Consider the following 288,358-nt stretch of genomic DNA (forward strand, 5'->3'; position numbering starts at 1 on the left):
TGCATCACTTGTATATTCTTTTATTATTATTAATCTTCCTTTTCTGCCCTATTAAACTTTTCGGATTCTCTCCCCCATCCCACTGTGGGGGAGAGAGTGAGTGAAAGGCTGTGTGGGTGTTCTAGCTGCCAGCCAGGTTAAACCGTGACATCTGTGTAATCCTGTGCTTTTACATTTATTGCCATGGTGACATGAGTATACTAAATATAATTAATTTTTTTTTTTTGCTCAATGTTTTTGATACAGAGATATATTCAACCTTTTCGGATCCCTGTTAGTGGTGTTTGCATTATAGGTAACTAAATTCAAGTCAGTCACAAATGAAATGTTCACATTCTGTTACTTATGACTGAAATAAGTGCATCACATTTATTCGTGCATATTTAGATTTCTTGCAAATAAGTTTTCATGGTGGTATAAAATACTGAATATATGCGCAGTGTACAAGTGCTTTTATTTGTACAGTAAACAATATTCCAGGAGATCTTCTTCTGAAAGCAAAATAATGTATTATACATAATACAAAGACCTGTTATACAAACAGGATTTGCTACAGCTCATTGTAGTGAAGTATTTATCTAGACTAAGTTTTCAAAACTTTCTTTGTATTTCTGACTTTACAATATCATAAAGTTTCAGTATAGAAAATGTAAATAATGCATAAAAGGGGCAAATGCCTCCTGTGGGAGGCCTTAATTTGGTCCATCTAATTTCCATTCCAAAGAGAATAGCCATATTCTGCATTCATTAATAATCAAACAACTTCCCAAGTGGGCATTAGAAGAACCCCAAGTAGCTAGATGAAGAAAAATGTTTCTTCATTAATAATCCAGTTCTATCTGCTACTTGCACATAGAGGTACAGTGAGGAAAAAGTAAGCTTGCCGTACTGATGTCTTCGTGCAGTTCCAAGCTCTGGGACATGCTCTTTAGCATCATTGATAAAACTTGGTGTCATTTTCATATGTGATCTGTTCTATGGATCTTGTTTATTTTTTTTCCATTAAGCTATTTGCTGTTTTACTTCTACTATACTCTTTAAGTTGAGGAAAAAAAGATGTATAGAGTAGATGTAGTATGTAAGTGACACCGGGACTGCTGTATAAGTACATATCATTCCTAATAAAACTGAAGGAAATTGTAGGTTCAGAGTAATCATGTTAAAGGACCTTCTGCATGCTCTTTTTATTCCAAGTAAGAAAAAAGCTACTTAAAAATTAATTCTGTGTCTGGACAGCTGTTGAAAATGTGCTAATGGCTGCATACCAACTCTGTCTCCAATCTGAATCCATTTTACAATTTTCCAATATTTTCATTAAAAATTTGACATTAAGTCTGAAAGTGAGACTAGGTTCCTTGCTATTTGTGCATGGCTGCTAGATACTACAGGTCAAACAAGTGCATCCCACTGGGTTTTAGTGGGGTTTGCATTAGTGATAATGAGGTAAGAGTAAACTAAGAGGAGCATCAAGGTTGCATTTTCATCTGCGTGCAAAAAAGGAGAGGAAAAAAGCCCCCGCGCGACTCTGGATGGTTGCAACCATTGGGAGCAGCTGCCAGTAATGGTGTGGGTTTGAATAAAGTGTCACAAGTTACTCACAATTTAAAAACAAAGTAAAAAAAACCCAACCAAAAATAATAATAAAGAAAAAAACACCAAACAAAAACCCCCAAACCTCCAAACCAGTAACCTCAGCACACAGACCTTGCTTATCAGACCTATTTTAATTCACTTTTTAGTTGCTCCTGTTAGTGACTATAGGCACCAGGTTAGTGTTTCCTGCTTTGTTCGTTACTGCAATGCCCTCAGCACACCGCTGCTAACTCATAGTGAACCTGGAAGCTCAGTTTGTGCAGCAGCGGAGGGCAGTTATCTCTTTGGCTTGAACAGAATTAATCTGGACTTGACCAAGGGTGGCACGAGAGTCATTTGGCAGCAGCTTCCTACAAGCAAAGTTCATTATTCTGCAATGGAAGTGAATGTATATCCTGTGTGGTAACAGGGCTTGGTGACCAGCGTTGCTTCCCTCTCAGAAGAGCTCAGTGCTATCTAGTGCTCTTGTGAGCCTCAAATATGCCAGTCTTGGTGAAAAAGATGACTAAACTCTGAGAATCAGATCTGAAGAGGGTGGTTGGTTGCTGCTACCTGCCTCCTCGCATGTAAAACCCACTGTGTGAGTTCATGTTTCATCTCTGGGCCACAGCTTCCACGTTCTTGGGAACAGATGTTTCTGGTTCATGCATCAACATTTGCTGTCAGTTTAACTATGTAGGCTTTTAATTTTTTTTTAACCTTAAATTAACTAGAAAGTGCAAGCCATGCTTGGTGTGTCCATAGATGAGGTTAATCTGTTTTTCCAAAGAAGACTCTCTTAAAATAGCTTTGTCGTTAGCTGGAAACAGAGATTTGTTGGAAGCAGCAGCTTTCAAGTTTTTGAGTTTTGATCAGTTAGGTCTTTGCTACATAGAAATTCATTGTGCCTAATCTCTTAGTTAACAAAATGCAGCAGAACTTCACATGTAACAGTCAGAAAATGCTAAAATCGTGTACAACATCAGTGTAATTACTAGTGCTTTTTCAAAAATACTGTCTGCTCATTTCCATCATTTCTCTCATTGTCAAAATTTTACTGGATTTTAGTCAATTCCAGGTGGCTGAATATAATTATATTGCTCTACAGGAACTAAGAAGTTATTATTTATACATATTTTTAGCCACGGGTTTTAAATGTAAATAGCCAACATGAGTGTTGCTAAGCTGAAGCAAGTCCAAAGTCCTGAAAGCCTCTATGGATGTGTTACAGCTGTGTATTGTGATGTGTACAAGACCAATGGTTTGTACCTGTCTCTAGAAGAAAAAAGCTTGAAACAGTGGGTCGTCTAGTGCTTCAACAAGAAAAGAAGGTATCCGAGAAGGCAGGGAAGGGGCAGCTAGACACTGCCAGCCAAGTGGTCATCTTTCACATTGTTTCTTCATTCATTGGCAGATGTCTAGGGAGCTTAGAATCTCCGTAACTTTGCAAAGTCTCCCTTAGTTGCCCCCGTTTGAGATTTTCCTTCCTGGTAAATACAGACGAAGAGAAGGAACAAAGTCTCTCTGAGCCAAGAAAAGGAGTAAGGGATGGAGCTTTTCCTTCACTTGGACTAATTGAAATAGTTGTTGTTTTTCCTCTTCCCCACCACTTCTTCCCCAGTCCACCTGTTTTGCTCAGTCTCTTTGCATTAATGTGAAATACCAAGTGAGGAAATTGGACAAAGGGCATTTTGTAAAGCAGTGCTCATGCATTATGCTTTTTCATTAATTTTATTTTTAATTTATACCAGACCATTTTGAATGTAGCATAACCACAATATTTTTCTAAAAAATGTGCTAGCTTGTTCTTTGTAACAGACATTAGTATCAGTTACTAGATTGAGATGGAGCAGAAGTTGTTAACGCTTGCTATTTAAAAAGAAGCAGCAGAAGCTATTTATTTCACTTTGTTATTCAGTACTCCTGTTTCAGTGGAGTACATGCAGGCAGAGATTCTGACTGGCCCAATGATGCTGTCACCTGGGATGTGATCTTGCAAGACACTAAGCAGTGCAGACCTCCTGTCGTCATGGTAGAGGTAAGAGCAGTCAGCACGTTGTGGCATTTGGACCTTTCAACAATCAACAGCAGCATGAAACAGAAGAAAATTTGATCTTGTATGGGAGGGGTTGGTTTCTCTTTTCACTTACAAAGGCATTCAGTTAATTCATTTTTGTTTCTTGATATGCAAAGGTTTCTTGATATGCAGAGCCTCACTCAGTAGCTCAACACGCACATTAATGTTGAATGAGAGAAGATTCAGCCACCTTGGGTTTATCTGCTGGCTGTATATGACTAAAAATGTTATGTATCATTCTGACCCCAACATATAATATATGTATCTATTAATGTCAGGGTCAACCACTATTGCATTACTCTGTAGCACTGGTTGAAAACAGAGGGTTTAATTCGGTTTTAAAATTTAACTGCTCCCCCCCCGCAACTGGTTTACATGCTTTTCTGAAACCAGTTCTCTTCCTAGAGGAATTTCACATTAAAGCTTTAAGATTAGAAAATCATGTGAACATCTTTAAATATTTAAAAACAGTAATAAAAAGGTCAGTTCCTTCTAAAATAAACACAACATTTGAAGCAGAATAATATTTTAATAAAATTAAATCTAAGTATTCACAAAGCATTATGCATATACAGTACATACTGTATTTAAAGCCTACAGACCTTAAATAATTTTATTCTAATGTAGTCAGCTTTGGACACAAGCTAAGCTTACTCATTTTGTAATAAGAAAGTGTACAATTGTTCCTGAAAGTGATTTTACATATATACATATATATATATAGCTCTATATCTATACTCCTACATGTAAGTGTAGGTATATACACACACTTGTGTGTATGTGTGTATATAGATATATACACACATACGTACACACATATGTACATACATAAAATACACACATGCACACATAGAGGAATGTGTGCGTGGTGTATGTGTGTGTCCACATACATATATACCCTATTTAGGATCATTGTAGAGGGGCGAGTCAGTAAAAACAGATAACTGCAAACAACCGCCCTAATAATTATAAACCAAAAATGTGTAAAGTATTTTTTAATTAAACATTGTTAATAATTTGTATTAAACAAAAGGGACACAGTCTTCTGTATTATATAGAAATCAGATTTATTGCATTTGATTATGTGTGACGGATGAAGAGTACCTGTTTGCTCATGGCAGCTAACTTCTATGATGCAATTTTTTTGTTTAAACAAAAAGTACTGGAAACAAATTAATGCCGTTCTGTGGATGCAACCTATGGTGATACTTTCCAGCACGTGGCAGAGTTTTCCAGTCTCTTAAAATACTGCCCTACTTCAACTCATTTGGAAGGAGGCTGGTTTCTCTATCCTAATTGTTTCAAACCCAGAAGACTTGGTTACCTTATCACTGTGATGTATTGTAGAAAGCTCACTACAGGAAAGATAAATCAATTTTCAAAAGTGAGCTAGAAGATTTTGCTTGAATTTTAGCTTGGTCAGGTAGGAGGTTTTTTTTCCTATGTGAATTATTGTTATTGGTCTCCTATTTGCTCTGAAGACATATCCACAATAAAATACTATTTCCATGACAGCAGTAAATGGTAATCTCCATGCAACATAATTTCAGAACATGCATGTTATTTAAAAAAAAATAAAAACATAAGGTGCCTTGAGAATGCTGGCAGTTTTACATTTGGAACATACAGTTAGTGTGTGTGTAATATATATATATATATATATTTACATCAGAACTGCTCAACTTTACCTTACAAGCTTCAGATTTAGGAAAATATACAGTACTTTTGCATATAATGGTATATTCCTTGTAGCCCCTGAGTCAAGTATAGAGGATTTAAATACAAAAAAAAAAAAAAAAAAAAAGAAAAACAGCCATTAAAAGCACTTACATTTTTATGTGAAGTAATAGTATAAAAGTATTATTTCCCAGGAAGACCAGGATCAGAAACATGCCTATGAAGACTCAAGATTCCTACAGTGCTTAGTGAAGATTCTGGCAAGGAAGGGTGCCTAACTGGCTGGAGATAAGTTTTACAATGCTGTGGGGGACACTCTACAGACCGGTCATGTTCTTGATCTAAAAAAGAAGCCAGGTTGTCTTCTGAGGCTGTGTTAAGATGCACTCCACTTGAGAGGGATTCTTTGGATTTAAGTTTCGATTTTTCAAGGTCTAGAAATTCAGGACACTGGAAGGGAGGAGAAAAAACAAGATGGTAATAATTAAATCGGTCGCTTCCAGGCTCTTGTTCTGCTCAAAATTAGCACATTCAGATGGTTGCTGGAAAACCACGTTTGAAAATGAAGCAGTGTACTGAAATATTTTTACATGGCACTGCATTTGATTTAATGTAATTGAATGCAATTCTGTTGATTAATTGTAGATGCCTGGATGTCTCGTCCCCTCCTCAGACTTGTTCATATGACGTCAAGATACACATATGAACAGGCCTTTCTCAAGTACTGAATATTCTTGAGACCTGATCTAAGATTATGGATTTCAACATTCTTGAATTTGCAATTTTGTTTCAGAACATAATTCTGGAATTGCATCATTCTGAACATTATAACCATTTGGATTCCAGTCTCAGCACTCTGTTCTCCTTCACTTTTAAACTTGGAATTTGTGTGAAGTGTGCAGTGCGCCTGCTGGTGTTTGCAGAAGGTGGCCATATTTCTGTTCAGAGAGGTGCGTATATATTTTGGGCAGGTATATGCACGGTGAGTTTACACATCTGAAAACTACTGCTGCACATCTGCTGCTCCGATAATCTTTCTGCATGCAAACTGCTGCCTTCTGGATGTGTTGGACTCACGGTGTCCTTGTGTGTTCCAGCGTACACACGAGGAATCTGACACAGCCAAGCACACCGGAATTACTAATGGTGTGCTACCTGACTGATTTGGGATTTCTCCACGTGCAGCACCCTGTTTGCAAATAATATGCCACATCTCTGCCCAAGCTGTTAAACTCCAGAAATCCCAAACACATTTGGAAAATCATCACATTTTGTCTGAACAGAACTGGGGTGTAAGACATGTATTGGGAAACACAGGTATGTCGCAGCTCTGTATGTTCCTATTTCCAGCACTAGCAGGGGACTGGACATAAGAATGGTTTTAGCCCCTCCCACTTCCATATGTGTACAACCATCCTGCTACATCAGCGGGACTTGGCTGGCCTGTACCTTGCGGGAAACATAGTCGTGGTGCTTCTGAGGACTTCATGAATGGCAGATGCACCCATGCAGGCAGGTCTGATGCTTGGAAAGTGTTTGTGGTTTACGCCCATGTCTAGTATTTGTCATTTCTGCTAACTTTTGTGAAGACCATGATAATTATAAGTAAATGAGTCTGATTATAAGATAATTGTATGAATCTCTACAAACCTCACAGAAAATGTGGCCTCTGAAACTGTGGTATCTAAGTCCACTGTGGAGGTCTAGCTCAAAATAATAATTTCATATTCCTTAAAGTAGTGAACAAGCACCTAGATTAGTATGCATTTCTTCCATCATAAACTAAACAGATTAGCAAACCTCTTTTGATCTTATTGGACGTATACACACCTGAGATGAAGGACTGAAACTTCTGTCTGTTTTAATTGATGCTGCAGGCTGAAGCTTTTGCATCACCTGGATTGCTGGCTGTGGATACTCTGCACCCGCAGTCACCATGCTATAGGCAGGTGGAATGAGCGTGGACTGCCTTTGCAGAAGCTGCAGGATGGTTTGGATATCAGCAGTCATTTGGGATTCAAGCCTAGAGGAGTAACACAAAATCAGTTAACTCATGGTCAGGAATAGGTATATTCTGACATACTGATTACAGGTGCATTCAAGAGGCACCTGCAGCTTATTAATAAAGCAAAATATTGCTTGTTATGACATGACCGTGTCTTAAACAGGAAAGAACAGAAGAGGGAGTACTGAGCCCTTCCAAAGCGTGCTGGTTCTCCCTTTCCCATGCAGATCGTATCTATATGCTTGTCTCTGATCTTTTTGCTACATGAAGGATAAGTTCATTGCTGTTTGTTATGTTTGCAACAAAAAGTAACACAGGGGACCAGGCCTTTGGCTGAAATTAACTGGAATAAATACTCTCTTAATTGTAACTACATTGATTTGTACTGGCTGAGGATGGGACACTATTTCTTATGCATCTGACAATTAATCTGACATTCTCAATGCTAATACAGTGCACTGAAATAGGCAGAAAGCAGAAAACCACATTTGTGCTTTTCCACAGTTAAAAAATGAAAGATGTTTTCAAGATCATTAAAAAAACCCAACAGCCCAAGTCTCCTTACTGTGAAAATTTATTCAGACTTATTTAGGCCTCAGAATTAAAGTCAGCATTTCTGATGTTCAGGTTTAGTAGCTTTTTTCCTCTTTTTTTCCCTTTTCATAAATTTGTATATGACTTCTGAAACACCTGAGGTGCTTATGTTGTTTGCACTTACTGTTCCATAGCACTGAAATGATTTTCAAATGGTCTTGCCAAGATCCGTGACTAACGCAGCAATAGGTAATGCCTGCTGTGCCTCCCCAGCTGCTGGAAGGCTGCAGAACATGCTATGACAGACTGTACCGCAGATATACGGCCTTCTGTATTGCAACTCATCTTCTGACAGAGTAAACAAATCTTTGTCAGCAGCCTTTCATGTTGTGAATGTTACTACCTGGGCTCCCTACAGCAGCAGAATAGATCCTGTCCTGACAGATTTTTGCTTTCACCAGGTGCTTCACTGTTTGATATTATTTTTATCATGTTGCAGTTGTCCATTACCTGTGTCATTTATTTATAAAAGCACCTATGAAATTAATCCAAAAGGTATGTCCAAAGGAAATTTAGGATGCTGTTTCTTCATTTATCAGGAGAAGCTGGTTTTGTGTCATCAGGTCTCATAAAGAAAAGCCCAAACCCGGAGTTACAGTCAGTCATGCCCTCCTCACCCTCTTGTTCAGCTCCCTTGGGTTCTTTGCTACTTGCAACTGTACTGATCTCACACAAGCACGATGCAGATGCCACAGGGGAAAATACTGCAGCAGCAGCAGCAGCAGCAGCAGCAGCATGCCACCATCCAGAGAGCTTCCATCTGCTAAACCTGGGTCTTAACATCTCAGTGAATAAAAGGGATTTAGCATTGGAGGACTTGCATCAATGATTGTCATTGGCTTGGAATTAACTCTGAAATTGCTCCCTTCTTACTTTGTTAGTACTTGATGGGAGTTTCCTAGTACTTGAAATCAAAGAGTACCTCTGGTAGTCTTTATTCATCATCATTGCATACATAACTTCTCCCTCCTTTCTCCAAAATTAAAAACAAGTCCATGTCATGCCACCCAAGGATGAACAAACAGAAGAACCTTAGATGCTTGGCCCACAGCCTCTATGAAATTCCAGTTGCTTAAAGAGGAGAAACAGAGATAGCTCTAGGGACATCTTCCTTTTACAATGGCTTTCCAGCCTTCTATATCCATTTAATAATTTGAGCGTTATGCCAATCCCTGACTTGGTGTGGAAAAGGTCAGAAAGAAGTGACCCTAATTTTTAGTCCAGCAGGTCAGATCTGACATAAGCAGTATAGAATATTGTCTTTTACATTCATAGAAGACCCAGCAAGGGTCCAAATCCAGAAGGCATGAAAAGCTTTAAAAACATGAGAAGAGTTAAAGAATAAAATGATTTAATAAAATCCATGGCAATTTAAATCAGTTTATCAGCAACAATGATATTTTCTCACTCAAAAAATACTGAGAATTTGCATAAGAATTTGATAAAACTATGGGTAAATTTGAGATATAACTTCAGTTTTGAGAGCTTAGGATTTCAGGAAAAGAAAGGTAACTGAAAGACTACGCACTGTTGATGGGGAACATGCAGCTGTTTAGTTATGTGACATTTACAGTTACTTAGATTACTTGATGTTACTGCAATTAGAAATTATGGCAATTTAGGCTTATGTGTTAAAAATGTCTTTTTAATGTACTATATAGTATTCAGAAATGAAAAATACTATGGTTTGATTGGCTTATGGTAGATGAAGGAAGCAACATGCAGTTAACCTGGCTTTAAACTGATTGCTAAAATATACAGCACAGAATGCCAATGAAGAGCTACTAAAGTATAATTAGGGCTGAGTGCGTGTCATGGTATTTGTCATGGAAAAATATTGAAAGTAATGGAATTGCAGAGTGAAAATAATAAAAAAGCCAAAGACCTGAGCATAGGGCAATTTCAAATTAAGTGAAATTACATGGTAAATTATAGTGTAGGATGGATCAAAATTCTGTAACCATATTTTTAAGATACAATAAGCTATGCTGCTTAGCTGCCAGCAGAGAGTAGTGTCTCAGAGAGCAAAAGAGAGAAGGAAGAGGCATTTTCTTAAGCAAAGGTAATAACAGATTCTGACAAAAAACCCATCTCATTTCTGTTGTAACAGATATAAGTATTTTGCCTTTGCATGCTCACGTCTTACTTATTATAGAGACAGTTGCAAAATAAGTCAATGCATCAAAAAGGGTTTATCTTTTTTAAACAAGGCAGCTGGTTTACTTTGGGTGTACAGGAAAGAAAGAGTATTTCAGTCATTAAATATACTGAAAATTGACCTTTTGTGGACATGTAAATATCTAGGAATCACTGCTAAGGGAAGAGCATTCTGGGTGAGGCGAAATTTAAATTTAACAAGTTTAGGTGCTTCACTAGAGTTTCTTCGTGAAAAAGTTGGTCTCCTAAACAGTCAATCGAGGAGAAAGGCTCTTCTGCAAGGCAATTCAGAGCAGATAATCTGGGTACCTAGAGGTAAATTTTGGCAATGAATTTAAAATTTTGTACCCAGCATTCCCAGAAAAGGTTTTTTCAAGAATCTGGAAGACTGAACTTAGGTGATATTTAGGCTCCTCAGTATACATATAGACAACAAAGTGATATTCCCATCAGGCATATGTTTGTACTTTTGAGCTTCTGTAGAGCAAATGCTTTTGGAAACTTTCTGCGCAAATTCATTCCTCCTGTAGCATCCTTAATATCAGTTGTATTATGTACTCTTTCCCACATATCTCTGTTTTTACCTGTTGAGTTGTTCTTGAAGTAAATCTAATCGATTCTCCACTTCCCCATATATAAAGTCACTTTCAGTTTCACAGGTGCCCCACGTAACATGGGGTAGTGCTGACTGAGTTGGGGAGTCCTGGTACTCCTGGATGTTCTCCTGCTCCCAGTCTCTTTTATCAGTGGTATCTGATGAAAAACAAACCGTATAAAAGTATAGTTTCAGATACATGCTATTAGAGAGGGGTTGGCACCCCTCAAGCATCCCACTTACTAGTGTTTCTCAAAACCTTGAATGTCAAATTAGTACACTGGCACACTGCCTGAACAACTCTGTTTCTAACTACCATTTAAGAAAAGATAAAAGTGGTATCATCCAAAAATTATAAAATTCTAACCTAACAATAGCAACATGCTAACATTTTGAAGCTGTAGACAAACAAGCAGTTTTGTCTAGTCAGCACCATCAGAGTTCTGCCTCTGAATGGCTCCTATTTCTTTAGTTTTCTATGATTTTACCAAGGAAGCCCCAATTTTTCCAAGTGTTATTTTCTTTTTTTTTTCAATTTGTTGGTCATTAAAACGAGAAATATTTGTTCAAACCTAGGTACATTAAATGATGTATTTGAATGTCTTTGATTGTGTGTTTCAGAGACCTGGCTAAAACCTCTTCTCTTGCCCTTGAATGTGCTACTGAAATGTATTTACTGTTTAGCTTTTTGATGTAAAAGAAGGACTTGCTCCATTGCATTTACAGCACTGAGCATGCATTAAAGTGCATTGGAATGCCCCCTATAGAGAAAGTTGCCAGAGCTCAGCTCGCTGCCTTTCCTATAGGCTTCACCCTATACCTGCTGTGCCTAAAATGATATCCCTCTTGTCCCTCCCAATTCTTGGATCTCTGTGATCAAGCACTGCACCTTACCACCCAAACAGAACTCAGGACGCTCCTTCCTTTTGGTTGGATTTCTGGTTTGAGCTATTTCTCCTTCCTCTTTCAATTTGCTTAATTTACACCTCAGTGTAAATCAATTAGTTTACATTCCTGGCTCTAGGCTGTTGCCCCTGTTCACCAAGCTGTTGAAAAGTTACAAATCATTTATCATGGGATGTATTAGTTGCACATACCCTTATCTGATATAGAATGAAGATCTTGCTGTGAGCTTTGCAGAGACTACAGGAGACATATTTAGGATGAACAGTGCTTTTTCTACGTCTACTCCCCCCTGCCTCAAGCCTTTGTTACTTTGAGTGAATCTGTTGTCACGCAGTCAAAAGTTGCTCAGTACCACTCAGATTCTCCTCTGCTGTGATAAAAAAGGCTGTTAAAACCTTAACACCCGTTCAGTACAACTCCCATTAGGGTTGTATTTGTAATTATTTAACTACATGAAGTTACAGAATGTATTAGAAGTTCTTACTGTGCTCAGCCTGCTGCTTCAACATATAGCCGGACAAAATCCTTGACTGCTTATAAGGCGTCAGCCTCTGTTGTATGAGCAGTTGGATTTGAATCCCACGTCCCCCAGTAGTCCCTGAATGGTTTCCTCAGAGCTTCTCCTAACACTTCTCTTGGCACTGCATGCTGATAACTCAGCATAGGTTAAAGTCATTTCACACTTGTGAAATTTTTCTAAGCAACGACAGCAGCCAAAGATATGTTTCAAAGAAAAGAGAAAAAACCACAGTGTGGGTGACATGTGAGAGGTTTGTCCAAATGCTATTAGCTAAACCTTTTCAAACACATCTTTGAGCAGTGTTGCTCTAAGTAAAGAAAAAAAAAAAATTCCTGCTGAGATTTAGTATTTCAGGCAGATTTAGCCAGGAAGGGGAGCTCTCACTACGTGACTCCAAGCGGAGGAGGAGACTTGCTTCTCTTTTTTATCAGAGAAAGGTGCTTCCTGCATTGTCTGATCTTTGCTAGCAGGTGCTAGAAGGTTTCCTGGAGCTGTAGAATTTCATGTGACATGACCTATAACTGATTTTATGCACTGAGCAGAAGGAAGGGGAAAGAGATTTCATCTTGGCTACACAGAAACCTGTTCAGTTTCTCAGCCACTTAAGCCAAGAGAAGGAAAGAGGAAAACAGTGCCAGAGAAGCATGTAATTTGGTTTTAGCAGGCACACATGGCACGATTTGCGGTGTCCAAGGAAGTTGGAAACCTCTCAGCAAAGTGAAGGGAGCAGGCTATGACAAATTCAGAGGTAAAATTTTAAACTGTGGGTGTGGGTGCAATGGATGTGTAAATCCCGTGGATTCACTTTTAAGCAGTGCATTTCAGAGGTAGAAACTAAAAATATAGGCCATACATTTCACTGCTTTTTAATGTCCTGTAAAAACCAAGTTGTTGGTTGTTTTACACAGTATATCATTCAATAAAATCACATATTTTTCTATGCCATGGATTATACCAGGGAAATCACAGCTGGTTTTTGTCCCAGAATATGTATTTGTAGACAATTACAATAAACATTTAATTTGTGACAAAGCAAATGATTTGGCACTCAAATTATAAATTAAGTTCATACATCATAAGCAAGTTAATACACTATAAGGTAGGGTATTGTACTATTCTAAGCATCTTTTCAAGTGCTTCCACGTACTTGAGTACCTCCAGAAAAGCCCAACAGTTACAATTTTATAACCAGCTATGTTCTTCCAGGGCTTGAAGAATCCCAGGCTGAGAACTAAGTCAATAAATGTATGACTTGGTTCACTTGAACAATTCAAGAATCAATCTTATAGCCCAAATAATGACCAAATGAAAATAGAAAATAGGATTTTTCTGCAATATATAGAATGTCAGCTATGGGAAAATTATCAGGTCTTTTCAAGAGAGCTGTATGTCTTAATGTTGTATGTCAGGCTTATGAGAGAGAAGTTTATGCAGTTTCTGCCAATGTTATCCAATACATTATTAATAGTCTTTCCATTCATCAATGGTAATGACCAAAGCTTAAAACAAAACTAAAGATAATTAAATATGTATCAGTCACAGCGGTAATGAATTGTGGTAGCTTTATACAAATGCATTTGTATTTGAGAATTATATGTGGGTTATAAACATACATACATACAAGCAGAGTTTATTTCAAAATTTCATTACGTTTATAATTACTTTTCTGGTAAAGCTATAACCAATCTCTAATTAACAGCAGGAATAAGAATTTAGTTGAAAGCATATATCAATCAAAGCTGATCCTATTTTATTGACCTTGAAGTTTTTATGAAAGTTGCAAGAAAGGTAATGAGCTTTCATGCACATTACCAGAAGTGCTAGATTACAAAGTGTAAAAAAGAATGCGGTCTTAATCAAAATATGTAACCTTTAGACATGCTAAATTTAGCGCAAATAAAATCTGTGATAGGTTGCCTTGGAAAACGTTGCTATAGCTGCAAGGACACATTTCTGGCTATTGGTAGGGGAAAGGTAAGCTTTCAAATTGCAGTATGTATGCAACAAGTTTATGTGGTGCTGATTTATATAGCCCTAACCGGAGGAGACCAAACTTCACATGTTCATACCTTTGAAATGTAAAAAAGACATAGTTTGGCCTGATTAATCATTAGGATTGTTTGAAATTATAGCCTAAAACCCTAAAGTTTCTTGAATGATGATTAAATGGTTAAATTGCCTCAATGGAAACAAACTGCTGGGGAAACCAGCATTGAACGGTAAATATGTAATTCTCCCCTTCAGACTGAAACAATTACAAATGAACTTTCAGCAATATTTAAATTGTATATTAATCCACGGCTTTTCATTAATTTCCCTTCACATCACTGAGAAAATTAATATTTCAGTATATTAGATGTAATTTTAATTACGTGGTTTAACTCTATGTAAAATTAACTGAGATTGCTTAATAGCTTCTGATCATTTGTCATACACAGAAGGCTAAATCTCTGTTCTTGTGTTTTACTTATGGAAGTCAGGATTTGGTCAGTGTGACGTAATGTCACTCCTTTTAACCAACATGTGCAGCAAAATGGGATAGCATTCTTTCAAGCTATTATGAATTTTTTGTTCAATTCATTTTAGTTGTGCCTTGTCAATACAGAGAATGGAACTAATTACCTGAAAACTTTTTTTTTTTTGGTGCATGTGCAACCATCACTAGGTTTATCTAGCTCTCATTATCTACGATTTTTTACTGTCACCCAACCCTGCGTATCAAACACCCTTTGAGGGATTCTTCACTGCTTTGAGTGCAGTTTTGATCCATGGGCACTCAGCGAAGTCCAGTACCAGTTGACAATTGTAAAGAGTTTGTTTAAATGACTTTCCTAAGGCAGTTCAGTTACAAGGTGATTTATTAACAAGGCCTGGAATAGCCTTTTGGAGGTTCTGTAATCCACTCACACAGGCAGTGTATTAAACTACATTAATCCTTTTGAAAAATAATAAATTTTATCAAAATTTTTTTTCTTGTTAACTTTTCAGGAAACACAAAAGTAAATATTATGTAAAGAATCAATAGAATCATTCAGAAAGTGTTTTTTGATAATTAGACTAAAAAAAGAAGTCTACTCCAACTTTACAAAATAGCATCAGCTAGATTACCTTTGCAAGAATTGCTTATTTTGTCAATAAGAATTTCTTCTGTTGCATCAACCATTTCTTCAAAGTCCACCTCTGTGGTTTTCTCTGTTACAGATGGGTAGTCAGCTATCCCAGAGAACAGGGGCTTTTGCTCGTCTTCAATGGAGGACACAAAAGATGATGACCCGCTTTTTTTCTCCTCAAAGTGTTTCTTAATAGATTGATAGTATCTGGTGGTGTCCCCTGAGGGTTCAGGATCTCTCTGATCATTCTCTTTGAAATAATCTGTTAAACAGAAATAATTGTTTACAATAATATGCAGTTCATGAAATTGTGTTCTAGTTTATTCTGGTCTGAAGATGAAGATGATTATTATGTCAGTTACAAAGTTCACTGTCTATTAGAATAAATTACTTTAAAGCCTTTTTTGATTCATGTATCAGAGGAAATTTATATTTCTTTTGAAGTCCTAGAAGACATTTGTATGTATGTAGTAAGGATTTGTAGTGCCTAAACTGTAACTCATTATGCAAAAAGTTGCTTATATCAAAACAGCAAATGTTTTATCCAACACAGACCTCCTGTTTAGTCATTGTTTTCCCAGGTGAGGATGAGATTTGAGAAAGCCTTATATTCCAAAGTTTTAAAAAATTAACTTCTTATTTCATTCCCTCTTCCAATTTCTCACATTCCTGGGCATTTCTCATAGTCTTGACAAGCTAACAGTCGTGGATATCAGACTCGGTATCAGAACTAACCATTTAAGTTATGCCCACATAAGAACATCTTTGCTGATCATTCTTTTCCCAGAAAAGGCAAATGTATTAATCAACTCTCAACCTCAAAATGTCTGGGCCCACCTAACTAGAGAGTGTATTTCTCCATGCTCATTACTGCCAAACCCGTATTTAGGATTGATATGGTAGAAAGAAACCCTTTTGGTTCAAAAGGAAGGGGGTTCTTTGTCTGTCTTCGTGGGATCATCTCAAAACAACTTTCCAAAGTAGCACAAATTCCTTAGCCTTTAGAATTATTGCAATTCTCTGAACTTCTAATCTTTTGAATAAGTGCACAACATGCTGTGACATATATGGTAGCAGAATACCAATCAAGTTGAGAATGAATCTTTCATTAATCACATTCAAGATCTGTCGTGAGGAAGAGCAGATTCAGTCCTCTTAAGAAGTGGCAAATAAAACTAGATTTAAAGCAGATGCCTTTAAAAACACATTGTAAAAATTAAATAGGATTTAAACCCAAGAATGATCATTTATGAATACAGAGAACTCCTGATCTCCTTTCAGCATAAACTTGAAGCTATTTTCCAATTCAATATTTGGTCTTACTTATTTTTAACTGAAATGTCAAGATAATTCCAGTTCTGCTATTTATTTAAAACACATTTTAGCAGGGTAGTCTCAACAACATATAAATACTGTAACTAGTTTGCATTAACTTCCTGGGGAGGCAGCATGATTTCCCATCTGCTTTGTGCTAATTACTAATCAACATAGCTCTGGAATGTCTGTAGTCTTTACAGCCTACAGCAGTGGCTAATACAACATTCAGTATGTTCCCTAGGTTTCTCCTCTGTGTTCTGGTCATTATAAGGAAGTGAAACTGTGGCCTCATCTAATCCTCTTTATCTGCACATAAAGAGAATGCAATATCTGTACAGAGCACTCTGCAGGAGTCCAGACAGCTGTGAGCAGTGAGGGCAGGTAATGGCAAACAAAATAAAACCCATACTAAAGCAGGCCTCCTGTAACTGTACCCTCTAGAGTCTCCAAGGGCAATTAACACAGCCCTGGACAAAAGTGACTTTATTTGGCTTCCGTTGAGCAGGATTACTAGCTATAAGTGATACTGCAAAGGTGTCAACAGAAATGCAGAGAGACTGGCAATGTAAAGCTCTTGGGGGATGCTCAGACTGGAGAGTCAAGTACCACGTTCTCTGCAATCCCATCTCCAAAATTGTACAAAACTGAAAGCTTCATAAGAAAATTCTAATGTAGGTGTCACCCATGGCTTTTCTTTTGGGTCAATGGCTCAATGTCCAAGTGGAGAACCGTGATGAGTGGTGTTCCTCAGGGATCGGTACTGGGACCGGCACTGTTCAACATCTTTGTCGGCGACATGGACAATGGGATCAAGTGCACCCTCAGCAAGTTTGCCGATGACACCAAGCTGTGTGGTGTGGTCGACATGCTGGAGGGAAGGGATGTCATCCAGAGGGACCTTGACAGGCTGGAGAGGTGGACCTGTGCGAACCGCTTGAAGTTCAACAAGGCCAAGTGCAAGGTCCTGCCCGTGGGTCGGCGCAATCCCAAGCACGACCATAGGCTGGGCAAGGAATGGATTGAAAGCAGCCCCGAAGAGAAGGACTTGAGTGTATTGATTGATGAGAAGCTCAACATGGGCTGGCAGTGTGCGCTTGCAGCCCAGAAAGCCAACCGTGTCCTGGGCTGCATCAAGAGAGGCGTGACCAGCAGGTCGAGGGAGGTGATCCTGCCCCTCTACTCCACTCTTGTGAGACCCCACCTGGAGTACTGCGTCCAGCTCTGGGGGCCCCAGTACAGGAGAGACATTGAGCTGTTGGAGAGAGTCCAGAGGAGGCCACGAAACTGATTGGAAGGATGGAGCACCTCTCCTGTGAGGACAGGCTGAGAGAGTTGGGGTTGTTCAGCCTGGAGAAAAGAAGGCTCCAGGGAGATCTAATTGCGGCTTACCAGTACCTGAAGGGGTCTACAGGAAAGCTGGCGAGGGACGGTTTATCAGGGAGTGTAGTGACAGGACAAGGGGTAATGGGTTCAAGCTGAAGGAAGGTCAATTTAGATTAGATATTAGAAATAAATTCTTTACAGTTAGAGTGGTGAGGCACTGGAACAGGTTGCCCAAAGAGGTTGTGGATGCCCCCTCCCTGGAAGTGTTTAAGACCAGGTTGGATGGGGCTTTGGGCAATGTGGTCTAGTGGAGGGTGTCCCTGCCCGCAGCAGGGGGGTTGGAACTAGGTGATCTTTGAGGTCCCCTCCAACCCAAACCATTCTATGATTATATGATTCTATATATGATGAAATGCATACAGTCATGCTACAGTAAATTGTCTTAATTACTTACTGCTTGACTGACTTCAACCTGTGAAAAAGACCTTGTAATGAAAGCTTGAAATTGCCATTTTTTAGGGTAATTTTTTATGTTCGTGGGATTTCGTGCACTAACGGTAGCTGTAATGAGCACCCTGTGGAATACAAATCAATCAGCGGACTAATTTTAAGAGGAGGTCATTGAGACTCTAATGAAAAAAATTGTATAGCAGCTGAAGTATAGCAGGCTGTCTTATCTGTATATTCATAAAATACTAAAATATCTAGAAACAAGAAGCCAGATTCTGCTAACAATTACACTGCTGTAAAACCAGGGTAATTTGATCGGTATCCCTGCATTTAGTCTCCACCTATATCAGAACAACAGATCATATTCTTTTCCAAATGCTATTCAGGTATAACGAAGTCACTGGCATTAGAAGGAAAGCAATCTGTTGAATGTAGGGTCCTGCCTATTGAAATCAGGGAAGATTTGATCATCAGCTGATCTATTTCAAAATATGCATCTTTGGCTTTATTGTCGTTGCTTTATCTGCTGGCCATCCGGCTACATTCAGAGAGTCAAAAGTTGTTTTCCTTTTAAAAGTCTCTTATTTAATGCTAAAGATTCTTCTGTCTGGAGAATAATCATGTGATGTTTTGCACCTAGAGTAGGAATTAAAATGGAAACTGCATTTTTTATTTGACTCTTCAAGACCTGATAATGGTGCAAGCTCTGTACCTCAGCTCAAGAGTTTAGCAGTCCCTCTGTAGCTCAGTGGAAATACGTTACAAATAATATCTAGGTAGAGCATTATTCAGAGTCTGAATTTCTCCAGTTTCTCCTTCTTTTTGTAATGAACTCCAGTTATTGGTTTGGAATGAATTTTCCAGAAGAGAAGAGTTTTCTCTCTGTGTGTGTATGCATAAGTTCACTTTCTATCACACAGACTCGAGGTTTCAAAAGGTTTCTCTTCTCCTTTCTCTTCTGTTTCCAGAATAAATGTAATCATTAAAAAAACTCCTTATCCTAGTGCTTTCTCCTTCCTTTTCCAGTAAGACAAGTTTCACTCTCTGATTCTGATTGCTAGAAAATATGTTTTGCTGAAAATGATTATTTTGAAACTTCCTGCTTTACCAAACATGTACAAACATAATTTACACTCTTTATGGGACTTGTTTTAGCCTGTTATGTATTGTGGGTGCCTGCCAAGTTTACAGGTAATGTCCTCTGACACTTGCTGTCCGGAAATTCCAGAATCTTCATAGTAATTATCAGAAGGTTTGTGTCCTGCTTTTCATGCTTGCACTGGCAAAGGAAGGGAAGAAACAGGGTTGTCACGAGGCAATGAAATAGAGCTATGACATAGACTCACAGAAATACTGGCATAAAATCCAGCTTGGTGTGATAGCTACCAGAGATCAAACAAGTTTCTTTTGTGTGCCGTGGTCAGCCTGTAGTATTGAAGTTTTGCATTATTGGGACAGAGGCAGTCTGCATGATCTAGACATATTTTCTCTTAACGTATTAGTCTGCTGCAAATAATATTGGCGAAAGTGTCAGTAATATATTACCTGTGGAGCAGCATTGTTTAATATTACTGTAATTTCATTAACTGGAATTTGTCATACTTAATCAGGCTAGCTATGTAGCCTAGTGTTTCAGAAGGTGGCAAATTTTTACTCCCTTTTTCAGCCATCCAATAAAAAGTCCCATAATATGCCTAGACAAATTCAATTTTGTGTAGGAAATGAGGTGAATGACTTCCTCACCCCCACAGAAAGCAATTTATATCCAAACCATAAAACAGATAATCCTTATCATTAACTTGATCTGCATAACTATAAATCTGTTCAGCAGACATGACATCTTCCCTTTCCTTTGAAAAAACATACCATATTATTTTACGCTACACCAAGTCAGTCCCTTGGTAAGGAGAAATGCATATTGTGACTTTGAAAGAGGGATGATTGATTGCTCAAAAGGTCTGCACGTCTCAGATTCCCAGCAAATATTTTGGTTCAAGTGTTATTAGCTGTTTCTTATGTCGTATTCACAAATATTCCTGTGGTGGTCAATCTGCGTTTCCTACATATGAACAAAATATTTGCTAATCATCATGACTATTTGTTATCTGTTCTTTAATTTTAAAATGTCAGTTACCTTGTCAGAAAGCAGAAAAATGCCTTATGTGCCCACCCATGCACCATGGGCAGCAAATATTTAGAGTGAAAAGTCAGTTACCAAGCATTTCAGATAGTATGTTAAATACAATACCACAGAGTTGAAAAAGTGCAATATCTCAAAGATGTACAAAAATCAAAAGTTGTTGATGCATAATTTGAACACGAATGTTCAAACCATGCCTACATTTTCTACCATATGAATGGGGAGCAGTGTAAAATTAGTCAGGGAAAATGGTAATCCTAATTCCTGTAATCACAGCTATTCACTTAGTGGTGTAAGAACAATATAATCAATACATAATATTTATGTAATATCAAAGATTACCGGTACTGTGGAGCAGGACCAATATATCATGAGGGGTGATTCCAGAGAAGTCTGCTTAAGTTGTATGCAGGCTAAACTATTCTATAGAATGCCAATCAGGGACTTTAGGATTATTAAACTGCTAATTAAAATGCTCCTAATTTTCTTTTCCTTAGTCTTTGCTTCATACTTAGTTGAATGTGACTGGTATGGAGTACATTGCTAAATAAAACTGAGTACCTTCCGATAGAGTAGGTAACAGAAGAATATCAAAAGGGAGGAAACGGATTGCTTGTGAACATGAAAATGAAAAGCAACCTAGCGTCCGGTCATTCAGTAGGTAACTGTTGCTATAGTGAATATATACCATTTTGCCATGTTTTTCATACATCTAAGAATAAAAAAAAGTTAAAGTAATTTTTATTCCTTTAAGACATGTAATTATAGCAGTGAAATCCAGAGACAAGATGTTTGACACTTTTATTCCTATTGCCATCCTTTCTTTGACTTGGGTCTTTCAGACTGGGTTTCAATCCAATCTGTAATTAATATGTTCACTTGAATATTATGTTCATATAGGATCTTCCAATAATAGACTTCAGAATGGATTTTTAATTCACAAGTTCTATTAACTCTTTATTGCTTAATTTTAGTGAATTTAAAATCTTCAGAGAGAAAACTTTATTGATTTGCAAACAGTCTTAGAGGAAACAGTATGAAGAACTTTAGTGGATTTTTTTCCAGTGGGAGAAGGACGTGATCCCCACAATCTTTACAAATACATGACAAGCAATAAAATTCTGGACAAGATAAATAATGCATGACAAGATAAAATTCTGGACTTCATTTTGTATGCAAGATTTGATATGAAAGGTATTCCACCTTTGCTACCAGAAAATTTGTCTGAAAACTGATTTTGGCCTTGTCTTAGAGATATTTCACCCTTCTCAGATATCAGGAAGTAGTATAACGTATCCTGAGTTAACTTAAACAAACCTAAGATGTTTATAAATTTTGAATTTTAGTGCTTGAGCTCTTGTCTCTCAGAATCAAATTGGCCTACTCTCAGCCTCAGGGACCTGACGCTGCATATTGTGACATCTGGATCTTTGTCAAAACCAGCTTCAACTCATGCCCTGACAGGAAACATGTGCCAGGAAAGGTCACCTGAAAGTCCATTCCAGAAGATGAACAACTTGAACAAAGCACTCTACCATTTTCAACTGAAGAGAAATTTGTCCGTTGTCAGGACAGTCTTCTATTGCCGTCATGATCATCTCAGGTCATGACTGGTGATCAGGGAAACTGGGAAGTGCTGCCTTCATAAATATTTTTGAGTGCCTGCTGAAAGCATAGCTTGCTCCAACATCTGCACATTACCAATACATCCCTGAGGACAAAATAGTACAGAAAAAAGCAAAAACTTTTAAGGGAAGTTTAATCATAAAGTCCTTATAACTAATAATTTGAAGTGAAAGGAAAGCAGAAATTAGTATCTCTGGAGGTTTTTCTTGCTCTTTGATAAAACATCATTGATGATTATAGCACTGTTCAAGTAAACAGAATGTCTAAGTATTAGTACTAGAAAAATTACCTACTTTTTGGATGAGTTTTAATGCATGAAAACTGTGTGGTAAAAGTCACAAATTTATTGTGCATGAGAAAAGAAAAGTAGTTTGAAAGCTGTGCAAAATGTCTATTGGATAGCCTGGAAAGTTCAGATCTAAATATTTTCCAAAATATCTCAGCTGAAATAATATAAATTGTATGGTCAAGAGAAGTATTTGGTCCGAAAGCTCTGAAAACACTGTTAAAATCTGCAGTGTGCTTCATACAGCAAGCATCTCTGAATAGGAGAACTATCTATATAGCACATATAATATAGTAATGATGCTTAGCACAGTGAGAGAATTAACATAAAAGCTGCCTTTCACATACGCTTTATTTGCTTTTGTTAATCTAAATAATCATATAGTATTCTGATGGTTAGTTGCACTAGAATTCACTTTTAAAAGTGGAAAGTTACATTGGCAGCTTTTTAGTTATAATTAGATGAAGTGGTAAAGCACACAGTGCCTACTCAGTGATAAAGATATTTCTTCACATTTGAAGACCACAGGATTACAAATTTTAGAAAAAGAGCAATGTAAGGAACCCTGAAGTAATCACATATTCATTAATAATTTAATTTAGCAACAGTGCCAGATTTTCATGATAAGATGAGGACTAGCTACATTATTATAGTTTTTCCTTCTGTGGACATCATACACAGTTATGCCCTTCTACAGCATACTATCCAGCAGAACTTAGGTGAAATAAAGAACAAGTGAAAATTAATTCTATCCATCAGAGATTTTTTGGCTTAAAAATAATCTTTTGAAACAAATACAGTTATATCAAAGCTTGACCATTTTCAAAACATGGCAGAGACAAGAGTTCTTAAAGGTGCACACACATTTCTTGAGACATTTTTTAAGCTGGTAGAAATAATTTATCTAAAGTTCCACCAGACACATGCATTTGTGTATCTACAAGTCCTTGTTCAAGCACCTTGGTACAGTAGATGTCTGCGGACTCATCAGACCTCAAAATATGAACCACCGCCAAAGACTTGCAATTGCTCCTGAAACCTGGGGTGAGGAAATCCTTACATTCTTTAAGACCCGTACTTACAAAATGTACTGTCAGATTTGTGTGTAGTATTTGACTAACACCAAGGAAAAATGATGTCTATCTAGAAACTGATGCAGGAAGATCCCTGTTCCTAGGTTACTGGTGGTATTTTAGGAAAATTAAAACACTTTCTCCTTTCAGTAGTAAAAAGGTTCAAAGTTCTTATTTTTCTGTGACTGTTTTAAATGATAGAAGATTCCTTTAATTCCAATTTTGTTCATAATTTGGGAACCCCTAAGTCTTCACTGGGGAACCTAAAGATACAAACTAGTGAGATTCCATCATTATAGCAAGTCCTGCAAAGTTTGCTGAAAGGTTCCAGTAGGTTGGATAGCGATAGCGGAGGGAATGAACTGTACTGGAGAGAGCTGCTTGAATTACTGTTCTGTCTCAGTGCTGCTTGTGAGAGTTTGGTCAGTTAATGTGTCTTTTGCTGTGTTTCTTCTCTGAGCTATGAAGGTTTGGATGATTCTGGAAATAGGGAACAGTAGAAGATACTGAAACCTCCCCCCCACCATCCGGGACTAAAGACTAGGTAACTTTTCCATAAGGATCCCTGTTCCTTTTAATTTGAATAGACTAAGAAAGGAGCTAGTTTTGAATAAGTGAATTTAAGACATATTTAAAACCCCAAGAATTTCAAAGTTGAAGTGCGTGCAATTCTTCATTTATTCTTTTGTGCCATTTTTAGTACTTTGAGATAAGGTAGGGATGGAGTGACAGCCTTATCTCTGAATTTTCTTTGCTATGTCTGATTTTGTATCAACTTTAATGCTAATCAGATAATAATGGAAGGACACTTCTTGATTAACATTTCAGGAAATAATGCTAAATATATCAGAAATAAAGTATTATGAACATGCACCTCAGAAGGGATTCAGGGAAAAGCCCAAAGCAGTTCTCCTATCAAGTTCAGAATTCTCTTCTCTTTTACAAGGAATTCAGCTTTCACTGTAGTACTATTATTACTTTTTTTTTTTTTTTCCCCCCCAAAGGATGGCTATAGGTATGTGTGATTGCATACAACATTTTGATCAGATTTGGTCTCTGGAAACAGCCTCTCTGGGAGGAACTCCTGCAAACAAGACTCTTCTGTGGAAGCTCCCCAAGGTCGTTCCTAGGCACTGTGGTAACAGCAGTAACAATAACAATAAAGGAGCAGATGGAAAACTGCAGTGATGGGCTCTCTGGTGACCATATACTTTTTGTTAGAGGTTTCATACTGAAGGTAAGATTACGGGGACATGAGGTCTTGTTTCAAGCCATATGCTGCCTGCCAAGATATTAGTTGTTTCCTGGTCATTTAACCACCTGACACTCTGGCTGAATATTAGAAACACTTTTCTAATTAAGCCCAAGCAAGCTTCATACTAACAGTTCAACATGGTTAAGTAAGAGCTTCAATTTTTGTCCAGATTCTTACCCCGCTTTCTCGCTGGGGACACAGCACATTGCTTGGCTGAGTCATCTGTTCATAAAGTAGGCATTTAAATAAATAAGCTAGGGGAAGGGAACAAGAATGGGAGAGAGCAGGGGCAGGGGCGTGTTTTGCCATTCTCTTGGTACTGTTTCACCTCATACTTTTAGGCAGGAGAATTAGTTCCTGAAAGATTTTCTTGTCTGCTATATTGCCAGCCATGGCCTCTGGATACCTTGTGTAATAAAACTATGTTAATATGGTTCGGCTTCTTAGCCTGGATAGTACCTACAAGCACTGCACATTTAAGTTAGCTATGCTAATCAAGATTCAATTAGAAGTTTAGCAGATCTCTGGCTTCTGTGCTCACTTTGAGAATACATCAGTAGATATTTTTGGAAAAGTCTGGTCAAGAACTCTTCAAATTAAAATTAAGTACTCTATAAGTTTACAATATGCTAAAAATGAAACACTGCAAAATGCATTTTATATCCCACTTGATTGTTACAGTCTCCGTCAAGATGGGCAAGTGCAAGTAATAATTGTGTGACAAGATTTTGGAAGAACTTTCTTCTGTGGCCTTTTAAAATTGCATCCATGGAAATAATAATTCCTTGTTATGAGTTCTCTGGACCAGCTGACAAAAGTTAAAGATTAAGTATCACTAGCTACCTGAATCTCTGGTTACTAATGTAACAATATAACTCCATTGGAGTTCTTATCATCCTCTCAGCTAGAGTCAGTGGGATGATGTTCTTGGTTTTGGATCACAGCTAAAAATCAGGAATAAGGATTTATTTCAGTGAGGTCATTATTACATTCCCAGTTAGTATGTTCACACTGGTTTATTTAGCCAGTATTTTAATTACTTGGATATGATGGAAAGATTTTATATGCCCTGTCAAAAGAAGAAAGGCTGGCTATGATTTGGCTATGTAACAAGTGCAGTTTTAGCCCCAAATCAGTTTTCTCCTTGGAAAGGATTTCATACCTGATTTCTTCTAGGGCTTTAAGAAAATTATGTGTGAATGCCCAGAACAGGCCCAGAATTTTGATAGCCTTCAGCTAAGGGTTATATGAGTTAAAGTTAAATGCAAAGAATATCTTTTAATGAGAATAGTTGGACACGGGAACAGTCCCAAGAAGGTTAAGATTTTAGAGTCAACATTAACAGAAAGTTAAACAAGATGCTAACAAAAGTAATAACCCTTGAATCCCAGAAACATCTTTTCAAAGCATCAAGTTTTCAAGCTCTCAGTGAGCTTACTTACATTCTGCCTGTAACTTTTGCATTTTTCACCCGCGTGTTTGGATTTCATATCGATGTAACCAACTCTAGTGGTGCCCCATGCAGCAGGGGGTAATAGATTTGCACCCAGAAGCAGTAGAGCAAAAGAAACTTCTTGCCCCTATGTGTTTCCCTTGAAATTAGCTAACTCCCACAGAACTACTAAAGGAAAATGAGAAATGGGCAAGAAAGGGTTGTATTCTGCACTGCTGAAAGAGACAACTGAATGTAGATGGAGCAGCTTGTTGTCCCTCAGTTTTCAGCAGGAGACTAACTTGCCAACCCATCTGAGAGCTTTGTTTGGAACTGCCAGGCAGGAATACTGCTTATTTTAAGCAGTCATGGAGAGAGTTTCTTGGCTGACTGTCAAGCACCTATGGCAACTGGCTAAGGCTGCACCTGCACCTGTGCAAGGAATATCATCCATTATTCTGAAAGACCTGCAAAGAATTTCTTTTGGGTGAGAGCAAGAACAAGCCGGTATATAGCATAAGTGTTAATGTTTGCAGGGGACTTGTGGTATTGCAGTCCTTCCTGGAAACCAGAGAACAAGCTGGTCCCTCGCGTAGCCTTGTAACATTTAAAATCACATATGGCAGAGCCCAACGTACTAGCTAAGATCAATTTTTGTTGACACGGGTAAGAAATGGTGGAAATACGTACAGGTGGAGTGAGAAGGTCTTGCGTAAAATTGGAAAAGCAGTGGTACTAACCGCAGATGCATAACAGAGAGCTGTGTTGATTTTGTTTAACCCCTGATAAAACTCATGCAGGAAGAGTTACCATGGCAACAAGGTCCAAATCAGGCTAGCATGAACTAAAGGCTGAGATAACACAATCCCATTTTTAGCACTCCAAAAGGGAGAAAATCGCTGATGATCACGCTAAAGATGGAAACAATACAATTTCAAGCTGCATTATATGCTAGTAGGTCAAGAGCTGAAAGTAAAGAATGCCAGCAAGAAGACCATTTCATGAGCAACCCCCCCCCCCCCCAATTACAAATCAATAAGAATTTAGTGAGATGTAAAATATCAAAATATAAAAGTGAGAATTCTGGGTTTCTCTATCCTGTTCAAAGTGCAGTTCTGAAATCAAAATACGATTGTTAACAGTCATCACACAACACATATTTTTAATCTGTAAGAATACTGTGACCAGAAATGCATTTGCCAGCTGTGTGTTGAGGAACTCCGTCTTTTCCACTCCAGTTCTTCTGAGGCACTCTGCAGGATCATCCCCAAATATTTATCATTATAGACTAACTATGCTGGATCAAAATAGAATGCCATTCACTCCTGTATGTTAAGTGTTGCAATCAATGGAATATTACTTTACAAGACAATAGTAATCTCTAATTCCCTACAACCTCATACAGGATGTAGGATGGACCACAGACAAATGACATTGAAGGTCTATGACTATGAGGTGTCTGCTGCAGCTATGACAACATACAGAGAATCTGAACAGGGACCAGAGAGGGCAGTAAGCCCGTGGGCCAAAAGTATACTCAGTTACTGGCAAAGGACTCTTACGATTGCATCTTCACCTCAGACGGACTTCCAATGTACCACACTTCTGTCTAACTCGGACATTACCAGATACCATATGGTCATTACCAGGACTAAGGAGCTTGTTGCCAGCCTTATCTCTTCTCCTCCAGTGGTGCAAGTTTTTGTTTGGGTTTTTTTTTTTTTCAAAGACAAACCTGTGGGAAACTATATTCTTTCAAAAGTAATAGAAATAAATGTCTCCAAGAGGATGTTCAGTGTAATCTACTGGGCAAGAACTGTAAAAGCCTAAGGGTCTTGGTGCCACATTGACACCTGAGAATTCTATTTGTAATTCTGCAGCAGGCACAACATGAAAGATCACTTCCATCTTGTCTAGGTGGCAGCGTATGTTTTCTCATAAGAAATGTGAAGGTTATTCAGGCAAAGCACCTCTGTCAACAGATTCTTTGTGAAGAGCAGATTGAATATTTCATGGGGACATTTTCCTGACAGATTTGTTGTCAGTCTTGGCTTCCTGCCCTAAAGACGCTTCTTTGATCGAACGGCAATGTCATTGTTCTGAGTAGCCACGCTCTGGATTAAAGTCTTCCTTCATCGAGCATTATACCTGCTATGTATGTTTAAAGTGTTCCCATTTATTATCAGCTACTCTGCAACTCTAAAATTGGTATTATGCTGCATTTAGGATTGGGGTTTAACTGTGTGGTATGAAAGACAGGCATATCAGAAACAGTTATTTGTCAGACAAACCACTGGACCATAAAAGTGTAATGTTATTCAAGGAATTGTGCTTTCCCTATGTAAAAATGAAAATCCTGCGAGTATCAGTTTATTTGTCTTCATGACTGTTGCTGTCTGACCACAGCTACTATCTACTGTTCCTGGTACTGAATACTGGTGACATAGTTTACTATTTCACTGTTTTTTCTTTCATTAGGATTACTTTCAAAAACCTCTAAGGTGAATGTACATACAGAAAATGTTACCTGAACTCTTGCCAGGACAGCCATTTGCACATTACCATATGAATCAAAATCTGACTATGGTGAATCTACCGTGTCCTGAACACAAAATCTTTTAATACCAGGGAGAAACACTACCTAGCATCAAATTCAACAAAGCACTTTGCTGAGGAAATAAAATCAATGCTGCTAATAAATATTCCAATAGACTAGCTTCTCCAAACAGTTTAAAGCATGGTGTCTCAGAAAATACATATTGTTTAAGAGATCATATACATATATATATATCTCTCAAGGAAAATAAAGTACTTTAGTGTTTGAACAGCTCTGCACTGGTAGGTGTGAAATCATAGAAAGGTGGAACTGATCTCCTCTAGTCATATATAACCATATAGGAGACAATGCAGACTGTTTTTGCTGCTCAACTGGATTCTCAAGAGCTGCTACAGTAACAGCCAACATGGGACCCTAATGTACCCAGCATTACCAAGTGAAATACCAATGAATAATGAAGCAGTGCTGTCTGATGTAAGAAATGAAGTTAATTACCTTTCTCTATTTCACTTTGAAAGGACAATTTCCGTCTTCGTAGTTTGCAGTTATCTCCATCCATATCATTAGTAGTTTGTGATCTTATTACGAGGTCAGACTTGATTAATGAAATATGAAACATAATGACAGATTAGTCCCATCTAAAGAGAGCAGGTTTTCAATAGGTGATTGACTGTTAATCCTGTTCAAGCTTTAAGAAAGGCAATATTACACAAGTCAGTCTGCGTCAACCTCTCCATCCCCAGCTAATGGTATTGCTCAATGCTAACCTTAAAAAGTTCACGCAAATTAAGCAAAACCAACAGTGTCACCCCCGATGGTGAAACAAAAGTATCCTGATAACAAGCTTACATGGAAAGACATGTGTTCATGTGTTATCAGCTTCCTGAACTTGCACAGATGTGGTTTAACTAATCTTAGAGAAAGTAATGAAAAAAATTAAATAACCTCTAACAGAGAACGTATATGATTGCAAGAAGTAATGTGGTAACTGATTGTAATTAGATTTACATTTAACTACATGGCAATGATTATAAAGGTTACATTTTACAACAATAAATATATATCATATATATTTATTATATATTTTTATATATGAATATAAACACCAGACACTTTACCCCTCATTATTCTATCTTTCTAGACCCTCCCTTCGTCTCTATTGGATTCAGTTCATTCAGATACTTATTTCCATAGCAGAACACAGTCTTTTTCCATCCATCTCATAGAAGATGGGTGGGCTTTTTTTGCCATAATAAATACAAGATGCATTATACTCTTCTTTCTACTTATTTAAAACTGAGAAATTTACAAATAAGCAAATACAAGACCAGTTATGCTCTTTGTGTACATACCCATGGCATTGGCTTCAGCCTACTTCCCTTCCCTGTGCTAGTGAGGGTTCCCATACCACTCAAGTAAGCAGATTTGCATGTGGGAGAAGGGCAGAGGGAAAGAAGTGGGAAGTGTTTACATCTTTCTCTATTCCCTTCATTGTAAACCTGGTGGGGAAGGTGCTTCAGTGGTGGCCCACTGGTAGAATAACTGCAGGAAGAAAAAGGCACTTTTACACAAATAGGAGGACAGGAGCAGAAGTTGAGGCAGAAGCACCTATTATTCAGATAACAAATCTGCATCTGAGTGATGTTTGGAAGATCAGAATGTGCTCATCACTTCTTTTGGGGGATGATTTTCTGGATTGCAATAGATAGTGGAAGGCAAGCGGAATTGCTAGAGAAAACTGATTTTGCAAGCTCGGAGGCATGGGTGAGCCTGTCCTCCCTTCCCCGTCTCTGTGAAGTCTAACGATTTTTTCTTAGTGGCTGGTACAGCAGTAAGAAAGAACAACTGAAAAATTTCTACAGAGCAGTGAGGACTTTCTTTGTGTACTCTACACCACAACACAGAAGATGGAATTTTGTTTCAATTTTCTCAGATCCAAGGAAAAAATAGTGATAAAACATTGATGACAATGTAATTGCAGGAAATAATTGCTCGGACTAAAATTGTTAATGTGAATTTATCCTCAAAGAATTTTTCAAATATGTGGACTTTCAGTTTTAACATAAATTTATCACTAAATTATAAATTAATTGTATTATATTTCACGTCATTCATAATGATGACCTTTTTAATAAACACAAAAGGCTGACTTTTACAATATAGAATTGGTCTTTCATTTTCAGAATGATCCTTTTTTTAAAAAAAAGGCTCAAAATAAAAAGAAGTGACATTTCTTGTCAGAAGTTATATTTGTTTTTAATATTTTAAACTAAAGATCCACATGTGAGTAGCAAAGAGTATTATTTACAGCCCAAACCAGTGTTTTTTGTCTCCTTTTTTCTTAGAAGGCCTTTGAGGCCAAATTATGTTAGTTCCTTCTCACTGAACCTCTGTTTTTCTTTAAAAGTATAGTCAGAAACCACAAAATGGCAGCATCTCAGAAATAATGAAATGTAAAGTAGTCATTCTACGGGCAGCGTAGTCCATGTTTCATGGCCAGTGCTGGTGGACCCTGCAACCTTCTAGGGAAAGCTTTAGCACCAGTAGGATGAGCTGGGCAATAGCCTTTCCTCTCTACCCTTCTTGCCAAACCTCCTCTTTCTTTTCCAATTCAGCTCGACCTCGGTAGTCTGAGATAAGAAAACACTGGTAATTTTTCTGCTTTCTTGAAGATACAATCTGGGCAAAAGGAGAGTCACTATGGGAAAAAGAGACCAAGAAATCCCTGCAAATCTGAAGACTGAGTGAAATTTGAAAAGTCCCTTGTAGACTTTTAGTCTCCTAGGAGGTAGGGTGCACTCCAAGATAAGAGAATTAACAATTCATGTTTGAAAGGCAATTAAATATTTTCTATTGTTAGGCACAGAATGAATCCAGATAATCTGATTTATCTTTATTTTATGGCTGCACAATTATATTTAGTGTCAAATGTTCCCCTTGTGGTGACCCAGGCTCTAGTCATCTAAAAAACCATATTTTCCGTGACTTTAACAAAACATCCAAAATCCCCCTGGCTGAAACTTTAATACTCTTTAAATATAGAACCAAATCCTGTTAGATTAACAACATCTGAATCATTTCATTGACTTCTGCTGAGTTTAACTTACTTCAGTAGGAGTAATCAAGTGAGTATATTTTTTAAAAATAGGATTTGCCCTCAGGCTTTTAGCTTTTAATTTTGCTAACCTTGTTTTTTCAATTGCTATTTTCAAGTTTTGATACTGAGGGACAGATTCAGCCCAATAATAAGAAAAAAAAATCACTTATTGTATGTACCTTTGCAGTTTCATCTCTCAGATTAAAAGTCAGTTCTAGATTGGTGAGGAAGAGATCAGAAAATTCAGGGTACATGTCCAGAACTTCTAGTAGATCTTCTCGCTGGATTTTATGCAAATCACAGTAAGTTAAAGCTCTCACATCTGCATTTGACTTTCCTGGTTTTGCATAAAGATGTACCATCTCTCCAAAAATATCATTTTTCCCTGCAGAAAGAAAATTAGATGGCTATTATTATTTTAAACATGAATAAGCCATTAAATTGAATGATGTATTTCTTTATGACAACAGTGTAGAATACTTGATTTTACATGAAGTGATACAATCAGATTACCATTGCACATTTGTTGTTGTAAATCAAAAGTATTATTACTAAATATTAAAAATAAAATTATTAAAGTCAATGAAATTACAGAGACATATAACTGGACTAAGTGAAAGAAAAATCTACTTTCATCACAGTTTTTCTTCAGTTCCATCAAAACAGCATGACTGGAGCAGGCTCCTTTGTCCTTTCTCATAAAAACATTATTTGCTGATTTAAATCATATTCTTATGATGACAAAGATGTAATTTCTGTTGCTCAGTAGAGTCCAGGACCTGTCTGACCTGGAAGCTCATTTTATTGGGAATTACATGAAGAAACAGACCACATTTGGAATATATTTTAGTAGAAAATGACTTAGTTTTTATATTTTTCAGAGGGAATGCAACACTTGCAAGACACACAAGTTGTTTTAAAGAAGCTCTTTAAACATAGCCGCTTCTATTTTGATAGTATTACAATTCTTTGCATCAATGTTGACACATCCGCTGTACCTGTTTGCTGAAATTGTAATCTCTATTTAATTGCTCATTTTCCCCAAATCTGCACCTAACCTTCATAAATGCAGAGCAGCTGCAGCTGTAGACATGTGCAAAATATGCTTTAAACTAAGGGTTGCAGGGGTTACTTGCAAAATGGGGTTTGGGGGAGAACTGGGAGAACACTTGTGGAAAAGAATAGTCATCATAGCAATTGAGAAATAGTAGACTGGTAAAAAAGAATATAGGGGTGATTTTGCCTCTCTGTTAAATGTTTGTGGCTTTTATATTACTGCAAGTTACTGTAAGTAATTCTGGTTTCTCCATTTTCTAAAAAGAAAGCTGAAAACTGGGTGAGCAAGCAGCTAAAAGATGCAAAAAATAATTTAAGGCCTAATTTAGAGTGAGGCTCTTAAAAAGCACAATCTGTTTAGCTCATCAACAGGAAGATTAAGATGTAACCTGATTATATTGTATATATTCTTATAGAGAGAAAAAATTACTTGGTATTAAATGCCTCTAGAATATAATAAGGAATGCATAGCAAGAACCAATGGAAAGAAATTGAAGCAAGATAATTTCATATTGGAAATAAAGCACACATTTTTAACAATAAAAAAAATCAACTATGGAAATGAACTGCCAAGAAAAGTGATCACTTTTTCATCTCGTTATGTCTTCAGCTCAAAACCCGTTGCTTTTCTTTCACCAAACACAGTACATTAGATACAACAGATAGTTAAAGGTATGAAATGCAACAGGAGTCAGAGGTTAGACAATATAATCTAATAGTCCTTCTGGCCTTAATGTTTATGAATGCAGAGGTCCCTATTCAAGGCATATAATACCTTCTCTGCGATATGACTGTTCGACACGATCACAGTATTTTTATATCTGGTCTGCAAAGCTGAAAGAGGTGGTAGATTCTATGAGGTCCACAGCCATCGTATTTTCTAAGGATATGGCACAGAATTATTGTTGTCAGATCAGTACTGATCAGCCCTTACTCAGCAGCATCACAGTGCTGACGAGGAAAATGGGGACAAAACTAACATTTCTCAGAATTCTTTGATTTCTGCGATGAAGTTGCAATATTCGTTAAGGGTAGAAACTTCATCCATGCTACCTCTGTTGAACTGAAATCTTTTCAACCCCAGAGGACAAAGCATTATGTGGTTTTTATGTTCATTTCTGTGTGTAAGATTTTCAAAAAGAGGAATTAACTAAAAATGTTTGGCTAAGTATTGATAACCTTTGCTAGGTTTCTGTGTGGTTTCATTGCAGAGTAATTTTCATTTGTGTAATTTTCTATTCTTTTTTAGCAGATTCTTCATGATACCACAGACTCTTTGACTGTGGGCAGCTATCAGGCAGGCTCCTGCTTCACGGATGGTGCAACAGATGTGGGCCCATAGAGAAGCTCCTTTCAGCTGCAGTTGTGCATAACTGTCTCTCTCTCTGTCTGGACCACCATTCCCTGGGAAAGCAGGGCTCCAACCTGCGGCCCCCAGTGTGAGGAGCTGTAGGCTGGAAGAGATATCGTGTCTTTGCCCTGCAGTGTGAGCGCACGGGGATCTGATGTGCATAACATCCAAACTCGACCAGCCTACGTCTTTGGTCCAGGAAGAAATTAATGAGTTCATAAACTTGTCAGTTTTTCTTGATTGTGAGTGCTTTGGAAATTTACACGTTTTGATGTAAGAGTTGAAATCTTCGATGAAGCACACTCTTCATAATCAGGGGAAGACATTCACAAAGGTAAGTAAAAACCTCACAGTGTTATACTTGCATGCTCCCCACTTTGCTTGTGCCTAAAGCTGGCCCAGCTGATGAGGTGTAACAGCATGAAATGACAAATTATCTTGATAACACCATCTAAACCTAGGGAAGGATTGCTGTAGGCACACCTTTGTACTTCTGCTCACGTATCCACCCTGCAAAGTACTAGCAGAATAATCAGTTACAAGTGGGTTAATAGCAACATACTGTTACCAGTCCACATTTTGCTTCAGCTACTTTTCTGGCTGTAAGTTCCTACAGTGGATGATAAACCGAAAGGAGAACATATGAATGATGTTACAGCTGGTGTAGGTTTCTGCACAGCAAAATCCTTATCTACTCAATTATTCTTTGCATTCTTATTACCTGATATTAAATAGGAGAAACAAATCAATAGTCTTGTTCAGGCAGGGTATGCTCAGTGGGCAGAAGCAGATGTTTCTGAAAACCTCTAGAAGACATTTTGAATGCCTAAAGCAGATACATATTTTTCTCCAGATAGTATATAGGGGGTCTATGTGTCTCGGTACCCTCGGACACTGTTCAAGAAAAGGGTATCCTTGACTTTGTTTCTTGCAGCATAATCAGAACTGGAGTAATTTGATATCTGCTTGCCTCAGCTTGCAGCTTATAATTTACCTAGGGATAAACTGACTCACTCCTGCTCTTACATTTTAGATATCCAAGCACATGGGCTCTATATTGCAGTGACGTAGACTTTGGTCCTTAAACAAATTATTTCTCTGCTTGATTTTAAATAACAGTGAATAAAACATTTAAAAATTTCCTTCCCCAGGAACAACAGTGGATATTTCTTTTCAATCCCCTGACTATTTTAACATGCCTTGTAGTGATCTACTTACCAAGAATGGCTACAACAATGTCACTCTTAAGGATTTCAATGGAACCTCTTGACACAAAGTAAAGAGCAGTGAGAACATCTCCACAGTGCACTAAAGTGTCTCCAGGAGGTGCATGTGTTGTCTTAAATTTCATAGCCAAAGCTCGAAGACAGCCTTTACTGGCCCCTCGGAAAGCTTTGCAATTCTGAAGTAAATTTTGGTTGAGGTGCAGACAAATGTCGGCTTGTAAGCATTCTGGAAACCCCTTCAGGACCTGGAAAGACAAGCATAAGGATTTCATGTGAATGCTATGAAAGTTGCTTAATATAATTTTTATGTTTTCTTCCTGGACAGAAAGAAAGAAGTGACATACAAATAGAGGTGATCCTAAGAGCTGCCAGAGTATTACAATTCAACAAGTACATAGTGTAATCATATAGATTACAATACTAATGTACATACTAATGTATGTAGTGATTACAAAACTTGTTATTCAGATTTCTTTCATTGCAAGAAATGGTATCAAGGTATATGAATGAATATACTGCAGTAAAATAACAAATAAGATGGCTAAATGGAGAGTCTTGACTGACTTTCACCTATTTGAACTAATATGACTATTTCCTTTTTATCAATTATAAAAGTATTACATTTAATATAAGAGAGGTTTTTGCTGAAATAACAATGACATTTGTAAAATGAAAACTATCTGAACAAGATCAGATATTTTTCAGAGACAGGGCATTTTAATGGGATTTTCATGTTGAATATATTCTACTTGTAAGTATAGGACTTAGATTTTTATCAGAAAAAGCAACATGTGCCACCGAAACAATGATGTTATGCAGATTTACATAGGCAGATGATTACTTCAGCAAACCACAGGGCTACTTGCTATGGTCTTTGCTCATCTCTTACTCAAAACAATGGGAGTTTGCCTCAAGTAGAACCACAGGATTCCTCTTGGGTACCATGGTAACATGTTAATTTTGTGTAGAAGAAAAAAAGTGAGCTACTTCCAACGTGCGAGCTTTTCTAAATTGTCTAGGATCGTATTACCTCTGATTCTTTTAGAATCAATAAACATTTCTGCTACTGACTCCTACGGGAGTACTGCCCACCTCGTGACTCTGCCCACTGGGTTAAGGCATGGGCCTGACACATTGTTATGCCCCACCCTTTCTTTCTGGTACATCCCGTTATCTGCTGTCCGTGATGTTAATGGCTCATGTGCTTTCCCTGGGACCGGCCACATCTGTTGCATATTCGTAAGGACAAAACATGAACCGATGCTATCATTCTTACGAATATGTGAGGAGGATGTGTCTTTTTGTTATTAGAGCAGTCTATTAATTCATTCCTGTTCCTATTAATTCTATCCTTTGCACTGTTTTTCTACAAACATGCAAATATTCCTGCACAGAAAGAAATATATACAAAATACATTCACTTGTTGCTGTATTAATTCTTACTTCAGCACAATAAAGGTCTGTGCACTCACTCTTATTGCATAAAGATATTCACAACTCATATCCCTTGCTAACGGAGAAGATGAGCACATTTCTGATATGAGGCTTCTGTCCACACAATCCAAGCTATGATTTACAAATGAAATATTAGTACCTTTAACTGAGTTGAAATGTTTCTATGATTGCTAATGGAAATCAATGCTGTGAAATAACAAATAGAATGTTTTAACACACATATATACAAAAATTTTATGAGCTATAGGGCATCACCACATGAAATTTATACATCCTCAGAAAAAGCCAGCATTCAACAACAATAAGCAAAAGAAAACATGATAAATGAAAAGCTTCTGTGATGCCACACTGTTTTCAGTATCTATCACACACTAGAAATAGCTTAGTATGCAATCATTCTTTTTATTTTAATGTAATTATATTGAAATAAAAATATTATGGGTTGCAGCAAGTTATTTACTGAATGATACTGAGAAACTGATAACCAAATACTTCTGGTCAATGATACAGGTAGAGAAAAATTACAGGTGTTTATTTTGAAGTTGTTTTCTAGTCATGTGAGTAAAAAAGACCTATTTTGAATTAATTCTTTTGCTATACATCTGTCTGAATATAATTTAGAAGAGCTCAATTTTTTATAGGATGCAAAATAGGAAATACATTTTCAATTCAGAGGTACTTACAGGAAAAGGTATTTGATTTGTTAGAAAGTCAGGAGCACAGCCTTAGGATAAATTGTATTCATTTTTCACATCAGCTTCTGTTTATCTCATTTATCAAGGGATTGTACTTTACCATTAAGCAAAAACCATGCAGACCATGTGTGTTTATATTTCTGAAGATACTTTGGGTATTTCTTTAAAGAAACAATTATTTTGATAATGAATTTATACTTAACACGAAACTGTTCTAAAATCATTGCATATTAGTTAATACTTACTTATATGCCAATAACATCTGAAAGATACTAGCCTCTGTTCAAGTATCTGTGATTAAAAAGTCCCTGCCCCATGGAGCTTACACTCTAAAACAGTTGTTATACATCAGAGAGGAAGAACATTTACTCTTTAACAGCACATTGTCAAATGTCCAGAAGGAAGACAGGTGCCCCAATAACATTTATTTCCAGTGGAGTCTTGGAGATTACTCCACTAACACAAGTTTAGAAATGCAAAAAAGAAGCTGATTGGAAGATAAATTTGTTAAAATGTTGCTACATAATACAATACTAAAAGGAGCTTACCATATCACACACACTGTATGTAGTGAGGTATTTAATCCAAGTCCAGTAGCTGACACTATACAGAATTTGATGTTTCTAAACTAAGTATTATGTTGTGCAGTACAGACATCTTGCCAACTCAAGCCTCCTTGTACGTTCCTAATATTCAGATTTTCATTACTTTGAGAAAATATTTCTTATTCATCAATTTTTAGCTTGTGTTAATAAGGAGGTATCTGATTGTCACAGATATCTTTGATTGTCTGTGTAGAGCATGAACAATTGTATTGAAACTTATGTTCTTACAATGTGGCGAGCAACATCAATAGATTACGTGTACACATACTGACTACTCTAAATATTAGAAAATCATCCATGCAATCTTCAAAATCATGAGATTAGCTTAAAAATAACAAAACTCTAAATATTGCATTTCACTTCTTTTGATTTGTTGTGAGCTTTTGGAGTCTTTAAAAACATTTAAGTCACACTCCAATGTGACAAGAAAAATTTAAAATATACTTTTCTAAACAACTAAAAGCCAGCATAATCTTCAAATTACATGAATGCAGGAGTAGGTAATGCAAAAATAAAATCAGAATTGCTCTTTAAATAGCATTATTCTCAATGACAAATCCAAAATTAATAAATCATTTGAATACAGGTTTGGGTTTCAATTTCTCCATTATTTCCTCACATGTTTCTATTGTTACATTCAATACCTCCTCAATAGTGATTCCACCGCACCCTGGTGAGAAAAATCTTGGATTCTCATGGTTAGAATCATGTTTAGAACCAGAACTCATGCATAATTCAAGAGACACAGATCTTCTAAAAAAGACATGTAACAAGATCTAAAATCAGCCTCAACCATCTCCCCTTCAAAAAAAAAAAAAAATAAAAAAAGAAAATCAGTCATGATGCTGTGACCATAGCCTCCAGTTGTGTCTCATTGATAGTTACCAAGTCCAAGTTCAGTCGTCTCTTCCTGTCTGGAATAAAACTTATTCCACATCAAATATTGTAGGTTTATCTACTTGGCTGGCTTAGAGAGGAGGAAAGTGTCATTTAGAGAGAAGTACAACATTTAATGTGGGATAAGTGATTGAAGTTTAGTAAGGATGGTAGGGACATGATTCATATTGCCTTGAAGAATATGGTCTTTCATAAGTAGAGAGGGAGTCCAGCTTCATTAACTTCTCTTTTTCAAGATGACACCAAGATGCAAAAACTAACTCAGCAAAGAGACTGAGCAGCTGAAGGTACAAAGAGGCGGGAATAAATATACTTCGTGTTGTAGACTTAATCTGTATTTGGATCTCATCTGTGTAATACAGATCTCGGGATATGGTGACATTGGCATCGCTAAATGCTGAATAAAATTCTTGAACAATTTGAATAATAAATTTTGAACTAATTACAGGGACCAAACCCCATACCTTGGAAGGCTCACTGTAGTGGGGATTTATATTCAAAATTAACATTTTGTCCATCTTAGTTTGGTCTGTCAGAATGAGTGAAATTAATTCATAGTACTTCATATATTTGGTGAAATAACCCGTGTCTTTAATTTTTATCTTCCTGCCACCTAATTTTAGCGCTAACCTGAGACTCGTTAGTTGCACAAATCGCACTGCATAGATTTTGAATTAGGATCTTTGTTCCCTCTGATGGAAAGAGTAGTGCAGGATTTAGTCCTATCACAAACATTTGACTCTCAGATTTTAATAACATCTTCATCTAGGTGAAATGTTTCTGTAATCCAGCCTAGTTCTATTTCTAGAAAGAATTTAGGGTTTACTATTTCTGTGATAGATAATTACAGAAATCAACTATTTCTATAAGCAGAGGGGCAAAACATTTCCAAGGGTTTTCACCATTTAGAAAAGAATTAATAAGGTCACAGCTGATGATAATTCTGCTCCAGCAGCTCTTAGGCTCCACATAGAATCAGGATTATTTCTCATGATTCCTCTTCTTCATACGGGAAAATGTAGCAGAGTCAGATTTTTTTTTCTTTTTTCTTTTTTCTCTTTTCTTTTCCTTTTCTTTTCTTTTCTTTTCTTTTCTTTTCTTTTCTTTTCTTTTCTTTTCTTTTCTTTTCTTTTCTTTTCTTTTCTTTTCTTTTCTTTTCTTTTCTTTTCTTTTCTTTTCTTTTCTTTTCTTTTCTTTTCTTTTCTTTTCTTTTCTTTTCTTTTCTTTTCTTTTCTTTTCTTTTCTTTTCTTTTCTTTTCTTCTTTTCTTTTCTTTTCTTTTCTTTTCTTTTCTTTTCTTTTCTTTTCTTTTCTTTTCTTTTCTTTTCTTTTCTTCTTTTCTTTTCTTTTCTTTTCTTTTCTTTTCTTTTCTTTTCTTTTCTTTTCTTTTCTTTTCTTTTCTTTTCTTTTCTTTTCTTTTCTTTTCTTTTCTTTTCTTTTCTTTTCTTTTCTTTTCTTTTCTTTTCTTTCTTTTCTTTTCTTTTCTTTTCTTTTCTTTCTTTTTTTTTTTTTTTTCAGGATATGAAGGAGGTCCTTACAACAGTTGAGAAAGAAAAGCAGCAGTGTGTGAGGATGAGCTAATTCACCTTTCATTGAGACTTGAAGTCTTACAACCTTATCAAGAAATAGTATCTTTTGCTTTCGGTCATTGCCATGACATAGATTTGTGCGACATTTTTGTGTTGAAATTACTGCAGCTGCAGTGGATCATTCTTCATCTACAATCTTATTACAGTTTCTGATTACATCTGAAAGGTGATCTCTGAGATATTATACATTGCTGGGTGAGGAGGACAGAAAATTATTTCAGTTTCTTAGACGATTGACTCCCTCATCAACAGAAAAGTTTGATGTCTGTAGAAGCTGGAAGCTGACCAGATCCATGTCTTTCCAAAAATATAATGATAGTTGGAAAATTGTTAATTGCTCTTGCTTTTGAGATGTTAAACCACAAAATACAATGAAGTGTGAAACTGATAAAGGATCACTTTGCAAATAGATTGACATTCTTGTAAGTCTATTTTTTTTTCTGTGAGGTCTTCTTTTCTGTAACTCAGTTAAATGTAGGCATTCATGGTTTTTAAGTAGTCTTGTTATGGAAAATGGAAGAACAGCTTTACAGCCAATCATATCTGAGGTACTTTCTGATGGCTTGTATGTGTTATGATTTCCATTATGACACACAGACAAATAGGAGTATCGCTTTCCACCACGCTTATATATTCCCTTTGTTTAAACAATTACTACTATTTTTTGTTCCAAACACTTCTAATTTGGATTACCCTTCTGATGGTATAAGGAACTTCTCCTTGCTATTTCTGAAATTTTAATTTACTTTTCTAATTCTCTGGTACAAAGACATTACTGGCATTAGTTCTATTGGTAGAATTGTTTTCATCATAAAAAGTGATCGCAGCAGGAGGAAAAGCAAGAATAACAAATGTAGTGGTGTCATCCCATGACCAGTGGCTAATTTCTCACAAACGAAGCCTTACCAAAGCAATGCTGCATCTATCCTTTATTTGATACAGCATTGCTAGGTCTGAACCTTGAAGATAGGTGTGTGCTCTCCTGTACTTGCATGATCACTGCAACCAAGACAACTTATCACAAGCGTAAAATTGACCATTTGCTTGGATGATTGCAGGAGAAGGTTCCATAAATTTATGCATAAAAATTCTGACTTGCTGTGTTCTTTCATGGTACTGGGTAAAACCCAAAATATAATGGCATCTGTCCCACATCCAAAATTTTAATTAATGTGTACATTTGGCTAAACACTTTCCAAAGCTTGTCCCTCTTATTTACTTCTTTGAACTCTTTTTAAAGGTAAAATAAACCAATAAAGCTATTCAGATGCACAGAAGATCCATGGAAAGTGGGGGGAGGGGAGGATTGTAAAAAATACATGCATAACTTAAAAAAAGGATGTCAAACACTAAATATGTCATCTTTTAGGGTAAGCATCACAGGCATGCTATTATCAGTGCTGGACTGATAACATTAAAGGGAGGAAAAGAAGGCAAAGAGATTTTAGGAAAAACAGAACAGGATAGTTTAAAAAATAAAAATAGTATCTTCAAATCTTTGGGACTGGTAACACCTTTCATGAAACAATATACACTGCAAATAATTTTTTTGTAGTTTAACTTTGCCAGTGTATACCACAGGGATATGATTTAAATTATCCTTATTCTATAAACTCAAGATTTTATCCAGATTAAAATAAATCCCAAATCCTGTTTATCCAGTCCATGCATAATTATGTGGAACTTTTTTTTATCAAAATACATTATGCAATGAAACATAATCAAAGAGATATAGAAATGAAGCAGAGGGGAGCAAATGATCAAATAAACAATATTCTCAGCATATTTCACCTGCAGATCTTTAAAGTTAATTTTGTGTTTAGCCATTTCAAATGATCATAAAGTATTATCTTTTAGTTTTCAATATAAAGTGTAGGATTTTATTTAGGAAATCAAGTTTATTTAGTCTTAGTGCAGTATTATTCCTGAGGTTAAAAGTTGTTTTGTTTTGTTTTTCACTTTTCCTGAAGTCTTAAATATATTACTGATGAGAATTAAAAGCATCTTTTTAAACATATTCTCTAATATTATTTATATATATATATGGGTATGTGTGTGTGTATAAATTGCATGTACATATATATATATAAAATGTAAATTATTCATGCATTTCATATTTCAAAGGAGAAAGAGGACTGAGTTTTTGAATTTCATTCAGCTTTCAGTCATGAAATGAGAAAGAAAAACATTGGATCAAATTCTGCCTTCAGATATTTGCAAAAAACTCCCAGTAAATATTGATAGGAGTCAAACACTTTTGTCTGAGGACAGTATTAGCCCTTTGGTGTGTAAATGCAAATATTTCATGCAAAATTAAGTTAATACCACATGCAAGTCCATCTCATATGCACATGGCTTATAGCCAAGAAAACTTCATTGGTGCTTGTGCTAACATGCATATATGGTTTGAACTAAGAGCATTCACGCAAAGGAAAATGCAGAATGATCAGCATGGCAACTTTGTCAGAGTGACATTCCTACAGAGCAACTATCTAATGCAAACCAATATGCACATGACCTTTTTTGGGCAGAGAAGCATAATTTGAGTTGTGGGGTAAAACAGTGATTAATAAATGTGGTTCAATTAGCATTTCTTAATGTCTAAATTTTAATAACCATTTTGCCCCACATCTGATTCTACTTGGATTATTTCCCTTTGCTATCTATCCCTTCATCATGCAAAAAGTTACAATTAAAATTATAAAGCATTGAACAAGCTCTAAACCCGACAGATAACATGGATATTCTCCACACTTTATACTGGAATTAAATTTGATATAAATACCTCCTGCTCTTACCAGTGGGTGGTGTTATTCCATGTATTTAGGTATGAAGCAGACAGGAAAGAGATAAATCTTTCATAAGTACAACATAAATCACACAATTCTTATATTATCCTTGCACTAAGTGTAATATATTCAAACTCACTTTTTAAGAAAATTAAGCGACTGCCATAAAACTTGAGGGATAGAATTGTGAACAGAGTAAGAAATAAAATATAACAAAACAAGATACTAAACTTGATTTTTTTCACGTTTTATTTAAAACAAAGCCTCCATACTGCCTCACAATCATATTGCAGAATATGGGCTGTTTAATCCATTTAGTCAGTATTTCACATTAATGACAAATCCAAGACTAAAATTCCAGTACACCAATTCCTGCATTATGCAAAGTTTAACCTGACAACATCCAGGTTTAGTTACTATTTGATGTGAAACAGGTGTTCTTAGTACATCCATTAGTGTTAATGAATTAGTTAAGGCGTACATGATTTTGTAATATCTTCAGAAATAATTCAATGAGCTACTTTAGGCTTAGGCTGCATCCACCTGCAGCCTAAGGGCCTGATCGTGCAAAGTGCTGAGTACCCCACAGTCCCATTGCCATCAGAGGGAATTAGGGCCATTCAGCGCCATGCAGGATGAAGCTACTGATGCTGCCTTCCCCTGCAGTAATCCCTGGCAGAGGTTTATACAAGCATCCTTGTCCTACACCGGGCATAATATCCCTCTGGAGGGGACACTCATGGAAGTGGGAGGTGAAGCCCAATACATTTAATTTGCTGTCTTACTTTTAAGATCTGCTTTACTTAATGGTAACCATAAAGTCAAGCTGTCAGTGATTCAGCTTTATAAAAGCTTTTAATCAAGACCATTGTTTTTGCTTACTGCATAAAAGTGTACCACTCTGACAGTCATTCACAAACGTGTGTATAGATGTATGCATAGATACCGCATGGAAGCTGTTTGAATTTGTGTCAAAATTTTAGAGGTTGATTTCTAGTTAAATTGTTACAAAAATGCATAGATTTTCTTGTTCTTGCCAACTTTATGGAGAGCTCTGCAGTCTCTAATCTGTAACTCAGAATAGCTCTGGAAAGCATCCCTCTAGAGACACAGATTCACAGATCCTTAAGATGCACAATGCTCTCAGAGTCTTCAAACCTATGTCAACTTTTCAGAAAAAATGCTGCTATCTCCAGAATATAAGCCAGAAATATAGATGCTTACTTTTGCTTATTAGCAGATTGTTATTCCTTTTTAGCTGGCCACATAATATATTTTTATATAAGGCACGTTTACAGGTTTTTTATCAAGAACAGAAAATACGAGTGTTGTACCTTGCCACTTCCTAGAAATGAGAGTCTGTGGATTGCTAAATGCTTAGTAGTAATGTGTTGCCTTTCAGTGCAGAATTATGTGGTTGCGGATGCAAGCGAAATACTGTTCAGACTATCACATGATTAGAATATTTCACTCTGAAAAGAGCAGCTAATTCACCTGCCTGCTCCTCTCTTTCACCCACCCCCAATATACCAGTTCTAGATTACACAATAGGATTTTGAAAAAGAATTGAATTCCACAGGTTTCATAGAAGAGGAACTCTGCAGATATCAACAAAGGTACTCTTGTTTGATACTGGAAGTGGAAAATCAGACCAAAGAACAAACAAAATTCTGGAATAGCTATGTCTGAAATAAGAAACCTATGAATTTTTTTTCTTGTCTTAAGCTTGCAATAGTCAACTGCAGTTCTCCAGCTTTCTTATGCACAGAGAGAGTTCAGATTTCTGATACAGCTTGTAATGATCTAGGCAGTTAAATGTTTGGATGCCAGATTTGTAATGGCTTGGTTTTCAATAATTGCTATATATCCACCTTCTTAAACTTGTACTTTTACAGCTCATAAATAATGAAGGCTTATAATATCTTTCTAAATTCTCATGCATTTATCTATTCCTCAGCATCCGTGCCTGAAAAACAGAACAACATACCATGTTCATGTCAATGCCATTGGTGTACGTCCATGCATGCTGGAAGTATTCCTCAAGTCGCTGCCGCAGAGGGTTGGGGATTTGATGAAAGCGTATAAATTCCTTTACTCGCAGCATCTGCATGTGATACCGTGCAGTTCCCGAGTAGAGTCTTTGGATTATTGCAGATACATTTCCAAAAATGCTAGCGTACATTAATGCTGGATTAAATAGAAATGAAACTTAAATCATATCATTGGGTTTTGCAGATGATGCAACATTTCTTATAATGTACTTTGTATGCAAAGCAGCTCAGATGAGACTAGGAACATTTTCAGAGATAAGGAATTGATTTACGTGAAGCTTTTTATTGATTTGATTGTATAAGTACCAACTGTTAGCAGACGAGTAATCAAGTTGGTAACATTTATCTTTGGACATTTGTAGTTCTGAATTTAGTGTTGTAATTTAGGTTCATCTAATTTTACGGACTTTGGTAGAACTAAGAACTAGGAACTAAGGTTAAGTACAAGTTAAGAACAAAGGGTAGAATTAAGAATGTATGCATACTTTTATAGGTTCAGGGTTTAAATCAACAAATAAAATATAATTATGATTATCCAAAAATGATGGGCTATAATTTCCTAAATCCACTCAAAACTCTGCTTCCTACCCTATACAGGATTTTCTTACTGATACGCAACACAAAACTTCTGACAGTTTGGCTAACAGATTTTGAGTAGTCAAACGACTACTTCCTGACACTGCATGAGTCACAACATATTTTTGCATATAACATAGCTTTCCCTGGGAATATGCCCTTCTGGCTGCATGCTTATAATCTTATTAGCTTAGACTGGTAAGTCATTTGCTCAAACACTGAGAAAAAAAAAAATAGTAAGGTAAAACTACTTACAGCCAATCAACATGACACAGATGGAAAAGATTTTCTCTGAGTTGGTATTTGGAGACACATTTCCAAATCCTACACTTGTCAGACTGCTGAAGGTAAAATAAAGTGCTGTAACATATTTGTCCTTGATGGATGGTCCAGAGCTTGCATCACTCTTATTGTAATGCTTGCCTAATTGTTCTCCTAAAGAATCCAGCCAACCAATCTTGTGAGCCAAGTAAGGTCTTTCTACATTTCCAATGGCATACCAAATGCAAGCAAGCCAGTGTGCAATTAGCGCAAATATGCACATAAGGAGCATCAGAACTGCAGCACCATATTCTGAATATCTGTCCAGTTTCCGTGCTACCCTCACCAAACGCAGCAGTCTAGCTGTCTTCAGAAGACCTATTAATGTCGTTGTCTGTAAAAATAAGATATAAATAGAAATTTATTTTCTCTGTTAGCAAATGTACTCTCATGAATAGTCAGCATGAATAAACCAGTGCAAATTCCATGATTTTAGGGAATCAACAAAACCCATAGATTAACCCATTTCAATGTAATCATAATTTAATTTCCTTTAACCTATCAATTTTATTATAAAAACAGTGAAGAAACAATAAGAAATGCACATTTTAAATTAAGATACACTAAAGTTGTCATTATATGCTGAATACTCTTTCATTCTGAATATTATTCTTGATCGGGACTTTTCAATCCACCCTAGTGGATTTAAATGATCCATTAGATTCATGATGTTTTGGCATGATAAAGTCTGTAAGTTATTGGAACTACTCATAATTATTGACTGGCCTTGTAGGCAATAAGTATTTATGATGTTTGAACAAAGCTGTGTGACTATATTCAGTCCTAACTTAGAGACTCTCTGCACACATGTTCTAGAAGAGAGAAGAAACAGGGCAGAAATGTCCCAAAGACTAAGTATCTTATTCCACAAATATTCTTCCTTTTTATAATGGTCAAAACACTCTATACAGGTAAAAGACAACGAACCACTGTGAACAGAAAATCATGGAAAAGTTACTGTTACCAGACTCCAGATTAATCTTCTTTTTGCATCTTTTATCCTGAAGCTTGCAGGTGTAGTGGTAGAAGCCACTAATGAAAGTACCATACCATTAAGAAAATCATATGGGTCAGTTACAAACCAGGAATATATTCCAAGCTTTTTAGTGCAGACCTGCACAACAGTTCTTTGCAGCCTCTTTGAACCTTCAATCTTTTTAAAGGAATCTAAAGTTTATTAATGTAAATTTACAATTTTCAATCAGTAAATCGTTTTCATACTTGTTAATTCCTTGTAAAAGAGATTGACAAAATCGTAAATAGTAACTACTTGATTTCAAAAAGAACTCAGCTTTTTCCCTCCATTAAGTTTGAACATTTAAGTAAATGTCAGGACTGAATAAGTTTTTAAGAAGTTTTTTCTTCTTTTTTTTTTCACATGCATGTATATTACATAACACTTAACTGGAAAAGTTTTCTGAGCCTTAAAATCCACTCTGATGGTAGTATGTGTCATGTTAAAGCTTTCTTTCAACAAATACTGGACTAGTTTTTATGTTTTGTTTACCGTGTTTCTGAGTAAAATCCCAAAGCTCTTGGAACAAAAAAAAGAGGCTTTCTTGGCTGCATTTGTCAGTGGAGAGCTCAATATATTGTTCATATTTTCTGAGTAAATGAGCAAGAGGATAATGTAGGGTAGCACTGGGTAACACTCCTTGGCTCAACTTAACATCACAGAGAATAATTTCAGGGTGAATTTCTCACTGTCACATAAAGAAGGCTGTTTCATTGACTGTGACCTCAGCAATCTGAAAGACCATATCCTTCACAAAGCTATTCCTAGGTGGAGCTTCAGCATGTGAATATTGCCATTAGGTACATATTTTTGGGTAAAGTAGATTAGGCTTAAATAGTTATGATCCCTTAAGGAAAAGAGCAATCTTAAGAAAAGCTAACATTTGTTTTTACTGGGGTGTTGGAACCATTCTATTACAGATGTAGTCATATCTCTACATCATGCAAGAGGCAACATATTCTTACAGTGCCCCTTAAATAGATCAGAAGCTAGATTGTGAAGCCAGAATATGTCAACAGTATTCCACCCCATTCTTAAGTTAGTACTTGCTAATATTACACATCCTCAGTGTCAATCCCATGCTTAGATACCGCAACAGTGTGAGCTCTGGAGTATGCTGGAGGTGGATAATACAAGCAAACTCCATGTCTTCAGGGTGAAATCAGCGTGAGTGAGACTAGGTATGCTTTAAACCATCAAGAAACTCATCTTTAGTTTGAATTTTCTTTAGCACAGTGGAGAGGCTAAAATACAGCTGGCAGCAGAGGTGGAAAGCATGATCCATGGGTTTTGGTGTGCCTTTACATGCTGTCCACTTCTCAGTGTAGATGTAGCCTTCACACAGGAACAGTCCACCTCCCATGCGTCACTTGGCCAGCGACAGAAGTAATTGGTGTCAGAACTATGCCTCATGCAATGTAATTTCCTTGGTGTGCCGGAATACTTTGCTCAGCACGGCACCCAAGGAGGCAGAGGACCTGCTCTGTCAGTTACCCACCTTACCCCATCCAGTGCCAACACAATTAACACCTGCAGATGGCAATCTGACAGATGCTACTCTTTTTTTAAATTGCTTGCTGCTCTGTTTTCCTCATACCAAGCTTTATCAGGTGGACTACATGTTCAAGAGTTGCTGGATACCCACATCAGGATTTTTTTTTCAGTAGCCACATTTACTGTGAGCCAGAAGCACACAGGAATCTCATAGCTACTGAAACTATGAATCCAGATTGGTAGAAGATGGGTACAGGATCATTTTCCCCCACTATAGTATATCCAGTGCAAACTGTATTCCATTTATGTAAGGTTTTGCCTAAAGTGGAATTAATTAGGACCACAGCACATATTTAAGTACTTTCAGAATCTAAAATACCTACAAGACATTGAAGAAGTCTTTTTTAATTGGCAAGATTTATTATAAAGATAAAGGTCTCAAGGTAATACCCATTCAAAATAGATTCTGCCAAAACAGACACTCTATTTCCTCAAATTTACTTTTTCATTACAAATAAAATTATAGAGAAAAGTAAAAAAGATTATCTTAGATTTCTCCACTGCACTATTTATATACTCTAATCTGCCAATCTAACATTTTGTTAACAAGTATAGCCAATGTAATTTTGATATTTTTACCTTGCTTAATTATTGTGCTATTTTGCCTTTTAAAATGCCGTTTGTGTTTTTCTAGCTACATTACAGGAGGGAGACCTAGATTAAAAGTGTATTGGTTTTTTTTCTGTTTTGGCTTTAGTAATAGCACAAAAAACCCCTGCAACATCATGCCTACAATGGTTCTTTCATGCTTACATGGTTGTCTCCATGAGCTAAGTAACCACATAGAAGACATGTTTAGTTGTTTTGGAATAATTATTCAGTTCTGCTAATAAGAAGCTTGAGAAAGGTTAAAGTTTGTCAATTATTTTCTCTCCAGGGGAAAAAATGACCTTCTAAAAACAGGAGTTCATGGACACTACATTTTTGAAGTATAGGTCACTGAATTTACTTTACAAAATCCTTATATAAAACAAGGGGATATCCTTAACTCTGATTAGTCTTCTTTTTTAACAGTGAGATTAGTTTATACCCTCAATTTCTGAAGCCCTGATGCTGAAATGACCACAGCAAGGGGCTATTTTGATGGACAGCAGTTGATTACAGCACAATTTGAAAGAAGAGGGCATCAGTCTATCTGATTGCAGAAGGTATCATTCAGAAGTTATTATTGTATCAGACTGGAAGAGGGAGCTGGTATCACCTAAATAATTATCTGAATAAATGATATTCTGCCTGTGCAAAAAGCCATTTCTGACTCATGACTTTCTCAATGATGGCCAAATCCTTAGTTTTCCTCTAGATTTTTGTGGGGTTTTTAAATTTTTTTAATTTCTTCATAACATTCTTTATCATTAATGTATAAATCTATAATGTCATCTCTTATTTGTCTCTTTTTAAAACCAAATAATCCACTGAAGTGTGTGAGGAGCTCAAACTGTCTCTTCCAATGTGCATTAATGTGCACTTGCTTACACAGTATTTCATCTGCTAGCGTCCTCTCTAGCTTCCTGGTATTGTAAGGTCCTCAATTTCTCATTAATTTTCTGTCACCTACATTTTATGTTAAAACCATCATCCACCTTCTACTTTTTTGCAGCCTGTAAATAAATCATTAAATATGAGTACCATAGCATCAAGCATAGTTAACTCTTTTCTCTCTCTTGGAAAAATCTCTAATACATGCCAGAATTTGGCCCTTTAGTCTATGCTTCGTTACCTTAAAAGCCTCTTCTGAACACTGTGTCATTGTTGAAAATCTTTATGCTATATGCATCATGATATTGAAAATGTTATTAAAACAGCAATTAAACAAAAATATTTCAACTAACCAAAACTTCTTATTTATAGCAGGGTACTCGTACTTCAACTGCCGTTGATATAGGATTGCCAAAATGGTCTACGAATAACTGCCTGCTCAAGCAGTGCTGGGGTTCCTCTTTGCTTCATCTTGAAAAACAATCAAGGGAAGAAAAAGTTGATACTAAATACTTCTCTGATATTAGCCAGCCACCTAAATAATTTCCAGATACTCTACCCTAATGCTGCATCATCCTGGACTGTACTCAGTCCATAGAGTTGTTAATGCAAAGGCAGACTGCCTGTATGATCAGCTATGCAGTCTGCAGTGTAAAAGACTTGATATTAATTGGAATAGGTTTCTCAAGTAAATTGCTAAACTGAGCACAGGAAACTATATTACTCTCTTCCTGAGATGTCTTCTGGGCTTGATTTTCAAATATATTTTAATTTGGAAGGGGGTAAAGTACTGATTCTATCAGTGGAGATGCAGTCAGGACTATTAGGTTCAATCTCTAATTCTAGAAATGTAGGATACTTCCTTTCAGTTTGCTTTAACGGATATAGTGTGTAATGCAATGAAGTGAAGATGTCAAAACTAAGAGAAGAACAAGAGTACTTTGATTTATGTGTCTTCATTTTAGGCAAACCCCATCTATTTTCTTGATTTATTGCTACGAATAGGAGACACATTCACTCTTACATTTTGTGAGTATGCTGGATATATACATCATGACATATTTATTTTTATTGAAATTTGCAAAAGCAAATGCCTTCATGGTTTTCTGCATATTTCAGCTGAGTGTTCTCTCTGGCTTCAGTTTAATAAAACTATAAATATGAAAATATTCTTGCTGAAGCTGTCACCATCACTTGTCTGTATGTTTTATTGCAGCAGGTTCTAGATGAAAGGGAAGAAACTCTGGTTATCTATACATCCATCTGATTTTCCCCTACAACATACATGTCTTTGAAGTGAAGAGCCGATCAATACATTAAAAAGTGCATTATTTTTATTACATATATCTAAAAATATCTAGTAATCTTAAGCATTCCACTTGTACACACACATCATCTATGTGTGTGCTTTACAGAGCTGTGCCACTGCAACTATTATTTGTTTAAAATCCAACCCAGACTCCTCAGCTAATCATTCTTCAGAATGATTAAAAATACTGAAAGAATAGAAAGTAAAAAGTCCATCTACTCATTATTTTTATCTTCCCAAGTATTAGAGATGTCACTTAACATTTAAAATACATGAAAAAGAGAGAATTGTTTACTACCAGCCATAATAATTTTGTGTTGAGTCTGCTTAAACAGAAAAAAAACCCTTAAAATTATATTAAATCCCTATTTTAGAAATTAGAAAGTTAACTGCCTTACTCTGTTGCTTTCCTATGGTTGACAAAGTATGGCTCAAATGGAAGCATTCAGATAGTGTTGCATGTGGTATTTGGATTATTATCTCCTGCCCTTTCTAGACTCGGTTTGATATCAAGGTGTTTTAAAGCTGGGTGAGCACACGTGGAGCTCTCTTTGGAGCTTATGTTGTTTAATAAAAAGACCGTTCAATACAATTGTTCGTAGGGGATCTTATTTGAAGAATCTGTAGATAACAAAAAAAGAGCTATTTCATGAAAAAGATAACCCTTATGACTGAAAAAAATTCTATTAAATGAAAAATGCTCCATTCTAACAGTTTTATGTTTGCTGCTTCTTGCTAAACTAAAGGGATCATTGGGGAAATGTTATAGTTACCAATGTAGGAAGCAAAACTGCAGTAAGTAGCAGCTTGGAAAAAGTGATTGATATATTCAATACCATGAATGAGAGAAGTCAAAATGTCATGATGAACTGGTCATAATCTGTATAGTTTCATTGCTGCTTTGGTAAACAAACTAGTTTTTCCAGATAGTTCATTTACTAGGTTTTGAGGGAATAAAGAATTAATTTACTCATAGCCACAATACCAAAAGAGTCATTACGTGGTCTGATAATTTCTGTTCCAGGATCCACATTTTTGTATTTGTGTACTCATCTGCCAGAATGCAGATTTGCTAGTAATCTGTAACATTATCTTATGTTAAAGTTATACCTTTAGCATCACGTTAGCACCTGGCACTTCACCCTTAAGGATGTCTCTAACAGGGGAGGTGTGGGAGAATGATGTTCAGGGTAAAATCCAAAGAGTACTCCTTCAATGAACTTTGGAATTGGTCCCTGTTGTAATTCCACACTTCCAATCACTGAGCATAATTTTTGGCAGTGACAAGTGCTCAGTGATCAGAAAGGGATGCAGACCACACCTGAAGGGGAATGGTGTGTTCAGAGTTAGAAGTAACGCCATTGTCAAAATATTTGTCTTTTATGTGTCTGTGCTATCAAAACCATAGAAAAAAATCTGCAGAAAGACTGAGACCTACCACAGATAACGAATGCAAAAGGTGATCAAAGTTTCTCTTGAATCTCTGAGCTTTTGAGTCACCTTCTGAATAGAAAAGTTCTCTTTTGATAAGAGAACTATTAACATGTTTCCTCTGTCCTTTATGTTACTCTCTTTCTTCTTATTGCATTCCTTTAATAAAATTTATTTCTACTGCATGTTATTACCTATGTGTTTCTCCAGATTCCTCATTTACCTTGAGTGTGTATGCTCATGTTTAAATTAGTAGGAATATCACTATTGAGTAGAAATGTTACTATTGATTTCTATGACTGCTGAAATAAACCACATTATAATAATTTTTCAGAAGTACAGCAAAAACATTTTCATTATATGAAATTTAAGAAAATGAGTTTAAGAAAAGCATGACTGATAGTCATCCTACTTCTGAAATTTTTAAGACTGAATATGCTCATAAGACTCTCAAGGTGCATGTAGGTATGTGCCAGTCAGTTTACACTGAGCCCTAAAGGCATACTTAATTATGTTTACATGTAATTTGTGAGGATAGCTAGGCTATGCTCAGAATTCAGATCAGGCTTTTGGGGTGGACATAAAAATATTTGCTGTCACAGCATATGACTTTATTAAAAAGGAATTAATTTTAAAATGAAAATGTTTTTGCATTCTCCGTATCATGGCATGGAAGCATACAGTCAGATCAGTAAATTTTCATGGTAAATGTGGCTGATTAGTTTGTAGTTTTCACCTTTCTCTTCTCAGTTAATGAGGTGCACATATGGTTGACAAAACTGTCTGTTTCCCTTCTGTCAATATGTGCAAAACAGTAATTTTAAGAAATGGATTTGTGTCCTTTGAAAAGTGAATGGATCATATTTTGCTTGGTTTGCTGCTTTTTTTTTTTTTCCAACTGCTGTAGTCTATGCATCACAAAAAACCCCCAATTCTCTACTTGTCAGTTCACTTTTCATCAAAAAATATGTTATAACTTTAGCCCTTCTTAAATTAAATAAAATTCTTTGGCAGGAGGCAGAACTGGGTCAGGCATTCAGAACATAGCGTATGTTTTATACACCTTTGGGCAATTTTTGGATGCATATATTGAACATTTTTTTAACCTATTGTACAGACAGGGTGAGGACATTTGTCATATCTTGCAAGGTTAACCCCATATAATATTTTTTTCTTTCTTTTTGTAGTCCATATTCTTGATAAAATAGACAACAGCCAAATCTTTTTGTTAACTGGTATAGTTTACACAAATAATCTGTTTTACACTGAGTAAACATCTGATCTAAAGATTTTGAACAGAGAAAATTTATATTAATGCTTTAATACCAACACAACACTTATATGCATTATAAGCAGTTATTACAAAACAAACAGCAAATCAAAGGAGCATTTCTTAAATAAAAACATTTGAACAAATCCTTCATACATGATATACTTATTTCATTATTTGTAAAGATAGTATCAAATATGGTATAATTGAAAAATACTAGCTGAATTGTTCAACTTGTTCTGTCAGTAAAAGCTAATATTCTACATTATACTACTAAGGAAGATTTAATTTTAGTTTAGCTTTAAAAGATGGGGTGAAACTACTCAACAGCCTATTAACTGACAAACAAAAAATATATTAGGAAATACAGATTATTGTAGTAAGGTCAAAAACTTAAGATTTAAAATTTCTTTTTCTTAATATTTCTTATTGAGCTTACCTCTTCAGAGCCAGAGCCAAAAATCAGCAGGTCAAAAGGTATTGCAGCAACCATGTCAATTAGGAACCAGCCTTTGAAGTAGTGAATTGCTATTTTTGCTGGATCACTTACCACTTCTTCATTCTGGTTTACATACGTTGTTCTGAAGTTTATTAGAATGTCAATGATAAACATAATATCCACAATTAAGTCTACAACATTCAGTGGGCTGCAAGAATATCCACACTCTCTCCTCTTCCGTTCCTCACTATCATTCAGAAGGAAGGCAGCAGAGTAAGGGGTGAATATGGCGGTGTATATTACCAGCAACAAAATGAGCCAGTCCCAGACGGCTTTGAAAGGACTATAGTGCAATATAGTAAACTTGTTGATGCGAGGTGTCTGGAGTTTATACTCTGGTAGAACATCAGCCCCTAAGGATAGAACCTAGAATAAGAAAGATACTGTGTCAATAATCAGGCAGTGTATCTATTCCTACTTTCAGTAAACTTAGCAAATACAAGACAAACTTAAAAAGTACTTTATTGTAGTTTTGAGGATTAAGCTTCAATTACTTGGTGTTTTGGCAAATTAAACTTCTGTGAAATTCATAATCTCTGCCAGGTCCAATAAATTCATTGACAATTTTACACAGTAGGTTGATTCTTGTTCCCTGTAGCAACCATTAAGTGGCATATCTGGTCCATAAAATCTGCATAATTAAACATGTCATCAAATTAATTTATCCACCACATGGTAACCTTGCCAGCCAGCTCCTGGCCAGTGAATGACTTTTGTTACAGCGATGTAGTGTTTTTCTCCCAAAGCATATTATCCTGGGCTTAAATTCACTACAAAAGAGTCTACACTCATTAGAAAATGTTTAGGCAATCAGAAATAAATAAGTTAAAGAAAGATCTGTGAGTGCCCTTGACAACTATCTCCACTTTGAGTTTTGTGGTGTGGAAAACTTTCATGCATGGACAAATTTCACTGAGGCTATAGTTCCAGCACAGCTAAAGGTGTGACAGAGAAGGGTACCACAGGGGTATTATCTTTTGCTTCACTTCTTCTTTTGTCGATGCCTAAAGCTTATTATCATTCCTTTACAAGTGTGGATTTTTTATCTGTTGGTGTCATCTAAGTTGGATTTCAATTTTATTTGGAAGGGATTATGTTTGTCTGCTCTGCTTGATTTGCTGGCTTTAGAAGCTGAAATGTTTGCTTTGTTGCAAAGAACAAACATAGTGTGGGCACCAGATAAAACAAATTTCCTTTGGCTGCTCCTCCAGTCTGATTGAACTCTGACATGAAGGAACAAAACCTTTAAGGATAAGAAGATAAATTACATTTTCGTCTCTATTCAATGCTTGGCATAGTTAGAGAGACTGTCAGCAATTTTGTTAATTATTGCCTTATGTGCTCCAAGTGCTCTCCAAATCCTGCGGGACTCAGATCACCACTTCATTTTACACAGACCAATGAGCAAACATCAGATGGTGACAACCTTCAGTTTCTACCTATTTGGGCAAGTGACATATTCAAGAAATCTTATACCCATTTTCCACCAGTTACTTCTACTTATTCCTTATCCTCTGCTAATTAAAAACAATACTGTTCAGAAAATCAGACCTTTCAAAAGTAAATAAAATGAATAATTATACCGAAATGAAATGATGACTGCAAGGAGAAATACCTTGTCAGCAACATTGTCTGCTTTTATTTGCTTTTTGTTTAGCAGAACCAGTTTGGGATTTGAGATTTCAGCTTGTTCAAGATTGAGGAATTTCACGCTCCTCAAACACAATCTTAGAAGATTATAAGGGTCAGCACACTCCTTTCTGTTTAACTTTCCAACAGCAAGCGTTGTATAAACCTTGGATGCTATCCTTAGTAATGTAAGTGGCACTTCTTATCCTGTGAAGTTCTACTCTGAAAATGTTGTGAGAACACCAGGGTTAATAACCACTCTTCTTTGAACTATGAAGAAAGAAACGATTAAGCCATCCAAAAGATTATATGGTACCTTCAAACAGCCATTAAGCATCATGCTGAGGTGATGGTAGAGGCTCTTCATCTATTTTTTATGTTGTAACGAGGACTTGCATTTAACTAATGGTGCTAGCTATTTTTTATGCATTAATCACACTAGCTGACAGCAAGTTGAAGCATAGGCATTGCTTAGTCTCTTAAGCAGTCTTAATACGTTCAGACCCCCACCTGGTGTGTTCACAGGAATGTTTCCCTAGTATTTGAGAGCAGTGTGAGTATACATGGCAAGGGAGCTGCTATTTATAAAATTTGTATCAGTGTTCTCCTGCTGGATTGTCAGACAATGAAGGAAATGGATTAGACAAGAAGAACAATAAAGCTTACTTCACGTTCCTTGCAGTTGCTTGAAAATTCCAGCCAGTGTGCTTCACTTCCAAGCAACACATAATGTAAATTGGACTTATTCCCCTGAAATCTGGCTCCTATTCTAATTTTTGTTACACTTATTCCTAGGTCGGTTTTGACTGAGTTAGGTGAAACTGAAGAGTACAAAACTCAAAACCCCAACAGGGCAAAATGACGAAAGAGCAATATAAAAGTGATCATAGCAGAAATGGATCCAACTTTTTCATGCTAGTTTCTTAGACACACACAACAGGAGAGGCTGACTGATGGTTGTGAGTTTCATATTCATCATGTGATACAGAACTTTACATTTCTGCATTACTTACTCCTGTGTAATGGGAAGTGAAAACAAACATTATGTAACTTTTTGTTTGTGGGATCAAGAGAAAGAAAATGGGAGTTTGTTTCTCAAAAAAAATCACAGTTGCACATACATAAAAAGGAGAAAACACATTTTTGGGTTTCATGTTGGCAGTTTCAATAGAGACTGATCGAATATGAGGTGAATTTATCCTTTTGCTGTTGTGTGACACCCTTGCAAGGTTTGGGTACTGGTGTTGGCCAATCTTGGGCATCTTAAGTAGATGGAAGACTTCAGTGTACTTAGTAATCCACTCAAAATACCTTTACTATTTCCACTTGCTTAAAATAGATGTTGACAAATTCACTGTTAGTGAAAAGACATTTTATTAACTTATCTCTTCTGGACAGTGAAACTCTCCTTATAGTTTGGATTGTAAAACAGCTGCTTAGGGAATGAAATATTTTTAAGAGTAAGGAGCAGCACTGGGACAAGGCTAAAGTATTGCAGTGTTAAAACCTTGGAATATGACATGATGAGAAAGCCAAGCTTCCTCACATCTTACTAAAGAGAATACTATAATGCTAAGTAGCAAAAGTCATGCTAGCTGCAATGCGTTTTCTCTTTAAAAAATTTTAGAGGTATTCAACCTTGATTGAGTTTCTCGGTGATCGTAGGCAAGCTGACATTTAACCTCTCTGACTTCAGTCAGAGAGAATAATATTTACCTGCTAAACTGAAAGCATCTTGCAAAGCATAATGAGTGGAAAGCATTCATAGAAGCTGTTACACAATAGCAATGAGTTAGCATCATTCTTACTCCTCTAAATTTAGTTGTTTCTTTTTATTTTTAAGATTCACATAAATATTTGTCCTCTTCTTTTAATTTTGAATTTATAACTTAATGGAGACACCAGTTTATTTTTATTTCCTGCATGAAAACATTTTATTTTTGTTATCTATTATGCAAACCATACAGTTTCAAGAGACTCTGAGACCCATATTGCTGTGTATCACATGTATATTCATAAGTTTTGTTCTGAGGCATTTTCAATCTAAATTTATTAAAGAATGCAAATGCATACAGTAAAACCCAAAGAACTAGAAACAAAGTAAAGAAGCATAATAGTGTATTAATAAATCATAACAGAAATAATAAATGATAAGCCATCTGTTATGTAAACCACCATGAATTGTTAAAGAAATACTTCTGTCAGCCCACTGCATAGATTTACCTTATGGTTTCCTAGCTATTCTAGCACTGCATGAGAAGAAGTGTGGGGTAGCCTTATTATATGCTGGACCATGGCTCTTCAAGCAATTAAGCGCATGAACATGGAGAACAACCAGCAAGCACGCCTGATGCCTTCAAGAAGCACTGAACTCATTCTGTGAGCATATTGTGATTGCATGGACCAGATGCTATAAGAAACTTATTCAGAAAGCATTGGACCTTTTGCACTTTCCCTAGGAATTCACAATAATTTTGTGCTGTATATTTCCCAACAGACAGCAGATTAATGTACACTCACACAAACAATATGTAGCATCTTCACAATCTAGGTAGGACCTTTCATCATGGACAGAACTACTGCACATCCAGAAGATTTGAACAAAGAGCAATGCTTAGAGGTGAAAAAATAGATATATGGGGTGGGAGAAAACCCAACAGATGTAAGGTAGATGGATACAGAGTATATCTATGCAAAAGGTAGATATGGAAGCTTGATGGGTGCAAAGTTTAATACATTATCTTTTCAGAAAGATACTTTCCTATGCCTCATGACAAAGTGTGTCTCATATGAACTGTATATTTAAATGATGTAGTTATATTCAGTACTAAATTCTGTTTTGTCACTGCTGCTTTTGCTACAGATGAATTAAAGTAAAGCTTGTACTAACAAGGTTAGCTCCTGCATAGCATCTTTCATGTAAAGAGAATTTCATAAACATTTAACAAAGCTCAAACTATACATATAGTCCCAAATTACTTGGGGACTTTAAAATAAACAATTATCTCACCCATAAAATATCTTGCATAAAACGATGGAAGATGGTACCAGTCCACTCAATGTTAAAATGATTTATTTCTAGGAAATACTATATGACATGAAAAAATATTATTCTGCCAATATCTTGCTGGGCTCACTCCAATGCTAGGTGCACAGCCCTGACAGATGAATGGATGATTACTCCTGCATCTTTAAGTCAGAGCAACTGTAGAAAATCTAGCAATATGTCAGCTCCTCGTATGCTGAGACACTTGAATATCTTTATTATGAGTAAAGATTGAAGAAACTTTGAAATTTGTCATTGTATAAAGTGTATTCAGCAGCCGAGTCATGAAATTTACATAGAAATGTAAACAATATGATAATGGAACCAGGATAATTCTAATATAGACAATATTGTAGTCAAAAATAAGGGAAGGAATTTGGAAGAACTTTTGACTTTTCAGATCTAATCCAAATACATTTCAAAGTTGCATCAGAAAGCCAAAATCATCCATACTCATAATCTGACTGTAACAGTGGAAAAGACTACATTAATGAAATGTAAAGCATCTTCTGTTTTCTCAAAGAACACAGGCAAGAAGTGACATAAGCACATTCATACGCTTCTCATTTTTATAGGAGGTTTCCATAGATTATTAGGCTAGGTTAATCTCAATGACCTCTAAGTAATTTCACAAAAAATGAAAAGCTATTTGGATTATTTTTTTTTCCAGCAGCATTTTCAACTCTGTATAAGTTTGTTGTTGGTGACTAGTAAATCAAGGAAGGTACCATCTCCTAAGGTGAAGTAAAGCTAAGTTACTATTCCTGTTTGCTCTCTGATGCAGCTCATGGTGCAGAATGAACACTGCCAATATTATTCCAAGCCCCTTAGATCTTGAGTACAATCTCTTCCTTTTAACAGGTAGTTTTGAACTCATTTTCAGATCTTTATTAACAAGGCCAACAGTACTGAACAGGAAAAACTGGGAAAACAAAAGAAATGAGAAATGTGAAACAGACACAAAAGCTAAAGCCATATTCCTGTAATAATTAACCCTTTTTAGCATGACCATAGACCTTAAATCTGAATGATAGTGCAGTTCAAAAAATGAAGCAGTATTACTTCAGCTTTAAAAGAGGATATGATTTTGCATTGGAGATTTTATTACATTTGTGGAACTCTCTTCTCTTGGTGTAACCTCTCCTGGCTCTCTTTTCTCCTGTGTATTAGTTCTACTGAAGCTACCAAGCTATAACTAGCAAGGACATCTCTTCCCTTTTCTTCTCTATTCACACCATTACCATGAGACCCCTACAGACTGGACCTCCTAAAGAGATCTCTGAATCTAAAAAGACCTAAAAATAAATATGAATGAAATCAACATTTGCTCCCTGAAGGTAGGCATTACCTAATTCCCCAGAAGACTATAATGTTTTTTCATATTTAAGTCGTCTTGATGATCATCTTCCTTGATGCTGATGTGAACAACAAATAAGATTTCACCAGTACCGAAAGACAGCTGAAGTGCTTTTGGTTTAGTGTGCCCTCCAAACATAGCACTATATACTGCTTTCACATATCAGCATTAAAAGGCATTTTTATATTTAAAAGAAATTTTTACATGTTTTGCAAAGGATAGCTATTAAAGAACATCTTCTTAACCAAGAAATACTAATGGTGGGGAATGTTAATACTTTCCTTTTTGATTTACTCTTTTGTATGTATTAAATGCTTTAAAATTATGTAATATGACAATTGGCATATAATGCTGATACTTAACTATCTCTATCAGACAGTTTGAAGTATACCCAAGAGGTCTTATAACACAGTGTTTTAATGGACTCCATATTTTTTAAGTAAAGCTTTTGTTAAAGAAAATCTGCTGCTGTGTGAAAATATGACTTGTCCTTGCTTGTCCTCTATGCTTCCCATTTGGGACTTCAGATAGAAGAGGAGAGAAACCTTTCTTATTTAAACAGTGGGCTCAATATTTCTTTGTTTGCAAGGTCAGAAATAGCACAATAGATTGTTTTGTTTTGTTTTGTTTTGTTTTGTTTTGTTTTGTTTTGTTTTGTTTTGTTTGGACTATGCCCACATATTCACAAAGTGTAATTTTAGGTAAGCACTGAAACAGCACTTTTGTTATTTTGTTATTAACTCACAGCTTATCGGAGCATATTTTAATAATTTTTGTTGCAGAAGTCAATCTGCCACTAAATAAAGGTTTTTTAAGTTAGTTGAAACCAGACTTTGTGGCATTCTCAACCTAACTCAAATGCAGACGCAATGGAAAGGTTTTTGGATATTCAGTAAATTAATATTCTGGAGGACTTGCAATTTGGTAGGCAATGAGATAGTGTGAAAGAAGAAAAAACTGGGTAAGTTTTTAGTGGAATGTGGAATCAATTGATTTAGTGTTAAGTAATTTTTATAATAAATGTCCAAAAAAATTCAGTGAAGTTGAATGTTAATGCTGTTTGGTCGTGTTAAAATTTAAGAAAAAGAAAAATTCTATCTAAGACCTAGACATAACCTCTCAATATATTGCCATAATAATCACAAATTTGATATTGGAAAACCCACAAGGAATAGAGACTGACATTGATTTAAAAAGGCCTTGTCCACCTATGAGTATAACACTGCTGCCATGACTATTTGAGTTATGTTGGTTTAATTGTTCTATCTCTGCCTTAGGTAGTTTAGCTACAATTCCATCTTTGAGGTTTTTGATATGGATTCACTGGATTCATGCTGCCTGCATGCCTGCTGTGGTGCTCTGTCTTTCTCCTCTGCTCTCTATATTTTCTATTTAGGGCAGTCATTAAACTTCATTTCATTATATTCATGAATGTCATGTTTAGATAAACAATAATAGTATTTTACATTATGTCATCTAAACCATATTATGAAACAGAGAATAAATTTAATACCTGATCCCATGGCTAAAGCCCACACCCACACATTATAGGTATCCATCAGTGACATGACTCATCTGCATACAGTCATTGGGTTGATGCCTTGAAATTATAGCAGCTGTACCAAACAATTACTGGACTCTCACTAGTGCTTGCATTATATAAATGTAATGATATCCATGAACATTGAAATCTCCAGAAATGTAATAGTACATCAGAGAAGTCAACCAATACCTCAATACAAAGCAAAGAGGCAGGCCTTATTATCAAGTAAATTGACCTTCCATGTGAAAAGAACTACAAAACCATTCTTAGTCTTAAAGATTTACAAAGATTCCTCAATTAGTCTTCACTTGATAGGGTAGCATCTTTCCTTGGTGACGATGAAAACTTTCAAATCCGACTCGGATTTGAGAGCACTAGGGCTTCCTGGGAGTGCTGAGTGCCTTTCAGGACTGAGGCCATGAATTGCCACATTTTCAATTACATAAATCTATTCAGCTAAAGATATTTAAATACACAGTAATGCAAAATCTTCAAATTGTCAAGGAAAGTTATGTATGCTGTGAGATTAAAGATGGAACAGCCTTCTTCTCATGTTCGTTCAGTAAAATTGTGCAGATTTCATGGAAATAATATTTCTGTGGATATTACTGTCAAGCAAAATTGCTTCACAAACTTGTACTTGAATACAACTCACTATCTCTAACCTATCATTTATTTTCTCATGAAGATAGATATTAAAAGCGAGGAAGTACTTCTATAGTTCATTTTCCATCCATTATTTTCCATGACAAAATTAAGAAATGGCTTATAGATCTTAAACCTCAGGAGCCTCTTCCTGCCAGTCAGTATGTAATTACTTTCATATTAGTGGGTAATGCATCATCAGAGCAACACTTAGGAGCATACAGATTTATTGAATGTGCATTACTGAACTTTAAATCTTAAATTAGTGATATGCAGATTATCAAAGAAGGCGATATTAACAAGTGGCTATTTTTAGTAAATGTTAATGCCAGAATATGTATTAAAAGTTGTGTAACCCTCCTCTTTAAAATTAGCTTTAAGGTGTTATTTCAGAAGACAGAAAATGCTATCCTTCAAAATGCTGGAGTTTGTGAGTAATTCCTTCCTCTTCTGGCAACACTAAGCTGTTAACAAGCATTTATATGTCTGACAACAAAACATCAAGGGTCACATTTGTAATAAGGGCTTAAATTATTGCTGTGGTTTTTAGTCACCTAAAAGATATTTTTTACCATTTGCTCATGGCATGACAACAAAAAAAAGTAGATTTTGTGCTTGTCAATGTTATCTCATCTTCCTCACAATATTTATGAAAAATGTATCTTTCTTTACTATCCATTTAGAATGGTTTGCTAGTTACCAAACATTTTGATGCAGCTAAAGAAGAGCATAAAAGCTGTAAGAATATCTGAAGTGCATGGACTGAAAATTAATCAGCTACAGCCATAGATTTGTTCTATGATTACAGTACTTACTGATGTAACTGTCTGGAGTAAAAGAGAAAAGGAGAAAAGATCCTTGTGCTTACATTAATATTTAAGTTTAACCTTCAGTTTCAGGGTAAATATTTTTTCCATAATCAGCAAAATAAGCAAACTTGAGTTTCTAGAACATTTGCATTTTGTAATTAGATCCCTTAGAGTTTAAAAAGGTGTGAACTGCAATTGAAACTGCTCTGGTAGCTGGGGAAAAGCTTCATTTAGAAATGTCCATCTCTCCTGTGGCCTTCCAGTGTTTGTCTAATGAGTATATGCCAACCTGGTTCACTTAAATGGTTTAGTCTTACCGTTCTGCCCATGTTCCTCTCTTCACACCACTTGTAAGTTTAATGCATTACCCAACCTTCTACCAAATTTGGTCACTAACTTTCCAACCAAAAAGCCATTTGGCAAGAGGAGATGGAACAGATTGCATACACATATACACACAATGTGATCATACAAATCACATTTCACTAGCAAAAGCAACCTGTAGAAGCATGATCCAGGTTTCTAGAGCTATCCATTCAATTCATACTGGTCAGGCAGAGGAAAAGGGTGGATTTGTGACCATGGAGAACGGAGCACACAAACTTGCCTTTCCTCAGTCAGTAGTTGGATCTTACATTAGACATTTTTCTCTGATGTAAAGACATATTTTTGTTTGGGGGAATTGTGGCAAGACATGTTAGGACCCTTATGATGATTCTTCACTAGCTATTCTGATACTTTAACAAAAACGTTGTGATACCACAGCATTAGTGAGCCAAAAATAACTCCTTGAGAAGCTCTACTTTGCCTGTGTTATGCTAAATGAAGCTCACGCTCAGGAGACAACAGGACCTCTTATTTGTGAATTTAACCAGGGAGATATGGGAATCTTTTTGGTACTATGGCTGATCACATATATGATTGCAGGCATCAAAGCTCAATCCAGTGGAAAAAATGCCTAGGATAGATGCCTGACTGTAAGCTTTAACGTTCTTAAAGTTCTTTGGTTTTTAGATATATTGACTAATTTATCACACTGTGTAAACTGCACAATTGGACATTCACCATTGCAGTTTCCTTTAGCTTACTTGATATTGTAGGTGTAAAGAAGAGAGAAAATAGACAGCTTAATATATCTGGAAATTACTATCCTATACAAACCATATTTTTCAAGCTTTTTTTTGAAACCTGGAAGGAGGCTGCTGTCCTCATGCTATCCTAACAAAATTCATCAAAATAAATTAGCTGGCCTCTAACAATTCTACAGGATGACCATGAGACACAGGAACTGATTTCTTGCTCACTTTCAAACCCAGCAACTAACATCATTAGAGACTAAGCTGCAGCAAAAGGTGCTACTCTCCTTCTGTTACAGTCTTCCATTGTTAACCCACCTACAAACCAGTGAAAACTAAACTTCTCTGAACAGAACAGATTGGTACAGATGTGAGGCCATATCACACAGCAGATCTTTTGTTTCAAAAGAGAGTAGGTTTCTTCATAATTAATAGAATTCATTTAGAACATGGAACATTTTCAAAGAAGATGGATACTTAGATTAGAAAAAAATGCAAAGCCGTGAAATGAAGAACGTTTCTTCCCATTTAATAAATGTTTCTCATTTATTAGTAGTAATATTCTGAACAGGCTGTCTGGAGCCGAACATATCTTCTCATGCCAGCTTTCAAGATATTAAATGAAAAGTAGTTACTGCAATTTTCATATTTAAAAAGATGCTGCCTGAATGTAAAACTGGCAATTCTTTGAATGAAAAACTTATGCTTGAAAATACACCTAAAGTACCTTAAAGCAATTCCACCATGTGCTGCAATGATTTATTCAACTGTCAAAGAAAAACAGACTTATCTAAGATAAATCTAATACAAGGCCACCCTGATATCAGGAAAAAGAAACTTTGAGTTCTCTATGTACTCCGAATATCAACTAAATATTCATGCACTTTAGGTACTTTATTTCAGATAGATTTGAATTTTATAGTCTATTTCTACACTCTAGATGGCCTGAACTAGCCACTTTTAATAAATATTTTCTAGAGATTTTTGTTGTGCTATGCTCATTAATTTTATGCTCAGTGTCACCCATACAGCTCAATAAATGCTTTGCAACTACATGTTACCATACTGATTAGCACACTATTTCATAAACATAATATTTGGGATTCAATGACCCTTTGATTATTTTTTTAAAGCATTATTTCTGAACTATTCTGGGTATGCACTTCTCTACTGATCCTGTTACCAGTTACAAGCTGAAAGCATTATCCAAGTTCTAACACACAGCAGATCATAGATAAGAAGAATGACCTTCTCATTTGGCTTATTAATTTTGGGGGCATTCAGAATTCATAAAACAACATATTGTGCTGACTGGGTTTAATGATCTTTGCTTTTCTTTACTGTTTTTAATCCTATGAAAAAAATCCTAAACCCTAACCAGGAAATATTTTCCTCAGCTGCCAATACATCAAAACCAACCAATCCACATGCCTCTCTCCTACCCCCTGCCCAAGCCAAAAGAATACTAGCCTTGCTGCTATTTCTCCTTTATATGCTTAAGGCCACACGGTTTCTAATCAGTAGTAGAAGACACCTGCTTTAGAATTATCACCAGTTATATCATCACCTTACTAGCTGCAAATTGCAGGAACTTTCTGCTCTCACATTGTTTATTCATTGATTTCTCTCATTAGCAATTTGTGGGAACTTAACTATTTCCTTGAAAAAGTTAATCTGCCAAATTACCCACCAGTTTTGCACTTTTTGTATTAACCAGCATTATACTAAAAGGAAAGTCGTTACTTGCAAGAAATGAATATGAAATTGTTAGCGAAACATACCTGCATTTTTTGTCTGATGAAAATGACTCTTAATAGGGGTGAATATGTAATTTCAGGTAAATGCTAAATATTGCCTGCCCAGGTTATGGCATTTTGTGGCTAGATCTAGCATTGATACTACAGTGTGTACATGTGAGGTGTCTGGCACTAGAACAGAGTTCAGAATCCAGGCTGTTTGGGGGTAAAGGCACTCAGGGAAGGAGGGAGGGAGTCCTGAGTCTGAGTCCCTGGTGCCCAGTGTTATTTATGTGGATTTTTTAACAGATGGTCATTTATGTAAGATAAGTAACAGGCAAAATACTCTGGGACTACGACCCAGGACTGCCTCTTTCTAAATGAGTACCCTATACGTTAGCTACACCAGCAATATTAGTTGTAAAATGCCAGCTCTTTCTGGCCCGTGAGATCCACAGCTTTCTGCCCTCTTCCCTCCCTCTTTCAGCGCACCAGCTGCTATTGCTGTCTATCGCTGGGTGATCTTCTCCAGGAAAATATATGCTTATGCTGACCTAAACATAGAAACTGTTTCCTGAGTTAGCATGGTAACCACCTGACTCTAATCTAACGTTGAAGTTATGCTATTTTGAGTAGGAGGTTGGGCTAGATGGCCTCTAGAGGTCTCTTCCATGCTACATTTTTGTATGGTTCTAAGGTTATGTAAAAGAGAGACTGTGACTCCTTTCATGGCTGTTTTAAGGCAGCTCTAAGTGCATGCGTGAAAGGTATTATTTCAGACTGTGCGTGCCAAGGGGATCAGAGGACTCTGCCGGTTATTTGGATCTCAGTGGGGCTTGACAGGGGCTAAGCAGAGGCTTGACTTCTTGCAGTTCACGGTGGGACAGTTCTGGTGGGTGTCAAAACTGTTGGTTTTAATTGAGTGAACTACCAAGTTTAGAAATTTCCAAAGTCAATCCACCATGAAGTGGGAGTTTGGGGTTTTAGAGCTCTTGTCTAGAGAAATAAGGTTTGCCTAAGTGGTTTTGATCAGTTTTACTTGCTTTGTAGGGCATTAGTTATTACACCCTCAACATATTTGTCAAATTAATTATTTTCAGAACTACAGTGCAGTCTGAAAGCCTGTGTCTGCCTATTTTCCCCCACGTATTAGCATCAAAAGAAGAATGTTGCTTTGGAAAAAGATCTAGTATTAAAAAAATTCATATGCTCCATTCCATGTTAGCATCACAGAACAGATCACTAAGTATTTGGTTGAAGACTGTAACAACAAAGAGATCGCACAAAACAAAATTGTAATTCATAGAAGATATGGGGTACTTTTTCCGAACTCAGCAAAATCAGGCAATCCCTTCCTCAGAAAATTAGATCTTGGGGGAAGGACATGGACTAATTAAGGATGCATCCAGGTTAGACGCTTCAAAGCAGCTGGGCTTTCCAACTGCTCCATTTCTACCATATGTTGTGAAATCTTCTCAAAACACCACAGCAGTTCAGATGCCTTACCCTATTCAGCTGTCACAGAGAGAAGAGGCTCTACTGAAAACAATCACTGTCAAGAAATATTTTATCTTTCACAATTGCTATGAATCTGTAACTATATTGGCCATTTTGTTACTTGATGCAATAGCAAGTAATTCCAATGAAAATGCTATGTTTTCTTCTGAAATTTATTAAAACAGTGGACTTTGTTTTCTGCTTCCATGCACTTTGCATAGCTACTTGCTCTGGTGCAAAAGTGCCTACTCTCCAGTTTTGGTGACATCTTTGCACAGGTATAAATGACCACCCTGAGATTGGGGTACTTTTATTGGTTTTGCCATCACCATGATTGTCTCGACTTTTTTTGTTTTCATGCACAGGTGTGTCACACCTTCTAAATGATAATGAAATTACACACATTTGTACTATTTCTATAATTACATCTATAGTAATTATGAATAATTATATAATTACAATAATATAAATACAATAATTATAATAATTACAATAAAAGATGAAATTTTATTGCAAGAGGGTGCTGTAAACAAAGGGAATAATTCCTGTATAAGCTATATCAATTGATCATTGAAAACAGAAATAGCAAATAATAGAAAAAAGAAGATTCTCACTTCAGCAGAAACCAAGAATATAAACTTTCTATACAGTAACTTGGGAATGTTGGCTCCGCTTACCCCCCAATTTCATTATTATATGTATGTCTTGCTGTGTAACTGGAAGACACATCAAATTTTTTTCCCCTTAAATCAGAATTTTCTGCTTTATATCAGCTTGCGTTCCAAAATAAACAGCCTTGAAATGTTTGTGTGTGAGTTATTGCATGATGTTGTAAACAGCGCAGTGTGTCAGCCGAATCAGACAGCTGAAAATGTATAGCTCAATAATTTGGTTTATTTTTAGGTCTTATATTGCCCCTCTCTGTTCTAGATGCTGCTAGTCTTCTTTTAGCCTGAAAACCTGAAGGTCAGTTTGAAGTCATGATCATATAATTGTTCTTTTTATATCAACAGTTGAGACTGGCCTCAGGGGATATTGTTACTTATTTCTTAATCTTTTGGGGCTGACAGAATAGAGTCTGGCCAGATTACAAAAAACATGCAGTGAAACTACAAGGTCTATCACTTCATATGTGACTCCTCTTCACTGAGAGCTTCACTTTCAAAAGAGCTGTGGGTGTTCAGCATGTCTGCAAATCAGAATACAATCTTCCAATCAACTGTGTAGCCTGTCAAGGTACATATTTATCATTTGATCAGCCATATAACCAGTTTGGGTATATATATTTCCTACAGGTGGGTGGATGATGAAACTGTTTTAAAAAGTATCATTTACAAAAAGTTTAAAGATCATACAGTTTTACCTTCATATAAGTCAGTTATTGAGACAAATCATAAACAAGAGATACATATTGGGTCTTTCAACCACATGCTATATCTCAACAGACCGATGAATTTCAAGGGGATCAATAATCTCTGAACATTAGTGATCAGGAGTCACAAAACAGTTTTGCGCAAACACCATAATAAAGAGATCAGTAATTTATGTTTATTAATTGGGCCAGCCATTGTTTGTTGCCATAGTTAATCTATGAGTATTCAGGAATTCTCTCTTTTCTTTGAAAATAAGTATAGGTACTGAGTATTCTAATCTTGATGCTGCTCTGAGTCTGTTCACAACAGAGTTCACAGCTTTGGAGTCATACATCAATGGGAACTGGATATGTAAGAAGATTTAAAATCAATCAGTTTTTAAACTAAATATAAAATCACTTACTGTTGCTCCTCTACATGCTGTAATCTTAAGGCCAGAAGTCCACTTTACAAATTCATCAAAAATGTTAAGGGACAGATGTCAAATTTTTGCCCCACTGCTTTCTTTCATAAAAGTCTACTTTTTCTGCCTCTGGGAAGACTTGTCTCTTTCTAACAATCAGTGTTAGGACCCTAACTGAACCTGTCAGTGCAAAAGAGAGCAGAAATTGGATTGTCCTCCCGAACAGACTAAAAAACCATAAATTATGAAAAAAAGTTGAGACTCTTCCAGAAGAGAGTCTAGCTTAGCACCTCTGGAAATTATAATGTGAAACATTAAAAAAAAAATTCAGAAAAGTGAAATGGAAATGTAAATTTAATTTTAGTGATGAATATCTACATGACATTGTCAATTTTTTAATAAGGGCTATCTGGCAGCTATGACTGGGCTATTCCTCTCAGTAAAATTCACTGTTATGCAGAAACAGGTGTCCAGAAGATGTTATTGCTACTCTGCATTATACAAGGAGCTTTGGTCAGTGAAGACCCAAGAGATCGGAGTATCTACTAATTCAGGACCATCACATGGGCAGCACTTCACTGCAAGCTATATCTTAAGGCAATATTAATCTCTACATCTAATGTCCTGAACACTCCTGTTAAGTAGTAAGGCAATACTTTAAGGGTCTTTGCAGTAGCATTTATAACCTGGATCTTTTTGAAAAGACTCTCTCACTTGTATTACTTAAAAGGTAAGATGCTGTGAGGATTTTATTTATTTACTTAGTTATTAAATTCGGTAGAGAAATCTTATTTTCTCCACCTGCATTTCAAAGTTCATATTTTTCACTCAAAGTATCAACCACTGTCCCACAACCTCTTCTGCTCCTTCTGAAATTATTTTCTAAACTTTATTCTCCCATCTACTCCTAATTTATTCCACTAAAATCTTACTGCTAAAGCATCCCACTCCTCTTTAAATGCTTTCTGAAAGTGTATTACTTCCTCTAAACAGAATGGCCATAACTGATTTATTTTATTCATTATTCTTCCTCTACCTTGTGAAGGTAGCAATGGCCATCTTCTCCTTTTTCACTGTCTTCACTACCTGAATTACTTCTCCAGCTTGTGGATACGATAGAATTCATACAGCTGTTATCTCTGGAAAGAAGAACTTGTTCTTGTATCCTGTGATGCTGATACTTGGTTTGATATTATTGATGCATGAGAGAGAATCCAGAGTGCAGTCATCCAACTGCGAGGCTCACTGATGCCTTAGTGTGGTGCACACCAGAGTCCAAGTCTCTATATTTTGAGCTGCACAGTGAGAGGAGCCACAGTAGTGGAAAAATCAGGTTATAGCAGCAGGACCAAATTTCTCAGCAAAGTTGAGGAAAGGAAAGGAAGAGAGATACACAATGAGGACTATAAAGAGAGAGATTGATGGATGTTTGAATGGTGCAATATGTGACTGGAAGTGGTCTTCCATGTCACCAAGTCCTGCAATCCCAAAAAAGCACATCGTGTTATCTACACCTTTACTGCATTTCTCAGGCTCTGTCTAAAGACATTTGGAATTCCTGCCCTAACTTCTTTTATTAGAAGACTATTTCAGAATGTCACTACTCTGATTAAGGGTGACCTTTTAACTTACCAGGGCCATTTTATACTCATTTGCTCTTTTACTGATATTGTCCTATAGATTAAATAGGTCATATTGCCCTCTGTACATTTTTGATGCCATTTCACAGATTTACGTATCAGAGGACTGTGCCAGCATGAGCATATCCTAATTATCTTGCCTGATGTTTCTGCCATATTCTATTCTCAACACTGTGCTCAAACTTTCCAAAACCACTTTTCCACTATTCTGCAGATACAAAATGGATCTATGGGCCTATGACAAGTTTTACAAAGAGATTGAAATTTTAAAGACACAGGCAGACATGCAGTGGAACCTTTGAGGTGCAGACTCTTATAAAATATATTGAAATCACTGGGGATTAGAAACAAACACAGGACTAAAACAAACCACATTCATCTTCCAAATGTCTATTTCTAATTTAATTCATGAATAACTAGTTAACTAGATCTTTGACTATCAAATTCAGTAGACCTACATTTATTTATACCTTCCAGGAGTTTCCCTCTGTACCTAATCCTAGAGTTTATGCTGCAGCAGCAACTACAACCTGAATATACTAAAAGAGAAAGGAACAGCTGTGGGGAATTCTTTCCAATTATGATGAATGGTATATTATCAAAGTTTGCTACCCAACTTGTACTCTGCACATTGCTTGAGATCTAGAAAAGGGCACAAACCAATGTCAAATTAAATTGGAAATCTTTTGTGATGTGTAAAGTTTTATAGAGCGTATAAAATTTAATTTTGAATTTAGTTAGTATCAATGTTCCTGGAAGGTTTAGCTGATCCAAGCGATTTCTATTGGACCTTTTCATAATATCTAAGTTGTTTGGAGAATAAACATAGATCTATTTTTATTCATTTATTTATTTCCCTATAACAGTGTAATCAGAACATAGAAACTTGGCACTCTGGCACTAATTAGCCAGTCAGAATTTTGAAAAAACCAATCAAGCTTGACTTATGCTTATGTAACTTATAAAAATTAGTCTTTTTAATGTAACTTGACTTTTGCCATATTATCTGTGAAAAGATTTCTATGTATAACTACTATGAATAATTTAAAACATATCAAAATGGATCCGGAAGAGATTAAATCTTTCACAACTGACCAGGGAAGAAAGTACAATGGTTGCAGATTCAAGCTAGCTATCAAAGACAAAATATATGAAAGATAAAAATCCAATTACTTTTTAGGCACTAAGTGATCTCAAGATAGAACTGATAGAACTTTTGTCTCTATAGATAGAACTTTTGTCTCTATTTCTGTAGGAGGGTGTACAATACATTCCTTTTTATATCCGTCAAAAGGAGTGGGAAAATATCTGGCATAGTACCAATGTAGAGAAGCTGCAGTCTAGTCTATGGAAGGCAGGTCAGCAGTAAGTCAAAAGCTACTCTTGGCAAGATCTTCCTCATGAAATTTTTATCTGCATTCTAACACAAAGCACTTCTAACATCTTTCAGTCTGTCAGCAGACAATGGGCATTTAAGGGCCAACCCTCTGCTTTTTAAAACTATCAAAGAAGTTATTTGTGATACTGTCATGTCTTAATATTTTTTCAATATGTTGCACATTGATAGCCTGTCCTTGTCAATCTCCATATGACATTACAACACAAATATAATATTCATATTGAATTTAGCTGAAAACTTCTGTTGCCTTCACAAGGCACTGTATCTGTCTTAGATTGAAGAAATATGCTATCTTGAATTGTTTTCAGTTTTGTTTCTGTTGGAACTAGATGATCTTTGAGGTTCCTTCGAACGCAAACCATTCTATGATTCTATGATTCAACTGTATGCCTCATTCCCAAGTATGACATAATATATCATGCATCCAGTCCAAAGGTATCTGCTTTTCATTTTGACAGCCTTTTTGATGTACACACATGGAAAAGATAACCACAGGAAAAAGCATTATGAAAAGCCAAAGAAATGGAAAAGAAATTACAAGATGTAACTATGATACATATACCAGTGGCACAATCACCTACCATTTGTTATCATGTTGTGCCTTGCACTAATTAGCAATTCATAAAGCTGAGAAAGAGGAAAAAAAAAAGAAACTAACATTTATGACTGACAGGAATCACTGAAATTAGTGGACTTATTTGGGGCACTTGTATACTACAGGGTTTTTCCATTGAAAATTTTGTTTGTTAGCAGTATCATTTAATGTTGTAAACTACCTCATGTGTAACTGAATTGGAAGTAAACTAAGTAATGGCTCAAACCCTTGAAATTGTCTTGGAGATATCCAAATCACTCATGAAAAGAGTAACAATCTATTGAATACACTGATAATTGGCTCCACAAAACTGCAAAGGAACTAAAATAATTGGTATTACCTTACCTGGGTAACCTTCTCTGTTACATTGTGCGTTCGGTCTTTCACCTTAGGTGCAATAATCGCTTTCTCCGAAGAAGGAGGAGATGAAGATTTTTTTTCACTTTTGATATCTGAAAAGTTCAGTGTGAGTTGAGGAATTTTGTTGATTGTACTGTATTTGTTGAGGTTTGAATCTGATGTGGATCCCAACAGACTTGACTTGATATGATTAAAAGGCCCTGAAAAATCAGAACACATATTTAGTATTTGACAAATGCAGATAAATAAGTTATCATTAATGTTTAAGTGGGATATGCTAAAAGTGTAGTTAAAATCTATTTTTCACTATACTACTTGTTAATAGTAAAAATTATCTATATTTTAAAAATAACTCTGTTGCTAATGAGAATCAAATTTAGTATTGGACATAAATATGAAATTTCCTTTAGTTATAGCCCAGAATATTTTTTTATAAAGTCAGTGAATTGCAAAGTACATAATGAATCCATCCTTACTTGTTTTCATGTTATTGGGTATGCTGGTATGCTCCATTATAATGCTGGCTGAATATAAAGACTATATTCTCATTTGTTTATAAAAGCAGAAATAGGACACACGATTATATAAGATTGTCTGGACTGAGCAAAGGCTCTGTTATCACATCTGTACTGTTGTTCATGATTACATGATAGTTAGTTCAAAAATGCCTTTTGGTAAACTGGAAAATTGAGTAGACCCTTGCTCTACCCCTGTTGACTCATCAACTCCATACTTAATCAATGGAAATATTAACCTAACATTGTCCTAAAAGCGTTCCATTCTGAAGTATCACAAACTCACAAAATTTATTTCTTCAATTGCTATTACCAACAAAATATTGAAAAGAATAGGGATACCCATACGTAGAATATTAATGGAGTATTTAATATATACTTAAACACGTTATACTACTTTAGTGCATCATGATAGATAAAAAATATGGAATTTGTATACTTTGTGAGGTACATATCCATTATAATTACTCTTTTCAATATTGGATGGAGTTCTTTGTACACCAAGAAAGCAATATAACTGATCAGTATGCTTATTTTGTATTGTCATCAAAAAGTTGGTCCAGATGCCAAAAATATTCATAGTAAGGAAAATTTGCTTGTGAGAATAATACTGGGAAAAAACCCCATACAGATGTTTAGACAGCGAGAGCTAGATTCAGTTATGCATTTAAGAAAAAATCCAGGTCTTGCAGTCAGTAACAATGTATCTATCTGAAGTATGGGTTTCAAGGGCATTTCTCAGATGCCCATGAGAACTTTACTGCATCCTAATTCTATTGTGGGCAACAGTGTGATGTTTATTCTTCTACTGTTTTTGAGATTTTTTTTGTCTTCCTGGGAGGGGAACAAGAATTAATGCTATGATTCAGGAACAGCCAATGGGACAGGATTAGGCCTATGGGGTAAATTGCAGAGTCAACAGCAGAACAGCTGAATTGTATTTGCAATGTGTGAATGAATGAAATTCAAAGCAACTAGCGGCCAGGAGATAGCTGTGGGGAAATGCTTCAGGTGGTGCTGAATTCTTTTTTTCTTTAATTTTTTTTTTTAAATTCTTTAAGTGAGGGCTGGTCTTCCCTCACACCTGGCTTAGAACGCTTGCTGAAGAATTTTAGTTTGTTTTCTTAGCTTAAAAGGATTTTATACACATACTTTCTACCTTCTAAATTCATGCTAACTATATGTTAATCTAGGCCAAAGATAGAGATACTCTACTACTACATTTCAAATTGTGCCACTGTGCAGAAAAGAATTCAAGATGATAAGGGAGGGCATGGTGCTCTAGACTAACAGTTCAGGTCTTCCCCTGGGAGAGATCAGTCTGGTGGTTCTGCTCTCAAGACCTTCTGTACTTTGTCCAATGATCATTTGATGTAAGAAAAACTAAAATTTGTGGGTGAGTGTTCTAACCACTAAACTATGAAATCAGTCCTTCTTTTTCTCTTTAGACAAATGAATGTAGTATATTCTTTGTGGAACAGCTCCACCAGAAAAAGGAAGAAAGCACTACCTTTCTTCCACAAGGAATGCTAAAAAGCCTGGTACTGAGGAAATTACCAAGGAATTGGAATATTGTGCTTGAACACCTTTTGGTCCAGGCAGGATCTGAACCTATCTTTCACATCATCTACATGACTCTATTGAAAAGTGGTTTTCAAAACAAATCAGGGCTCACAATCTCCTCAAAAATCAGCTAAGTGGCTAATCTGGCTGGCATGTGCTACCTATGTGTGGTTGGACTTCCCTACATAGTTGTAGCAATTAATAGTTTTTGAATATTAAGTAGGCTTAGACATGAGCAGGGTATCAAACTGGGGCCATTTGTCAGATAAACAAGATTCTTGGTACCTAAGGAACTCAATGGTAAGAGGAAAACTAAACTAAAGGAACCTAGGCAAATCTATGATTAGATAGTAGATAAGATTTTCTTTTTATAGTAACTTTATAGATGCTTAAATTGCATTGAAGTTTTGCTTTCTGGGATTTAAATCTTTTATTGCTTCTATTCTAAAGGGAATTATACTCTCTCCTTTGCTACCTAAAACTCATGCCCTAGTGTGTGATATTAGACTTAAGTTAATTGCACATAAGAATAAAACCTTGCTTTTTTAAATCCACCTTCTTTTGCTTTAGAAAGTGGTGAAAAGTATATATATGTTCCTCATAGATAATTGTAATGAATTTAAAGACATTACTAGCTTAAGTACAACACAGGCTGGCAGCAATTGATCTGATACTTGACAGCTAGTGGACCTTTGCTATACTCATAGCAGGAAGCAGAAAAAGAGGGCCATAACAAATCACAATCACAATTGACACTAATTGGCACCCTGATTGACGGTTTCAGCAGAGCGGCCAAGAATTGAATAAGCAGGGAGAATGACATGCTTCTGCTTACCCTACAAAAGAGATTCTTTAAGTTTGAGCTCCCTGTTTTTATGGTAAGACTCCATTGTCCCTGCTTACACAATGCACTGAGAAATGATTTCACTCTCCTGAGCTGTCAATCTGTGATCTTTCACCAGCAGTAAATACATTTATAAAAGTTGCTTTACAGTACAGAGACTGTGGTTTTTTTCCTCAAAATTTTGCCAACACACACATGAAGCAAATGCAATGATTTCACAGTCCACGAATTGCTTTACAGAACCTAGGTCATGCACTGCATGCAGTTTAGAGAGAAGACTACCAGGTACACACACTTTTTGCATCATGCATGACGTCACAAACCAGTTTTAAGACATAGCTACAAATATTACAATTAAACTGAACACTTTAGTAATTGTTTTCTAGAAATGGAGGAAGTAACTTAAGAATTATATTCAAATTGCTTCTGAAAGATGTAGCTCAGTGCTGGTGAATAGAAACAATTTTGTAACTGCATTAAATGTTATTTAAACATGAAATTGGCAATGAAGTTCATGCATGCATATTTTAATACTACAGGAAGCTTGAAATCATACCCCCTGCCATCCAGGAACGTGAAACTAGTTTTAAGGAGACAAAAGAGGAATAAGTGAAGATACTTCCACAAGGCTCCTGATTACCAATTATTTTATTTTTGAGATAGCTAACTGAAAACTAAACACCTTATAACAATAGATTGCTTGTTAGTGGCACCACCGAATTGTACATCTTTTCACAGGTAAAACTTCTGGTAGCTTCAAGAGAAGTTTTGCCTGCTTAAGGACAACAACACTAAGTTAAATAACTATGATATGTTCTATCTCCCTCCCTTCCTTTTTTGAATTAACAGATAATTAAGTCAAATGACTGTTTAACTATGCCTTCACTTTTTCCAGGGATTGGTAGTTAGTGCTTTGAGACAATAGTTAAGGGAATAACTACGTGTTTAACAAACATAATTTAAGTAATGCACCTGGTCCTAGAGAGGTCAGCATGAGAATGTTGCATTCGAACATTTCATACAGCAGGCAAAGTATCATGCCAAAAAGTGTGGCTGTTTGAAACACTGGAAGGTACAGTCTAGATGTATACTTTACCTTTGACATTGCGACCATTGTCTGGTTTTCAGCATAATAAAAGTGAAGAAAGAGAGAGAAAAAAGACAACTAAAATCTACATCAGAAAAAGCAGAAAATATTGCTTCAAAATATGTATGTGGTTTAAATTGAAATATTTTTGCACCTCCTTGATTATCTTATGTGGATTTTTAGTCAAGGTGAAGTCACTTTGACAATTGAGAGATAATCTGTAAAACTGTTTGGAGTAGATCAGCAGGTAGTAGGACTGGCTCTAGATGACTTGCCTTAACAGTAACATGATAAAATTGTTTCTCCACAAGTTTGTTGCTGGGTTAGAAGTCAAAAGTGCTAATTATGAAGTGGTAATTAGTCACATGTAATTAAGTGAGGCTGAGGCACCCAGAGCTGCGGGTGGGCAGTGCAGGCCAGCTGCATGGGGCTGCATGGGTGGCCCTGCACAGAACCCCAGGCCCAGTGCCTGCTCAGGACTCACCGCAGGAAAAGTTTTTACCACGGCAGCAAGCTGAGCTGTGCCTTTCTGAGTAAATATTGGAGAAACACTGAGGAGAAAGATATACCTTAAACCTTTCTTCAGCTCTTAGGTGCCTTTCCACAAGGTAACAGTGGCAAAGCTCTCCGTTGCTACAGGCACACCCAGCCCTGAATCCTCTCATGAGATCAAACCTCTTTAGGGAGAATATTATTATTGTTACTATTATTATGTGTTATTATTTTGAAGAAGCCACATAGGTGGATAGATAGACACCACCCCTATTCATGGGTGTACAACACGACCCATAGGCTGCCCTCCCTTTGTGTTGTGCCCCCTGCCCGGCTGCGGCAGCTCGGAGGGGGTGTGAGGGCCCTGGGGGCTGGCAGGGAGCAGGGGCCCAGGCGCAGGATGTGGCCCTGCCCCTGTGCGCTGCTGGCCACCATGACCAGCTTACTGGCTTTCAAAGGTGTGTTGGGCTCAAGGTGATATTCACCTGTGGTGACAGGCCACCTCTGAGGGCTGAGGCAGCTGTGCCCCTGTCCGCCCCAGCAGCAGCCCGGTCTCTGAAGAGGCCCCGCTTCAGCTGTGCTCTGGAGAAAGACCATGTCCTTCTCCTCTGAGGGGAATTGGAGGTGATGTTGGGTCTTGTCTGTGGCGTCATGTCACATCTGCTGCCTCTCTCTGGCTTTTCCTCAGCTTCCTGAGGTCTGGGGAGCATGAGGCATTGAGCTGGCCCTCTGGACCATGGGTGTGGGAGGGTATTTAGTTCCTCTCAGCCTGATGCCTTTCTGTGCCAGGCGTCTGTAGCAGTAATGCAGAATTTGTAGGCTGAGTTAGGCTCAGAAGACTGCAGGGGTGTTGCTGAGGTCACGTTCTGAAGACAATAAAATTCCCAAAGTGTCCCTGTGAACCTGTACCCGCCTGCAAAATCTGGATTGCTGGCATTTCAGGTGAGAAGGGCTTGGCTGGAGTTTGGGTGGTGGGTGGAAGACACAGTTCCTGCCCTGCTGCTTTTGCTGTCAAATAGGCAAATTTAGAACTGAATTAAATCGAGTACACTCAAATTAATTTTACATCCTAACACCTTTCAGCATACAATGGCCACAGCTATGACAATTTTAAAGTGATAGGCAACTAGGCTACATAAATTTAACACATGAAATCATTTGTATTCTCAACTGCCTTATCTTCCAAAAAAATAAATTTGACCGTGGGTGAATTGCTGTAGTTAGTATTGAACTAAATGATGCTATTCTCTGTTGTCAGAATTCTGTTGTGCTGATTCAATTAATACTATTTGAAGAGGTGGAAAAAAATTAAATCTGAATCCTGAATTGTGTTCTCAGATGGAGTAGTAGTTTTCAGTGGATTCAGGAAAATTCAAAATTATTAGGATCAATAAACAAAATAAAAATGGAATGGGAAATATGTTAAACCTTATGCTTCCTTGGGTAATACATATTGCAACATCAAAGGCCCCATAATTTAGTCCATTGGGACTGTAGTTTACTTTTACTTATTGTACTTTACTTTTATTTAGGGCTTTACATTCTCCAGTACAGTATCTACAGCTTCTGCTCAGAATACGTGAGTCCAGAGAAGATGATTTAGGCTGAATCCTGGTTGTCTATCTTACATGGATAATTTTATAGCAACGATAGAAGTTTATGTCTCGCTGTTGAGTAAGGCAAGCAGGACTTGCTGGCTAAATTTAAACATCTTTTCAGCATATGGTGCCAAATTCTAATGTGCTTGGAAGCAGATGGCATCAGGGATGGTTACTAATTCTAATGCAATTCTGAGAGCCATCCTCTGTTCTGCTGTACTTTTTTAGAATGTGTATGTGTGACCTAAACTTAGGGCCAGATACTCTACTATTTTGTAGCTTATGCAGAATGAAATCAGAGTGGCGATGTTTTATCTATTTACACTGTGAATTATTGCATCACATGAGAGGCCATAGGAATTCAAATGGATTATTGACTCCTCATAGTAAAATTTATTTTCCTTAGTATTTAACATTTGAAAAATATTGTTCAGTGAAATGGAGCTAGAAGTTATGCTCCTCCATGCAGCAAGTATTAAATTATGTGGCAAAGCTCTGCATGAGCTTTATACCACCATAACCAAAGAAACTGATTTTTACACACTTTCATCACATAACTATATGAAGAATGACCAGCTGGGAAGTGCTTTAATGAGAATAAATACTGAAAATAGAAATTGACAAAACAGATATCTTTAAATGTCATTTATTTGAAATATCTGGGGAAGTTGAAACCAAGATGAAGCTTATGCACTGGTCCAAAAGACATGTCAAGGTTCAACCTTGGAGATTTTTGCCTCCACATCCTGATCTTGAAATCCTGGTTTGAATGTGAACATGAAATATAGCAAAATGATATAGTTTTAATTGAATTTTCAGGTTCATTTGAATGGAAAAAAAATCAGAGTCCAAAATAAACAGAAATGAGAAAAGAAGTATTTACACATTATATTTAATACAGGAAGAGTAACTGGAAGGAATAATTAGTTCTGCCATTCTAGGAGTTAATTTGGGTGGCAGAGGAGCATTCAGACTTATATTTTAGGAGATGTACAGGAGCCAACAGCCCTTGATGTGGACCTTCCAAAAGGAAGGAGAACCTAAAGGAATTTTACACTTGCAGTCAATGAAGGAGAAAACCAGGCAATCACTGACAATGAAAGTTCATTTTCTTACTAATTTATGAATCTGTACACAGTTTTCCATGACATATGTTTCTGAGATCTTAAAATAGTCCATATAAATTCCTTGTCATCTGAGTTGAATAAAAAGTATGCCATTCCAGTCATTAGACCATCAGTAGCTTCAAAAGAATCGTATATGTGGCACTTTTCTGCAAAAGCCAGTTTCAAAGGTACCTCTCCATTCACGGGGCTTTCAAACCTCTGTTTGCTAAACTGTTCCCCAAGTTTCTCAAACTCCCTGTCTCCAGCAAGAAATCATGGATTATACTCCATGACTTTCCGTGATTAGACAGTAGAAAGAAGACAGAGAAAACATCTTTGTAAACTTTGCTGGTTGCAAGAATATACTAACACAAAGAGAAAATCACACTTACATGAATTTTACACTAAGCATTTCACCAAGTATTTCCCTAAGCATTATACAAAGCATTTCAGTAGAGTTGCTGAGGATATTTTCTCCAGTTTGAGAGAAAAAACGTCTCCGTGTTGGATCAGTGAATATACAATGTGCACATTACAGATTTAAGAAAAATAAACTGATCAATCTCTGAAGTAGGATTTCATATGATCAAAGACAATCTAATATATGTGAGTATGGGACAGAACTGTGCATGCGATTTTAACTGGATCACCTGATTTTTTCCCCCCAAATATCAGTATAACCTTTAGGAATGTTGGGCCCAATTTTGCTATATCTCTATACGAAGGCAGATGGTACTCTAAGAGCAACCTCATGATTTTATTGGTCTGCTTAGACATGAAAAGCAATATTTAGTGTAAATAAGCCTGGCATATTTGGGCCTTTAATAGTTTTAGTGTGCCTTTGAATGTATACAGCTGATTATATTTAATTTTGCTTACAAAGTGATGATAATTACTATGAAAAATTGCAGTAATTCCTTTCTTAGTACATCATAGAATACTGATTGACTTTCTACCATACCTTCGCTTGCGTGACGGTCCCTAAAAATGTTCTTGGGATGGACGTTAAAGCCTTCTATGTCGTGTACTGAAGATGCTCTCCGTATACTACAAATGCTTTCCTTTGATCTGGAATGGGTTAGTGGATTGCTTGTCTGTATCATGTCAGGGTAAAGTCTGTCCCATTGCTGTTTAGGTGATGAATGGTCAAGAGGTCCTGATATATTAACCAAAGGTGAACATTTACTGGGTTGAATCAGTGCTTTTGTATCATCCACTTCTGAAGGACTGCAACTTTCTTTTGTAGGTGATTTAAAGTGCTTCATAGCCACTGAGTCATCGCTGTGCTTAGATGAGTCGACTATCACTGCATCAGGGTCTTCTTGTGGTAAGGACTGCTTTCTGTACGTTAAAAGTCTCAATCCAGGTAACCGGAACCCCAAAAGTCTGCCTACATGTAAATACATACAAAAGAAGAAAATATTACATATTAGTTTCTTGTCATGAAACTCTGCTTTTTTCACACACAGAGTGCATAATAATAGCTATAATTGACCTATTCCTAATAAATTACAATGCTTAACAATTGTATGTGTAAATATAGAAATATTATACAGTTGTAAGTTGATTATAGTCATAGTGTTAAAGGATATCATACCTCAGCCTGACCTAAGTTATTGAGCTCAGAATAGGGTTAGCAGCATTGATTCTACAGTCTGTTTTAAAAGAGATAAGGTTATCTGTTCTGATGGTCCTTTCTAAATTAAAAATCTATGCCTCTATAAAAGACTGCTAGAACATGTCAAACTACTTTCCTTGATAGCTGTTATCCTGAAATAAGTATTTGTGGATTCTATTATTAGTGGAACCCTGTGTGCTTAAAAGTGTACTGCTGATTTATTGATTTATTGCCTAGAAATTAAACAGGAAGATACCAGTGCTAATCCTTTAGGAAAAAAAATAAGTCGTGTATCAGTTTTGCCACAATCCTTTTCAATACTTACATTTTACAATTAAATGAAACGCTTATTTTGAATGAGTTTAAAATGAAAAGTAAAGGAACACTCAGGAAGAAAAAACAGCGACACAGCTCTCAAGCCTCAATTGCATCTATGCAATGCAATTATCTTTTGTACATGTGCATAGGTGAGGGCTTAGTTGGGCTTGGTATATTGCATGGCAGGATTAGGCTATTCTAAGTGTGTGGAAAACTTTCTGTAATGGTAAGAAATATCAGTAGCTGAGAGGAAGTGTAAAATATGGTGCAAATAAAGAAAATGTAGGGGAAGAACTGCAAAATCTACAGTCTGTCCCTCTAAAAAACCAAACCCAGATAGCAATTATTTTAAAGTATTGTGTAATACAACTCACAGATGTAATAAAATGCACAGGGACTTCTGATGTACATAAAACATAGTAAACAGTTCAGAAAAAGAAATGCTAAAAAAAATAATTAACAAAATATAATTGAAATAATTGAAATAATCAGATGTCACTGCATAAACAGTCTAACTTATCTAATAGCTTTTTGTCACTCATCACTTTGCTGCATGAGTGTTTTCCACGGTGAATCAATAACAAAATGATTTCTCAGAGGTCATCTCAAAATATTTTGTTATTCCCTCTTACTGGGATACGAAGTTCTGTTTGGGATAAGATTTCATTTTTTTTAGTCAGTTTTAATTGCGTAGTGGCTAGTTCATTAATATTTAGCACTGAAATAGTTCATTAATATTTAGCACTGAAATTTATCGTCCCATACTGAAATGTTTTGAAATAGTCTTTCATTGATGCCTATGGCCAACAGTAAGTGCAGAGCAGTTGATGGCACAGCTTAATCATTTAATGTTTTAAAATGAATGTCCTATATATTTAGTATTGAATTTCTTTTGAATTCTAAATGAATGAGAGTGCCCTGCTCTTCTTAAAGGAAAACCTGTGTAAGAGTTAAAGTTTCTATACTAGATGACACTGCAGGTCCATCTAGCACATTGTTGGACCTCTGATATTTGCCAGTAGTGGGTATATGGAGAAGGAGTTTAAGAATCACCACTTTGTGTTATTTCTCCCAGTAAATTTACTCAGTTTCTGGCTATCTGCAGTAAAGAACCTTTCTGAGCCAGAGATTGTGTTCAAACCACAAACTGAATGTTTGGTGTACCCTTCTTCCATGACTTTGTCTCAGTGCTTTTGAAACACAGTTGTACTTTGATCTGCAAAGCATCCTACAGGAAACAGTTCCATAATTTTAGCCTACCTTTGTGAAAAAGTACTTCCCCTTGCCTGCTATAAACCTGTTGCCTTGGAGAGGGTGCTAGTTCTTATGATATGAAAAATAGCTAATAATTGCTCCCTTTTTATAGTCTCAATAATGTTATGGCTTCTCATACATCTGTTGCATTCCTCTTTGTATACCTCTTTTACAAGCTGAAGAATGCTAGTGTAACTGTATTGTGTAATTCTGATCATCCTTCTCACTCTTCTCAGTTCCTTTTCATTTCTCATGTAATCATTTTTGACAGGTCGGAGCTACTCTGAAACTCAGGGATCAGTGCAGGGACATAACAGCTTTTTGTTTTGATCTTAGTTCCTTTCCTTATAATTCCTAATATTTGATTTGCCTTTTTGTGTTATCTTTCTAGCCTGTGCTAATTTAAGATATTTTCATGACATCTGAGAGATTTCTTTCTTGATTGCTAATGTAAAAAATTTTATTTACTGTTTCATCACTTGGCCACTTGGTATCATAAGGTATGTCTGTAAATCTCATATTCTGAATAATTTTGTGACATTCGCAAACATTCTCACCTTGCTGTTTGTTACCCAAGTAATTGAAAACGTATTAAATAATAAAGAACCTATGAGACTCTACTGATAATATCTCAGTATTTAGAAATCTGGCCATTTATTTCCACCCTTTTTTTCCCACTTTAAAATATAAATCTGTGTAACAATATTGCTTTTTTTCCCTTGAATATTTCTGAAAAAGCTTGTTGAATTCCAAATATTTAGCATTGACTCTATTACTCTAATGTATGCACAACAGTACAGTAGACAGAAATTTCTGTTACATAAAAGCAGAGTCATGCATGTTTTAAACAGCAGCTAGAGGTGCCAATTTTCAATCTGCACAGTGATATTCAGCAGAGTGCATCTCGGGAACATGGATATTCTGTCTAACTTACCAAGTATAATTGAATACATTGTTTAAAGTTGAAATTAATGAAGTACATAAAAAAGAATTTTATTATTTATAAATGCACATAGAATTGAGTTTCAAAACAGTTTATAAATCAATTTTGAAAGCTTATTGCATCAAAGGTGAAACAAATTCTATAATTCTTTTTTCATCAATTACATTGAACTTCTTAAAAATATCATTCATAAGGTTTTCTGGCATTAGACATTGTTAAAGGCTTTTTACTAGCACTCTATTTTAGTCATATTCATGGCGGTGCAGATGGTCTTTTCTGCTTCACCAAGTTAATATGACCATGTTATACTGCATTACTGATTTAGCTGTCTAAATGCAGTTCAGCTGGAAAGAATACTTAGTGAGAATTTTGCTTCTTGCTAAGTCTCTTAGGCATGACATAGAAAACTTAAATTAGTAGCTTTTTGCTATTCTTCTATAAACTGTAATAAATGGTCTCAAAGTTAAAATCCCTATTTCCTGCTTTTTAATTTGAATATTCTTTAGAGGAGGAGGAGTAGTATTATTCTTCTTCAGTGTATAGATAATGAGCCATATGATGTGTTGGCCACTCAGGTCTCTGCTGCAGTACTGCAGCTAAAGCGATCAGGAGTCCCATTCAGAATTTGTCTAGTTTACATTACACTTCCTTGCTCAGCTCAGTAATAATACAACTTGTCATGAAGTAAAATTCATGGCCCCAGGCCCACTGTCCCAGTATAGACTAGAAGGGTCAGTGGAAGCTTTCCTGGTGTACTGTTTATAAGGTAAAATCTTTTGTTTGAAATTGGACAACCCCTGCTTTGTGTAGGTATGATGTCACAGATTTATCTTGGCTTACAATACTAAAACATTTTTGAGATGCAACTAGGTATTTACTATAAATATACAGATAATGGTACATTAAAATCCTTATGTTTTATTGAAGTTGAAGACTAGATTGCCAAGTTCTTCTTAATGCTGAGTCAGAGATTTGTATAATTGTGGCTTGCTGAGAGCAATTGAGGAAAGCATTTGAGTCTGAGTCACAATTCCAGGCTTACATTCCACCTCCTCCTTTCAAACCTTGCTTCACTGAATAAGTAGTTTGCAAATGAGTTAATCTATTGGTTGCATTTATTCTCTGTGCCATCTCAGCTAACCCGTAGAGTTTCAAAATAGTAGAACGCAGTCCTAAAATACACTGCAGATAAGAAAGGACACTTCTAAACTGTTCACAGATGTAGTTATCTCCAAAGTCCCAAATTCAAATTGAGTTTTCTTCTCTTCTGAAAGCCTTTTTAAATTCTGTCTCGTATTTTGGGAGATCAAAGGAGAAGTTATTTAGAATTCATGGAAATAAAGTGTTTTGGTTAATAGTTTTGTGAAAGAAGTGTAGGGGGAAAAAACCTATCTTGATAACAAAAATTAATAGACTTGCTTTTCCGTAAGTATTGAAATGGGAAATATTAACATTAATGGAAAATTGCAATTCTTAAACACTAAATACCATCATATTGAATTTTGTGGCAGGGAAACAAAAAAAAGAAGAATGAAAATTGGTTCCAAAAAGACTTTATTAACAGTAATGAGCATGGCTGCAAATTTCCTGCCACATTAATACAAATTTCATTTTGAAAATGGGGTATTCCAGGAAATACATATCTGAATAAGGATTTCTTTAGTAACCCAATACACTTGCGTGCCAAGTAATTCCTCTATCTGTTCTGTGCAAGCTTTCTGTAACAAGGAAGGGAAATGATATTTGATCTGAATATTGCCTTGCTACAGTGAAGGTACTCCTCAAACTTCTAGTGATGAAAATGTATACTTACATACTAGACACAGTGGCAAAGTCAGAGAAACGCCTACAACTGAGACAGCTTTCCTTTCCCTACGATTTCTTGGTGGTTTTAGGATTACTGGTAGATGCTATGTGCTATCCCAAAGTCTGTTTAGCCCATGTCAATGCACGTGGGATTCCTGGTTTCCTATCCTGAGCACTGCAGAAGGGTAGTCCTAAGAGATAGCAGCTAGGAGGTCATGATGGCTTCTCAAAGAATTGCTCAGCCAGTTTTTGTAGCATCTCTAGTAGCATTGTTACTTTCATGCTGATGCAGAGAAGTAGTTATCCAGAAGGCAGCATCTGAAGCTGCTTTCAGGTAAGTCAACCAAAGGGAAAAGAAGTGGTAGCTGGTCTCAGGCTCCCTAGTCGGGAGCTAGATTTAGTCCATTAGACACTAAACCTTCTCTAGATTTAGACTTTCCAAAATCAAATCAAAGGAGCTCCAATCTACAAAATTTTTGCCCCAGATAGATTAAGTGTGGCGTAGAAACTGTCAGAACTGTTTCCTGCTATGACGTACCACCTGTCCTAGGCTGAGAGCTAAACCAAACTCTGAGCTGTCCATGTTCTGGTACAACCTGTTAATTGTGGTAAAGTGGAAGAAAATGAAGTCTTGGATAGTTTTATCATAGTGGATGACTGGTTTGGCTATAATATGAAACATATGTTACTTTTTCACTATATAAGATTAAAGAATACAACACACATATCCACAAAGATCAACCTATTCTAAACAAAGAGAGATTTCCTTGATAAGGGCAAGTAAGGTAGGTTTTTCATGAAAGACTATCCTCCAGAGCATGTGTTAGTTCAACAATACTTTTGTTCTGAAATTTCCCCAAACAATGAGCAAAATTATTTTCACAAAAGGAGCACAAGTCAGCTCTTTGCTGAAAGATTTTTTGATAATTGAATGCCTACTGTCAAGGAATTTTCAGGATCTAGGTTATCAGAAATACAGACACAGGCAATTATTGAATTGCTGCTCAAAGGCTTGGAAGTACCATCTAAGAATTCATGCAACAGACTGAAGGAAGCAATTGCTTTTGAGAAATGGAATCCTGAAACATTGACAATCTAAAATAGCAGCAAATACTTGAATGTACTCTATGTTAACCCTGCCTTATTTTTGGTCTGGGCTCAGCAGGCCTTAGGACAGAGAATTACGGCAAGAGCCCTTTTTTTTTGTTTTTTTTCAGTTCTTTTCCCCCAAATGTAGAGAAGCATACATAAATAGATCATTATTTGAGTTCTATCGGTATTAGTGATAGGAATCTTCTTCATGTTCCCTTGTAAGTGAGAAAGTTTTATCTCTGTGCTGGTGATGGCACACTTTTGTCTTCAGGCTATATTTCTGAAAGGTGCTATTGAGGCTGGCTAAGAGAATAACATGGTTCCAGAGCCTCCTGTCTACACATAGGTATCTGAGGTAACCTGTCAGAACATGAAAGGAAGGGAATGAAGTCTCAGGCTACATGGAGGGCTATGCTGTGTGCGGTTGACCAGTGAATTTAATCTGAACAATGTTCTCAGGGTTTCCCTCAAAAGATGGAATGATTATATCCTTGGATGTTTATATGAACCTGTACATTTACCTGTCTGCTTTTCTTCGCATTTGTTGATAGAGATGCCGTTTTAGTAGATCTTATTCATTATGTTAAGATTATAGGAGTTACAGTGTTTTTGGGGAAAAAGCCAGAAGAAAAAAGAATTTTTGGTCCCCTCAGAAAGAGATTTTACTTCTAGCATTTTTATTTCTTAGACATAATTAAAAATGGAAAGAAGAGAAAAGTAAATAACTGCAATGAAACAAAATAACAAGCATCACAACAAATATTATATGCAAAGAATTTGTCAACTAGCACACTATTTTGCTGTCTTGCTGAGAATATGGTGGGGTTTTTGGCAGCTGGAAAAAAGAATTTATTTCATCTATTAAATCAAGTTCTCAAGAAATTCTTGACCCTTCATTGCCTTGGTTGCCAGGCTTCATAGAATAAAAAATATTGCTTTTGTCCGAGACAGAAAGCCTGAAGAAGTTCTCTTTATGTCTTAACACTGAATTTGTGTACCACTACCAAATTCCACAGTGTGTTTTGTCTCATATATTGATTGAAATTTTTTTATGTTCTGCACACAAGAACTTTCAGTGATAATAAGCTGAAAAGTGTCACTGCATTTGGATTTTATATGTAATATAATTATACTAAATTTAATAGTTTAGCTGTTATATCTACAGTTTTGCAGAAATAAATTTTCAGAGAGTGGGAGCAAGAGCCATATTTTGACTTGCACTCTTCCAGAATTATATAAAATGTAATGAGATCTTGAAATAATAGAACCAGAACAAAGCAATAAAAGGACTTTAGTAGATAGAATTTTAGAAGATAGATTTACCTGAAGAAGAGCCACTTGAAAGGTTGTTACCATCTGAAATACAATTAAACTAGATTTACAAAAAGCTTTAGCTTAAAAAGAAACAGGTTCAAAAAATAAACAAACTATTAAGAAAAGAAGGTAGCATATAAAATTTCCACACGTTTTAGAAGCAAATTCAGGTAGCTTGAGTTCATATACAATATATGTAATCTGCAGAAGAACTGTTTGAAAAGTACATTGCCTTTTTATTTGGAAAATTTAAGAACTCTTCCATTAAGAAGTACTTTGATAATTACTAAGTTTGTCACATAGATCAATATATGTTTCCAATTACCAAGTTTTAAAGTTGGCTAATGTTTCAGACAGAAAACTAAAGTAGCTGTATCCAGAGTAACGTGCAATTTCTCATGAAATGGAACCTCTTCTAATTTCTTAGCGATCATTTCTTTGCTAGGAAATGCCAACTTTGCTTGGAAGAAACTTACTGAAAAGTTGAAGAATTCATAATCTCCTTGGGAAGAATAGGCTTTATTTGGTGACACTTGTTCAGAGTATGACCTTAAAGAAGTTTCATATTCCTGATAAGCCTCACTTATTTCATGTCTTCATGGGAAGAGCTCAGACTATGTGTCTTTGAGTCTTTTCCAATTGCTTTCAGGTCTTTGGAATGCCCAACTTGCCTGGGTGCTATGCTCCTTAATATAGTTAAGTAATAATGATAGTAATCTATGCCTGAGAAATAAGGCACAGTGATGGCACCCTCCGCCCCTCGCCCGCTTATTTTTATCTATTTTGTTTGCTTACCTTAAAATAATGTCTACTCTATGTTGAATAATCTAAATAAAACCCCATATTCCTTATGACTACTGTCCACCTGAAAGCTTCTCAAATCCATTTAAATATTTTTTTCTGCTATCTAGTAGAGTCCTCTTCGTCCAAGCTTGAGATACTTTGATAGTTCAGATTTCTCCCTCTTCAAGGTTAAAAATCTCTAATTGAATTTAACAAGTGCACAGATGTGTTAAGTTCTCTGTGCTAGCTCCTATTATGAATAATAGAGACATATGTCTCTCTCTTCCATCAGAGAATGATGCAAAACTCACTGCCTTTATACTTTCCTGAGGGTATGTATTATAATGTGGGATGACTTTGCAAAATCATTATCCTAGCCTTCAAGTTACCTCACAGAACCCACCTGTTTTAAATGTCCTGAACAGAACAAATAGATAAGAGACCTGATTAAAATGAATAAAAATATAGGACTGGAATAAACCTCCTGGATCTAGTTCAATCCAAGACTCCTTTTAATACTCACTATGTATTCTCATACTTACTATGTATTTATTTAAATAGGAAAAGGAAAATTTGCAGATCTCTGCATAGCCACAGTATTGTCAGCTCGTGTTCCTTTTCCTGTCCAGTGTGCACAGGTCATCTCCACTGAAAGCTACTGAAAGCTGTGTCATTCCTTCTTTTTCATTTGTAGCCTCTTTAAGGAGAGATTGCATTTTTTAATTGAATGTTTGTATAAGATATAGCACAATAGCTCTATGATCCTAGCTGGGAGAGGCTGTAATGCAAACAGCTAATTACAATGGCTGGCCTTTCTAAGCTGAGCCACAGCAGTAAGCATCATGAGGATATGGAAACATAGCCACCCCACTTCTATTTCTCTGTCTGTAAAAGAAGACTAATAGAATTCATTTATCTTAATGGCTGTTCTGTTAATTAGGCAGTTAGGCATTTGTGGAGCGCTAAAGGTGAAAGTACTAGATGTCCTTCTGTCTTATACTGGTGATTGCTGTTTGGCTATATTCCTTTGCTGAGAGTTCAACACTGTCTCAGTTCACCTAACATTCACTGTAATTTACCTTGGAGACAAATACACATATTGACACTGGGGTTGTCAGAACTATGCTGCTGGTTGGCTAGATAGAAACCTTTGTCCTCCTGAACACAATTTTTCTTGACTAGCCCTCACTTATGATGAATTTGCTCCCAGTGGTGCAGCTAAAAATAAGACCCTGGACAAATTTCTCATTACATTTTGGGCAAAGTTGGCCGTTACTATTGCTTATATGTGCCATGTTCTATGTGGCAAACTTGTATGCATCAAACAGTATACAATATTTCACGACAACATTGTTGTCCAGATATGTTTAGAAAAAAATATATGCTTGGCTCTCACTAAACTGCTATGCTTACTTACATAGCAAAGCCCTCTGCGCAGAGGAAAACAAATACCATTTTTTGAGTTAATTCTTTGACTTAAAGTAAAGGCCTGATTTGAATTTCAGTTGTGCTTGTTTTATTTGTAACTTCAGTGGATGCAGTGATCTCTACTCCTGAGATGTAACTCCATTGCTAGGACCAGGATAGGGACAAACTTGGTGAAGTGTTAAGGACCTTGAAGAATCTCCTTGCTTGAAAGGATTATGGTTTTTGCTGTTTTAAGAATATTATTAGCCCATTCATTTTGTTTGAACCTTATCCAGAAAGTATGCATTTATTGGATGCATAACAGATCCTCTCATTTCCTTTAAAGGAAGAAACCCAAGAAATTATTCCAGGGTGTCCTTTATAGTATTATAGGTTTTGAAGTGATAAAATGATAAGACAATCCTCAAATGCAATTATATGCTTAATCAAATAACTTTCTGGGCTTTCTCCCATGAGGTAATGAACATTATGTTTGGGAACCAGTATTAGCTTACAGGTTAGTACTTCTAGCTAGTCAAAATGTTTTGAAGTTAAATGAATAAAACGTGTGGTAAAGTTACCTCATCTGACTTTAACTATTTTAGCCTACATATTAATAGGAGTTTTGCTTCAGACAGAACTGGAATAAATGTTGGAAAAAGCACATATAGTTCAGTAAAAAAGCAGCATGCTCTAGGTGGGGCAGAAAATGAAAACAACTCACAGTTAAAGTTCTGAGAGGTTTTTCTCATCTTGTGCCTGTGTGTGCATTACAATCCCACAAGTGGTCGACTTTGAGTAGAAAAATTATAGCTACATACTGAAGTCAATATCCTCAAATCTATGACTTTCTGTCAGTGTGGAATGGCTGCTGATTTTTTCTGTGTTCAATCTGTGTCATGACTGATTTTGACATTTTACAGTTACTACCTATACAGATGCAAAGTATTTGACAGCTTTGAAGAACAGAATCAGGTGCCAGGAGCAAATATTAATTTATGCCACAAGTTCCGTAAATTTCTGTGAAAATTCCTCATCAGATTGCTGGACTAGATGAACTTGCCAGATTGGAATGCTTGACAGACTTGGGAGTAAAATTGGACACTTAAATTCCCTTTCCTCAACAGATTATTTCAAAGCCATATTTAAGTACAGCAGTTATAGTAGCTTAACACTTTATTATAAAGAGCTTTATGAAATCTGTACCACACACTGTACAGGAATTCTGATCTCATCTTATTTTGGTTAACAACTGCTACTAGTAGACAAATTTAAATGATAATTTAGTAGTGTTCACAGAGGTGGTTTTTTTGCTAAACTGGTATAAAATCACACCTCTTAACTTAGTTGATTGCAGAAAATCTACAGAAAACTCTTTTTTTTTTTTTCTTTTACAATGAGTCTAACAGGAAGGAGTTCTCTTTTTCTAAAAGTGTCTTGCTAAATATCTATTATTTATGCTTTATTTCAGTTGGAGTTGAAATTTTTTTTACAAATTTGGTGGATGATTAGCTTCATGAAAATTTATGAACAACACTTTTGGGAATGATTTTTTATCATCGTAGTAACAATCAAGCAAATGTTAGTGTCTTATCAGATGTGACAGAGAACAGTCCATAAGAACTGTTATAGTATGAGTAAAATCCATTTTTAGGGCTTATGTAGCTCAAAACTTTTGATCTTAACACTTTATTATGTTAAACAAATAACCTTACTCTTAAAAAGCAGGTATTTATGTCTTCAAGCATTTCACAGATGAAATGAGGTGGGGTAAAATTATTAAGTATTTTTATCTTTGGGTATAGAAGTTAATTTCTGGAATTATAAAATATTTACATGATCTAAGAACAGGCAATGCAAAAAGCAAACTTATTAGTAAAGACTTGAAGTAAGAATGAAGTAAGAATTCTCATATCTGGAAATGAGACAAAATTTAGAAAGAGTGATTGGATGATGAACAGACATCTAGAGCAGAAATCTGTTTTTATAAGTCTCCCTTTAACTGCACATTGTATAAATACACCCTCACTGGAGAAGAGGATTTTATCCAGTCATGGAATAAGTGCTTACAGAAGAAATTTCCACACCTCTCTGAATTTAAAGATGGGACAGATATAGTATTAAATAAATTGGTTAGAAGTTTAAACAAACAGATATGACAAATGTTTTGGGATTTTTTTTTCCCCAAAAAGGAAAGAGTTCTGTATGAGCAAAGACTTCCTTTGTTTTACTAGTGAAATGGCATAAATTGAAAAATGGAATTGTGGAAAAACACAAAAGCAATGAAACAGAAAAGAGTGAAAAATCAGTTGGCTGTGATTTAGTAATTCTTTGCAGATTTGATGCATGCTAGGATTTTCCAAAATTTAGCTATTTGATTATACAAACACTGCTATGACTGCTGGAGAGAACTGATGGTAAATTCTTGCAAGGAAGAATAAAATGAACAAAAGGAGCAGCTGAAAGGGTTTTTACGCTGCTAGAAGCCAGTATCTTCACTTTTCACATTACTGCCTATTCAGCTTTTTGCTGCATATGAGATAGGAGCTCTTGAGCACCAGACTAGAAAGATTTCTATTTATACTCAAACGTGGTCATCAAAAGCCTGGCAATATACTGTTTGGGTTTTTTTTTTCCAATAATCTGTTATTATCATAATCTGCCAAGCCCAATGCTGAATCAGAACCTAGCTGTGTTAACCATTATAATGGCACATAACAAAGGACAGGATCCCTGTCCCAAAGAGCTTACAAACACTGCTTAAAATATCTGTCAGTATACAGCTGGTAATTTTTAAATTTTCTGCCTATCCAGAACTAAATATAGTCTCGGAGCTCAACCTAGCAAATGTCAGTTGCCTTCCGTAGGTCTTTAATTTGTTCAGAGGACTCTCAGCCCTTTAACAGATTGGAATCCCTCTTTTCTGCTAGAGCCTTTGACAATACAATACACTATGTGTATGGCATGAAATGCTTTTTTATTACATTGTGTTAGATTTCAGTCATGAGGAGCACTGTGGTAAGTGGTCTTGTTCAAAACTGTTGGCTGCAGCTAGCAGGATAGATGCTTTTAGAAAAAGGAAAGGTTTTTCAAAGTTACACTTGATAAATTTGATGTCAACTCTTAATAAATCAATTAGAGGAAGAGTGATGGTATGGAAGAGTTATCTTATTTTCTAGGGTCAGGAAAATAACTGTAATCTTTTTGTTTCCTATTCACTTTAAGTTTTTCTCTCCTGCAACCTGACTCAGTCATTCTTATTTGCTCTCATGTTGAAAAGATATTCTAACATGAGAAAACTCAATCTAAGGAGCTCTGGAAAGAAATCTTTCATGATCTGTGTACTTCTGGGTAGTAGATGTTAATGCAATCTGAAATCTTTTGTCTTTTGTCATTAGCTGGTACTTATCTTGGTTGTTTGTCAGAGATGTATCACACTTGTTATATGGCTGGTTCCTTCTCTATTGTTATTCTCTAAATTGGTTGCTGGATTTGAAGGGATTTTGTTTCTTTGCTTTTTTTTTTCCCCCTGAACCAGTACCCATTACCGTCCATTTTGTGTGCGATCCAATAAAAACAGATCACCTGCTTTACCTGTTAATGTATATTCTAATAAGATGATGAAAAACTAACTTCCTCCTAGAGAATCTGCTTTTTGCCTTTCTTATGGTGGGAATTTGACTTTACAAAGATGTTTTTGCTGGTAAACAATCCACCTTTTTTGTGGCTTCCTTTGTTGCTTATTGTCTCTCTTTGCCTTTTCTAAATTTCAAGGCTTTTGTTTGTTTGTTTTAATTCAAATCCAGCATTGGACTGTACACAATATCTTGCAGTTATTTCTGGATGTTTTGCACAGGTTGGCCTCTTTCTTGAGAATTCTCTCTGCCAAGAGGAATTTTTGGCTATGTAGTTGTTGTGGTTTAACCCTGCAGACAGTTAAAACAACCACGCAGCCATTCAGTCACTCCCCCCGCAGTGGGATGGGGGACAGAATCGAAAAAAAAAAGTAAAACTCATGGGCTGAGATAAAGACAGTTTAATAGGACAGAAAAGGAAAATAACAACAACAACAACAACAACAATAATAACAACAACAGAATATACAAAACAAGTGATGCACAGCATGATTGCTCAAACACCCACAGACCACCAAGGCCCAGCTAGTTCCCGAACCATGATCTAAACCCTTGGCCAGCTTCCCTCAAGTTATGTACAGAGCATGATGTCATATGGTATGGAATATCCCTTTGGCCAGTTGTGGTCAGCTGTCCCAGCTGTGTCCCCTCCCAGCTTCTTGTGCACCCCCCGCCTAGTCGCTGGTGGAGCACTATGAGAAGCTGAAAAGTCCTTGATTGCTTGGCAACAACTAACATCACCATTGTGTTATCAACATTATTCTCATCCTAAATCCAAACCACAGCACTACACCAGCTGCCAGGAAGAAAATTAACTCTATCCCAGCTGAAACCAGGACAGTAGCATATTTTTGTATCACCATGCTTCCCATCCTGCCCACATAACAGTCTGCTCTGAAACCACAAGCAACTGGGTACGAGTAAGAGCAGCCATGTACATGCTCTAGTTTCTGCCAGTTTCTGGCATCTGGCTGTACCCATTAGCAGCAAAATGGTTCAAGTCACCTTTCTTTTTGCACCTTGATCTTTGTTATGTACTGAGCTTGGAGCCCTACCTATTCCTTTTTCCAGAACTCTCAGCAAGGAAATCTCCTGTGTATGTCATGTGTAACTACTGTAAAACAAGAGAAAGATGTTTTGACTAAATGCTTTTTTTGCGGATGTCCTCTTTAGCGGCTTTTCACTTTAAAATACGGCAAGTGACAACACTTGAAAATGTACAGTGATGTATTGCAGATAGCAGAACAAAAAGATCTTTTTCAGGACATGAAGCTCTTTCCTCCCCCCAAGTTGGTATTTCGCTTTCTATTTTGTCAATAAAACCACATTAAGCACAGACCAACTGAACAATTTTATGTTATAAAATGTTTTTTTAAAATCAGGAAGAGTTCAAAATTCACAAAATCATGGCATCCTGAAATAGAACCACAGTATAAGTGGGGTTTACTTGATGTAATTTTTATCATATTTTTAATGCAATTTCTGATACCCCTTAATGGGATTTTTTCCATAACATTAATAGTAAAAAAAAAAAAGTGTTTTCTTGATATCTCAAAACAAAAAATACTCCTGTATTGATTATTTTTAAAACCCCTGCAAAACAGAATAAGAAAAGGAAGTACAAAAGCACAAGATTTTAAATATGTATTGTAAAGAATATTTACAAAGGGTCTTTTAAAAACATGTGGTATTTGGTGAACAATACTTATTTGCAGACTGCTAGTTTCCAGTAATGGGAATTTTCCTTTCCACAGTCTTATATCTACTGCCATTGTAGGGTCATACAGACATAAGTGGTAAGACTGGCCCATCCAGCATGAGTCAGTCAGAGCTCTTTCTCCATGCTTAATGAAAATAGTAATTTTTAGTATCCCAATTAGTTGTAGAAATAAATTTCAATCTTTTAAAAATGTGGCTGATTTGGCTATATTATGGGGGGACTTTTTGTTTATGTATTTTTGAGTGAGATCCTATGCATTTTGTCCAGAAGACACAGTGCAGAAGGTCTAGATTATGAAGAACAGCGAAGACTGCTTTCATCAGAAGGAACTTGGTAATGCTGTTACGTGCACAGCTACAGGCCTGCTCCTTCCAAACTTCTCAACATAACTAGCAGAAAAAATAATACAGCATGTCATCACTTAGATAGTGCATAGTGCTTACATTGGGAAAGTTCTCCCCTTGCTTCTCGCAGTGAAGATCGTACCGGTCTTTGCCTCCTATCTAGAGAAAGCTGAAGTGTTGATTTAACAATCAGAAAACTTAGGTTCCAGGTCCCTTTATCATACTAACATTAAAGATTATTACACTGTGAAAAGCTATTTTCCAACTGTTGCTGAGCCAGCCAGGGGAGAGTGTTAATGCTCACGGTTAGAGCATGCTGTGCCTAACTAAGAGCTTGTACAAATGGGGATATGTTCTGGGAAATCTTGTAGTAAGAGCAGATTATGTGAGTGCAGATGCAAAGCAGAAGGATCATGTGCTGTTGCTGCACAGAGTGAAGGTCAGCAAAAGAGCACACATTCTGCAGATAGTGGGACAGAAGCTACACAGTCTTGCTGTATAAGTAATGCCGACTTTTGTTTTGTGTAGAGTTTTCTGATTTTGACAATGGTTATGTTCCAGAGTGTTATGAGAACAAAAGCATTTCCCGTATATCCAAAAAACCCCCACATTCTTCAAATCAATCTAAATACTTCAACTTGGTAAAATCAGGATGGTTAATTATGTTTTAACTTCTTTTTTCATGTTTTATGATTTCTAGTCTAATTTAATCAAACCTTCCACCAACTATTTTTTATTTGGAAAGGAAAATAGAAATATTCAGTTTTGAATAGTCTAAGGTGAAATATTTGGGCTATATCGTAATGCTTTTTTTTGAAGTTTTCCATTCATAATAAATTTTTGTCAAGGGTAATGCCTTTCTGTGAAATGTTTTACTTTTAATGAATTTATACTTCCTAGCAGTACTCACAAGATCCATGCTGTTAGTACTACCAAAGATCAGATGGATTATCTTGCCAACTTTATAATCGGTTTGCTGTATCTAACTTCTTATTGTTTAGAATTCTATCTTAAATGAGGCATGATTACTTTGGTATCATTATTGCTCAGGTTAATTACTGTCCCAGCTAAGAGTAGAGGTAAGCACAGAACTTTCAATGAGTAACTTACGATTTACAAGTTTGGATGGCAATATTGGCTTGCACTTCTCGGGAGATGCCACATTCTCTTCATCTGTTACATACTCAAAGTTAATAATAAACATCATTGCTACTCCCTCTTGATTTTTCACTGGAATTATGTGGGTGTTGCAAATGAAGGTAGATCCTGCGGATAGAGAAAAAAAAAAAAGAAATACATAAATGAAATGAAACCACTATTTTTTCACTCCAGTAATTCCAGATACACCAACAGATAGTGAAGAATATTTCTTTGAATTTAATGATTGAACATCCAATACACAATTTAAACAGACATATTTTCATAGAAAGAAATACATACTTTGATAATTTATTAGATTATTACCTCTTCCAAAAGATCTCCTTTAAAATGTCAATTTTACTTTTCGTTTTTTATTCACTGCAAGTACCTATATAGACAGACTTGTGATATGGAGACATTTAGCACCAAAAGTAGCAATGCAAACACTGTAGCAACCACAACGCTAGGGAAGAAAGCAGAACCCCATTCTTCTAAATGTCAAACATTCCTCAAGCTTTTGGTTCTATTACAACAGGATGAATCACGCATTAAATATTTATGGGTGTAAATATATCACTATTCTTATTTTAGCTTTCAATCTTTTTGGGGCTGTATAATGTTTAGGTTTGTGTTAAAAATGACATTTGTTATCTGATCCTATGGGGTTTTTATATTCTATCACATAAAACTTCTAAACTGTGGTAATAATTTGCAATAATATTCAGAAGTATTTGACTTAACTGTTATATACAGTTTGAAGTATGAATTTAAAAGTATCCTAGTTTTCATATATATGGAACATACTGAGCTTATACTGAAATGAACAGAAGGTGTAATCTCTCACCACCTCTGGTACTCAGGGTGTTCTTGTTCAAATGCCTAATTAGAGATTTAAAGAATTCGTTGTGTTAATTCTTCCAGTATAACTCTTAAGAAGTTTCATTTGACAAGGTCATTAGTTTTGATTTAATTCCTTCTATTAACCTAACAGAATATAGCGGTTCCAAAAATAATGTGATTGCTGTAAGCAATACAATAATGTGCTAAAAGCTTCATGCAAACATGACTGTGAGATCGTGTCTTTCCATGATAACTAGGGACTGGTATAATGTACATCATCTGCAATTTATGCATTCAAATGCAGCAATCACTGAAACTTGACAGGCTGTGCAATTTGACAAAAACAGATCCTGATCTGGGTTACACAATAATAATTTTTTATTCTTTTTTTTTTTTTTTTTTTTTTTGGGCCATTGAGTAAAGAGATAGTAAAGATTTATATCATTATAGCTAAGATCAGATTCTGGCTCCTCATATTTAATGTAGTACTTGCTATAATGTGGTATATATGGCAGTTTGAGCTATGTATAAAATTGACACGCTGGCCTTTCAAGTTTTGCAGCTGTACCTTCAATCCATTTAATAATACAGTTAAGCTGTGGCACTTGCCACAGTTGCCATGGTTACAAGCTCAATGACTTTAGTAAACAGAAAATAAGCAATTTAAGACTGTTCCATTAGAGCTAAAAATAGAAGTGCTGCAGGCCAAGCATTGCAACATAGACTAGTTAAACAGAGGGTCTGAAGAGAATTTAGAAATAGTCTTTGTGTTTTTAGCTAAGTAATAAAAATGCATATTGAGTCTAAACAGACAAAATTATATTTATTGATTCGCTTGGAAGAAAATACTTACTATTTCATGATATAGACTATGCTTTGACATGCAGATTTATAGATTGAGCAGATATACCCCAATCAGACACCTTTGAAGGACACTGAACTCCAGTGGATCAAATGTTTATCAGTTTTTGGGAACAAAGATGACAAGGAGGCTCAGATTTCTTTAAAAACTTTCCTGCTTTTGAAGGCAAGGGTGTTTCAGCTTTTGAAATGCTTCCCACAGTGCTAAGTAATGACACTATCTCCCGTTTATGTAGAACATTCCGCCCTCGAGCATTTACAAACCTCATTTGTACTGGAGCTAGGGATTCGCATCTCTGGGGAGATGCAGAAGCTGTTTAACAGTCCACGACTTAAGAACATTGCAAAAAGAGCACAGGGTTAAAAATTTAAGCTATATGTAGAAATATTTTGGGAACAAAAAAATGGGAAAGTTTCATATCTGGTATAATTCAGCATAGTTCCTTTGAAGACCAATCACATCCGCAGGCTAATGAGTCCAGTGTAGTTCATTAGTCTGAAGTTTTTCCCAGACACCTGGACTTTTCAAGAGGCATACAGTATTTACTTTGTGCGAATGACTGGAATTGGAATTCTGCAGCTTAACCAAAATACAATGCCTGCTGCAGTCACTGTTAGTGTTTTTCTTTAGTACAGAAACTATTATCTGCTATAGACTTATCAATATCTATCTCTATTGAAATGGCAATAAGGAAAGACAAAATAACAAGGAAGACCCTGGTGTGACTGGAAAATAGGAGTTTGGTACAGAGAATACTAGCAAGTTCAAAAGATAAGCTTGGAGTTGTTGGAGTTGATGGCAATAAAGAAATATTAAGAAGCAACTTGTTTATAAACAATCCTATTCAGTATTTGCATTCTGGCATTCCACTGCTCTTCATTGCACTCAGCATGTTTTCCCTGTTTTGTCTCTATACTTAATCTTTTGAGAGTAAGAAATGCTTCTGATGAGCAATAAAAATTGTAATGAAGTTTCTGGAATTTGCATTTCTCATCTAGCGGCACAGGGCAAGTGGATGATATAATCAGAATAATTATGCCACTTATACCTTTGTAATTAATAGATTAAATATCCAGCAATATATCTGGATTTTCTAGAGATTACTATTGAGGAGTAATCATGAAATACACCTGTTGTGCTCTCTTGTTATCATTGTTGGAGGTGATAAAAAAGAAAAGCTGGATATTTTCTTGTTGGTTTGAATTCTCTGTTTATAAGGGCTTGTTTTCTTTTGTCTATGGCATTTTAAAGCCCACTCTTTCATCTAGGTAAATTAGTGGCAAAATATCCATATGTAAAGAAAAGATTCTGCTCCCCTATACGCCGTGTGGATATGATGTATGATTCTGTGGTTACATATTCAACAGTATGATTTCACAAGACCAGACAGGCTGGTGTGAAACAAATAACTGCCAAAATGTATCGATAAGTGACAAAAAATATTTAAGAAATAAAGATTTAGGACATATCAGGATTCTATAAGTATATATTGCACCATTTGAGCAATTTTGGTGAAGCAGCCTATTTAAATATCTGGCTGCATAGTGTTTAAAGTTGACTTGCTTCATGAGAGCAGTATAAAGCGGGCACATCAAACTGATTAATCTGGTTCATAAAATCTATTTACCTTTCCAGTGATTTTCTATAGGACAGATTTTTATCAGGCTGCATCTTCTAGATACAACTGCAGTCATTTATTTGAATTGTAATAACTCTGTTTATGAGCAATTGGGAGAGGACAATACAATTAATACAACGGTGAAGGCATTCCAAATTATAAGAGCCTCCATTCTCATATGCAAAACTCTGACAAGCAAACTTTGAAAAAATGACACATCCCAAACAACTATTTTGATTCAGCCTTCCTGGGAACAAAATTTTCAGAGGCCGTTACATATGCCAAATTCAAAGGATCTCTGAAAAATGAGACACTGTGGCATTGAGGTAATTGTCCTAATTCTGCAGAAGCTCCATGTTTCACACAACAGGGACCCTTGAAAATACATCCCAGTTCTACAGGATGGCTCTGCAGCCCTCTTGCCCTGAATGAGTCTGACAGCTGATATCTGCATTTCACTGTTAAAAAATTCAGACCCCCCGACCTCAGTACAAATTTGAGGACTGCCTTCACTGGGGCTGAGACTGGTTCCAACATATTTTGCAAACAATCTTGGTTCCCTGCACCAAAGTATTTATGAGTTCTCAGATATTTTTTGTTACTGGAGCTGCTGTGTACAACCGACTAAGGCTATAGAAAGAAAGAAAGATGTTGAGTATGTCCTTTGTGTGCACATATAAATTTCTGGACAGATTGAACTCATAAAAGAGTTTTCTAGGATTCTGATATTTTTTTACTGCTGCAAACTACAAGTAGTCCATTGTAGGTAACTGTACAATCCATAGCCACTTGTGCTCATTTAAAATTGAAAGTGAGAAGGAATAAATCAAAACAGAACAAAGGAAGAGCCAACAACAGCTTGCCTACTAGAACAAGACCAAAGACAGTTAAAATTAGAGGCAGAGATACTGTACATGCTTCCAGAGCTAGGCAGTCCTGTTCTGTTTTTGAAGACAGATCTGAATAAAACACTGCTGCAATGTTACGATTTTATGATAATATAGGGACAAAAGAAGGAAGTTGGATATTCTTTGCACTTTTATTGAATAATCAGCATCTTTATTTTGGAAATAACTACCCTCCACTTCTTCCAGTATGATTCATGTTTTGTCATCAAAATAAATGCTCAAAACGCCTTCTCTCAGCAGCACAAACTTAGAACTTATTAGTTACAAACAGAAAGTTTATATCTTACATTTTAATTTAAAATCTTAAACTATCAATTATAGTAGAAGTGCAACTAAATAAATTTCATATTATGAAACTTAGTCTTAATTCTATCAGCATTTTACTGAAAAGGAGCATAGAAAAGCCTGCATAGTTCCCATTTCATTAGCAATCAGGTGAAATATGTGTTGTTTTCATAAGTTCATTTTTTACTAGTTACTCTAACATTATTAGAGTCTCATCACTGTTATACCAAGTAGAAACTTAATATTCCTCTGTTAAGAAAGAAGTTGACTTCCATAAATACAAAGAACAAAAAACATCATGTGATAAAACATAACCAATGGCATTTTGTTAACTTGTGTTCATATTTACAGCCTTATTTGTCCTTTCATCATAGCATGGCTCATGGGGATCAGCCAATGTTAATAAGAACTTCTCTGAGGAAAGAAAAAAGAGATAATGTGAGGGAGAATTAGTGTGGAAGATCAGAAAACCTTCTCTTGACTTTGCCTATCCTTCATGGAGTCTTCATCTTTGGGACAAGAAGCCAAGGCATGGCTTTCTACTAACTCCTTAACTCCCCAAGTCCAATATTCTCTTCCTCCCTAACAAAGAAAGATCTCTCTCTACTTCTTCCAGACTGGCACAGGTCTCGGAACGTTGGTTACTCTGTTTATTCAGGTCCAGGGCAACATTTGTCCAGGCAGAAAGTAAAGGGAATTTAATGAAATGAAATGAAATGAAATGTATGCTCTCCTCTTGGGAAAGGAAAGACTGCCCTGCTTTGTGTGGGCATTGAAGAAGGCCAAGGCTGTGGGTTTTGTCCACCATGCCCAGCATGGCAAATACAAGTAGTACCAAGTCCCTTAGAAGCATATGAAATGCTGATAACTCAAGTTCTTGTTCTCTGGCCCAGACTGCTGTTTGTAATCTATTTTGTTGCTAAGTGCTGGCAGATAAAGGAGTGAATCTGGACATGCTCCTTATATGGACTAGTGCGATAGGTGAATTAGATGGAAGGCAAGGTGGGCAGGGGAATACAAAATCTTGTGAAATAAGGCTGTCTCTTGCACACTACTGATAAAACTTCTGCATTCTTGAAATGCCCTAAGGATAAGCAGAATACATTTACTTGAAGCAGCTTCATGTGATCTTCTGGAACTGTGACCTTATTCCATGTTCTATATCTATTTTCAGCCAAACTTTAAAAATAGAAATGGAAGCAAGCCAATTTTTTTTTTTTTCTATATGTTGTCAAGATTCTGGTAACAGACAGGTTAAAACCTTGTTTTAGCAAGCAAGTGCTGTCATCAAGCTATGAATGCTGCAGAAGAACGACATCTGAAAATGACTGGTTGTAATTTACTAATGAGACCAGTAAAGCAAAGCACCTTGTATCATTGAAGGGTTATAAACAAAGAAAAGGAAATTGGAAGAAAAACATTACCCAGTGAATGTTTGCTCTGCCTTGCGTGATTTCTGTGACTTATCTCTGAAGAAAGTCCTTTTCTTTTATGCTTAAAATTCAGAAGCATATTTCCCTCTGGTTTGAGACCCACTCTAAGCAAATAGGGTACTTAGTTGAGCTTTTGCTGGCATTTAGGGACACTTGCAATGGGGATGTGTATTGAATATTCAAGCAAAACCCAGTTTGTCAAATATTGAGAGATGATGTGTATTGTGATGTGGAGACTCACCATGACCATTCAAGGGCTGAAAATCTATTCCTTTTTGTTTCTATTCAAGCACAAGCCAGGAATAATGCAGCATGTCACAGGGAATCTTGTTTTCAGTGGACTTACTGGAAAGGTTTACTTTCTCTCTCAAATCGTATTAAGAACTCTATTCCTGTAGTGTTATGTTGAAAATAGTCATGCAAAGATCCTGAGAATTTCATATGATACGTTAGAGAGCTCCAAATGCCTTTGCAAGCCCATTTCTGTGTCAATTAAAACTATTGGCTAACAGATTTTCACAACTTAGTCTGCCTGTTCATACAGTAAAAACAAGTGGATGAATGACTGAATCTGCCCCAAGAAAATTGCCCAGCTCTTAGTGATGTAGAATCAGGTCATGGAAGACAGATACCACATAACTACTTGCTCAATTCGGTAACAACCCCATGAAAGAAATAGCAGACAAATACTTCTGTCTGTTTTTACCTGCAGCTCTTTGCATCTTTGCACGTGATGTCATTTATTCAGATCTTTGGAGACATCTGAACTGTAAAGACCTTATTGAAATTTTGTCAAAGCTTTGGCTCTAAAGGAAACAATTACCCTTGAATGTTCTTTTGCTCCCGCCCCCCATTTGTTATGTAGCTGCTAACATGAGGAATAGGAGGAAACTTGATGCTAAGACTAAAGATGATAATATTTGTATCCATAAAGAGCATCTATTCCAGGAATCCCAGGCTGCATTGCAAACGTTGCCTGTTGCTGCCCTTCAAAGTGCTCAGGTATTATTTTACTTTCTCTAAAGGTGGTAGGAGTGAGGCATAAAAAGAAAACTGTTTTATCCAAAGCTGCATTAAAAATTTAGCAACTAAGGGTAATACAAAGAAACTCTTGATCCCGTTTTCACAATTGAATTAGTAGATAACAACCCCACACTATTAAAATGTGTCTAGTGTATTTGCACACAGAACTTTGGGTAGTGGGTTGTACAATTCTCTTTATCTTTTACCTGTATCTTCTGAGCTGTGTCTTTATGTCACCGTTTTCCAATTCCATCTGACTGAAAACACGCTACCTTATGTGGCAAGAATGGGGAATTCACAAGCTTTCCATTTAACATGCTGCAGATGTATCTGTATGACTGTCTCTTTTAAAAGGCTCATTGCAGAGAACAACTAAAAATAGATGGCAGGTTGAAATGTATTATATCCCTTTTCAATTGAATAGCTATTTTTAAGGGGGATGGGTAGAGACAAAAAGAGTATATTTGGCTGATATTTATTAGGGAGCTTACAGTGATTAAATGGGACCTGTTCCCTTTGACATTTCACTCCACCATCCATATCAAATAGATATTCATTCTGTCACTAAATGGTTGCTGATACTAAGATTTGATTTATATGACTGTGGTGGGTTGACCCTGGCTGGACACCAGGTGCCCACCAAAGCCTCTTTATTACTCCCCTCCTCAGCTGGACAGGGGAGAGAAAATATAAGGAAAGGCTCATGGGTCGAGATAAGGACAGGGAGAGATCACACACCAATTACTATCATGGGCAAAACAGACTCAACTGGGGAAAATTAGTTTAATTTATTACCAATCAAATCAGAGTAGGATAATGAGAAAGAAAAAATAAATCTTAAAACACCTTCCCCCCACCTCTCCCTTCTTCCCGGGCTCAACTTCATTCCCAAATTCTCTACCTCCTCCATCCAGTGGCACAGGTGGACAGGGAATGGGGGTTGCGGTCAGTTCATCACATATCATCTTTGCCGCTCATTTCTCCTCAGAGGGAGGACTCCTCACACTCTTCCTAAGCTCCAGCGTGGAGTCTCCTCATGGGAGACAGTCCTCTATGAACTTCTCCAATATGAGTCCTTCCCATGGGCTACAGTTCTTCACGAACTGCTCCAGCGTGGGTCCCTTCCATGGGGTGCAGACCTTCAAGAACAGACTGCTCCAGTGTGGGTCCTCCACAGGGTCACAAGTCCCGCCAGCAAACTTGCTCCTGTGTGGGCTCCTCTCTCCATGGTCCACAGGTCGTGCCAGGAGCCTGCTCCAGCGTGGGCTTCCCATGGGTCACAGCCTCCTTCGGATGCATCCACCTGCTCCGGCGTGAGGTTCTCCACGGGCTGCACGTGGATATCTGCTCCACCACCATCCTCCATGGGCTGCAGGGGGACAGCCTGCTTCACCATGGTCTTCTCCACCGGCTGCAAGGGAATCTCTGCTCTGGTGCCTGGAGCACCTCCTCCCCTCCTCCTTCACTGACCTTGGTGTCTGCAAAGTTGTTTCTCTCACATATTCTCACTCCTCTCTCTGGCTGCCATTGTGCAGGTTTTTTCCCCCCTTCTTAACTATGTTACCCCAGAGGCGATACCACTGTTGCTGATGGGCTTGGCCTTGGCCAGTGGCGGGTCCATCCTGGAGCCAGCTGGCATTGGCTCTGTTGAATATGAGGGAATCTTCTAGCAGCTTCTTACAGAAGTCACCCCTGTAGCCCCCCTGCTACCAAAACCTTGCCACACAAACCCAATAAAAGGACTGATGTAGGTTTTGTAAGGTATTAACTTACAGTGTTTAGAGATGAGGGAGGAATTTTTAGAATAGCAAACTAAGAAAAAAATTACCCTCTGGAGGCTGTGCACAAGTTCATTATTTGACTGGCCTATATAAATATCTCATTTTCTCTCTCTTTAATCCCATTTATGATATAATTCAATAGCTAGATAAATACTGCTAACTGCTCGCTCCAGCATTTCTTATGCTACTGCATTGACAAAATTATTGCTAACCTCCTAATTGTAATATCTACTCCTACACTAATAGAGCTATGATGATTAATTGTAATGCTGTACACATTTTATATGGGAGGACATTTTCCTAGCGCTTTGTTGTTTAAGCATATATAAACATGTACAGAAACTACAGAGCAATTAAATATTTGGCGAGGAAAGAAAAATTAAATGAAAAATAAAGAAGCAGTGATGCTGTATGTCTGTAAAGTAGAGACCAAGAAAAGAGCATAGAGTGAAAAATGTTGAATACAGTTTGTACCTGAAAGGGTAAAGACTTATTTAGGTTCCAGGCTGCACGTAGAATAATTTTTAGGAAACCACAGCTGGTGCAGAAATTGCAAGATTGACTTTTTTCTTTCTGTCTCATTTCACCTTAAAACCACATTTGAGATTTGTCAGAGGGGGATTCTGTAGAGCACAGGCTGAAGACAGGAGGCCCAGTTCCTACAGTTAGCCTTGAACACTCTCAAACTGATCTTTCTCAGCGATACACTCCGGTAAATACATAGTGGGGTGAAAGCTGGGTCTGAATTTTTTTTTCTGGATGGGTTCTCATTACTGGCAATTTGCAAGGCTGGGATGTTGAAACATGAGTGTTATTTGGAATCACGTAGGCCCTAAACTTAAGCTAAAATCTCTATTACAAATTGTCTTTTTCTTCCAGTAGAATATAGCAAGTAGCACTGCTTCGGAAAAGTAATGTCTCTGACTTGTTAAGGAGAATATTTCTGCCTCTGCATATGCAGTTAAGTATCTTCTGCCTGGTTCCTTGCGCCTATGTAAAGCCTTTGAGTGCGCCACACAGAATGTATTACCAGATGCTAAGCACTCAGACATGGAAGGTCAGGGCAGATTGCAAAAAGCGCTACATCTCTGAAAAAAATGATTGTTATGTCTGTAAACTCTTTGCAAGTTGACTGTTGAATAACTGAGGAAGATTTTTCATTCTTTTGTGTTATAGATGTTACAGACTGTGTGAATGAGGCAAGCCCAATAGTTTGCATCTTTGTTTTCTTGGTGTAAATGCTTGATTTTATTGACACTTGTAGTATAGTTGTAGTGAATGCAAGATACACTACACTTGATAAATTTCATAACTGAACTTATTTGCAGGGAAACATTGCAAGCAATGGTGCTATTTTAGAAAGACAGAAACTGAAATGTTTCACTTAGACATTTTCAAAATGAAATATTTATTATTTTTAAAGGACATTATTGAAAAATGATTTTTTTCTACATTGCACAAGATATTCCTGTGGGACAAAATTAATACTTTTAAATGTCCATTTCACTGAAAATATATAAAAAAATAATTTTCAGGATTAACACTGAATACAAAATCTGTTGTCTGCTCAGCTGCATAATACACTTGAACTGAGGACATATTAAGAGCTTTTTGTTAGGTACTAAAATGTGGATATACTTGACTAGAGTTTTATGTCTATTAACAATGAGAACCCAGAATGTAATGCTGTGAAACATGGAGCATCCCAATATGTGACAGTAGACAATAAAAAATTACCAATGTCCAATATCATCGGACATAGATCAGTGCCACTTGAGAAGGGTCAGTGATGAAATATCAGATTCTTTTCTGAAGTTGAAGAGGTGGGTGAAAAAAATGTAATAACTTAGCCCAAGTAATAATAATGAAGCCCTATGAAAATGTGTTTGTTATGCTACGTTTTCAGTTGTATCAACAGGCATTTGCATATTAGTTAAGTAATTTTCATTCATTTTTCAGTCTGTGTGAAAACAGAATTTTTAATTAGGAAAGGTCATAACAGTAGGGATTACATTAATTCAGTGGAATTACATGTAATTATAATAGTTTTGGAAACAACTGAATTTCATTGTGAAAGTGCTTTGACTTTTTTCATTCACATTTTCAGTAAGCTTATTTAAAGCATAGCACTCAACAAATACCAGATGTATAGCTCAAGGTGAAAAACAGTGATAGGACACATTTTCTCTCACATTTTTTAACAGAAAAATAAAGAACTACAGAGCTTTAGTGTCTGTTTACAAACATTATGTGATTACTTTGAAGTATACCTTAAACATAACTGACAAATAATGGCTCTAGTTTCTTATTTTTCAGCTAGTTGGCTAAGATTTAGCACGTATTTAATTGTATGTGCTAAAATTAAAGATGCCCTTTTTATTTTTTTCTTCTCTCTTTCTTTCTCTCTTTCTCTTTCTCTTTTCCCCCCTAGCTATTCTTTTCTAAACCCTCATTAGAAGCTGTGCACCTCTGGGCATTCAACTGAGAAATGTCTTATTGTGTTCATGAGAAAAGGAAGCTCAGGTTTGTTGAATATTGTCCATCTTGCAGAAAAAGTGCAGAATAAGACATTTTTGTGAAAGTAACCTCATTTATTTTCCCAAATTAAACTACATAAACTATTTTAAGAACTAATTGAATAACCTTACAAAGCAGAATGGAAGGGGTAAAAAAAAGCCAAAAAAAAAAAAAAAAAAAAGCCAGAACTCCATTTCAGTAATTTGTTTCATTCGTCCAAGGTATTGGTCCAGAATATACTATGAAGTAAAGGAGTGATCCAGATTGATCCAGATTCCGTTCTCACTTACACTGTGCCATTTCAGGGAGATTAAGGGGTTTTTGCAAACAGTTCTTAATAGATATCAAAAAGAAGGCATTAAATGGCCATATAGTATGAAGGGTAATATAGAAAAATGGATTAAGAGCAGGTCCCTTGAGGCAAAAGAGAAATGCTGTCATTGCTGCAAACTTTCCCAAGTGCAATGTGCATCCAGCTCCATTGGCCAAGTGGAAGGAGTACCATTTTCTAAATATAGATGCCTTTTTCACGGAAATCATACCCTTGGAAAATCATACTCATGGAAACATACCCTTCCTGATGCTTTATAAGCGAGTTGATCATGAGTAGTTAGAAATACACAAAACCTAAAGTTGTAGAAAAAAATTTAAGAGTCATCATATACAGTGTCAGGGGTAGTCATAATGTATGCATTACAGTACTTAACTGTAATCCAGCAAAATGTGTCTGAAGGGAGAGAACAGACAGACAGAAAATGAGGGATTCTTGTATGTAACAGCTGACATGAGGTCTTGGTAAGAACGATGATAATCTGGAAACCTTCATCAGTGAGAAAGCCAATCCTGAAAGCTGATGGGAGTTGTCAAGCTACTGGGATCATAAACAAAGTGGATGTAACCTCACAGGACAAACAAAGTAGCTAAAAGAGATGTGGTATTCTGGAGTTCTTTACAGCACAAAATCGTGGGACTTTGAATGCATATTAATAAATGTGGTGGGAGGTCTATGTACTGGAAGTTTGTCAAACACACTAGTAAAATATTAAATTTTTGTAAAAAGAAAAAAAAGTTTTCTAAGGGAAAGTCTCTGTGCCTGACATGATGTATTTTTCATTTAAGATCTCATTAGAATTGATAAATACGAATAATTTACTGGACTAGAAGTTCATGACTGCCCTAGGGGTGGTTTTCATGACCTTATTGCAATCAGTGTAAACAGACAAAGAACAATCCCAAGCAGTAAAATGGTGATTTTTCTAAACGGGTAATTTTCTATAGTTGAGAAAAATGTAAGTGGAAATAATTGGGAGGAGAAATCAGACAAATATATGAATGAAAAATTTGATTTCTTAATGAAAATGTTAGATAACAGATGAGTAATGATTCAAAGATGCTGAACATCTTAGCTGCAAGTCCATCTGTACTGAATAGAAAAGTAAAGGTAACAAATAGGAATTAACAGGCATAGAGTGAATGGAGAAAGGAGAAAGTAAATATACATCTGTAGAAACAAAGAGGTATGAAATATAGAAGGTTGATAGAGGAATGTGACAACATCAGAGCAAGATTAAGGAGAGTAAGTAGGTATGTAACTACATTAAGCAAAAAATAATTCCAATAATATTGAAAGTCCATAAAAATCCCAGTAACAACAGTTGTGGTAAAATTGTTAATAACGAGATAGATCCTTTAAGAAATATTTCTGAAATGTGGTAAGTCTTTGCTAGATCCAAAACATCAGCAAACTTGGAAAAATTGTAATCAAAGGTCTAGGTCTACAACTCAACAGTCTACAACTCTAATGTAACCTCTTAGCAAATCTTGCTGGGCAAAGTTCCAGAAGGTTGGAACAATGCTAATATTGTGCCAGCATTCATAAAAGGGATATAATGGTTGAAATGACTGTATGGCAGTGAGCCTGACATCAGTTCTAAGCAAAATAATGAAACTTGTGATGTTAGATTAATTTAATAAAGAATACCTGACAGGAATATAATTAATGTCACTCACTATTGAAAGGCAGACATTATTAATGGACAAGAAATCTGATTTGATGATTATATTCTTTGTATAAAAAAACAACCAAGTAGCCATTACAGACATATGCTTTTGTAAGGTATTCTACTGATTGTTATACAATATTCTAATAAAGTAATAGCACTATACTTACAAAAAGCTCCTTACACGGTTTACAAATTGACTGAGAGCTTCCAAAAAGTCATTAATGGAGGATCACAGTTCAGTGCCAGAGTTTCTAGTGAAAGTTCACAGAAATGACCACAATAGCATTAATTTGCTTTGAAAAGATCTGTAGAAAAGATAAAATCACTTCTATGAAATGTATGGATGATTCAAAAACTAGTTGTGAAGTGGCTAATGACATGGTAATGAGTCAAAATAGAAGAATTTGGATTATTTTGTAAGTGGGACATTAAATGCAAACAAATGCATTCTGAAATGTTAAATTTAATCATACAGTTACAGAACCAGGGCACATAGGCTGAAACTAAAACATGGTAGCTATATCCTGGAATGTACTGTCTCACAAAAGAAATAATAGGATAATATGTAAGAATGGACAGCGTAGCCTGCATAAAGAAGTAGAATAAGAAGTCAGCCTTTCCCTATGTATATAACACTGGGGAGACTAAAACTGGATTACTGCATACATTTTCTGGCATCTGTATTCTTAAAGGACATTGAAAAACTGGAAAGGGCGTAAAAAAGAGCAGAGGAATAGCATTCTTCAGAAAATTCCTTTGATGTGAATCTTAAAGATGTCAATCTTTGTTGTTTAGTGAAAAGTAGTTTGAGAAGTGACTTGCATTGCAATCAATAACTTCATGGAAAGAGCGCTCAATATTAAGGAGCTGTTGAGTGTAGCAGAAAGAACCTAAATATCATAGAATCATAGAATGGTTTGGGTTGGAAGGGACCTTAAAGATCATCTAGTTCCAACCCCCCTGCTGCGGGCAGGGACACCCTCCACTAGACCGCGTTGCCCAAAGCCTCATCCAACCTGGTCTTAAACACTTCCAGGGATGGGGCATCCACAACCTCTTTGGGCAACCTGTTCCAGTACCTCACCACTCTAACTGTAAAGAATTTCTTTCTAATATCTAATCTAAATTGACCTTCCTTCAGCTTGAACCCATTACCCCTTGTCCTGTCACTACACTCCCTGATAAACCGTCCCTCACCAGCTTTCCTGTAGACCCCTTCAGGTACTGGTAAACCGCAATTAGATCTCCCTGGAGCCTTCTTTTCTCCAGGCTGAACAATCCCAACTCTCTCAGCCTGTCCTCATAGGAGAGGTGCTCCATCCCTCTGATCAGCCTCGTGGCCTCCTCTGGACTCTCTCCAACAGCTCAATGTCTCTCCTGTACTGGGGCCCCCAGAGCTGGATGCAGTACTCCAGGTGGGGTCTCACAAGAGCCGAGCAGAGGGGCAGGATCACCTCCCTCGACCTGCTGGTCACGCCTCTCTTGATGCAGCCCAGGACACAGTTGGCTTTCTGGGCTGCAAGCGCACACTGCCGGCCCATGTTGAGCTTCTCATCAATCAATACCCCCAAGTCCTTCTCCTCGGGGCTGCTTTCAATCCATTCCTCGCCCAGCCTATGGTCCTGCTTGGGATTGTGCCGACCCACATGCAGGACCTTGCACTTGGCCTTGTTGAACTTCAAGCGGTTCGCACGGGCCCACCTCTCCAGCCTGTCAAGGTCCCTCTGGATGACATCCCTTCCCTCCAGCCTGTTGACCACACCACACAGCTTGGTGTCATCGGCAAACTTGCTGAGGGTGCACTCGATCCCATTGTCCATGTCGCCGACAAAGATGTTGAACAGCGCCGGTCCCAGTACCGGTCCCTGAGGAACGCCACTCGTCACCTTTCTCCACTTGGACATTGAGCCGTTGGTCACAACTCTTTGGGTGCGACCATCCAGCCAATTCCTTATCCACCGAGTGGTCCATCTATCGAATCCATGTCTCTCCAATTTAGAGACAAGGATGTTGTGCGGGACAGTGTCAAATGCCTTGCACAAGTCCAGGTAGATGACGTCAGCTGCCCTTCCCTTATCCACCAACGCTGTAACCCCATCATAGAAGGCCACCAAGTTTGTCAGGCACAATTTGCCCTTAGTGAAGCCGTGTTGGCTGTCACCAATCACCTCCTTGTTTTCCATGTGCCTGAGCATAGTCTCCAGGAGGGTCTGCTCCATAATCTTGCCAGGCACGGAGGTGAGACTGACCAGCCTGTAGTTCCCTGGGTCTTCCTTTTTACCGTTCTTAAAAATGGGGGTTATGTTCCCCCTCCTCCAGTCGGCAGGAACTTCGCCAGACTGCCAGGACTTCTCAAACATGATGGCGAATGGCCTGGCCACTTCATCCGCCAGTTCCCTCAAGACCCTCTGGAAGCTGAAAGCAGGTAATGCAAGCTGTATCCTCTGGAATGAACCATCAGAGGAAGCAGTGGTTCTCCCTCTCTGTATGTTTTTAGATCAAGACTGGAAGAAACAGACAAGTCCTTTTAATCAACAAAATCTATGTACTATTCATCTTCATTAAGTTCTAATGTTTCTTCCAAATATCTGATTTCAATTGAAAGAGGAATTCAGTGCCTCCTGGCCCAAGTTTGCTCTGAACACACAATGCTACATAAACCAGGATGCTGCCTCTCCCCTGTACTTGGGAATAAAATTGCATGTGGTCTGCTTAGTCAATTGGTAAAATTTCATGATCTAGTCAGATTTCTATGTTCTGAACTTAGCAAGAAGTGGGATCACAGTTCAGCAGCAAGCTTTGGCCCATGCTTGGGTTATGGTGGTGTAGCGGTGAATTAAATTCACAAGGCATGACTCCTAACCTCTTTCTCTTTCCTGCTGAAGGACATAGCAGCAGACGGCTGTGGGGTACACATGCCCGTTTTTCACTCAGATGCATCAGCAGTGCTAGCTCAGTACTCTCCAGGGCAATGCATGTGGAGGTGTTGTGCCTCTGTTCTTCTCATTCTCTCTTCATCACGAAAGGGCAGTGGTTCCCAACTCTGACCTTCACATTAATGGTTGCTGGAGGATGCATTTGGCTATCTGGGCTGCATTCGCTGCTCAGATAGCTGTTTCCTGTCTCCTTTAGGGAAAAGGCACAGGCCAGATGGTGATGCAGGGTCAAAGCACTGCCAGTGCAAAATCATTATCATTAACTACATCTCCCCACAAATAATACATATTTATTTGTCAGAATGAAATCTCCCTTGTGAAATGTTAAAACTTTACTGTATAATAATTCTGTTAGAAAAAAGCTCTTTTTAGCCACCCACAACTCCACCTGATTAACTAAGAGCATAACTCTTACCAGGCATGGCAGTGGAATTTATTGTTTATTTTTTGAAAGTAAATCCAGCTTAACATCCCCTTAACCTTCACAGAAAGCTCATGTTCTTAGGTTGGAATCATGCCCTTAGTATCCATACTTGATGGCTTCACATGATGTCCTGACTACCCATATGTATGTCCATCTGTTAGGCTGGCACGGTGCCCTCCCACAAGTTGCTGGACTCTTGCCCTAGGCCATGACTGGGGACTGAATGCTGACTTAATACTTCATGTGACTTCCTGTCTGTGTGGACCTGATGTGTGTGTGCTGTGACCCTGCTGTTTGTGATGGGCAGGATGGAAGATATTTGCCCAGTTTGCTTCAGGCAAAATAGTCTAAATGCAGTTCGGAACATCTTTAGGTAGGGGATTTTTGCTAGAAAAATGTTAAGCAATTCCCTGGAGTGAGTTGGATTTTTTAAGCTATCTAAATCTAAACAGTTTAATAGCAAGATATTGCTTTTTGTTAGGAAGAAGTGCAAATTCTAAAAAAAAAAAAATTAAACAATAAAATGCTGAATAATATTAATGAGACACACCATTGACAGACCCCAGAATAAAGTTTTCATGTACTAAACACTAAATGGAGGAGGATTGGAAAGGTATCCTTCCTAGAGGACTGGCGTATTGAAAGTCTTCACATAGCGTTCTACCTTGCTTGGCATGATTTTATTTTGCCAGCCTTGTTTTTCAAATTGAACACAATTGTTGACTAAATGGCGAAATAAAATTGTGCTTATCTTGTCAACTGCTTCTGTATGGCATCTAGTTCAGAGCGTACATCCCCTTCATCAAAATGGGTGATTCCAAAGTCCTGTCACTGCAGACCCTACAGCTAGTGACTCAGGCTCTCCCCCATGAGCTGCTCTGCTTTTCCTTTCTGTCACTTATGCATGCTTCCTCAGAGCTCCTATTGGGCTGTAGATCCCTTAGCATCTCTTGGCAAACGTTACTATACAGTCCACACTCACACTCTTGGCTTCTGATGTACTCCGTTGAGACAAACTAGGAAAGGAAGAAATATAGATGTAGTAGAGGAATTTCTAAGGCAAAAGCACTTCAAAAACAAATGACTACATTTGGAAATTGGTAAAATTGTTCCTGAAATATTCTTCCTAATGTTTCCTGGAAGATGAAAATTTGGTTGCTGCCCAGAGAAAGAATGTGCTCTGGCTCATGTGCTCTTCTGGGAGACTGGCACATTCACCCACCCATGAACCTTTTTGTAGAAAAACTAGTGAATGAGGCTCCAAGTTTAAGACCTTTTATTTGCCATCTTGGCTTTCAATTTCCTATAATAGTCCATCAGCCTTCCTTGGACATCTGTTTCAAATGCATTACAGTAACCTGTTTGAGACATAACCTGCCTCAGGCATAGTGCAAAATGAAATTCATAATACGACATGATGCAGTGTTCACAGCCATAGCCCACTCTGTCAAACTGCGTGTTCCATGTGCTGGTTCTTAAGACAACTTTCATAATTTATTTAGGTATCTGTATGGGAAATGAACTCTGCTGATGATCTTGCTCTGTTTGTATGGGCTGATTGCAATGAAATCCTGGCTAATAATCAAGAATAAAAAGGGTTGATAAGTCATCATATATCCAGTCTTGCAAATATCCTTTAGCAGAACCCTGTCAAATATAAGGCAAAACATTTTTCTCTCATAATAGTCTATTTGCTGCATTCAGTCCTTGTTGATTTTGAAGTTTAGAAACTCTAGGCATTGATTATCTTTCAACTTGCTAAATTGATGACCCTCAGCAACTAAGTAACATATATCTTCTTAGTATTACCCAAGGATCTCATTTTAGATTTGTTGCTTCTATGGAACTTCATAAAAAGTGTGGATGTGTGACTTACATGTAGCTAATTGACTCATCGAAATTGGTGGCTGGCAATTTTAAGTGCTTTGGTGTCCTAGCTGTACAGTCCCCTTGAAGTTATATGTACTGAAAACACAAATACACACATGCCTGTATATAAACCCATATGTGTTCTGTACATGAAACACTGCAATCAATGGTCAAGATTGTATGACACCTTTTATTGTAAAACTGTATTGTTTACAGTTGAATCATTCAGCTTGACTTTTTATATTGGCTGTTTTCTTCCAAAGCTATAACTTTATGGGAGTTTTGCATAGAATCAGCAAGTTATTCATGAAAATAAGACAAGTGGGCATTTCTGGCAAAGGACTGGAAAGGAAACTTAACTTCAGGTATTCTGAGTTACCTTCTTTTACAGGTTATAGATACATCTTAGGGAAACTGGTCCTGATAGGCAATAGTTAAATACCCTATAGGGTTTCTTGAATAATTCATTCATGATATGCAGAACTGAGCAGTTGAAAAAAAATGAAGAATAGTAAAAAAATGAGAAACATGAGTGCAGAATATAACACTCAAAACTTCACACTGTACCTTCATTGTAACATTAAAGTTTGGTAGATAGGAAAATGAATGATCAGACCTAAAATTCCACTTTTATTTTCTTAAATGCCTGAGATGATATTATTTTTGTGAAAGACTTAATGAGTCTTACAGATTTTATACGCTGAGTTACCTTTAGTTCAAGAAATTAAAATGTGTAAACGGCATTTGATTCATGTAATTTCTGACATTAATACCACAAATTTCAAAATGGTCTATTTATTTAAAGATAATAATTTTTTAATATATGCAATATGCATTTTTCTGTGGAGTGCAACCACTACACTCCACTGTAAGCTCATCCTTTTCTAATTGCAGTAGTTAAATCTGTGGTAATCTCCTTTGCAAGTATGGCATAGAACATGTTATAAATACCACAAGAAGGGCAAAATTTACTGTGCGGTAAAGGTCAAAATGATAAAACCCATAAAGAGTATAATGAAGCCCACTGGCTGGGATTCAACTAGACACTTAAGTAGATGACAATATTTTAGCTTGTGAGAAGTCCATTGACTTAAGTGTTCTGCTGAATATTGTCAGTAATGTGTACTTTGTGTATTACTTTATTTTTCTTTCTATTTTTTAGACATTACAGTTAAGATCTTGTGCTTTGTGCAGATATCTGAAATGACACTGGAAAAACTGAAATATTTACTAAGCCCCTTGTGTGTGAGAAAAATTAACTAAGACTTGGAAAAATATTTTAGGAAAAAAAAATCCAGCTGTACAGATGTGTAATTTGAAGGCAAATCTGAACTCCTGCCCTGGCTTTTTTCTACTTTTGAAAAACTTCTTTTTAGGAGTTCTCTCCTCATATTTCACTTCTGCTTACATCAGGCATTGACTCTGAGAGAGGCAGAGGAAGCCCTCCACCTTTCTGTGGCAGCACCACAGCCCTGTGAGTCAGCATCATGGCTATACCCACCCTGAATGTCATTGTGTCCTGTTGATCAGCAGGGTACCTGAATTTCGGCATACAGCAATATGTGCTTACTCTGATCACTTTGCTTATCTTTACAGGACATTCCATATACCCCTGTGAATCTGGATATAAGGAAACTGTAATGCTCCCTTAATGCAGAAGCAAATCAGGCTTTGTGCCCCTGGGCGAAGAGATAGCAAACCAAGTCTGCTGCTGCCTATGCGGCAGAAAATTTAATTCAGTTCAAGGGCTTTTGAAATTAATTTTAGTGTCCAAAAGATGAGCTTGATTTTCTTTTCACTAACACAGATCTTGAATGAGTTGCTCTTGATCTGTGCAAATGTGAGAGAGGATTTCATACCCATGCTGTGCATTTTCAAAATCAATTTCACAATTGCTTTGTATCTCACTTCGAGATTCCAAATTAAGCTAAGAACTGGTTGAAAAATTGTTACAGAAATACTTTCCTGTGAGAGTTTTGACTAATGTAGGATTTTCATAAAGTTATCTGGGGAGAAATTTTGACTTTTTCTTGGAAAAAGAAACAAATGAAAGAAACAAAAATAAATGGCTTTTGTAAAAACTTAATCTTTCAAATGGGAAATACTAAACTGCTACAGCGCCAGGTGTAAGTTGTAGTTCATTTATAATATACCCTCCTTGTATTTGCTGGATTCTCTGGCCATGCTGCATCTCCCAAGACACCTTGTAATTGAGTAATTCTTAGAATAAGCAAAGTACTGTAGAAATGTTTCCATAAAAACCCAAAAAAACCCCAACCAAAACCAAACCAACTAAACTTCCAATGGCTGAGAAAACTAAAAGAATTCTATCTACATTGATTTGATACAAATCTAAGGATTTGATTTCATTTCTTCTTAATGGGCAAATATCTTTTGGGCCTCTTTCAGGTTTATAAAGTTTGCATACCTGAGGCTAGCTGCAAAATACTGATTTTAATACATTGTACCTGCTGTGTACAGTTATAAATAATGTGTCCAAATTCACATTTCTGAATTGGAAACAGTTTTGGTGGAGGTAAAAATTCTCTCACTGTAGAACTCTCCCTTTTCTTGGGCAACTCCAAAGTCAGAAAGACTCAACTCAACTACAGTATGACTCTAGAATGACTATATATACCCTTTGAAAGGAAAAAATTATTTTCACTTCAGAGAATGCACTTTATCCATGTAGTTTTGAAGTTGTGCAGTATTATTGTTCCTCTGTTCAGGTTTGTTGTGTGTTCTAGCTAATCTTGTGCTATTACTGCAATGGACCTCTGAAACTCCCTCTCAACCCTGTGTTGCCATTTGACACCCAAGAAAGGCAGACACTAAACCATAACTGGCAAGGGAACTGCAGAGGTGGATGGAAGCAGAAATTAATCTGACGTGAGAAAAAAGAGTAGGAACAATACATGTCCTGCAAGACAACAGTTCTCATGCTCAAAGGGAAGTCTAGCAAGCATTCCAGATTGAGATGTCTGTAAAAGTCAGTGGGAAAGAAAAGAAATTCCTCTCTCTTCCCTGCAAAAGTCTATTGCCTAAAACAAGGTAAGCATTAATCAAGTTTAAAGTGTGCCTGAAAAAAAAAAAAAAGTCAGTTCAGATCCAGCTAGGAATATACTCTGCTAATCCATCCATGAGTCATGTTAGCATGCTAGGATGCCCAAATCTCAATTTCTATCTTTGCTGGAATTTGTTATTGCAAATTAATGTTACTTTAATGAAGCATAGGAGTGTGTATTCATGTCTGGTAAAGACAGCTGTATATAACATTTGAAGTCAAAGTATGTCAGAAGACCAAGACCACTATGTGCTGCCCACTAAAGTTATATTGATCTTGGGGGGGGGTGGGGGGGTGGGGTGGGGTGGGGGTGGGGAAAGGGGGTTGTTTTTTTTTTTCTGTCTGAACTACACTGTTGGAATATACTTGCAGTTGAAAGGATACCATAAACTATTGACATTGGAAAAATAGGTGACATAAACCAAAGACTAGGATTAGAATCCTATAAATTAGAAAATTAGGAGCTGTATTGCTTACACAGTCTAAATTAACATATGTAGTCTAAAGTAACATACGCATATATTGTCAGTGCAAATTTTGAAAATCTATTACAAATTTAAAGGGAATATTTATAAATAACTTACAAAAATATAATAGAGATTACTTTTTCTAATAATTTATAAGTTACTATGAGTGAGAATTTTATACATGATTGATTATTTTAGTACATTACAGATTATATTATAATTAAGTATTCATACACTGGAATATATAAATTTGTAATGGCGGTCACGTACAGCATTCTGTAGCATTTCCAGCAACAATTTATTAGTGAAATTGTGTATTCAATTAGTATAGTATTATTTTATAAAACATTTCTATAGATCCAGATCTGATCCAGGAGCCCTATAACTCTGATATACAGTGCTGTTGCTGTTCAGAAATGCTGAGAATAGTATGTAACATGCGAGGAATAATTTTTTGCTGGAATGTGATCTTCAGACTGGTTCCTACAGAAATATCACATGGGTCATGTCTCGATGCAATAGAAGGTAGAGAAGCAAAGGTAGGAATACAATACTTCACTAAAATGTTTTTGCACTCTATCCATTTCACTAATCCTATCCTATTCCCTGGAGCAAAATTCGTAAGTTTTTTTTTCTGTTTTGTTGTTGCCTATATTTCCCACCCACATTAAGAGTCAGTATCGCTGTTTTTTGGTTATAAATAAACTGTTACTGTCAGAGCTCAAGTCCAGTGTACAGGCTGTGTTCCAGTTTGCAGCTAGAATGCTTTGGACTTCTATCATCTGGTGCCTATTTTTTTTCACACGGCAGAGGCAGAGTTCTCTCTAGTTTCTAGTTTTCATGCTGCGGGTGTGAAACTAAAATGTACCCTTGAAATGGCTTAGGCAGGTTACTGATTTTGTGAAAGCTGGCACGGTACTTAATGCAGAGAAGGACAAATTTACGTTTTCATAGTAAATATTCGATTGTGTGTAATTCCTTCTAGAACTGAGCTCTTCATACTTTTGGGCCAGCATTAGAGTAGAATACTGCATATCTAGGATTGTCATGCAGTAAAATATAAAATGTGAATAACTGTCAGCATTTCTTTTCTGAATCACAAAGGGCTGTTTTTATGTTGTCCAGCACTATTTAATATATCATTATTTATTATTTTTCCTTTGCAACTCTCATCTGCCAGAAATATTCAGCTTTACTCACACCCTCAGGAAACACAAGGAGGCTCTTCTACACAGTCAAGATACATTGAAATTTTGCCTCTTATACAGACAGAATATCCCCTAAGGGACAGCATAACATCTGTGCTTTCTGCCAATGTGAGAAAACTGGTCATGCTTCTGAAAAGCAACAATGGTGGCACAGGCAATCTACCTTGTCCTCCAATCTTTTCCCTGCTGCTGAACAAAGAAATGAAAATTATCTTGCAAATCAGTTGCACTAATAATTTTTCTCATCTGTTAGATGAGATGGAGTTAGAAACAATTTCTCCAGCTGTCAGTCCTAAGCCTTGAGTGGAGGGAGAATTTTAGAAAAAAAAGTATATACTGGTCCTTCTCCCAGGAAAGCTGGAGACATGTTAGGAAATAAAATATTCATAGAACTAATAACAGTACTTAGCCTCTCAAAATCCTCTATATGCCAGTACAAAGTACAAGCAAGTACTAGCAAAAGATTTAAAAATTACATCCCTACTACCTGTATAGATAATTTTGAATGTTAAAAAAATATCACCTCAGTGGAAAGGGCTCACAATATGATCTCTAAAACTTAGAAATTAATTAGAAGTGGTATTTTCACGAATGGTGTAGATAGCTAAGGAGAGTTTGCCTGAATATCTATCTCATTACAGTTGAGTAATGACAGTTCAGTGACTGGTAGTTAACTGATGAAATCATCTGACTTCTCTTGTATCTTTCTGTTGCCTTAAATTCTTAAATATTCTGGGGATTATTTTTTTCCTTATTTTTTACACAACTTGACCGTCTTCTAATGGGTTGGTCTTGAACAGTCAATATCCTGCCCCCAAGACTTTCTGCTATGATGCAATATCATATTTAGTAACTTCCACATATGAACAGCAGATGGTTTGAGCTATATAAGCATATGTGGCTGTATGTTGCCATCCTTTAGTTCTGTTTAACCCTTCAGCAGCTCTTTGCCTTTGCCGTTTAACAGTCTTGCTTGGAAATGGGAGTGAATTCAAACTGTGAAAACTGGAATATTTTTTACTGCTTATGCTAGTAGTTGGGTTTTTTTAATATTATTGTGATAGCTAAGAATAATCTGCTTGACTGGTCAGTGGATATGAAAGTCTGTTTTGTTTCCAGCTGCTTACAGCTCCTCTGTGTTTAACAGCAGACAGACATGGGAAAGTATGGTTTGGTAAAAGTCACAACACATCATTTGTGAGACAATGCTTCCAGCCACTGCTACCAACTCCAATTTTATTCATTCTGTCCCCCTTTGTTATTATTTTCTCCTCCTGTTTTATGCAATAGCAAGAAAGTCTACTGGTCTGGTTGTTGATAAACGAGCAAATTTTTTTTTTTTTTATGCTGGGTCATTTTACTTGGAAATATAGAAGTGCTTTACATTCTTCTTATCAAAATACTTATGTTGGATGGTTTTGACATTGCTTCATTATTTAAAATGTCAGAAACAAACAGACATGACTTATATGAGCTATGCTGAGTGCTTAGCAACAGAGATATGAGTGTATATGCACCTGCTTTCTGCATCTTTCAGGAAGCTTGCAGCTGACCAGATTTCCTCCAAAAGATACTGGCATGGAAGAGGAGTTGCCTGCCAGCTTTGTGGTGCTTCAGTGGTTGGGGTGCTCAAGAGCAGCCCTTCTCGTGCAATGTGGGACATGGTGCAGGCTCACCATAGCTGAGGGTAGATCTGTCTCTTACTACAGGATAAACTAGAACATTCAATTTGGCTTCTCTCCTTGAACCCAAGGCATTTAAGCCATATCAGAACTTAGCTTGAAAACATTTCTAAAATGTATTTGGTATTACCACTGCCTTCCTAGGCAGATACTTATTGCAGCCTACTCCTGTATTTTGGGATGAGATGCAGAAATTCAGTAGCCTCCTTACCAGTGCTTTGGCTTCCACAGATCAAGAAAGAAACTACACAGCTTTCTACCGATCACATCACTTAGTCTGGGTGAAGACTGAGTGTCCTGACTGAATGCTCTGATTAGGGCCTGACTTTAAATAGCTCCTAGTGTAGCAGAAATAAAGGCAAAATGTAGTTTTATGTGGAAGAAATCCACCATTAGTTGATCTGTCTACAAATGCAACAGCTTATACTTGCAGTAACTCACTGGAAGACTTGGATTACACAATGATTTCATGTGGCATACATAATCTTTTCTGTTCATTTTTGAACATACAGGAATTACTTTCCCACATATGTTTTTCTGTAACTATATTTTTGCATTAGCTAGTTTTGTTTACAATATTTGAGGAAGTAATAACTACTTGCTAAATATTAGTTTTATAATATGCTTAAAATATACAAATTGCTTTCACCAAAGCAATCACCTTTTGCCCCTAAAGTACTGATCATGGATGAAGTGTAGCCAGACAGCATTTTTTTTTTTTTCAACAGGAAAGATTTTTAATACTAGCATGATTAGCTGCTTGCATGTGGTAGCTGCTGCTTTTAAAAAATGCTTTGTAGTTTTTATGAAATATATCTGACTCAGTTTACATATTCATTAACTGTAAAAGCCTGTACAGAAAGAGAACACTAGAAGTTTAAAAAAACCCACTCTCATAGTTTTAGTAAATTAAATGGAATTTATAATCCCTTTAGGCTGTCCATACAACTGCTCAGAAACCACTGGTGCTGAATGACAGAAGGAAATCCCATTTAATATCTGCCTGTCTCTGTCCACCTTCACACTTACCCTGGTATCTAAATATGACCCCAAAAGCACATGGGAGGAGGAATTAAATGACAGAAATGGCAATTAGGTATCTGATTCTCAATTATTTTGCTATGGAAGTTGAAGAAAATTAGACACCAAACTACTACGTGTTTATAGCTGTTCCTGCCTATTAGTATACTCTTTCAGTGAAAACACATACTCAATCAGGCTAAGAAATTAAATGCCACATTTTCACTAGACTTCCTTTAATATAAACTGGTGTTAAAAAGGCTATTGTAATAACCATTGTTAACCATAAGATTACCTAATTCAATATAAAGACTATTGCTTATAACATCTTCAAATAAATTAAAAATATTTTCAACAGCAAGCAATTACAGAGATGCTTGAGGAAAGGAGGTTTACAAAATGCAGCACAATACTGAAGAAATGAATACAGTAGTTTGCCACAAGAAAATTAATGTAAATGGACTTCATTTTATTTAAGTGTTGTACAAAACCAGTGTATGAGCATTTATTTTCTTGTCAAATGAAGGATAATGAAAAATAACTCCCCAACTAAAATATATTAAGTCTTATTTCAAAATAAATACAGTGGATATTGTGCAAGAAAGAATAAAGTCACTGAAAGTCATTGAAACTGAAAAGATTTTAATTTTTTTTTTAAATAAAGAAGTACAGTAATTTCCTGTGTGGAACGGAAATGAATGATTTTTCTGCCAAAACCTCAAAATATCCTAAGCTGCATAGTTGGGAGAAAGATATTTCTTTAACTTTTTTTTAACTGTTTAACCTTTGCTCTAATGCTGGAGTGGCTCCATCAATGAGATGCTACTGAAGAGCAGCAGCCTGCATCTTATCACTGTGATTTATCTCCGTGCTCAGAACTACTCTGTACAGCAAAATGAGAAAGCCCATGGCTACAATTGCTACACCAGCTAAAGCTGACAAGGTGCTAGTTTGGTCGGAATTTTCAGAGAAAAATTGATGATTAAGGGAGCCACTGCTGAAACTGTTGCTGCAGGGCTGAGAGATGTCTATTTGTAAGACAGACAGACATGCGGACATGCATAAACTGAGACTGTAAGGATTTTTTTATATCAAGACTTCTATCCCATAGCTAACAGTTTTATTTCATGTTATTGCCACCACACCTTAGCCTAGATTTGCCTTTTTTTTCCATCCAGTGTCATTTTTACTTTCTTCAAAATATGTTTTGACTTCAATTTTGTGCTATGAAACTCCAGGGCCTCTCTTAGATATCCTGCTAGTCTTCTCCACTACATTTAAAATTGGAGGGAAGATTCTAGATACAGATGGATGAAACCAGTACCCAGGGTAAGCCAGTACAAATTGCAGCCATTGAGGAGCAGCCGGACTAGTGACAGTGAAAGAAGGAGGAGAGAAACTTCAGGTCGCCTGTATGCAGAAGCCATTAATGTATAGCAACAAAGCATAGGAATACCCAGTTATCAAATTTACTCACAAATGCATGAAACTGTATGTGAAACAGAGGCATCCTGGGTTGAAATAATTTATGACTTAATGTAAAAGCTGTGCAGATTTGTTTGGTTTCAGTGCAAGTTTGAGAGATTTTAAAGATAGCAGCAAATATTTGAAAGTTTGATCAATCCCATATTTTTTTTCCAAGTGTGTTTTCATCTTGAAAAGGTGTTAAAAATTGAAAGTAGTTTAAATTGTGTAGGATAAAGAGATAAGAAAAAACCATTTCAGAGAAACAAGTTAGGATAGTTGTAACTGTTCTCAAGTAAAGCTCAGATTCATAGAGCAATGTAGGTAATTAGGCATCTAAGACTCACAACAATTATTTAGAGTTACATCTCTAGAACACTCTGTCCCAGTCAATTTCAGTGAGGGAAATTTCCCTTCCAGATCCCTTCTAGGTCAGATCATAAAGCTGATTTTCTCTGATGACAGCTGGGTACTGTGAGTCCATGATGAGAATTTTTCTGCTCAGAAGGAAGAGAAGCATACACAAAATACAATAGAAGGTACCATAAAAAATATTAAAATGCAAGGAGAGAGTTTTGGATAGACTGCTGAAAATTTTGGGGGAGACTTTTCTTCCCAGAAAGTATAAATTTTCCACTTTTTTTTTTTTCTTCTTTCCCCCAGAATAAAGCTACATTCCAAACTTTCACAGTCCTGACTGGAATGGAATTTCTGTCCTCAGCAGTTCTAGTAATGATAAAAAGGTCATATACATTTTCCAGGGGGATGCAGCATAAGGGTGTTTGACTGATGGTGTTTCCTTTGGGCTAGGAAAGTAAGTACTGAGTTCTTCAGGCTGCTGCTTCTCAGAACATAAATTATTCTTGCAGTGAAGAAATGTGTATCATCACACGCTCTCCCTGGTCATTGGTATAAGAGAATTCTTTATGTCATATTTATACAATATTTGATAGGAAAGGAATTACATTTGGTGAAATGTGTAAGGTCTGCACATTTGTGAGGTTTTTGTAAGTGATATGTAAAAAACCTTTAAAGTATTACATACTATAATTATGATCATTAAATGTGAGTACTTGCTTAGAAATTGCTGGTAGTTAATAAAGTTTCTTATCTTCAGAAGTATCTTCATTACTAAAAGGTTTTCCATAAATAATTTTTCGTCTGCTTTACAGTGTTAACAATTTCAAGGAGCAGTCACTATCCATAGGAGTAGCAGTTTGAGGCAGTGCAGCTGAAGGCTACATTCTGCAGAAGTTTTACATCAACTTAAGCCAATGTTTCTGCAAAGAGAAGCAGTCCTGGCCTGTCTTGGATTGCTAATTTCCACTCTATGCAACCCCTTCCTTTGTGCAAGTACAGATGATTGTGTGACTATGTGAAACCATAGTGAACTAAAATTAAACTGTTTTTTGGCTGGCTAATATTAACTCAGTTCTCCTCCCTCTTCCAGATCACTAGAGACACACACATCCCATTGTGTAAGGGGGTAACGTGGGGTCAAGAATAAGCACTTGAAGCAGACTGAGGACAAGACTCATTCTTTCAGCATCAGTGACAAACTGTTTATGGTTACAGATTCATTTTCAGAAACAGTTGGTCATAATTACCTTATTAGATTTTACAGGGTCAATTCTTTTGCCAGCACTGGGCATTTCTTTGGCACTATCGAGCAATAGAAAGCTCCAGCTTAAATTTTGCCTCAGCTGTGTGTACCTGTTGAGCCTACAATATGGTTACCTTTGTTTTGGCCGAGGCAGTGCTGATTATTCCTTAAATGATAATATTAACAGGAGAACAGTGTATATTTTGAATTAATCTTTGATTGCTTTCATTGATGCCTAGCCTTTAAGGACTGAAACCTGCCAGGGACAAATAAGGTATTCAGTGAAATCCTGTAGGGTTTACGCAGGACTAGTTATAAAGTAATGCTACCTACTGTAATACAACAAATTTTTGAAACAGAACACTTACTATAGGCTTAAAAGCAGCTCATACTGTGACACTGTTTCAAGATGATTGACTGTGATAGTTACAGATTGGTTGAAAAGCATTACAGGATATGCATTATATATCAAGACATTATAAATTATGGGAAACTACTGTCAGGCAAGCAATTATGATAGCTCATCATGCAATGCTAATTACAAAATGTCTGGAAAATACCTTATCTACATTTATGAAGCTTCCTGCACTGATCAATGAGGTAGATATGACAGTGTAAAGAGAAGTGCTACGATTACTAAAACCTGAGTTAAACAGCTGTCTTGAGAACTACTCACAAATGTGTACCAGTGCAGTACTAACCTATGGAATGAGTGGTGTTTGAAAGTGGATTTTGTGACCTTGGAACAGCTTTAGGTCTGTAAAGTAGTTTTGCTCAGGTCCTCCAGAATGAATAATACGTTCCAACATAAACTGATGATGGTGATACTTAAATCTAGCAGCTAACTAGGAAACAAGCTGTATAAAAGACAAACAAGATCCTAAAATGCATTTCATAAGGTACATATGGATACCACTTTACAAGACACTGTTGACTCTTCGTCTGAAATGTTAAGTACCTTTCTGGGCACTTGAGTTCAAGAAAATTAAACTGAAATCAGCGTAGGTGCAGAGAAGGGTAGACAAGAGAATGAGAGGCTCATCTTGCTGAGAAAAACTGATATGTAGCCTTACAAAGTGAAGGTTAAGGGGGCAGACAAGTCCTGTACGGAAAGACATGAGGATGAGATAAGAAATATTTGAGCCAAAGTCAATACCAGCAGCATTATTATTAGTGGTTCAAGTACACACCTCAGCTAGAAATTAGATAAAGGTACCTAATCATTGAAACAATCAAGTTCTAAAAGAGCCTTTCAAGCAGTTGGTCCAAAACCTCTAATTGTTTTTAAGTTGGAACTTAGTAAATTTAGTAAACGGATTATTTGGTACGATTCTCTGCAATAGAAGCAGATGGGACTTGATGCCGTCAAAGTTCTTTCAGCTTTAACATTCCTGTTACAACTGAATTACCTTCTAAAATCTGCTTATCAGTCAGCTTTCCCATCCCTTCCAATACTTTTTATAAACTCAAGGGATTATTTTTATCCTTTGCTATGGTATTAATAGCAAGTCAATGGCTATTTCCATCTACCTCCTCATCAGTGTGTCAATGATGATTAAATGTGTCTGCATTGCATTATGCAATATCACTGCTGTTCAGACGGGAGTATTCTTTTCTGCTGACTAAAAAATATGAAAAGAATTGAAAAATTGAGAAGAAAGTTCTTTTCATGTCTATTGTCGTTGGGAGTGCTGTAGAAAATCTACTGTTATTTAGAAGCTACAGGTTATATATGATTAGAAAGGCAGCCTCTCTAAGTCCACAGCTTCCTTTTCTACAAATAACGGCATAAAAGTAGCTAAAGCCGTGGCACCATGTAGAATGGAATAAATAGAAGTGAGCTACCCCTAACACAGACTAGTTATAGATTTATTCCCCTGAGGTGCAGCAAGGAATTGTACATTTCTTTCCTGAAGCTTAGAGGGAACTCTCAATCTGCGGAACTGTAAGATACCATGATATGAAGCTCACGATTTGTGGGATCTCTAAAGTGGATATGCTTAGAAATTTTGGAATATGGAGAATTATTGTAAATTTTTTAGATTTATTTTTCTTCAGAGTAGTATATTTTAAATTACTAGTCACATCTTTTTGAATTTTTGAATTGCTTTTCTTAGTTCATAAATGATTTCTCAGTCAGATAGTTGTACCTATGGAATATGTAGATATTTAAAAAAATAATTTGTGAACCAGTGGGTTATGCAGTACTTGAGAACTGCTGCAGTCTAAATTATTAACAAATCTGTCACAAACAGTACTGCTAAATTTAAAACAGTGATGTTTCCTTTGCATTTTATGTTATACACTAAGAATATTTGCTAGTAGCAGTTGCTCCTGGGCAAGGGATAGAGTCATTAACTGTTAGCTATCTCATATATTGGAAATTTGTCAAGAACTGTAACAGTACCTGGGTGTCATTAGAGTCATAGTGTCATATCCTAAATTACCTGTAATGCTAAGCGAAGCTAGTAAGGTCATTCTGCACAGAAATAGGCTCACGTTCCGCTATATGTATCTTTATGCTAGTTTGAATGTATCTGATTGCCACTTTGAGTTAAGCATTTAAGTTTTAAATGCAACTATTTTGCAGTAAACACACATTTTGTTCTCTACTGTTAGGATACTAAATATAGATTTATTGATTTGAAGAAAATATCACAGGCTTAAAAGAAATAAATATCACGATTGAAAATCTTTTCTGTCACTTGGGATAGGTTGTGTTTTTAGCTTTGGGAGAAAAGCCAGAAGGTAGTTCAAAGCCTGACCTTTACTCTTCAATAATCAGACTTATATATAGTGTTTTACTGGACAGACTTTCATAAAAGAGCTCCAGGTCCTTGGTCTCCCTATTCTGCTCATTGAAGTAAAAGGTTTCAGTTATGGAAAAGCACACTTTGCTTGCAAGTAGGTGTGGTAAATATTATTCTTAAAGGAATCCATTCCTTATCTCATACTCCATACATTTCCTGGATTTAGGAAGAAGGCATCTTCACATAAATGCCTATTTTGTTTGTTCTCTCAAATGGTATATGCCTGCTTTGCTGTATATTTTTTTGCATATTCTTTCTACAGTAAGTGAAATATTTGCAGCTTGTATCTGGCTGTATTTCTGCTGCTGCTCCTTTGCTGCTCCTCTTTTGAAAAGGAAATACCTTATTCTTACTGGAAAGACCTGAGAAAATAAAAAACAGCTATGTAGCATTGTTCTAATTGAGAAAGGCAAGGATCATTAATCATCAAAAAGGCTCCAAACATGTTCACTTTCTCAGATTTAGTACATCATAAACAGCAACATGTACTTGCCTCTAGGGCTGACTTGACCTATATATTAAGCTTGCTTGCTGTAAACGTGTCATATCTCCATAACTGTTTAAAACTTTAGAAGAAATAGAAACAAAACTCTGAGTTAGAGTGGAATACAAAGCTTTCAAGAATACTCCTTGACTATCAGTAGTTTCATCACATGGTTATAATTTTGCGAGAGTTTTTAAAACTTTTTACAGTGAGCCAATACAGAATATACTTGGTTTAAAAGTATTGCAAAATTTTATGAGTAAAATCACCTATCACACATCATTGCTCTTTCATCTCTGGCTGTGTAGAATGTAGCATTTTGACTGGGATTAGTAACAAAGAAGAAGCACAAGATAGTCCTGGGCCAGATTCTGGATCCAGAGTTTATAAATTTAGACAAAATAAATTATAAGATAAATTATTTAATTAATTTCAAATTAGAAATAAGCACTTGTCATCTTTGAAAGGTTTGCAAACCAATTCCAAATCTGAATTATGTTGTGATTGTGTATTTTATAAGAATAAAAACATATTTGCATTACATAGAGCAGTTGCTCATATATGTTTACATGTGGAAAAGATAAGGAAACAGAAAATACTTGCCTACTAAAAAGATTTGCTCTATTTTCTGAAAATGTTATCTCTTGTTGAAGCAAAATCTCTTTATTACAAAAGATGTCGCTTGTAAATAACGTGGGCAGACAATGCACTTTCCTGACCACATACACAAAAGAATTTTGCATTTCCATTAAAAATATATAACTTGTGGGACTCAGCTGACAAGGATGGCCATCTTCAAAGCCTGAGGATTCGTCTATGTGGCCAACCTGGTTTGTGTGTTCCTTGGCAGCTCCTTCTTTCATTAATAATTTACAGTGGTTCTCAAATGGTTTCAGACAGCTTCAGTACAAAGTTCCAATTGTACCTTAAGGAGAATCATGTAACAGTTATAGCCAGATTCTAGTGCCGTTTGAAATGAAAACACTTAAAGTTCATTAAACATTTTCATCATCTAACCAAATGCAGATTTATTTTTAAAGAAATTCCTGTCTGATCACCTTGAAAAATTGATGGTGGATTAACATTAATATATATGAAAGCACTATATAAACAGCTGGACTAACATAGAAACATGTTTTGGCATAGGATCTTTTGCTCCAGCTCCTCCAAGAGACAGTGATGTCTTAATCAGAAATACCTGTTTCCTGAAGATCCATGCCAACAATAGAGACAAGCCTGACTACTCTTCTGATTGATAATAAGAATATTCAGTAACACCCTGCTCCTAAAGAATCTTATTTTTAAAATTAAATTTGCAATAAAGTTTTTCCAATATTCATAGAGGTTATATCAAGGACTTAATAGGTGACTTCCTTGTTTTAACTACAGGTTCTCCAGCAATGCTGCAGACAAGCTGGAGCAAATAACTCTGTCCAAATTATTCATAACTCTGATAGTCAGAAGTAGTATGGAAATACAGCTTTGTGTTGAAAGGCAAATATACGCTTCCCTTGGCAAGTGCAATCAGTTCCATTTGCTCTTGGGATGGTCTATTCATGTGTCTTATTCTGAATTCATGTAGGATGGGTACTTGCCTGGCTTTTATGCTACGCAAGAATTTCTTGTACAAGAGGAAGCTATAGCTTCCCTGCTAGTGTGATTTATTTCTTGCTAGCTACAAGAACATAAGATGTTACATGGCTGAGGATCTGCCCCCAAGAATTCATGATGTGATATTATGCCAGGATACATACAAGAGAGACCATAAGGAAAATAGTATGAAATAATCAAAAAATATCAGACCACAGTTCAATCTAGCCCAGTATATCCATAGCAAGAATCATGATCTTCAGGAAAATAATAGTTTATATCATGTTTTTATCATGTTGGGACAGAGCAAGCAGAACAGTCTCCTTGGGTCCTGGGAACTGACACTGAGATGTCAGAGGTACCATTGCTCCTAGAGAGTCTCTTTAGGAATGTAACCTCAGTGTGTTCCTGTAAGTATTCAGCGCTTGGCTTAAATTTATTTTTATGTGGATTTATAAATATTTTCCTACTCTGATCATTAGTCTTCAGATGCAAGTCAGTCTTGAGTCAAATTTTCTTCTTCTACTTTTCCATTGAATAATTAGAATTATATCCTCAAGGACACGCATCCCCTATAGACTTCTAATTTTCTTGCAAGTATCATATCAAGTATAAACTTTTCTCTGCTATATCATATATTAATATTCTTGGCTCACTGTTTGTATGTAGTAAACGGTCTAAATTCTGCATCATAGAGAGAAATAATTTGCAGTTGGATGTATTTTCTTAGTCCCAGAAGAAAATATAAGACTATAGCACTTCCAACTGCTTTCCATCTTGATGGTAGAAAAAAAGACACCATTACACAGTGGTGACCTTTCTGACCAGAAAGGAAGATGAGAAAGATTAGTCAAACATGCCAAATGCACACTTTTAAAATAGCCATAGAATACTATTTCTAATTGTATCTCAAGAGTAGATCTAAATGACAAGACATTCAGATACTGTTACCATATATTGTCACCTTAAAAAGACAAAACTATGAGTAGGGAAATGGGAAATAAATGACAAAGATGATGCCATCGGTTTCCAAATTACCTCTGTAAACTACAATTTTTATTCACTTTAAACTTTTAAAATGGGGAATCTTTGTGACTGAAGAAAAAGAGAAGATACTTTTTAATCCCTACATTCTGATTTTATTATTAACCAATCTTGGGTTTTAGTTATTTTTAAAGATTTTTCATTACAGCTATTTACATTATATTTAGTTGTGACAGTCATACAAAGAATCAGCTTAATAGAAAGATCCATTTAGATATGTATGCAGCATTTTAGCACATCAAACAGAGCCCATGGTTTTTAACTTTATTTGTCATAGTTCCATACCTCTTTGACATGCATTAAAGATATCATCACACATTTCAAAATGTTTTGACAAATCTTGTCTCTGTATGCACTTTGTGATAACTTGAATGGATTTTGGCACTATTGCCTAATGGAGTATGGTGCAAATTCTTCAAATTTTTATTCTGGAATGTGAAAAACCTGCTCCATCAAAGGCAATTAGAGTAACAAATGCCAGGCTTTATTAGTTCATTTCTATTCAGCCGTAGTTCCCCAAATCTGGCAACCTGCTTTGTCCTTCAGGAAAACAAACCCGTTATGCCCCTTTCCTGCCTGTCTGATGTATTAGCTGATATTAAAAAGCCACTCAAAATTAATGCTTACAATGGACTTGTCTGTATTCTTGTGCTGACAGTCAGAATTGGATGTATTTTTCAATCATAGCTTATCTGAGTTAGCTTAATGTGATTGAATAAGATTAATCAATATTCAGGCTGACAAATCTGATGTTCTCTGTGTTTTAATCTAGGATGATCTTTAGCTTTTGTGTAGTTCTTTATTGTAGTTTTCTGCAATATTTTGTCTTTTTGCAATATGTACTTGGATGAACAATGACATTTAAATTATCATCACTGGCCTCTGTGTCAGCACCTGTTGGAGTAAATGGGAGTAGTTTACTCTCTTGGCTATAGCTTTATTTTTTCTGTGGATTCAGGAAGACATAGCTGCATAACTTACAATCAGGATACAATAAAGAATTTCCCTGTAATCTGAAGAGTTAAAGACTAAAAAAGGAAAGGAAAGGAAAGGAAAGGAAAGGAAAGGAAAGGAAAGGAAAGGAAAGGAAAGGAAAGGGGAAAGGAGAAAGAAAAAAGAGTGTTGTGAGTCTGGGAAGCAAAGGATGGACCACTCTTTTCAATCCTACTCAACTGTATAGTCCTCTGTTCTCAAACTTCAGAATTGACATTGCATGGGAAAAAGTTTTCAAAATTTTCTTGTACATACATTAACTTCAAAGGGCTCGTATAGAAATAAATTGTTTTTCTAATTACCACGTCCCATGAGTGATTCGTAAATAAGGGATCCATTCAACTGTAGTTATATCAAGTACATTGTCAGAGTTAAACAAAACGTAGGTTTGTGTTGAAAGTTAGGTGTAGGTAACTGATACAGATAGGCATGTACGTGCACTTGCTTTGGATGCTAACAGAGACCTTCTACCTTTGGTTCTGTTTTACCTAAGTGGTAAGGGTAATCCATAGTACCTAACCTGTCTGGAGCTGGAGATGATGAAATAAAAATGTCAGAATAGATTTAGTTCATAGGCGTAATATTACACAGAAATTCAACATGATAATATTCTGCAATAGGCTAGTATAACTTACAGGGCTATTAACTCTGTACTACTGGCACTAGCTCTTTAAGCTTAAAGACCGAGTATACCACATTCAAAGACGATAAAAGAAGCTGCCATGTTCTTTAAGCAAAGTGAAAATTAAAGCAACATGATAAAGCTTTTATGCTTTACATGCACAAAGAAATATATACACTAATGAAGATAACTACTCATTATTTCTTATTTTTAATGAAATAGAGGTACTTTTATGTAATTAAGGTGTTTCAATTAGGATAAATATATTTAAAACTGATTTGGAAGGGCATCTTGCATCATCATGGCTAGTCTTTTGCTATGCAGGCAGTTATGTGCTATGCTTTATGCCTGCTTCCTCTAAAATTAGAAAAAAAAAAAAGAATATAAAAGACACAAATTAACTAATACAATTAATTATATTCTCAGCCAAAGTCTTCTATATACAATACTTTTGTGTCTGCTGTTGGAAATATTTAATGCAACGCTGATTGCAGGAATGTGCTGTGTATTCAGGTATTCTGTCACAATGGAAGGCTGGATGATCATGACAAATCCAGGACAACCATTTAATTCAATAACATTTCAGAGCTTTCACTACTCCAGAGCCAAGTCCCAAGACGCTGAACATTTTTATTGACAGTGATCTCACTGTGAATTACAAGCACCAATGACCAATTAGAAAATAACCTGACAGTAATGGGGGAAAAGAAAATGTATTTATATTCCCTCGATACACATTTAAAGATTGGATATAATGTTTTCATAAGAGTACTGTGTTTTGGGGAAAATTCAACTTCAGATCCCCTTCCACCCACACATTAAATCATCAAATCCTCTAGCTAAAGATAAGCTTATGTAACTAGTTGATCAATGTTAGATGGCTGAATCACTCAGGATACTGGTCTGCTACAATTCTTGGCTAAAAACTAAGACCTTTTATTTCAAGTTTAAGAGTTTGTATTTTAATAAATGTCCCATTCAGCCTTGCAGTCCAGCAGACAGCTGCTATACTCATAATGAGAAAGGTATAACTTTTGAAGCATTTTCTTAATGCATATGAATTGCAGAGTCATAGGCTTATAGAACAGTGAATCACAGGACTGGGACACCCATTGCATACTTATGATATGCTCAATTTCATCTTCTAAAAGATTTTGTGCACCAAAGGCTTACCTCTTTTTTCCAGCTATAGCAGTTGGTCTAATACATGATATTTCCTTTCCTTGCAAACCATGATTTCCTTGTATCTTTAGATGAAGTTATCTGTGACAACAATTGTATTAGTCATTCCTAAAACATGTTTTTTGGCCAACCTCATCTCAAAAATTCCTAGCACTGGGCTCTCTGCTGTATTTATCCTGGAAGACAACTGAAGCAACATCAATTTCTTGCACGTAGAAAATACTTTTGGAATAATCTGTCAGCTAGACTAAATGGGAGAAGTTTTTGCACTAATTAATAGGCTTGAAGACCCCTCAGCCTTAGGGAGACTCCACTGATTGGAGAAATTTTATAAGGCCATCCCCAAGGTTAGCTTGACCTCCTGTAACTGGTGCTGCACCCCCCCGAAATATTCTTTTACTCCAGCCATATGTTCAGGACTGGTAACTGAAAGGTTGTTGTCATGGGAACCACTAAGACTTATCATTGTCCAGAGTAATCCTAAATAATCGAAAATAACATGGATAAATTGTGAAATGTAGTTCTCATTAGAATTCAGGAAGACCCTTGCTCCAGTGGGGAAATACATGTGAAAGAGAGGATGTCCTGCAGTATAAAAGCCTCTCCAGTCATGTTGAAATGCTAAAGAAAAGCTATTTTTTACTAAGGATCTAAAGCTCATAGAAAAAAACCCCAAACCCTAAGTTCCAACAACAGGAGGTTTTGTTTCTCTAGCAGAAGCTTAAGAGCTGATTAATATGGTGCCTGGGCATGGGTCCTGCAGAGGCAGTTAAATGTACTGCTTTTGCCTACCACTGTGGTCTTCCAATTTGTTTCCCAAAGTTACAGCACTTTTGCTGGTGGAAATTGCTTTTTGCTTTCAGCAAAATAAACAGATCTGAACAGATGGAGCATCACAAAAGCAAACTAATGTAGTTTTCTAATTTATCTCTACTTACAGAACTATTATGTTCAATCAGTCATGTCTCCACACAGGGGGTGTCTTTGCTGTTAATTCATAAGCAAAACGCCCATGGAAGACAGTCAGTGCTGACAGTGGCACATGAATACCAGCAAACTAAGATAAAATATTTAGTAGGAGTGGACTAGCAGGGGTTAGAGAAGTTTTGAGTAGACAATTTATTATTTGCATTTCTTTCTTCCCAGTGTATTGGCTTACATTCTGATTTACTGAAAAGGACTTGGTATAGACAAATGTATGCATGAACTATAAAAGGCTCGTTGGGCAGATAAAGCAGGATTTAAAAATATAAATCTATTTAAAATACTTTCAAATTAACATTTCCAATATCTGTATTCCAATATCTGGAACAGAAGCCATCAAATTAAATAAGCTGCATTTGGAATGGAGTTTAAACTAGTTGAGTTTTAAAATACAGAGAGAAATTCTGTTCCAATTAATTTATCCAAAACAAATTCAAAAAAGGTAGGGAACTTCCTGCTGCCCCTAAAATGTTATTTCTGACACAGAAATGATTTTTTTAATGCTTCCTTTTTATACTTCTACTACCTAGATTTTGGGAGTGGAATAGAAACCTGCTTCTCAGCTTGCCATCTCAGTTGATATCACTGCAGATCTGGGCAAAAAATCAACTCCCATTTTTTTTGGTACATGAACTTCTGACTTTAATTTTATTTCAGTTTTATTTTTTGGAATATGTATATGTAATGCTTCAATATTGATAAGTAAATTATCTATAAATTAAGAGATGATGAACTGCTTGTTTAATCTATTGAATAATTGTTATTTCTCAGGACTGAATGATGTTGCATGGTATTACTTTTTTCCTTCCCGCTCAGATGAAAGTAATCATTAGCTTTAGAGAATAATGAATTATAAACAGCAAATAAAGATTAATGAACAATGAATAATAAATGTTCTTATTTGAAACCAAATATCAGTACTGGCTTATATGGATGAAATTATTTGTAGAAGAATATAAATTTTCCAAATATTAGTTGTGAATAAAGCCAGTTGGCTTATTATTAGAAAATAAAAATCCCAGTCTTATGATTCCACATACGGTTGAATGGTACTTCAGCTTAACCACTCTCTTTGAAGAATTATTATAAAATCTGAATCTCACAATCATCCTTCAAAGATCAAAATAAATAAATAATAAACACAGAAGTACTTAAGGTGCTTAACTACTCAGCCAGATATTACTTCTGTGCAAATAATAATCTTTGCTGAATCAGTATTTACCAATATGGTAAATGTACTCACTCTGCCATACTATTTAAATGAATGAGGGAAATAAACTGACAAATTACTTTCAGAATAATTTTCAAGATTTTTCAAAGGCAAAAAATGTCAATTTTTGTTTGGTTTCATCGTAGTTTCCACTGTATGTACTTTAAATATACTTTAAAAATTCCTTTTACATAGAGACTGGAATTTTGAACTTTACTTTTTTACATTAAAAACCCCTTTTACTTAATTTCCATATAAAAGATGTATTTTGAAATGCCACAGAATTTAGTTAGGACAATAATAAAAACATTTCTCATAATGTTGTTTCCATTGAGGAACTTAAAGATTTCCACCAGATACTTTCTAATTTTGACTTCATACCTTCCTGTTACAATTAATAATTCGCATTACAATTTTAATTTATAACCATAATTAATGTTAAATAAAATTCACCTAAAATATAAAATGTACAATTAAAATAAATCTTTTATTGCAATTAGGCTGTATGCAGAGATAGTACATAAAGCAAGTGTTGCCTGCTTCTTGTTGGAAATTAGCTTTCAAATCTTTGTTCTTTCGGAAATGCCTACACAGTCAAGTACCTGTCTCTTTCAGATGCAGATATTAACACATAATTTTACTTTTTTTCAGTGATATTCTTATAGTACAAATTTGGCCCCTGTTTCACCTCACTGCAACACTTTTCCTGCTTCTGATGAAGTTTGGTGCCATGGGTATGTATTGAATGCAATGAGTCAAGTTCCATGAACAACAGAGGTGAGTGTATTTTGTTATTAAGTATGGATAAATAATGCTATTCCACTATATTTTGACTTACTCATAGAACCGAAATACTAATAATTACAGGAAAGTAAAAAGGTTTACTGTTTTCCAGTTGCTGGAAAATGTGTGATTTCAGCTTCCTTAGTTTTGATATGAAAGCTAAATGGCCAATGCACTTGGTGTGATTTGGTATTAAAAATCTGGTATGGCATGTAACCTTCAAATGGGACATGTTAAAAATAGAGCGTATTTTCTGCATGCACATTTCAAATTACTGTGTAAAGGTTTTTTTAATATCAGCTGCTTGGTAATAAGCCTATGAGTTATGTCCAAATGTTTATAAAATGCAAGTGCAGTTCTTACTGTCTGATATAACACTGTACTACAACTGTGATGTTTACCCAGCACTGGGAAAACTATTATTTTAAGGGGATTGTTTTAACCATCTGCCTTATTGTGTGTGGCTGGGGAAACTGCTGAGGTGCAAGTGCTGGTTAAGGTTGCATTATTCCTTCTGAGTTTCTGGAGAACAATACTGAAAGATTCCTGAATGTTATATAGGAGAAATTTGCACCTTATGCATAACAGATGCCCATATGTTTTATAAGACAAAAACAAGAATCCAGGATGATAGAAACTGATACCTGTTATGCTAGTGTTTCCCCATGGAACTACTACTATTAAGAGAGTCTTAAAGAATATGCAAAAGAACCCATTAAAATTGGCCTTGAAAGCGAAAAAGAAATATTACCTTCATTGCTATGGTACAACTGGCATGTTAGTGTATTTTAGTGAAAATTGGATATTTCTAAGTGCAAATATGGTCAGTTATGACTGTCTATTCAAAAGATGACATGTATGAGTGTTAGGGACTAAACTAACAAATTGCTTTGAGTGTAAACCTATGTTCATGGTCATATTGCTAACAGACCAGATGTTATAAAAACAGTGTTTACAAATGGCTAACTATGTTTGTTCTAATACAGCTCTCTGTAAGAAGTGCTAGGAAGTGCTTGTTTTTGGTGGTGAAACTAGTGTTTGTTCAGCATAGTTCCAGATCAGGAAATTATCCTTGTTCAGGATATAAACAGAGGATTATGTTTAAGAATGTATGATTGATCTAAATGTGATTTATTAAAAATAAGTGCATGTAATTTCATCTATTAGTAGTTTTTATCTATTTAACTGTCTTTTAAAATTTGGCTAAATTAAAAAAAGTAGGTTTAATAATTTGATTTTAACTATTTTAAAGTAGGATTATATCTATAAATTATCCACTGTTACATCTTTTATAACAATAACATAAAACAGTAGATTGTTCATTATTTCTTTTAAGTTTTGTACAAGCCTTAACTGTTTAATCATCATGCTCTTTCTAACAGCATTCTTAGCTGAAAATAAAATATGAAAAGTCTTAGGTCAGAAATTGTAGCAGGATGATAAACAAAATTATAACCTTTAAGACTGAGCTTTCTCCATGTACTGTATGCTAACTAATGGGTCTTATTTCTCTTTCTGATGAAATTCAGCCTAGAAGGCTCTGAATTGCTCCCAGTTAGGTTCAGAACTGAAGTGGTTCTGCTCTGTTTAGAGTCTTTCATCCCAGGACCAGGATGTGATCTCTAGTTGTTCACAGCTTTATAGATTGACAAGTTAACATTTTTTGCTTGTTTCCATAGTAACATAACAGATGAACAAGAATTAAGCTGAATGTATCTTTTTTCAAGAGTATGAAGATATCTTTAAACAATGGTTTTTAGTGTGTTCAATTGTAAATTGTGTTTTCTATGATGAAAATCTGACTTTGTTAACTGACTGTTTAGAATGCACATACTAGCTATGCTTTTTTCCACTTAAGAAAGTCATCAGCCACTCACACCAGTCTGTTAGATCAAAACTAGGTTGTTCTAATTTAATTACTTTCCAAATATTGGCTTCCTTTTCTGTGCAACCTCTTGATACTTCAGATTTTGTATATTCTTCCTTTGAAATGTGTTTTACTGCATTTTGGTCTTTTCCTCCCCAGTACTGTTTTTCTGCAAAGGGACATACTTCATAGGTGGAATATTCTCAAGGTCATTAATTGTTACTTATTTTCATCACCAACAGTTGTTGCTGCTAAATAATTGAATGTCTGAGATTTTACAGCATTGTCTCTTATGATACCTGAAAATGTCAATAGAATGAATCCTCTTTTAGATTTTACTTCTCAAATCCTCATATCAATTTATCTTCTCCTAAACTATAAATCTGTTCCTTTAAAAAGACAAAATTACAATATTTTTACTAAATAATGACTAGAAATAGAAGTCAGAATATCTATAGCCCTAACACCTTCACCTTGGTGTCAGATACTCAGACTATGTTATGGGAATAATGCCATAGTCTCCTGCTATTTAAAGACAAACATAAATTCTGTGATAATTTAAAAACGTAACTGGAACATTAGCAAAAATGAGTCTTGCAGTTGCTGTTTTTCTTATGTCTCTCTATAATAAGAATGCCCAGCACCGATAGTCTCCTGTTCTTCTTTATCATTCACCAGAACACTACCACAAACAAACAAACAAACAAACAAACAGACAAAACCCCCAAACCAGTGGGAATATTAACTGAAAAATTATTTCTGATTAAACATCATAATTCCCACCTTTCAAGTAGGAATTTTTTAGGTTGTTTTTTTCCCAATGCTTAAAGGAGTTAGATAGTAAAATTATATTGAAAGTAGATGAAAATTGATCCCCGAATTTCCTACAATTTCTTTCATATTTTTAGTCTGAGCAGTTTCCAAAGTCACAAAACACGTTGGTTTTAGCAGCAGGATTAGGGTCTGTGCTACACACAGAACTACAGGTCCTGTCCTGGATAACCCTAATTCTCTGTAGATTCTACTGCCACTTTTAGACTTTCAGTTAGTTCTGAACACTTCATTTGGAAACAGTTAACTCCAACTTCTACCAGCCCATTCAAGTAGCTAAATGTGACTCACACTTTAGTGGATAATATTGAGATACATCTATATTGATCTGATGCTTTATTTATAGCATCGCCTTTCCCGATCTAATGAAATGCAACCGAACAGTCCCTGAATGGGTTCCCTGCTTTGCAGTTTTCTTTGTCATGATACCCTCAGTGAGAGCTGTGAGTTATCACTAGGTATTTTCTAACTGTTTCTCTTCTAAGTGTATAAAATTTGTTTTTATTTGAGGAAAGTGTATCCACTTTTCCTCTTTTGGAGGAAGTCTTTCCTGTTCAATCTCTCAGACCTTTTAACTGCTTCATATATTAAAACATATCCTGCTTAGTTATCCTTTGGCCAAAAGGGGTGAATATGTCTGTTCTTGTCAGCTGCTGAACATTTGGCCCATTCTAGTTCTATTGCAGGTTCTGGCTTGTCCCCAAGACTGAAGAGCCCGTCCTGTGCTGAAGTATTTCAGAAGTCTATGTACAGACTTCTGTGACTTTACCAACAGAAGGAAAGTGTCTGCAGTGGTGCCCCTCTGTTCAGTAACGTTCAGACCTCAGCTGTCGTGCTACGAGACACGACCCAGCTACACAGAGGTGGTCAATGCCAAGTGGAAAGCCCTGGCTGGCAAAACCCAGGCTGTTTTCCCAGTAGGAAGCATGCACAATGAGTGTGTTTTACAGACTACTCAGAACCTTAATCTTATTTCCGTAAGAGCATGTCACAGTGTTCACCACTTGCTGTATGTATTTTTGACAGATAGCTGGCTTGTCAGCTGATTGGGTTATGATTTGAAGAGAGAAAGAAATATAGTCCTGAAAGTGGATATGCACCAACCAAAGATATGTAACCACAGCCCCGTGTTCTGCACTGTGTTTAATTCCTTACTCCCATTACACTGTACAGAGTCTCTCAGAGCCTCTGCAGACATGTAGATAGTTTCATCTGTGGGGTCTGGAAGCACTGGAACTATGCAGTCATGCTTATTCCTAGGAAAAGAGATTCTTTAGCATTTTCAAAAACTCAGTGCATCAATCTGTTGATGAATAACTCATTATAATGCCATTAACATCAATGGAGCAGAGTTCCTGATTAGATAAAGTTTTCCATTTAGCAGTGACAGTAAGGGATGGAACTTGGTTTCTGGCTGGAGTCCCCTTACCTCTTAGTTACACAGCAAAGAGTCAGTGACTAAAAAGTATTTGTACTGTCAAAATAAAATGCTTATGCTGTGCATTCTGCAGTTTGTTTTTCACTAGGTACAGAATAATTCTGAAATAGTCACTGAAAACAAATTGGTAAACACTTCTATTTGTGCTTAGTTTCCTGTATTTTATTTCTCTCCTGATTTTCTCCTGCTGCTTCCCTGAGAGCATTGGCCGAATTAATTATTCCATTGTAGTGCTGAAAATTTCACCTGGATACTACTGCCTGCTCATAGGATATTTGTTGCATCTGCTGTGAAGTGTCTGCCACTTGCAAAGCCACTTGTATGTTGAAAGCTGCTGTCTTTGTCACTCAGACACTCTATTTGCTCACCCTCCAGTTACTTTTCCTATCTTCATGATATCATACTTTGCTGAGTCTTACATTCCACCTTGTCTACCTCATAGCTCTTCCACTTTGTGTACGTCCTGATCTTTCAGTGTTGTATCTAAACGCTAAATCTTTTGATGACTTTTAAACTGTTTCACAGCTGTTACATATATGACAAATGATTGTAACAATCTAGATATCTAGGATAGTAGATATATATAAAAAAATTCTATAGGGCAAGGTTTCTCTCTTCTCTAGAGAAAAAGCATAATACTATTAGCTAAAAGTGCTTGCTTCTTCATGTCCTCTCCCACCTTTACTCTATGCAGTAAGTGCTAATAGAATTAACAATTTTTTTAATGTAGATAAGAATTATTGTTCTAATCACATTTTGTTTTAAATTCTTTAAAATTGGTATGTCCAACGAAAAATGAGTATTGAGGGTCCCGTACCTAAAAGTCACCAATTAACTAGATATTTCACCTATTAATAGTGTATCAGATGAATTTATCATGAACTTAAATTTACTTTGGTGGCCCTGTACCTAAAGGAACTGGACTTAGTAGACTTCTATTCACTCTAAGAAAAAAAGGAAGAAAGCTAAATCAATGTAGAGTTGTATGAATATGTGGAGGCTATAAATTTCCTTTGGGTTTGGCTGTGGTTCTGTTTGATTTAAGCATTACTAAGGTTTTCTTCTGTGTTCATAATGCTCACATTTCCAGTTTTCTTACCTTGCTTCTGACCTCAAAGATGCTTGCTAGCAACCTGATAGGAATGTGCTGCATTACAGTACTGCAGTAGATGCAAGTGCTGCATGCTGTATTTTCCACATGGAATGCTCCTCCAGGGTTCCTAATTCTAGCTTAAGAAATGTTTATATTCCCCCGTACCTTCTGATCTTAGGAGCTCTTAAAAGTGCTTCAAAAGCAGTAAGAGAGATTGAAAAACCCTCCTGCTTATTTTGGTATATAAATTATTTAAATGGATGAAATGATTGGAAAATTTAAAAAGTATTATTTTATGACATTTATACATGCACATGTACATGTTGTTGACATACAGGTAATATAAAAGCTACAATAACTGGCTGAGGTGTTTGACAGTATAAATATTAGAGTAGACTATTGATTACTGAGGGTAACAGGTGAAGAATTATATCAATAGCAACCTTGTGTAGTCAGCCATGGAAGAGCTTAGCTGTCATGGAAAATTAAACTGAGCCCTGAAATCTCTCTGACTAAGGAGGTGTATAAAGTTTGGATTGAACACCTGCTGGTAGAGAATAAAATATTCACCATAAATTGGCTATCTGTAGTCACAGCTGCACTGTTGTAAACCACATGAAATTACTTTTTGTATGACAAAGCTGATACAAAAGTTATCATTAGACTAAGTCTTCTGAAAGTATTTGATGTGACTGCTTTAAAAGATCCTGGTTTTGGAGACACCTGCATACTATTAATCCCACTGACATCAGAGAAAATCTGTATATGTAGTAAGATGATGACATGTTTGAGGCCTGAAATTAGACAACAAATATTTTATTAGGAAACAACAGATTTGGTTTTCTCTTTTGTGCTTCTCAATTAACTTCTTTCTAGAAAGATGGAATGCTAATGGAATGTTGAGGTGAGAAATATCTGATTCAGAGGAAAAATTATTATAGTGGTAAAAATATATATATTTTTTATTTTAATAAAGTATTTTCTTTTGTATAGTTCTGTGCTCTTTCAACCATAGAAGCAGTGTAAGTCTTACAATTTTATGCATGGTCAAATACAAGATTCAAGAACAGAAATTCTTGTAAAATATATTTCATTAAGCAGCCTAGTGTCAGTTATTATCATTATCCCCAAACATTTGATTGTTTACAGTCAGAAGCATATCTTTTTCACCTTTCTTGTAGCATGTACACAATACATGCATTCAAGGTAAGTTACATAAGCATACAAGCTATATGAAAGTATAGTGCTTAGTAGTTACACAGTACCTGTCAGTGCCTTAAGAAGACACAACAGCTACAGAAGAATTCCCACATGATATAGAAAGAATAAAGGATGGGTAGTATAGAGAAATTCATTTGACATCATATATTGGGAGTTTCTGTCTCAATATATCCACTTTCCAGCCCACAAGTCTTCCAAATGCAAATGGTAGGGAGTAAAAGGGCTGTGGGAAGCTTGGACAGAAGTAAGACCTAGGTTCTGTGCTTGTCTGGAGGGTTTCTAAGCCCTCTGCTAGCTCCAACCCGTAAAGGATTTAGAAAGAAAAAGATAAATACACTTTGAAATATTCTGATTTTTCTTCTCTAGCAGGGTTCACATCTAATGGGCCTTCCCTAACAGCTTCTTCTTTATGTGCTGCTGTGGAGGTATACAGCCTCTATACATACAGCCCACGCACTTCTCTGGTTCCTTGGGGATTTGCAGAGTTTTATCACAGGAGGAGTGGATTGGCTGTTTGTATCCAAGTAGGGAATTCAAGGAAGCTGCCAAGTCAGCTGTTAGCAGACAAATGAATGACGGTATATATAAAGTAGAGTTCATGTTTCTGGATGATGGAAATTTCATTAGAGTCTATTTCCACTATCAATTATTAAATAAATTCACTGGAGTCTTTTCCTTTCTTGCCTTACTGAAGACAAATATACTCTGAGGAAGTGTGTGCTAACCCTTGTTATGCATGAGCAGATTTGGAAATAAGAGGGATTATATCTCTTTCGTGCTCTGGGGATTTCCTGGAGTGCCTCACTAAAATTCTGTGTCAGATGCTTGTTTGTGCTTTTCAGGAATGAACTGATGTCAAAGGAGTACGAAACTGTATTAAACATCTAAAGAAGAGCTGCAAAATGGGTAGCAGAGAGTAGCAAATTCTTAAACCCTCAGGCAGACATCTGAGAGAAGTGCAACTGGGTAAAGAGTGTGAAATTGGGGTTTTAAAAACATAGCAGTCTCTGATATTGGGTGTTCCAGTAATTTTACTGCCTAATTGAAAGGAGACTATTAATACTAAAATGAAACTTTCAGATGCTTTCTGTGTAATTCTCAGCCTCTATGTCCTTTTTTTCTGTCTTCCTTTAGATGGGTCTATACACAAAGACTTCAGAACTCAGCCTTATATAATAAGTAAAATTCTGGTCGAAAATTTATTCTCAACTGAAATATACATGTTTAGAAATTTTTAGTTGGGATAACTCTTTCTTTTGAAAGAGACCTCATGTTGTTCCATGTTATTTTCTCATTAGTCTAGTCATTCTGTTTCTTAATTTTCTTTTTTTTTTTTTTACAGTATAGTGGTTTCAATATTACACTTAGCTATAACCCTTAATGCAGTCATTGAACATAACCATACAGCTAATATAACTGTAAAAAAACAGCAGTGAAAGAAAGAAAGGTAGTCCAGGACTGAACCCATTGCCTGCTGTGATGGCAAGAATCTAGAGGAGTTATCTCAAAGCTGTGATTTGCTCATGACTCATGCTGCTTTTTACAACACTGCAAAAGTAAACAGAAAGTTTTCTCACAAAGAGTCTACAAAACAGCTTTGGTTTCCTTTAGCATAATAATAAGAGAACTTTCAAATAGTATTTAAGGAACAGTATTCTCCTGGGAAGCATCAGTGTAGGTCTTCTGAAGGCTGTAGAACCATTCAGTTTTAGACCAGCTTAATTTGTAATTACTGAGTAATAGAGATCAGCAGGATTAAAATCATCCCAGCTGAGGCACTTAGGCTGGGTGGCTGTAGACTCTTGTCCAAAGGATGTAATGCAAAGCAATCCATTTCAAGCCTTTAGCAAGCTGGTACATCGCACAGAGTTTTAAGTAGGAATGCAAGAGAATTTCACTCTGACAGTAAATCTGTGCAAGGATTCCAAACATTTACTACTGTCAAAACTATTGTATTCCATGCGGAAAAGGAATATGCATTAATGTGTACTAAAAAACCCCAACAAATGAATAGGAAGTACACAGTCCGTATAGAAAAAAGATCCCTAGAAATTACTTGAAAACAAGCTAAGTTGAGAGGGTTCTCATACTTTCTGTGCTCTTATGTGGTAATACATTAATGCACTCTACAAACACTTAAGCATTTACTCATTTGGATTTTTGCAAACTGAAACAAAAGCCCTTGAAGCCCAGATACACACTTGAAGACAAGGAGGCCAAGCACTGTCTGTGGCTAACAAACCAATCTTGAGACAAATCAACCAATGCTACCATCTACGAAACACATTTGTCAGTCCACTAGAACTGCCTGAACCTAGAGAGTAGCATGGATGCTTTTTTCACTGCAGCCCGCGTGAGCTCATGTTCTAGTTTGTTGTCCTAAAAAAATCTCTCAAACTCCCCTGCTACTAGTGATACTGCCCACTTTGTTGCTCTGGGTCAATAAGATGCCAAATTGCTACATGGAAGTCAAGGAAAATCGATGTAGCCCCAAAAGAGAGAAATGCTGTTGCCAAAGGTCACTGGTTCTACTGAGACTGTTGCTATTTGGGAATGGAGTTTTAAGAGGCAATCTAGAGAAATAGCCATAGATGGGAAAAGAAATGTCCGGTTTGCTGTTCCTTCTCTGACATATTGTACATATGGTTATGACAATACATACCTTTCATCAGTGATCTTTCTTTTCTCTTTCTTAAACCAACAATTGGCTGGCAATAGTAGAAACCAGTGGCACTGGCTACATTGACTAGAGCAAGGCATAGCTTGATTTGGGGTGAGGAACTGATCACAGTTCTGCTCACACGTTCACTCTTGTCCTGCAGGACTCCACTCACTTTGTTCTGACTTGCTGGATGAAAGAGTTAAAAGATCTTATAAGAGGTATTGGGAAATCCTGTGATTGCAGAACCTTTTGAGCTATCTGTGCTGTTGCAGAAAAAAAAAAAAAAAGAAAGGAAAAAAAAGAAAGAAAAAAAAAGTTTATGGTGATAGATGAAGAGCTACATTTGCAAAGGTTCACCAGCCACATTGAAGATCTTTTCAGCTGGAACCAACATGGATGGGACTTCCATTTTAGGATTGCTCTCTATTGTAACATTAACCAAATATTTCTGTCTGAATTGTCTAGACTGATATGTAGGCACTACAGTGCCTATGTCTTTTTTAAGAATTCCAGGTAGTTTTTAATTTTAATGTGCAACGAGCTGGGAGCATGTTGAAGTTTTCTGATGTATGGGCAGTATAGTGAATTGCTGCAGCTGATCCTCGAATTGTGATTAATTAACATGGCAGAGATCTGTGTTTTTATATCTTCAGACAAAGAAACTCAAATCTCTGTTTTCCAAGTGGGTAAAGCCTTGTATTTAGTAATAGCATCCCTCCTAGCATTCATCAATTTACAGTCTCGTTATCCGTCTGTTCAATTATACACTGTTCAATTTCCTCCATAACAGCACCCATTGCAAGAACATTATTTTGGGGTGCTTGATTATGGTGGAATGGACTCAAAACCATCTGAAGTTTGTCTTGATCTCACTTCACTTTGATTAGATGGAATATGACATGCATCAGACATTTCATGACTATAGTCACCTCAGAAGTCAATGGGAGCATTTTAGCTGATTTGATTGAATGCGAATTATTGTGGTCCTCCCATTTCCTCGTCTTATGTTACCTGTTGTTAGCTTGGTAGTACCACTTGGCAGTGTCTGACTGTCATCTGTCAAATCCGCTCTACTGTTCTGGATTTATCCTCCATCCAGGTTTTTTTTAGTAGTCTGTCTTGGAAGATACCTGCACTGGTTCTTTTCTGTGGTTTTACTGAAGGAAAGTGAGGAAAACAGTGTTCTCTAGCATCTGTAGGAGAAAGATACTAGCACTGCCAAATAAACAGAGCACTCACATAAAGGAAAACAGAGTAAGAGCAACTGCTTAAGGAAAATTACTTATAACTGAGCTCATCTGTACTCTTTAAACACTCTTTGTGGAACTTAATTCACCAGGTTTTGTTAAAAATTAATAACCTTTGTTATCTGCAGCCCCTTGGTTAACCTTAACTGCTTATGAAGAAGCGCTGAATCCTGAACTTGTCCCAACAGGCTATGTTACCTATTGGAGAAAATAAGGTAGTACAGATCAAAAGGGGACGCTGTTTATTGTACTTTTAATGCAATTGGCTTCAGTTTATAAAGAAGATGACTGCAGAAATGCTCTGATCCTTTACATCAAATTCTCAATATACCAAGTGAAAACAGGAGCGTGGCCACTTAGCCACTGAGCAAAGCTTGGTGATTGCTATAACCAAGCAGCATACTCAGTTCCTATTTCCATTTTTACTTCTCCAAGGACTTATGGATAAGAAAAGTGTGAATGACTTATTTTCTCTCCTTAAAATGAGGAGTTTTCAAAAGAACCAGAAAATGAGATGATACGATTTTTGTCTCATTTTATACAACGTGTCAGATGAAAAGCCTGGCAAAGTTATGTTTTGACAGTGAAGATTGCTGATTATTTGGGAAAGATGTATTGTTTCTAAATGATTCATTAAGCTGGAATTTAACTCTCATTTTATTCTCCTACAATTCTTTCTCCTCATCTCTCTGAGTGCAAATCACAACTTCAGTTTCTAATAAATGAAAGGCAGTTTTGACTAGTAAGAGTGGTTCCTTTGCTCTGTAGGAAAACGAGGAAAGATCAAGTGCTGCACTTCCACTGTTAGGTGGCAAATTATTTGCACAACTTGGAAAATCTTGAAGACTATTAAAAGACCAATTGCCAGAATAAAAATTTGAAGCAAATGAAAAGCACATTATGATGCATATCTGTCAGAGAACCCACTGAACAAAGCAAATCATCCAGCATTAGAATTGTTATTGATGTTAAAGAAAACAAAAATAGATTATAGGGACAAAAAAATAATGCCAAATGAATGCTCAAGGAAAAGAAAAAGCAAAACAAAATGCGAGAAATTTCTGTTCTGCAGGTAAACATGATAAGACAAGGGATAATGGTTTTAAAATAAAAGAGGGTAGATTTAGACTAGATAAAAGGAAGAAATTCTTCACAATGAGAGTGGTGAAACACTGCACACTTTGCCCAGAAAGCTGTTAGATGTCCCATCCCTAGACACATTCAAGGTCAGGCTGGACGGGGCTCTGAGCAACTTGATCTTGTTGAAGATGTCCCTGCTTATTTCAGGGGGGTTGGACTAGATGACCCTTAAAGGTGTCTTCCAACCCAAACTATTCTATAATTCTAAACCTATGAAACAATTGGAAATTTCCCTATAATTATGCAAGCACATATGGAATGAAAAGACCAGAGAAACCAAAAGACCTGAAAAAATCCCCGAGAATTCTCCTGCTTCTGAAGTCAAGTGGATGCAAAAAAAAAAAAAAAAAAAAAAAAAAAAAAGTGCAGTCATCCACATTATTTTCCTGTCATTTCTGATTTAGAATTCCTGTTACTTTACATTCTTGATGTATTTTAGTCATCGCTGGACAGTGATTTGTGTATGTCTGCTTAACAAGGACTATGATTTGAGAAGAAAAAATGAGCATTCATATCCAGGACATCTGATCTTTACTGAGGAATGTCCCGTAATTTATCATTTAAAATTTATAGAGGAACTAATTCTTATAAGCACATGAAATTTTGAGTATCTCAGTGAAAGATTTTCATGAGATAAGTACTTACTACTTTGTGGGATTTAATGAGCCCTTAAGTTTCTAAAATTGAACATTGAAAAAATGTTCCTAACTAACTGGCAAGTTCTTGGCCTTGAGTTTGTAAATATGTGAAGGAGAGGGTTCTCCCTTCAACACTTCCTACATATACCCATAGAGGTTTACTATTTTATGTAATTCTCCTGGTAAACCACTGCTTGAATGGTGAATTCTATTAAAAAGCACTGATTACCTATGAAAGCTACTTCTTACCCAAAGGGAAGGTGGAAATTTTTAGACTTCAAATCTGTGTGAAATTTTGCTGAGGTAAATAAGATCCGTATATTTATATCAAAGTTTAGCAAACATTGCTTGAATTGTACTGTCTGCTCAGTTTATCTTTTATGTTTGTATACATCTAAAACTATCATGTCTGTTGCATGTAACATGACTAACCGTCAGACAAAGAAAAGTCTCAAACTTGGTAATGAAATCAGAAGGTTACTGTAAACCAAGGAAGTATATGTGAGTGTTCTGGAAAGAAACTAACAGCTGATCCAGAAGGCTTTGTACAGAGCCTAACAGTACTTTCTTCTCAGTCATGTACATCTCATTGAAGTTTCCCAGTGAAGTGTAATATATACATATTTTCCTTAGCTTTTCTATTTATACTGCAATGTTTTTCTGTCCAAAACTACCAAATGTCAGTTATCCAAAATTTATCTCATAATTTAATGAAAGAAATTAATTTTACAAGTCAGTGCTTATAAGGTTGAATTTCATAGATACTTTGTTTTATGGATTTGTTGGATTTTTTTTTATTTATTTTTAAAGAACACTTTGATGCCAGTCTATTCATGCCAGGAAATCAGCTATAGCTTCTGATTTAGTTTAAATTACATTTTATTTTGATGGGAATTGTCAATTTATTATTTTGCATGATGTATAAATTTTGCTATAAACTATTAAAATATTCAGGTAGGAATCATTGTCTCATGTATGAGACAGATCCTTTATGTTTACTTCAGTTAAAACACATATACTCAGTATATATTTTCCATGCATAATGAAGCTCATCTCTTTGTGGGTAGAAAGTGCATATTAAATTGAAAATCAGCATAACTGATCAGAGACAATAATATTTCACTGACAACATATATCTTGATTTTTTTGGTGTTTATGTATTAATTTTGTGGTTCACTGGCTGAATGAAGGGTAAGGATGAGTTATGCTGCATCTGTCTAAAAATTCCAGAGAAATAATAATGTTAAAATCAAAAAAACATCTCAGGCCAAATAAAATTGTTTTTCAATCCAGAACAAAGTATTTGGTTTTGGAAATATTTAAAATGGTTAGCTACAGATATGGTTCAAAATTAAAAATAAAAAGTAGCTGTTTTCAAATATCAAAGCAAAACAGCTGGGTTTCTGGAATATTTGCCTTTTAAGATTTTGTTTTCTTTGAGTGAACTTCAGATTCACAGACATGTTTCAGAGAGCCCCATATGTCATGCTTTTAGTAGAAGAAATAGTTGGGAGATAAGATTGCATAGAGGTTTTACCATGTATTTATATTAAGTGCTTTTTTTGGCTACTTCACCTAAGATCTGTTTGCTTTCTTCTAATTTTTCCATTTAAATAATGGAGTCCTCCTAGCAAAGATGGGTGGCCAAGCCCATCTGAAGTCTGTGGAGATATATCCCTTGAGTTTTTAAGAAAGCTCAGGAAGGAAAAGGTGTTTGCAAAGAAGTCTAGTTCCACCTCTCTGCTCTCCAGAGATGCTTAATGTCCAGAATAGCATATTTTTATTTAATTGAGCTACTATGGAGTAGGAACTCCAGATAGAAAGTTTCCCAGGAACCCCAACAGGATGGTTTTAAGTTAAGAATGGGATTCAGCTGGAAGTGATGCAACACTTGGCTAAATTGCTGAATCTTTGGTAGCAATCTGAGGAAAAAGGGCTATCCAATCAGTGGCAATTTCAAAAAGTCAGAAAGAGGAAGAAAAGTAGTGTCTTAATATTGAAACAATTTTTTTTTGTTGAACCTAAGAAAACATTTTGGTGCTATTTCAGGTATTAAAATTAAATCAATGAAAAAAATTGAAATAAAATGCCCTTTCAAACTGGAGGAACCAAATATTTGCCTTCAGAGATAACAGTAAAACTTTCAGATTTGGAGGAAAGGGAAGGATGTTCCTCTCCTTCCTCAAAAGAACAGATTTTCTGCAAATTGATATAAATGCAAAGCATTTATGTGAAAAATAATCTACTTTCATGAAGTATCTTTTCAGGTTGAAAAGAATCACATCAGGATATTTATTTCCTGATCTACTAAACTGCAGACTCAATATCGCAGAATACAAGGACTTGATAGGAAATGGAGGACAGACTGTAGACTCGTCTGTTTTTTTTTCTTATGTTCTGTCTAATTTTGGCCAAAAAAAGAAAAATACTGCTTTTAGGCTTACATGCTGTTTTCTGCCTTGGGTGAAATGAGACAAAGGTTTCTATAACCACATTAGAATAGGCCTTATAAAAGAAATATAAGTTCAATGATAAGGGTAGAGTTACAAATCAAACACAATAATCATCAAATTGTCATCACTTCAGGACACATCATACCCTTCATCTGCATCCTTTGTAATTGAATAGAGCTGCCCACATACTCTGAGGGCAGAATCTGGCTGTGAAATACTGAAATACTTGCATATTTATTCTCTGGAGATTTATGGGCAATTCGAGAATTGATGTTGCTTTAGTAAAATTAATGGTTATATTGTTAGGGGTTTGTTTTTTTTTTTTAAATGTTCCTCTGCTGGTTTGGCTCAGTCCTTCTTTGGATCTAACACCAACCACAACACCATTACTGAACTTGATTACTCAGGAAGGAACCTACTTGCTCCCTGTTATTCACCAACTATACCAGTGCACATGGAATACATTAAGCAGGCTATCTGCAATATCTGGAGACTGATGTTCTCCTGTTCCTTAATTGCTAGAGAGGAAAAAAATGCTGCCTGACAAAACTGAGTAGATGGAGCTGCTTGGAAAAGAGCAGCATGAACATAATCCACTGTGAGAAATAATGAAGATGTAGCCAGCTGCTACACATAATGACACAGTATGATTTCCAGAGGCTGGGCAAAAATTATTCAAATAACAATCATGGCCATTAAAGCTAAGTAGTTGAACTTGAGCTCTCACTCTGCATATTAATTTCACCTGAAGGAATGCAATCAAGATTGATAGCGGCACTACATGGAAGGATTCTTACTGCTAGGCAGGTTAGAAGAAACACTTCTGGTTCATCTACCCTTCTTTCACTGCAGATAAATCAGTTGAAACCACACAATTAATCCGTATTTTGGATGGCCTAAAACATTAGCTTGGTTCAGCATCCAGGTCTTACCTTGAAACTTAGTGGACAGAGAAGCCAAAAAGTCTATTTTTTAAACCTTCAGGATTAATCTCAGTCTGAGGTCCTATCAGCACTGTGTAGTACAATTAGTACTATCTATAATGCCTTGAAATTTTAGATTCTGGTTTAATTTCCAAACAATTAATATTTAAAAAATATACATTTTATGATGTATTGTGAAATCAGCAGCCTGCATATCAGGACTGAAGGAGAATGACAAAGCAGTGATATGGCCTTTCACTTACAGCTCTTCTTGAATTTCATCGTGACCTAACTAGGAGGAAACCTCACTTCCACTAACATCTAAAAGATTTTTAGCTCATCATTTCTTTCTGCTAAAATAATTTCCAAACAAATAATAATGTTTTAATGAAGTAATGCAAGCACTTGTTTATCTAAAGTAACTTTGATTATGGATCAGATTATTTTCAAGGTTGAATGGAAATAAAACATTTAAAGGAGAAGTATTTGCAGCACTAATTAGTGCTGTGTTTTCTCTGTGTCAGGTTGACCTCTCTGGCTAAGATTTCTTGTGCTATTGATTAAGACTTTGCACAGTGGCAAGTCTAGTACAGGAAATAGCTTTAAGCAAGACGGGAACTGATATTAGGCAGGATTACACTCACTTGCAGTAAGATTTTTTTTCTGAATTACATTCTTATGGCTAATTGATATACATCAATTAGCCATAGAGATAATAGAGATAATAGAGATACTTTAGTTTAAAAAAAAAAAAAAATACAGTCTTCATGGACATTAAAAGCCATATAGATTTAGCTAAGATTTTAATTTGACAAATTTTCGCAGCCCATACTTTAGCTGCAAAACTAACAATGTAAGCATTCCAGACAAGGTTACGCATGTTATGTTCATCTGAGTCATTGATATGTTCTTATTTAATCAGATTGATTTTAATCTGCAACTAAGTTGCAAACAAATGCAAATTTGCTAGAGTGGGGGGGAAAAAAAAAAAAAGGCTTTAGTTTTGAGCATTCTGCCCTGTCACTTTATTGATTCATGTTCAAGTTCTACTTCACAGAAGCTCAGTTTCCCTGCTGGAAAGCCTTGGGTTGTGAGATGTAGGCAGAGCAGGAGTTCAGAAAGTGATTCGCCTTATGAAACAGGCAAATCCATCACAAGAAAAAAGATTTCTTGCTTTTAAAAGCATCCTACCAGCAAGAAAGCAAGGTTGTTGTGAAAAGAAATTTGAGAAGGGATCGGAGGTGAGATTGTAGTTTCCCGCTTTGATACATCTTAGAAAGAGGATTTCTTTTTCCTGCCTTTTAAACCACTGCTCTTTTCCTTCTACAAGAGTCTTAAATTAAACATTTGGGATTTGGGCTTTTTAGATTGGTTGATTCTTTGGTTGTCTTTTTTCTTTTTTTTTTTTTTTTTTTCTTTTTCTGAAGCTAGGTCAATTAATAGAAGAAAGCTCCTACACCAAAATCTTGGTTAGAAGTAGTTTCACATGCTTAAAGTGTGGTCAATATTGTTGCTTCCATTACAAGGAAATATTTCTTCTTAAATTTATGCAAATATTTTTTCCCTTCACTTCACAGAGAATGATATCCTAAGTTCCCCATGCAACCTCTTTGTTCTAGTGAAGTTATTTTAAAAATATGGATGAACTAACCTGGAAAAAAAATAAATTGGTTGAGTGTCAAGTGTATGGTTGAACTTGTCTTTTCGTGTCATTTTCAAAGTGAAGCTGTGGAAACAGTTTCTAATAATCAAACTTGCTAGTAACATTGTGCATGGTGTGTCATCGGTATCCGCTATGGGTACCTAACTGATTGCTATATGAAAGAACGTTAAGACATTTCTCTCACAGAAACTTAGGTAGCAATAAAGATATGATTTAGTTTTGAATTATTGCTATATATCAACTAATGAAGATGACTTTAGTCTTCAATTAAAGCAAGAGTAAAACGCTTTTGCATTTTTTCTTCAGTCCCAAGAAAGTGACACATTACTGATGGTGTGGAAGACTCCAGCAGAACTTACCCTTTCTCTTAGCGATATAATTGAGATAAAAATCAGTCACGTTATTTACATTGGAGAGGGAACAGGTTGCCCTTTTTTCTCACTTTCTACTACAAATTGACTCAGTGCTCTAAAATTAATGTAGTTCTTTCTGATTATTTATCATGGTTTGAGCGATTTGGCATCTCACTTTGCTGGAAAAAGGCAGTCTTGAAAAACAAAGAACCTGACACAGTAATGACAGTGAATCCACAAAAGAGGAAACTGCTGTGCTTGCTCTTTTCCTTACTTGCTAATCTATATTTTCTAAACTGAGAAAAGGTTACAAAGTGTATAATGACTGTGCTTTTACCTACGCACTGCTGTTGTGTATATAGGGTTTGCAATGTTGTGGGAGTATGAGCACAATTCTGATGCATGAGTTCATAATTTATCTTTAAAGAGCTTAAAAATATTTTCCTTAGGTCTGTGTTAATAGCATCATATAGCATTAAAAAAAAAAAAAAAAAAAAAGAGTAGTATTCCAACAGTGTGTTGTATTTGAAACTAACTTAATGCACTGGGCAAGGGGATTAAAATATGATTTTCATTCTGACTGAGAAATTGGCAAAATACAATCATATAATTATTTCAACAGAAATCATATACTTAGGTACCTATAGCCTATCACTTGCTTCTGAATTTGGTGCCCAAGTTGACTGTGGAAACAAATGCAGAGCTGGAGGAAAAAGTAAACTGCATATGTGATTTGAGGACAACAGATGGTCCAGAATGGGGAAGTCAGTACGAAGATGTTTTTAGATCTTAAACTATTCATATGTTAACACATATAACATGGGATAACACCACATAGCTAGAGAGGACTCATTGGAATAGAGGTCTGCAACCCTGAGTTATGGATTCCTTACAGTAGTAGCTCCATTAAATTAATTCCTATGGCCAAGGTTATCAATTAAAAAGTAAACCAGATCAAATGACAATATTTGATGTCCTCCCGCCAGCAATTCTGCAATATAAAGAATTTTTATGTAACCTATGAAATGCCATGTGTTAAATTTATATTATATGCATTTTATTTATACATAACATTTATATTATGCCCATGCTCATATAAAGCAAAATTTTTAAATGATAGAAAAATGTCCGAGTGTTTTATATCACTTTGTAAACTTAGAAGGAGCTTAACTATGGTCACTGGAAAGAAAATATCAGAAAAAAATCAAAATAAAAGTTCATTAGATTATCTGAAGCAAGCCTAAGAGAAATCCTGAAATAGACATTATGGATTCATGGAAATAAAATTAAAAAAAAAAAAATAGAATCAATATGAGGAGGCCATGTGGTCTGTATGGCCACTATTATCAAAATATTGGAATTAGGAGATGTGAATCAGGTGCCTCACAAAAAAGGCCAGTGTGTTTTCCTGCAAGGGAAACGTGCCATAAACACACATTCATAATCAATCAAATGTACATCAACTTGACTTCCAAATGGACATGTTGTGTGTTCCAGCAGCGGTGTGATGTATTTGAAACCCGTGAAACACAGCATAGGAGCTTCCAACCACATCATATACTGACTGTAATTTCACTTGCATCACTGGTAAAATGATGCAAGCTCCCGTCTAACCTATCCGCCACAACGGTCAGAGGGGCAAAAAGGAGCAGATATGTTCTAGGTCCTTTCTAGAAAAGCCTTAACATCCATTGTTACCACAGTAGAAAGGATTAAGTAGTAGTCCGCACTCAGACTCATTTCAATAACCTCCAACTGAAATATTCTGGTTTTCAGAAAACACTGAGCTTTTGACTGCTCATTAATCCCACAACTCACATATAGCCTCTGTGCTCTGTCAGCCACTCCTGGTTTGATATATACAATTTATTGTGTCATCTTATATGTGTAAACCAGGGAGACATGGACATCTTATTTTTTTGTCAGAGGGAAATATAAAGTCTAGTTTTTCTGTTTTGTTAAAATGCTCGAATCTGACTTTTCCAGGAGGATTTTCTAGATCTGTACAGTCACATAAAAAACACAGAAACACTTTTAACTTTCAAGACTGCTGTAAATGTCCAAAACCTTTAACAAACACATGCATCCATCCAAAACATTCTGTTAAATGCTTCATTGGTAAATGAAGACAGTGGCTTGCTAAATGCTTTAGAACTGTTATGATCACATGGAAATAATCGCTGACAACATGACACTTTGCCACTGACAAGTCCAGCAGACAGCTCTGGGGAAAATAATTTGCTTTACTCTGCTAAAGTACTTTTGTAAAATATCTGATCACTCTACCAAGCAAAAAAGCATCGCAGAGGTGTTAAGCAATAGGAAAATACATGCCCAAACACACAGTTTAGAGAGATTCAAATAAGAGATGGAAGAGTGGAGTGGTAAGGCATGAAAAAAATAATTCAGTCAGAAATGTGTACTTTTTCTTTCCTTTCTCGTCTCTCCTTTCCTCATCACTTCTAACAAAAAGTTGAAAAGTAGAAATAAAGTGTTTTTATACTGTGAATGCTGAACATCTACAGAAAATACACTTCCATAACTGCAAATTTGTGAGATGTGATTTTCAAATGTACTTCACAGACTCTGCTACCCAAGTTCCAAAAGGATACCTATGGACTAGCCAATGAAAACAGAGCTAATCGCTATCAAGCATCCTTTAGAAAGCATCAGAGAAAGTAAAAAAATAAGTATGTAATTACCCATTACAAGTATATTTAAAATGACAATTTTTTTTCTGTTTAATCCTAGACACTGCAAATTTCTTTTGTTATCTGGTGGGGCTGCAGTTCAGATTCTCAAATCTCTACCTGCTTCTATCACACACACACTTATTTTAGTTTTAAAAAATTTAGTATGGGGTGCAATTGCATTCTGTAATTCTAAGGGAGGGTTAAAGTTGTCATCCTCTCTTTTATTATTCCCAGTAACTGCTATTCTGGGTCAACAGCATTTCTGTATAAATAACCACCTTTTGTTTAATTGTAATACATTCTAGTGGAAGGACACATTACTTTGGACACTTCAGACCTTTAGAGTACCAGTACTTAGGTATAATTTTCCACATACGCTCTCTTTTTTCTTCTTCTGATTCAATCCCTAGTAAGTAGGTCATAACTTATCAATAAAACTCACCTCAGCTCACTTTTAGCAATAGAATAAGTGATGAGAATTCAAAAGTATTCAGCTCCCAGACAGGGTGAGCCTTTTTGAAAACTTGAACCTGATTTATGTACCCAAGTATGAGGACTTGAAACTGACTCTAAAGTCCTAGGAGGGAATTGTTGCTTTGCCTCTGTATTTTGTCAGGAAATAAACAGAAATACAGGATGACCACACAAATCAAAGGGTCATTGACTCCTAGATCGTCAAGGTATATTGGATCATCTCTGTGGTATTATTAAATGCATGTCAAATATGAATATAGCCTGCCCTGTTGCTGAACTTTCAGCAACCTCAAATAGTAATATATCCTCTTTGCTTACTCTCACAATACCTTTAGTGTAATTTAGGATTATTGCAGTAGCCCTCTAAGCTACTTAGGACAATTTAAGAACCACACGCCTACTGACCAGAGGTTTCCATGCTAGATACGTACTTCTGGCTTTCATGACTATCCCATCCTAATTTTTATAAGCCCCATCTACTGGAGTCTATGTAGCCCCTGCTTTGATCCGCACCCAGGGAATGAGAGCTAAAAATAGCTTTTCATGCTTTCAGTCCTAGTCTCCTGGTTCAAATCAGCATTCAGAGAACTGAATAAGATTTATCAAAAAACCAGACAGAACTCCTCTACCTATATTCCAGTATGTTGTAGGTTGTCTCAGTGTTTCTGAGCTCTAATGATCAGTTTCACAGCAAATAGCCTTCGTTTTATTAAGGATTAAATATTTCCAAGTTGTAAACATGCTCAGCCAAAGTGTTTTTCTTACCCAGAAACTGTCCATCTTTTACAGCTATTTTGGGCTTTGGGGAGCTCACAAATGGAATTGAATGTGATCTATTATGAAACATGCTGTTAAAAATAAAATGTTAGAAATAGCACGTTTCTATCTAGCAGGGAATGATTGATTATTGCAGCATATAAAAATCAGGATGTTAGCAGAATACCAGTAAAGAACCACATTAGAGTTACTGCATATATAAAACCAGAATCTTTTGTTGCTTGAAAGGATGTAGGCTTTCCAAAACACCGAGGTGACTGCCGAGAAAATATTTTAAGATGTAAGAACAGAAATGGTGATATTTCTTATGGCATATCAGATTCATTTGTCTTTTTTTAGACATATTTACAGCAGTCACTTTTTCAAATACGCTGAAGAATATCTACTCTGTTATTTATCATCTGCTGTTGTGAAACCTTTTGTCATCTTAGAAATGTCTGATGGCAAAATGTTCAGAAAATTGTTTTTAAAAGCCAACTTTCTTACTCTAATACTATACTAAACCTTTCTGTTTTCCTTTCCTCTACATGAAAGAAAAGAAGTACTACTAAAAATCAGACAGCATGTTTAACTTTAGCTGGTTTAGTTAATACCTATCTTTGCATTTGTAGGGGTAATTATGCTCTTCATTCCAACTTCTTTGTTCTAGCTCTATTCTTGACATCAGAACAATATCCCTGGGGCAAAAATTGATTTAATACTAGAGCATGCACCTATTAGATCCTAGTACCACTGAAAGTTGAGGTAGGATCTCCTCCTCTGCTGCTCTTGTAGTGGTGCTACTAAGAACTAGAAAAATGAAGACTGGGAATGAAGAAAAGACACCACCAGACTTGAAAGCATGCTACTATTTCTGCCATAAGGCCATCCTGTCTTGGCAATGGCACTTCACTGCATTGTTAAACATACTATTGTTAAATATAGCATTGTTAAATATACATCTCATAAGTATCTGTGGAGTGTTTGAAAGAAGAAGAACATAAAAACTGGAGAAGCTACAAACCCTGATTTTTATAGTATCTATCTGTGTCTTTTCTATAGTAAGATTCCTCCCATGTCACAGGTGCATTTGACCTTGTATTCAGTATGTGACATTGTGCAGCCAAATAAATAATCATGACATGCATATAGACAGCCACGCTGAGTTTTTGTTAGACAACTTTCAGAAGTTGTTTTTTATGGATGTTGTTTTATTTGTATGGTTCTTTACTCAATTTTGTCAAGTTGCCTAGCACAGCAAGCGATGGTTATGAGGAAAGCTGCTGTGCATACTCCCCAGCAGTATGGAATTAACAAGCCAGCTGATACTCTGAACTGAAATTCTCCTTCACATTCATGTACTTACAAACACATTTCAAAGGTGACATTTCTTTCCACAGTCTCTCATAGGCTTTGTGATATATTGTACTTCTTTTTGAAATTGAAAAGTAGGCACGTGAACCTATACACTTCCAGAATGACTTTTCATCTCAAACTTCTAATGAATTATAGTAAATATGTAAGTCAAAAGCTTGAGGTTAAACTAAAGCAGATCAAAAGTAGATAAAATGTTTCCACTGATTTCCACTGATTTATGATTTGCAGCTTTTGCGGAGATTTTGACTTTTTGTCCCAATTTATAGTGGAAAGAGTTTTTCTTTTTTTAATTTCAAAAATGTTCCCAAATTGGGAAAACTATTTCCCACCTGGTTCTAATAATAGCATGTTTGAGTGGGTTGTGCTCTCAAACCTACTGTGTCTGAGTGCTTTGCCAACAGTTAAATCAGGGTAACCTACCTTAAGTTCTTAAAATGCCTGGCTCTTGTATAAGTGCACCAGAAAACTATACGAATAAGAATAAACTCACAGCCAGTGAATTGTCCCCCATTGACCAGAGAGGACTGAAGTTTACTTTGTCCCTTGGATTGAGCTGGGCATTTTCTAAACTGGTCGTTAAAGAAAGCCCTAGCCTTGTCCCTTTCTGAAGTTTTTGGAGTTGCCTGCGCACAATGGGGAGCACAGAATATTTTCAGAAGAAAAATACAGATATAGAGTCACTTCACTGGCAAATTGAAGAGGTAGCCGGTTGCTGAGCATCTTTAGTCAAAGTTGTATGGATGAGACACAATGGGACTCATGTTACAGTTGCTATTCCTGGTTTTGTGGCTGTAGTTGTAGGTACCGAGAGGTTAAAAAAGAGGATGTGTGAAACAGAGAATGCTCTTGTGCCTCCAGCTCTGGAAGATGTCAGTTCAGTCCAGATCCAGTGTCACTTTCTACCTCAGAAGGTCAGGCAGGATTTAGTTGTGGCAAAATTAAGAAATAAAAGAATTTGGTTAGGGAACTTAAAAAATTAAACATAAATTCTGGCTTTTTTGATTGTTGGTGTCTATTTGTGTATCTGTGTGAGAGAGAAAACAAACCTTTCCAGCTTCTCTTTTTAAGCTAGCAAAATCTGTTTCCTGATGGTTGTATCTGAAGCTAACAAAATCTGTTTCCTGGTAGTTGTATATGAAGTATTTAAACATAAAAAAGAAAACTGTTGCTCTCAATTTTTTCCCCTAACATTTGCAAGTCTGTTTCTTTTTTGACTCTGTCAAAGACTTTGGGGGAAATAAATAGATTAAACTCTTGCTCATCTAAGCAGGTTTCATTTTTTAAGGGTTGTATATATTCAAACAAATCTGTTTCTCTCTTTCAGGATAGTGGGTTTTCTTGTCGAAATGCTGAAAGATCTGTTGCTCTCTTTAAGCTCACTGAGAAAACTGATTAAGAGATTTAAAACTCTGTGTGATCCTCTATTAGTACATACATTTTTTTCTAAGGTACATGAATCTTATAATTTAGGGTCTCAGGCATTACAATGTCCTTCATGAGAAAAAATCACTGTAAGAACATTCTTAGAAAAATCTCATCAAAATATATGCATCTCTGATCATCATACAAATACATTCAGAGTTTGAACAAAATTAATTTTTAAAGTACCAATCACTCAGTGCATTTCTGTGATAATAATCCAGTGCAATACCATTAATATAGAACTTGCTTTTAAGTGCCATGAAATGATTTTTAACAGGATTTCAGGCTTTTGTTTAGTCAGCAGAAACCTCTTAATAAAACATATTTCATAAAAACATTAAAGCATCTATAAAAAGATGAACTTTACTGGCTAGTACACATGGTATTTTTTTCAGGCTCAAACCTCCTCTCTTCGTAAAGAATAAAATGTACAAATTTACCAGTTGAATTTATCAAAAAAAAATCTTGTACTGCCAGAAGAACCTTGAAGATAACTGGGAAATAAAACAAAATCAAATACATCCATATGAAACCCATGTGAAAGGCTTGTTGCCAAACACACGCACTTCATGTGACAGCTCTTTCTTTTCCTATATTTGTTTCTAATTTCTATTTTAAAATGTGCTGAATAGGTACTTGACTTTCTTACGTGTGTGTGATGCACCAGGGAAACCTAGACTGGATGACTAAAAAATGTTCTTTCAGAGCATGCTTGGCAACGATTGTCTCAGTTAGCTAAGGATGCTCATTGGTATTTCAGGTCTCAGAACAAGTTATTATACAAGAATCTTTGACTTCCAGACAGGGAACTGAATGAGCCTCTCTCCTGTTTCTTACTGAGACAGAATCAAAGACGGGCTCCAGGAGGGGTGAAGAGCACAGTGTACAAGCTAGTTGCTTCTCACGGCCTGCCATGTCTGTTACCTGGAGCAGAGTTTTCTTGTTATGAGGAACATTGATATCAAATGAAAAGCAGACTTGAGAAGAAGGATTTAGGAAACCACATTTAAATGTCAGTCATGCTGAAGTCTGTGAGAGTTTTGACAGTGCTATACTCTAGAAGTTGTATAATAGGAGACCTAGCCATGGACCAGCACCTCATTGCCCTGGACATCACTTCAAGACTGGATATCATTCTTCATATTGCACTAGCCAGTTGTCTAACATTTTTACAAACACTCTAATAAAGGGGTTTGGTTATTCCTTTAGTCTTATTTAGAAGTTTCATTTGTTAATGAGCAAGTAATTATGGCAAAAGCCAAGGACAGAGGAACTTCAAATATTTCAAAAAAAGCACTTTTTAGGGCTGCCCAGTGACACTAATTCTCCAGTATCCTACATTACTGGCATACTATGATAAATATACCTTATTCTTTTAATAATCTAACTAAACTTTCATACTCCCTTTTTTTCTTGCCCCAGCTATGTCCCTACCTGCCCAGTATTGAGTAGGAATTCAGCTTATTTTGGGGTTCAGTGTAATTTTTTTATTGAATTCAACTTGTTTGTTTGTGGAAAGTGATCATGTTTGATCTGTTCATCCACTGACATGACAGTGACTTACTGCAAACCATGAAAACCACAGAGATTTCCCCTAAAATTATTTAAGATACATTGCTGAGAATCATACCTTATGAAATTGAAATTAATTATGTTACTTACCATTAGAAGCAGTGCTAAAATCCTGCTAAGCTTAGCTTTGCAGAAAGTTAATTGCTTAGTGTGCCATGTTCTACCAAATTCCAGCTGGTTAGATGTTTCTACTAGGAGAAGAATTATTTTGAAAAACTTGCCATATTTGTCTGTATGCTTATATACTAGACCAGTAGATGTTAGGTAAATATTTTTGTTTGTCTGTGTTTTCCATATGTTATTCATAAAAGCACAGTCTGGGGGTATTTAAGAGCTTGTGTAGTCCAGCTCCCTGCTGAGGGCAGGATCAGCTGTATCAAATCACTCCTGACAACTGTTTGTACAACCTGGTTGTGAGAATCTCTAGTGCTGAGGGATTTACAGGCTCCTAAGGAATTTCTTTCCCAGGGTAATCTATCACAAACTGTATTGTTATTATTTTTTTTTCTTTCTTCCTTATGTCTAACCTAGTTCTTCATTACTACTTTCGAAGTCTATTATATCTTCTACTACTACATCTTCTACTATTCCCAGTCTACATAGAGAATAGTTTATGACATTTCTCTTTCTATCAACCTTTTACATCTTTGAAGACAGAGATAATCGATCTTGAGTCAGTGAGGAGAAGAATCAGCCCTCCTTCTCTTTCTCAAGGAGGGTGTCAATTTGTTATGATTTAATGGTTTAATTTCAATGTTTGGTTTTCTTGCTGCTTTCATTTTTCCCTTCATTGAAGCTTCAGCACTGACATTTGCCCAAGGTCCTGTAGCCTAGTGTGAACCTAGTGAACGCTGAAAGAGCTGAAGGAAACACCAGGCTTCCTCACCTTTAGGCACATGTCCTTGGGCCTGCCCTGCTCCACAGACAGGTTTTCTGCTTGGTGCATAGTTCCACTATGACAAGCATGCTTTGCCGCATGCAGATATCACACACCAGAAGCACAGCTGATATCATTAGAGATGCTGAAATGTGAAGTCTGACTTTTAAATCAATCCCATTTGTGTTGAGTGTGTTTTCTTAGCATTCTAATTTTATCACATCATGAATGCTCCAGCTGGAAGCAATGTCTGACAGTTGATTTGAGGAAATTTTATTTTATTTTTAAACTCAGAACAGATTAATTGTAGTCCTGCTCAGCCAAGGTTCTCATAAAAATTTTAAGATAATATTTATTGAGGGTTTTAAGGCTTAAATAGTTCTAAATCTTGAGATTGCATTGTGGTGTTTCCTAGGAATGCTATGTTTCCTATGACTGTTACAAACATTTGCTGCAGTGTCCACCTATGTTGCATGATCTACCCTGCAATTTTAAAAATAAACAAACAAGTTGTATTAAAATGCTTTCAAATTATGAAATTTTTCATGGATTTTTTTTTTTCAGCAGTCATGCAAATGTTCAGCTGTGGAAAGACAGACTCTGGTACATACATATGTGGGTTGTGAGTACAGACAATGGTCATTGGTAAGAAATCTTCACACCGAAAGAAGATTCTGAAGTTTGTCTTAGAATCTCTCAAAGCACCAAACACTGGTCTTGGACTAAGATTAGTGGAATAATGAGTTATTTACATACTATTTGCCCAGGACTACTTTAAAAAGAACACTTGCTCAGTTCTCAGATGATGCATCACCAACAGAGAATCTGAATTTTCTGTCATTTAGAATAGCTGGGATAAGGAATAATGAAACTCCAAATTAAATGACTTAACCATTAATAATGACCTTTGAGGGAATATGCAAAGTAGAACCCTTGCACAATACGATATTGATATTATCTGAAACTAATGTTTTTTAATGGATACACTGAGTCACTCTCAGCAGTGCAGAAAATGAAACTGCAGGACTTATATCTCAAGGATAACTTAACACAAAACAATTTATGTGGCACACCTCACAGTGTCAGTGTACATGGAGAAATTAGACTGCAATGAACCACCGTTTCTACTTTTTCACTTTAAGGCAATCCCATCTTTTGAAGTTGATCTCAAATGGCAGTCTCTGGACCACTTCATAAATGTCTTCAAACTCAACAAATTATCTACTTTTCTCGTGTATTTCTCACCTATTTGACCAGAGCTGATGGCAATGTGTTTCCATTCATTGTGGCTCATCAGGAAAAGATATTTTCATCTATGGTATCTCATTCTTCAGGCCACTGTGTTGATCCTTGACTTGTAATGGTGAAAATAAAAAATTAACATTGTTGTATTCAGTTAAATTACACTGGTGTAAACACTGCAAATGAATGGAGAATCAATTCCCGTTCAACATTTTCTTGCAACTACTAGAATTTCTGCACCATAAGTCTGGGACGGGAACATTCGGAGTTTGGGAACATTCTAGTCTGTACTTTGTTTTGTAGCTTGGACCACTACTGTCTTGGCAGGAAAGTTTTACCATTCCTGAAAAAGTATTGTGCTAGCATACCACAGCCTTGGCTGTAACCTCTGCCACTTCTGAAAGAAAAAACACGATCCCATCTTGAAGACTCTCCTTCACTTTATCCTTCCACTTAGTTTTTCATGCTACATTGTTGTGGTTTTTTAAAAATGTGGGGGCACTTTTATGGAGGGACTAGACTAAAGGAGCTCTTAAAAAGCCATAAATTCACAGGGCTAGATGAAAACAAACTGTTCATTGTAGTATAAATTGTAAGAAAAAAATGTGGTTCAAGAACGTATATTGTGCTGTTCCAGCATAGTATCAGACTCTGTGACTTTTACAAAAACTAAATTTAACATGAACAGTAAAATAAAATAGAACCTTAATATTTTTAATTTCTTTCTCCTTATTCTATATAGTTAAATTTTCATAATACTCAAGAAGAAGTCTTATTTATGGCTTAGTGAGGGAGGACTGAAAGACAGAAGGTGCTGTACAGAACACTCCAATTGCAAGCACTTCCACCTCTGGCCTGTCTTGAAAGCTTCACAAAGATCAGCACAGTTCTCTTTCCAGCTGTCACATGAAAACTGTTGAAAGTTACCAACAGTTCTATATTTTAGTGTACAGTCTGTTTTATCTAACTTTGGAGCCAGTTGGGAAAAATACCTTTCAGATAAAGAACCACTGCAATTTCTGAAGTTCTTAATCAAAGCTAGATGAACACTCTACTCCTTGTAGTAAAACCATCATTAGGGGAGCTCCTTCCACACAGGGGCAGAGCCCTGCTCTACACTTTCCGCTGTGCCAGTCAGTCACATTTTCTTCCAGTTATGTGTGACCTGTATTGCCATTACCTACCTCTGCCGTTGTGTCACGCAGGGGCATAGATAAGACATGCTTTCTCTCACATTTGTGATGTCTAAGCATATGCCAAGGAATGGTCACTCTGGACAGAGGTTCCTTATATGTGCCATCACATCTAGAATGCCTCTAAGCTCTCATATAGAACTCCTTGAAATATCTCATCTACACACCTCTAACAATAGCTGTAAGGTATTCAATGCCAGGCAAATGTAAGGGAGGAAGAGGCCATTCCTTTCACAGAAGACAGACAATCAGGGATAGGTTTGGGGCCAAATTATAAGAAAAAACTAGAAACTAGGTACAAATTTCAACATGATCATTTGCAATTTTGCATGAAGATTCAAGTTACTGCTCACAGAACCTAAATAAATCTATGAATCTGTAAGGATTTACTACTGTATCTAAATGAATGCAATTTCCTTAAAACAGACAAATGATGTGGTAATGGACTTTGGATAGAAAATTATGATCTCGGTACTTATAGATATTAAAGATAGGCAAGAAATAAAACACTTGAAGGTAATAACAGAGTTGAGAGATGAATTATTCTACATGAGTAAAGGCCATCAAACTATAAACAGTCACACACACACAAAACAGAGATACAAAACATGTAGAACAAATAGAGTGAAACAATCTGCCAAGGAAGGTTTCTTAGGCAACAACTCTGAGGTTCTAAAAACATATTAAAGAAAACACCTAAAAGAAAACAATTTTAAAGACTTTTTAATTTCTATTCTGAAATTGAGTTCTTTACCTCTCTTCTTGTCTGCCCTCTTAATTTAGTCTCTATTCTATATGCATCTATGTTTCTAAAGACTGACTTTAATTGCATCATTACCTATTTCAGAATGCATATTATATGCTTGGATATAATCATAGTTTCTTTAAATCTCTATTGGAAAATGGAATTGGGATAACTACTGGGAAAAGTTTAACTGGGACGTAGGTAGGAAAAGAAAACAATTTCCATGTTCTAGTAAAGTTCACCATTCAGTGATTGAATAAAGAAATTATTTTTGTTATTCTCTACCATGGGATTTGTATAATTCCTAAAATTTCAAATATGTAAGAAAAGAATAAGATCCTGCTGTCAGTGACACCCAGTAAAGTAGGCATTTCTAGTCTGACAACTGGACCCATAAGTCAGATAACAGTATTGTAGATAAAGACTTGGCTGACAGGTGGAATACAATTATGTTTCTCAAGAGGTCTCCACCCACCACCTCTGGATCATGTTTAGCCTTCTTAACAGTCAGGTCATGTGGCTGGAGTTAGGCAAAACCGTACAGAAACAAAACTGCTTCATGAGAGCTCCCCAAAGGTCCCACTGCCTTCTGAATTCCAGTATAGGTGGAAGTATCCAGTGACAGGTGCCTTTGAAGAAAGCCTCATGTGCTTTACAGAGTCACAGAATTCTTGATGTTGGAAGGCACCTCATGAGGTCATCTAACCCAATACCTCTGCTCAAGCAGGGTCAGCTAGAGCAGGTTGCCAAGGACAGTATCCAAGCACATTTTTAATATCTCCATGGATGGAAACTCTCTGGGCACTCTGTTCAACCACCCTCACAGCAAAAGTTTGTTGTTCTGTTCAGACGTGATGTAAATGTGCTTAAATTTGTGCCCATTGTGTCTTGTGCTGTCACTGGGCACCACTGTGAAGAGTCTGGGTAACTCTTCTTTACCACCTCCAATGAGGTATTTAAACACATCTGTAAGATACACCTTGGCCTTCTTTCTTCAAGGCTAAATATGCAACTTTCTCAGCCTCTCCTTGTATGCCAGAAGCTCCAGTCACTTAGTTACCTTTGTGACTCTTTGCTGGGCTCTCTCCAGTAAGCCCATATCTTCCTTGTTTTGGGAAGCCCAGAACTGAACACAGCACTCCAGATGTGTCTCACCAGTGCTGAGTGGAGGGGAAGGATCACCCGCCTCGACCTGTTAGCAATGCTTTTCCTAATGCAGTTGGACTTTTTTGCTGTGAGGATGCATTGCTGGATCATGTTCAGCTTGTTCCCCACCAAGACCCCAAGGTCCTTCTCTGCAGAGCTGCTTTCAAGCTTGTCAGTCCCCAGCATGTACTGGTGCCTAGAGTTATTCCTCCCCAGGTGCTTCATGGCATACTTACTCTTGTGAGTACAAGGGCAGGAACAGATCATGTATTCCTGATAGAACTGGACAGAGGTTTTGCCCAAAACATTTCTAACATTTACAGAATGTTGACAGAAATAAAATGTCTTTGAATACAACCTTCCTACAGATTCAATGGAACATTCTCTAAGCACCATGGCATTTTTGTTGACTTTAGCACATGTTCAAACTTTTGAAAAACTAGATACAAGGGAAGGAGGATTATTCTTTGGGCACTCTGTTCCCCCTTTGCAAAATTCCCTGGTATCTGCCACACTCTGAGTCTGAGTACATGCTGAATGGAGACTGATGTTGACTTACTGCGTAGCTGCTTTTAGAAATGGAGAAAAAGAGTTTTCAAGATGACAATGATACCTACCACTTGTGAGACAGTCCCTGCCGGGAAAAAAAAAAGCAGATCCTACTTGCTGGTCTGGAAAATATTCCTTAGAGAGACCAGGAGTATCTTGAAATGTGCTGCACCAGCTTTTTTCGGCTGGGGCCGCTGAGTACAGCTGCCAAATGAGTCCAGCTCTGTCAGAAAAAAAAGGAAGGATCAGGGCCAGGACCAGGGTCCTAACCAGAAGTTTGTACCACCTGTACACCTCCAAACTGTTTGCAGGGTTGATCTCTTTGGCATTGCATGAAACAAAGTGAGTATGCAGAGATTAAGAGTTTAGCAGTGGGACTGACATCAATGCGGCTACATGGATTCAGTCTGCTGTGAAAGAAAAAAATACACATAGAGGCAGAGGCAGAGTAATTATTGACTTAGCTTTTATATTTGAGAACAGGAAGAACCTACTGCACTAGCCTGATTCTATGATGCCCTATTTGTTAGCTGGTGATAGGTAGACAGGTTGGGTGCGTGCTTCACCTCACACTCTGGGAAAGACAGTGCTCAAATGCAAAATGAGTTCTTAATGCTATGTCCTTTCTCACTGTTCTTCAACCTTGAAGAAATGCACGTGCTCAGCTCAGTTTCTCAGATCTTATACTGAGCCTGGGATTTGCTTATTACTTGTATTTTTCTAATTAACATTGCAAATCCACAGTGTATCTAATAGCACACTGATTCTTTAGGATGTGATTCCCTGCGGGAAACTTAGCGGGATGCTTTTGAGCATTCACATTATTTAAAAGTAGTCGTTTGTTGCCCAGGTCCATTTTTGCTGACTTAGCAGCTTTGCTTTGTCCTGCAGATGAGAACTTCCCCTTCTATTTCACAAGTACACTGACAAAGGAAACACAAACAACATGCCCTGTGAACCCAGTCGCAGTCTGACTGAGTCTCATTCATGGAGTATAGCTCCACAGGTTTAACTTTTCTAGTGATCTTAGCAACACCCAAGTAGGTAGTGTAGGAAAACAGTCAGGCAAGTGTCTTCTACACATGTCATGGTGAGAGTGATTCCACACATAGGGTACTGGATCTGAACCTGCAAATGGTTTGACATCCAGGCAAACTCAGGAAGAACACTGCAGAGACCATAGAAAGGTGAAGCAATTAGAGCTGCTTCAGTCTTTCGTAATCTTTGGTGCAACCTGATAACTGAACAGCACAGAGTGCCAGGAATAAAACCAGGCTGAAGAAAATAACTTGAGAGAAAGAATGGAAGAGCTAAAAACTCCGAGAAACTCTAAGTATGGGAGATTAAATTTAAACTCTAGATATGGGAGACCAGTGGAAAGAGATTCAGACAGTCCTGTCATTCTCTATTTGCAGACAGAGTGTACCAGAAAAACTGAAGGTAGTCTTAGTTTGTAATAGAGTTTAATGAATTTCATGTTTTTCAGTTAGCCTAGGCAGGGAAGATGACGGTGAACTTATATTGTTATAAAAACATAGTCTGCATAAAATGAGAAAACAGAGGGGATATATACCTCATTATCCTAATTTCCTGAGCATACAAAATGAAAATAAGTTTGTACAAACACTTTGAAGAAGAAGCTCACCAAGTATCTGGTAAGAATTTGATGTGGATCTGGAACTGGAGTGAGAAACTGGCTGATTAGTGGGAGATTAGGACTTGAATCTTTATAATAAAACAGCAATTTCGAATTTTCAATTTGAAATAAGATGGTAACAATGTTATTAATATGAAAAAAAGGACTAAAGGTAGTGATATCTAGTGATATCTTTAGAATCTGTAAGATATTGGCAGATTAGATTTATGCATAAAGAGGAAACTAGCAAAGGTAGTAACTAGTAAAAAAAAGAATTGTAGTAGAGCCACGGAAAGAGAAGTTATTAGGGTAAACATATATATCCAACTGTGATTTTATCAGGAGCATGCACCCATTTAGTGTTTCAGCAAGGTAAATAAGTGTGGGCAGAGAACCACACTAAAACCGTGACCCTGCTGCTAATTACAGAAGTGCCTCATTCAGTGATAGTGCATGCATCTGTAACAAGCACTATACTGATTTATTTGTCAAGTGAACAGAGGAATAAGAAAGAGGGTTACTGGAGAAAAAGATGACAGATCCTCTAGGTATTGATGCAAAATAATTAAATAAGTGTATTATTAAAAATACTATTTCCTACTGTTTCAAAACAGAAATTATGAAGGCTGAAGGGTGGTGTAATTCGAAATACTGCCCTTTCCCTTACAGTCTATTCTAACAGCAATACTGACAGATGTACAGTTTATTCAACAAGAAAAGCAAACATTTTGATTGTGGTCTTGACTGCACAAAGCAGTGATGTTGCCAGTACAGAAAGAATGCTATGCTGCTCTTACATCTTCTGTTTTCAAAGCAGCAAACAGAACAAGCTTCCAACCTCCAACTCTCCAACCTTACGCTGATACTACCTTAAAAAAAAAAAAGTGACTTTTAATGACAGCAGGCTCAGACTGTAAACCTATATTCAATACAGTATCATTAAAATATTTCTGTTTTATACTCCTCCAGAAATTTTAATCTGTCTTGGTATAAGGTAAATAATTTCATCAATGACCGATCATGTAATAGCTTAGCCAGAAGAAAAATCTGGTTGAATTGAAACAGTGCCTTGAAAATGGGAGTTCTGTATTGTAAAATGATGTAGAATAGAGCTCTCTCTTACCCTGAACAGTGTATACCAGTCATGCTAACAATAATATTAAGAATATGCATGATGATCAATAGAGAAGTTTTCTACTGTACTTCATTTTGCTTTGAAAAACTAATATTTTATAGCATTACAAATTTATGTGTGTTATTGCTCTGTTTTGCTCCTAGCAAGTTCTTTAGGTGAAGCTGAGAACAGTCACTATTTTGTTGTGTAAGCCGTACTGATAGCAGGAAAGTAATTTGGTCTCTCCTTGGTAAGTTTTTACAGAAAAACAGGCAGATGATATTGTGGTTACATTTCTGCAATCAGTGATGAGAGCTTCCTGTCACTGCAGTAGGTTTCATGTATGAGATTGGATCAATTGCTTGAAATCAAGCCTTCCACAGTGTCCTGAACAGCGTCCAGAGTGCAGCCAGGCTTCTTGCAGAACTCTTCTCTCATTTTATCACCTGACAAGAGCTAGATTTCCAGAGCAGTTCAAAAGCCAGAGACTCAGATTTTTATGAAGCATGATAACAAATGCTGGTGATGAAATACAGTGCTGATCCTTTTGAAAAATCGGGTCTTTAAAATAACTATGTCCATATTCACCCTTTTGTCTCATTTCCCCACCTCTAAAATGGGGACAATATTGAATGTATCTGCATACCGTATGAAAGGGGTTACCAGGAAGTGATTTAACTTTGATGAAACACTGAAGTGGTAACAAACTATTAAAAAGCTATGTGGAGAATAAATTAAAAAACAATAAAGAAAACAGATTTTTTTCTTCATGTTTTATTCCAAATATCTCCTTATTCCTCTTCTCTCTTTACAGGAGATTTTCACTGTGAACTGCCTTTACTGCTTGTCTTTTCCGGGAGGCTGCAGCAAAAAGAAGTTTTTACTGACTTTTGCCCGCCATATTCTCACATATTTGTACAATACCAATACCAGTGATGAACCTCATATGGTTTACTCTTGATTGCATTATATACTGTGATATTGCTATTCTAGTCTTCCCAAGCAGCACATTTTCAAGAATATAAATTAGACGTGTATCTTTCTTGCCCTAATTGTGAGCTCCTGGGATCTTCTTGGGAATGAGATATTGTAATCTAAGACTGGTTTCAGAAAGCAAAATGTTAACTGAGGTATGAAACTCATCATGGGTACTGTGGAACTTTTTCCTGTTTCCTTGTAAAATCTTCAAATGAGGTGAATATGATTATGCTTTCTTTCTGATTTATACCAAAGAATAAATTCTCTCTAATTTAGAGAACATGAAGGCATCACGAAGGTTTTTAAAATAAATCTTTCATGACAACTATAGCTAAGCATACCCCTGAAAGATACAAGCAGAATTGTCCAGAGGACAGTCATTAACCAAATGTTTGCAGGGTATATTTTTAAATAGAAATCAACGAGTTAGTCAATTAATAACAAAACATTAAGGCAGTCTACTCCTTTAATTGTTTGCTTATTGATAAAGCTTGCAGATATGTCCTACCTGCATTTGCTTTCAGTGCTTCTCCTCTCTATACCTATTGGTGATAAATAATGTCGGCTTATGTGGTCTATTGCAAGGCCATTTATATCATTCTCTGAATTGGTGGATATTTTTAGTCACGTTTAAAATACTAAGAGCTGTTGGCTACTGCCAAGATAAGTAAGCAGAGAATACTGTCACTGTAGGGTTTGCTTTGTCTGTTGCTGCTTAGGAAGCAGTCACAAGTCATGCACTGATTGACAGGGCCTCACTGCTACTCTTGACAACTATCAGGAGGGTTGTCATGTAGTTTAGATTACTTGCATAAAAAAGGACAAAAGAATGGAGATTCATTATTCAAAGTACTTTTGCACTAATCATAACCTCTGGGCTTTTCAGAAAACCTCATATGTAAGGCTATGAAATCTTTTCTATACTTATCCAAACATAATGAAACTACAGAATAGTGATCAGGTAACTACCCTAGAAACAGTACTACAGATATTAGAAAAGGGGATCAATAATGATAGTAATAAGAGCATGATCATAAGCACTGATCCAAAAAATGTGAGAGATTATCCTGCCCAGTTTTGTGCTTATCCCAACTTCCAATCTAAAATCATATCTAGCCTAGAGCAATTTAAACTGCTGCTTACTCAAGAGTTATGCCTGCATAGAATATTTCCCCTTGTCTTGTAGGGGAGACACTTTTTAGTGTTCAAACATAAAACTTAACACTCAGCAGCTTTCTTGGCCATGAGATCTATCCACTCCCACAAGTGGGAGCACAAGCTTGCCAGAGGCATATGCTGCTCATTTGTGGAGTGACAGAACAGGATATCCTGCTCTGTCTTCAGTGTTTCCCCATGGAGCTCAGTTCTGCCTAACAGAGTTCCTGCAGAAGAATAAAGTTTCCCTAAGTCTCCATGGAAGAATATAATCTAAAAGGAGTGGTGTGCAGGTGATGTTTCACTGATTTGAAGGCTGTGAGTACAGTTTATTGTAACCGGAGGCAGATTGTATACCAGCAAATAGAACATAATGTTAAATTGCAAGCTCAGAGACTGGAAGGAAACTGTAAGAATTGTTTCTTGTTCCAATTCATAAGATGTGATTGAAAAAGTGAGCTGTAAACTGATAATTCTCCGTGACGCACAGAATTGCTGTATTGGAATGATAAACTGTGAATGAATCAAATCTCAGCAAAGTCGTGCCAGTTTTACTTTGATAGACCAATAGAGCTTAGATAGACCTTGGATAGAAATGCCCAAGTAATTTGGTCACAAAACCGAGTCATTCATACCCTGCTAGTATTTCACTAATCTTGACATGCTGATAAGAGCTTTTCTTAAGAGTACCTTAAAGTAGACTTGTTCTGACAAGCCTTATTCCACATTCAGACTGTGTGGAAACCACATGGAAGCAGTTGGATTCCAGATCATCCTAGTCCCAAAGATACATAAAATGCCTGGCTGCAGCTAGCTAACTTCAAATCAGTTAGCTAGTTGCTTGTCATTAGCTAAGCATGCCTGTATTCTGCAAAGTTAGAGACATCTGAAACCAAATGCCTTCTCTTAATAGCAAAAATGCGTTGTAGTACAAAAATAGAACTAGAGCCATTGGAAAACAGAATATTATAAAGTACTGCCCTTTGAGGGTCCCAAGACTCACCTTTTTTAAACTTTCTTAAAACATCTGAACATCAAACCTTTTGATGCTCCATGTATCTGGTAAATTAATTTTCACTTCTAATTTTGGTCCATACACTGACAGGAAAATGCAAAGCAGTTCTGTTAAGAAAAATGCCTTTATAGTTCATTTTCTTAGTGAAATCAGAAGTATCAGGATTTTCCCAGAATACCCCAACTCATGAGATTCTCAATCCAACCTTGAGTACTTAATAGGCTTTGATAGTTATAGTGAGTTTTAGGTTACTAAGTTAGTTAGGTTACTTACTAAGTTTAGGATCTAAACCGAGCATCCTTACATTACAGAACTAGTAATACGCACTCCACTTAAAGGCTTTATGTCTTCCTGTTAGGCAACTTCTTTTCAGCCCTTACCGCCCATCGCCATGATTCCAGAGGTGATGGGAACCAACAGGCTATGAGATCAGTAAGTTAACGCATGATTAAAGTATTTGGGTGTCATAAGAAATGACAGAGACTTTTAGGTTGACAGAAGCTATTACACTGATCTTTTTAATGGTTCTATTTTATATCAGGTTTTTTCTACCTCACGCGCCTAATTCTACCAATATACTTACTTGAGAGCATTTTTATTACTTTCATAATTATGTCTTATATATGTCACTGAGTGACCCTTGAAATAGAAGTAGTGCAATGATTACAACGGCTGCCTTGCAGAGAGTTTGCAGAATTTCTCATTTCTCATTCTTTTTTTAATACATACTCAACACTTTCTCTGGCCATCTATGGTAGTCATTTGTATACTAGTTGTTTTAAAAGTTCTTTCTCATTTCTGCAAAACTTGCTCGAGTCAAATCAAAAGACAGTTAGTGATTTCAGTGGACTTTGGATCAGTGATTTTTTGTCAGTAAGAATAGGTAAATAAAACGTTGGGTTCAAGCCGGATTACCAAAATGCTTTTGAATCCTTAGGATAACAGGTGCTTTTGTTCTTGAAGCTACATTTGAGTTGCATGTGAGATGTTTATTAAATATTATTCTATGGATATGAATGATGTTTATTTTGTCAGATGCAGTGCTTTAATTTCACATATGTGCATAGATATGATGAGAAAGGAGAAGACAATGAAATAAATGCATTAGCATTAAGTTCCAATAGCTCACTATTCTCATCGTTATAAGCACAGTAGCACACAAGCTGATCTTACACACCAGAGTCTCTGGTGCTCCACTGGACCTGTAGCATGACTTGAAATGCCAGCAAAAATAGTCACTGTGGAGAACTAGATAATAGGTATGTGTATAGTCACTGTGTGAAAAGTGTGTATATTTGAAGGACTTGGAAGGACTGTATCTAATTAAATAGGTGGTGATTCTGGAGAAATCTCTCCAAAGCCTCTCAGCGTTTGGTGGTACATGATCAGAGAATGACAGAACCACAGAATCACAGAATGGTTCAGGTTGGAAGGGAGCACAGAAGATCATCTAGTCCAACTCCTCTGCTCGAGCAGGCTCAGCCAGAGCAGGTTGCTCAGGACATTGTCCAGTTGGGTTTTGAATATCTCCAAACTTGAAGGAAACTTCACAGCCTCTCTGGGCAACCTGTTCCTCCTGTGCTTGATCGCCCACCTGGTAAAAAAGTTTCTTCTTCTGTTCAGATGGGATGTGAAGTGTTTCAGTTTGTGCCTGTTGCCCCCTGTCTTATCATTGGGCACCACTGAGAAGAGTCTGGCTGACTTTCCTTTATTCCACCCATCAGGTATTTGATTAGATACACATTGATAAGATCCCCCTGAGCCTTTTCTTCAGGCTAAGTGCTCTCAGCTTTCTCAGCCTCTCCTTGTACGCCAGATGCTTCAATCCTTAACCACCTTCATGGCCTATCTCTGGACACACCCCAGTATGCCTGCAGCTTTCCTGTACTTGGGAGCCCAGAACTGGACACAATGTTCCATGATGTCTAAAGGTTTCTGAATTTTTTTACCACAATAATTGTCCTGATATTATGGCATAATTTAAAAAAAGTTTTTAATGTTATTCCATGCATTGTGTAAACTGACAAATTGAGATAGTATAGGAGATCACTAATTTTTGCTACTTTATTTTCTACTTGATTCTTTTTCTAATTCTTTCCTGTCTCTCATTCTTAGAGAGCCAATAGTGACTTTCAAATGGTAACTTCAGTAGTAAGATGAATAAATCTTCACTTAACAAGAAAGAGTACAAGGAACCAAAAAGCTTAGTAAGTCCTCACAAGTGCACCTGGAACTGTGCCAGTAAATTTGCTTATCAGGACCACCTGGAAAAGAGTCAAGCTTTTGTTTAAAAGGCCACAGAAGGATAGCATTTGCTTTTTGGGCAGTGAGTAGAAGTTCTGGTTGTGAAGGGAGGGTATAGTTAGTGGAACCTTCCTGGAAAGGATGGTGTGTAACGGAGTGAGCTTTGGTGCTCTTATAGAGCAGCAGCAAGTCTGGGAAATATTCAGGCTGAAGATGAAAAGCTGGATCTGCGGAAGATTAAAATTCTGTGAGTTAATAGCAATTTCTCTGGATTCTTAACATTGGCAAGTGGCTTCAGGGAGAAAGCCCAGTGGATCATGAGAGATTTCAAGGGAAAATGGAATCTAGAGAAGGGAAAAAGTTTATGTTTAATATTTACAATATTTTTTTCAGTTTTGCAGTGGAGAAAATCCTGAATGCTGTTGCTTGAGATAGGTAGCATTCACAAACCTCTTACAGTAGGATGACTCCTAAGAAAAGGCTGATTAACTGAGAGGCTGATAGATCTTTGGAGCAGTGCTATCATTGCAGTAGTTATACAATGCCTATTTATAAGGCAGCAGCATGTCTGCTGTGTTACTCTTCTATAGCTACCTATTGCTAAACATGTGTTACTGCAGTAGTCCATTTTATTGTCTAGAATTCAAGTGAAATGTGTAGCCCACTAATGAAATCTTAGGGTGGCAGGTTTTCATATGCTTTTGTAAATTTCCAAGAGATGTCTTTCTTAATGCTTTGGGCTCATACTTGTCTCTTTCAATCAAGATTGAAAGATTAAATGTTGAAAAAGAGGGGAAAGCTCAAACCATAAATAGTGTGAGGGCCTGAGTTTGTTGCCTGACTCATCTATTGACTTTCATATGGAAAGTCTGAGATGTGAAGTGAGATGCTATTACGTATGTTGTTTCTGAAGAATTAAGCAACTTAGAGAAAAACCTCCACCAAGGTGACCTCCTAGTTCTCAGCCAAAGACAAGCAAAAGATCCTACTTAATGTCACCTAACTCTCATTCTTCCTCTGCCTTGTCCATAGTGACTACAAATATTATGTAATAAGAATGTATAGTAGGTTCAATGTGTGAAATGTACTTGTGCCACAATGTTTCAAGAGAATTTTGATTACTGTGATGGTAGCAATTAAAAAGAAATGAGTTCCAATTAGTCAGACAAATAGAAATGAGAAAAATGGTACTTGCTTTAGCACTGTGATAATAACACTCTACGAATTCTTCATAATCAAACAATACTTGATTACCTGACCCTGTGAACACCTGGCTGCACAATGGTCTCCTACATAACAAATGTGTAATCAAACATCTGTATGCCACAAATTAAATAGACTTGCAGCTGGTCAGCCATCTGCAGAGAGGCTGTTCTTATGGAACTGTTTGCCTGTTCAGTTAAATACTTGCTTCTCTTAAACTCTAATATTTGTGATGGGTTTTGCAGGTCTACCTCTTAGTGTATACTCTAATCTTTTTTTTGGTGATGATATGGGCTTTCTATCAAAGTATAACTGAAATCTTGAAAAGAGGATGGGGGAGGAGGAGGAACGACTTTGGGCCAAATCTTCAAGGTGGATCTTGTGATCCACAAATACTAAATGCAGCTGACGTTTTGTGTAAGTATTACAACTGGATTTATAGACACATTTCTAGTTGGAAAGGTAATAAAATACTGCTGAATATTTGGACTCTGTTACATGGTAATTATCTTAAATATTACATTTGCCATTCTTTGTCTATAAATCTAATTTCTTTGTATCTTGCCATGTTTCTGACAGTAATAGAATATTGTAGTGCATGTTGCAATGTTTTCTCTTCTTGAAAAGATGTGAACGACCATTTTAAATGCATGTACCCTGCACCACCAACAATGCAATTAAGTTGGATAGGACCCCTGAATAGTTATGCTCTGCAAGTCCTCAAAATCAATTTGAACACCCATGAACTGGGAATTAACACTGACATTCATTTTACAGTTTGGTTCCATTCTAGTATATAAAGCATCATCTCAAAACAGTAACTGCTTGGGATTATGTTGCCCTTGTTTGCAGGCAATATGCTTTGGAGTCTAAACAAATTGTCAGTGTACCTTTAAAACAGGTTAGAAGAAAGATCCCACCAAGAACAGCTGTTGCGTTACAGTTACAGGAAACAACTCTGCTTCTCTAATATTTCCATGGGGTATTTTTCTCTTGTTGTCCTAATTTTCCCATACTTTCTAATTAAGATCTCCCTAGGTCAGCAGTGCTCCCTTATGAGGCGGTTATTCTGAATTTAACAACATGTTAATTATCTTGTTTCTTTTGACAACTCTTCCTTCTATACCTAGCATATGTTTAGGTTTTAAGAACTTTCACTATTTCAACTCCCACTAATATGATTTTAATATTTACATGCTATGTTGTAAGCACTGCAAACATAAGTCTTCAGACTTTCTCTTGAATCAACTCTGACTTATTTTTGGGTGCATGCAATATAATTTCAGCACATCTAAGATTTATTCTTAGTCTCAATAGCTTTTGTTGGCTCTTTACATAATTTTTTCTGCATTTTAATTTTCTGCATTTCTTAATTCTGTAATTCCCTTAGGGAAATGTATGCATTTTACATTATTTCAAGCTTCTTAATATACCAACACTCTGCACCGACCTGCATTTTTTTATCTTCATTTTTTGACAGATCTACATTTTACATTTGGGGAGCAGAGGGAAATCTGGTTTAGATCAGCTTGCCATTCTGAAATCCTACATCTAGGACACATGGATGTTAATCTAAATATCTTGAAATAAATCTGAGGCTTGTGGATGCTAATCTCATGTTGGCAATGTAGACTTTTCAAACTGTCATTCATAAACTAGCAGGCAGAAGCTGATAAAGCAGCCCAGCTAATCCAGCAGCAAAGTCAAGTCCCCAGCTAAGGGAAAATTAACTAGGTGAAAATTTTCAGTCTTGTGTGTTTGAGTCTATATGAAAGGACCAAGGGCCAATTCTGCACAGTCTTGTTTGTTGTACAATTTCCTTAGTAACTGAATCCCTAAAAACTCAGCTATAAATGTCATCTGCCCATTTCTCCGTTGTATGCCAAGAACTGGCAAATCCAGAGGCGGAGGCAGTGAATGGCAGCTTAGGTCTCCTGCTTGCTTCCTCCCTTTGGACCCCAGCTAAGTGGTCCAAGCTTGTGCTGATCGGTTTCTTCATCTCATGGGCATTGGGGAGAATATAGTGTAATGTATCCTTCTAATGATTGTGTGATATGCATCGCGAAGAGTTTGGGGAAGAATGTTTTTTCCTTAACCAGCCTTTGTGCTCCAATTCTCCTGCCTGAGATTCTGGGGCTCCCTTTATTGGCAGCTGATCTTCCTTTTTATAGAAACTTTAAAGCATTGTGCCTCCTGTTCTTGAGAACAGGAACTTGACGCTTTTCTTAGGTCAAACCTGTGTTAAAATTTTTGCCAGGAGAATTTTAGGTTAGGCTTTTGATTACATAATTGTGTACTGGCAGAAGGCCTAGCATAGCTGTACCTACAGGAGCTGAAAAGAGCTTTGCTGTGATAACTTTTGTTTGCTTGTGGCGCTGGTTAAAACTACTTTGAGGGAAACACTCTCTGCCAGGAGAAAGGGTATCTGCACTTCAGGATCTAAAACTATACTTGTAGGTATCTTCTGCTGTGGAGCAGGATTCTCTAGTATAGTAATTGGAGTAGAGATGTGCTGCACAAGCAGGTTCATCAAAAGCTGGAATACTGCTGTAAGCAGTGTGAGTACATCAAAGATAAATTCACTTCAGTAAATCCACATTGATTCAGGGACTGTTTGAAAGCTGCAGACTGAGATAATCTGCTTATCACTAGCTCTATTGGTGATATATCAGCATATATATGCTGATATGAACCCAAAGGACTTGTAGACTCTATCTCATTCAGGTAGGCAAAACTTGATTTTTACCAGTGCTACCTCTAATTGTTATAACTTTGTTTTGTTATTGTTATGTTATAATTTTTGTTTCCCCTGTTTTGATCAGTTATTTTATTATTTTTTCAAATTTTGACACTTTTGGAGTTACATGGAAATTTGAAAACAAACTTGCTAGTTAACTTTCTTTTCTTACAAGTGCTGATTGTAAAATATTTGAGTCTTTTTTTATATTGTGTGATTTAGTATATAGAACCTATGGCTCAGACTGACCTTCTGAAACTTTTAATAAAGCCAGTAAAAGGCCTGGGAAGTAACGAAGCTGTTGAAAAGCAAAGTGATTTATTACAAAAACAGTTGGGCCCAGTAAGCTGGAAAGGTCATGCTGACAGAAATCTAGACTCAGAAAAGCCGCTGCAATGTAAGAAGGCATTATCAGGAGGAAAACAAAAATCCAATGAAAGTATTTTTGGGAAAAATGTAGTTCAGTTAGTGAAGAAAACAATGTAGTTGTCCTGCAATGTTCTTATTTCAGAAAGCTCCCTGTGGAGAGTATTTTCTATAGAGTAGGAGCTTGAAAGCTGTTGATGCTTCTGAAAGAAAATGTGGAGGAAGGATTAAAGCAAGATGCAAAATGAAGCAAGAGAAACCCATTGCACAACAACTGATAACAGAAGTTAAGATATTCACTAGCACAGACTACCATACTCATGATTTTCTTCTAGGCTAGGCATGGCAGAAGAGTTAAAGTGAATTCTATTCTGTACTTCTGAAAACATCACTCTTAAGAGTTAAGTTTTCTAAAATATACCGTGGATTGTTGCTTGACTAAGGTGTGGAGCATCATGGGAATTCTCTTAAGAGGGATGTAACCTGGCTAGGGGAACTGGAGTCTATCATATGACAGCATCAACGTCAAAATGACAGTATACATTGGACTTCCTGCAAGGGTGGTCAAAATATTCCTTTTTATATTGGAAAATAAGTTGTCAAAAATAGAATAAGACACTGTGTTCATGTCACTAGTATTTTTACTTGAAGCCCTCAGTGGAAAACTTCAGCCTTCTGTAATAATATAACTGTCAATAGACTTGCCTTTCACATTTCTTATCTACTTTTTGTTGGGGTTTTCTGTTTGATTTAAAAATTTTGCCATTTCACATTTCCGTATAGGCTGTAGGTTGAATAGGGTGGAAAATCACTCCATTCTTTAATCGTACAAGGATGCAAGAATATATGCTTTCACTGGAACAATATCATTATCTTATTATCATGGAAGGAAATAAATTATGTGTTCAAGTGCTTAGAGTATGTGTTTAGGTTTGAAATCTAAACAAGTTACCCTGTTAATTAAGAAAACGCACCAGAAAGTCTGGGATAATAACATAAATCAGGAAAATACATGAGAAACTAGGCTGTGCATCTTCCTTGGTTATTTAAACACAAAGGCTTGTCCTTGCATTTGCAGTAATGCTAATGATCCAGTCAAATATTTGAGTCAAACATATCAAATCTTGCTGAAACAAACTACAATTTGTGGATTGCACTCTGACTACACCTGACCTTTCCTAGCCTGGCTGTGTACTCATTTATGTGAGCATCTGAACAGCATTTCATTGTTTCAAGCTGTCTTAAGGATTGGGACTCTCCTGCCTAGGAAGCATGTTCGTGTTCCTATTCAGTTTTATTTTAAAAAATGCTCCCAGTGGATAAGTAGTATCACACACTTTAAATAAAAAATACTGTGCCTTTATTGGATGAAAACGTTAATGCAGGTCTTTGCAGTGCTGAAGTTAGGTTTTTAAATATGAGTTTGAACATGTGCCATAAAGTTACCTGTCCAACTGCAGTACGTTATTTAGCTAGCAGTAGTTGTTTTCACTGCCTTCTGTGTCTCACTAGCACACTGTTTTGCTCCTTCCAAGATCAATGGGAACTGTGCTAAGGATATAATAAATTACTGTAGCTTATTCTGCAACATTAAATTTTGTGATACATCTCAATCCTAGACAAACTAGACCTGTTGTACATGCCAGAAATCAAGCTTCTCCGAAGCACAGATCATGAAGACAACTGATGTGAAATGGCTCTACCTCAGCTTACAAGAGAAACTAAATTACACCAATTTAAGGTTATCAGCATATGTTCTCAGTTCTTTCTGACAAAGTGTTTAAATTGAAAATATTCTCTCCATTTCAAAATATGGACAGAACTTCCCTTTTAAAAAATAATTTATCTAAGTTTGTGTTAATAGTTGGAGAAAAGGGAAGGAACATAAAGAAAAGTACCCCTTAATTTTGAAAAAGGTCAGTGTTATTTTGTAATATTTTAGATTTTACTTTCCTTTCTGTGAGGAAAGTAGTGATCCTCCACCAGGGACTGATACAGATGTGGAATTAGACCTGTCCTGTATTTCAGGGACAGACACCGTCATTCTATGTTAAAAAGATTAATGCACTAGTGTTATGTACCCAAGAGTATCAGATCATGTTTCTTTAATTTTGTAATAGAATTTTAAGGGCCCAGGGAGGTTCATAATCCTCACTGATATTTTGTCCTTGTTCTCAGACAAGCTACAAATTTTTAATACAGACAGCAATGCAGTTTATTTTTTTTTCTTGGGGATTGCTATCCATTGGATAATTAAGTCACATTAACAAGCTGAATGATCCAGACTGTTAGAGAAGCACAGCTTTTTCATCACCAGCTTCCTGAAAGCCATCTGAAACTAATGACTAATCTTTGAGCCAACCTTCCCTCTGCCCCATGACACTCAATAATCCCACTTGAAACTCATTTCAGGTCCATTCCCAAAAGCAGCTAAAATTACACTGCCACAGCTGTCTTCTGGTTGGTTTTGGTTTTTTCTTTCTGAATGTCATGTACCTTGATCTAATACCTTAGCTTCCTTTTTACAAATCCAGTTCTCTGGATTTTAAGAGCCCTGTTAAAATGGATTAAGGATGCCTTTATATCTCTGTAGTAACTAATACCCTGTGCAGTGAAAGCAGTATTTTGGCATATATTACTACAATGATGAAATATATTATCCATGAAAATGTATTACTTAAGCTCAATACATGCATTCTTTTTGCCTTTCAATTAACATTTACATCTCTCTATGCTACCTCTTACAGATACTATATTTTTAGATCTGTGTTCAATGAAGCAAACATATACCATAAAAATAACATGCAGGCGTAGAGTTGCATTCTTGCTGTATTTGATGAGAAAATGTAGTCATGAAGTCTGTTTTGTATTTAAAACATGATTTCACACATTACTGAAACTTAAATTTTAAGAAAAATGTACCATTTTGCATTGAATACCAAGAAGTACCCAACTGTGGAGACAGCTTTTTTTATCTAGCAAAAGTTTTAACCACTCCACTTCTCAGATAATCAACCTCATGATAAGGAAAACTAAAGTACTATTTGCTGGAAAATAACAATTAATTCCTACTTTATATTGGGTCATATCTTCTTCATTTGGAAAGGACTGAAGTTGTATAACAGAAAGGGCAATGATAACTCTTCATACCTGGAGCAAAAAGAAATCGGAGCAACTGACTTTTTTTCCCCCCTCTGCCACCTCAACTGTGGTGCCTGGAGCTCAGTATAAAGTTTCTGTCTATTTAGACACAGGCAATCCTGCAAAAAATGATATGCTTTGGTATTCATGATTTCCTGGAACTACATAATGAATTTCATATTTAACAAAGATTTCATGAGATAACAGCTTTTTTGTTTCCCATGTGTAGGTTCTCCCTTGTGGGATTTTACAGTTTATACAGATAAGTTTTGTTTATGGGAATATATTGTTAATCTTCATTCTGCCTGGTACATGTTTCTATTTCCAACATGCAGTATATTTTATCACTTTTCTTCTTCACTCTAATCTGCTTTTCTCAGCTCTCATGCTTTAGGATGTTGTTTTCCCATCACTTTATTCCAACAGTGCCCATAGCTAGAAGTGTTCTTTGACATCTGCTGGACCACAGAATAACAGCTTTAGGCAAGGTGGAATTCCCATTACTTGAGAAATCTAAACCAAGACAAAGCAAACAACCAACACGTGTATGGAATGACACCTGTGTCAGCAAGGTCTGGACTTGAGAACTTTGAAAATATCTTTGAACTGTGTCTTTTTTGGTTAATTTTTGAATGACTGATTTAGCCACTGGAGTAGAATTGTAACAAAGAGGGAGATCTCACTTTTCTGTTATCTCTAGTTTGTTTTTTCTGGGTATGAGATTAGAAGGTATGCCTAGCTATTTTTCAAAATAGCTTTGAGGTTTTGCTCAGTACACATCTGTCCTTAGATGTCACTTATTGTCTGTCTGCAAGCAAAGATTGAAATAAGAAATGTTTAGCTCACCTGTATTGTACAGGGCATGAAATAAAGAAGCTTATCATGGGACAAAAATTACAATTTAATCCCCAGCCAAAAATCACTTGTTCTGGTATTTATTTAATATGTTGCCTGAGAGTACTTTGAAGTTTTTTGTTTTTTCTCTAGTTGGTCTAACTGACATTTGCAAAAAAGTGGGTCAGTTCTTGTACCTGTAAAAGTTAACAAGACTTTTGTCACTCTCACTGAAGTGAGTAGATGCAAGCTAAGGTGTAGGAGAAAAAAGATGTTAAATCCTTTATTATACTTGTCTGCAATGCTAGAATATTCATTTTAACCTTATCTCCTATAAGTAATGGGAAAAGCATACTTAGAATTTAGGCCTTCTTACTGGGAGACTTTACCTTTATGATGTTTTTTCATACTGGCCACTTGTTCCTAGTAAGGTATGATTTGGATAGCTAAGTAGTAAATGCACATGTTAACCTTTGAATTATCCAAACTTAAAGAACCAGATTTTGATTGTGATAGCTAGAGTGGTATATTAACTTCCATCAGAAGTTCAAGACTGGAAGTAGTATGCTTCAGCTTAATGACCCTTTTACTGATGAATCTTTCTAAATTATAATTTTTTTTATTAACTACTTGTTCATTTACTAAAGTGACTGCAATACTTTTTTAATGTTAATAGCACAGGTGATATGTTTTAGAGCTAGGGGAAGCTGGTTGAAGGTTACTATTTGCAAGTATGAATTCAAAATCCAAATATCTGGATGGCTCAGTCATGATATTGTACCTCTGGGTTTGAATATTTTCAATTATTCACCAAAAGACATTTGTTTGTAGCAATGTTTCAAAAATAGCTAGCCCTTAGGAATTCCCATATTTGTCTCAAATGCAGAGTATTTATGCAAAGATTCAGCAGGCCTTCATTCATCAGCATTCACTACTGGTTCTTCATTACTTGCCTATTTTCAAAATTGCAGCCATGAAGACATGCAGCTGAGAGCTATGCCATGTGACTGATGAGATAAATCACTTACATCAAGACTAAATAACAAATCAACAATTAAAACCAACTAAAATACATAAATAACCAAGAAACATGTACAGAAAATAAAATGCACCCAGAAAAATGCTTAATATTTGTCAAATTGTTAGCTATCATTGGGAATTCGATCATTCTAGAAAACACATGAATTGTCTTAGGGAGGGAATTACATATGTATATCATTTGGAAATTCAGAAGTGCATACGTAAGTGATAAGTACAGAGGAAAAATTACCAAATCTCAAAATTCTGATTAATGTCCAATTATGTGGAAACTCAGCTAGGCTTCCATTTGATCCTAAAATTATACTGGTATCCAAGGGCTGAAGAAGGGGAAAAAAGGCCTCATTAGGGTAGATTCAGTCCACATACAGCTTTTTAAATTGCAACAGAATATTAGAATTCACACAACCTCAAGGTCATTGAAAGTGACACTAATTTTCAAATGAATTACGGGGGGGGAAGTTTGGTTATATGCATAATGTTCTCTTATCTAGTCAGACCAGAAGTTAAAATGCCTTATGATTAATAATATATGAATAATCTATCCAACTTTATTCATTAACGGTTTGAAAAGTCCACTTCAATTTGCAGTCGATACCAGGCTGGTAGGGGTTGCAGAATGCCAGAACTAGAATTTAAAATTATCCTAGCAAAATTAGATCAAATGGTCTGACAAAATAGGGTGCAGTTCAGTGGGGAGGAGGACAGAGGTCTATACCTAGGTAGGGATGTGCAGCTGAGGAAAGAGTGACTACAGAGCAGTGAGTACATTGTAAGCAGGAGCATCACTATTAAACACATGGAGATTTGTGGCTTTTAGGGTCTCTCTTGCAATGCTGCAGGTCTGCTGCAGGAAGCAGTGTTCAAATTCAGATACTACAAGAAAGATGTGGATCAGTTGAAGAGAATCTAGGTGAGATAGGTTAAAGATAAATAGGGGTAGAGAAGTAGGTCTTCTGAAGAAATAGCAAACTGAGTTTGTTAATCTAGAGAACTAACAGGAAACCAAATTGTTTACATATGTGAACTATGATGGAACAAAGGAAAGGAATAAACCTGTCCCTATGCCCCAAAAGACAAGAATTAATAGATAGAATCTGCAGCTTGGAAGATTTAGCTTAGCTGTTTTGGGAAAAGCTTTTAAAGATGAGGATAATTATATGGGGGAAAGACTGCAGAGGGAACTCATGAAATCACTATTTTTCTGCTGAATCATGTTCTGTTGTATTTATCCACGTTTAAAATGCAAGTGGAGATGACAGTGAAAATAAAACATAAATACAGAAAACTACCTTTCTTTGAATCATTTCAATAATCAAATATTTTGATTCCAAATAGATGTTAAAGATGATGATTTGGAGAAAAGTTAGCCTCATACCTTGGAAATGCAGCCTGAGGCCACTTTAAAATGGGGTTTACAGTTTGCTGTGTAACTTCTTAGGATTGTCTATACCGTGTAAATACAGAACTGAATCCTAGAATAAAAACTATTGACTGTAACAAACTGGTAGGGAGACCATATGGTGTCTCCTATAATCGGTAAGATTTTAACTTGAACTCATGGATACTTCTGGGTTGAGAATGAGAAGAAATAGAAATCTGACACTGACCAAGGCATGTGATCTTTGAAGGAAATCTTTAGGACACTCTGACTACACATGAGTCCAGATAATCATAGACAGAACAGCATTCCTACACATGCTTGAGTGTCAGTATAAAGAGAAGGATGTATTTTCTGAGAGTTACTCAGGTGCTGTTTGACTTCTGTATTATATAAAATATTCTGTAGTGATTATTTAATTTCCCCCCTATGTACACAGAGTTTTTTGAGTCGGGTAAGTTTTAAGGTCTTGATAGGCAGAAATGCAATTTCTTAAGATTCCCTTGAGATAGCATTAAAAAAACCCTGATATTCTTTTTCAATACAATGGAGAAAAAAAATCAGTGTGTAGAAGAAAATGAGATGGAAAAAAATGCATGGATCATAATGAGGCAAGCACCTGATTTTTTCCCCTTTACTTTGAAGTTTTTCCCAAAGTAATGCTAACTGCAATATCACCTGAGTACTTGCATAATAAACACAAATGAATGGGAAAAAAGACACAATAAAAAAGTGCATTTATCACCCAGCTAAGCTATTAAAATTTTTTTCCTCTTTTGCTTTTTTAATTGGAGAGAAAAAAATAAATCAATGCGTATTCTGAATATTACTCCTGTTACACTGGTTGGATAGTCTTAGCTCTCTTCTCTCTGCCTCCCAGGAATGCTGAGGTTGAAGCTTCCTGTGATTGATGCTAACTTAGTCTCATAAATGCTGAAGAGTAGGTCCTCTTTCTCTTCAGCTGTCTTAAAAGAAAACCAAAATCCCAAACTGATGAGTCCACTGAGGGTAAGGAAAAGAGGGACTAACTCCTTAGCTGTAAGGACCTTGGTTCTTAAGAGCACAATTGCAGAGGAACACTGTCTCAGAGAACAGAATGAAATACTCTGCAAGTATTAAATAAGTTTTTAAGGAACTTTCAATCTAGCAAATACCTTCATCTTGTTGTTTACAAAGAGAAATTAGTGTTAGTATTTGAGCAGGTGGGAAATAATAATTTGTTTAATGAAGAGAACTTATCTATCAATTATTTATGATAAAACCTACAAATGAATAATTTGAGGTATTGACATAGAATTTTAGGGAGGCAAATATGCAAACATATACACCTGTAAGAAGATAATCTATGGGGGTTCCACTACCTCAAGCAAAGGTGAGCTCATAACACTCTTTATAGTGGTCATTCTATAGATAACTACAGTTTGGCTTTAAGATCTATATTAGTGACCTGTAGAGTATGAGTATGTCTTTTCCCTGTTCTTGAGTGCGTTTTTGTTCCAAGTCTGACATGCCATCGTGTCCTTTCAGGAATAAGTCAAGGAATAGTGGCCAATTGACTAAAGTCTCCCCTTTTCTACTCCTGTGCAGGTTAGCAGAACTGAAGGGGTCATGTGAGAAATGTACATACGTTGCTGAAATTAAAAAGAACAATTTTCTTCTAATACAGCCAAATATTTTTCCTATGGAGTAATGGCCCTTCACACTTTTTCTATATATAAACTGTATGTTAAAAGCACTGTCCAGCTTTAAATTATGGAATACAGCTCCCTCATCTGTCCAACTCAGTGCATTAAAATATGTCAAAGGCCAAATAAGTTTATGATCAGTGGTTTACCTTCCCTCTTTTTCCCAAAGGTTTTGTCTGCTTGAAGACCTAGTTCTAACATAGACTGGTAAAATTTCTTTGATGCTTATTGGGTATTGTGAAATCTTCTACAAGATATTAATAATAAGGTTAAAGGTGATCATACAGTAAAGAAATCAGAGTGAAGCGAAAGATCCTTTAATGTGTTTAACAGTTTAAAAAGCTGAGAAACTTGGAAAACATAGTGCTTTACTTGTGCTGTTTCATATACTTCCTTCTGATTGCATCTTTGTTTCATTTTCTTATTTGCTTCTGAGTGCTCCCTGCTGAACTGCTGGAGCTTGGCAGCCTTGACTCTGTAGAGGAGTTCCAATATAAACAGCTGCAGTACAGGCTTATGTCAGTCATATAACTTGGTCCTTGTCCCCCAGTATTCACCCACAGTACCTATTTCATTGTTTGCTATGTGATTAAAAATGGTCAACAATTGTGCTAAAAGGTGCCTACTGTGATGATGTTCTGATGGTGTATATTGCTGACTGCAATATACACCATCAAAATCATCTCACAGGCCACCAAAACTCCATTTGTTGTCATCTGTGTTACAACTCTAATATTAATAATTTTCTATTAGAAATGGAAATGACTTTATTATGACCCTTTTATTGGAATATAAATACTGAGAATGTCTATCTCCAGTCATTAATCTTTCTATTTAGTACATTGTAAAATATAATGTAGTGGTGAATATATTATAAATGTTCTTTTCTTTCACTGAGATCTTCCTGACTGTCAAACTTAACATTATCATTTCAGATTTTGTCAGTGCCGCATACCCTGCTCCTCAAGAAATAGTTCTGTGAAAAATTTTAGCTATATGCCACCTAACAAAACCAAACCATAAGTTAGCTAGAGCGTACGGATTGCAAACTTAATTTCCTTACTCAGCATTGACATTTATGGGGGGGTGGAAACCAATCTTATGTTGCATGCTGTATCATAGCAATATCACAAGTGACTTACATTCTAAAAAGTCAACAAGGACATTTTTATAGAGGAGTTTAAGCTTTCTTAAATAATGCATAGTGTGTCCATGATCTGAACTGTTTGCATTGTTTATGTATTAAAACTATGTACTCTACAGTTGTCGTCTTGTCTAGTTGAAGTAGTACATGAGAGATAATGAGATATATTGATATGCCAAATAATGACATTTGGATGACCTGGTGTTCCCAAAACTGTTTACTGAGTTAGCATCAGTGCTGTGATCTTTGAGTGCTGGCAGTCACCGCTGTCATTGCCACTGTAAACACTCTTGCACTATAACTATGACTTAAATGTTGAGTGTCAGTTTGGCCCTTTGCATTTCACCTGTGGGCAAATCAAAAGCAGAATCACCAGAGTTTTTCTTTGCTTACATTACTAAAGAAATCATCAACTGCCTACACAGCCAGGGTGTGACGAATGATGACAGAATAATAAAAACAATCTCCTTTCCCTCTGTCTCACTGATGAAGAAAAGGCCCTTTCGAAAAGCCTGGAACAGGGATAGGAAGTTAAGAGCAGGTGCATTTCTGACCTAAATATGAAGCTACACAGCTGTAGTGATCAATATAGTATGGTGATTGATGTTAATGTTTAACAGTTTTCCTTCACTAGGTAAACATGAAACTCACCCTGAGCTAGTGCTGGCTGCATGGGACTTATTGTCTCAGATCTTGTAGATTCAGAGAACCCTGTGTTTTATTTTCACTTTTCCTTTCACTGAAGTGAAAGCTGGGTGCCTGCAACTCTGCAAAACCTTGCTGATGTTATCCATGGGGTCAATTTTGTGGCAAATGCTTCTTTTCAACTTGTTTAGTCTTTACTCTTCCCCCCCACCCCTAAATAGTCTCAACAAGATAACAGAAGATCTCAGAACTTGAGTCTAAGCATGCTGTGACAGGCCATTTGGATGCTCCAGACCACAAATGTAGGAGAGCTGTTTCATAGCTGTTACAAATCAGTGTGTCCAGTATATCTGGAAAATGACAGATGAAATTCAGAAAGTCACCTTGAGTGTCCTGTTATGTTAAACTATAACAAGGAATTAAATTTCTGTTTCAGGGCTTTGGAGTTTAATGAGTCATTACTAGGTTCCAAAGGTCTTTCACACAACATGGGACATAACATTAGGTTATCATTAGGAGAACACATTAGTGACATGCTAGCATTTTGCATTTTATCCATGTGTACATTAAATTCCAACAGCAGAGTCACCACTGTCCTGCAGGCCATGCTCTGAATGAATGTGATTGATTATTCTAGTTATATTGGACAAAGTACAGTTTCATGACATTTAATGTAGGTGAAATGTTGGTGTGTGCCATTGAATAATGAGTTTAAATATAGTTTGCTGAACCAGCTTTTGGAGAAGCTTTTAAAGGCTATCATTGACCAATAAGAATAAAATGTATTGGGAAATAGTCACTTGATACATTTTCAACCCTTTCATAATGTAGTACTGGGGCATAAAGAGGTGTTCAAATTTCATCCTTTTATTCTTTCATCCTGCTCCTTTAAATCCTAGTTACATGATAAATGTTCACGCTCTAGTTTGCATAAAACAAAGCTCAATTTCAGTCTTTTAGCCAATTGCAACATCTGCCCTACAAGGTTTTTCCCTTTTATATACAGGCTTCCCTGAAGATATAAATATGGTCTTCCTAATAAACACATTTAAAATGTCTCCAGAGAGAGAAGCTCCCATAAAGGGATTAGCATGTGGCATTACGTGACTCAGGAAAAATGTTTGATTTACCTTAACAAAAGAAAAGGAGCTCATCATGACTTTAACATGAACCTAGCACCAAAAGGAGTTGCAGAGTGTAAATAAGAGCAGAATGTGGCTCCTGATCTCTTCATATGAATATGTTTTAAAACTAGAAATGCGCAAGATTCTCCTTAGTGTGACGAGAGGCATACTTGTGAGCAAGGTTCCCGTGAGCCCACAGGAGCGAGTGCAAAGTCAAGCCGTTCTGTCTATCAGCATATCAAGGGGAAATGTTGTCTTTTCAGCTGAGCTGATGCTTTATGATACTTATCACAAAAGTAAAATATGTGAAAGTAAACTGTAAAAAGTACTAGCTCTACTTGATTTTTAAAAAGAGATGTTTCCTTGGTACTGTAGCCTGCTATAGTATCACAGGACAAATGTTAGGAAGCTCTTCTGAAGATCAGTTAATCTATCTGATTATGAGATTCTTTACTGCTTTTCAGTTTGGAATAATATTAATCTCCTACTGGTTTGGGTGAACACACATTACTGCTTTATATTGACTTCAAGTGAATTCTTGGCCACATTCAAACTTTCTGATCCAGCCAAAGCACCATCAAAGCATCCGTGACCTGTCTGGCTGGTTACAGAGCATGAGTGGGAGACCATGGTCACCTATCCACTCTAAGCTTCCCTGTAGGAAGCTGATGTGTATTTTGTAAGTTTAGAAAATAGGTATTAGAATAATGAATAAGAATAATGACAAAATGGTCTATTTGGGCCATAAGCCCTCTAAATTGGGTACAGAGTACAGCACCCAAAGTAGTGACATTAAATTTAAGGTTTTTTCTTTTATGCTTGTGCTACTTCTCTATATGCACTCTGTATTTCTGTATTCATTCTGCGTATGTTTGAAATATGTCATATTTTTAGAGAACTTGCTGATATAGAATCTAAAGTTAGAAATGCATCTCACTGAAAAGCAAGCTTTGATATCTAGCTAGAGATGCCATCACTGATGTCATGCTCAGAAGGGGTGACTGGTGGCTGTGTATTCACAGATCACAGAGCTGAGGCCGCACATATGAATCTCGTAACTATTTTTGAGGTGTGGGGCTCAGGAGGCTGCATAACCTTAGTGCTCTCCATAACCTTAGCATGCTCTAAAATTACATTTCCATGACCCAAATATGTTCTAAATTAAAGATGGTGATAGATAAGGTAATAGTCTCTAATTAATAGGATTATTAAAATCATGGTCTCTATTTTCTTTTTTTCTATATAGGTACATATGTTGTTTACATATGAGGCATACCTAAGTACAAAATCAATCTTTATCACTTTATTTCTAGGTGAAGCTACTCTGTGGTAGTGTTTGGCTGTATCACAGAGATGATAAAACTATCTAAAAAAATTTTAAGAGTGGCAGCTGAAAGCTGAATGCAAACACTACATCTGATCCCACTTTTCCATTGAATCCTACTCTAACAGAAATTTTAGCAGAGTTTTTCAGCCTACAAAGATTTCTCAGGAAAGACTACTGGAAAGCATGAGAATGAAGTTAACTTCATCAGATCCCTAATGGCTTTATATACTAACAGGGTGGTCACGTAGCTCAGGAGAATAGTAATGGAAAATTGGAGCATTCCCTTCTAGTTCACTGGTTTACATCTGGTCAGGATGGTTGTAACACATTTTTCTCACAATCTGGTGATTACTTGATGGTCTGTGTGAAATAACTTAAAGGTTTCTCTGTGCGTGCAGATCCATTTCATCCAGGTCTTCAAATGCACTGAAAGGATTTGAACTCGGTATCATTTTCCATAAGCACTGTAATTTATTTTTAAAGGAAATAGGTCAATGACCCCTTAGATTAAATGTACTGATGCATAATAAAATGAAGCATTTATGGTGCCTCATATTTTATTTCGGCAGCCAGGATGTGTGTTACTTATCTTGATTTTTTAGAACCAACTCTTCTTCTTTTCAACGTAAGGCATTAGTAGAGCGGAATGCTTTCTAGTGATGCAGGCAGACAGGTTAGGATATTGTTTGTTACACAATTGAGAACATTTTGGTTACAGCAGCTCAAATTGCTGAAACTGATCGTGATGGTAAGGATAGCTGATTATCTAAATTTTATCTTACTGTGGGTTAAGAAGAAATGTCAAAGGGTTGAAGGACATGCGGATGGGTAAGCCATGTTAAAAATCTAACTGCGGAAGCACTTGCTGCTGAACTTAGTACTGTTTAATCAAATTGGAACTAACTACATTTCAGGCTGTATTTTATAAGTATCAGCAAAGGCTGGTACTTAAAGTAAGGCATCCACCCACTATTGCCTTTCACTAGAGGTTAGGCATCTAATTTCTAGCTCAAGATATCAGACACAATGGATGTCTAAAAAATATGACTGAGTACACGAGAACTTCTTGAACAATGTTGGTACAGAGAAGGACTCACTAATACTCAGTTGATAATATCCATTTGTTTTGGTGCTTCCTGCTAAGCAGAGCCAACCATCAGAGGTCAATCCAAAGAAACATAATGCAAATACATTCATTGCCCAGAATATCATTTTTCCTATAATGCCAAGTTTTGACACGGTATTAGCACTCTTCCTACCAACAGGTCTCTCATGATGGGCTGGACAAACTTTTAAAAATCACCTTTTCCTTTTTTTAGCCAGTGCAATTTTCTGTCTTGATATGTTGCAAAAAAGGTTGTTCAGTAAAAGCTACAATTCCTCCCATGTGCTACCACTAGTACAATGAAGTAACATACGGTGAACTCACATTCTGAATATTTTCGTGAGAGTTTGTCACCGATACGAAACATCAGTTGAAAGGAGACAATGGATTAAAATATTCCTTGTCAGAGATATGAAAAGATTATCTGTTCACAATGAATTAAGAGTATAATGTGGGATTTCCACTTTGCTGTGAGAATCCGATTGAGCACATGAAATCTGTCTCAATCGCTTGCTCAAAGCATTATTTTTCAAGTTCATCAAAACGAAGCATATTCTTCTGGTTTTTAACATGATTCATGTAAACATACGTTTTATGTATGAACCATCTAATGCTAATTATAATAATCTGAATCATGATTATAATAACCAATAAAAAAACATTTTTGGAAATTGATCTGAGAGGATCTATTTTGTTGGTCCTATATACTTGTCAATGATAATAAAAGAAACATTTCTCTTTCTGGCTTTTTGCCAGTAAAAGCTGGCTCAAATATTAGCTATTGTGGATGCAGGAATGCTGTATTGATAATGTGTCTCGGTGAGAAAAGAAACAAGCTTGCGCACAAAACCTGATTTGTAGATGTTGGATTATAAAAAAAAAAAGATTAAAATTTGCAGCTGTTGTCTACAGTCCATCTGCCTTTTCAAAGGATATTTAGTTTTATTTTTTTAATTCTGAATCACCAGGTAAGTTACTATTTACCTTACCAACGTACATGTAAAATAGCTCTATTGAAGCACATTCCATTGCTAGGTATTTTCTAACGGCTTCCAAGGTAAGACGAGAAGCTCTTGCGCGCTTTGGCTGGTTACAAGCCTGCAGAGCCGCACGCGTTTATCATCTCACAGAACTGAAACCTCCGCGGTTCACCTTCGCTGGCTCTATCAGTCCCAGTCTTGAAGCCTGTTGTCCAGAAGGGGATGGGGCGGGCGGGAGGAGGATGCTGGGGCTGCGGAGCCGGGCGGTTTCGCAGGGCGGCTGGGTTGCTACGGGAACTGGGGTTTTTGTTTGTACATACTGAGAGCAGCTGCCTCCTTTGCAGGCCCTGCACGGGCTGCGCAGCTCCGGCTGCGGGAGGGAAACGCTGAGCTCACCCGAAGCCGGTGTGGTCTGCACGGCTTCTGCTGCTTACGTTCACTTGGCTGCCTTTTTCTTGTGGATTTCTTTTTTTCTTTGGCATGCGATTTCTGGAGTGGGAGGTTAGTTCATAAGGGTATGCCTGATAGCTGGGAGATAGCAAGTCCTATTGAAAGAAACAGAATGCCGTCTGAAACAGTAGCTCTCTTTCGGGGTTTGTATGTTTGTGTACCAGAAGGTGTGGGTTAGTAGCTTATCTGACTACTTCAAGGCAGAAGAGTGTAACCAGAACTTATGCTTGGGGAGTGTTCACTCCTCAGGCATTATTACAGGTGCAGCTCACCTTTTGGTCTAACAGCAGAATATAATGTGAAATTTCCTCGTTTTGTAAATATCTCTGAAGACACCGTGTCTTTAAATCAGTCCTTTTTACCATACTATTCACATCATTTAAGAACAGCTGAATAGTAAGTAAAAAATAACAAATATTTGTTTGTAAAAGGTGAATATTCAGCTTATTTACATTGGTACAGGCCTCACTGAGTTCTTCTTGAAGGCAGAGTTGAGGATGGTCATCACAGAGTGGAGTGCCCTGTCATAGCACGTGTACCTGTATCAGTTGCCAGAATGCTCTTTTAAGAAAATTTTAATAGATAAGCACATAATTAGAAGGAGCAAACAAATGCATAGCAAATTAGTTCTTAGCCAAGACTGCCTTTTTCATGTAACAATCTTTGTAAATAAATCAAAGTGTTAGGGTTAGTTCAGCAACCCTTGGAGGGCTCACAATGGTACTCATTTTGCTGAACAACCAGACCGAAAATTAATGGAATACTTGTACGTACAATATTTGCACAACTTTAACCAGTTTCCCTAGAGACATAACATCCATGTGACTTTCACATATTTTCACCTCTTCTTGACTGTCTAAAGCACTAGAAAAGAGGGTGGTGGTTGATTTTGCTCGGTTTTAAGAGCTGGAGACAGCAGTGGGAAAGTCTGAGGACTAGACACCAAAAGAAATACAGATTATGAATGTTTCTTTAAATAAAAGTCTTTCAAAGATATGGTATCTTAGCAGTAAATGGAAAGCCCAGCTAATAACTTCAGGGATTCTTCTCATTTTCAAAACCAAAACTACTAAGCCAAGTTAAAATTACTTTAAATGTTCCCTAGTATGATTTCATTACAATCACTTATGGTAGAGAAGGATAGTGTACCACTCTACTGAAGTGATACTGTTCCAGCTATAAAAATACTTGAGATTTCACAAATGTGAAGGTAACAGTGCAGGGAAAGATGATAATTTATCCAAGGTTTTGCTGCAAAATCCTAACTTTTGAGAGTAACACATTGACTCAGCCTACTCACAAATGAAATCTCAACTCCAGCCAGCTGAGACTGGCTGAGGCAGATGCTTAAGATGTATTGAGGAGTTCATATTGAACTCTGTCTCAAGTGGAGGAATTGAAACTGTGAAAGTCAAAATTAGTAAGCTGTCAGAGGAGAAGTTACTACTCAGAGGTACCTGGCTCCGGCCTTGCTCTCAGTGCTTTGATGGTGCTTGCTGCCAGTTTGATTACTGGTTTCCCTGAACCTGGCTGATTGATGAATCTTTTGTTTGCATAGAGGATGTTGGCTTTCAATAGTGCAAGATTTATATCTATTTACCTTCGTGAAATAAAACTAAAATATATTTTTTTTAAAATGAGAATGTTCAAAATAGTCTGATTTACACTCATTCTACTTGTTTTATCAACCTGCTCTTGCTACGTTTGTGATAAACCTCCTACAGTGCCTTTCTAAAGATATATGAATGAGTAGCTGATGTCAACATATCTGAAGATAAAAAAGGACAAAAAGCTGTCTTTTACTACTGATATTCCATGGCTTTTAAATTATTTTCCTGTATATATATTATTTCCTGTCTGTGCCCTTGATATCAAAAACCAGTTAGGGGGAAAAAAAGAGCATGTCATTTAAAACCAGAGAAAATGCATTCTATGTTAGAAATTCACCAATTCTTTAGTAGCTCACTTAATTTTTTGGCAAGGAGAACAGACAATCCTCAGGGAGAATCTACCAGCCACATCCTAACAAAGAGAGATTAGCCCAGGACATGCATCACAATGAGGTTTCACATTAATAATACCTCATTATTTTTTACCAAAGGTATCACAGAACAGTTACCTCTATGATCTGCAATATTCTAAATTATTAAAACCCAACAACAAGTACTATAGTAAATGAACTAAGTTCACATCATCATCCATTATTCTTTGTTTTTAATCACACAAATGAAACTCGTTACCCTGTGAAGGGAAACACAAAGCTTGCTTCCGTGGCATACAACTGAAATGGAACTTAATCTGTACATTAGTGGTGGTTTCTCTGGGCCGTCACCCTCCATCAAAGTGAACTTGAAATAATTTGCTAATTCACGGTATTCAGTAATTCCTGGGTGAGGGGGAGGATTATCCCAGTCAGTTCTAGCACAAAAAGCTAAATTCTTGCCCTAAAAGCTGTAGAGGGTCTGCTTTAGACTAAAAAGAAACCCGTTTAATGAAATATGGATTCTGGTTTTCTGCTTTGTTTTTAAACCTCATTCCCTGAATTAATTATTAATTAGCACTTGAAAGTAGAGAGAGCAGTACTAAGTGGGTACAGTTATATTTAGATCACAGCTGCCAGTAACCAAATTTGAAGTGGGTGTCTGGTTTCATATTCTTGTAGGATAAAATGTTGCACTCAGAGGTTAAAAAAAAAAAAGGTAAGAAAAAAAAAGTAGTTCCCATACTGAAATATTAAAGCAGAAAACTAGTACAGTGAGTGTCTGCAGAAAACAGCAGGCAAAGGAATCCCTCTTCACCTCTGAGAGAGATGATGGGAAAGGAAAGGGGAGTCCTCAACCCTCTTATGGGAAAAGGGAAACGAGAGAAAAAAAGAACTTCCCGTTGCACTTGGGGAGAGAAAGAAGCGTCATCATGAGTAAGAATAGCAAAGGGATTCCCTCCCTGCACAGAGAGAAGACAGAAGGGGAAAGGAATTCCCTCTCCCCATTGGGAAAGAACAGAAGGGAAGGGAATTCCCTTTGTTGCATTTATACTTTGAGCTCTAATTAATCTTGAAGGTTTTGCACTTCTTTTAACATCAAAGCAATTCTGTACATCAGGCAAAACCTGCTTTCCTGGAGCTGTGGGAAGTCAGTCTTGAAATTCTGCTGGAATTTAGGGAATTATATCGTTATTGTCATGTGGCCAGATGCAGTCTATAACTTTTAAATATAATCTGCAAGGGGTCTTGGTTGCTTTGGCCTCAGGCTTGGAGAGATTTCTATTACAGCTTAAGATTTGTTTTTCTATGATTTAATTGTCACTTCAGTTAAAGGGCAAGCGGCAGAGGTGCCAGTAGAGCACCAAAAAGCGCCAGAAGCAACATACGGGACTGAAATTCCTTATAAAGTAAGGATCACATGAACCCAGTTGCCTGCAGGGGGAAGGTTGCATAAACAAATATTTAACAAGGAAAAACAGTGAGGTCTTTGCAGTAATCATACAAAGATCCAAAAATAGATAATGAAGACATATAACGCATACAATTTCCCTGGCGTGCTGCAGCCCATGCACACATGCCTGAAATAGCATGTCGGGTTATGCCTCTGTTGTGAAGATGGTTTGAGTTTTGCAGTTCTAGTGTAGGATGAAGAAGGGGCAGTGCTGGGTACTGTGACCTTCTAGAAATCCACTTGGCTTCTCCACTGCTAAATGAGGTCAGTTCTGACTAATTTTCTGAATGGTTTGATGACTGGAAAAAGTGGCAATGGATCAGATGCAGTTGTGATCATGTCGCAAGGGGAAGGTTACAATGTTCAAAGACTGTTTTATACATATTTCATTGGTTAAAAGGTTGAATTTCTTATCCTGAAGGAACATCGGGACTCTGTTATTTCTCTTGCCTTTATCTCCTTACTTTATGTGCTAAGGTAATGCTAATTAATGCCTGGATGGAAAAATCAGCTAGTGTATCACCATAGATAGCACAGAAAACTTGCACTGGCAATTTCTCAATTTTCTGCCCAATTTTGACTTTAAGTGTGTGAATGCCACAATCCCTACTTGATTTGGGACTTGAAACAGTTAGCTGGGGACCCAACCAATTTCATAGGTACATAATTTGCTGTACAATTCCCAGAAGATACAGCTGTTATTTCCACCCGCAGTGAAGGATATCTTAAATAACACTTAGCATAGGCAGAACACAGTTTGTTTTATTCAGCTGGCTGTAACTAGGTTGTGGTCCTAGCCATCCTTAAAAAAGGACAATGGGGGATGGAGACTAGATGTTTGCTTGAAAAAACAAACTTCTAGTGTACCTAGATGTAAGTAGTGTATGTATTTTGACCTATTTTGATTTGCATTGCCTGTGTTTGAAGCAGTGTGGGGAAACCACCTGCTCACGCTGCCTTTCTTCAAAGTGCAGACCTCAGATAAGAATGCCAAATATATTGCCCTTTGATAATCTGTCAAAACACTTTTTCTGATTCTGCCTGCAGAGCAACCTCTGTCTGAAAAGCTGTTCCCTGTGTAAATAAGGAAATGCATGAAAAAAATTTGGGAGAGGTACCAAGACTGATCTTATCTTTTGTGTGACTATGTTTTAAGGCACTGAAGTTGTAGAGAAGAGGATACTTCAGAACAAAATTGTAACATTCTTTCTCTCTCCATGACATATCCCAGAAACATTTTTTAACTTGAAAATTTGCTCTTTTTTTATACCTGATCCTAGTTCCAGTGTGACAAGCATTTGAGAACAAGATCACTAAAAGAACTCTCTTGTTTAGTACTTTATCAAACATAAACTGGAATACATAAAAGAAGAAAGAGCTTTCTAGAGTTTCATTAAACATTTATAAGTGCTGAAGTAATTCTCTGAATTAAATTTATTTTTATGCATGGAAGTATACTTCACTGCAGTAGTTGTAAAAGAAACTAGTGGCTCATTGAAAAGATCATGTCTTACATATTTTAAATAAAACTCCTCCTACTCTTCTATTTTCTTCTTGGCTCAAAAATCAAATGTAGCTCAAAACTTGAGCTAAACCAGGGAAACTGCTGACACTGTTACTGAAGGTTCAGGGAAGAATACGTGAGGAGGGAAAGAGAAAACAAATAACCTCTGTGACCAAAAATAACAGCCACCAATGCTGAACTTGGGGCTAAGTATTCAAAACATTTCTAAATGTCTCCCAAATGACCCTTGCTAGGTAGTTGAACCATAAATATGATTGGTAAAGAATTTAAGTTTTTCAATTTAGGGAAGATAATATTAAGAGCATGGGAGGAATACCTATGATCCTGCTAAGGGAAAATGGGTGATACGCAAAAAGGAACAGTAATGTGGGAGCAGCAAACATATAGGAGAAGTTGTAGGAAGAGCAGCACAGTTTCAAAGTGCAATGTATGCATCATAGACAGGAAAGCAATGACAAGCAGTGAACCATAGGAACAGCTCTTCTACCACTTCGTTTATGAAAAGTCACTTGCTGTGAAGCCGTTGGGATCTGAAAGGTGAAGTGTGCTACACATAGATACTGAAAAGCTGTTTGCAAGGAAACAGTATGGCACGACAGCCTGGAACTAATCTTCTCACGCCCACCCTAAAGTGCTATTTACAAGCAATTCACCCACTGCAATATGGTTATTTGAATGTAACAGAGGACATGGGAAATGTGTATTTTGCTCAAGAAAAGTGACATTGCCAGGTTGTATTAAAAATCTGTTAATAGTACATGTAAATAGAAATAAAAGGTCAGGTCCTCAGCTTGGGTAGGTCAGAATGGCTTTCTGAAATGAATGAGGACAGTCTAGTTAAAAGCTGCGAAGGATCCAGCCTGCACGGCCCTAAATTGTTCTAATAACTCAGTAGTAACAATCAGTGTTGGCAGAGCTCAAATCTTTCATTAACACTGTGGTATCTCATTTTACTATATCATATGCCAAGTTTTTGGGAAGTTGGGACTATGAAGCAAGAGTGCTTTTACTCAGGATGTAGGTGGTACATGGGCTGAGTTCATCAGTGTTAAGCTATATATTATAGTAAAGGTAAATTATCTCATGTAATGATACATGGATGAGAGGGAAAGCACTGCAGATACTCTATGTGATTATCAAAATTCATCAGCTGTTATTGAGAAAATGCACTTGGCTAACTTACTGTGCACTAAGTAAAACCTTTTGGAAATAAAGCTAGATTTTGCATTTCTGAATTTCGTTATGCTTAGAAAGCCACAAATTTGTGGCTCATTTCCCAAGGTCTTCATCTTGGGCTTATTATCATTGACACTGGTGTTGAAAGAGAAAATTGTCATGCCTCTTTATTAAAAATGCTCTCAGTAGCTCTAGCAAAGACCACAGGCTGCTATGCCAGTTGTTTAATGTCAAACTCTTACCCATTTTTAATCATTTATTAAAGGTCTGTAATCAAGAGGGGAGAGAGAGAGGGGAAAAAAAAAGAGAGAATTAATCAATGAAAGTACACAAATTTAAGAAAAGATCTTGACTTCCCACTTGCTAGAGAGACAAGTTTTATATGTATGCAAAGCTACTGCTGGATAACCAGGGAATATCATTAACACTTGAGCAAAGGAGAAGATTTTGGGAGAGTAAGAATACTTCTGCCAGTTTTTTTCCAGCTGGTTAAAAGGAGTCAGATAAGCCAGAGTAATGATACAAAAATTAGCCAAGATTCTTGGATGGCAGGAGGTACCAAGCAAAGTTCAGTAGAGGATGTGCTAGACCTCTTTATGCTTCTGGATGCTTTTACAAAGGGTTTGTCCTGAGTCCCTTTCCACCTGAGTTCAAAAGTGCTGAAAGCTGTCAGGCTTCTCCCTCCAATTTTGTATATGTAGCCTCACCATAGCCTAGAGGGCTGATGAGCCAAATAATGTACAAGTGTATTGCAGTCCTACAGTTCTTGCTTCATTCTTTGATTTTATGAGCCAGCCTCCCAAAGTATCAGGAAAATACAAATGTGCTTTATTTCTAATTTCTTCTCAACCGAACCTTGTGCTGGGCTACAACAACCATACAATGAAGCAAAAGTTTAGAAAAAACTTTCCTGTAGTATGCACGTGTGCCTTGATATGGACATAGAAATTATTAGCTTGTAAGAATCATTCAGATGCCTCTTAAATACTCAGGCACAAAAATACTAGCAACATCGCCATATTATGAAACATACAATTAGGTAGTAATCTGCTTGCTTTAATTTTTTTTATGTGACATGGAAACTAATCCTCTGGCTGTCATAGAATATTTGGTGTCTCTTGTGCTTGATGTTGCATAATGCAAAAAGGAAAATATAAAATCAGAGATACAGCCAAGGTTAAGGTACGTGTGAATAATGTTTCAGTGTCTAGACCTCAAAGAGAATGAAAATGAGCTGGTATATCTAGCTTGGCAAATGAAGAAAACAAAGTTAAAGCAAGGTCTCATGTATAAGTTGGCTAAAAAAGTACATTTTCTGTTTTAACTCAGGAGATACTGCTTGAGAGTTAGAGCAATGATTTTTTCTTTTTTTTTTTTTAAAAACCCTTCTGTTTAAAGAATATTCTTCTTATTGCCCTACTCAAATATTTTCAGTCCCATCCGAATGGATTAGTGAAGACTGCTGGGAGAAACAGAAGTTGCCATTAAAGTCTAACAGGAAAGGTTCATCCTCTTTATTCAGTCCACTTCAAGTGGGTTCATGATAAATAACAATAAAAAAATCCTAGGGAGACCAGTTTTTATAGACAGTTTGATACGGCAGTGCATGGCAAGTTTTTAGCCAATGGTACATTGCATAGTTACAGATATTTCTTTCAAATGTACCTGGGAATGCTTTTTAAAAATTAGGAACAGTGAATCTAAATAAAAATATACCCAACAGGAAATTATATTTTAGAAAGTATAAATGCCTCGAATCATGAATCTGTTGATGCCAAGAGGAAAAATCCATAGATTTCAACAGGGTTTTTAGCCAGACTTAAGAAAAAACATTCATTATATTCCCTTCTCATTAATGCTGTTGCTGATGATGGTGGCACAGATCAGAAGTCATGTGGCAATATCTTTATAAGGCAAAGATATGACAGAGTGTCCTCCAAACATAACCGTCACGATAAATCACTAATTCAGTAACATCAAATTTCTAATTTGCCACTTTTCCAGGCATGATGTTTTATTTCAAATTAGTCTGCTTACTTGTTTGGGGTTGGGGTTTCTTGGTTGGTTTTTTTGTTGCTTTTTTTTCTTTTCCAGATATCTGACATTTTGACTAAGATCTAGAAAAAACTTGAATGACATAAGTAACATCTGGATGGGGATGATCTGGCACTCCAGTCAGTAATGAGAAGCAAAAAGTGACTAAGCAAATAACAGCTCTTTTTATCTTATGTTCGCCCTGCTGTTCATGGATGAGTGCCTCTACCCCATTCCACCATGTCATTACAATTCACTATCAGCTGTCTTTAACTTCTCCTGTCTCACACATCAATAACGGCAACTGGTATCAGGTCTGTCTGGGACTTCAGTTGTGTTCAATTGCTTTGCTATATTTTGTTTTACTAATGGATTTCTTTCCTGTTAAATTTGTCAGCGGCTCTGAATGTGAAAGATCCACAGATACTGTGCATACAAAAGGCTTTTTTTGTGATTTGTGCTTGCTAGCCAGTAATCTGTGCATTCCCTGTAACAGACCCTCACTAGTGCCTTTCTATCTGTTTGGGGGTTTTTTCAGATAGACTCTATTCATAGCTGAGCTTCCTCATTCTATTTATTTTAGTTTTGGTACTTAAAGTGATGTAAAGTTGAACAGAAGACAAATTAAGGAAAAAAAATGAAATCTCAAGTCAAAGCATAGTAGAAAATTCTGCTCTGTTCTGCATGCACATTCCCATTAAAGTCAAGGAGACTGCACAAGCAGAAGACAGTTCAGAACAGGCTTTGACCCATAACTACTGCTATTGCGCAAGGGGATTTACAACTCTCTTGGCTGCTTGGTGTAAGGGCACATGACACTTGCTTCAGTGGGATATATCTGGTTCATTAAACTGAACAATTAGCCTCCAGAAAATCTATACATTGGATTAGTTAAATCATCTTTTGTAGATACAGAAGTGCTCATTAATTAGTAGCAGGAATAATTTGTGCTTTACTGCAATATCAATCAGGATTAAATGTGTTATATAATTTATTCATTAGGCAATACAATTATGCTGCAGTTAAAAAAAAGGTAATTTTTCTGTAACTGAGCAACATAAAGGAAAAACATACAGCTATGCTTATTATAACAGCACAAAAACTATTACATATGATACAACTAGGAACCTATAGCATTAAAAGAGGCCTGATATGAGTTTGGTGCCACAGTGTCCTTGAATTGAAGCTGTCTTGAATCTTTGAATAGCTCCATCAATAAGTTTTTCTTTCATATTTCTAGATGCTTAAAGATTACTATAGTGAATTCTTTTCATTGCCCCCCAAATCCTTCACTGCAAAGTAAACCAGAATTCTTTTAAAAATCAGAATACAGTGAAAGTATTTTAGCGGTGCACTATGCCATAAACTTACACAAACATAAAAGTAACTCATCTAGTTTAAAATTAACCGGCAACATCAGCAAAGGAAAGAAGCTTAGATACTTCACCTCACTAATAAGCAAAAACAACTATAGCAATTCCAAACCAAAGCATCTCCTTTATTTTTCTAATCCCAAAGCTAAATCAAAGAAGAAATGTGTCGGTCTCAGTTGTGGCAAGCTCTGTCTTGACCCATCTTTCTGACTTTTAAATACCAATCTGGGTTAACTTAAAATGTACTTGTATGCCGTTTGTAGCCCAAGTTCTAATTCCAATTGAACTGATGCACACATCTGGAATAATTTCAGTGAAGTGGAGTCACTGCAAAGGTACATTCAAATCAGAGAAATGCTGACTGAAATAGGCCTACATTTGGATGTCTTTAGTTTTGGGGTTAGATCACAGAAGACTATTTGAAAATACATTCTATTGTTTGCAATAAAATAATCAGAACTTTGCAGGCTTTCATTGGAACTGACAGAAAGTGCTTTTGAGCTCTTTCTTAAAAGCTTGAAAGGCGTTAAAAGTTTTATGCTGAGTTTATCCTGTCATAGTGAAAGGCCTCTCGCCTAAGTGACTTGAATCTGTGTTGGATGAGACTAATCCTTTCATCAACCTAGCAATTAGACTCCCGTTGTGTGTTTCTTCACTGTTATGAAACAGTTTTTCCAGGAAATGTGAAAGAAGAAATGTGAAGAGATTTGTTCAAGATGAGTAATTTCAATCACAGTTGTAGTTAATGAGTAAGGAACCAAACTTCTATACGGAGGTAGTTTTGCTGTTCCTCTGATCTGCCTGCCTGCCTGCTGGCATAACATCCCTAACACTTTGCATTTACAATCCTCATATCGAAAGGCCTAGTGAAAAAGTATTGGTCAGGATTAGCAAGAAGACAAAGACCGTTAAGTCAGGAGTTTAACTACGTGAATTTGTGCGTGTGTACAAATGTGTTATCCCTACAGATTTCTCCAGCACTGCTTTAATCTTATACAAGGGTTATACCAGGGACTGCTCTGACTCTCAGAGCTGCCAGAAACCTGGTATCCAGCTGTACAAACTCTTTCCACCTCCCCTTTTTGGCCAGCACTTTCTACATGCATAATACAAGGTGCATAACTATACAGGATCTGGCCAATGAGTCCTAAGGGTTTCTGTCAATTATAACAGTACTACAAATGGCTTTGTAATTTCAATTTTTGCCAAATACATTGGAGGAGAGGGCTAATGCATTCATTTTTGTTGTACCTAGACCTTCAAAAGCAGAAAGACTATCAAGCTGTGTGTTTTGGTGCTATGCTATATATACATACACACATAATTACAAACAGTGATTATATATATCACTTAAGCCAAAGATATTTCTAAGGATCAATGTAAGAAATTTCTCAAATTTAATTTAAAAGCTTATTATTTTCAAAAAAAAATTTAGTAAATTTGCAGTAAAAGCAAACCAGAAGCTATTTATGACTTTGGACTGACTGAAATTTTCTGACAAAGACAGTGGATATGAATTTTAAAATGTTAGGGTTTTTTCAGTTAACATTTTCTATAGACAGCTTCATGGTGTGCAATTGTGATTTGCACCACTGAAGAGGTATTTTGTGGCCAAAAAGATTTCTTTTGACACTTAAAAAAAAAATTCAAATTTCTCACCTTGGAGCAGTAGTTTTGGATTTTTTTTTTTCCTCATTCACTTTATTGAACCTCTCCTCCCCAGCCCAACACTCCAGTTTTGGTTTGACTCAAAGTAGCTTTTTTTCTCTCTCCAGTTTTCAGTTCAGCAAATAGAACCACCACCAAACAGTGGTCCACACCATTCTTCACACTCATTCATAATAAAAGCTAAGAGCAGAGCAAGTGCTTGACTCCTTGAGCGCTCACCAAAGGCTTTCCATCCCTGTAGGCATGAGTCTGAAAAGCAGGCAGGGATGTAAATGAAAGCAAGCTACACCATCTCCTTCTACTTGAGAAAGCTTAGGAAGAGCAGAGAAGGTTTCAAGATAAAAACTCCCCAAGCTCTCTTTTTACCTGTTTAGCAATTGATTATCAGCCCATTTGTCCTGCTGCTGCAATGCCGGTGTAGCTTGTGACCTTTGCTCCCTTTGTTTTGAGTGGTTAGCGCTTAACTGGTATCCAGTTAGAGGTAGGGTGTTTCTCTGATATTTCCATAGCACACTAGTCACTCACAATGCTGTGTGTATCAAGGAGCTTCTGGCTGTGGCTTCCACATCTGGGGCAGTCTTCAAAAATGAGTGATGATGAGAGTTGCAGATGCTAGGTGTTGTGAGGAATGGCACACTAAGCTGGCGCTACTTTGTGCTGCTGCTTCGTCAGCTATTCTGGGCCCTATATGTTCTGAGACCATGGTCAAAAAAGCCTCTATGATATCTCTAGCCTTTGTAAAAATTGCATTCCTCAGATTTATCTCTTATTTTCATTTAGATGCTGGGATGTAGAGCCAAATTATACCTCTAGATTTAAGTAGCTGTTAGCAGTCATAACAGCATCTGTAGAATTCAAAATAGTCACCTTTACTACAAAGAGAGCATTATTAGCCACACGCTATAATTGAAGTCCTGGGGTAACACATTAGTTGTGCTATCCACACGAATATTTAGCTCTTGAAGGAGGGCTGCTATGTTTTAAAAGAAACATTAAATTAAATATTAGTAATACAATTTCAATAACATCATTAGTAACTCTTAAGCTTAATGGGTCTAGTCCTATTTCTACAATAGGTTGGAAGAAATTGCCTAAGCGCTATATTGATGTAAAAACAGGATAAATGAGAATCCAGTCCACTGTAATTTACTACCTATTTATATTGTTGCAGCAATACCATAAATATTTTTAAAAGATGTAGAAATACTTAATGCAGTATATCTTAGTCTTTAAATTGTCTCTCTCTAATATTTAGGGCCATGTTTATTTCTCTAATGTTCCTATTATTTCGTGCTATTACAGTATGTGTTTTGCTGCATAATTCAAAGCACAGCAAATGCTTTTATGGTTGAGTTCATAGTAAGTTTCTAAGCTGGCCAGGAAGCCACGAGTTCAAGTCCCGCACCAAGACTTGGACAGAAACCCAGAAGTGATACTGCAATGCAGTATTAGAGATAATACTGCATTTGATGCTCATTCTTTAGGATAAAATGTTAAGCTTGTGTTTGCTTCATTAACCTTGAGTAGTGGTTTTGTGGAAGTGGTTCAAAATGATGCTTTTTAAAAAGAACGTATAATAACCCTATTCCCTGGTCAGCTGTCATTTCTCCTCCTACTCGATATTTAAAAATTCTCTTACAAGCTGTTAGTGAGCACACAGTAGTTGTTCTTTTACACATCTGATAGGTATGTCACTATTTTGGGAAGTACTTAGAGATGAGCATGAATGTATCAGGTCACATTCTAGTTTTGCACTTCTAACACTCTCTTTGGGCTGTAGGGTTTTTAAGAAAAAATGTGCACTGAAGCGACTGTTAAAAGGGTTCTGGTGATCTGGGGCACTGCAGTAAAAGCCCTGCCATCTTTTAAATGGGTACAACATGTAACACTGTGCCGATAAACAGACAAGCTTGTATTACCGTCCACCAACTCTTTGCATAAAGCTACAAAGGATAAAGATTCTTGAATTTTCCATCTACTCATTTTACACTAGTGGAAGACTGGAAAAGCAATTAACATGTATATAGGTACCTAGTTAGATTACGCCCTGATCCCTGAAGGATCTGAATGCTTCCTACAGACCTTGTTTCTTAATCTGCTCAACTTCCACTGCCTGCTTGTTTGCCTACATATGACATGAAATGTTTTTATTCAGTGAAATAATTTAGGGCATAATGGGTAACTTATTTTCTAAGGAAATTTATGTTTGGAACTACACTTTACCTCTCTTTAGTTGTTAATGAAAAATTACGCCTGAAATTTTGTAATAAGAAGGATATGTGCAAACATTAGTTATTTTTTCCAAAAAATGACTGTTCTTAAGTTCTGATGAAAAGCTTCTCCGTGGGAATCTGTGCTCAGTCTTTGGTTTCCGTATATAACCTTGAAACAAGTATCACAGCTGCTGAGGGCTTAACTGTTGGTCTTGACATACTTGGTTTCCGCAGCTCATAGGTAAAAGCTGTGTAAGGACCAACTGATGTCTTCAGTACTAATTAAAAAGTCAGAGATTTGTCCTGAGCTTCTGCTTGCCTGATAGACTAATTTATACTGCACCTGGGAGCATACAGGTAAGGGGCAGTGGGAGAAATACTGCTTTAAGCAGTAAAAAATACTTTTACAATGGGAATTGTAATCCAGTTTTCCATGAAACTGTCAAATGTCTGACATTTGCCCTGTGTTAGCCTGCATGGCTGTACAGTTAGGAAAATCCTGGGGTCTCCTGCTGGGATTAAAACAAAACACAAGTAAGCAAATGACAAGAATAAAAGACAGACTGGAGGGGAGAGCGTTAAACAGAGCAGAAGGAACTAGAAAAGGCAGTCGGAAATCGGGCTCCTGTTTGCAGCACTAGCAAAGCCTTTAGAAATAGTAAGTATCACTACCTTCACTTGGATAAACAGAAATTTAAAAATACAGCGTAGACATTAAGGAATTATAAAACAAGAATGGTGTCCCTGGGGAAGTAAGGCAGACATTTAAGTTTTCTAAAATTTTATAAAATTGTAATTTTTTTAGAATTAAACTGTAAAATACTGATGGGCAAATCTTAAGTTTTTATTTGGCTGTCCAGTTTTATAAATATGTGTATTAAATGAAAACACCATAGATTTTTGTGTCAATTTTTATGTAATACAAAGGATACTACAGGATCCTAGAGTAAGTACATCATAGAACAATTTTATAAGTATTTTTAATATTCTTTAGAAGATATATTAAAATTCATATGAAGATATTATATTATGCATAACAAAATACAGGCCAAAATGCACTTTTTGTCTCTCCTTTAATTCAGTATCAGATGAATTTCCAAGAATCTCAGAGGTTAAACATATTAGAAGGTCAAAAGCTTTTTTACCTGGTTTTCTTTGTTACTGACAAAAATGCTCCCGTGAACGTTGTAAGAATATAATGCAGATATAACAGTGAACTCACTTTTAACAACATTTTGGATTTTAAAACTATACAAGTTTGAAACTTGAGAATTTTTAAGAAGGTTTTGTTAAAGAAACTCTATGCCCCTATTTTTCTTGATTACAGGATGTTTGAGGTCAGTATTTGAGTTCGGATATTGTTTATTTTCCTCTTTGCACGTTTCATAAAGCCTTATTAATTACTGATATTAATGAGAATTATACAATGAGATTAGTCACATTTTTTCATTAAGAATTAATGAAATTAAAGTAATATTTTAATCATATATATGTTTGTTTTTCTCCATTGTTTGTTCGATTGTTTGGTTTTTTCCCCCCAGAAGTTCAAACATTTTTAAGTAATAACTGATCTTAGGTCACTTTCACCCTAAGTTTTTAATATTTTAGTTAGTTCTTATTTTGGCAGTTTGAAGCCAAACCTTTTGGCTTGGTAGGTAGAGCGGCCTTCTCCGTGTGCTGAAAAGATGCTTGCTTTTTTCCAAGTTTGCATTTCGGCTCCTGTTTTTTCTTCTGGCCTTTTCGCTGTCTTCAGAGATGTTTTCACAGAGGGCCATACTTTGCTTTCAGTGCTTTTGCAGCAGCTCAGTGGGAGGGGATCTTTGCTTTATATCCAGGCAGTTGAACTCCTGTTGATTTTATCGCCTTTCCTTTGCGGGGCATGTGCCTCCCTATAGTTCTCGTTGCAGAACCTGCCTTAGGTACCCTATGGAATTATGTACCTCAATTAGGTATCTGTATTTGAAGGAAGGCTGTAAATAATGTATGGCCAATGGAGCTGTATCGTTAAGCAGGCAGAAATGAGTCCTCTAAATGGCAATAGTCAAAACTTTATTTTTAACAAGTATCTGGAAATAATTTGTTTATGTTGGCGATTTTAAGAATAGCTATTTTGCACTTGGGAGCAATCCAAAGGAAGACTTGCTCTTCAATTTACATCAAATGGACATCTTTATTACTTTGCATCAGAGGGGCGATAGGAAAATATAGTTAGTTTTTAATATGAAGAAATAAAATGGTCTTTCAGTGAAAGACCTTTCCCAACAAAGCACCCCTGAGATGGGTATGGTGAGAAGGGTTCAAAGGTCTTTTGGAGTTTTTCCACAGACTTATTCTCAGGTTGTGCTGACAGGAATAGTGAAGCAAAACCACTTCTGCTCTTAGGAGCAGTGTCAGGCTCTGGCCCATCTTCTAGTTTCAGAGGACCTGAGACTTAACACTGGGTTTGAGATTCTTGAAATCTCTGAATTTTCTTGGGCCCAGGCTTCTGCAAGTTTCTCTTTCCATTGCCACACACTGGAACTCTAATTTTCCAAATAGTAAGGTGACTGCTTAGGAGTTAAGTTTACTGCCAGATGCGTTAACTCAGATATAGTCCTTCACATTCCCATCTACGTGTATGTGCTGGGGATCTGGGTCACATTAGCACCTGTGTGCTGTGGATACAGCTGCGCAGCCAGGGGCACCACTCAGAGTAGTTCAGGCTGGTTCACAAAAACCAGCTGTGAAGTTTACAGCTGATTCCCAAACCATCTGTTAGCTTGCTCCTCAGCACACCTTGCTTTAGCCTCTCCTGAAGTCCCTGTCCAGTACCAAAGATGATGAATGGTGTCCTGCTCGTGATGAACAAGCAGCAGGAAAGAGAAGATCAAGAACTGCCCTCTGAATTGAACTGAATTTTCAGGCATTACTCGCTTTCATTCTTGGCTCTAGAAATCCTTGGACCTTGTTTGATTACTTCTTATGACTGGGAGAGGATACTTGTCCACAGCTCCCTGGCTTCCTGCAGAAGTGTGTGTTATTGTTATGTGATCTTTCCATGCAGAAAGAGATGCCTGAGCATTTAACAAAAACTGTACAGACCTGGCAACCTAATGCAGTGTAGTTAACAGAGTAAATAAGAGCCCTGGCCCCAATTACAGTATCTCTGCACTGTATGTGTCATAAATCAGACCTTCAGAAATATCTAATTAGGTAGCATCAAAAAGTCCTGAGTAATTTCTCTCCAGTTATTTTAATCACTTTTTTCCTAATTTATTACTTTAGAAAACAGATTAAATATAGTGAAACAAAAGCACACCAAGAAAACCGAGCATTCAAATAATTACATACAGCATCTTCTCACCACACTGCTTTGCATCTTATATCTTTGCTGCAGAAAAAAATCATTAATCTGACATTTTGCTATCCTATAAATAACCATGCTTTTATCAAGGTTCAAGAGAAAGAAAAACAGTTTAAAACACTTCCAAGAGGGAGTCTTGACTTTCAGTCCTCCGCCTAGTGTGTGCTTGTTTCAGTTACGGTAGATGAGGGAAAGGGGTGTTAGCTCACCTTCCTACTCTTCTTGTAAACCTAGATAAAAGACAAAACCAGCTCCAGCCTGAATTTATGGCATTTACAACAATTCCCATGGAGTCGATGTGTTAATTTTACTGTTAGGTCTGTGTTCCCTGTTCACGCTCTCTTCCCACCTGGTGGATGCATCCCATCCAAGACTTGCTTGTGTGGCCCTTTTGCGTGCTTTCTGCCTGCTTTGTGCTATTTTGTAAGTAGGTTATAAGCCCTGTATGTTTGGAATAATCATTGCAATGAAGATGCTGTTTACTGGCACAAGCCCAAACCAACCCTGAAAGTTTAATTTTGAAGATGTTAGGTATTTGAATTTCCAAGAGACCTCAGATCTAAATTTCTCATAGTAGAGTAAAAATGTCCAAGCCAGTCTTCCTGCTTTTGAATTCAGCTATTTTAAATTTGGGTACAGAGAAATTCAGTGTTTGCAGAAATGACTCAGTTGAAACATGACATGAAAAGTTAGTAGGGTGGAGCCTGAAAGGAAATATTTCTGTTGTTGCTATCCCACAGTTCTGCCAAGGACTAAAATACTTCATGCAGTCTCATGCAGTCAGTTATGCACATACTTTCTTATTGTGCTTATATATTTCTTACAGTGCTTATATTTGCTTTCTGTCCTTTTGGAATGGTCTGCAACATACAGCTTTTCCAGAGCGTCCTCACTCTTGAAGTCTGTGTGAACAGGGCTCCAATTCAAGTGCTACATCAAGCCTTCTGTTTGACTTTTGCACTTTAATACATAGCCAAGACAAAATCATATGGTAATATTGACTATATCCTTGTTTAATAAATAGTTTTAGGCATCCAATTTAATTATAATTATATAATTATGAGTAATTAAAGCCACCATAGTAAATATATCTGAAGCCATTTACTATATTTTCTATAAGCTGTGTTAAAGCTAAAAATCAACATTGGTACCAAAACCAATGAGTATTCACTGCTGGATATTGCCAGTTGCTCTGAAGAAATAATTTGTAGAATAGTAGTGAATTTGTAGTTTGTCCTTTCTGTGTTTTACCATACCTATGATATTCATTTTAGAGGTAACAAGAAAAAGATGTGCAAATAAGCCTAAGTAGCAGCAACGAAAAAAGACAACCTTAATGCTACATTTATTTCTATATTATCGTTTGCAGCTGTTACTGGATGCAGTATATTATTACTGAGTTTTAAAATTGCAGAAGATAGATTCTCTATGATATAATAAAGAGAAAAACAACAGTGAAGTATGCAGCAAATCAGATTTATAACTTCCCTAAAATTGCAGCTCAGGCTAGATTTTCCAAAAAGATCAGCTCTCATTTAGGCACAGAATGCAGGCCATTATTTTCATACCCCATAAACAACGAAAATCAAAATCCTTACAGAACAAAGGCTGAGTATTCTAATACAGTAAACTTTTCTTGAAAATCTGGTCATGCATTGTAATGCCTGGCCTGAAGAAAAGGTGAATATATCTCATAATTTGAAAAAAATTGCAGGGTTAAAATTGTGGGGACCTTTGTAAAGAAAGACAGTATGATTTCTGCTAACTAGCAGACTAGAGAATCGAGTAAACAGCTACTTGCCAGGTGTGCTCAGCTGATTCATGTTCAGCATATGACCATACCAGCTGCTTTACTTATGTTGAGTTGAAAGAGAATTTCAACAGAAGAAAAAAAGTGGATTCTCAGGCATATATAGAATTACGTTTCCCTTCCTCTCTCCACTGCAAGCTGTAGCAATATTAAAGGTGAAATGACCTTTATGCATGGAGCTAACTAGGAACTTCTCCAGCAGGTTTTTGCATGCTTTTCTTCCACTTACTTAAACACATAAACTTCTCAATGACTCCAAGACTGTAGCCCTGAGATCCTAAAATTTCTCAAAATAGAATTGATTTGACCACCACCAATTGAAGGCTGATACACTTTGCACAACTAAAGCAGATTTCAGCTTGATTCAGTCGTACTAAATTTTTTGTTTGTACATTGCCATTGCATAAGAACACTGTCAGGTTGCTCAAAGTGTTGGTAGCACAGCAGAAGAGAACAGACTCCCTTTTATTTTTTCTGTTTATTTTTCTTTAGTAACTTTTTTCTTCTATAATATATAGATGATATGTCCATGGCAGGTAACAATAAACGTTCTTTATAATTCTTTAATCCCTTTTGGAAAGTTTCCTTTGCAGATAATATCTAAGAGATAGCATGTTAACTTTGATCCCTGATCTGGCTTCAGCATCACAGTTCTGGTATTTTATTCCCATAAAATGTAAGACACTATCAACCTCCAACACAGGTATGTATGAAGGCCTCTATACTGCCTAAAATATCAAAAGGAAAAATGAATTTACCATTGCAAGCTTTGGAAAAAGCAATTTGGGGTGATGAACAGTAGCCTTTAGCCAGACGTTTTGCTTACCCTTTTTGCTGCACTTCAGAAAGGCTGATTAGGTAGGCTTAATGGAATTGTCAATCCTGTACTCAAAAAAGGTTTATATTTAGCATTACCAATTTAAAATAATACACTTCTTTTTCCTAGCCATTAGACCTGGGCAGTTCCATGGTTGAACTCACTGCCCTGATCTCTAAAATTTCCTATTATATTCCCTTTGATTATCTTGGGTTCCAGGGAGAAAATAGTAATTTCAAAGAATAATAAAAATGCCATAACCCTACAGATTAGGGCCGTAGTTAGTATGAAATTAGTTCAATTTTAAAATATCTCTAAGTTATTTTGCTCTCATAGTTGCTTGCAAAATGTACATTATAATATATTGGTATCTAAAAAGAATTACTGATTATTAGAAGGGTGATCTGTTCAGCAAGGTCTCAAAAAACCATATACTTGTAAAGCCTTTAACAAATATCTAAACATCAAATATGTAACTATCAAATATTTTCAAGCATTTCAAATCCAAATAAAAACACACGAGCTTTTCAGTTGTTCAAAAACCTTCTTAAAAATGAAACTTATTTAGTTTGGGAGGTTGGATTTATATTTCTTTTGTTTTAGATAAAGACCATAAAAACTGGGAAGTAAACACCATTTCCAAAGTTATGTTAGTCATAAGGGGAAGTCGTCTTGTAATATCTGTTTGTGAAGATAACTGTATTCCTCTGTAAAGCACAGTATCAGAAACAAGGCTTGGAAAAACCATCCTTTTGGCTCTTGGTCACGTTCTGACTTTACATGAGCCTTGTAGAGCCAAGTATCTTTTACCATTCTGCTTGACAAAAACAAGGCAACATTTGCAATTGGCTATTACCAGGCAATCTGACAATGACAGTTTGGTCCAGTCCGAGAATGAGAAATGATTTATACATTCTCATTCCTTTAAATCAAAAATAAGACATATGTCACAGTGCTATGCAAGCTAAATTAACCCTCTGCAGAAATGAAACACCTAAGTAGCTACCCTGCAGACTACACTGTATCTGTTCCATGCAGAAATGATTGCAATTATACTGCCAGCGTGTGAATCTAGCATTGACTACTGTAGGAGTAGGAACGGCTTTGCATGTGAGTTGAAATAAAAAACACACTTAAATAAAAAATAAAGACCAAATCAGAAATCCTTACATAAAACTATATTGTAATGCATATGCTAGGTATGTTCTCTTCTCCGTCATCAAAGTAATTGATCATAGGGGCAACCAGCATCTGTAATGTAATGCCAGGAACTGCTGTTGTACACCCCCAAGATACTTTTATCTGTCACATGGGAAGAGAGTAAAACTTTCTTTTAGACAGTCAGTAAAGCAGGTTTTATTGATGACCTTATAACATCACATTAGGATGATTAAAAATAAAATCCAGCTTGAAACAAACAGATTTGTAAGTGTCAAATATGTAAGCAGTAGGGAGAAAAATTATTTTAATAATAAAATTAAAAATACCATCAGTGCTGTTTTAGTCAGTGGAAGTATATTTAATGATGCTTATCAACACCTTCTAACAGCAGTTGAACTCATCATTAATAATATTCATTAAATATGCTTTAATTGTCACATTGTGTTCGTTTAACATTCCTTGTCTATATATAAAGAACTGAAAGAAAACAGGGAATAGATTACAGATCTAAATAGGCTGTCAGACCACCCAGCTGGGGTGACTTAAACCAGTGAGATCATGTCTCAGTTATCTTTTTTTAATACCCTCAGATGAAATCACATCCCTAAATGATGGGTATTTGAAGGGGCACTGCTTAATACCCTGGATCTGACATCACAGCAGTACCACAAAAGCCGCAGGACTCCCGATGCTCTGCTGCTGACACATTATGCTCCACGTGTTATGGGCCAGCTCCAGCAGGGTGCTGAGTGCCATCAGCCAGACGGGTGAGCTCCAGTCAGGGGGTGGTTAGCACACTTTGATATTGAGTGTGGTGTTTGAAGGGGTAAGGGAAGGCTAGTTGGCATTGGCCTAAAGGAAAAAGGGCAGTATTAATCCTTGAAGGAAACACCAGATTTCTATCTCCCCTAGTCGCTAACCTGGAAGAAAGAGCATAGAACAAATAACTGTACCATTTCTTGAAGAAAATATGAAATAAAAAGTGGCAGAAGAGAAATGGAGAAGAAAATATTGTCTTTTGTCATGAGAAAATGTTAGCAACAAACTTTTTCTCCTGAGATGAGACAGTGTTTCAATGAGGTTACCTCACTACTGAAAGCCACTACAAGAATTCCACATGATGTGAAAAATATTTCTCTCTCAGAAGGACTGTTTTCTGCACATCTTTAATGATGAGAATGAAGTGCTGAATAATATGTGCCAGGGATGCCCTAGTTGTTTGCTAGTGGCAGTTACATTTATCTCCCAGCATAAGACAATTGATTATCTGCTTCTAAAACTTACAAGAAGTCCATTACAATTATCTTTAGCATTAAGCTGTTTGGATGACTGTAATCCATGGCAAAATAAGCATTAGAATGTCTGTTTTCTTCTTAACTCAAATGCTTGTTTGTATAAAAAATTTCCCAAAGAAAACCAGGCAGATGCCTAACAGGCCAGGCAGATTGGTCTCCAAAACAGGAAACCACTGAGCATATAGTTCCTCATAACAAAATGGGTAGAAATGTGGAATTTATACCAGGTAGCACATCAGTACTGACATTTAGAAAAAGTTATTCCGGCAAACAATATCTACGTTGCAATTGCAACCATCTTTAATGTACAAAGTAAACAGGATTTCCTAATGCATGTAAAAGTGTACCTAAGTTATGTAAAATTTCGTGTATAAAACTTGACGTAATACTGAACATTCAGGTAAGGAATCTATAAAAGTAGTACAGAATGCCAATTAGTATAATAAAAGATGTCTAAAATACCTACAGATGGGCTACTGAATTAAGAAAAAAAAAAAAAGAAGAAATATGGTAACTAACTCATTAGTTCTTCAGACTTTCCAGAGGGTATAGCTCCAACACCCTCCCTCAAGCACAACAGCAGTCCATCCACATACTCAGAAAAACGAGTAGATGTATCAGCACATCAGCTGGCTCAGCAGGGAACTCATGACTGAGCTCCAGTGCAAGAAAAACCCCGACATGTGAAGGAGGTGGGAGCAAGGGCAGGCTACAAAGGAGGAATACAGAAATACTGCCCAGGCATGCTGGGATGGTCTTAGGAAAGGAAAAGCTGAGCTAGACTTGAAACTCTAGGGATATCAAGGGCAACAAGAAGAGCTTCTGTTGCTAGCTATGTTAGCAGTAAAAGAATAAACAAGTATAATGTGAGGCTGCTGCTGAGTGCGGAGGGTGATTTAGTGACGGCGGATGCAGACAAAGCTGAGGTGTTCTGTACATTCACTGCCTCAGTCTGGGAGGTGTTTGCATCTTGAGACAGGGTTCAAGGTAGTGGAAGAAGATTGAGTCAGGGATCTCTTGAGAAATGAGTCCAACTGTGTCCAGTTGGATAAAGCATACTGGGTTGTATCATCAGGACCATAGCCAGTAGACCAGGGAAAGTGATGCTTCCCCTTGCCTCAGTGCTCATTAGGTCACACCTGGAACAGTACATCCAGCTTTGGACCTCTAGTACAAGAGAGATATTGATAAACTTGAGTGAGGCCAGCAGAGGCCACCAAGATGGATATGGACTTAGAGCACATGTCCTGTGAGGAGAGGATGAGGGAAAACTGGCCTTGACCACGAGCCTAGAGAAGAGACAGCTTTGAGGGATGAATAACAGCCTTTCAGTAGCTGTGAGGAAATGACTAGGAGATGGCAGCACGCTCTTCACTGAAGTGCATGGCAGGAGAATGATAGACAATACTTTAAATTAAAATAGGGGAGGTCCTGACATGGTATAAGGAGAAACCAGTTTCAATATGAGGGTAACTGAGCACTGGAACACGTTGCCCACAGAAGCTGTGTGGTCTCCGTCCTGGCACCCAACTAGACTAAGCCCTAAGCAACCTAGTCTGAATTCTGTGTTGCTCCTGCTTTCAGCAGGAGGCTGGACTGGATGAGCTCCTGAGTCTCCTCCTGAACTAAATTCTTCTCAATTCTATGAAAATATGATGGCTATAAAAGACCAGTCTAACAAAAGGGCTTCTTTGCTATACTGGAATGGTAAAATGTTATATATTGGAATATGTGCCATGCTAACAGAATGCTTTCTGAAAGCAAACACGGCTGAGTGATTGCTATTTAAAGATGCCCATGTGAAACAAAGCATTACTTGTTATACAGATTGTGCCAGTTTCTAAAAAACAAGATACAAACAAAGGGTGAAATCCAAGAGAGGAAAAAGTTACAATCTAAACTATGCTATGAGAATATCCCTGGTTACTATATCAAGTTTAGAGATGAACTAGTTGAATCTGAACGACGTACTATATCCTGCAGAAATGTCCATTTTCCCATTGATAAGTTGATGTAACTCTCTCAAGTATTCAGGATCATGGAGGACAGCCTCCATTAGACACACCTAAAAAGCTGAATCAAGCTAGAGTCTGATAAAATTTCAGTTATTTGAATGTGTGGAAAGTGTGATATTTTTTTTTTGTTTGGGGAGGAAATAAAGCCTTGCTTATTATATGATACATGCAGCACCAATTAAAGACAAATAATACTCAGATAAGATATAGTTTTGCTTTCTCTTAAAATATCGATGTGGTTTAAGAATGATGCATAGGCTCTGTATGACTGATTCATGGTTCTCCTGAATAAGTGCTACAACTATCACAACAAAGTCTAATGTGAGACTTGCAGATGATAAGCTTTTTCTGTTCGGAAAAAGTGCAAGCTGAGCAGCCACTGAACTTTCTTAACCATGCCTCCTATATTTTTTTCTTTGTCATTTATTTGGCAGTTCTATTTTCTGTATCAAATTTGGAAACCCCGAGGGCTGAGCTTGATACAGTGCTTACACGGGAAAAAGATGAACAGCACTTGATTCCACCTTTGTGTTCTTTAACCCTGTGGCAAGAGAAGGAAACAGTTTGGCCCCTTCTGCTGTTCAGAATAAGCCCAGCTTTCTCTAACCCCATGCTAGCACTTGAGGATCATTACAGTGTGTACCCTCTCTAACAGAAGATGTTTCTCTAGAAATTATCCTTTATTACAGACAGGACAGAGACGTGTACACAACTGCATCATCCTAGGGTGTCTCTTTTCTCAGACCTGGCCTGCGATCTGAGATAGTCGTTTAAGAGTAATTCCTATTCAGTGCAATTCCTATTAAAGATTGTTTTACAGAACTATTCCCTGCTGAACGTAATTTCATATTCTCACTCTGTTATCCATTTCTTGTACTTCATCATGATGGGGTTTTTTGCGACATTTATTTATATAAACACAATGCTCTTGTCTATACTGGGAAATGTTACAATGCAACCTTGGAGTACTGTCTTAGAGAGGAGGATAGTACAAAAATACAGTAGAGAATGATGGTTTGGAACTGTGAGCATGTCAAGAATAACCTGTCTTTCAAGGTAAGAGACTCACTGCATTAGTCAATCAGCTCATTAGGAGTCACTTTAATTTGCTGTTCAGTTCAGACTTCCTGTGATTGAGTGTATTTAATGAGAATAACGCTTTATTAGTAAAAGTGTTGTGAACTACAGAATAGCAGTTTGTATTCTATGATGGGGTAGGAGATAATTTTGACAGCTCCTCAGAGTGGTTGTTAAACTTCCTGAGAGGGAGAAATGCCCTTTTATTTTATGTGTGTATATATATGACAATACATATTATTAAAAATCTAGTCCTAAATTTGCTTTTACATGTAAAAGTTCAGGTCAGTCATTTCCACTGGAGTAATCGAACCTCAGTGTGATCTTTGTACCTATGATACTTTAGTTATGTCTGATATTTTAGTACCTGTGACCACTAAGGGGCAAAAAAAAGTTTGGATAATCTATTTTCCAGGTAACAATGAAGTTAAACATGTAGAAATGTTTCTCCATAATTTCAAAAACCAGTTGATATATTTTCTAAAATTCCTCAAAAATGGAAATAAAGTGCTTTATTCACAGCTTTTTTTTATTTACAGGAAAATGATCCCAAGGTGAAAGGGAAAGGGATTAAGACCAAAATATTACTTAAAAGGGAAACAATTCACTAAGTTCCCACGAAACAGGGACAAGTGCTCTTGCACGTTCAAATGTGAGAGAAATCACGTTTGAAATACAAGCAGCCACACAGAATGTATTTATCTGACTAATAATTATGTTTTGCATATGTCGAGTTCTGCAGAGACAGTGACGCTACTGGCAATTCTGCTTCTGCAGGATCTGTTTTTTTTAATAAATGAGATCAAAAGACAACCAGAAATGAATGTAAATAGACCTGCACGGTCAATTGAAAAGCTCCCTCAGCTCTAATATTCTCAGTTTGTGTAGTTGTTTTTATAAAATAGAATTGCATATCTCTCAGCTAGGAAGAGTTGTCTGCGGACAATGTATTCCTTCCTCTTTTCCCCTCTTTAAATAAACAGTAACCAGAGAAGGGGGATGCCACCCGTGCCTAGCGCCTGATCTACAAACATCGCGCATATCCGACACTAACTCTGCCTGTAGCCGCAGTAGCAGTTAGTAGGTTTTAATTAACCTTTTAAGCATTTGGGAGCCACTCTGTAGATCCCAGTTCTACTGACAAAAGAGAAGGGATTTGCAAGTTTTAAGATAAACAACATCTTTATACACTTTTGTGGTCACCCACAAACAGCACTCAAACTCTGCTTTACTCCTCTACAAAACTCTTCTTTAAAACTCTGTGGGTAAAACACTAAAGCTGCTTCTGCGCCACCTCATATTCTTGTTGCCGTAAGCAATCAGTATAACTTACAGAAGCACTAAGGATGCTCTGAACTGTGGACCAGCACGGACTGGCTCAGGACTGACATTATACACAGGCTGTCTTTCACACCAGTTCATTCATCCACAGAGAAGGCTCAGATATTGATTTATAGAGACCTGGTTTTGTACTTCAAGGCTGCTATTCTCTCACATAATAAGGTCTGTTGTCCATGACTCCAGAAATAGTCCTTTTGGGAAGTGTTGGCATTTCTGTTGGATGGACTTCGGTGTTAAATTGATTCCTGGTATATTTTATCACGCAAAAATAATGCTAGGCACTTATGATGGAAAAAGAGGAACACATTTTCCTTTCTTTTATTATCATTATTTAAAATGACACGGACTTTAGGTTTTCTTTCTTTCTTTCTTTCTTTCTTTCTTTCTTTCTTTCTTTCTTTCTTTCTTTCTTTCTTTCTTTCTTTCCCATTTGTGAATTGAAAGCCTTTTTTTCAAGCAAGTAGACAGAACTGCAACATATTTTACCTTAAATACCATGACAATAGGATTTATGAACTACAGAGATTCATGTTCTTTTGAAAGTATGAAAAGAAATGCTGTCTTGTACAACAGCCATAAACATGCAAAATACTAATGAGGTTATCTGGCATTTTTTTCCAGAGAGGAAGGAGTAAAGCAGATTGGCACAAATGAGTTTTGAAAGGAGGAAATTTGCAAGCTATTTTCAGAGATACACTTGCATTGATTTGAATGAAAATCAGCAGAGAATGCTCTAAGAAATAAATACTCTCAAAAGGGCACAGACTCCAAACTCTGAGAACAGCTGGGAATAAGTGCTTTATAACATGCCTGTCAGTGATGAAACATATTTACATGATGATTAACTGCTTTTCAAGCAGCCTAGGTATAAGACAAAGGCAAAAAACCTACTTTGTATCTATCCTTGTTCTGAGGTCATCTCTGCCTCTCTACCCTGTGGATTAAAATGGAGGATGGTTTTGTCTGTGTTTTGCATATTTCTTTCATAACTGTTTGTCTTTGTACGTAGCAGCTCAGATCCAGCTCATACTAGTTAGCAATGGCATAATACGTCTCCACCAGCAGTTCCCTAATACCTAAAGATCAGGATTTTTAGTGTTGCAAAACTTAAATTTTGCAGTTCAATTCTGTGAACGTTGTGGATGCACAAGGCAAGTCTTGTGTCTGTAGGTATTGATATCTTGCTCTCAGGCCTTTAGGAGTGTTTCTGGGAGCAGAAACAATCCATCACTATGTAGTCCAATGCATTTCCTGTAAAGAGGCCAACATTTCAGGAACTGATACTGTCAAGGATCAGTGTATTTGGGTATTGTGATAAATCCTAATTTCCTGGTATTTGAAGTAAACTCTTGTTGCGTTTCTCTGAACCGAACTGACTAACCATTTAGGCAAGACTTTCTGGTTTCCACTGCAGTCTCGTGGCAAATCAGAGATTTAAATGAGGTCGTGGCAAAATGTAAAAGAAAGATTTTTAATGACTATGGTACTATGGAGGAACAAGGACAGGAAAGCAAGATATTTCAGCAGGCAGGAAAGTACTGAAGACAGCTGTGACTTCTGGCCTAAGCTTTCTTCTGGTCATTTCCACTCTACTATCAGCAATGAAATAGTTAATAATGTTGACACTGAAACACCATCTTTAGGTTTTGGTGATATGATGGCTCTTCATTAACAACAAATCTGGAATATATTCTTTTTGTGGATAACACTTCAGTGCTATAACTGAGGACATTATCAAAACTAGCTATAATGAGGTCTATAACTAGAGCCTGGTTAATGAAACAGAAAAAGACAATAGGACCTCCCCTTTATACTGTTTACTTTGACTTTTTTTCAGATTGAATTTTGGTATCCTTTGTGGTGATCTTTACTGATGATGATCTTTACACTGTAATCTTTGCACTGTGATTACAGAATTAAAGAGTTAAGAAAAATAGAAATTAAAAGGCCATATTGTTCCAGAAAGTTGGTGAGGGAGCTTAAAATGGGGTATCTATGGAAATGCTGGAGGTCAGAAAGTATTTTGCAACTAGTTATGGCTGTAATTCTGCTTACCAAATGAAATTTTATTTTAACTTCTAGGTAATAATTCAAATATGTATGTTATTTGCTTTAAAACAAAACCAATATACTAGCCTAAAAAGTTCAAGCTATACAAAATAACACCAATGCTTCTGACCTCAGAGATGTGAACTTTCAGAGCTGCGGACGATGTGAAACCAGCTGTAACTCTAGAGCCGCATTACCCCACTGGCATTGTCATGCATCTGCTCTGCCTCGATCTAGGTTCACCGCTACAGTTCTGATTGCTTTTGAGATATGCGGTTTCCAGAGTGAGTTAACAATTTCTGTAGTCAGTTTGGTCTTGCTGCTCTGAATCCTATACTGCTTGATTAAGCTTTTTCCATACTTATCTGGGAAGCTGGGAAGAATATGGACTGTCTAGCACATACCGAGTCATACACTAAGTCAAATATGTCAGGAACACTTTAAAACTGGACTTGAAACCACTAAGATAAAATCTAATCTTAGAAAATGAGTTGCTGTTCCCCCATGTCTATTGCAAGGTATGATGTCTGAGTTGGTCTCTGCATCTCTTTTTTTATATATGGGCCATTCGTTGGAGAAGAGAAAGAACCAATTGATAACACAAATTAGGAGTATGGAATAACTTTCTGATCAAAATGCCACATTAAAAAGGATATGCACTGAAGATGGAAAGAAGACAAAATATGTGAAACCACACCAAAAAATAGACTAACAGCTTCTGTTCTTTTTGTCTCATAACCCCAAACCAAAATAGCTTTCACTAAAACTGAAAGGAGCATATTCAAAGCAGATAAAAAACTTTGTCAGGCAATGCCTAATTAAAAGATGGAGCTCTTCTCCACAGAATATTATAATTCTAAACAGCTTAGAAAAACTTTAATGTTGTGTATCATATCGTAACCTTCTAGCGCCATTTGACTCCAGAATGTGACACCTTTCTTACCGCTGTGGGACTCTCTTTTGGAAAGTCAGCAATCATTGATTCTTTGTAGCTCAAGCAAGGGAAATTTGGGTCCCTTGATTAGTCTAAGTTGACCCTGTGACTTTCTGAATCCTGCTGTAAAAGTGTACTATGGAAGTCCAGTGGCAGAAGAGTTCCCTCCGGACACTGTACTGAAATGAAAGACTCCTGATCCACTAGCCTGCAGGTTTTTTCTTTGTGCCATGGAGGAACTCAAAACTGTCAGAAGGAATTTTTCCAAACTGAGTAAGATTTTTTTTTTTCTGTTGAAGATGCAGTAGCTATAATAATAGCAGTTGTATTCTTCATTATTTGTTAAAATTAGATATATCTAATCATACCTTTCTGACCCTAAACACTGACAAAGAGAATAATTTTAAAGGTAATTTAATTTTTGTTCCCTTTTATTCAGATACTGTGTCTCATTAGCAGGAATATATGAACTGGAAAAAATTATCTTCTATAAAAGCCCCCTTCTTATTGAAAATAAATTAATCTTAAGTTGAGAAGAGAAAAGAATATACTGGAAAGCCAAGGAATTGAAAAATATGGTTCGAATTGGCCCATAAATAAACCTACTTAGTATATCTGAGAGCTGCTTTATCATAATCATTAGGTATCCCATGTGAAATATGAATAAAAGGTGACCCACGGTTCTGGGCGGGCACAGGAGCCATAACCGAATGGGGCTGGGTAAATGAGATACTCTGATCATTGGGGTGTCGGCTGGCGGCTGCTGCTGCTGCTCCCTGTTGCAAAACCAGCAATACCGAATGGGACAAGGGACAGTCTCGCCTCTTAGAGCAAGTATTAAAACCTAAGGTAGAAACATTACACCCCAGACATAAGAAAAGGTCATCCATTTCCAATGGTTCAACACTTTCAGTAACATTCTGGATTTGATCCAGGATTGTTTTTTTTAAGGATGGTTGGAAAAAACTTGCATGAAGACAGGTTTTTGTGAAAGCTTTTTGTTGGGGGTTAACACTTTATCAAAATGCAGTCAGTATTTCTTAAACCAAGAAGTCCTACAGCAGCAGGGTAGTAGACAGTGACTTGATTCACTGATGTTTCTCATCAGCTCAGGTGAAGGCGTTGAATCTACAATCAAAACTGCACTTGCTGACCCTCATGTTACAGCTCATCTAAAGGGACTTGACGTACATGCAAGGGTCTTTCTCTTCATTTGTATTTTTAATTGATTGGTAGTTTCACAGCATTTATAGAACACAAACAGGTGATAAAACATCTATGCTGGATCAAGTCCAGATGATGACCGTCTAAATGAAGTCCTGATTTTTCTATTGTAGAATAGAACTCAAGAGAATTTTCACTTTGTTTCATCAGTATGTTTACACACATTTTCTTATCCTCAAAAAAGAGCTTAAAAGGCCTCACAAATATTAGTTTGGAATCTTAATGTGTTTTGAAAATACAAATATGTTTAATTTGCAGTCAAATGTAGCAAATTACATTTCTCAGACTGGGTAAGTGGCAGGTAATTTGTGAGGTTTGTAAACACTCTGCAAATAATTGCTTAATCTTATCTTTGCTCAAACTTATACTCTTCTGTAGTGCTTCTTATCCCTGGAATATCTGACGTGTATAGGGTAAGCTTAAATGATCTCCTTCCCTCCCTTTAGCAGGTATACTCTGTAAGCTTAGATATAGCCCACTGTTGTCCACAAAGTGCAGAGTAAGAAGTAAAAAAGTATTCAGTGATACCATCCTTTCTGATTATAATATATCCATTCTCAATCCCAAAATAATTATACTTTTTATGTCAAAAGCTTTACAGCTTTACCACCTCAAGCGATATTTTACAGCTGTCAAGAATGATTTATGCAATAATGACTTAAACTGCAAAATGGAGTCCTCAAAGGAAGAGCTGTCAAACATTTTCACCACAAATAACTTTATTAAAATAAGAATTGATATTCTGTATAAACAATATCTCACTTCAACTCTAATACAGATCATATAGCTATATGATTTGTGAAAATGACGTTGTGGGATAATGAGGAATATACTATACCGCTACTTTGATATCAGAGTATAATTTTTGAATTAAGCAGATGTTAATGCCTATTGGGCAAGACTTTAAACCAAAGTCTATTTCAAAATAATAGTTCTTGTGATTTGTCTGTATTTATCTATTGTTCTTTTTTAAAAGGGCTATTTACATTAACAAAGAAATTTACTGAATCTTTAATCCCCTGAGTACATCCAGTGACGTTTGCAGAGCTTCTTGTGTGATGAGAACCTATAAATCTGGACCCTTAGTTTTGGCATCCATCTGTTCCCATTAACCATTTTTCTCAGTAGTAATTAATTTTTTTGATCACTATGTAATCACCTACTGTGGCACTACTCTAACAGCTGAGAGGACAGGAACTTTGCCTGGATTGTGTAAATATCCTTCCAAAAGGAAAAAGGAGTGAGGAGAAATTAAAACCCAATGTAGGCTATATTCACAATCTTATTCTGATACAAGTACGGCAAGAGGAGCTAGTAAGGCTTTTAGCTGCAAACATTAAAAACTTCTGTGAAGGTAGGGCACTGGTGTGGTTGCGACGGAGCCTGCTGGGTGCGTAAGTAATGCTGGCATCACACCTCCATGCCATCTAAACAATTACACAACGCTACTACAAGTATTCTCCCCCTCTCCTCTGCACCCTCCCCACACCGCATAGTGGAAAGGGAAACGTGCCCAGTCTACGTAACATGTTTATAAACCCATCATACATCAAATTTGTGTTCCCCTTTGATCACTTTATCTTCTGTCTGCAGTGTTTAAGGCAGTGTAGGTTCAAGCAACTGTCATTTTTCTGAAAAACAACCTGCTACAAGTTTTTTCCCATCCTTCTGTCCCCTTTTCTTCAAGCATGTGATCTGGCCTAAAGATTAAAGCAGTGAACAAACAGCAGCATTCAGTCTTGCATCAGCAAGATATCTAAAACTCAAAAACTTGCACTTTCTTTCATCTAGAAAAGTGGAGTACAGACTAGTAGAGAACATCAGAATCCTAATTCCCCGTACGTATGCAATACTATTCTTCTAGTGCAAGAATTTCAAGTTGAACTTTAAAGCTATGACATTTTAAAACTAAGTGAGGTGGTATTTAGAATTAAAAAGAAAAAGCATTAGTTATAGAGTGATTCCCTTTCTGATATCTGCATTGCTGGACTGCTGATGACAGATTAGCTTTATAAGTGAGGGCATATATGATCCCACTGACATTTGCTTTACTTTGAAATATTAAAATAATTTTAAGTATAATCAGTGGCTTATGTAGAGTAAATGATAGTGTGAGGTGGAATAAGGTTTTATTTGCAGTTCACTGGGCATTTATTCAGTACTGGTCTTCAGAAACCTCTCGGTGGAAGCTCAAGCAATTCACACCTTCATGAGCAGTCTTTCTCCTCTGTATGCTTAGCATTATGTTAAATATTATACAGTGGGTGGCTATGAAATGCCATGTCAAGTCAAACTTTCAAGCATTGCGTAGTTCATTGGAGTAACTTGAGTTACTCACATGGAGAAAGTTACATTTCTAACTGTGCTGGTATTGACCTCTTGAAATATTCTCATATTTATTCACAGCACACAGTACAAAATAAGCCACTAACCAAGCACTAAACTCTCAGATTTTTAGAAAATTATTTCAATTCATTTTGCTTCAGAACCCGGAAGAAGTCCTTGTTAGGTATCATCATCCTGTATATTGTTACAATATACAGAGTATGTTATATATAGCGTGCATATATATACACACTCCATATATTGCAAAAACAAATTTGCAAATTTGAAAAAGTGAGGTAAGTGAACATGATAGTGAAGTACATCTTTTCAGTACTTTAGAATAACTATACAATGTTTACTGATGTTTATTACATCCATCATATAGGTAGTTTCAATTTTATGATACCACATAACCTTCAGATCTTTTCATCACATTTTTTAAAGAAATTGAATGTTATGTGGAATCAAACAAAAAAGTCTGTATATACAAACCATCAAGCTGTCAGACACACATTTGAGTGTCAGACCTATCTTGTATTTTGTCGATTTTTGCCTGTAATCAGTGACTTGGCATTTTAAATGATATTTACAATTGAAAATAATTCACCTGTATTTGTTTAAATTTAGCGGTGCATATAGCACACATGGTGAGTCCTGTTCACATTTTGACAAGTAAAATTTTGAGGAATTCAACTCAAATTTGTCTAGACCTGTTGTCTGTAGCTTTTGAAATTCCTTAACCTTCACATATATGATCTAGCAATTTAAAGAAACTATTCACAGAAGTGAAGTTACTGAGAATCCTTATGCATAAGATTGTTTAGACTGATTAATCCATAACTCCCATTTATACTGTGCTTCAAAATTCAAAACTATTTACCAAAGATGTGGCAATTTTTACAGACAGTTTTACTTTGGTTTGCCTCAAACAGATTCTGGTGTGTTGCGTGATGCCAGAATTCAGCATTTTTAAAAAAATATGTACTTATGGTAATTGACAGATAAGCAGTACTCTAGCTGAGCGCCTTTCCCTCCCTCCTAATATCTTGAGAGACTGAAGCACTTTTAAATGACCAGATCTCAAAACAATGCTCCGGGCCGGTGGCTGTGAAACTTAGCAATGACATTCTCCTTTTGCAATATTATTTTTAACACATGTCAAGTTAAAACAAACACAGGCTCGATGCGTAAAAGACACACGGTGTCAGGTCTCCTGAGAAATCTAAGTTCAAGGCACAGCTACAACAACAAATCTTGACCGAAATCTGCTCCAGACCACCAAACCAGATCTAAGAATAAAGGACTCTACTGAGAATGTGCTAAGAAGAAAATGCTTAAATATTGGTAGCGTGGGTAGAATGGTTGGCCCGAGTCCTATCTGAATTACACCAGCCTAAGCTAAAAATAATATTACTTAAGTCTCTCCGAGATAACAACAGAATTATTGAGAACAGGGTTTAACTCTGTCACTTTAAAATGCAAGAGCATCCATTGCATGTGATTCTAAAATTGATGCAAACAACACACTGGCACTTCTCCAGAACTAATTTAAGCTCAGCATTTGAATATGAATTTCCTTTTCCTTCTCCCAAGCATGTACATAGCAAGGGACAGAATAAGGTACACCACACTTATCCATTACTTGCACTTGTTTGAAAGACGGCCGTTTCTGTAAATAACCCTGGGTAATTAGGAAAAAAACCCCTCAACCCAAACCCCTACATATAACTATTATGTATCATAATTAGTTTTCATGCGTATGCATTTTTTCATCTGCAAATACAGTCATTTATTCATTTTATGCTCTTAACAGGAAAAAAGCATGAGCATAGCAGATTTAGCCATTCTTCCCTATATCAGCGATAGTGTTAACAGGTATATATTGAGTTTTCACTGAATTAACAGGGAAACTCTTCATAGTTTAGCCATCCCAAAATTTTTACTCTGACAACATAATTCTAGGACAACTTCCGTTGTTCAGTTGTAGGTACTCCAACTTCACAATATCTAATCTCTGAAAAAGACTTGTCCCTTTCTTTATAAGCTTTTCTTCATGATAGGCCAATTTTTGCTACTTTTAACCTTATTGCACTTTTTCCAGTAAAATACTGCACTTAAATCAAGGTACGGTTCCAATTGTGTGAAGCAGGCAGAGTTAAGCCCCCCGAAACTGATACACCATCGCTATGTCCCGTGAAATGAAACAGTTCCTAAAAATTAACATTCAGAGGATGTCCCCTCTCTGCTTGTGTTATCTGTTCATTGTTGCAGGGCTGTTTACTTTAGAAGATTTAGATCGGCTTAAAACCAACCGAGAGGGGAACTTTTGTTCAACAGTTGCAAGCACAGTGCTAACTTCATGCAGCTGTTAGCGTACAGTGATATACTCTGTACACCCACTACTTTCAGGGCAGATTCCCTTACTGGTGTACGTAAGTGTACTTCACTGGACTTCAGAGAAATGACACTACTCCAGCAAAGGGTCTGGCCAGCAGATCACACGCACTTCTTTTACCGATCAACTGATAACCGAACACATAAAAAGTCTTGAAAGTAAAAACAGACTTTACCATCTTTGTGATAATAGGTGACTTCTACTTTCCTCTCCTCTGACCCCAGCAGTGCTTGAGCAATTTGGGCAATATGATGTCTTTTGGTCTCTGGCCCATGAAGAAAATCACAGGTGCAAGGTTTCTGCATGACATCTGGCCTGGAGAACCCAGTCATCTCACAGAACCCATCATTGCAGTAGATGATAGCACAATTCTGCACTCTAGCATTAGCAATGATGAATTTTTTATCTGCAATAAAAGAAAGTGATGCATTTTTTAGTACTCTTTCAACATTTCATAAAGTGTCGATTGCATGGATGGATGCTAAACAACCCTTCTTTTCACTGGGATGCCTGAAATGCAGAGATTTTCAGTCATTTAATGCAACTAATTTGATCCATAGCTTTTAAAGAACCTTCAGTAAATTTAGAATACATTAAAGATGAAGATAGTTGTCTTTTAAGGAAATAAAACCTGATTATGACTCCTTTTATCTTCAAAATTTTGTGGTTTTTAGCTTCATTGAAACCCAGGAGATGAACGCGATCCTGTCAGCCATAACTCCAGGAAAGTCCTTGAAAAGTTAGTAGCTATTTTGACGGGGGGGAAGTGGGGCCTTGGAATGGGGCTCTACTGAAGTCAAGGGCTTCCTGGGATAAGGTCCTACCAGCTCAGTCTACTCTGTAGGGATTTTCATTGAGGTGAATGACAGCAAGTTTATAGTTGGTATTTTAACAAAACTATCTAGACAAGAACATGATAAATTTTTTTTCCTCTGTGATTGTTTTAGAAATTTATAAAAGAAAATATTCCTTAATAAAAAAATAAAATAAAGAAGTATGAAGGTACTTGAAAACCAAAGATTGTGATGTTGGAAACATTTTGCACAGTCTGCTGAAGTTCTGTGCCCTAGTCCATCATCCTTTCCCAAACCCTCACCTGACAGAGAGGTTCAAAAGTTTTCAACTGTTTTTTCATTCGTTTCTGTTTACCACTATAACACACTGTTCCCGTTATAATTATAAATGTGCAGCTTTGATACATTTACTGTCAATAACATGAATTTCTGCTTACTTAATCACACTAGGAGGTCCCTTGCTTTATAAAAGACTTTTTACGTGGCACCAAGTTAGCAGTGCAAGTCTTGAAATTTTTAAAGATATTCTGTCTTTGAATACAGTGAAATATTTGGAGAGAAAAAAATATAGATGTCATTCTTGCTTTTTCTACTGTCTTTCAATCATCCCGAATTTTCACTATCACTTGCCTAGTTAGTATGTAGTGCTTTATTCTCTTCAAAATATATACACTTTACTCCATAAAAACTTTACTCAAGTAGCAACACTGACTTAGCATTTAGATAAATTAGGACTACAAACACCGTCTTCTTTTTTTTTTCCTCAAATAATATAAATATTAAATTGGTAACGTGGGTTTAAGTATAATGAAGTGTATAAACTGGAGTTAGCTGTAAGGGTTTGCACCAGACTGATACTAAAAATATGCTAAATATTTAAATAAATGTACATATATAGAAACTACTGTTTCTAAATTAAATTCATTTTAAGCATCAAGTGTTCCTTCTTACTGTTAAGAGTAAACCAGAGTTCCGGCCAGGAAAAACACTCCAGCTTCAGCCTCCTTGACAGGTAGTAAACTGCTGCATTGGAAAAGATCTCACAGACTCTCCCTGAGGATGCATTTGCACTGGTTTGATAGATATTTTAGGCTTGCATAAACAAAGCAGAAATATTTGACAGCTATATTAAAGTGCAGTCATGACAACAAGGTAAGAGAGTATTTTCCCTTTAATAACTCCTCTATATATTATCTGTTTCCTCTAAATCAAAGTCCAACTGTTCTGCTTTATTTTGAAAAGACAATGATAATTAATAATAAGAACAACAACAATAATAATAAATCTAGCTGATTTTTTTGACATTGCACAGGCAGCAAGATTGTACAGTCTGCTTTTAGAGCGATCTCACCAGTTCAGAAGGTAAGAGATATAACTTCCATAGCTATGCAATATGGATACAGTCAAAGATAAAAACTATTCCTTGAAACGTGGAAGAAAAAAAGCCCACTAATTCAAGTCGGTAATCTGTATTCCAGATCAAAACCAATGTTACTCCTGCCAGGGATCCCCTCCTTACCTCTGGGATTTTCTTTCCAAGCTACAAACTTAAAATAGTCTGGAGCTGCTGTCCATTTAGTCGCAAGCAGAATCAAACTACTGTAGCAAAATAGATAGAAAGAGAGAACTTACTTTGCCCTTCAAATTTTCGTATGATTGTACCCAAAAATGTATTTTGTGGTGCCACATGACCTCTGCGAACAGGCATGTTTGTACAGGTCTTCGGTTTTCTGTGCACAATGACTTCTCCAAGGATCTCCTACACGGCTCCAGCCCAAAGCACCGAGCCAGCTACCCTTTGTGACAAATCATCGTCCTCTGGAGCTCGGAAATCTCTTCCCATTAGCACCACTTCTAGATACACGCTTTTCCTATTGGAGTCAGATCCATCCCCCAGTTTCTTTCTTTCTTTTTCTTTCTTTCCTTGCTTTCTTTTCTATTTTTTTCCTGGAGGAGCTCGGACGCTATTGTCTGGGGCGGGTAGGGGTGGGGTAAGCAGGAGGACGTGGGGGGGAAGAAGATTACAAGGGTAATCGATCTCTAGCACCAAACATCGCCAGTTTTCCAAAGCAAATGGCTGTGACCCGGCAGTTTCCGACGCTGTAGTGATGGTTAGAGGGCTGGAAGACTAATGTTGCTCCGCTGCCAGAGGGAGTGACGTTCCCCCCCTCCGGGCTTCACCACGGCGCGCAGCAGCTCGGATTACTCAAGCGTGGCTTAGCAAGAGCCAGCCAATAAATCTCTTCAAAACTCAGCGACAAACAGCGGCATCAGGAATGAGCTACACCCCGGCAGCACCGCGACGTGCCACATCCCCCACCGCTGCGGCTGCAGGGGGGCAGCGGGGACCGAGGGCGCTGGCGGGGGGGGGGGGGGGCGGGGGCCGCCACCTCCGGCCGCCCCAGCTTCTCCGCCCTCCCGGCACCGCCGGCCCTTTCGCGGCCCCTGAGCGTGGCCCGCCGGGGAGCCCCGGACGCTGCGAGGGCCGGAGGAGGGAGGGAGCTTTGTACACGCCCCGTCTGGGGGGGGGGGGAGGCGCAAGTGGGGGTCGATTTTGAGCCAAGGGGGGCGGGGAGAGAAGGGACCACCGGAGCTCTCGGCATCCTTCCCCGCCCCGATGGAAGGGATCGCCCCCTCCTCCCGCAGCGTGACCCAGACGGGGACATCCCCTCGCCCCACGCACCCCTCCTGCCGAGGAAGGGGGATCCCCCCCCGGAGCCGGGCGCTGCTCCCCGGGTGCCGAGCAGGTGCGAGCCTCCGCTCAGGGGACGAAACGGCGGCGCGGAGGGCGCGCCGGGTCCCCGCGGGTGCCGGGGGGGTGAGCTCCGGCAGGCAGCCCTCGCCCGGCCCGGGGCGGGGACCGAGCGGGCACTGAGGCCGCTCCGCCGCGGGAGCCGCGTCCAGCAACCGGGCTCCGCCCCGCCGGCCGGGGCCGGGGTCGGGGCTGCGGCGCGCAGCCCGCTCGGAGCTGACCGTGGTGCTGAAGCCGACCCGCAGGCGCGCACGGAGGCGCCGCTGCTCGGGCTCGGGGAGCGCTTGCCGCCCCCCCGCCTCGCTCCTCTCAGCTTCTCCCACCCCACAGGAATAACTCGGGAAGCTCCCGGGGGAAGCGAGTATTATTTTCAGGCTGTAATTAAGGCTTCCCGCACTACCCAGCAGGCAGAACAGTGTGCGTTCAGCACGGGTACGGCGAGCACCGGGGGACCTCGGCGAGGTGATACGGGGAGGGAGCTGGGGGTAGCCATGCGATGCCGGAAAGGCATCTCCAGGGTAGTGCAAAGCTGCGGCGGCTTCTTAATAAACTCACAGGGAAAAAAAAAAAAAGAGAGGCACCTGCTCACCGTTCTTTGTAATCGCAAGCACAGGATATTGAGCCGGCAAACCACCGCCTCCCACCTGTTCTTCCGCAACACAAACAGGTGTTTCCTTATTCCCGTGGGCTTTTCTCAGGTGTGGCCTTTGTTTCACTGTTACCATGTGTCATCCTCTATATTTATCAGAGGGACACAGTCCGTTGAGTATGTGGGTATATTTCTGGACTAATTTCATTTAATCTCAGTGGAATCATTCTGGATTTACACAACTGTAAATGATGTCTCAAAATATCATTGATATATACATAAATTGTATTTAGAAGGCTGCATAATAATTGACTGTACACTAATTACAAAGCCTCAGCTACATTAAGTGGTATGTAATCAGGTACATAATCAATCTTAGGAAGGGAATGTTGCTTATTTACAGAAGCAAATGTTGTGATCTGTATACTCAGAGGTAGGAATCAAAAGAATAACAGCCATATGTTCTTTGTAATCATAATATTTGGAGAAGTACAACATTTTCATGACTCTTATCAACATTAGAAGACAAAACTCTTGCAATATTTTTAGTCACTTTTCACGCCATTTGGACAGTGAATGAGGCTGCAAGTTGAATTTTTCTCTTTCTGCTTGTCTTCACCAACACTCATATATTGCCCTGAAAATGTATTCAAGTTCCCAAAGACAGCAGTAAAACTCATGTACATAAAGTGAGAGGAGCAATTTATTTTAACACTTTATGTAATACCTAACATCTAGTCAAGTCATAATGGCCAGCAGTGACTTCATTCTCATTTTTACATTAAAAAATGATACTTTGATGTTTCTATAAAAGCAATAGAAAATAATCACAATAAAATTGTGACCTGTACTGAACAAGCAGTATTTGTTTCTAGTATTCAACAGTTAGTAGCAAACTAGATCAACTACAGGCCAGTAGAGCCTTAGGTGCATGGCTGACAAAACGAACAAACAAACAGAACAAAACAAAACCAAAACAAATATTTTGAGAATTCAAATCTCACTGAAGCCCCATCTTTTTGTGTTAAGTTTGAGAGTCATGCTATGCTTGCCTGGAAACTGAAATAGCAAGGGCCAGAACTCTGTGACTCTGGAAGTCCTTTTCTGTTCTGTCTCCTGATGGTAGCTAGAAGTTTGATGTTAATTATGTGAATATACATCAAGCAGAGTCCAGGTATTTTTTTCCCACATTGGTTAGTTTAGAACCGGATCAAGATAACCCCAGTCAAAACAAGATAACTGCTGCTGAAAGACGAGATATGTGATATGTTTTTAGCAGGGGATGAATTCAGAAGAATGATGGGATGTAATAACTACATGAGCAATAGGTGGCATCAGAAAATCTTTCATCTCGGTGATTTACACCCCTGCACTCTTGTAGATGATCTGTTGCTCCTGGAGTGCTTAATACTCATCGTGCATAATGCTTTATAATTTTCTGTAGCAAGCTAATAGTGAGAGAAAAATATATTAATACTGGACAATTTACCACTAACACAGAGAAAGTAATGTGAAAGAATTTGCATTTGATTGGGAAAATATGCATGCAAGTGGGAAAGTTTGAATTTATCATAGATCTGCCTCTCTAGTGTGATGAAAGAAATGGAGAATGCCATGGAGATAAATGTTTTATCCATAAAATTGTAGAGTTGGCAGCTCTGCAAGAGACCAAAATACCGAGGGAGGGTGTCTCCAGAGTGAAAACCCATCCAGCAGGACTGATCCCTTGTCCCCTGCCCCCCTGTGGCATTGCCCCTCATGGCACCACCCTCGCCACAGCCCAGCAGTTGCTCCCCAGTGAACCCTGCTGCTCTACAGCTAAATTATACGTGGCATTTCCTGGCATTTCCTGGCCTCGAGGATAGCAGCTGATTTTGAAATAGTGATTTCAAGGTTTTTGCCAACATTTTAACTACTTCCTTCCCAAGTTCTTTAAGAGGATTTAGAGGAATGTGTGCCTGGAGATGTGTTATCGATCTGTTTCAACATCTTGGCATTTAGCAATTAAACCTGTTATCGTTAGGAAAAGATAATGGCTCTAATCATATTTCCCATCATATTTTTGGTGGGGGAAAAAAAAAAGAGACAATTTTAGTCCAGCATTCTTATTAAACTTGACTATGTCTTTTACTCTTTGATGCTCTGGGAGATTCTCCCTAAGAGAAATGTTTTTCCTCTTCCAGCTTAAATAATCTTTAACCATATGCTGATACTTTTCAAAGTCCTATGTTTTCCATTTCATTATTGTTATTATTCTACAGCTTGCCCTGTTGTAGACAGAAGTTTACTACTGCATTCCCATTTGAATAAAGTTTTTTTTTCTGTTGGAGCAATACAGTATAAAGTCTCGATAGTACTTTATCGCTTTCTCACTTTCTCTCTCTCTCTTTTTTTTTTTTTTTTTTTTTCCCCTGGGATGCCAGAATGGGATATCTGTATTGCTTTTACCATGTATACCCTGTGTGCCCTGTCATTTATTCATCCATCTATGCTAGATATGCTTCCCATTTTAAATAAGGCTGGAAGTGACTTCAGACCTATCAAGTGAAATATTGAAACTTTATTTTGAATCTGTTTTTATGCTAAGATGGCCTTTGTGATTCCTTGACAGATTTATGTCTCTTACCTTTTGGTTTTTATCACTCTTGCTTCCTTGTCTTTTTTCTGTTTAATTTCTTTCCAATATTTCAAGTTATAGCTCTAGATTTTGTTCTAATTCTTCACAATAATGATGATCATCAATTAGATTGTGACCGGCTGGGCTTTAGGCACAGGCAAAGTATGCAGTTGCCTGGGACAACAGAATGCCAAATTACCTCTCCTGGAGAAGATAGAAATCAGCTGTTTGAACATCACGAGCAGCCAAACAGCAAATCTCCGCTGATGCTACCAGGGGAGAGGCATAGGGGGGGGGGGTATGGTGGCAGTTGCTGCAGCTGCTAGAGCTGGCTCCTTCTAGCAGTAACTTGTCTTTGCTTGCACTGTGCTGATGCCCCAGGACCAGTCTTTCCTAATTCTACAGCCATGCAGTCGCCTACACAGCAAACCGGGAATACTTCATTATAGTTATTACAAAATTCTTCTTGAATTAGGTCTGATTGTGGTTATTTTGTGTTTCAGTTTTGCTCTCTAAAAAAAAAAAAAGGCTCCTATTTCTGGCAAGACCACTGATGTCAGTGAGATTGCACAGATGTGATTATTGTATTTGGCCTTAAGGTTTACTTTTTTGTATCGGCATATGGTCTTACTAGTATTCAGGACTTCAGATATCTCAATGGGAGAAAGGATATCAAGATTTTAATATCACAAAAGGACAAAATAAGTGTCCACCCCAAATTATTCTCTAAAAATTGATTACAAATTTCCAGTTATTTTTACAGCTAATTTAATCCCTCCATAGCACACAAAAAGTTATGTTATACTTATTTTGGATTTTATTCAATGTATATTTTACATGTAATTGTCTCTGAGGGACTGTAATTTGATGACAAGGATATGAATTGTAAATGCAAAACCTATAATAGCAGAACTTCTGTGAAGTTGTTCTAAATTTCCTAGGCTGATAAAGGTAACATCACATGGCAAAACAGTAAGACAGCAGGCAACTTAACTTTTTATGAATCCTTCCCGAAAACTTAAGTTTGTTATTCCACAGTACATTGCTGTTATTACGTGCTATGTTAGAATGCCTAGGGATTCAAAACCTCATGACTTAGGATCATTTTGGAAGTAGTATGTACAGGTCATGAAAACAGAATTACAAAAAGCATCAATAAATCCATCTACTCGATGCCCTGCCAGTGGATTGTTCCCTTCAGTATATTTGCGTTTGTATTATTCATTTAGGATTTAAATTATTCAAGCAATGAGGCTTCCACTTCTTCCTCTGAGAGACTCTTTCAATATCTCTCTGTCTCACCACAGGGTTTCATTCCCTCATATTAAGCCACAGTTTTGGTGTGGGCTCTTGCTTTGGGGGTTTACATTATTTAGACGCTCATGTTGTTTCCCTGGGTTCCGGGCCAGTAATGGGTGCCTCGGACTACTCCGTGCTGACCCCCTCTGGCCAATTAAGAGTGACAGAAATGACCCCCGCATGTGCTATGCCTCTCGAAGATTTTCCAGCTAGATTACAGTGCTATGTCCGTCATTCTGGTAGCCATCATTCCAGAAAGAACGTTGACAATAATTAGGCAAGACATGAAACATACTTCTAATAATTTATTCTTTTCCTCATAATACAAATAGAGGAATTTCAATGGTATAAAAAAGCAGTACCCCGGTCCGTGTATTTGTAATTCTGTACCGCGGGAACTGCAATTGAAGATAAATATGTGCATTCTTTGTAATCTATTTTCCATCATAGCAGAAATTCAGGGATGATATTTTAGAATAGTAATTCATGTAAGAACTATTATGACTAGATCACGTTTCTTAAGTTTGGTCTCTTCAGAAGTGTATGCGTAACAAATATGGAGTGAGCTGGAAAAAGGAGCAAATTCTGATTGGTGTACATTCATGCTAGAGCATGAAAAAAGTAAATTATTGTCTGCAAGTTATTCATTTAACTAGATCCATATATTTCTAGAACTAATTCTCTTTGTACTCAAGTTCCCAGTGCTTTCCCCACAGTATATCGAAACATTAAGTGATAGGACCGCAATCTGTCAGGTGAAGTTCATTCCTTTTCTTAGCTTCTCCCTTGGGTAAATGGTGTAGTTAGGGTTTCTTCTTCTACATCTTGCACATTCTGCATGTGTTTTTATCAACAATGACAAAAAAGTGGACCTTGTATTTGGAGTAGGTTTATGGTGATTCCTGGCTCTCATCCTAATGCTAATGAAAGGTAGAGCAGTGGTGTAGAGCTTCCTGAGTTTGCAAGGTTTCTGGTCTTGCTGAAGCTCCTCCTAGTTCAACTACAGCTGGGTTCCAGGGCTTGTGTGCTCAGAGAAAACCGTGAGGTGAGTTAGCCTGAACTAGCCCGAACCAGGATCGTCTGGGTGCGCAGCTCCAGTACATACTGTGCAGGCACGATTTCCTTTCACAGAGAATTTTGAACTGTTTCATTTCTAAGCAATAATAAATAAAAATGTGCCATATCAAAATCTTTCACAAAATGGAATCACATTCCCAGTCAGCTCTATAGACACAGTACCTCTCTACCGGTGGCGTTAACTTCAGAGAGGTCACAAGCTGGAGAAGATTATTTCTATTCCTCAGCCTTTTTCCCTGGATCAGGCCATGGCAGCTGAATTCCTGCTCTGATGGCATCTCCATACGCTGCTAGCTCAGCAAGCAGCAGGTAGCCAGAGCTCCTCTTTTCCTTTGCCTGGCAGCGACCGACAGTGAGGCATGGCTGAACAGCCGTAGGGGCGAAAAGGACAGCAGCTGCTCTGAAGGAGCTTGGTTCGTGTTAGACAGTTTTCTTGAGAGCGACCAAGAGGCAGCGAGACCTTTCATCTCCTACGGACAATATCAGATTGGATGTGTTTTCAATCAGTAATCATATATAAATTTCTTCCCACCGTAAGTTCACTTTAAGATCAATAAAATGCAGGTTTGAAGCATATAAAGTACAAATAATGTTAACAGACTTTTTATTTTAATAGATAAATATGGGGTTTGTTTTGCTTCCTTTCCTTGAGTTGTTCTTTTACAATTTTGGATAAATTTCATTCTCTTCTACCTAAACCCCTTTGTGCCAATGTTTCCCATCATTTTCAGCTGTCTTCCCTCCCTGACTCTTATCTACTGGTTATAGTTAGTTATTTGTGTTTTTCAGCCTCAGAGACAGAGGGAGAGAGAGAACAGGTAAATGGAAGCATAAATGGACCAAAATTAACTGTCTGATATGAAGAAGAGAGGCAGAGAGTTTCATAAGCCAAGGTCAAAGGGTACAAGAGACTGAAACTGGCCAGAAATTATAACTTGCAGTAGACTTTAATAGCCAAAATTAAATTCAAACAGTTTAGGGGGGGAAAAAAATTACTTCCACCAACTACAGTTTTAGATGTTTACTCCAGCTTAAGTGTTTCCCGAGAATGGTGTTCCCTGAGAATGACATTTCCACTATTCCTAAGAATGATTGTTATATATCCCCAAAGACCTTGTAGACCTCAACCAAAGAGCAGTAACCTTGATAAATTTGGATACGCTGTCCCAGAACGCAGCACAGCAAGTAAATTCCTATTGCACTCAGATGAAAAAAACCCCACCAAAATAGTATGAGCCCTTACTGCCAATGGCTCCATACTGATTTGATGAAGGTGATTTTTTTCCCCTAAATATCTTAGTAGTAGTACATTGTGTTCCTATGTTAATCAGAAAGCCCCAGCAAGCAGTGTATGCTTTTTCATTTTTAGTGTTCTATACCTTCTTTGCTCGTTCTGCATTCTGTTAACATACTTTACACAGTCACTTCATCTAAATAAGGTAACTGCAGTTTCTACACTGTGCTCACTTAGTCATTAACAATTTTATTATTAGCATATTCTAACACTCAGTTCTGTAGGCGAAGCTTTCTCCACCTGGCATGTATATTTTCTCCCTACAACTGTATTTTTCCACATTTAATTTGTCAGTATTATTCTTGCAGTAATAATATTTCTCTGTAACTCTGTAGAGTCCAGAATCATATAGAATAATTATTCCTGACACTGTACTTATCAGTGCTGTTGTTCACATTGCTGTCAACAATAATCTGCATATATCCAGGTCACATATTTCTTTTTCAGTATTCCCACTTTCCTTTCATAATGTCGTAGCATGAGATCATGGCCAATTATATTACAAAAATTGGTGTTTGTCTAATTCATTGGAAGAGATACACATATCCTGAAACAGCATTTTCCACCACAAAGGTCGTGTATGAGCTGATCTGCTGTGTCTGCAGATAAAATACATGTAATATAGGCCACATTTTCAAACCCAGGTGCCTGTCTGAAGCTAGCATCTCCAGAATTATATTGATGCAGCTGCAAATGAATGGTTAGATTTTTCATCAGTGCTAAGAACTGTATTCAATAACCCTGAAGCCAATATGAACTGCAGGTACTTGGCAAGTGAGACTTGTGCTCGTAATCTATGATGACACAGAGAGATACTCAAATGACATATGTTGCTTTGTGAAAGGGTCTTTTGCTGCCTGAGATGGAATGTATTTAAATAATCTCTCCTGGATTTCCTATCTCTGCCATTATGTCTATTTGACTGCAATACAAGTAAGATATACGTTGTCAGTCTCCCTCTTCTAGTTTTTCCAGCACTTGTCTACCATCCAGTGCAAGTTGTTTGGCAGGATGAATAATAATTTCAGATGAAAGCCAAGTTTTCTGCCTGTAAAAAGGAATAAAAGCACTGCTATACCCCCAAAAGTATTCAGAAACAGCAAGATTTCCTCATCATATGCATTCATTTATTTTGCATCTTTTCTATTTGTCATTCTTTGTTATATAAGACAGGTGCATGTTAGCTCACATTAGAGATATTCATTCTGTTGATGATTAAGGTCATTTTTACTATTTATAGACTACTTATTTTCATAGTATAATAGCCAACTTATTCTGGTATGCTTTTTGAAAGAGGAGGTCTTCTGCACGTTCTATAGCACCCAAAGCGGTCACTCAGAAACCATGCATTAGCTTGGTAATCAGGCTATTCAGGGTGCTTTTGAAAGCCTAGTTTCACAACTCTTGAAAAAAAAAAAATTGGTGCAAACATACACTAAGTAATTTTTATGCAATTTGAGCTATTCTTTTACCCATTGCCCTCATGTGCTGGGTCAATAGCTAGAGAGAAAGCATATCTGGGATTTAAAAACCCACCACGTTCTTGTGTCAAGTTAGGACAATAATGTGCAGCTCTGATGACCGGCCTGTAGAATTCCAGAACTTCCACATGCTGGAAGATCCAGGGGCAGATTCAGATGCAAAACTCTACTGCTGAAAACATAGGCCTTGTTTTTATCTTCAGTCTCAATTTATCATGGAAAAACCCCAAACCTTGAAGTTATATTGAATAGTGATAGGAAATATTTCCCAATGGTCTTCATTTTTTCTTAGTAGAACATGATTATTTTTTTTCTGGGGAATAGCGTAGTTTTGGGAAGGGGACATTTGAAATCAGAGGGCTGTTCTGAGGGAGAAATTGCGATCATCTCAAATAGTGATTTCATTGCACTCACTCCTGAAAACTCAAGACTGCTGTGATTCACTTGAAAGTGAACATCAATTTTCAGACCATGCCAAAGGTCCCATGTATGTATGTATGTATATCCATATATACATCCTTTGAGGCTACGGGTTGCCAAATACATCTTCAGTTTAGTACAAAAATATAATTCTGTTTAGTGCTGCAATAGTCCTTTCTCTGGTAATCCCACATAGATGTGATGATTGCCCAGAGAAGCTGTGCAGTCCCCTTCCTTGGAAGTTCTCAAGACTGAACTGGATCAAACCCTAAACAACCTGGTCTCACACTGCATCACTGACACTGCTTTGGGCAGGAAGTTGCACTAGATATCTCCTGAGGTCACTCACAACTGTATTATCATATGATCCTATGATGGTATGTTTGATATTTTCAGATACACTGCAAATGTAGACACTTGACTTCTGATTATCCAGAATGTGCAGGCAGGTATAAATTCTGCTACTTGTGCTTTCTGCCTGTAATATCTGTGTGCTGGCCTCATATGGCTCCCTGAAGCACATGGATCCATTTCTACCATTAAGTTCAGTTCATCAATGGTATGAATACAATTCCTGAGGCTTGAGATGTTCCATAAGTGAGACGTTATTGATTGACACTTTAAAAGGCTGTCATACACATGTATGCTAGCAGGATACTTGTCTGTGATATCTGAAACCTTTTCAGACTAAACATTAAACATAAGAACACAGCCTTTCCTTGTACCCTTTGTACTTCTTTCTTAGCTATCCAGACAGCAGCCTCATTTCTCCTGGCTCTCCGGGCTCCTTTGTATCAGCACAGCTTTTTGCTAATGAGAGTTACATGTTTTACAGTGTTATTCGCTAATCTGCCATAACGTATCTCCAGTTCTAGAATTCTTTCCTTACATTCAGGGATAAGACTTTCATTTCTTCCACAGCTCCCTTGTGCTAGCATAGCACAGGAACTTTGCTGGTCCTTCTCACAGGTGGACATCTGTGGCACCATTTCTTGGTTACCAGATTTCCCTCTTTCTTTTTATTGGGTCTCTCTATCCTCAGCACAGACTTGTTTTCCTTTCCAGTAATCGTGTGAGCAGGGTAATTTGAATAACTGCTATAGAGATAAAGGCACAAGGAGTTTGATTTAATTTTGTTTTAATTTTGTTATATGAAATGTAACTTGATAGGGAGTAGTAGAATCACAGTGCAGATGGCAAGTGGTAGGCAGATCTTATTACCTGGAACGATTGAGCACTGTCTGCCTTCTATAGTTTTAATTGGCCTTCCTCCATCTTAGAGTAAAAAAATCACAATGCTGCTCCTGATGAACTCTGACAAAGGACAATAAACTAACTTAGTTCTAGTCCAGTTTCTATGAGAGCAGTGAAGGTGGGTGCACCAGCCAATGCTCAAAGGAGACGGGCCTGTGGACAAGTGATAGCCAAAGTGCATGCCTCATAATGATTTGAATTGGAGTAGTCATGTTTAAAAGACTAAATAGTCATAAGGGAACAAGTTATTCATATCAGTTCTCATGAACGGACTTAAGACCCAGGTTCTGTCACCCAGCACTTTCTGGGATGAATGTCTCATTTGTGTCACTTGCTTTAGACCTGATTAACCTCAGGACTGTGTTTTGTATGTTATGGTCTTTCCTGTTGGTCCTCTAGTGAACATTTTACTGCCAGAAAGAACCCCTGAAAGTGAAAAAGGAAGACAGGAATTATCAATATTCTAGTTTATAGTAATATTGATAGGCTTACAGCTGCTGCCACTTGAATGCACACACTTTGTTGGGTGAATTTCAGGCAAGCCAATTAATACCAGTTAGTAGAACATACCTGCTTAGCCAAAAAAAACTGTATGCATTTTTTTTTTACCCCACAAGAAAGTGGACAGCTGTGGATCTTGGGAAACTTTATCAATTTATGAATCTAAGCACGTACATATCATCGAAATCCTTCCGAAATAGTTACACTTGAGACCGATCATGGGATATGATAGTCCAATAGTGGAGCCCTGGCTGTAGTATCATCTGCTTTTCCTATGTGAAAACACCTCAGGAAGGATGGAAGCATTATAATAGTATATGACAATCACTGCCAAACAGCACATCTAGTTCAAGCCAAAATACCTTATTTGAGAACACGAAAGGAAAAGAAGTAGTTAGATTAGGGGAGAAAATAATAATTATTTTTTCCTAAAAGTACATTGAATTAAAAAAACGTATAGCATTATATTTAATCATTTTTGTCAATAATTGTATTTTATTTCTTATTTAGTTTTAAATCTCTGGATAAATAACAAATTGGCAATCACTTCTGTGTTTGGTGATTAGCATCTGCTATCTTTAACACCTACTAGCCAAACAATTTATTTTACCTTCCTTTTTACTCTCTATGCTGTATAATGTCTCTCTATAGTTTCTATGTTTCCTATGTAAATCACATTTGATGGGATAGCTGAGATTCAGATATGTAGTTTTAGGATATTCTTCAACGGTAGGAAATTTTTGAAAGATATCAAAAGATTCAGTCTTTAATGATATTTCTTTTTCCTTTGTTTCTATTCGCTAAATTATTGTCAGACTGATTCAGTAAAACAGAAGAAAATTATAGGACTGGAGTTTCATAAAAGAAGAGGAAAGACATGTACTTTTTTCAGGGGATCCTAACCTATTCTAAATCTCTCTAGAACTCTTCCCAAGGATAAATATCCCTCTTCCCCCCCGCCTCTTCCCATGGGTTTGATATGTCAGTCAGATTCTAACAAGCACCATTCCACTTTTTGTCTAGCTTGTGTTCATGTAGCCTTTTGCAGACTCTGTTTATTTTTAGATGAGAGGTATTTACATGATTTTTGTGATACTGATTTTTTCTCATTCTTTTTCTTAAATACTATCCTGGTTTTTTATATATATATTCGTATAACGTATACGTCCCTACTAACAAAATCCTCAGCAAACATGCTGTAGGCAGAATAATGCCTAAAACACAAGCAGCACACGACAATAGACTTCCCTGAACCTACTGCTACTAAAACATTTCAATACAGGAAATCAGCAACTTTAAAGCTCACATTACTCTCCCACTTCGAGTAATTTTTAAGGGACCTGATTATACTTTCTCTCTAGAGAGCTCTGTGAATTAAGAGTAATTCCATTGAAGTCAATACTGCCGTATAGCACAGAATTAGGGTCATACAGGGGAACAATTCTTGCCTGATCCTCTGCTGACACGGGATTAGAGATTAACTGGTTTATACATACCCAAGTTAATAAAAAGATACCAAAAATCTTTTCTTTTAGCCTACAGCGGTAACTAGGCATCTGGGTTTACACAAAGGAATATTTCTGACATCTAGCCTTCAAACAGTGAAGCACCAGCCAGTTTTACCAAGGATCTTGGTGGCAATGTTTAGACACCTATTTGTTACGTGCTGAGCAAATGTAATAAAATCATTCTCTGTTCCGAGGGAATTCTATTTCTAGCTTTAAAATGAGATGGAGGAAAAAGCGAAAGAACCCACCTGAGGTGGCAGCGAGAGGCTGATTAAAATGCCTAATAAGACATATTATTATCATAGCCCAAACATTGAACATTGTCATTAGATACGGATGTCTGCCTCAAGGACAGTATTTTCTGTGTAAATCCTGCCTACTTTTGGACGTATAATCACAGAGTTGTTCAATGTCCCCGTGATCACAATGTCGCTATTATACTTGTATTTGCTTCCAAGCCAACTATATTACAAAAGCAAAAATCCCACAAGTTATACAGTAATTAATCCCTGAATGACAAAGTACCTATAATTATGATCACAGGAACAAGCAATCTACAAGAATGTAATTACTCTGGGCTGTGCTCATCAGAAATCATCCATGAAGGCCCGTGGCAGCTACTGAAGGTCACGGATCGTGGCTCAGCCAGGCTGTTCACTTGAGCTTGGCCAGCTTTGGGTGTTTTCCCCTCACCTCTTGCACATGGTCCCGTGCTAAGCACGTACACCTGGCCACGGTAAAGATTTCTATCCTCCATCTAAACCTTTGCCTAAGTCAACAGGCCCTAATGTGTCCTACTGACAAAATAATCAACTTATCTCAAGGACAGCTTATGAACTCCAGTTTACATTATTTACACATCTGCATGCACTATATATACATATATCTACTGTGTATACTACACACTATAATTATGTAGGTATATAAATACATAATACTTGCATACGGTGTATACTGTTACAATCTTCTCCTTAACATATACCTATTCTTTCAAAAATGATAGTTCTAGCTTGAGAAGTGATAGAAACTGTTGATTTCTCTTTATTTGCAGAACAGAAAGATTGGAAGCAACATAAATATTCTCCTGTCTTGTTTTACTGCTCTACTTCATAACTGATTTATAGTGGCTTCCACGGGCCATGAAGACCTATTGGCTGCATCAATTCATCCCTTTGCTGGTTTTTTTCACTTTTTCATATTAAAATAAACTGTTCATTTTTATTTACGTGCTACTCCCAGATATTTCATGTAGATTACACTACAAGTTCCCACCGAGTCCTACAACCTCCCATACTCAGATTTAACTTTAGATAACCTGGACTTAAATCATAACTTGAAGTGCAATATGTGCATAAATCTTTACAGGTCTGGAACCTAAATACAATCTCCTACAATAGTAAAATAGAATCTCTAATCTCTTAAGATAGTGTGAAGGCTATATTGTTTAATTCAATCAGTCAAGAATGTCAGGAAACAGAATATGAAGTTTTATGAGAGAAATAAAATTGCACTCCAGTGTATTTTATGGTAGTAATTGCACTTTGTATGTATTTTATGGTAGGTCTCCATTTAACAAGTTAAATGTAGCAGGTTTCTGGATTCCGATGCTGAGAAGTGGCAGCAAACTGGGAATTTTTAAAACTGGCGATAGGAACAATATCATAAGACAGGTGCGATGGTTGCATTCTGAGATTCGTATACTCATTCTTTCATTTCTTTGGATGAAAATTTACCTTCCTAGAAAGAAAGAATGTTTCCTTCCCTTTCTGGTTTTGGTACCAGCTCATGCTTGACTACTTTACTGTCATACTGTTAACCAATGCAGGTACAGACATGTACCCGTACCTGTTAACCAGCTAAACAGAGCTTTGGCTCTCTAACAGAGAACTCAAGAACAAAGTGGGAGAATAAGAAAGTGAGAAAGAAAAGGGAGGCGAAAGAAGTGCAATAGCAAGAACACCAGCTTTGCTGGAAGGCTAGTGCTCAAGCACGCTGAATGGAGGCAGCAGCTCTATGTGAGCCCATCTTTTTTAGTCTGCTTTTGTTAGATTTTTGTCTTGGAATGGTGACTTGAGCTCAACAATGTCATGGAAGATCCTTGTCTTCTCAAGATACATTGGGGCTGACCCTCTCCATGGGTACGAGGTAGACCCACAGTGCTGGTGCCAACAGCATTCCTGTAGGCGAGTAATATGGCCAGACAGTCGAGCTCGCTTTACGTGCAGCTTTTGAGTCATACCTGCAGAGCAGTGAAGATTTAATTTAAAAGACTTAGTGCCAGGATTTCCTTGAATTTTAAACTCAGGCTTATCAAAGTAACAGAGGCGCTGAGTTATGTCCAGGTACACTGGCACCCCTGAGAAGAGAGAGCATGTACCTTCAACTCTGATTTTGAATCCTCATCTTTAAATAGAAATACTATTGATGGAGGGGAAAAGCTGCTATCGGATTGCTATGCTGTTGCTATAATCTATTTACTGTAAAATGGAAAATGACCCAGGGAAATAAATGCGCTATGCAAGTCTGGGTAAGAAAGGTCTAATAGAAAATGTTTGTTTAAAGAGAAATGTAGTTTGCCTGCATGTTTGTCACAGATTTTAAAAGATCTAAATCATGACTGCACTTTGAGCTGCCAGTTGCCTGTGCTGTCCTTGCTAATGTGAAGGGAATCCCAAAGAGCGTGTTGACTAAAATCCTTGCATGTTTACATCATGTCTGCTGGGTGTTTACATTCTTTAATGGCATGTACCCAGGAACCTAAAAAGAAACCAAGCAGTGATAATTTAACAGTTTGGAATGAAGTGCATAGGATCTGCACTTAAAAGCAAGGCTATTGCCAATTCAGTCAGTCACCAACCAAAGGCATTAGAAATAAACAGCAATGAGTAAGTAGCAAATGTGAAGAATTTAATTTTTATACTCATCTTGCTTGTGAATAGACTCACTAAACAAATGGCAGCAACAAGAAGGGAGGGTAGAGAGTATGAATGTTTTAGATTTCATGAGATTATTCTCATAATTTAAGTTGTCAAGGAAAAAAACCCAACAAGCTGGTAGGGCTAGCCAGGTTATTTCTACCACTTACTTGAAGAAGCATAAATTAAAACTTTCAGGTACTTGTGGCCATGTATTTATGTATGACCCAGATTTCTTCTTTTTTTTTTTTTTTATGTCAGTACTGCCTTGGTTCTTGGTTCATATCAGCATAGACCAAATTGGAAAATAATTTCTTCTTTTTTTTTTTTTCATTTCTGAATAGACAAATAATTTGGTATTTTAATTGGTAAGAACCTGAAAATTTTTTGTAAGATATTGTTATACAGTACTATGTAAAGTGTACAAACATTTGGGCCTATGAAAATGCTATTCTGTGGCATGGATCACATTTTATTCTATAAACATTCTTAAAGAAATGGATCAATGGATTTTCAATTAGAACACTAAGAATTCACAAGGAGTTTCAGCTAAATCATGCTAACCACTATGAAAATACATTAAATAACAAAGTGGAATATGAATAAGACACTCCTTATAAATGCATATTCCCTAATTATAATCTAAATTTTGTCATAGTGACACAACATACACCAGGAAAGTTTTATCTGACCTGTAGAGTTAAATATTAGCTAGCATTAGATTAAAAATATAGGCAAAATAAATAGACTTCAATTTTGATCACAAAATGAACGTGTGGCAATTGAATAAATGAAAGCCAAACTGTGCAGTTAGTTAGAGTATTTCACACAAAGGAAGCACAGAAACACTGGGTAAAAATAGATAAAATGGGAAATCCCTGGGTACGTGACAAGAATATGGGGAAAAAAAGAATAAAAATTGCCAAAAGGTACATCAAGCACATGGCCAGGTAAACAAATTAAGCCACTTTTTCTATCAATCTAGCTGAAGTTCTAAGCATTTCAGTGCTATTCAGTGGTGTCAGCAGCCACTGAAATGTCCAGGACCATAACAATCAATAGAAAACTGTGACCGATTAGGGCTTTAAAGGGATTATAAGCATTATTCATGCTTTTCTCTCTTCTATGGCCACCCAATTTGACAGAAAATCCATTTCTTATTACTTTAAATCCCTAAACTTCACAAGATATTTAAAGAATAATTTTATAAAGTGCATCCTTGTCTGGAATAAAAGATCACGGAGGTGCTGATTTCCATGTGTCAGTTTGTATTATTCAGATACCTGGCCCAAATCTTTATTGAAAAATAAAACTTTGGCAATGTGGCCACCTGAAAGCTGATACAGAGTTGGCTCTCCCAAAGAGACTGAAACAAGCCAGGGGCCTAAGATACATAATCATTCATGCACCTCCTCATATGAAACAGAAGATAGAAATCTATGACTGTATCGACACCGAAACATAAGTGATTCCAGTCAGATCATTACTATAGTGTCTTTATAATATCCAGGTTTGGATTAAGGCAAAGCAGTTTTAGATTTTTTTGCAGGATCATCAGTTTTGGAAACTATCTGACAGCACTCAAGTGCCTCATCCTCATTAAATCAGCATAAATATTTCTTTTTCATGACAGCAAAGCAAATCTTAATTTTGAGTTTGATGACAATTTTACATAGTAGCTCCAAGAGAGATGATTCCAGGGCACCACTGCTTTGGGGTGCTGACTTTAGCATCATGGCTTCAGAACCTGGCACCAATTATATTTGCTTCCAAAAAAGCCGGCCTTTCCCATCTCTGTCTCCTTGTTTTGCTCCTGTGCCGCCTACTCCCGTATGCCAGCACAAGTGTTCATGTGCTCACAGTCCAGGTTGAAATCAACCTAGAAAAAGAGATGCTGGAGGCCAAAATTTTCTCTTTTAACGGGAATGCCAGGTTATGTACACTTAAACCGACCGTGTTACTTAAGAAATGTGAGTAAGACGTTCTCTTTAAAGGTCTGCATATAAGATAACAATACTGCTGGTCAGAAAACACCGATTGAACAGCTTTGAGCAGAGAAAGTGAATAACCCATCAGATGATAGACAGTAGTTAAACAGATCAGGTTTATGGATTTTTGCCTTGCAAGGTATGCTTACAAGCGGTATTTTTAATAGGAATGAAGCTAGAAGAGAACTAAGGAAAGAACAAAAGTAATTCTTTGTTTGTGGCTGGAGAAAGTTTATTTGGATAAGAATAAAGAAATGTGACTGCAGGTCACCTGCTCTGAAACCCTACCTGACCTCAGGTAAGAAAGTGAGAAAGTGAGATTAAAATCATGTAATTGTGGCACACAGAAAAAATTGTGTAAACCAGATATTAATTTGCTTAGGAAAGGAGACAGGGGAATGCTTAACATCTGCTTAGAGACATGACAGGTAGTAGAGACGGTTAATTAAACAAATATTTGTGGATAATTTATCTGAGATTGTTAGAAAAAAGACCTTGCTTCTTTTTTTTGTTTGATGACTATTATGTGCAGGAAATTTATGGAACAGGGAAAAATTATGAATAATTTACTCAGTGATTGATGGGGGTATAATTACTGATTATATTAATGGACATTTTTATTTGAATAGCTCTGACAGACAATGAATAATCTTTCAACGGTCTTGGTTATCAGTAACATAGAATAAACAATTTGTAGCCATGAAGACAAAAATAAAAACGTTTATATAGGTATAAACCCCAAGATATTTGGTTTCTAATCCAAAGAACACTCTGATTTTTTTTTCCTGACTCTTTCTTCAAAGGGCACTGGTTCAGATAATGTGTATTTTATACAGAATCTCACATTTGTCAAGAGATGTGTGATGATGCAGTGAACACAAAGCCACAAGAATTGCCAGAATTCATGCATATTTATGTAATGTATTCAAAACTCATTAGGAAGCACATTTATTCACCAATAAAGAACTATGGACATGTCACGTGCTTATGAAGACAAAAGTCTTCCTGAAGAGAGAAATTGTTCTCCAGGAGGAAGTTTGTATTCTCGTTGCCTTGGGACTTCTCTAACTCAAACTGCACCGGCTCTCGGAGCACGGGAGCACCTGAGCTGAGCTTCTGCAGCCATAGCTGCTCTGGGGCCTCGTATCCAGCTTGCTCTTTCTTGTCGGGTTTTAAGAATGAAGGAGGGATAATGAAAAGTCAGCTACACCAGGTATTTACCCATCTAATGGTTTTTTTGGGAAACCTTTATTCCTTAATGGCACGGCAAAGCAGAAAACAGCACTGTTTGTAGGCACAGACCTCAGTCCTCCTCCCGTTAATACTGAAAAAGAAGCATGATGAGGTCAAGAAACAGGCTGTGCTCCTTCCTTTGTCTATAACTCATCTCCAGTGGGCACTTACTGCGTAGTCTGCCAGTCATCTCCGTGTCAGATGCTCTTCTGCCTCTAAGGAGAAGGAGACTGCTTAGTATAACCCCCGCCTTTAGAAGAAGAAAGAGGGCATGGAATGGGTGAAGAATACGTAGCCGTCACACCTCAACTTTTCCGACAGAGCACAGGCAATGTATAACCTGGGGGGAGCGGCCGTGCTGCCGTGCGCTCTCCCGTTCATACGGCAGCTGTGCCCGGGCTGCTCGAGCCCTTGGCTGTGGGTTCCACAGACACGCACTCGGCTGGCTGCAACCAGTGAAGCCAAAAGCCAGTCATGTTTCTGTGAGTCTCTGTTTCCTATTAGTAAAATGAAGGTATTTAAAAAATAAGGAGGCATTCAGATATCCCAGTTAAGAGGGCTACACAAATCCTAGAGATTATTTGATTTTTTTTTTGATTTTTTTTTTTTCCCCTGAAAGCTTGGTAATTACCTGGAAAATTTATGTAATATCGTTCAAATTAAACACTCCCTGTCTGAAAGTGAATGCGTATTGCCTTCAGGAAATGGTTCTGGTGTCTTTCAGTGGGCTCTACAAAGGAAATACCATCCTTAATGCTGCTTAGTAAACTATTAATATAATAGATATACAAGGACAGAGAATCAACATTTGGACTATTATTCTTTGATGGTTTTTAAAGCCTTTGCTGTGATGAGAATAAATAGAAACTTTCAGATGCTCCTGTGTAGGCTTGTATTCACCAGGTTCCTAAGGTCTCTTGGAAAGGGAAGTAATTTTCATTTCAATAATTTATTATCAGTCACAGTGAACTCTACATCTGAAATGCAAACTGATTACAGCTTGCCCATCTGCAAATATACAAAAAGGCTAAGTTAGGATCCAAAAAAAAGGTAAGTTTGGCTTAAAAAAAGATAAATTAAGAGAAAAATAGGTTTATGTTTCTCTTATTTGCTTATCTTTTTTGAAGTCTATACAATGAACTTTTCACTACTGATGTGGTTAACTACATTTAGCTGTCAAAATGGATCTGGTGTTCTGACATTTTAAAGCTCTTTCCATTTCATGAAATTCAAGATTGACCCATTTCCCATTTTTCTTTCCTTTTCTATTTTATCAATATAGATTCCACATTTTTACTTTTCATTTAATCAAACCCATGCATTTCAGTAACAAGATAAGGCTTTTAATGAATGAAGATTTTAAAAATATATAAAATGTGTTGAAGAAAATGTTGAAAAAACAAAAAATAAAAAAGTCGTAATAACATTAATAACTTCTGAAACCATTTTATTTCTTTTCATAAAAATCTCATTTGCTAGGAAAGATATTTTCAGTAAAATAGGTCACCCAACTTTGTATATAATGCCTGCCAATTACGTGTTTCCTTACATTCTTGTTGGCCTTTGTATCTAAATATATGAATGTATTCCTCTAAAATTTATTTGCCTCACTGGACAAACTGGCTATAGGATATCTTCCTCAATGGAAGAAGTCACCCTGAAGAAAAGAATATGTATCATCTCCAGAGGTGAGCGACTTTCCCTGTTCGCATGATATTTTTTCTGTCCCCTATTTAATTGTGACATCTCTTTTCTGGAGTCAGAACCTTCAACTCAGAAGCCCTTCTGTTGCTTCAGCTCAACAGAGAAATAAGGAAAATGAAATTCCACAGTGAACCAGACCTTAGTGATTTGCTTTCCAAGGGGTGAAGCACTGGCCGTGCAGAAAGGACAGAGGTCCCTGAGCTGTGCAATGCCAACTTCTGAGCCAAGAACAGTTTCGTGCTTGGTAGTCAACCTGCAGTTCCGTAAAACCTTCCCAAGGTATGAAGAAATGTTTCTGAAGGACATTGGAGCTCCACATTTCTTCTCCCTTGGATCGTACAGGCAGGATAATGGATGTTCCCTTTTAAAGGATTTGTGCTATTGTCTTGTAGGGTTATCACTGTTTTACAAAAAGCTGTTTCCTCGTGTAGTTCCATGTTCATTATTCTCTTTACTTCCGAAAAAAAATATTAACTTCAGAAAGTCCTAGGCAGAGATTTATCATCCTGGATCAAATGAGTAAAACCTGATAATTCAGAAGTTGTTGGCAAGCAGACAGCAGCCCTGTGCCACGTCATGTTCCCACAGGCTTCTCTGATAATCACTAATTGCTCCAAAATCATATATTCAAAACAGAAAAGAGAGCTGATTTCATAGAGTGACATCAATTAGAGGAAGAGATGACACACTGCATCAGCCTGCCCATCAGTACCATGTTTTTCTACTTACCGTTGCCATGTTTATTCTCATTTTAAATAATGGAAATGCTGAAGCTTCTGCCATTTTAGTAAGGAAACCGTTCCTCACCTGAATGTAGTTCACTCTCAAATAATTCCTACAGACATGAATTTTCTTCTGATTTTCATACTCTTTTGCACTAGACTAAATAATTGCATTTTCCTTCTTGTTAACGCCCTTCGATATCTTTAAGCATTTATAATGTGTCCAATTAGTTGTGCAATGGCAGGCTATACAAATGCTGGGGGAGGATCTTCTAAATGAAAAAAAGGGAGTTAGACATTGATTTTCTGTAAAAGCAGAGCACTTAACTGCACAACACTCTGCTCTCTCCTGGGCCAGATCCAGGAAAGGATTTAGGCGCCTAAGGCAACAGTTGGGTAGATACGAATTATCTGAATCCATTCAGCCACTATCTAACCTTTGGGGAGCTGAAATTTGATAAGGAACTCGCTGTTCCATCTTAAAATCCCTAAGCACCTAGTCTTGTGCTTCTGTGGATGCTCAGACTGGATGATGTCTATGTGGTCATCTTATTACTTATTTTCCTTCTAAAAATGACTGGAACCCCAGAAGCAGACATTCCTTTGCTTGAATCTGCTTCGAGACTTAACCTAAGAGGTTTCTTTGCAGGCTGCCTCTTTCCGCAGTCTTCCTTTCTTTAAGTTAAAGGAGAAAATGACAATGCTGTTCGCTTTTTCTATCAGGTCCTAGAGTTCACCAGCTCACAAAGTAGGGTCCGAGTTCAGTTTCTTCCTCAGTCAGAGAGCATTAAGCACACAGCTTCTGTCTCAAAGGAAAGTGCTTTCACCTCTATTCGGGGCATCAGCTGCACCGTCAGGGCAGAGAGGAGAAACCCTCGTACCTTCTGTCGCGGCCGTGTCGCCGCGGCAAGGAGCGCCAGGGTCCCTGGCCAAGGAGACGCTGTCATCCTGTAGCCTGTGGCATTCCAGACGGAGCATCTACACATCATCCCCACCTGCTACGTGCGGAAGCCAAGGGAAGCCTTGTGTGAACTTGGGGGTCTGTTATTAGTTTCAGGTACCCAAAATGTATATTTGATGTCCGTGCGGTTAACCTCTGTCCTCGAGTTAGTCTAGCTCCTTCCCCAGACTTATTTCATTTTTCCTCTGGAAGCAGCTCAGATTTTAAGAAGGTAACTGTAAGGTTGGGGAAAATTCATGTGAGAAACAACTTCTTTCTTTTCTTTTTAAGTTCTCTGGATTTATATTTTAATATTTTTTCTGAACATTTCAGCTAGCATTACACATCAGTTATTTCTTTTTGAGCCTTTGATCATATTTAGATACCTTTTTCTGGGGCATTTCTTGCCTTTGTACATCTATCTGGCATTGAGTTTTAACAGAAATTGAGCAGTATGTACCTGTTTAGTTTATCCCTGTATTACACTAAATAGTTACGTTTGAATTGTTACTCAGTCTTGTAAAAAATGTCTGTCTTCACAGATTTCTCCTTTTTCTGATGTATTTATTTTGAAACTGTTTTTCTTGAGACTATTAACTTGTAATTTTTAAATTTAATCATAATTGTTTTATTAAATAAATATATTCTCTTCCTGGATAACCTCTTAGAGTATTCTGATGCATTTACACATACTAATAACCCTTACTTATGACTTCATCAGAATCCTTTCATGCAAGCCACTTCAGGTCGTTTTACGTGTAACACATGCTGAGGTGCTTTTTAAAGGGCTTTCTAATATTTAAATACAAATATATTGTAAATTTAAATATATGAAATCTACCGCCTCATTTCCCTTTATAAATTTTGTAATTCTATCAAGAAAATAATCAATGTTGATAAAAGCTGTTGTTTGCAAGCACATGTTGAATATGGCTCATACCATAGTATCCTTGTTAAGCTAATTGGCATTTTGAAAGACACATGTTGAATATTTGATAAAAAAGATGGAACATATGCACTGGGGCTCTGTTGGGCAAAGCAGAGTAGTGGTTAATTTACAAGGCATAATTCTGATTTTAGAACACTGCTTTTATCCCAGTAAACTGTGTTATTACTTTGTCAGGACTCATCAAACAAATATTTTGAATAAAATAGAGTATCTGGGTTGTTTCCAGAAATCTCAGTTTGACTATCTATTTATTGTTACTCATGGTATATGCTCATTTTCATAAAGCAGGAAGCATTTTTTTTCCCTTATGTAGACAACTTCAGAAGTTAAGCTTAATGCCGGCAAATAGCAGCCTTATATGATAACGTCTATTGCCTTAGGATTGCTTTTATGCCCTATGTTCTGGGAAGGAGTTTGTGTTTCACACACACTGCCAAACGAGCCGAGGATCAGCTGTGTACTTTCGGACTGCAGATAGTGGGTTGTGGATTAAGAACTGTTATTATCGTGAGAATGAGTTGATGGATGTTTTCTTCTTTACAACAAAAACCTCTGTGGGGACTTTTTGTTAAATTATTATTTTTCAGTGGATAACAGCAAATTGAATTCTCCATTCCAACATAGGCAGAAATTCTGCCTATAATGAGGGAAGAATTAAAGGTACTTATCGGCTCTTTCTTTCATACTGAATCCTTTCACTACTCGTTCTACTTTTTGTCCGTTTTCAGCCATTTTTGTTTCTGTCTTCAGAAGCCTGATCCTCCTCCAGCAGGAGTCAATGAAATCTGGCCGTTAACCATGAAGAAAATTAAAAAGCATCCCCTCAGAAATCATTACAGCCTATTCTTTTTTATTCCCGCTGCTTCAGTCTATGGTTCTGGTCTTTCATAACTCTTCTGTTTATTGCTTCAGTTTGCAACTGTTCCCTCATGTTTTGGCTCATTGATTTTGCTTCCTTGGTTCTCACAGTAGCTTTACTACTCAAACACTCTGTTTTCCTCTCTACAAAAGAAACAGGTATTTTGCTGTACAAACAGGTTGTTTGTTGGATTTGAGGCAACAGCAATCACGAGCCCTCCATTCAGTAAGGTTAATATCCTGTGAACTCCAGCTTGAGTCCACCACCATTCCCTCTCACGTCCCTGGCTTATGAGGGGATCACGACTTATTTGCTGGACTTATCAGTGTTTTCTTCTTCTGGTAATTGCCTGACCTGCTATGATTGTTGTTTGCAGTATTTACCGACTCACAGATCTTTCTGCCTACTTTATCTCTGCTCGTTCTTATCAGAAGAGGCTCGTTGACATCTTGTTTGGTCAGTGCCCGCACAGAGACTTGTCAATAAAAGTTCCCGTATTCTAATGATGGTCACTTTGATCTCCGTAAGGTTTTCTGGTTTGTATAGCATTCGGGGGAAAAAAAATCTCTCTGAAATTAATGGTATGTTTTATATGATAGTGTACTGGGTTTTAGTACACATTTAACACAGAAAACGTTTACTTTGTTTCATGCTCCATGGCAGTTGTATATTTTTGCTAACAAAACCAAAACTGAGCTAATTTTACAACATACAAAATTAACAACATTTGCTTAGAATAACCCCTCCCCACAACTTTAATTTTGCTTCAGAATATGTTTTTGTTTATCCTTGTACTGCAAAATGCAAAGTGAATGCCATTAGTGCCTTTACACACTGTGCTCTGTGCAAATTATGCTGAGCAGCAACAGACTTCAGCAATAAGTGGCCACATAGTGAGATGAACAGTTATATAACCACAGACAGCAACGGGATGCTATTAATGAGAATTTGGGATAACACCATTTTTTTAGCCTCAGACGTAGTTAGCTTTTTGTAATCTCAATTAATGCCGTATAGACTCTTTTTACAATGTATAATTATTTTCCTGATCTCCAGTTATGCTCCGCAGAGTCACTGAAACAAAGACCTCTCTCTGTTACCCTGATTTGCCCAATTGCCTGAGAATATGTAGCACAAGTATGGATTTTTAGATGGTGCCTCTGCATACGGATAGGTGAAAAGCTATGTCACCTTGTAGGCAGCTCTAAGACGAAATTGTACTTTTCAGAGTCCTAATTCTTTTACCTTTTTCCTTCCATTCCCCCTGTTCCTGTGAATAAGTGCCTGTAGCCCTAGAAAGGGGTGGCAGCTTATATTACACCTGCTCAGATAGTCTGTCTGGCCAGAAGCCAGAGCAGGGCAGAAGCAAGCATCTGTTCATATTTTATTTTTCATTGCTGTCAGCTTACAGCAGGGAATAAACGGGGAGCTGGGGTTAGGCCCCGCACCACACTCCTGTTTTTAAGGTACTTTCCAACACGACGACCCTCATTCTCTACCTAGAAGAACTGATCTGAGATGTCGGCAGCTTAAAAGGACACAGCTCCAGCATCTGCCGTGGACGAATAGACGCTTCTTAGCAGAAGGTGTAGCAAAGTACAAAACACCCTTGCCTTCAAAATGTAAAGTTTTTCACGGAAAACTGTGTCCTTGTCAGGTGAGTACGAGCGTGATCTGACCTGATTTCCTGGGTAACTGCAGTTACTGCAAATGAAGCCAGTGGGAGCTGCAGGTGCTCAGCACTTTGGAAAATCCGGTATCAAGTAACAAAGCTGAACTTGCAAAGAATGTTTTTTAAAGAATACCGGTTGATCAATGTTCAGTTAAACACATCGAATTGTGCTGGATGTGATCACATTTAAAGGACTTCATCCCTGTAGCAATCTAACACAGCACTGCAGCTGAAAGAAACAATTACAAGAAATTCAAGGTTTTTTGGTTTTTTTTTTTTTTTGCTATGTTTTCCTTATTTTCTGCTTAATGTCACTGAGCTCTATCTGATTGGCTGTTCTTTTATCTTTAACTAAAGTCTGTGTCTATAGAAATTAGTTTTTACAGGAAAATTATTGCTAGGTGAAAAGCCTGGAATTTTGGATAAAATGTCTTGTATTAGGAGCTTGTGGAAAGCAAAGAAGCTACCTTCTTGATCCTTTGAGACTCTGAAAGAGTCCTGTTTTACCTAGTTTACTATTACTTGTGCTTTCTAGCCCAGGACACCTTCTCTAAGTGAGCTTCCTCACTTCCCTTGTGCATCAACAGATTTCATATCAAAAAGGTTGGCAAGTTCACTAGCACTCCACCTCCTTGAGCACTTCAAATGAAGGGGGAATTTGAACAAAACAATTTAAAATATGGCTACATGCCTGCTTCTTTGCAGATGATTTTGTGCAGTCTCCATTCCCGGAGGCTTTCAAGACCAGACTGGATAAAACCCTGAGCAACCTGGTCTGATCACACAGTTGACCCTGCTTTGAGCAAGAGATTCAACTAAAGACCTTCTGAGGTCCATCCTGACCTGAATTATTCTGTGGATCAAGATTCTTGCTTTTAAAAATTCTTGTGCATCTGGAATGACAGCAGGATTTGCTGGGAACTGCTTCTCTTGCTGTGTTCTTCCCAGTGTGCCAGGGAGGGCTGGCTTTGGAAGCTCCTGCTTTTAAGAGGCAAGATTCCCTTGGTTTTGAACTTATCGAAGGCTGGAAGCCAGGCGAGATGCCAGCAAGATGCAAGACCTAAACTATACAAAGTTATATAAGACTTTCGGTATTATTAATGTACTAAAACTGAACTTTCCTTATATTTCAATTGTCTGTAACATATGTCAATGATCTATGTTAACACTATATTTATTTTTCAAGAGAACTGTCTCATCCTATTACCTTTGAATATAGATTTTATTTCTATTTGTTATTTTTTATCCAAACGACCTACAAAATATGTAGTTCAGTTTATGGAGGAGAGGCATTGCAGAAAAAAATACAGGAGCACTACATTACATTTTTTTAAAAGACTGAATACTTTTTGAACTAAGACTCTCAGAAGCAAAATGTCTGAATGCTTCTCTAAATAAAAAGTTACCATAAAGGAAAAAATCTGAAGTGTGAATTTAAAACTCATAAGCTACTCCATACTAACTCTTTTTGCAGATTCTCTTAGCTAGCAATAAGTGTGAAGTAACTTACTCCACTTCCGAAAAACCTCCGTAAGTTCACACCTTAGCTTTGACATGGAGGAGGTTATCTCACATTCACTGTGCCTTGAGCGCCTACATGAGTAACTAGTGCGGTGCAAACTCACAAACTCTGACCAATGTTGCTGTACGAAAAAAACCCCACGTGTGCAATTTGGAGTATCTAGACATGTTTTGGAAAGAAAACTTACGTGATTTGGATCAAGATAAAGGAATGAGCAGAGTCACCATAGATGTTGTGCTGGTTTTGGCTGGGATAGAGTTAATTTTCTTCATAGCAGCTAGTATGGGGCTGTGGTTTGGATTTGTGCTGAAAACAGTGTTGATAATACAGAGATGTTTTAGTTACTGCTGAGCAGTGCTTACATGGAGCCAAGGCCTTTTCTGCTCCTCACCCCACCCCACCAGCGAGTAGGCTGGGGGTGCACAAGAGGTTGAGTTGGGGACACAGCTGGGACAGCTGACCTCAACTGACCAAAGGGATAGTCCATACCATATGACGTCATCCTCAGCACATAAAGCTGGGGTAAGAAGGAAGGGGAGGATGTTTGGAGTGATGGTGTTTGTCTTCCCAGGTAACTGTTACATGTGACGGAGCCCTGCTTTCCTGGAGATGGCTGAACACCTGCCTGCCCATGGACAGTGGTAAATGAATTCCTTGTCTTGCTTTGCTTGTGCATGCGCCTTTTGCTTTACCTTTTAAACTGTCTTTATATCAGCCCACGAGTTTGCCCACTTTCACTCTTCCGATTCTCTCCCCCATCCCGGCGGGGGCGAGCGAGCGAGCGGCTGCGTGGGGCTACACCACGACAGAGGTATTCCGGTGGTTGTTTCTGAGGCATGCAGCAAGCCTTCCTGAGACTCAGCGTTGCTCCTGCTTCAGATAGGCAGTGAACCTGAAACACCTTGTATGGAGAAACAACACAAGAGTGGGATATATTAGACCGATTTGAGCATCTGCTCCTAGTCCTCCACTGCTTCTAGTAGATGCATTTCCTCCATCCTATGTCCCTGTTAAACAAAGTGTTCTGGTATTACAGACTGCTTCTTTGAGCTCTGCCATAGAAGATGTGGCAAATTCAGACGCGCAGATCCCATGCTACATCGGGCAGAGGGAAACCTGACCGCTGCGGCAGCCTCTGCCTCACCAAGAGCCACAGAAAGAGCCTGGGGCTCCTGCCCTGCGTGGGAAGCATCTCTACCTTCTGTCACTCACCTGTGTAACTTTACGTGCTGCTTGACAAGATAAACAAGTGTATAGCTAACAAAGATGGCAACAGCAGGGTCCACTCGTCAGTGGGTGTATTTTCTGTGTGTTCATACTCGCCCAACAGCAAAGGTCACTGAGGGCAGATTTAGGCTTCAGGCTATCCCATTCTAAATATACACAACGCCCTCCCAAAATCTTAAAATTGATCACACACGAGACAGTATTCAATCAGTTTACTAAACTGATCAGCAAAATTCAGCAGATTTATAGCATCAGTTCAGTTTGGAAAACTTCCCCAAACTTCCTGTGCTTAATCAGCCTTTTTGATCTAAAACCTAAGTGGGAACTCTCACTATGGCTTTTTTTCTTATGAAAATTTCAGCACTTTCTATCTCTCACTAAGCCAAAAATACTGAGGGAACAGTCTTTTTAGTGGCATTTTGGCACTTGTAATCCGGACTGGAACCACAGTGTGCAGAAAGCTTAAAAACTCCAGGGAAAAGCTAGCTATACTTTATGAATCTCTAAAAAAAGTTCTTTTTCAGGTGAAATGATGATTGTCTTCATAAAACAATTTGCCCATTCCAATTTCAAAATGATATAATGGCTTGACCAAAAAAACCCCAGATAAACTATAACATTTCAAAATGGATTTCCAAAAAGCTCATAGTCTTGAGAATTTAATGTTTGGAAGCCACTTGCAATTTATGCCTATGCTCAGAATGTACGAATAATAAAAGGTCTTTGTAATGAGTTTACAAGCTAAAAATTCAGTCTGCTTCAAGTCAACAAAGTACTTCAGTAGAGCTAACTCCAGTTGTAAAACATCAAGAACAAGGTATCCAAAAATCATTAGAATTGCTGAAAAATCAGGAAAAAATTAAGAACAACAACAAAAAGAGTTCTCTATCTATTAATTCAGATTTTTTTAACATTCTTCTTTAAAGGTTAAAGAGTTTATCTTCAAATGAAAACTGGAACTCTCACATAATCGCACAACTTCAGGACTGAGAGCTTTCAGAAACGCGGCCATTACCCATAGTAAAATTAGAAGAGAGAAAACATTGCGTATCCTTAATAGTGAGGTAAATGCATACCTCAGACTTGACGGGATGGATACCTCCGTCAGACTAACCGTGGCTGTATCTGTACTGCACCAGTGAACGAGCAGCGATATCAGCTCTTGGGAGCGGTGTTGGGTCTGGAGCAGGAAGCTCCCGTGAAGCTGAGACACGGCATTTCTCAGCTGAGGTGCAGCAGGCTGTGGGACTCCAGCTGCCCCAGCACTGTACCGTGTGAGCTTTCTAATCTGTTATCATGACAACTGTGTACCATATCCAAGACACCACGTATAGATGTTCTGTATGACTCAAATATACATGGTCAAATATCAAGTGAAGTGCCTGAAATGTTTTAGGGGTTGTTCATTTCTGAAACATTTTGTCTGTGAATATAATTTTGCTGTTTCCTTCAGCAGAGAGAGATTCCCGTGAAACAAAATCAGAGGAGGGACAAGAGGTTTCCAGGTCTGAAAAGCCCCATAAAGGAAGGCATGAAAATGAGAATGGAAGGAGGATGCTTCAGGAAGTGTTCAGGAGGAGATACTGTACATATATAAATGGAGATAAAGGTACTGACACCCAACTGCCAATATAGGTTTTTAAGTCCAGAGCCCAGAAGAGGGGAAATTTGAAAAAATATCTATTCGATTATGTCAACACCTATGGGAAAAAATAAATTAATCTACATAATGAAAGTTGTGACACAAATCAGAAATGTTGAGCTAACTATAATAGCAATATAAACGACCATCAAGAGGCTTACGATTGAATACTTCAGTTAATGTTGCTGTTATTATTTGTGCTCACTTATATTACAACTATACCAAAGAATTTAATATTTATGTATGAAGACAAGAAATATTCAGTCAACAGATGGGGAGGGTACAAGCACCAGTAAAAGCAGTGCTCGTCAGTATGATAGGCGGCAGTCTTAAGACATGGGCTACTTAACCTTTGTCGACATTTTGTAGGTGTCATTCAGGAAAATTGTGAAGGTGATTTTTGCAGGTATTTACAGGTGGGTTACAGTGCAAGGGAGAACGGGATGGTTGGCTGTGCTAGGTGGAAGGATTCAGTGAGGGGGGTGATTGCACGTACAGTAGGAAGGGGAGATGTGTGCACCATGCAACTCGAGAGTGGCAGACAGGTTTTCACTGTCACTTCTAAAGACTTACAGCCCCTGGCCAATGTGTCTCAAATGTACAACGGCACTGGGCATACTTCTCAGGTTAGCCCATGTGATTGGTACTCAGTCTGAACGCCCACGTTAACCCCATTTACAGCATCTTGCTGATAAGCAGCACTTGCACCGCAGCATCATCACTAATTTTGTAGCCACCCAGGGTTATCTCTGGGAATATCTCTTTATTTTTTTATGATGCCACACTGTTTCCCCCGCCATGAGCTGTACTTGCAGGAGGGATACTCTGTCCTTGTTGGAGTGTAGGAAGCCAGAGGTTTTCATATGGGTCACTACAGCAGATGGGTTAACTTCTGCCCAGATTCAGGTGGGTTGCAATTTCTACCAATAGCAGGGGCAATCTATCATTAAAGCATTTGTGTGTGGAATGTGAAAAGGCTTGGGCTAAAACCAAGAGAAGAGCCTGACTTAATTAAGAAACACCCTTAGAGGCAAAAAGGATTTTCTCTTTCCTTATGCCTCCCTGCTGATTTGTAGCCCTTTTACATATTTCCCTCTTCTTTCAAGCTAAATCTTTTCCTTCGTGACGGCTCTTTCGTGGTCTCTCCTTCCCAGGAAGCCACCAGGCCTTCCCATTCCCCCCGTCAAGGTACCAGCCACAAGCTCCCTACTGCCACCTCTGCCGACAGCGTCCCCTCCTTGTTCCGCTATGCCTACTCTGGGACGTGCTTGGCGGGCACCTCTCGCCATAACCTACGTTCCCATGGACTTTCGCCCTGCAGGGCAGCTTGGGAGCCTGCGAGCACCAGCTAGTGATGTTCAGACAGGCTGGGAAGATGTCAAGTGCGAAGAATGTTAAGTACAGCGTAAGACTGCATGCACACTATGGACGCACAGCCCTCCAAAAAAAGAGGGTTCCCAACAGATTTTCATAAATTTACCCTCAGCATTAAAAAAAAAAAAAAAATTGAAAGAGTCAAAATAATTGACAATGAAGGGAACTCGACTGTCCTTGTTGTTTGATTCTAAATCTATTGAACCTCTAATGAAAGTAGAAAATATTTTAAACTGAAAGCTCCCTTTATCTGTGATGTTAATAGGGACACATTGTACACTTCAGGTTTTTTCCATTCATTTGCTCCTAGATAAGCGGTATGCTATTACTCTCTAGTGGTGCTGTCTTCAGGGACTATTTCTGTCCGGCACTTGGGAGAATGCATTATGAGATGTCAGCGTGTGTGAGCAGAGATAGTATGGCTTGTCATGTACAGATAGGCCATATTCTGCTATAAAATGATGGCTTTGTCTTTTATCACTGTCACAGCCTTACTTAACAAGCTGTGACTCTGTGGTTCATCACAAAGAAAACTGTCACCCCTCGATACGTGCCTTGAATGCCCTTTCATCTTCCGTGCAGGTAGGATCTGCCATGTGACATCAAGCAGAACAGTAACTCCAGATGGACTCTGCTAGTGCAGCAGTATATTAACAAAGGGGCTCACTGGCACAATTCCAGACTTTGCACCTTAGATTAGATTACAGGGATGAAGAAAACATATGTAAGCTTTTAAACGAAGCAAGACCTAGTAATATGTCATAAATAGAATTAGAAAAGGAAATGTTAGTAATCCATCGTGTTTAAGCGATAATTTATTTATCATGGTGTTATTCCGAGCAACAGATAAATCAATTAGAGTTGCTTTTGAAAGCAAATAAACAGTGTTGGTTCAACAGAGTGATGACAGACCGAGTGTTTTGAGGAACTCAAAAGTTCTGTAGTTGGATTTCTCCACATAATTACGTTTAGGGTGAAATGTGGAGAATCACTGGCCTTCACTAAAGACTGTGATGCTGCTAGCAATTTTTCTGGATCTCAGCGCTTCTATTCATAAGGTCACTGAACAAAGAAACAGTGCCCGTTGCTAGGATCAGAGACAGACACCTAAGGAGAAAAGCCCTCAGCATTTCCAGAGGGCACATATATTAAATAGTTATACAGGGTGTTTAGCGAGTGCTTTGCACCAGAGCCTGCAGGTCAGAATTTTTTCTGGCAGAGGAATATGGACATATTCTGCTCACTTCAGCATTTTGTATGGCCATGGGACATATTATACTGCTGGAGTTGTGATTCTGCAGATCAGATTAAACTACTTTGTGGACATTAAAGTATGAATATTTCATGTGAGCTTTTACAGGGCTGAATTTAAACGAAGGTGCTGAAGTACTTCTCCATATTCCTCTTTCTTAGGATTTTGTGTTTTTAAACTAGTCTTCCCTCGTACAAAGTTTTCTTCCATGGGGCTGTTTTTTAATTGTGTAAGTGGGAAAATCTGAAATATTAATCCTCATGAGGTGCAGGCTTCCAATCCCAGCGCAGTAAAAGGAAGGAGAAGAAGAGAGAGATGTCTGTCAGTCAACAAAAGTGTCTTCTGAGGGTGTAATATTACAAGGAGTGGAAACAGAGTAGTTTGTCCATTGATGGAAAACTGCAGCTTTCACATATAATAGTGCTGCCAGGATTTGAGGGATGCCAAGGAAACCTGTGTGGACGTGTTACCAGTAAAAGTGCCTGCCTGGCTGGTGCTTAAAAATAGAAAAGAGGGTGTTGAGTACATAGAAACTGATGTTGAAGAATTTCTAACCTCTTTATTTTAAAATAGTGTCATCTCCCTCTGCCTGATTCTGAGTGTTCTCACCCCCACCAGTGCTCAAAGATTTGAAACAAAATATGACTCCCTGGAAATGAGGTTACAGATAGTCTCTATGTGGATAATGTTTCTCCATTAAGTCTGAATGCGTGCTTCCCACTGGTGACTGCTTTTGGCTACACTGAAGGTTGGTATCACTACACACAAGTATGGACCACACAGATCGTTTGGGCTCCTTACCTGGGAGGGAGGGAAATGAAACCCCTGGATTTGTTTCACTTTAAAATCTCTGCTCAAGTGAGTGCGAATGGGCAGTGAATTCATCTTTCCTGTCCCAGGTATGCTGCCAGAGGGATACCCAGCTCCAAGGGTCCCATTCAACTTCTTTTAGGCTTAACTTAAGCCCCACTGTAACTTCTGGATGACTTCTTTGCCTCTCCCTGTCCCAAAAGCTTGTGATATGTATGTGCGCTAAGAGTTAAGACTCTGAGACTAAGCCCACATTCACCTCTGGGCAAACATATATTCTAAGATTAGGCACCATTAAAAAAAAAAAAGTTATTTTTTCACTTCCACACGGTAAGATTAATTTATCACGGCAGCTCCATCCCCTTGGGCCTTTCTACTTACTACAGGTCCTAGCTCTTGCACTTACCTCTTATTAAAAATAGATTTGGTTTTCATCCTGCATGTAACCCGTTTCCCATGGAGATTAGAACAATGAAAGCATACAGCGGTGAAAGTCCCATTGCAGGACCAAGGGCTGAAAACTGCTGGGTCTTCCTGATGAAAGGCTCAAGCAATGCCAACTGATGATTGAGTTTCCATCTTTTATGGTTGGACCACTGTGGGATTTGCACCATTTATAGCGTGGGTGAGTTGTGTAGCTGACACTTTCTGATGTGAAAGTCTGCTACCGCATAAGGTTGGGTCACTAGTGAATTTTGCAACGCGGAGGATAGGTGCTGACGTTCCCTTTGCACTGCAGAGAAAGAAGGGGGATCCACAGAACCCAGCATAGTGAGGAGGAACCCACTTGAGGTAGTTCATGGAAAAGAGAGGTGAGACTTATCTGTTTCCAGAAGCCTAATGGGTTTACTGATGCGCTCTTAACCCCAAGTTTTCTCCTGGAAGGAGGGGTTCAGCCCTTTTCGCAAACACCAGCAAAGCTTTTCAAAACCAGCTGGCGGTACTGCAGCCCGCTTCTGTAATAACTCAGTGAGAGCCTCATGACTGGGGCACCTGCCATGCGTACTAATTGTTACACTTCCCTTTTCCGTCTCAGAGGAGATTGCATTTCTGTGTGTGCACAAGTATGCAAAAGGCAAAATGTTAGTGCAGTTGCAATAAATCCTCTGTGTGCATGCACACACACTCATTTAATCTATCTGATGCAATACGACACACATTTTGTAGCATTCACTGGATATCTTTGGAGTCAAAAATGGTATGCAACATATCAGTTATCATTTTTCTGCCCTCCTTTTTGTATGTTGCAGGAAGTCAGTGTACAGTGTACGTAATGGCTTTAGGCTACGATAAGTCAGGCAGAAGAATGTTGATTTAGATATATCATTAATTATGATGCTGACGTGATGCAGACCTGTCTTCACAGTATAAGAATACTTCCTGAAAGTGATGGTGTTACAATGTCATTTATCATGCTCCCCTTTGGTTTTCAATTTGAATTAAAGATCTGTTTTATTCTGTCTCTATGAAATCAAATGATACACTGCTTTTTCTCTAGAAAACGCACTATTATACCTTTATGTGCCAATTTTTCATTTCAATGCATTATATAATAGTTCAAATGAGAGCACAAAACAAATAACACAGAAACAGCTGGTGGGAAACTTTACTCAACATTAGGCACTTTCAAGCCTGAACGGTGTAATGTGCACGGCTTAATGCATCATATGCCTTTCCTAATTTAAGCCTGATGATTGTGCAAAAAGGGCTGTGTAGGGACACCGGTGGACAGCTTCTGTTGTGGAGTGGTGCTGAAGTTAAAGGTCTCCCTACATTTGCTGCACAACGGAGCCAGGTTATTTTTACTTCCCATTTTGTGTTGTTTAAAAAGTAATGCTAAAAACATAGAGGTGGAAAACTGGCTTATATTCACAAAATGTCTGTGCAAATAGAAGCATTGGAGAAGAGTATTATTCTCTTAGGTAACATTCTGAATTTAGATACTAGCATCAGCTTTTGATTTTTTGGACTTTCAGAGTTTGAATGGACAAGTGGCAAGAGATTTGGAGTTGTAATTAGGTTTTTTTCTGTATTGTGCCCTTTTTGAGCCCATTTACATCTCTGATAATGCTGCCTTTATGCTACTTCTGCATTTTCAAGATTACTGAATAGGGAGTTGCTGACTATTTTGGCAAAGCTACCTTGGAATATTGTTTAAACAGTCAAGAAAACCCCTTGATGTTGATTCTTGATTACGTTCATTTCATGCAGCATTGAATAGAATGCCAGCAGAACTAGATTTAAACATAAATACAATAACATGTAAACTATGGCTTAGAAAGGAAAAGATGTATTTTATTCAGAAGGTGAAGCCTTGAATATAATTACACCTAATAATTGTAATTACAAGTACTGGTCAGGTATAACTTTTATAAAACTTTCATTTCCTTTGGATAAGAGAGGCCATTTCAGGAAAATAAAGTCATCCGAGTAATTTACTTTCTCCAAATGCTGCAAGATAATTGTTAATATATTTCAAATTAGTCACTAGTAGCCATGACTTCCATGAGAAACTCTACCTCTGTTTAACGTCTACAGCACCATCCCTAGTGCTGCCTGGCCGCAGAGCCAGCTGAGCGCCTGCCCTCGCCTCCAGCGGGTCCTGCACGCGGGACGTGGTGCGGATCTGCAGAGGTGGTGTGGCTGCAACCATTGGTTCCGCCGGCTGCTCCCAGTTTCACGGAGAGTCGTCGTGCAGAAATGGCCCCCATGGCATACGGGACGCTTTTTGAAGCTTCATGCTCTTTTTCAGCTAAATTCTTAGCTACTCTTCGTATGCTGGAAAGGCACGAGAGCACACTGGGCACCTCTGTTCTGCACTTGATGTATTTTCTCAGACTGTACCCTCCCTGAGAAAAAGACTGTCGTCTTCTGCGTCTTTATTCATTCCCTAGGGCAGTAAAAACCCCACAACTCAGCTGGGGCCTGTAGGCACAAGTGCACAAGCAATAAAAACCTGTCATATACAAATGCTGAACACCAAATAATGATGTTCTCGAGGTACAGATCCATTTAGTTGAGTGAATATTAATGATTAAATCTCATTTATAATTTATCTGTTTACTGCCATTTTGGTTTTATTTATCTATTGTATAAATATCTATTAAAAATATCTTTCTTTTTAAACAGAAGACAGTTTGGGGTCAGTACAAACATAATAAAACTGTTACACGGTCCTTACAACCAACAGGTAAAGGTGAGGAGTAAAATTCTGGCTTCCAAAAATAACTTTTTGTTACAGCGCAGCAGTGAAAATCCATTTCAGGTAAAGGTGAGGAGTAAAATTCTGGCTTCCAAAAATAACTTGTTGTTACAGCACGACAGCGAAGACCCATTTCAGAGTGCTGACGGACCACTCCTCTTCTTCTGGTTGTTCTAGTCTTTAGCAGGCTGTCCATTATCTGAATAGTAGATAAGACTGTTGCTTCCAGGCCTGCAGCAGCTGCTGCAGAGTGACCTCTGAGCCACGTCCCCCTGTTCATCCAAGCACAGGCAGACCCACCAGCAACGGGGCGAAGCACAGAGCCAGCTTGGCAGAGCCGGGGCGGTTTGCGAGGCTCCGTGCTCTGCAGCCAGCCCGTCTGCCCCGGGCTTCGTGGCCAGCCCTGCACCCGCTGGGTGCTTCGCCTGCATCCCAAACGTCCTCCTCTCTCTGCCCCGATGATGGAGGACTGGCTGACTTATTTGGTACCGACTGGACTGATTTGTTTGGTTCCCAGAAAGTTGTTCCGTAGCATTCGAGAGGGCCTGGCAAAATTTGTGGCTTTTATACAATATGTGGGAGAGATTAACCTGCTTTGTACATCATGCGAACAAAGTAATTTCTGAGGCATGATTTTGGTGTGGTTTGTTTTCCATTTTTATTAATCCACTGAGAGGCGTTGGTTTATTTACTGGAACTCTACTTTCTATAATCATAAGGAATTTATTCTACTAATGAAAATTGCTTGCTTCGACCTCCGAACCTGCATCTTTTTAGCAAGGCAATGTAAACAATTTTTAGTGTTTTGTGTTCCTGAACGTGAAATTCCTTGTTGTAAAGCCCACATATGCTATGCCTTTCCCCCTGTTCCTCACATGGTTTTCAAATCGGCTTAGCTGCCCTGGGAAATAGGTCAAGGCTACGTTCAGTGCTGTGCCCCTGCTCAGGTGTTAGTCTGTGCAGGGAGAAGAAAAGCTGATCTACAGGGCCAGCCTGCTTTAAACAGGAGGGGAAGGACACGAGCCTTATTAGCTGCAACCCCAGTGTCCAAGTATTTCTGTGCGTGTGTCTCAGGCAGAGAAGCCTTAGGGACAAGGCAACCTCCAGAGAAAGTGTGGGCCAAGGTTTCTGTTTCGTCATTTAAGGAATCAATAAAAAGTTCAGTTATCCAGCCTAGCTAGACCTCCTGGTATATTCTAGGTCTCTTCCTGTGAGCCTTTAAGGTAAAAATTCAGTTTGTGGCAATTAATTTCTTAGTGAGAGTTTCTGTGGAATGTTTTGAGAAGTTAAACTTTTGTTTTCCCACTTCTCCTTCCCATTCCTTATTTAAGCTACTGAACATAGCAGATTCGTATACAATTTTGTTCCTTGTTTGGGCTGAAATGCTTTAGTATTTCCACAAGTGACAAATCTGTATTATTTTTCCTTTTGAGGCATTCTAACATGCCCAAAGTTTCTGTAAAAGAAAGTTGAAATAAAATGAAAATAATTTAAATTGTCGTTGGAATAACATTTATTGGCAATGAGGAGGAAACGAAAATTTTAAAAATCTTTGAAATATTTCAGTTTCCAAATAATGAAACCATTGCTCCCTTTTTGGACGGACAGAGTTTTTACTTTTACATCCATGGTTGCAATGTTGTTATTCTGCTTGAAGGGAAGGCTGGGGTGGTGCTGGAGAGCGGGTGCTGTAGGGCCAGGAGCAGCCTGGGGCTGGGACCTGCCTCCCAGGTACGTGGTGCAGGGCAAGGATGGAGCCAGCACCCCGGGGCTGGTGGGGAGGAAGCTGAGCCTCCTTCCCTAGAAAGGTCTCCTGGAGCCATGGCCAGGCTTGCTTAGATCCCAGCAGTCACTGGAGCTGGCTGAAACACGGCTGAGAGATGAGGACGGCCTGTGAGGGAGTGTGAGACAGGTGCTTGTCATTTCATGATTGCTCAATAGCTGCTTTTCCTAATGATGAAGTAATTATCAGAGCTCCCCCTCTGAGGAACCTGATTTTTTAATTGTTTGTTTGTTTTTAGGCCTCTTGATCTTATTTGGGGAGCTCCTTATAAAGAAGGTCAAGACAGCTCCTTTGTAATGCTGCTGGTCAATCTGTGGTCCTCTCGTACTGCCATAAAACCTGTATGGGAGTAAGTATGGGGTTTTTACACTTGAGCAACTGTAAATAAGAATTATATCTTCTGTTTCAAAAGCTGCTAAAATTTCAAAATCCTATTTTGTTGGGAATGTTTTACAGGGGGAAAAAATGCTGATGAATGCCACTTTTTTTTTTTTCACTGAGTACTACCTTACAAGCCAGCATAAGGTAAGAGTCAAGGTTTAAATCTGTGCTTGAGATGATCTATTGCATTTCACATCATGATGATTTTGTGACTTCAACAAAAGAACAGTTTGTGTGGCTTGTTACTTTAATGAGCTTAATAACAAATACTCTATGTGAACTAGAGAAAGTTCTTTCTGCAGTTTCTGTAAGTGTAGAGAGTGCACAAGGAATACTTCAAAAACTGAGCGTGAATTTAATGATATTATCTTCAGGTTGTTGTTTTAGCAGAGTTCTGTGGGTTCATAGAATAAAAAGAAAATTGGCTTGGGGAAGTCAAAGAAAATAAGAAAGGAAAAACAAAAATCACAGATGGAGGATACTATAAATGGATGAAACTGTATATAATGAAGAACACAATTGCCAGTTATTTACAGACTTAGATCAGCTAAAATCAATAGAAGACAATGACACTTCAATACAGACAAATATAGAACAAGGAGCACTTTTAGAGAGACATGCACTTGGCAGTGCTTGTTTGGGAAATGGTGGGGGGAAAAAATAATAGAATGGATAAATATGCTGGGACAGATACAGAGCTGGTGTAGGTGGGCAAGGTACAGCTTCTCCTGGTTATTTAGCTTCCCTACCAAATAAACACACTTCAAAACCAACATGTTCAGACCCAGTTACCTGCAGCAAGCCTGCAAGTGTCTGTTAAAGGAAGAAAGAATGAGTTAAGAAATAATACTGGGTGTAAAAAAAAAAAAAAAAAAGGCAGCTGAAATTATTTGAACCAGAACTTTTATTTCTGCTTGGATCTTCTGACGGAGAAGTCTGCCCTGCAGTGTAACCTGTTGTTTATGTTTGTCTATATCTAGCCAGATCTCAGCCTTAGATTCTAGGTCCCTGGCTTTGGTGGGGGGAAAAAAGCTGAAAGTCTAGTTTACTGAGCTTGATGTGTACTTTGGTAAGGGGAAATACTCTGATAGTGCAGAGTATCTATCTATCAGACATGCATGGCAGAGACTAGAACAAAGTGTCACCTGTAACACCTCACACCTGCCAGTCCTAAATGCCACGGCCTTCCTTAGAAAGTCATGATATGCTAGGGGTAGCAAGAGATTTACTGTGTCTTCTCAGTTTTGCATCTTGCTGTCTTTCGGCTCAAAAAGCATGATAAAAACCTTCATCTGCCCTTCCCTTTACTCCGGAGCCTAGTGATAAGGGCTGATAAATGCTGCTGTTCTCATAGAATAACATTTTATACTCACTCCACGCAAGTGAGAAAGATCACACAAGACTAAGTACTGGAGGGAAGGTCAATATCCAAAAGGACGATAAAAGGGAGAAATGAAAGAGCAACAAGTCATGCATTTAGGAGAAAGAAACAATACATTATGGGAGCACACTGTGCTTAGACCAACTTTCCGCTGTTGCAGCAGCTGAGCTCAGCAGGAGGGAGGAGGAGAGCTGCTTTCTATCTCCAAGTCCAAACCCACAGAGCAGGGAAACTCTTTCCTGTGCTCCCTGTCAACACAGTGAGCCCCTGCATTTTGCTGGGCCACATCTTTAGGAGATGGCTGAGTGATTCTTGTACCTTCATTTTAAAGGTGTATTTCACCTTGTGTTTGTGCTTGTGGATGGGGATATCGGTGGTCTTTTGTCTCTATTTCATCTCCCATAATGATTTAGTGGAGTTGTGGCAATGCGTGGTGCTTTGTAGTGGTGCTGTTATCTCTGCTTTGTAGTCAGCCCCACCTGGTTCATGACTGGAATGACTGGGTTTGGGCAACTGGAGCCCATGCGCTGTGCAGGGCTCTGCTCCCTTGGACTCTGCTTCTTGAAAGAAAGAGGGAGCCCAGCCATTCACTGGAGACTTTTTGTATCATTATGTCTCTCAGACACCTTCAAGCAGTATATTGATAGTAACAAACTCTTATTAAGATAATTTTTTAAAACTTCAACTTTGCAATAGAGTCAGGCTATTTGTTACCATTGATTGAATAGCACTGTTGAGTCCAGTTCCTCAAGCACTGCTGAGGATCTTCTAAACTGCCACTGAAATTGCATCCTGCAAAAGTATGAAACACCTTCTGCTGTTGCCTTGTGGATTTGAGAGGCAAATATATATAGGAAATATTAACTGTAAATTATCATAAGTATGTGTCAGACTTCCTTCTGACAGTGAATCTGGCCAAATGCATAGGTCATGACTTTATAATACCAAGCTCAAAGGGCTGAGCATTGTAAAGAATCCCCATGGTATATGCTTGAGTATATGTGGAGATCAGCATGTATCAGGGTTGTGTGGCAAGTGAGTACCTCTAAAGAGAAACCCATGTTTATACAGATAAAAGCATGAAGGGGGAGAGCACCTGGGCTGACAAGGATCAGTTAGATCACAGAAACTCCCTTAAGAAGCCTAAAGGACTAGAGAAGGAATTCAGTGATCTCTCCTTGTGGTTTCCCTGGTGATTTCCCCCGAAGCACTGGTTTCATGTGGCCCCTATGTCAGAAAGAATACATTAGGATGTAAGAGAACTTGTCTGCTGACAGTCCTCAGGACAAGCTCTTTGAGAGAAGAGGGGAGCAAACCCTCTTGCAACCAACAGCCCAAGCAAACAGTAATGGATGACTTAGAAGAAGCAAGCAAAGAGTGACGCCAGGCCCACAGGCTGTCTACTTCAGCGGCTAAGTCTAGTAGCTAAAAATGCATCACAGACTTGGTTAAGTGACAATAATCTGCTATCAACCAACAGTAGAAAGAAAACTTATTTCCTCTGACTGCGATTTCTGCCAGTCTTCCTTGTGCATTAGCAGCATAAATAGTGCACGCGCTGATAGGAACCATCATAAACATATATTCCCTCCCACTAGGAGGTTTAATAAATATTGGTAGCTCCTAAAAATGGCTATAATGTTTATTGATTAGAACCTCTGAGATTCTACTAAGGAACAATCTGTGGGTTTCATAATGTAAAACTCTATATAGACATCCATATGATTTAAAACACAAAGTCACTGCTGTAAATCTAGATGCATTATTTGTATGGGTATCTATTTGAGGTAGAGACTGATGACCGTGGTTAGGGTTGTGTGTTTTTGTGTAGTTCTTTTGTGGGATGAAACTTCTGTTTGCTTTTATGTTTAATTTCTTCCAAGTTTGTTTATAACCCAGCACCTGCATTTAAGAAAAATTAAGGTCCCAGATCTTAAATTTAAGGTTATCTTTATAACATGATCTTTAACTGCTCAAAGTAGTAGTGTTTGTGGTTGTTGTTTTGGGTTGGCTTTTGAGCATAAGCCTAGAAATGTGATTTTTGTCAGATTTAAACTTTTCTCTGGAGATTAAGATCCTCGTGGAAAGCCAGAAGAAACTCACAAATCCTGTAGCCAAACCGGTATTTGGATTGGATAGCATACACTGAGTAACACACAGAGTCAATAGTGGTACTAAAATAAATGGTGAATAGCGATGAGCTGACTGAAGTTCTTCCTACCGTAAAACCAGCAATCATTCAGTAAGACTATCATAAAGAATAGTGCAAGAAGCCTGAATTAGGGTTACATTGGCAACCACACGTTTACTATTCTCTCTTTTGGGGGACTGAGTCTCAATATGTTTCAGTCTCAATATTCTTTACGTATAGTGTTTGAATAAATTAATATCTGAGTAGTTATAAATTTACCTGTAGTTTATATGTAAATCTATGGCAAGGTTAATATATAGTAGAAATACAAATATTATTACAATAAAATTGCTGGGAGTTTTTTTATTATTTAAAAGGCTGACACTGAAACTCAAGTAGCTATGGTTCCTATAGCTGCTGGGGAAATTCAGTTCCAGTCTGAACAAATGAGCTCTGCTACTGTGTCACCCGATGCGACGACACATGCTGGGTAGCTGATGAGAGCAGTGGTGGAGAGCTCGGCCCTCTTAGCTCTTTGCTCTCATGCCTCAGCAAATCCACACGAGGTAATCTTAGGCCTTTCCTGTTGTTCATATGACCTGCTTTTATCTTCATCTACATCCAGGCAGCCCTCGCTAAAATCCATTACAGCTCGGCAGGTCTGGCTGAGAGCAGACTGTATGGGTTAAGAGCTCTAATTAGTCACCCAAGGTTGCGTTCTGTTTGTTACTCTACAAAGATGAAATCGATGGGAGGCCTCAAAATAGGAATAACATCAGTTTTTAGAATGAAGCAATGGTAATCTTAGAAAAGGGGAAAATGGAAGATACGACTGGTTGTACAAACCCCCCTAAATTGCCAGAATGGAAGAAATCCCTCCAAGAGCTGCGTCTGTGTGTGTGGCAGCTCTTACCCGGGGGGTGGTGGGGTCTGTCCCCACCAGAACTTCATAAACCCCTCTCAAATACTTCTGTGCTTTCCTGCCCACTGGTGTCACGCGGTGGCAAACAGCAGTGCTGTTCACCTCTGCGGTGCCGCGTGTACCTCTGCTGAACTACGGCTCTCCTACAAACTTGTGACAACGTAGTAAGTTTCCAGAGTCTGGGATTTTTTCTTTCTTTTCCTCATGAATGTTTAAATGATTTACGAAGTTCTTCTGCATCCATGCCCCTGTGCTGTAGCCCTGAGCAGGGATTTGGCTGTGTCCCAGCCTCACAGAAAAGGGCAAACAGCAGCTCAAGCTGACTGTGGAGGGGGGATATGTAGGAGAATGTTAAAGGTAACAAGGCAATTTTTTCCTCTTCTCATAAATATAATGACTAAATACTGTATCTGGGTGACAGTGATGCTAGAGTGGATTAATGTCTATTTGAAGTAGAAATAGTTTGAGTTTTACTACTTCTAGACCCCATTTGGATCTGCTTTACCCCTTCTTCTCAGTTGTGTGACTCACACAGACGTTTGCTGAGCTTTGTTATATCTCTCTTCTCAGGACACGCATCTTCTCGAGCAGAGGATTCTGGCCCTATTCTTAGTCACAGATAATCGAGGGCCTGCCATTATACTGGGACTAGTTAGTGCTTAGGCAACAATTAAATTAGTTTAACTTCCTGAGTTGATAAAACCCTTTGTGGACTGTGTTTTAAAATGTTTAACCGGCACATCAAACTTGTTGCATCCTAACACTGCAATGATTGCAAAGATTGCATGTTATTTCTTGACGAATGAAACAGTAAATAGCAGAAACACTGTTGAATCTTAATCACCAGTAACTAATTGAAGTGTGTGTCTGATTATAGAGCAATTGAATAATCGCACCTCTTAGCCTTACCAAGAAGTTGCCATCTGGGGTAGGAGTAGCGGTGTGCTGGCAAGACCAGATGGTCTTCCCATGCAGAAAGGACCTGCTTTTCATCACTATCATGACTGCACTGCTAATTAGAGACGAATGAACAAGGCAGAAGTCAAGGAGGAATTTCCAAATCTAGATTAGGTTTAAGAGATCCATTAAGATCATTTCAGTGCCAGGGTCTGAAATCATATTTGTTAATGCTGAAAACATGTGAGTACTTTTTAATGACTTGATAGTCTGAAAAGGACATAGGCCCTTAAGATACAAATGGACTTTAGGTGCCTAATTAAAAATTATTGTGAAAAAACTCTTGACTCCTATTGTCTTCCTCATGCTGGAAGCTCCCAAAATTCATCATGTTCACATCCTAAACCCTCCTTCCCCCCAGATTTCTGCCTAAACTCCATAGCTAAAAAATCTAGGAATGGTGCCCAAAAAGGTAGAGTGTCCTACTCTGGAAGACAAAAGCTAATACTCCCAGTGCGCAATAAAGTGGATGCCTGCAGAGACAGGGGTGTTGATCACAAAATACAAGCCCATCTCAACTCCATTTCTTTCTGCCTCAGAGGGGAGGAGGGGAAAAAAATAACCCACCACAAAAAACCCCAAACCCAACCAACTAAACCAAAAACCACCATAGGAGAAAGAAGAGATGGATTTACTTGATAAATAGATAATGCCTAGTTCTACAAGTTTCCTAATGCATGAAGATATTTTGGTGGATTGTCTTCCTAGTGGATTGTAAATCTCATTGGGTTTTCTTTCCACCAGAAGTCTTCTCCAGGCATAAAATAGAGGACTCAGTCCATTTATTTGGTACCTCCAGAAATGTGGAGTGCAAGGGCAAATAGCTGCTTCTACAGGTGGCCTTTGTGAGCGTATTGTGCTCTGCGTGGTCTGGATTTACTGTTGTCGTGTAGATACAGTGTACTGTGTGGAGTTGCCCTACAAATGCAGGTGGTTATGTCTTAGGAATGTTGAACGGAAACACGTAACTCTCTCCACTAACTAGATTTTGGGTTCTACTCTAGAAGGTAAGAACTTGAAAGCAAAGATTTTGATACCTGATGAGCATATCTATCTCACTTTTCTATGTTTTTCTTTTTCTTTCTTTTTAAACTTTATTATATGACATTCAAACCCTTTGATATCTTTAGAAAAAAATTAAATAGTACTTTTTTAACTCTTCAAAACTGGCGGTTATCAAATAACTTTCTTCTGAGAAAGTTTAATGGGTTTTATAACGTAGTTTGGTGCCAGTCCCTCTGAGTTAACTGGATGCAACTTTTTTTTTCCCTGATATCAGGAACCAGCCTGTACCTTTAAAAATAAGGTTTGATATCCCTTATGAATATTCCCTTTTTCTAAGAATTGTTAATAATCCTTTACTTATTCCAGCACCTATCTATTCTTTGATTCTAGAACTCCATATGGTATGTGATTCCTTTGGAAATTAATTCCATGTGTTGGGTTTTAGTTACTGACAAATAATGTAGGTAATGTTCTAAATTTGATTTGTACCAATTTTCTACAATGTTAATTAACAGCAGTGTAAGTATTTAACATAAGAAATCTAAGCCTTGGTGCCTTTTCTATTATTCTTCAATGCGAACACTATTGTTATTTAATGCAAGTGTACTTTTCCATTGCAATTCTCTTTAGGTCAAACCTCATAAGCTCCAGGATGCATTTACTGAGTCTCACCATTACCTTTCTGGTCCTGGAATAGAAAGTAGACAAAGGAACAACCAAGGATAAAATACCAGAGGTGAAAGGTGGTCACAGCTAAGAAATGAGAAGCAAGATGCTGGCAAAAACTAAGGGTTTTCTTTGTATTCACTTTTTGTTATACGGAAGCTAGCAGAATACAGATCCCTATCCAGAGCTACTGGCAAATGGATTGACTTGCAGAACTAATGCAGTACAGATGATCTGTACAGACCCTATAAAAGGAACCTCTGATTTGTTTAAAATTGTCAGTCTGAGGTCTGCCTGGTAGTGTTATGTATGATGGGCTAAGGATAATACTGACTAGTACTTCTAGAAAAAAATTGACTGTCCTTTAGTTTGTTGTGTCAGAGACAAGATTAAGATGGGGAATTTATAATAAAATGAAAATTTAAAATAAATTTCTCTTTCCTTTTGCCATGTTTCACTCAATAACGGAACAGCTTAGAAACAGGAGATGCTTTTAATCCCTTGTCAAAGTTAATAGTAACATTTATCAGCAGTATTTACTCAGGTGCTATAAAGCTAGGGTCTGCGTAGCCTGTTAACGTGGGACATGAATTGATCTCTTTCTGTCTCCATCGTGTTCTTGAGCATACATCAAAAGAGGCTGCGCAAGAAAGTAATCTCGGATGTTTTCCATCTTTGTGTTCTGAAAAGTGAGTGCTGCTAATTTAACGGACTGGGAAGGGTTCTTGAATCAGAAACAGTGATGGATAGTTTTATCAAAGATTAATTGGGTATATTTTTGGTTTCTGATGTTTCAAGTGGGGTTTCAAGGATATTGGGGGGGACCTCTTTCAATCAGAAAGTTTAATGATGGGTTTTGTTCTCCTCTCTTTGAAGGAGACAAAATATTCTTAAGTGTGTGTGTATTTAACAGCATATGTGCATGCACACTCATACACAGTTTATTCGAAGAACATTCATAAGAATGCGAAGCTGGTCTCAGGAAACATCCTGTGCAGTTTTGATCTGACCTCTAATTCCCTGGGTTTCCTCCATCAGGCCACAGGCAGGACTGTGCCTGTGCAGGCAGCTGATAGATGGTATTTTGTTTTCTTCCCACTGTCCACCGTGTGCCCCCATTATTTACGATTTCAAACCCTGCTCTCATGATTGAGTTATTCAGTATTTTTAAATACAGGCTACAAATCCCATCCCCTTTCTTCTGGCTAACACTTCTTCCATGTGTCATCTTCATCCAGTGTCACTCCTTGCCCAGATGTGCTTTTCAACTCCTTTTCTGTGTTTGCTGGCTCCTCCATAAAATTCCTCTGGGGAAGGGAACCTCCTGCAGCCCCAGGGACTATGGTCCTTTCTCTGGTACCATTTTTTTTGCCCCAGTAATTCAGTTCTTCCTTTGCACACTAGTGCCTTATCAGATAGAGCTCTTCTCATGCCTCCTGCTTTTTATATTCTTGGTCTTTTTCTCCCGTTTGCCCAGGGCTAGCCCCAGTCTGTGTGCTGCACATCAATCCCTATTTCTTCTTTGAATGGATTCTAATCCCATTTCCCTGCGCTCTCATCTTCTTTCCCCTTTCTCTTGTCTTTTCTGTGAATGAATATGGCAATGGCTCACTGAGATCTGTGGAGACACAGGGCACATGCTCTTAAATTCCTACATCTGGCCTTCGTGTTGCAGGAGACATCTTCCTTGAGCAACTTCTACTGAAACCCAAGAAACCTCTACTGAATAGGAGCAGAATTTATCAAGCCCTTTCCTTACGAAATTTCAAGTCTTTGTTCCAACTCTTGGAGACACTAACACACTTCCGAGACAAGTACGTCAAGCTGGGGGATGGTGAGTTCATTTTTTAAACATGGACAAAAGAGTGTACCTCACTTTTTGAGGCAGTCAAATCATTATGATATTTCTGCAGAATACCTAAGATGGAAAATTACAGTATAAACTACAAAAAATTTTTCAAAGTTATGAGCAACTAAAAAAGTAAAAACAAGGTCTTAAAATAGGAACTGTTAAGCAATCTTACTAATAGCTGGTATTACCAGCCCCACCTATATAAAATATAACATTGCTGTCCTAATAGCATAAATGCACTAAATACCATTAATGTAATCTTAGTAATTGCTACCAGAAAGATGTGGCTGCTGTTTTCTTGACTCTTATTGATCTGCCAAAATTATAAAGTGGCAGTACTTTATGTAAGCTTTATTTAAAAGCATAACTGGAGAGTGATGACAGAACAATTTATATACTAATGTGGTAAATATAGCTAGAACTCTGTTCAATATGCCAAGGAAGGAACAAGCCACTAAAAATGCTATTTATTCGCTACAATTAAAGAAAAGTTTGAGGGTTTAGGTGGTGGGATTTTGTTTTGGTTTTAACTTTTAAATGGTGTCCCTAAAAGAAGAAATCTATGTATTAGGGCCCAGAAGCATGAACAAAGTACTTTAGTGACTGATCCACAGTAAATTTTGAACGCATTCAGATTGGTCTGTGGTACAGAAAAGCGGGCCAAGAACTAAGATTGTCTTTCATTTTCTGAGGGCTACAAGCATGCACTTGAACATCATCTAACTTTTAATAATTTGCTGTCTTTTAGTAATATCCTTTGTCTAAGCTTTGGTTAGCACCAAGACTGAAGTGATAAAGCACTCGGACATAAGGTCACAGGAGAAATGTATTTGCTAGGGCAATTGTGTTGGTGAATTTCTTCACAATAAATTCAATAACTTTGTCAAGGTGTATTTTCATACTGCACCTCAGAGTTCATCTTTATATGAGAACTTCCTTCTTTCTTCCCATCTCATTTAGCACAGAAGTCTCCTAGCTGCTATTACATGAACAATAAAAAATAAAAATAAATTAGGTCACTGTTCTGCTGAAGTTCAGCACTTTGTTCCATTTATTTGTTGCTTTTTGTTTTGTAGAGGATGTTGTTCATGGCAGAGCTGCTTTTTCATAGTAGTTCTGCTCTTTGTATTTTTGCTTTCCTCCTTTGCTTTGTAAATGATGTGTATTCTCTAAGCTTTTAAAAAAATGACTACTGAGTAGAGAAAGCTGTAAGACTTGAACCTGCGAGATATCTTAGATAATCTTAAACATGACGTTCTGTTCCTTGCTATCTAAATAAAAACTTAGACTATGCAAAAAGAGAGAATTTCAGTGATGAGGAATCTTGATATAGAAAAATTCAGGAGCTATTGGGGAGCCCACTGAGAATGTGAATGTGTTAAGCAGCACCTTACTTGATCAGTATTTAGGAGTGTGCTTATGCTTATTTTCATTCTTCTGCAGTAAAAAATGTGGCTCAGACTTCCAAGTTATTGGAGGCCCAAAGAAAGAAAACTGTACCGATTAGTGCAGTGGACGCTTAACTAGGTAGGGAAGGCACTAAAGCTCCACTTAGACTTGCACCATTTGTTGCTGCCGATGGTTGGGCTACCAGGTGCAGAGCTGAGCTGTGTGCGGCTTTGTTCACAGCAGAAACATGCCAAGATGTTTTCTAGATATTGCCCATGAGCGTTAGACTCCCAGCCCACATGTAATGAGCCTGTACAGAAGGTGTTAATGACGATGGTTCAAAGCACCACTGCCTGTTTTTTCCCATTCCGGTTGTCTGTGTGGCTCCTGTTGACTCTAGTAAGCCTGTCTTAGTTCTCCTGCTAGCACTACGTTAATGGAGAATTTGCATTTCAGAACAAAATTGGTATAATTCCTTGTGATTTAATTAGGGAATTTTTGTGTGAAATCAGCTCCTGTTAACGACCTAATCAGTTGCATTGTGGGTCATCTGGTCACAATGGCATGCGCAGATTTGACTAAACCGGGCTGTTCAGGCAATTAAACTGTCAGGGTATAAGAGGGAAGATCCTTTTGTGGATTAATTCCCTGTTAAAAGCTAGAAGATAGAGGGTGGGAATAAATGGTCAGTTTTTGCCTAAAAGAGAGTTTATATATGTGATCCCATTGAGATTTGTGTTACATGTTCAATGTATTCATACATTCCTTTTTAAATATGAAAAGAATAGGCAGAAGTCTAATAGGAGAGTCTAATACTTACTTTAAAAAATTGCAGCAAGTTCCCATAATTGGATGATAAGCTGGCGGGTGGAGATCAATTTTGATAAATGCAAAATAATACATTTGGAAAATAACATTTATAAATGTGTATAAATGATGGGCTCTAGCCTAACATTACAGAAAAGATTTTGGTGTCATTGCAGATATTTCTCAGTAAACATTAGATCATTGCTCACAGCAGGAAAAAAAAAAGACAAATTGAATGCTAAGAATTATTAGGAAAGGGATTGATAACAAAACAGAAAAGCACCATTATGCAACAGAATAAATCTGTGGTGCTCCCACATCTTGATAACTACAAACGATTCTGATCATCTTATCTGAAAAGGCTACAATAGAGCTGGATTAAAAAAAAAAAGATAAAAGATGTGAAATGAAGCCTGTGTAAGGAAAGGCTAAATAAGCATTTCAGCTTTGAAAAGTGATGATTGAAGGAGGATAGTGGTGTATAAAACTGTGAATATCCTAAAGAAGATGAAGGGAGTGTGTGTGTGTGGGGGAATGTTCATTTTTTCTTATGACAAAAACAGAAGTAAAATGTTCAGCAGCAACTTTACAACCAGATAAATTGTTTACCCTGTGACAGAATTAAATTGGAATACCCTTTGACAGGAGGTTGTGATAGCCAAAAGTGTAAATGGGTTCAAAAAGAATTTGGCAAATTCATGAAGGATGAATCTGTCAGTGGCTGTTAAAATTATGTTTTAGATGTGGTCCTTGCACTGAATGTACCCTATTTTTACACTCCTCCTTGGACATCACTAATGGCCAGTAGAAGCAATTAAATTCTGAGCTAGACAGACCTTAAGTCTGACATGGCTTGGTAGCTGTCATGAAGCTTATGGTCTTCCTCCAGGGATGGCAGATCTTGGGGGACACACTTCTGTGATGAAGACAGTTTGTAAAGACTTTGTGCATCACTTTACTTTTGCTGTCCTTTGATAATTAGAGAGATAAAACAATATGCGAATCATTAGTTAATAATTACTGCACATAATAACATAGGACAGAATGAGAACAAAACCAATTTTGACATGTTTCCACTGCAGCTGAATACAGATCTGTTTAACCAGTGTTTTTGATTCTAACAAGTGCAGATACATGCCATCCTCCCCTCTCAATATTTGCTCTTAAAGAGAAGAGTACTGTGTCTGCATGGGAAACGATCACTCTTTGAGGAACAACTGCTGTCTTTGGTCTGTTTATTTGCCTGGCATGACAGTCAAGAACCCTTAGGAAGCTGTTTCCTGGTAGCACTCTACCACCACTATATTCTCATTTCACTCTGCAGTGAGGAGAAATAGATATTTACTGTTCTTGTGTTCCTGTACTATAATGATAAAACTAGTATTTTCCCCAAAGACCACTGTGTGACAGGTATTTAAAAGTGCACGTAGCCATTGAGCAGGTGCTGGAAAGACTTCAACAGCTGTAAATTTTGAGGGAGGGGAGAGGAAACATTTACACCAAGGAGTCCCTTGTGCTTTTCAAGAAGAGAAATATTTTCAGGCTTTCTATTCCTATAATCTGTGATGTCTGGAACATCTTTCAGCAGCTATAGCGACAGCGCTATTGTAAATGTTAACGGTCCGTTGGGCTTTTTGGCCTTCCTAGCTCCATACTCCAGTTTTAGTTAAGATATTTAATGTATGATCTTCTCCCTCTGTTTGCTTGTGCTTCTTACTCAGTTGGAGAAAGTAATCCATGACTAATTAGACACTGAATTTGAACCTAGTAATTTATTTCAGTAGCTTTGTAATTCATTGGTGTGAGCACTTCTGTCACAAAATGTTGGTTGGGAAACATTTATGGAAAAACTCTTTAGGCTTGTAGGAAGAGATGTTACGAAGGATTTAAACGTGTAAGGTACATACTGTAGCAGGCTTCACACAGTACGTGGGCCGAATCAGGATATGACAGCATGGTCTGGCCCAGGCAGAGCTCCCCACTATGCTGGGTTTAGCAGAAAGCACCACCCTGTGTCTGAGCTACTGCCATATTGCTGCTGACAGATTCTACTGTTTCAAGCACAGCCCACA

The 288,358-nt window shown here is 37.2% G+C and overlaps 1 protein-coding gene across 1 annotated transcript; it reads right to left on the reverse strand.

Moving 5' to 3' along the window:
- Positions 1-5,432: 5,432 nt before the first annotated feature.
- KCNH7 (potassium voltage-gated channel subfamily H member 7) lies at positions 5,433-236,369 on the reverse strand. The gene is made up of 18 exons (XM_054830094.1): positions 235,842-236,369; positions 233,591-233,821; positions 98,591-98,746; positions 89,601-89,633; positions 82,208-82,636; positions 78,060-78,080; positions 77,520-77,543; positions 74,027-74,241; positions 54,874-55,299; positions 46,314-46,713; positions 45,419-45,618; positions 35,395-35,647; positions 31,949-32,154; positions 29,168-29,267; positions 15,212-15,475; positions 10,667-10,835; positions 7,157-7,349; positions 5,433-5,776 (listed from the first exon to the last, which is right to left on the reverse strand). Exons 1-18 carry the CDS (start codon positions 235,915-235,917, stop codon positions 5,510-5,512), a joined length of 3,663 nt encoding a protein of 1,220 aa, XP_054686069.1. The 5' UTR covers positions 235,918-236,369; the 3' UTR covers positions 5,433-5,509.
- Positions 236,370-288,358: the final 51,989 nt, after the last annotated feature.

The sequence above is a fragment of the Grus americana genome, chromosome 6 (genome assembly GCF_028858705.1).
Source record: "Grus americana isolate bGruAme1 chromosome 6, bGruAme1.mat, whole genome shotgun sequence".
NCBI lineage: Eukaryota > Metazoa > Chordata > Aves > Gruiformes > Gruidae > Grus > Grus americana.

Bases quoted from the DNA above. Each gene is read 5' to 3' on its own strand.
- KCNH7 (XM_054830094.1), bottom strand. From the start codon at position 235,917: ATGCCTGTTCGCAGAGGTCATGTGGCACCACAAAATACATTTTTGGGT. The intron at 98,747-233,590 runs GTAAAGTCTGTT...CTCTATCCGCAG, and splicing joins CACCTATTATCACAAAGATG to GATCTACCTTCATTTGCAAC. The intron at 10,836-15,211 runs GTAATCTAGCTG...GTTTTTCATCAG, and splicing joins AATAAGCAATTCTTGCAAAG to ATACCACTGATAAAAGAGAC.